This window comes from Balaenoptera ricei, chromosome 4, assembly GCF_028023285.1.
Source record: "Balaenoptera ricei isolate mBalRic1 chromosome 4, mBalRic1.hap2, whole genome shotgun sequence".
In the NCBI taxonomy this organism is placed as follows: domain Eukaryota; kingdom Metazoa; phylum Chordata; class Mammalia; order Artiodactyla; family Balaenopteridae; genus Balaenoptera; species Balaenoptera ricei.
In genome coordinates, this window is record NC_082642.1 from 90798532 (window position 1) to 91086889 (window position 288358).

The window sequence follows — 288358 nt, forward strand, 5'->3', positions numbered from 1 at the left end:
AACATCTCAATACATGAGAAGAGCAAGAAACAGGACAGCCAGGACTTCATCAATGAGCAAGTGAGTCCCAGCCCTTTCCTCACCCTCGTTGCATAGGAACAAAGAACCAGGTCCACATGTGTGACCTGTTAATGCAAAATGACCTCACTCACTGCTGGGTGTGGCCCAATAAATGTTCCATGATCTAATCGATCAGATTGGCAAGTCATGGAGGCAGGGCTTGTTAATATTTCTCAAATCCTTTTGAACCCCCCCTCCCTTTATCACTACCACAGCCCAAGCTACCTTCAAGTCTTGCCCAGGCTCCTTCAAGTTTCTGCACAACGAGTCTTGATGGCCTCCAGTACTTTCTCCAGATTAACGCCATGCACAAAACCTTCAGAAGTGTCTCAGTTGCTACTTGGGTAAATACTACGCTCTCACCTTGGCCCTCATGGTTTTCCGCAGCCATTAGCCTGCGCCTCACCCGCAGTGAGCCTCTCATCCTCTGCTTTCACTACTGAACTGCTTTCAGCCTCTCATACTTGGTTATGACCCTTTCTGCCACCGACACAGTTTTCTCTATTAACCTCCCCACCCCAATTTCAGCTGCAGCATCACTTTCTCAGAAAAGCCTATCCTGGTCTCCCTGATCAGGTCATAACCACCCTCCCCCTTGTGCCACCCTGAGTCTTGGACCACCCTGTACAGTTCTTTCCTAGTAGCATGGTTGGCTGTTTGTAATGATCTGCTTATTAGCGTGGGAATTTGATTTGATTTCCTGCTTGTCCAGAGCCATCTTGCTCCCCATTGTATATCAGCACTGGGCACAGTTTGGTGATCAACAGATGTCTGGAGAATATAGTTAAAAGAGGGCATCCAGGCCCTATGAGTTACACCTGAGGATGCCAAGAGAGCTTGCAGGTGGTGTAGAAGAAGCACTGCCAGGGAGTTTGAGGCTTTGTGGATAGCAGCTGTGGGACCAGAAAACTGGTCATGTGAATTTCAAAATGGGAAGAAAGAGAGTGGATTTTGAACACAACAGATAGCTGAGTTGGATTTCAGTCCCCAGCAAATTCTAGAGGGTTCATAACAACTCTGCCAGGTAGGCTTGACAGGTCTTATCATTAACTCTGTGTTAACAAATGACACTGAGGCTGAGACACATTAAACACCTTGGACAAGGTCACATAGTGGAAGAGAAGATCCGGGACTCAAATTCAGACCTAAATTTTCTCATCTAGACTCTTGAAGGTCTGTGATTGGGTCTTACGTATATGATATTCAAACAAAGGCTGAATGCTAATTGCACTGTTGTCGCAGTTCAGTAAGGCTGCCACCGTCATCCATAAAATAAACTGTACCCTGTTCATTAGGCTTCTCTCTGCAACCCATATTTTCTCATGGTCCCACCAGGTCCTGGCTCATGCCAGATGCCAGGTGGCTGATAGAGGGAGAATGACTTTCTCTTGTCTGAGGGCAAACCCCCAGAGTCAACAAATAGCTTAGATCCTGGAGGAGAAACCTGCTCAACAGGAGCTGGGGGACACCGGCAGCAGGACATTGTCGGCCCCTCCCTCCCTGCTGAGCCCAACCAGGGAAGCCAGAGCAAGGCTTGTCTTCCCAGGGTCCTTTCCCCACCTCTCTGGGAATGGAGAGCTCTCAGGCTGTGTGAGGGGCTGGTACCTCCATCAGGTTTGCATCTCCTGATTCACCCCCTTCCAACTCCCAGTAACACCTGACAGCCCTTCTGACTGACTTCCTTTTTGGATCTGGGGTTCTTGGAAAAGCATTTTAAAGTCCAGGAAGAAGGAAAATCTTTTTCTGCCTCATCTCTTCACCTGGATTAGAGAAGTTGTATTGTGTACAGGAGAGAGGCTGGTATTGGAACTAAACCTGGTTTAGGTTCAAATCCTGACTCTCCTCAGAGCCAGCAAACTTTTCTGAGTGTGTGCCAAATATCTGTGATTTTTTAGATAGGCAGGCATGCCCCAGGGAGGTGCATCATAATGACCAACTAAAAAGAAAAAAATATATGTATTTTATATTACCTGTGTTCTCTGAGTGATATATTTCATGCTTTCTCCTTGTCCTTGAAGATTATATAACTGGAGTAAGACACCAATGTGGACAGGATGTATGCTCTCTCTCAGGTATTTTAGAGAAGGGGAAAAAAAAGAAACAAAAAAAAGATTGAGCTAGAAATTCCATAGTCTTCAACCTTGGCTGTACCTTAGAATCACCTGAGGAGTTTAAAGAAAATACTGATGCCCAGGCCCCACCCCAGACTCGAGTATTTTCTTAAACTACACCAGGTGATTGTAAAGTACAGCCTAGGAGAGGACCACCAGACTAGCTGACCCACTCTTTGTGGCCCTTCTGACTCTGGTTCTACGGCATAGGCTGTGAGATATGTTTTTGTACTTATACATATTTACATTCTGATCTAATGTTTTCAAACTGTTTTCACATTTCTATTTCTTGGACTTTGTCCACGCTCTGATCCCTCCCCAGGGTTCAGACTTTCTGACAAATGAGATCATTTTTCAAGACATGGTCTCTTCTCCAGTTTCCACACAGAAGGCAATTCCCAGCACCAACCACTGGAAAGGAATGCAATGAAGGATCTTCCGTCTGCAGCTGAGCAGGGTAAGACACACAGGGCAACGACCTCACTATTGTGGGCTTCGGCTCTAGCTGGAGTCGTTCCTGAATAGAAAAAAAGAGGTGAGTTTAAGAACAACATTATGATTTTTTTTATATAATGGTACCGCAATAACAGTAATTTTGAACGATTTGAAATAACTAAAAATACTATGAAAGGAAACAAAATATTTTTTACCTTGGTTAGATGTACTATGTATTTGCTATTTATTGCTGAATAACAGATTACCCCAAAACTTAGTGGCTTAAAACAACAATAATTTACTATCTCTCATGGTTTCTGTGGTCAGGAATTCAGACAGATATCAGCAAGGGCTGCTTGTCTTTGCTCTGCAGTGTCTGGGACCTCAGCTGGAAGAATCTAAGGCTGGGGACTTGAATCATTGTCTGAAGGCTTGTTTCACTCACATGTCTGGCAGTTGATGCTGGCTACTGGTGGAACATGTGGCTTCCCCATGTGGCCTGGGCTTCCTCACAACATGGTGGCTGAATTCCAAGGGTAAGTGCTCCGAGAGCAAGGAAGCCAGATGGACTCCCCACTGCCTTTATGACCTAACCTAGGCAGTCAAACAGTGTCATTTCTTCCATTTCTCCTATTGGTTGAGGCACTTACAAAGATGCGTTCTGGCTCAAGCGGAGGGAACACAGACTCCCATCTCTTTTTGAAGGAATGTCAATGTCGTATTGCAAGAAGAGCATATGGGATGGAATATGTTAGTGCAGTTATCTTTGGAAAATGCAATCTGCACTACATTGTTTGTCTTAATTTTCTTACTCATTTTTTTTCAGATTCCAAAAATAACATGTGCTCATTGTAAGAAGAAAAATTCAATAAAAATCCAGAATTTGTACATTAAACTAGATTTCCTCTCCCATTTTACTCACTATCTCAATCCCCCTCCCTAGAGATAACCACTATTAACAAATTGATGTGTATTTTTCCATACAAACTATATACATATATGCACTTTTTAAAGAAGAACATTATTCTACAACTTGCTGTTTTTACTCATTATTATGTGATGAACAAAGTTTCATGTTAGTACATATAAAAACACCTAATTCTTTCTAGTGCTGGTTGTCATAGTATGTATGGCTGTACCATAACTTAGGTAATCAGTCTTCTATTAGTAGACAGTTAGGATGTTACAATTTTAAAAAAACTATTACAAAGTAATGATGCAGTGAACATCTTTGTACTAGGTCATGTAGGGTAGTATCTTAAAAATGGAATTGTTCTGTTCAAAGGTTATGCAGTATGCTATTTTTTGATACACTAAGAGTGGTTTTTTTGTTTGTTTACAGTTAGTATCATTTTTATAAATCTACATTAAGCAGGGTACACTTTTTTTCTTTGCAAATGGACAGGCTTCTCTAGCCTTAACATGAAGCAAAGAATCAAACATTTGTTCTTAGGTGTAGAAGATGCTCATAAGTTTCAAAGGGAACTTTTCATTTGTTTAGAAAATGATGAGTGACAGGAAGTAGGTGGTTATGAACAGAGGGGTTGATTTCCTTTTTTAATGTTTTTAGCTCAGGCTGATATGGAATTGAATGTGGATTCTTCAAAGTTCACATTGACACTTTGAGAGAGGCTCATCAGAAGGTGACAGCAAACTGGAAACCAGCTTGAGGCAAAAAAACAAAGTGTCATGTGTGACCCCCAAGTGAATAATAAAGATGGCACTACTACTCTCTGTACAGATGTAATACATGGACATATAGTGGATTCCAGTAATACGCCCACCTAGCCATGCTTTGTTCACAGGTGGCTAATCTGTAATTTATCCTGGGGTTCTTTCCTCTTACAGAGATGGGTTATTAAAAACTTCTTTGCTGGGAATGAAGTTTTGACACATGCCACAACATGGATGAACTTTGAGGACATGAAGCTAAGTGAAATAAGCCAGACTTAAAAAGGACAAATATTATCTGATTTCACTTATGTGAGATAGGCTTGAAGAAGCAAATTTACAGAGACAGAAAATAGATTAGAGGTTACCACTGTCTGGGAGTAGAGGGGTGCGGGGACTTATTGCTTAGGGGTACAGAGTCTCAGTTTGGGGTGATGAAAAAGTTTTGGAAATAGCGGTTATGGCTGCACCAAATGGTGAATATAAATGACGCTACTGAATTGTACACTTAAAAATGGTTTAAATGGCACATTTTATGTTATATATATTTCCACACCAAAAACCCCACAAAAAACGAAAAACCCTTTGCTGGAGCAGGAGAGGTTGGGGCTCTGTCACTGTTCCCATGGCTTTGCCTTCCCTTTTGTTTTTAAAAGAACAACCTCTATTTTTAGGGATTTTCACACAAAGGCTCATGTGGGCGTGGGAAGTACTCCCAGCTGCCCTTCTGTTTCTCAGAAGCCCAGATGGAGGCCTAGCAAGTTATTTCAGGCTTAGGAAATATGCCAGATTGGAAATAGCGATAATTTAATCTCTCTGTATGTTAATTTCTTTTTTTCCCTGCAAGCCGGGGACCCTGGAAACCTTAACTTCACTCCCCGCCCCTCCAAGCCGGTTCTGGGAATTGCTGAAGGTGACGAGGGTAATTCCTCCCCACACCTCAGCATGCCCGAGGGCACTTTCTTGGCAAAAGAATTCCACTTCCTGCGAGTCTGAGGGTCACCTGGTCGCGTGGCCGCTGCACTTTGGCATCCCCGGAGCGCAGTCACGGTCTCTTGTTCAGACGCTTCTGCACCTGTCCAGGGGGCTGCGGACCAGTGGGAGCCGCGGGCTCCCCCGCTCCCCAGCCTTTCTCACTCCTGCGTGCTGTGTGACGCGCAGGTCCTTAGAAGCAACTGCAGTGAGTAGGCTCGCGTCCTGTCCCCCTAATCCCAGGGCTGGGCACCTCAGCGGGGGTGCGGTGAGCGAGCTGTCGAGGGCGGTGGAGGCAGTGGCTGTTACGTTTGGGAGCATGCGGACCCTCCCCCTAGTCCACCCCCGCACCCTCACCCCCCCCCCCCACGCCCAGTCCCTTCCCACCCGTGTTAAGATTGCTGTTCCCTTCTTCTGGGAGCCCTCCTGGGCGGCGGCGGGTGCACGGGCACCACCCTTGGGGAGGGGAAGTGTCTGCAGCCCCGTCCTTCTCCACCTGGACCCGAGAGTCGTGGCCCAGGTGCCCGAGCCCGGGCGGGATGCCTCGTCAGCGGGACAGCTGGGACCCGCGCAGCGCACACCTGGTCAGCCACGTGGCGGCGGGGCGGGGACTGGGCGGGCCCAGCGCTAGGAGCGGGCGTCCCGGGAACCGGTGAGGGCGGACGCCGAGCGGCTGGTGGGTGGGCAGTGTGCAGGGTGGTCTCGGGGCGGCTCCTCTCCTCGGGGAGCTCTGTCCTGTAGTCAGGGGGCCGGCTTGGGTCACCTTTGCCCGCCTGCTCAGGTAGACCCCCTCGCGGTCCCCTGGCGCGTCTACACACGGCCACTGGGACACGAGCCTCCCGCCGGGCCCAGGGGTTCCTGAGAACTCGGTACGGGCGGGGCCGAGGCTGGAGGGGGCGTGCGCTGCGCTGTATGGGGTTCCCGTAAGTAGGGGTGCCTGAGGGACGCGGGTCCCAGCGCTGACTCAGACGCGAAGGGTCGGTGCTGCGGCTCCGGAGCGAGTCTTGGTAAGTCTTTCACCACCTGCAACCGGTCCTAGTGAGCCGATGGTGCCCTTGCCCTGGACAAAGGGGTTCACAAGGATGGAGAGGAGTGTAAAACTGTCCTCAGGGGCTGGGCAGCTAGGCAGTTGGCTCTGACCCCCGTATTGAAGGAGCTCAGGGAGAAACAGAGAGCTGCAGGCAGCTGTGGCTTTCAAAGAACAGCAACGTTTGAGCACAGGGAGGCTCTGAAGAATGAGTGGGATCTATCTGGGTACCAAAGAGGGAAGGAGATGTTTCCAGATGAGGCAGAACAAGGTCCCTCCCTCAGCCAGGGCCTTGTCTGGTATAGAGGAAGGATGGGCCATAAGGATCCAGGGAAGGAGGAGCCAGCCTGACCCAGAATCCTGTTTACCTTCCAGAGGGGTCTCCCCACCCAGACTACCAGGACCCCCATTTCCGGAGAATGGCCCAGATGTCTCAAGTGCAGGAACTCTTCCATGAGGCAGCCCAGCAGGTAGGCCTGGGCGGTGTGGGGGTCATGAGCAAAGGTCACCAGGCAGGAAGCTGAATGGAAACATTACAGTGCACTATTTTAAAAGTAATGATCTCAGAAGTTTATTTTGGTATGCCAGCTTAATCGAGAAAATGTTACAGCCAATTCCTAACCATCTGTGCGCAAAAAATCTTCTTTGGTATTTGTAGTGGATTTTGAATCCTGGACACTCCTCTTCCCACCCCGTCCCACCCATGGAGGTTTTCCATGAACAGAGTGAGGACTCAGATAGTATGAACTCCTGTTAATATTGAATCAAACCAATGTAAGAAGGTAATTCTATTTCTGAAAAACTCATATATGCTGAAGCCAAATAGATTTCTGGATTCTGTGATATCTGCAGGTTTCGTTTTTTCTTTCTTTCTTTATCCTCTCCCTGCTGATCATTAGCTATAGTAAATATTCAATGCAGGTATGGAATTGAAGTGGCTGCCCCTTAAAAACAAACCAACCAACCATACTTAGGCATTTATCAGGAAGCTACTTGCACGCAGGGCCTTTGCTCTGTAATGATCACTCAACCATGAGGTTTTTACTGTCCCTTGGATGTCTCTCATCTTTATAGAGAGGGGTAGGAGGGTTTTCTGGCATCATAACAGGGGGGAATGAGCCCCCCAGAGGGAGAGAGAATCAACTCATAGCCTCACACAATAGCAAGAGAGCAGGGTCCAACACCCGGGAGTCCTGAGCCAAAGGGCAGAGGCTAGTGAGGCAGATGGGGTTCAGGGTTGGTGGGGGAATACAAACTGGCTAGTTACCCCCTCTTCATGTACATGGGTACACGTGAAAAAGGCAGCATGGTGGCTGGCAGGTGGCAAGTGCTCAGCAAAAGGTACTGCTCCCCTTCGCCCTGGCAGGCCCAGAGCTGTATCCTCCATCCTGTACTGAGCTCCTTGTATCCAGCCCCTGAAGTATTCAATCTGCTTAGGAATGAGTGACTAGAGGCCTGGAATAGCTCCTCAGAGATATTTCAGAACTGTTGCCCAGGGCTGTTTGCTCCTGGATGAAAAGGCCGGTGGCCAAGTTTTGAATGTGGTCAAGGACCCTTAGAGAACCTTGATTCATTTACTTTATTTTATTTAAAAAATTTATTTAGCTTGACCAGTCTCACATCATACTGGCAATGCATTTTCTTTGTGTTTGCAAGACTGTACATGAGGGTTTATGCCCCTAACATGTATTTGTGGACTACTTCCTAAATAATGGGTACTGTGTTAGGCATGAAAAAGGTAACCAGATGGAAAACGTGAGGCCCTTGTCTCCAGGGATTCCAAAAACAGAGCGCTTGTTTCATCTCTGTGAGAGGGATCTGTTAAGGCTCAGCTGTGATCCTCTTTCTGTTTAAAACCTTCAATGGCTCCCCGTGTCCACCACTCAGAGTTCAAACTCCTTAGGCTAGGTCCTGCACAGTCTGGCCCAGCCTGAATTTCGAGCCTGGTCCCCTGCATCTTACTCCTTTTACCCCACCTTCTAGACAAAGGTCACCATTCCCGAGGCTCTGTGCTTGTGTCTTTCCCCTATGCTGGTCTTTGCTGATACTTCTCTCTCAGCTGATTTGTCACTGGAACCCTCCAAGTACCTAAGGCAGTGCCTGGCAGTCAAGTGGTCAGTAAGTGTTAGTGCAAGCTAAATTGCTATGAGTGTCTTCAGAGACAGTTGATTTTTATTTAAAAAAATTTTTATTTATATATTTTGGCCGCACCATGCGGCATGCAGGATCTTAGTTCCCCGACCAGGGATCGAACCCATGCCCCCTGCAGTGGAAGCGCGGAGTCTTAACCACTGAACAGACAGGGAAGTCCCGAGAGTTGATTTTTAAAGTGATGGATGTAAAGGCCTATGCGTCACCTCCCTCTCCATCTCCCTCTCCCTCAATCTCTGAACACTGAGGGATTAGACAGTGTTCAATGTCATGGCCTTTGCTGTTCATTATCTAGACATCTTTGAAATCTATCCCTTTGTCTCCCTTGCACTGTTTGTCCAAGGTATTACATCTTAATTGAATTGTTCATACCTTCCTAACTTCTTTCCTCACATCTCTTCTAAAGTGATCCCTTTTTAAAGCATAAGTCTGTGCATTTGCCTCCTCTGCTTAAAGCTTTTCAGTGGCTTCTCACTGCCTTTAGAATTCAGTTCCGACTCCTCGCCCTGGCCCCCACAGTCCCCTGTGATCTGACTGGCTTCCCCTGCTCCCTCTGGCAGCATGCTCTGTCACTGCACCTGCCGTGTGGCATTGAAGTAAGCTGTTTCTTTCCTGTCTTCCTTGAGGCTGTGAACTCCTGAAGTTCAGGGGCATGTCTTATTCATTTTTGTGTCCTCAGTCCCTGCCCTTAGTGCTCAGCATATGGAAGATGCTCAGTCAGTGCTGGCTCTGCTTAACGGAACTCACCTGGTCAGGGATTGGGGGAGCTGCTCTTTGTATTACGTCTTGAAGTATCAGTGGTAAAGTTGGGAAGCACATCCCTGAGGCTGAGAGGGTAAGAAAATGATAATAACTACCAACTTATTACGGGCTGAACATTTACTATGCATTATCTTGTTTAGTCTTCACAACAACATTCTGAAGTAGATATGATTATTTTGGTTGACAGATGAAAAATGGGGGTGCTTTGAACCTAGGCATAGTTATTGCCAAGGTCCAGGTTTTAATCCTTTCTACTTTATGCCTCCTGCCTCAGTGGCCCGAGCAAAGCCTGTATGGGAACAGATAGCAGGCTGGATGGCTGATATGTTTGAAGTGGCTGGCCCTCTAGAAGTTTCCCGTGAACTTTTTCTCCCTTTACTCCAGGTCTGGGAGGCAGGAATTCTGCTAAGAGCTTTGAGGCCTGAAGAGCACGGGACTAAGAAGGCAGTGCCCAGTGGGAAGACAGGCTGGGTGGGGCGGGGGGGGGGGGTGGTGTTACCCTAAACCCTTCGGTTCAGATCTGCTCTCCTCTTGATCACTGTGACTGGAAAGTAGCTCTCAGGAGATTTGGCAGGAGTGGGGATGCTTGTGAGTTAGGTGGAGGGGTGAATGAATGGATTCTTGGTTTGGCTTTACTCATCTCAGGACCAGATGGGATAGTTATGTGTGTGTGTGTGTTGGTCAAGGGGACCAAATGAGAAGAGGCTGTGGATCTGAGAGTTGATGGTGCTGCCTGGGTTCAAGTACTGGCTCTAACCCTTTGTGACTTTGGGCAAGTTACTTCACCTGGCTAAGGCTTCGTATCCTCACCTATAAAACGACTACAGTAATAGAACATACCTTAGAGAATTATGAAGATTAACAGAGATAATTCATGTAAATGTTTAGTGTAGCGCTCAGTTCATAGGAAGCAGTCTGTAAATGTTGGCTAATAATAAAACTAATGCGGGGAGTACGTATTTGGTCCACGAGGTGGTGATATGGATGATGAGAGGGTTCAGTTGGCAAATGAATGCATGACTCAGCACAGCAAAGTCAGGTAAAAAACCTAAGGCAGGAGTCCCAAGTCCGGAATGATCCCCTTGGCCAAAACCAGAGTGTGGCACATTGTGCAAGACACTATGGACGATGTGGGGTGGGCAGTCCATTGAGGAAGATGGGGTGCTTTCTGGGCCTAGATGGGTCTGCAGTGGTTTGGGAATGTGTGTGTCTGTGTGTATTTGAGGACCTGTTGAACTTGTGGAGGTACGAGTCTTGTTCCAGGAGCCTCTGTCCCCAGGCACTTCATTGATGTGCAGTGTGGTTGGGTGGTGGACTTGAACCTGGAAACCTGGGTTCCGAATTCTGACTGTGCCACTAGATGTGCTGGGCCCTTGGGCAAGTTACTCTTGGGCTTGCAGTCTGTTTCTACAACTGCGAGATGGGGTGAGCGTACCTGGTTTTCAGGGTTCTTACGCCATATGCAGAAGGATCTGGCCCAGTGCCTGTCACATGGTGAGCACTAAATACAGTGCGTGTTCAGTGATTGGATGAAGCAGATTTCACATTGAAACCCAGTCGAGTAGGCTGTTTGTGAAACATGGGTCTGGAAAGCTAAGGAGCAGCTGGTGCCAGAGGGAGGTGAATGGAAGGCTAACGACCTGCGATTCCATGCGTGTCTCCATCAGTCGCTGGACAGAGAGGACTGTGACAGGCACGGTGTGTCAGGAAGATGAAGCTGGCAGGAGAAAGCAGGTGGCTGGAGACAGGGAGAGATGGAAAGTAGACGTCTGTGCGAAGTCTGAAGTCCAGCAGGATCCAGCGCTCTTAGCGTGGGAAATGGGGAAAAGTCAGCTCAGTGTACCAGGTATTTATTGAGTGCCTGGTCTTGCCAGGATTTCCAGCTAGTGTTGCAGATATTAAAACAGAAACCTCTTAATAACGATGGAATAAGGGATGCCTCCCACTAATCTGATGTGCTATTTCCCTTCTCTCAGGGTTGGACAGTCTCCAGAAAAAGTTAAAGGGAAGCAGTGTCATGCTGTGGCCCGAGAATGGGTCACCCAAAGCCTCAGATTAGCTGGTGCAACTCATATTCTTTCTTCTTTATCTGGCTGGAGACTTGAGCTCCAGCAGGAGTGGGTCTGTGAGGACCCTTTTCTAGGAAGTCTGTGGGATAGCTTCTGGCTGGCCTGAGCTAATCGCCCTAGAAACAAGCCTGATGCAGACCCAGCTGTGGCATCTGGTCCACGTTTGAGCCAGGGTGCGAGCCGCCTCTGACCCTGCACCACGACTCCGCTCCGCCAGACTCCCTGCCTTGCCTTTCCCTTCTCTGTGCTCTCCTTTGCTCTTTCCCTGTCTTCCCCCTCCTCAGTTCAGTGGCTTAACCTAGGTTAGCTCAGCATGGCAAGAGAAAGAAAGAGAGTCTGGTCGAGTTGTGAGGCTGAGTGGCACCAGCAAGAGAGGCAGAAGGAAGTGAACATGTTAAGGGACAGAGGGGGTACAAATTATTGCAGCGAATAACTCTCAAACTCAAAAGAAAAAAGAGACAGAGTGGTCCTTAGAGATCCTCTGGTCCAGGCCCCTTGCTTAGCTTGTCAGAAAAGAAGCCTAGAGATGTTTAATGACTTGCCCAAAGATACATACAAAGAGTGGCAGACCCTGGTGGGAACCAAGCCCATGACCCCCTGACCCCATAATACGGCTCTGGTTGATCTTAATGCAGTCAATCTTTAGGTTATAATTTTGAGCATTGGTCTCAGGCTTCATTGCAAAAGCTTTGCTCTTCTTTTCTGTGCCCTTATTAGCCAGTGTACAGTGACGAACTGACTTATATTTTTGCTATGCGTTTTTCAGGCCCGTTTTAGCATCTTTAAAAAGCCAATATGCAAAGCAAGGCTTGGCAGCCACATGCTAGGTAACAGCATATTGCTTTGTTAGAATATAGAGAAATGAATGCATCTGAGGAGAAAAGAAAAGGGAACCTAGGACAAGACCGTCTTGTTAGCACCTCTTGTACAGATAGGGAAACTGGGGTCCAGGGTGGTTGGGTGGAAGAGAAGGGCTCACATCTGGGATTCCTGTAGCCATGACCCCTATCACCCTCCCAGCTTCTATAGGGCATGAAGCTTGTAAAGTTTTTAGCGATTCTCTTTAGTAAAAAGGATACAAATTACAAATACAAAATTAGGTGTAATCTTTGGGAGGGACTTAATGCAAGTGAAGGGTGTTGGGAGACTTAAGCTATTAGCTTCACTGTGAAAGACCAGTGGCACCCAGACAGAACCACCTATGTGAGGCGACAGAAGAAAAGAGGCTACGGTCCTGGAACCTGGGAGAGAAGAAAGCGCAGAAACCACTCTCAGGGTTGAGATAAGTCTGCAGCTTTCATGTGGGCTCTGTCACCCTTTCCTGCTCTTTCTCTGTTATCTTCACCCCTTTCCACTTTACAGCTCTGTGTATCACTTAGCCTAGGAGGTCAACCCCAAAAATGACAATGCTCTGAAAATGCTTCATATTTGTAAAAAGTGGAATGGAGACATTTTCTGGATGAAGGTGCCCTAGAAACTAGAATGAAAGTGATTCTTCACTGATATGAATTAGGTGGGATTGTCTCACTTGTACCCACAGGATCTTCATTTGTAGAGGTGACTGAGTGACGACACAGAGAGATCAGTGCCTTTGAAAGAAGAATTTACTGCTTACATTTCCCAAGAGAAGGAGGAATGCCATGCAGGGCCACAGGGGAAGTGTCAGGTTCTGGTCAGGAGACAAAAGCAGGAATGAAGGGAAAGCCTGGGCCAGAGCCTTTGTTGTGCTTTTGGTGGGCAGGGCAGGGTAGGGCGGGGCAGGGCAGGGCAGAGCAAACAGCTTAGGACTGGCTGGTTTGAATAGTTCTGGTGGGCTTTGGCTATAGAGATGGTCTCTAGTTTCCTAGCACCTGGCCTGGGGATGATTTAGGGCAGGAGAAATACTGGCTCGTTGTGTGAGAATTAGATAAAGGGGGTGGCTTGGGGAATATACTCAGAATTGGTAAATTTGCATATGAAAGACATGCTCCTGGCCAGCTGTTATCTATAAGAACTGGTTAGCCCTGGGAAGGTTCATCTCTTCCCTGGCCCGTAAGAGTGATTGATTGATTGATTGATTGATTGATATTTTTGGCTGCGTTGGGTCTTCGTTGCTGTGCGCAGGCTTTCTCTAGTTGCAGAGAGCGGGGGCTACTCTTCGTTGTGGTGCGCGGGCTTCTCATTGCGGTGGCTTCTCCTGTTGCGGAGCATGCGCTCTAGGCGCGCGGGCTTCAGTAGTTGTGGCACGCTGGCTCAGTAGTTGTGGTGCACGGGCTTAGTTTCTCCGTGGCATGTGGGATCTTCCCAGACCAGGGCTCAAACCTGTGTACCTTGCATTGGCAGGGGGATTCTTTTTTTTAATTTTTAAAAATTTATTTATTTTATTTATTTATTTTTGGCTGTGTTGGGTCTTCATTGCTGCGTGCAGGCTTTCTCTAGTTGCGGCGAGCAGGGACTACTCTTCGTTGAGGTGCACAGGCTTCTCATTGTGGTGGCTTCTCTTGCTGTGGAACATGGGCTCTAGGTGCTCGGGCTTCAGTAGTTGTGGCATGCGGGCTCAGTAGTTGTGGCTCGCAGGCTCTAGATCGCAGGCTCAGTAGTTGTGGCACACGGGCTTAGTTGCTCCACGGCATGTGGGATCTTCCCAGACCAGGACTTGAAACTGTGTCCCCTGCATTGGCTGGCGGATGCCTAACCACTGCGCCACCAGGGAAGTCCTGCAAGATTTTTTTTTTTTTTTAAAGGATACCTTTAATTAATTAATTAATTAATTTTTTGGCTGTGTTGGGTCTTCGTTTCTGTACGAGGGCTTTCTCTAGTTGTGGCAAGCGGGGACCACTCTTCATCGCGGTGCGCGGGCCTCTCACTATCGCGGCCTCTCTTGTTGCAGAGCACAGGCTCCAGACGCACAGGCTCAGTAGTTGCAGCTCACGGGCCTAGTTGCTCCGCAGCATGTGGGATCTTCCCAGACCAGGGCTCGAACCCGTGTCCCCTGCATTAGCAGGCAGATTCTCAACCACTGCACCACCAGGGAAGCCCCCTGCAGGATTTTTAAGAGTCATAATGTCATAAGATATAGAAAGGAAAAAACGTGATTAATACATTCTGCCTAGCTATGAATGAATGGACTAGATGACTTAAAAATTTCTTACTGCCTTAGGGTATATTTCATCCATGGTCAGCTATAGAAAAAATGCCATCCTTGCCATTATTTAATAGTTTGGGGCTGCAAGGAGAATCCTAGATGCTGTGTTAATGACTCTGAAGTACTTTTCTTGTAATTTGAGTGAGAAGCCACTAGGTGGTGCTTAGACTCTGGTCTGGCCTGGTTGAACAACCTGGCTTCATATAGGTAGGGGTGGATAACTGAACTTTAGCTTATTTTTCCGTTCATTTTATTCTTTCTCTGACCAAAATATATCTCTTCAGGATAACAGTTTAAATACTAGATAGATGTGTATTCATAGAACAATATCAAATAAGTGTAGTAAGATTTAAAGAAATATACCTACCTTATTGAGTGTAATTCAATATCTCTTTTTGCTCATTAATCATTATCAAGTAGTAATGTAATCTGATTCTTAAAATTTGTTTTCTTTCCTTCTGAGTTTAATAACTTCATCAAAAAACTGTGGTGGTTGTAGTGAGAGTGGTGTGCTTCAGAATAGCTTGGCATGAGCAGTCTCCAGAGGTAGTACCTATTCTGGCTTGAATGCCTGTCTAGTAGGATATTGTTGTCATTACCACTTCTCAGGAGAAGTGTACATTTCTTTTGTTTTTGTTTTGATGTGTGAGTGTTTTCTTCTTTACATGAATAGGCATAATGAAAGAGAAAAAGATAGTGAAGTAAAAACCACTGATCTGTGTAAAAAATTCTGTGGTGTTCTTTTCCCAATCTGCAGATACCTTGTAAATCACATCCACAGTCTCTGTCAGCAGTTACAGGATTTAGGTGCTCACTGATGAATTTGAAGCCATGGCAGCCTAGCGACCCTCATTTAGCCAAAAATAGTTATGTCTGATCCAGGTGATAAATTTGCTCTAAAGTGAATCCCAGTGTTCATAGAACTTAAAACAGAAAGCTGTGACTCATTTTGAGTAGCTTTCCCTTTTTATTTTAGGCAATTATCAGTAAAAAAAAAAACCCCAACAAATAAACAAACCCCAAAACCAAAAAACAACAACACAAAGCGAAGGCAAATTCTAATTTTTAAAAAAAGATACATAAATGTTAGGGACAGACATTAATTTTACCAAAGACTTCACTATTTTTAAGTAGACTATATTTCCAGTACATTTAAAATGTGATTCAAATCACAGGCATCTTTTGGTGAATCCATTCACTGCATAAAATGAAGTTGAGTTATAAATAAATTACTAACTTGAGGTCAGCATTTTATTTTTCAAATACTTCTAATAAAGTGGTAAATTTTTCTTCAAATAAAGATGTTACTATTTTTATCATAGAAGTACTACATGCCTGCAGTAAAAATTTTTTTTTAAACGAGAGAATTATATGAAATTAAAAGCCTTCTTCCTCTCTTCCTTCACCACCATTCCCCAGAGACAGTCACTAATGGTTTCTGGTTTCTGGTTTTCATTTTCCCTAGTGGTTATCATTATAACTTTAAATAATTTATTTATACCTCAATTTCTAGACTAAGTTATCAGTTTATTATCAGTTTACTTATTGCTTCCTGATATGAAAAAAGAGGACACTGGCACATTTACTCTTCCTTCCATTTCTCTCATTTCATTTCGAATTTTTTGTTAGTTGCATTATTATTTTTACATTGTAAAGGTTTATAAAATTTATATATTTTTCTGTAGTTGTGAGTATTTCCATGTTTGTTATAGTTGGTTATAAAAATTTTACACCTATAAATAGTACTATAAATTTACAATAGTAAGATGTATATGTGTGTGTTTAACTGAATAACCAAGTGATGTTATTAGACTCATGGAGAAGAAAACACAAGCATAAGTTGTTAAGGCTTTGCTGCTTCTGAGCTATAGAGTCTTAATTTTTTTCAAGTTCCCTTTAATTCTTCTGGTTCATATGCAGCTACTGCTGTTTCTTATATCCCATGTCACCTTTTTTTTTTTTTTCTTTTTTTTTTAAATGACTATTGAATGCACAAATGTCAATTTCCTTTTTTTTTTTTTTAATAAATTTATTTATTTATTTATTTTTGGCTGTGTTGGGTCTTCGTTTCTGTGCAAGGGCTCTCCCCAATTGTGGTGAGTGGGGGCCACTCTTCATCGCGGTGCGTGGGCCTCTCAGCGTCGCGGCCTCTCCCACTGCGGAGCACAGGCTCCAGACGCGCAGGCTCAGCAGTTGTGGCTCAGGGGCCCAGCCGCTCTGCGGCACGTGGGATCCTCCCGGACCGGGGCACGAACCCGTGTCGCCCGCATTGGCAGGCAGACTCCCAACCACTGCGCCACCAGGGAAGCCCTGTCACCTTTTTTTGAGTGTAATTCTCTTATCTTTTGGGTGACAGGAATTTTTTTCATATATGGAATAGTGGTAGTAAATTACTCTTTCCTTTTCTAACTATAGAAGTACGGAAGGCCAAATTGTTTTCATGTATTTAAAAAACAACATTTTACAACAGATTGGATGCAGAAGTAGATATGGGAATCCAGCTGTATTCTATCAAGCCAGACATTAAAATGATTTGCAAAATGTATAACAAGGCATCTCTTTTCACTGAATGTTTTTGTTTGGGAAAGTAGTTATTTTTCATGCAAACATGTTACTTATTTTAACAGATAATGGGTTTATTATTATTATGTTTAAATGATTAATAAGTATTTGAAAATATCTCCCTTTAAGTTTCTAATATGGTGAATACTGATAATTGTAGCACGCATAAACAAAAGCTCTTTGGGATCCTCAGTAATTTTTAAGAATGTAAAGGGGTCTGGAGATCAACAAGTTTGAGAATGGCTGCTCTAGAGATTAAATATACATTTAAAAATTTTCAGTTTGTTTAGAGTTAATATTGTACCACTTCAACGTAAAATGTAGGAACTTGACAATCACATAGGCGCGTTTACCAACCCTGCCCTCCAGTCTTTTATGCTATATATGTTACTTCCATCTACACGATAAAGCCTCCAAGATAATGTTATGCCCAATGATTGCTGTGGTCTATGTCTTCTCCTAGCATTCGCTGGCTCTGAACTTGGAACTTCTCAAGTGCCTTGGAAGACAGCTCTTCTCTTGGCTGCCCTGGGCTGCTCTATCACTTGCTTTTTTTTTGCCCCTCCAAGCCCATCTGCAGGAATCTCTCCAAATATCTGATCTGCTAGTAGCACTTGGTTTTTTCCCTTTCTAGTTATAACTATAGTTTCATACTTTAAAAATAAACAACACATCTTTTCTGTCATTGTCATGGTAATTTGGAAGGTAGAAAAGTGCATATTCTGCTTCCTTAAAAGAGGTGTCTAATGTCACTCTCTAAAGCACATTGTATTCATTCATTCGTTCATTTAACTAACACATTTAGTAAGTACCTGTTCCATGTTAGGCACTAGAGGTACAAGAGTGAACAAGCTGTTCTTTAAATATGTCTGGGCTTCTTTTAAAAAATAAAAATTGCTTTTACTATTTATTTATTTTTAAACTATTGAAATTTTGATAACATTTCACACTTATAGAAAGTCGCAGCAGTACAAACAACCGCTGTATACTCTTGACTCAGATTTACCAGTTATTAACATTTTGTCCTTTTGCTTTATTATTTGTGTGCTCTCTCTCTATATACATATATTTCTATTCCATATATATAATATATATTTTAATACCTATTATATTCGATTATATATATATTTTTCCTGAACCATTTGGAACTAATTTGTAGACATCATGTCCCCTTATCCATAAATACTTCATTGTCTATTTCCTGAGAATAGGACTTTTCTTTTACCTAACCACATTATATTTATCAAGATCAAGACACTTAGGAAATTCCCTGGTCCAGTGGGTAGGACTCCACACTTTCATGGTCAAGGGCCTGGGTTTGACCCCTTGTCGGGGAACTAAGATCCCACAAGCCGCTTGGTGTGGTCAAATAAAATAAAATAAAATAAAATAAAATAAAATAAAATAACCATAGTCCATGCCTGGATGGCTGGACTATGGAATATTAAAAGAAAAAAAAAAGATCAAGACATTTAACATTGATAAATCCTATTATCTAATCCACAGTTTCACATCCACTTTGGCCAGTTATCTCACTAATATCCTGTAGCTTTTTCTCCCGGACCGGGAGCCAATCCAGCATCACGCAGTGCATTTAGTCATCACGCCTCTCTAGTCTCATTTAATCTGGAATGGTTCCTTAGCCTTTCTTTGTCTTTCGTGATCTTGACATTTTTTTGCAAAACACAGGCTGGTTTTTTTTGTAGAATATTTCTCAGTTTGGGACATGAACTCTCATGATTAGATTCAGGTTTTGCATTTTTGGCAGGAACCCATAGAATGATATTGTGTTCTTTTCCAGGCGTCATATCAGGAGGGAGGTACAGGGTTTCCACTTGTCCCATTATTGGTAATGTTAACTTTGGTTACTTATTTAAGGTGGTGCCCACTAGGTTAATTCACTCTAAAGTTACTAATTTTCCCTTTGTAACTAATAAATAATTTGTTGGGGATACTTTGAGACTATGGAAATATCCAGTTCCTCATCAATTTTCTACCCATTAGCTTTAGCATACATTGATGAGTCTTGGCAGACTCAGTTATTACTGTGATGGTTGCAGAATGGTGATTTTCTAACATCCTCATTTCTTCTACATATATTACTTGGTCTTCTATAAAGAAGAATTTTCCCTCCTTCCTCTTACTTTAATTTATTCATTTGGTTATATCTGTATGGACTCAGATTCTTATTTTTTCCATGTGTATTCTATTGCTACTATTATTGATTTTGATGCTCAAATTGTTCCAGATTTGGCCAGCCTTCAAGCTGGCTTCTATGTTCTTATGACACATCCTCATCATTTTTAGGAGCCCTTCCTTACTTTCTGGCACAAAATATTGTAGGCTCATTTTGTACTTTTTCTGCCCCAGCCCTGAATCAGCTATTTCTCCAAAGAGCTCTGGCTCCTTAAAGTGAGAAATGGTATTTAGAGACCAAGATCTGGGTGCTAGGTATGTTCATTGCTACTGGGGTGTTTTGACTTACAGACCCTTTAAGTAGACAGATATATACATACATACATATATATATATATATATATATATATATATATATATACACATACACATGTATATAGATATAGATATATAGATATGTATAGATATGTCTATATATATTTATATCTTTATATATTAAAAACTATAAATTCAAACTGATACCTCTAATTCTAATTTATCACGCCAGGGTTCATCCTTCTTTCCTCTTTTCTTAGTTTTAACTGCCTTCTCCAACAGTGAGAAACTTGACTCCCAGTCGGTATATTTACTTATTTGCTCAGTCCTACAATTCATGGAAAGTAGATTCAGGAGTGGTAACTCCTACCCCTGCAAAAAACAAACTTTCTATCTAGAATTTGTATTAGTTTGTAGTTAGTTATTTGTCTTTAGACTGAGAGCACATAGTTAAAGTACTATGTTCAAAAGTTAACTCTGCTCAGTTTTTTCCACCTTCAGTGTGGTTATATTATTCATTAGAATTATAGTTAGGTTAATTTGTTTCTCTTTGCATTCTGTTTTAATTTTTCTCTCTCATCCTGTCGATTTGATTTGATTTTGTTTAATTTTGAGTATATAAAACATTGATGTGATTCCAAACGTCAAAAGTACTTAGTACATAAGAATTCTTAAATGGGTATAGTATTGTCTGATCCACTGAAGCACCTAGAAAAATAAACCTTTTGAGTTGATTTTTAGCTGGTTTGCCTGTTACTGGGGGAGGGCATTAGGGTCCGTGTTTCTTCTCCTGATGTTAAACTGAGGTAGACTGTCTAGTGGCAGCCTGAGTCTCGCAGGAGGGCTCTGTCCTTTTGCCAAGGAGGCTGGGAAGGGAAGGGGAAGCTCTTGTTTAGGTGGCCATGGCATCGCTGCTGTGGGAATTTAGATCTGCGGGGTGCTGTCAGGTGCCCAGAGCATTGTGTCTTTGGGTTCTGCATTCTGAGCACAGAGGTGGCCGCTCTGTGGGGAATGAGCTGCTGTATAGCTCTGAGAGGCAGAGCTCGGGCAGGGGCCCCACCAACATCAACGCTGTCACAGCGTCCGCGGGTCTTGCCACTCCTGGGCCTGTGTGGTTGCTTGACCAGGTTGTGCCTTGGGAGGTTCCCGGCCTTGGACCGGGATCAGAATGCACAAGATGGAAGAGCCACAGATCAAAGCACCGGGAACTACTGTTACGGAGACACTGGCTTTTGAACCTGTTCTGTGCAGAAGAGATCCGCACAGCCACGAAGATCTCACATTTCTAGGAGTGCCTAAATCGGTGCTGACCAAGCGTGCTGCCCAGATTCGAATCCAGGGAAATCAGGCTTTGACCACTCCATGTGGGTCCTGCGGAGCAGCTCCCATTACCAGCTTCAGTCAGGGTAGCAGAGCGCTCGTCGGACACCCATTCTCGAACTCCTAGTATAATACAGAAGGGGCCGGCTGCCCCAGCGCTGGGACTGGGCAGGGGTTGGAGAGAGGCAGCTTTCAGGCTGAGGTGTAGAGCAAGGATTCACCTGAAACATGAGGACGAGGTACCAGGGCAGATAGAAGATGCACAGTCAGTAAGACCTCTCTTCTTTCCTTTCCTCCCAACTTTCCTGAAGAAATCCTCACCTCCATTTAAAACTGCCTGTTGTGCTTCATGCTTACCAAAAAAACTTTCACGATTATCACCTCATCTAAACTGCGCAGCCCACCTTGAGGCGGGTATGTAGCTACCTGCATCGGATGCGGGCACCACAGGCGGCCGCTGGCCCGTGGAACCCTGCTGCCCCCCTGCCCAGCTGCAGCTTGTGGTGCCTGTTCAGAGCCAGAGGAGAGGAATGTGGCACCCACTCTGCTCAGTGCGTCACAGATCAGCAGCAGCTTGGGATATTCTCTGATGTGTAATAATTAAATAATTAGCTTTCAGAAAGCAAGCTGCTGGCGCACGTGTGCGTGCTCCAGGTAGAGCCAGTCTTTGGGAGGAAGGGGCAGGCTGTGTCTTGTTCTGATCCGCTCCTGACCCAAGTGGGCAGAAGCAGAGTTTCTTACCAGTCTCCTTTCCTCCAGCTTCCAGGAGAGAGAATAGGTGTCTTCTCACATTTCAGATGTGTTCAGTAAGGCCTGGAGGGTGGCCTGTGGGAGGGCGGTGGCTGTTTGAGACAAGAGGCTCCTGGGTGGGAGCTCGCATCATTGGCTGTAGCAGAGCTTTGCTCTGTCTTACTCAGCTCCACTTGCTGGATGCAGGAAGTCACGTGTTTCCCACTCTGGACACGTTTCAGGTGTGATTTTCCTGTCTTTCTAGATGCCCTGCTCAAGTGTGAGGATTCTCACAGGAGAAGGACTTCTACCTCTGAACTAAAACACCCACGAGGTGGCCGTGGTGTCTCCAGTGTGGGGTGCAGCCCTGGGCTTAGAGGGCCTGGCTCCTTGTTCTGGGAGGTTGGGAAGGAAAGCCCTAGCAACGAGCAGCACACAGGTGCGATCACCCGCGGCCAGACTCCAAGTCTCTGTGCCCTGGAACCTGCCAAGTTGTCCCTGACAACCTGAGGGTCCTCAGGAAAGAGAGGAACCTGCCCCTTGAGGATGTTTGTGGTCCCCTTTCTGAGGGATTGCTTTGCCCCTCACTTTTCTGTCTCTTCTTTCTTAGTGTCCACCCCTGCTTCCCAGTAGCCTCCATCCTGGGCACAGCACACATCCTACTGCCACCTGCCTTTCCCCGCAACCTGTCATGTCTGTGTCATAGAGTGTTGAATGAGACTCTTGTTATTTTGGAATTGATGACTGGGGCCCAAATCTGAAGACAATGAGGTTCTAAGACAGTTATCAACAGTTGGTACCAAGCACAAGATAGCCCAGAACTGGCCCAACTATCACCCCCTGTCACCCCAGCAATTCCACCGCCCTCTCCCTGGGCAACAGAAATGACTAGGGAGAGGCACAAAGGGAGAGTCTGTGAGCCACGGCCTTTGTGGGAGGGCCTATTTGAGACGAGATGAGCTTCCTTACCCTCCCATAAAGGAGGGGCTTTGGCATGCGGTCCCTGAGTGGGGGGGAGAAGCTGATATTCTGTCCTCCTATTGGATGTCTGCTTATGCTGCAGACACGGCTCTGCCCGCAGCCTATCTGAGCAAGAGCTGAAGGGAATCGGAGAGAGCTGGCAGGACAGATAGACAGCAGGATTGGGGAGTAGCCAGTTGTGATACTGTGATTTATAATAAATAGATATTTGGCACAGAGCTCCTAAAACCCTTGGAATTTCCTAAGTGATAAGAGTGATAAGGTGTCTTGATATTCATAACAAATGCCTTCAGCCACCACTGGGTTTATATTAGCGAGGTGACTTTTAGAATCACCTAGAATGGAGGCTGGTTACAGAGGAACCAGCCATGTGATTGGAGGGTTGGAACTTTCAGGGTAGGGGAAAGGAGCTGGAGGTTAAATCAGTCACCAATGACCAGTGAGTTAATCAGTCATGCCTATGTGATGAAGCCTCCAGAAAAACCCAAAAAAGAGGGTTTGGAGAGCTTCTGGGTTGGTGACCACATGGAGATGATGGGAGAGTGCTGCGCTGGGAGAGGGCATAGACCTCAAACCTTTCCCTAAACGCCCCCCTCATCTGGTGGCTTCTGAGTCATATCCTTTCATAATAAGCTGGTAATCTAGTAAGTAAAATGTTTGTCTGAGTTCTGTGAGCCGCTCTAGCAAATTAACTGAACCCAAGATGGGGGTGGTGGGAACCTCTGATCAGTAGCCCGTGGGTCAGAAGCATAGTGACAACATGGACTTGAAATTGCCATCTGAGGGGCAGTCTGGTAGGACTGAACCCTTGACTGTAGGATGGCACCGTCTCTGGGCGGGCAGTGTCGGAGTTGTCTTAAACTATGGGACACCCACTGGTGTCAGAGGATTGCTCTGTGTAGGAGAAACCGCCCCCCACTGGCACTGGTGTCAGAATTGGGCCGGCCCGATGGTAGTTACTATGCAAAGGAGCTGGTTTGAGCTGCCTGTCAGGCCGGTACTCTCCACAAGGCCAATCCTGGGGCAGTGCGGAAGGCTGAGGACGTCCTGTAAGTGGGGAGGCTGGAGGGTGCGGTGGGCCAGGGAGAGGTGACAAGCATGGGCCCCGGGCTGGCGTCCTGTATTGATGTTGGCGGCAGCGTGTCTGCGGGGCGGGGGGGGGCTGGAAATTGTCCCTTGGGGTCTCCCGAGTACCTATTTGGCATTTTATTCTAGGGTTCTCCATCTCATCCTAGCTCCCCTTTCTGGTGCTTTTGTTTCTTCTTCCTTTTCTCTCACTGGCTTATGTCTCTCTCTCTCTCAAAACATCAGGGCCCCAACCTTGGGTCAAACTTAGGTGCTTCTTGCCAGTATCAGATGAGCAGGCTTTGGGAAGACTTAGTTGTGTTCTTGTGTCACTTGGTAAGAAAAGGTATGTGCACTCCTCTAAATATCCTGAAATAAACTGTCATGACTTGGGCACCAAACCCATTTGACTACATGTATACCTTCAAACCATGTATACCTTCACTTACACCTTTATTCTCAGGGTAAAGAGTCTCCTAAAGTTCCGGCCTCATTCATCTGTGAAGCACATTTTAGGCTGATTTAGTCCAGTGAGATCCAGGGAGTGAAAGGCTTTTCATACCCCCATTAGGTAAATAAACAAAAAAACAAAACAGGTTTTACAGGGGAAATATGAAGGCTGTGATGACAGAGGAATACAGTTTCTAAAATCACAACAGGAATTTTAAGGGTAAAGCGGAGGTACTCACAATTAAGCGAAATCCAGGATGTTAGAAATCGCACCTGAAACATTGAAATTTAGGAGAGAAAAGGGCCTGTGACCTGTGGTGCAGGTTTTACAGTCTGGGTTGGGGAATTCAAACCCCAACTGTGGACCTAGGCTGGTTGTGTCTCTTCTCCAGGGCTCGCTTTCCTCGGCTGGCTGTAGACAGGGGCCCTCTCCCTGCCTCGCTCCCGGGGTGACCTGAGCACCAAAGGGGGGAATTGATGTGGAAGCTGAAAGCACTCCCTAAATTATTACTCTTTGTTGCTGATAGTTGCTATTGTTATGACTGTTTCTAATAAATAGTAGGCCTGTAACAAGCCATGGTAGGAAGCGAACACAAGCAGAGACGGGAAGTTGGGCCAGGTCCTGAGTTTTGAGATTAGGATCCTGGAAAACAGTCTTACCACAGAGTCCCTTGGTACCATTCGTTCAAAGATAAGCATAGGTTGGCAGGGTCTTCGCTCTGAGCCACGATCACTGTTCTCATGTTTATTGACTTTCAGGAGATTCCTCATTAGTGGTTTGCAAAAGACAAATGCACAGAAATATACAGAGATGAAAGGTGTTCCAGCTGGTGTCGGGAGTCCCCCGGCCCATCTGTCCTGCGTGGCTTCATTGATGGCCCTGATGATTTCTTGAGGCCCTTTTTTCATCTGTAGGTGTACGATACAAGGCGGGAAGCTGGGATCCTCTCCTTTTGTTTTGACTGAGCATAGTTGGCTTCTGGCCTTGGTCCTAGATCATGAGCGCACCCATCGTTCTCAGCTGTTCAGGGCCCCTGCCCCTGACTCTGGACCTTAGATTTCCCCTGTCCCTTGACTTTTCTGCCGTCTCCCTGAGGTTATAGATGACATACACGCACCAGTTAGGCTTAGTGCACACAGTGGGTCTTAGCTGGGTGCCTCCCTTCCCCACCCCGAGGTGAGAATTATTTCATCACTGCTGCAGTAGTTTGAGGCCATTGGAAGACTCCAGTGATGTCTGAATTTAGATTAATTACTAAACCTATGCAGGAGCAGTTCATCGTATGAGTGGCTACTGATTTTGTTTAAGATCGTTTTAGTATTTCCATAAGGTTTAGTCTTTTTAGTAAAGAGTTTCTGTATGAGTGTACTGTAAGTGCCTTTGTTATTTTTGAATTGGAAAAATGAGGAAAGCATCTGTTTCACCACTTGTTAGCCTGTGATTCTAGACAACTGCCAAATGATGCCTTGGGATCCTGGGGTATGGGATGGAAGGGCACTCAGGGATCACCGTACCAGCCAGTGTTCAGTCAGGAACACAGAAACTGCCCTAGATTTTTTAAACAGAGGGAATTTAATACATAGAACTCATTACAGAAGTGTTAGAAGGGCCAGAGGAGAAAAAGGTAAGTAAAGGAAGGTTCCCCAAAGATTAGTAACCACTGGAAGCTGCTCTTCCCACCAGGAAGGGAGAGACTGAAAGGGAGGATGGCGTCACCCAGAGCTCCTGACCGACGTCAGAGCTGGAGCCCAGCATCCCGCGCTCACCCACATCCCAGTGGCCGGAACTCAGTCACGTGGCCACACCGCCTGTAAAGAGACTGGGAAATGCAGTCTCCCGAGTGGCGAGAAGGAAAGGGAACCGAGTTTGCTGAGCAGCTTGTCTGCGCTGCGCACGGCACAGGAGTTGCTATGCGCACAGGCCTGCAGGACATGGCCCAACAGGAGAGCTTTAAAGCTGAGTTCTCCCAGCACCCACCTCCGTTCCCCTCCCCGCGCCAGCCCTCCCCACTGCTGCTGAGCTGACTCCTGTGTGCCCTGTTTTCAGGAGGCCCTGGCCCAGCCCCAGCCCTGGTGGAAGATCCAGCTGTTCATATGGGAACCAGTGCTGTTCGGGACCTGGGATGGTGTGTTCACGTCCTGCATGATCAACATTTTTGGGGTTGTCCTTTTCTTGAGGACTGGCTGGCTGGTGGTGAGTGATGAGCTGGTGGCCCTGGAGCCTCTTGTGGGCCTGGGACATGGAAAGCTCTGTCACCCTTGGGTATTCCACAGTGTAGTCAACAGATTCCTGAAGCACCGAGCAAGATCAAGTACATGGAGTAGCTAGTATTGCTTTTTAAATGAGAATCCTGAGAACCTGGGCCTCAGACAGAGGTTCCTGTGGAAGCCTCACCATGGATTTACCTACAGGAATATGAGCACAGAAGTCAGGGCACATTGTGGGTGGGACTAGAGGTGGGTCAGAGAGAGCAGGCTGATGGCAAGTTTGCCTCCAGTTTGTGACCCTCTCCAGCTTTCCTGGTGTTCTTTAACTCGTCTGATGCCCTGCCTAGAGAGGGAGAGGGAGAGGGAGAGGGAGAGGGAGAGGGAGAGGGAGAAGAAACTGTAAAAACCTACGGTTCTCCTCCATGCCTTTCTCCTTACTTTCACACGGAACACTTCACTTGACACTGCTGGTCACCAGATTTTTCCCCACATCAAGCAATTCTGTGGCACCAGCTGAGTGTCCTACAGTGTAACTCAATTCTGGCACTACCTGGAGAGAGCATCAGATCCCACAGGTTAAGGGCTCCATCCCATAAAGCTGCCCCCACCCACTTCAGCTGCCAATCACAAGTCCAGGTTGTCACCTATGCTTCTGACCGAGGTTGTGCATCTGGGGTTCCCATGACCCACCCCATTCCCACGACCCACCCCACCCCCCCTCAGATTCCATTAATTTGCTAGAGCAGCTCACAGAACTCAGGGAAACACTTATTTATGTTTATTAGCTTATTAAAGGATTATGATAAAGACCGATGAAGAGATACCTAGGGCAAGGTCTGCAAAGGTCCCAAGAGCAGGGGCTTCTGTCCCCGTGGAGTTGGGGTGCATCACTCTCCTGGTGTGTGGCTATGCTCACCCACCTGGAAGCTTTCCAAACCCCATTCTTTGGGGATTTTTATAGCAGCTTCATCACACATGATCAATTGTTAACTCCATTTCTAGCCCCTCTCCCCTCTCTAGAGAAGTGTGTATATGTGTGTTGGGGGTGGTGGGGGTGAAAACTCGAAGCTGCTAATGGTAGCTTGGTCTTTCTGGTGACCAGCCCCCATCCAGGAGCCCTCCAGGAGCCCACTGACAGCCACCTCGTTAGAACAAAAGATGCTCCTTGTGTTTTTATCGCTTAGGAATTTACAAGGGTTTTAGGAGCCCCGTGTCAGGGATGGGGTCAAAGACAAATGTTAGAACAAGAGATGCTTCTAGCGCTCTTATCACTTAAGAAATGACAAGGTTTCAGGAGCTCTGTGCCAGGAACCAGGTGCAGAGACCAATATACAGTTGACCCTTGAACAACATGGGTTTGAACTGCACGGTCCACTTATGCTCGGGTTTTTTTCAATAAATAATACAGTACTACACGGTCCACAGTTGGTTGAATCCGTGGAAGGGAAACTGCAGATAGGAAGAGCTGACTATGGGACTTGAGCATCCGCAGATTTTGGTATCCGAGACCAGTCCCGGAATTAATCCCCTGTGGATACCTAGGGACAGCTGTATATATTTTCTATCATCTCATGGAGGTAGAGAGAGAGAGGGGTGTGTGTTTATGGTAAGAAATTGGCTCATACGATTATGGGTTCTGGCAAGTCCCAAATCTGTAGGATAAGTGAGATGCAGGTAAGAATAGATGTTGCAGCTTTTTGAGTCCAAAACCTAGAAACTCAGGCAGAACTACTGTGTTGCAGTCTGGAGACCAAATTCCTTCTTCTTTGGGAAACCTCAGTCTTTGCTTTTAAGGCCTTCAACTGATTGCATGAGAACCACCCACATTATGGAGGGTAATTTCCTTTACTTAAAGTCAGCTGATTGTGGGACTTCCCTGGCGGGCCAGCGGTTAAGACTTCGCGCTTCCAATGCAGGGGCCGCGGGTTCAATCCCTGGTCAGGGAACTAAGATCCCACATGCCACGTGGCGTGGCCAGAAGATAAGAAAAAAAAAAAAAGTCAACTGATTGTACATGTTAATCACATCTTAAAAATACATTTACAGCAACTCCTAGACTAGTGTTTGACTAAACAACTGGTCACCATAATCTAGCCAAGTTGGCACATAAAGTTAACCATCACATCTGCAAATTCCAGGGGATGAAAGCTTCACTGTAGTGGGGTGTATGGGGTTCTTAGTCCTCTTAGGAGGCCTGGTTGAGGCCACACCTTCCTCAGCTCTTGCTCTACTCCATACCCAGGCCCTTAGCTCAGGGTTCAGCCTTAGCCATAGCCAGGATGGGTCTGAAAGTTTTCTTTATTAATGTGTGGAAAGCTTAGAGCAAGGTTAGCAACCTCTCTGGCGTGGATGCCTCTCATGGTCCTCTCAAACTTCCAGGGGCCCCCACTTACAAAAGCACAAATCCTCCGCTCGGATGCCTTGTCCTGGCAGGCATTCTCAGGCTTCTGGGATCAACCTCTGATTTTTCCCCTTCTTGGAAGCCACCTCACTGCCCAGCACCTCTCCAGCCTGTGTCCAGGGGAGGCCCAGCAACCTGACTGCTGTGGCAGAGGAAGGCCTGGCAGTGACAGCCTGGGCCCCTGGGCTCTGCCTCATGCAGGGGCTGCTTATGGAACAGTGGAAGGAGAGAAGGGTAAGCTCTCTCTATTTCTATTCTTAAATCTTAGGGCCTCCTCTGAACCCTCCCGCTGAGTCACTTTTTTGAGAAATGGCTATCCAGAAGTGTCAGTCCCATCCCCAAAGTGAAGTACAAGTTGTATTAATTATTTATTGCTGCGCAACAAATTATCCCAACACTTAGCGGCTTAAAGCAACCAATATGTGTTGTCTTGTCATTACTGTGGTTCAGGGATCCAGGAGCAACTTAGCTGGGTGCCTCTGGCTCAGGGTTTCTCATGGGGTTGCAGCCAAGCTGTCAGTCAGGGCTGCACTCTCATCTGAAGGCTCCACTGGCAGAGGGTCTGTTTCCAGGATCACTTGTGAGGTTGCTGTCAGGCTTTGTCACGTGGGCCTCTTCATAGGGTTGCCTCAGTAACTGCAGCTGGCTTCCCCCAGGGCCAGCAACCTAAGAGAGAGGGAGGGAGCAAGTGCCCAAGATGAAAGTCACGGTCTTCTCATATGCTCATCTCAAAAGTGACATCCCATCACATCTGCAGGGCTCTGCTCATTAAAAGTGAGTCACTCCATCCAGCCCCCGCTCAAGGGGAGCAGATTACACAAGGGCACGAATGCCAGGAGGTGGGGACCACTGGGACCATCTTTGAGGCTGCTACCACACAAATACATCCTTTTGCCCTAAAATGATCTCTCCTTTTCAATTCTGACATTAGTTTTACCTGAAAAATCATATTTGAACATGGAAATAAAGGTAAATGTGAAATGCCAAAAATAAGGTAGAGCTTCTAGAGGATAACATAAAATTAAAATAAGTAGAGGTCATGCCCAAGTCATTTTTAAATAGAAAATATTAATTCTAAAGAATAATTTGGCAGCATATTTATAATCTGAAAAACGTTAAAGTGGCAGTTTGGGTATGAAAACTTAAAGACTGGTACAGACTTTTAAAAATTATCCCATGTAGACAATTTAAAAGCACGAACAAAGGAAGAAAATAGTAATTATATAAGTTCATTAAAAATATAAAAACAGCAAAATAAGTAACTGAATAAAACATAACTGAATATAACCTAATCCTTTAGGTACCATATAGTCTACCGTGGCAAACTTTAGATCCATTTTTTTCCCCCTTCTCTATTAACAGAATCATAATTTTGCTTGGTATGGCATTACTCTCAGCTGAAAACCCAACAGATTAACAAATACCGTAATCCCACTTCATTCTCCAACCTCCGTCTAAATATCAATAGATGTCAAAATAGAAATAAAGAAAATATTTACCTCTTTTTCTCCCCCCTCCCCATGCTTTTCTACTTATTTATAAAAGGTCTTTCATATAAATAAACCAATTTTTCAATGCAGTGAACTTCTAAACGTTCAAATAACTTGCAGGTGATATAGGCATTTTTAAATGTCAGAAGTGCGAGAAGAGAGTAGACGGAGTACGGGCGGGAAGAATGCTGTGCACACAAATGAAAGAGAAATGGGGAAAGCTAGCAAAAAACCCCAAACCTAATCCTGCTGTCTTGGCAGCCCAGAGGTAAAGACGGGCTTGGGGACAAGACTCCAGTGTGACAAGCGCTGTGATAAGCACTAAGCCCTGGGCACTACTGGAGCCAGAGGAAGGCTCCCAGGGACAGCTTGCTGCAGGAGGAAACGCTAACCCCGGTCTCGAGGGATGCGTTGGAGTGAACCTGCCAAGGAGGAGGAACGGGCAGAAAGGCATTGCAAGCAGGGGATCCGCATGGGTAGGAGGAGGGGGTGGGGCGAGGGGGCACGTGACTTTACGCTGGGGCGCCGCGTGCGTCTGGGGGAGGGCTGTCGGCAGAGGGATGAGGGGGGCCTGGGGAGGTGGAGAGGGGAGAGAGCAGGAGGGGCTTCAAGAGGGTATGGCGTGGCTTCGACGTGACATGGTCGGCGCTGGGAAGGCTCCAAGAGTTCGCTGCAGGGACCCTACATTCGTCTGGAGTCCCTTCCAGGCCTTACTCCTGTGGCCCTGCCTTCGTCCTTTTCCAACGGGCCCACCCCCCGGGGGCGTGGGAGCGGTGGGCAGTGCTCCCTCCGTGCGCTAACCCTGACCTGGCTCCTTGCTGTTCCGCCGCAGGGAAACACGGGAGTGCTCATGGGTGTGTTTCTGGTGTCCTTCGTCGCCCTGGTGGCCCTGGTCACAGTGCTGTCCGGCATCGGGGTTGGGGAGCACTGCGACGTGGGCACCGGCGGCGTCTACTCCATGATCGCGGCGGTCCTCGGCGGGCAGACCGGAGGCGCCATCGGGCTGCTGTACGTGTTTGGACAGGTGAGGCCACTGGCCAGTGGAATCGCTTACCTTGCCTTTCTTTCTGCCACCTTCTTCTCATCCACGTTCCCCTCTGACCTGGTGACAGGCAAGGGGGCAGTTGCGGGGAGCTCAGAGTGGAAGCAAGCTCGTAGTCCGGGGCCCTGACCCTTAGTCCAGGGCTCCTTCCTCTCCGCCCCCTTTGCCTCTGGAGTCCTGCTTCCACCAGGGAGCTGGGTCTGGGCTGGGACCATCCTTACAGGCTGTTCTAGGGAGGGGAGTGTACAGCAGTGGCCGGAGCCGGGGTGGCAGCTGGGTGGCCCGGTCCCGGGGGCACTTTTACACTGAAAAGGGGACATTTTGCCTGTGCCAAGGACTTCCTTAGAAGCAGGCTGTTCTCAAATGAACCGGAGCTCTAGGCGCATTGATAGCTTGATGGCCTGAACAGGGAGGCTGAAAGCCCCTGTGTGGATGCTCTGTCTGAGAAGGAGAATACTAATGAGGAGGCCCTTCACCAGAGTGGACGGAGGCCCTCAGAAAACCACTGAGCAGGGAGAAGTACTGAAGCGTGTTTAGCTAAAACACAGGGACGGTGACCTAATGCTGAGGAAGCAAATGCAGACATTAAGAAGCAGCTCTTTGTAAGCACTTCTTGGACTGAAAAAGGGTTTAATGATGGTGCAAAGGGTGGTGGGTGGCTGAAAAAACAGTTAAAAGAATCTGTCTAAGTAAGAGTACAAGAGTCTCCTCAAAGAAAGTATCGGTCTGTTTCTTTTATTTTTAAAGCAGCAGGGGCAGGGTATTGTAGCAAAAATACATCTGATTCTCCAACAGCACAAAGCTGTGTGTGTGTGTGTGTGTGTGTGTGTGTGTAGGAGAGATGTGTGGAAGGCAGACACATGGTCAGTGCACTCTTAAAAACCACTTGCCTTTTTGGAGAAACATCTTTAAGCATGGTAGTTTGGAGGTGAGTAATAAACTGTCAGTTTACTTTATTACCCTGGGGATTTGTATATCGATTTTTTTTTTTTTTTAACTTCTCTGCTATTTTGTAGCCAAGCAGGCTGCAAGATGGACAAACAGCAGTCCTCACTTTCCCTGCTCTCTGGGTAGACAAAAAGCTCCACTCTTGAAACAGATAACACAGACAGGGGACCAGCGCTGATGTTTGGGCCTCCCCACCTCCCAGAGAGAGGAAGCCTCCTGTATGTGAGGTGACTTGGAGGAAAGGTGCTCACAAAGAAAGACACAAGCTACCAAAACTCAAGAAGAAACAGAAAATCAGAATACGCCTACATAAGTAAAGAGATTGAATTAGTAATCAAAAAACTTCTAAGAAAAGCCAGAAACATTGGTGCCCCTCTGGTCAGTGTCCTCTCCATGCCTCTGCTTCTTCGGCAGTTGAGCTGGGTGGGCTTTCTAATCAGGGTTTGGCTGCTGCATAATCCTTTTTATATGTTGCTAGATTCAGTTTGCTAGTATTTTGTTGAGGATTTTTGCCTATATATTATGAGGGATGTTGGTCTGTAGCTTTCTCGTGATATCTTTGTCTAGTTTTGGTGTCATGTTCATGCTGGCCTCACAGAATGAGTTGGGAGGTGTTCCCTCCTCTTCTATTTTTGGGAAGAGTTTGTGAAGGATTGGTGTTAATTCTTCTTTAAACGTTTGGTAGAATCTGATGGTGAAACCATATGGTCCTGGGCTTTTCTTTGCAGGAAGTCTTTTGATTACTAATTCAGTCTCTTTACTTATATAGGCGTATTCTGATTTTCTGTTTCTTCTTGAGTTTTGGTAGGTTGTGTCTTTCTAGCAATTTGTCCATTTTATCTGGGTTATCTAATGTTTTGGCATATAATCATTCATAGATTCCCTTATAATCTTTTTTTTGTTTTTGTAAGATTGGTAGCAATGGCCTCCCTTTCATTCCTGATTTTAATCATTTGAGTCTTCTCTCTTTTTTTCTTAGTCAGTCTAGTGAAAGGTTTGTCTGCAAAGAAGCAATTTTTGGTTTTGTTGCTTTTCTCTATTCTTTTTCTGACCTCTATTTCATTTATTTCTGCTCCAATCTCTATTATTTCCTTCCTTCTGCTTGCTGTGGGTTTAGTTCACTCTTCTTTTTCTAGTTTCTTAAGGTGGAAGGTTATGTCATTGATTTGAGATCCTTTTCTTCCAGGATGTGGTTGGGTTTTCTGAGGGTCCTTATTCCTGGTTCTTATTACCCCTAATTCCCTCATCCCAGGGCATGCACGCACTCATGTGTTTTTAGTAATTGCCGGAGGAGATGGCCTGTTGTGCCCCGGAGCAGGGTCAGCAAACTTCTTCTATAAAGGGCTAGATAGTAAATGTTTTAGTTTTTTGTGAGGGTGTCATAGGTCTCTGTCACAGTGACTCAACTCTGCTGTGTAAGTGTGAAAGCAGCCATAGACAGTTTGAAGCGGGCATGGCTGTGTGCCAATCAAACTTACGCCCAAAGCAGGCGGCAGCAGGATTTGGTCAGAGGGCCAAAGTTTGCCGGCCCTTGCCCCAGAGCATCAACGTTTAGGAGATACAGATGCTTAAAATAATGATTTTTAAAGTTTACAAAATCTTTCCATTGCCTTGCATCCTCCCAAACCCTTCCCCATTCATCTCTCTGAGACGTTGGTGCTGGGTCTGTAGTGTGGGGTCAGACCCCTGGGCCAGTGGAGGAGACGATGAACTGGGGTCTGTCCTCACTCCCTGCCCCACTCACCTGAGCACTTCTTCGGGGCTGCTTACCCTGGACACCGGAATATCCAGCTTCAGCCTGCACTGTCCTGTCTAAAAGCATTTATTCATGGCTTACCTGCTCTTTGCTAGGCTCTGTAAAAACAGTGGAGGACTGGAAAACTTTCAGGGACCTGGGGTTTGCATTGTGGGAGGGAACCCATATATAGGACATACAGCCAACCAATTCAAACTTTAAACTAGGGATTTCGTGTGAGAAGGGAAGGGGTGTGGAGGGACAACTCTGGTTTTCTAGGTAGGTACCCAAAGATGGAAAGAAAATTGCCTATGATTGTGAAAATGCAATTTTTTGAAAACAGAGGCCTTGGAAGGGAAGTGTTACACCCTGAAAATATAGCGGTGACACCCCCTGCTTCCTTTGGCAGAGGGTTAGAAATTCTCTGTAGAGGACGAAAGAGAAAAACGAATGCCTGTGATTATCAACTTGAAGAACAGATAAAAAAATTTTTTTTAATATAATAAATTCTGGGGAGGTTTATACATTAAACAAATCGAAAGGGATGTTTTCCAATGAAGAGGAGCTTCATGGTTGGAAGGGAGACCACGTCTAGGGTGGTTGGATTGCTCTGGGGAAGGGCTGGCAGCCGCTGTTGTCCACACCTCTCCCGACGGGAGGCCGGAGCCCAGGGCCAGGCCCGAGCACACTGGCTGAGAGCCGGCTGTTGGGGAGCCTTGCGTCCTAGATGCGCTGTGCTCTATGTGCCCAGATACAGTTTTTGCATAAACAGAATAATACTCTCAATATGCTTGTTTTTATTTTCCTTTATAAAATTGCTTTAAAATTACAAAATGATGTTCATTGTAGCTAGTTAGCGTATCAGAGATAATTTAAAGAAAACGTAGTTTCCCTCCCGTCCTGCAGTAACCAGTGTGAACACCTAGCATCCTCTTCACACCTTTCCCGGGGCTCATCTCCATGAATTTATGGATTTTTGAAGTGCTTGCTTGTTTTTACAAAAATGGGGACAAATTTCATACTCTATTCCATGACTTTTATTTATCACTGAACAATAAGTCATGGACATTCTTCTAGGTCAACGCTTTGAATCCATGCTTTTAAAGTAGTTGCTTAGTATTGTATAATATGGATGTATGGTAATTCGTGGCACATTCTCTGTTCATTTTTTTACTCTCTTATGTAAGAGTAGTTTTATTCCTTTTCTCATTTCTAAGAGTCTGTAATTTTGCACATTCTCTTTTCCTCTTAATCAGGTTGCCAGGTGTTTATGTATTTTATTGATCTCAAAAAAAAAAATCAGCTTTTGTTCTTTTTATCCTTTCATTTTTTTCTTTCATTAATTTCATATATCCTTTTATTAAATACTTCTTCCTACTGTCTTTTTATTTATAATGATTTTTAAAGTCACTTCTTAAGTTAATACTTTGTTCATGTATTTTTCTGCATTTTTAAACTAATATAAACATTTAGAATTATACTTTTTTCCCCTTCTGAATGCAGGATTAATGTGCTTCCCAAGTTTTAGAATCAATCCTTTTTATTACTTTCTAGATAATTTGAAATTTTAAAAATTTCTCCATATTTTGCCAACGTGGCTCAAATTTATTTCTGTTGTATTTTCCCCCTTGTTGATTTGGAAGTTCTATTGATACTATGCTTTTCATTCTGTGGGTAGTTATTATCTACTTTTAGAAGCTATAATTATACTTTTTCTATACTTCCCAAACAAAAACATTACTTGTTAGCTCCTCCACGTACCAAATACGAAATCTCTATGATACTTTTACTTACCTACATTCCATAATTACCCTTACCTCTTACCCCCAGATCCTTAGATTTTGAAAAGGTGGTTTAATTTTGGGCTGTTATAGCTTTCCCTTAAAAGTAAGTCTCTTCAGTTTCAAGAATCCTTACTTACAACTTATGTTGCAAACTTCCAGTGACATTACCATCATCTATTTAGCATTAACAAAGTATTTTATGAAATTCATGGCTAACTACTGTTTCCTTTACATCAGTCGCTAATAATAAAGTAATAATGATAATGCCAATGGCTATTATTTCTCCAACTCTAACTATGAGCCAGGTATTGTTCTAGGACTTTACACGAATTATCTCATTTAATCCTCACAATAACCTTTTTTTTTTTTAAAGGTGGTTTCTTCTTCTTCTTCTTCTTCTTTTTGTTGCTATTTAAATTCTCTTTTTTTTAATTGAAGTATAGTTGATTTACAATATTAATTGTAATAATTAATTGTGTTAATTTCTGCTGTACAGCAAAGTGATTCAGTTGTTTGTGTGTGTGTGTGTATATATACACACACATATACACATCCATTCTTTTTTTTTAATATTCTTTTCCATTATGGTTTATCATAGGATATTGAGTTTAGTTCTCTGTGCTATACAGTAGGACCTTTATCCATTCTGTATATTATAGCTTACATCTGCTAACCCCAGCCTCCCACTCCATCCCTCCCTCAATCACCTCCCCCTTGGCAACCACAAGTCTGTTCTTTATGTCCATGAGTCTGTTTCTATTTCGTAGATAGGTTCATTTGTGTCATATTTGAGATTGCACATACAAGTGATATTATTTGTCTTTCTCTTTCTGACTTACTTCACTTAGTATGGTAACCTCTAAGTCCATCCATGTTGCTGCAAATGGCATTATTTCATTCTTTTTTATGGCTGAGTAGTATTCCATTGTATATATGTACCACATCTTCTTTATCCATTCATCTGTTGATGGACATTTAGGTTGTTTCCATGTCTTGGCTATTGTGAATAGTGCTGCTGTGAACATAGGGGTGCATATATCTTTTTGCATTAGAGTTTTGTCTGGGTATATGCCCAGGAGTGGGATTGCTGGATCATATGGCAATTCTGCTTTTTGTTTTCTGAGGAACCTCCATACTGTTTTCCATAGTGGGTACATCAACTTATATTCCCAATAAGTGTAGGAGGTTTCCCTTTTTTCCACATCCTCTCTAGCATATGTTATTTGTAGAGTTTTTAGTGATGACCATTCTGACCATTGTGAGGTGGTACTTCATTGTAGTTTTGGTTTGCATTTCTCTAATAATTTGTTATTTCAGCATCTTTTCATGTGCTTATTGGCTATTTGTATTTCTTCTTTGGAGAAATGTCTGTTTAGGTCTTCTGCCCATTTTTCAATTGCATTGTTTGTTTTTTTTGTTGTTGAGTTGTATGAGCTGTTTCTATATTTTGGAAATTAAGCCCTTGTTGGTCGCATCATTTGCAAATATTTTTTCCCATTCTGTAGGTTGTCTTTTCATTTTGCTTATAGTTTCCTTCGCTGTGCAAAAGCTTGTAAGTTTGATTAGGTCCTGTTTGTTTATTTTTGTTTTTATTTCTGTTGCCTTGGGAGACTGACCTAAGGAAACATTTGTATGATTTATGTCAGAGAATGTTTCATCTATGATCTCTTCTAGGAGTTTTATGGTATCATGTCTTATGTTTAAGTCTTTAAGCCATTTTGAGTTTATTTTTGTGTAAGGTGAGAGGGGGTGTTCTAACTTCATTGATTTACATGCGGCTGTCCATCTTTCCCAACACCACTTGCTGAAGAGAGTGTCCTTTTTCCCCTTGTATATTTTTGCCTCCTTTGTTGAAGGTTAATTGAATGTAGGTGTGTGGGTTTATTTCTGGGCTCTCTATTCCTCACAATAACCTTTTGAAGTAAGTACTATTATTATCTGTGTTTCACAGAGGCAGACATGAACCACAGAGAGGTTGAAACACTTTCCCAAGTCACACAGCTAAGGCTGGGAGCCACAGCATTTGGCCTTAGGTAGTTTGGTTTCATAGGCTATGCTTCCGACCACTGTGCTCTTGTCACGTATCCTCCAGAGCTTTTACTTTTTTTGTTACTGGCATCTTTGGGCTAAAAAGTGATTTTAGGTACAAACCTGAGAGAGGGGCGCTACTGGGGTTACTTCAGTAATTGGTTTGGAAGCTCCAGGTGCAAACAGTCATATTCAAGTTCTGGCATCACCCTCTGCATGTGAGAGACCTCAGACACCTGGGAAAGTGATGCCTGTACAAACGATAATCAGTACTACATTTTTAACATTTGTTTATAAAACTCAGATATATCTGACCATGAGGAGTCCTGTTGATCTGGCCAAATACTGATGAAATAGCATCATTGTCACCATCACACTCTTGGCATTTAGTCGAGAGTAAGTTTGAATTCTGAGGTGAATGCAGAAAAATATAGATTCCTCTCTCTATCTCTCTGTCTTCCTCCCTCCCTCCCTCCCTCCCTCCTCTGCTTGTCTTTCTCCTGCATTTATTGGGCTTCCCCCCTCACCCAAATACAGACAGAAATGCCTACTCTAAATTTGGGGAATACTGACAATGATGCTATGTCTAGCTGCAGAGTGAGCCGATCTCAGTGAAGAATGGAGCCTCCTTCGTGAGCTCCCCTCAGACACAGAAATCATATAAGCCTTCCTGTCTTTATATAAAAGGACTAGAACTTAATGGTGTCTGCTTCCCGGAGCATTTTTCATACAGTCAACGTATCATAAAGTATTTATAGATTGCTTGCAACGTAGTTAGCAAATGCAGGGGATTTTAGAAGGCGCAATCAGCATAAAATTTTTTTAAAGATGTTTGCATTCTTGGTGGGGGGGGGGCAAACTTATATGCATGAAATAATAATAGAATACAGAGCCAGATAATGAATTGCAAGGTGCCAGCAGTAAGCATAGTATTTATTCAAAAACGGGGGATGAGGAAAGGCTTCATGGAAAAGGAGGAACTTGGCTGAGGTTTGAGTAGAATTTGTTTCCTGAGAGAGCAACAGGTGCAGAGCGACAGTGATAAGAGTGCCCTGCTGACCCTGGGGGAGGGTAAAGGGACCAACCCGATAAGAGAAGGGGGCTGAGGACCTATGGTAAATGAGGTTGGTGTTATTTTCAAATATTTATTTGAAATTATGTTTCAGGTTTTTTAAGAGGTAGCATCATGACTCTCAGGCAAATATAAAATAAACATGTGCCAAAGGGTTTATTTAACTCATTAATTAGTGGAGGAGCCAGTAAGATGTTAAGGTTGAGAAGTGAGGTATGGACCCTCGATGGATACAGATCCAATCCATAACTTCCTAGTTCAGCAATTTCATAAATAAATATAAGGATAAGATTGCTAGGTTAGACACAAAACCGGTTAATGTCTTACAGGATCACAAACCCTAATCTTTTGTGTTATCTGTTCCACCAGGCAGGAGTTCTGTACATCTCTGCAGGAAAAAAAAAAAAAAATCCATAAGTTAACATGTAACTTCACTAAGTCTGGGACATTTAATACATTTGATCAATAGTGAACAGTGAGTAGAACTAAGTACATTCACTTAGATAGTCCTTGGGTAGCCTTTGTTCCATATGACATTGGAAGGATGTGCTGCCCACTTTTTTTTCTTATTTCTAAGTTTTAGGTAATTTTAAAAATAATAGTGACATGCAAAGAAATAGAGAAAAAACCGGGGTTTGCTCCAGTGCCCTTCTAAGGCTTTGAGATGGGACTCCCCCTTGTGCTTCTCTTCTCTATTTAGGTCTTCACAGGGGCATCTATAGGTCTCTTTGGCCCAGAATCCCATCTCCTTCCTTCCATAATCTTTTCATCTTAGTTACCACCGACAATCATTCTCCCCTCTGGATGGTGGGAGAGATGTAGACGAGAAGAAAGGGGGCCCCAGGCAGGACTCCTGAGCAGGAAGGGCTCCTTTAACCCCCGTGATGGTTCCTGGGTGTTGAATTCCGAAGGTGAGCTGGGTCCTCGGTGCCGGGCAGCCCTGATGCTTTTTTCTCTTCCTGACTTTTCCTACCTCGAATTGCCTGTCAGTGTGTTGCAGGTGCCATGTACATCACTGGCTTCGCTGAATCCATCTCAGACCTGCTGAGCCTCAGGAATCTCTGGGCCGTGCGAGGAGTTTCAGTTGCGGTGCTTCTGGCCTTGCTGGGGATTAACCTAGCAGGCGTCAAATGGATAATCCGCCTCCAGCTGCTGCTGTTGCTTCTGCTGGCCGTGTCCACGCTGGACTTCGTGGTGGGCTCTTTCACACACCTGGACCCAGGTAAGCCTTTTGGAGTTCCGTAGATGGCCTCATGGGGGTCTGCACTGCTTTCTAGATGTTTGTAGGTCTGGGTTTGCAAGACGACCCCCAATAGCCTTTCCCTGCAGTGAGTGTGTGCTGCTCCCGAGCAGGTGAAGGGTGTGTCATGGTGCCGTTTCAGAGGCCAGAAAGCCCCTCCTCACATAGACGTCTTCACTGGGCACATTTCCCATGTTTCTTTTTATTTACTTGCCGTTAAAAAAAAAAAACAAAAAACAAGAAAATTTAGATAAAGGCCAGAATTAAGTAGAAATGGATTTGACAAAGATCGATTCATGATAGTGATTATACGCAAGAAATAGATTTGGGAAGGAAATAGATTTTAATTTTATCTGTCATATTTTATTTCTTTTTAAAAAAGGACTTGATGCAAACATAACAAATGTTAACAATTGTCATTTCTGGGAGAGCGGGACAGATAGTGATTGTCTATAGTTTTCAATATTACATTTTTTCAAAACAAAACTATGAATATATTAACTAAGCTTAAAGAAAGAAAATAAACAGCAGGGTATTCTTTTGCACCATTTGGAAATGGCGTCATATATTGATAATCAATCAATCACTGTTTACTCTAACCCTGGATTTTCTGCAGCCTTGAGGATACCTGGCAACTCTAATCCTAAATCCTATGCTTTGAGTGAGACGCTATTACCCAAAGTGTCCATAATTTTGTAGCTTTGTGATTTGGGGTGGTTTGGCATCAAAAGTCTTTGTTTCTCTCCAGAGTACGGAAGTATTCCTGGGATGCTGTAGGAAAAAGATAACTGCCTGATATTTCACACTTTGGGGACTTTGTCTTTTTATGACAGTAGTGACTAGACATCTACATTGGAATATGGACAGAGGAAGGGAGCTGGGACCAACAGCTGTGTTAACAAAGAGAAAGGGAAGAGATCAAGAGCACAGACCAGCCACCTCTGATAGTGGTGGTGGTGGCGATGGCTGCTGTATTGGATGGGCACTTCTGTGCCAGGCATTTTGGCTGGCACCTCACAGGGCTTATCTCATTATCATAACCTCATGGGGGAGGAGCAGTTATACCCATTTAACAGATGAGGAGAGCGGGGATTATATAATTTGTAGTAACGCGTGGCAGATCTGGGTGTGAAACTGGATCTGTTTGACTGTAAAGCTGAGCTCTTTCCTGAGGTAGGAACACTACCACTGTCTTTCTGTGATAGCGGCTCTTCTTTTCCCCTTCAAGGCTGCCCCTGGGGTGTGTTCTAAACAGTCTCGTCTTTCATAAAAGTGTTGGTTGCGGGAAGGTGACAGCTCAGTTGGTACACCCTCATCTGGCCTTATTGCTTTTTCATCTATTAAGATTCTTCTGTGGGAAAAGTCACTCATCTGAGCTCCCTGCGTGCCCCCTACCCTCTGGCATCCTGGTCCGTCCCCCAGAACCTCCAGACTGCCCCATGATCTAGCATCTACAGTGTTAACCCCTGTACATCGGGGGGCCCACTGCAGTGCTAAGGGCCAATGCAGTGTCCAGCCTGATCCCTCCAGCCTGAGCCTTGCAGCTTGCTGAACATTTGGAGCATCTCCACTGGGGGGAAGGAGTGATTTTTTTCCTGGCTTTGCACCACGCTGCAGAGACAGCCCACATCCTGAGAGTGACCTGCTGGCTGTTTGGCCATCAAACTGTCAGTGAAGGAAAGAGAGAGAGAGAGAAAGAGCGCACTCCAGACTTCATGCCTGGGTCCTTTCCGCCCGCTGACATGGTTGCCGCCAGAGCATAAGTAGTTAAATTGCATGGTGATGCTCCTGGAGTATTTGAAACCTCAGCAGGCTGTCGTATTTGCCTTCTTGATTAGAAGTTTTCTTGGCTGCTCTTCTGACTTACTGCAGATATTTCTCTTTCCTTCTGGTCAGTACATGACCAGGGTGTAGTGCGAAATGAAATTTATTTTCAATTATTCCCATAGTAACTGGCCCCTCTAGAATCTGTTTTTGGTATCACTGGTGTTTTATATGGGCTACTTTCTTTGCAGTTAAAAATCCAAACTGAAACTAGACCATAAACCTTCAGAATGGGTTTAGCAGAATTATTTCAACTCTTTTAAAAAATGACATACATGTAGACATTTGGAAAAAAAACTGGAAGGAACTAAGCCCAAGTGTTAACAATGGTCATCTTTCTGCTGAGATTATGGGTGGCTGTATTACCTTATTTCTACTTTTCCTTCAATTAGTTAGTGCTATTTAAAAAAAAAAATTAATAGACTTCAGTTTTTAGAACAGTTTTAGGTTTATAGAAAATTAGCACAGAGTACAGAAGTCCCCATATCCTTTCTCTCTCCTTTCCCTACCAGTTTCCCCTATAAAACCTTGCATCAGTGTGATACATTTGTTATAATTGGTGAACCAATAGTAACACATTATTATTAACTAAAATTCATGGTTTAGATGAAGATTCATCCTTTGTGTTGTATAGTTCTATGGGTTTTGACAAATATATATTGATATGTATCCATCATTACGGTATCATACAGAATAGTTTTAATGCCTTAAAAATTCCTGGGCTCCATATATTTCACCCCCATCCCCTACCCCTACTCCCAAACTCCTGGCAACCACTGATCATTTTATTGCCTCTATACTTTTGCCTTTCCCAGAACGTCATATAGTTGAAATCATACAGTATAGAGCCTTTTCAGCCTGGCTTTTTTTCACTAAGTATTATGCATTCAAGTTTCTCCATGTTTTTTGTTTTGTTTTTGTGTGTGTGTGCCTTGATAGCTCATATCGTTCTATTAGTGAGAAATATTCCATTGTGTAGGTGTACTACAGTTTGTTTTTTTTTTTGGTCCATTCACCTATTGAAGGACATTTTTGTTGCTTCCAGCTTTTGGCAATTATGAATAAGACTTCTATAAACATTTGTATGCAGATTTTTAATGAAGATATAACTTTTAAACCCATTTGAATAAATACCTAGGAGCAGGGTTGCTAGATCATATGATAAGACTATCTTTGCCTTTGTAAGAAACTGCCAAACTGTCTTCCAAAGTAGCTGTACTGTTCTGCATTCCCATTAGCAACAAATGAGAGTTCCTATTGCTCCACATCCTCGTCAGCATTTGGTGGTGTCAGTTTCTTGGATCTTAGCCATTCTGATAGGGGCATAGTGATATCTCATTGTTACTTTAATTTGTAATTCCCTAGGATATATGATATTGAGCATGTTTTCATATGCTTATTTGACATCTGTATATCATTTTTGGTGAGGTCCCATTTTTTAATTGGGTTGTCCTCTTATTGTTGAGTTTTAAGAAGTCTTTTTTTTTTTTTCCTTCTTTTTATTTATTTATTTATTTATTTATTTATTTATGGCTGTGTTGGGTCTTCGTTTCTGTGCGAGGGCTTTCTCTAGTTGCGGCGAGCGGGGGCCACTCTTCATCGCGGTGCACGGGCCTCTCACTGTCGCGGCCTCTCTTGTTGCGGAGCACAGGCTCCAGACGCGCAGGCTCAGTCGTTGTGGCTCACGGGCCCAGTTGCTCTGCGGCATGTGGGATCTTCCCAGACCAGGGCTCGAACCCGTGTCCCCTGCATTGGCAGGCAGATTCTCAACCACTGCGCCACCAGGGAAACCCAAGAAGTCTTTTTGTGTTTTGGATATAAGCCCTTTATCAGATATATGTTTTACAAATATTTTTCACAGTCTGTGGCTTGTCTGTTCATTCTTTTAGCAGAGCCTTTTGCAGAGCAGAAGTTTCTAATTGTAATGACGTCTAACATCAGTTTTTTTCTTTCTTGGATTATGCTCTTGGTGGTGTACCTAAAAACTCACTACTAAACCCAGAATCACCTAGATTTTCTTCTATGTTATCTTCTAGAAGGTTTATAATTTTATGTTTTACATTTAGGTCTATGATCCATTTTGAGTTAATTTTTGTGGAAAATATACGGTGAATATCTAGATTTTTTTTTTTTTTTTTTGGCATGTGGATGTTCAGTCGTTCCAGCACCGTTTGTTAAAGAGACTATCCTGTTTTCATTGAATTGCCTTTGCTCCTTTGTCAAAGATCAGTAGCCTGTATTTGTGTGAATCTATTTCTGGGCTCTTTGTTCTGTTTTATTGCTCTATTTATCTATTCTCCAGTACCACTCTTTTATGATTATTATAACTTTATAGTGAATCTTGGAGGTGGGTAGTGTCAGTCCTCCAACTTTGTCCTTTTTCACTAGTGTTATTTTTAAGGTCAGGAAAAAAAAGTTTTTGAAATACTTTTAAGTCTAACTTTATTCCTTTCCCTTTCCTTAAATATAAATGACTTTAAAGATCCAAACAATCTTAAATGTATAAAGTAAAAATGTAGGAAGTGAAAAAAAACAAACCCTACATTTCCCCACTTCTACTCTCCAGAGGGAGATTGGTAGGTATTCATTGCTATTGCTGTTGAACAGATTACCCCCAACTTTAGTGGCACAGAACAACAATAAAATATAAACAATAAAAAATAAACACTTATTATTTCTTGCCTTTTCCGTGGGCCAGGAATTTGCATATAGCTTGGTCAATGGTTCTGGCTCAGGGTTTCTCATAAGGTTCAGGGGCTGCGGACGTATGAAGGCTTAACTGGAACTGGTGGATCTGACTGGCAAGTTTTATTGGTTGTTGGCAGGAGGCTTCAGTTCCTCTCCATGAGGTCCTTTCCAGAGAGCTGCTTAAGTGTCCTCAAGTCATGGGGTGACCGGATTCCTCAAGAACAAACGAGAGAGTGAGAGTGAGAGAGCGAGGGAGGGAGGGAGGGGGAGAGAGAGAGAGAGACAGAGAGAGAGAAAGAATGCGTCATCCTTTTTATGATCTAGCCTCAGAAATCACATAGCAGCACTTTTACCACAAGCTATTTGTTAGAAATGAGTTACTTAGGCCCTCATTCAAAGGGAGGGGATTTAGTTTCCACCTTTTGAATGGAGAAGTGTCAAAGAATTTGCAGACACATTTCAAAACCACAACAGTTAATTTTAAAATCAGAAAACAAATTCAATACACTTGTCAAATTTTATTTTTCCTTTTATTTCAGACAAAATTAATGTTTTTATGTTGTAAAAATTTTTTTTAAATGTGAAATATAAAGTAAAAAATGAAAATTCTTTCCCCTTATTTCATTTTCACACTGCCATCCCCAGAGGGAGATTGGTGAACATCTTTCCAGTCTATTTTCTATACATGTACAGGCACATACGCACATGTGCACATACATAAACATGTAAACATAGTTCTTTGTAAAAATGTAATTCTACATTGTTTTGCTGCTCTTTCTCTCCCAACCAATAACATATCATGGACACCCTGCAATGTCAGTACATTTAGGATTCCCTCTTTTTTTTTTTTAACGCCTGCCTAGTATCCCATATTCCATATACAACATTAATTTATTGATGGATATTTAGGTTTTTCCAGTTTGTTGTTGTTACAAGTGGCTGACATGAATATCCTTGTACAAAATTTGAAGGATTATTTCTGGAGGATCAAGGCTTATCAATAGAACTCATAGGACATAGGTCAAGCACATTTAAAATTTTTTTAGGTTCTACCAAATGGCCTTGAAATAATGTTTTTCCACTCTGAACTCCCAGTAACCGTATATAAGAGTTATTGATTCCCCAAACCCTTGACAATATTGGATATGTTAAATCTTTTAAATTTCTGCCATGTGATGGGCAAAAATTGTGATCTTTTTAAAAATTTGCTTTTCTTAAATCATTAATGAGGGTAATATTATTCATATTTTTATTGCCACTTGTATTTATTTTTCTTTGAATTGTCTGTACTCTTTCCCTATTTTTCCTTTAGGTTTTCTTACTTTTTAATGATTTATAGCTCTTCTACCTTAGCAATTAATTTAACATAAAACAAATATTTGTTTAGCTTTATATCAGTGCTAGACAATGTTTGTTATATATGTTGAAAAAATTTTCCTAACATGTCATTTGTTCTTTTAAAATTAATTTTTTTTTAAATTAATTAATTAGTTTATTTTTGGCTGTGTTGGGTCTTCGTTTCTGTGCCAGGGCTTTCTCCAGTTGCGGCGAGCGGGGGCCACTCTTCATCGCGGTGCGCGGACCTCTCACTATCGCGGCCTCTCTTGTTGTGGAGCACAAGCTCCAGACGCGCAGTCTCAGTAATTGTGGCTCACGGGCCCAGTTGCTCTGCGGCATGCGGGATCCTCCCAGACCAGGGCTCGAACCCATGTCCCCTGCATTGGCAGGCGGACCCTCAACCACCGCACCACCAGGGAAGCCCTAAAATTAATTTTTATATGTAGTAAAGTAATACGGATAGTAAAAATACTAATTTTTGAGTCATATCGTGTACTCTGATTGCTTTCTTTTTGTATATTTTTCAGCTTTTCCTAAAACTAAATTTACTCTGTATATTAGTTTCATAAAGCTGCTTTAACAAATTACCACAAACTTGGTGACTTAAAACAATAGAAATTTATTCCCTCACAGTTTTGGAGGCAAAGAGTCTGAAATCAAGGTGTTGGCAGGGCCGCACTCCCTTCAAAGCCTGTGGAGAATGCTTCCTTGTCTCTTCTAGCTTCTGATGGCTCCAGGAGTTCCTTGGCTTGTGGCTGCATCACTCCAGTCTGTGCCTCTGTCTTCACATGGCCTTCTCCTCCTCTTGTCTCTCCTCTGTGTGTATCTTATAAGGAAAACTTGTCACTGGAAATAGGTCCAACTTGGATAATCCAGGATAATCTCATCTCAAGAGCCTTAATTATATCTGCATAGAGCTTTTCTTCTTTCCATATAAGGTCACATTCACAGGTTCCCAGCATTAGAACGTGGGCATATCTTTTGGGGGGCCACCGGTCAACCCACTACATTCCATTTTTTCATTTGCTTTCTTTTCTAGGTGATTATCGCTATTCTAAAAAATTCTCTGTAGAGCTTTCAAATCCTTATAGGCATTTTGCTCAGTGCTCCCTATGTTATGTTTTCTCTCGGAGACTCCCTCCTCACTGTCCTTCTCCTGGATGGACGTCTCGGGCCTGATCACAGCTGTTATACTGGTACTTGCCTTCCCTGCTCCCTGGTGTTGGTCCCTGTTGTCTGGATCCCAGATCATCCTCTTCTGTCTACAGTGGAATATGTCACTTTTCCACTTTCACATGTGATTGGTAGGAGATATAAAAATGTAGGCTGAAAATCATTTTCCCTTATGTAATATTGTGATTTATAATAAGATATGTATATATTTGGTCTTCATCCATTCCTGGCATAGAGCTCCTAAAAACCTTAGAATTTCCAGTGATGAGAACTATAAGGTATCTTTTTTTTATGTTAATGAGGTGACTTTTGGAAAGCACCTCAGGATGGGGACTGGTTACCAGTGGAGCCAACCTTGTGATCTGGGGGTTGGAAATTTCAGGCCCCCTCCCTCCCCCACCTCAGGGGAGAGAAGAGTGGTTGGAGATTGAGTTCAAATGCCAGTGACCAGTGATCTAATCAGTCGTGCCTGTGTAGTGAAGCCTCCATAAAAACCTTAAAGGACTGGGTGTGAAGAGCTTCTGGGTTGGCAAACACATGGAGATAAGGGGAGAGTGAATTTCAGAGAAAGCATGGAAACTCCGTACCTTGCCCTGCGTGTCTCTTCCATCTGACTGTCCTTGAGTTATATCCCTTTGTAATAAACCGGTGATCTACTAAGAAACATGTTTCTCTGAGTTCTGTGAGCCACTCTAGCAAATTAACTGAACCCAAGGAAGGGATCTTTGGAACCTCCAATCTATAGCCTGTGGGTCAGAAGCACAGGTGACAGACAGCCTGGACTTGCGAGTGCCGTCTGAAGGGGAGGGGACAGTCTTGTAGGATGGAGCCCTTAGTTGTGGGATCTGATGCTGTCTCCAGGTAGATAGTGTCAGAATTAAGTTGAATTGTGGGATACCACACTGAATTTCCAGAGGATTGCTTGCTGTGGGGAAATAAACATGAATCATGAATTTTGAAGTCGTTGTTGCTCTACCTTCTACCATTCAGCAGCATCTAGGAGTTTGGTGCTATTCTGATTTCTCCTCTTGGTAGGTAACCTGTTTCTTCTCCTCAAAGTGCTTAAGATCTTCCCTTTACCCTGAGATTTAAAATTGCATAATGAAATTTTTTATTAGTTGGACCAGGCACTTTCCATTTGGAATTTTCAGTGATTTCTGTGACAGTTTCTTCTTTGTTTTCTCTGGCTTTGTTTTTTAAAATTTTCTTGAATTCTGGCTAGTTGGATGGATATTGGAGTGCCTGGTTTGAACCTTCTGTTATCGTTATATTTCTAACCTTTCTTCTATAGTTTATTCCTTTTTTTCCTCCCTACTTTATGGGAGAGTTCCTCACCTTTACTTACAACCTTTCAACTGAATTTTTTGTTTGGCTATCCTTAATTTCCAAGAGCTCTTTGTTGCTCTGTTAATTTTAAAATCATATCCTGTTCTTGTTTTATGGTTATAATATCTCCTTTTGACTCTTTCAACCTATAAATTATAGGGGTTTTATTTTCTTTTGAAATTTTCTTCTCTCTATATTGTCTGTTTTTTTCCAGGCTTCTTTGTTTCTATTAGATCCTGTTCTGTTTTCTGAGTTAATTGCTGCAAGCTTTCTTCAGAGCTTTCTTATAGTCCTTGGTCGTTCCTTCATTTTTAAGAAAGAGGCCCTGAAAGGCTGATTCGAAGTTCTACGTGCAGAGTGGGTGGTGGTTGGCAGGAGGGCATCACTGTGGGGTGATCCTGTGGCAAAGTGGGCTCTTTCATCAGAAGTCTTCCAAATGTCAATTTCTGTAGGTCTTTCCTCTGGTGCAGTTTGTATTCTCCAGAAAGTTCTCCAGTCTCTTGCCAGGGGCACGCCTGGCTGCCACAGTCCTGAGAGCAGGGTGGAGGTGGGGGACAGTGCTGGGGGCCTCATGTTCAGGATGCAGACTTTCCTTTAGTCTGATGTTTTTCACCTGGCACGTCCTCCCCTCCACTCAAACCACTATGTCGTATCTCATCCTTACGTCTCAAGCCTCTGTGTCATATCTCTTATATCATCTCCAAGCTTCCCATGACAGTGGATCTTCTCATCACCTCCATTTCCTCACCTCCTGACTCCTTAGCCTGCAGGCAGGCAGCTCGGGGCCTCTTCCTTTCCCACCTCCTCGCCTGTTTCTTCCAAAACATACATCATTGCAGAAGGCTCTGTGGAGACACAGAGCTCCATTACTGTAAAAAGCTAAACAGCATGACAACTTAATTTAAACAAGGTACTGTCAAGCATTTGCTTGGCTTAAAGTTCCTACAACACCGTTTTCTTGGATTATATTTTCATTTATGTGAGATGAGTGTCATGCCAAAATGATTTTATTGCTGGAGAAGTCAGGCCGATAGAGAGAAAATACATTTTAGAAAATAAAGTGACATGTGGCACATTTTAATTCTTTGTTCTACATTTAAAAATGAAATGGTGCGTCTCCAAGCCTCACTTTTTGGCTCTCTAGGAAGACTGCTGCCTGGCCCGGCTCTGCAGTACCCTCCACTCCCAGGCCCATGTTGTACACGGTGGTCTGCCTTGGCCACCTCCACTGGGGTGGCTTGCTGGACAGTGCACAGCCGTGGCCAGCATGGCTTCCCTTGTGCTGAGCCGGCAGGTGGGAGCTGGTTCTGCTCGGTGAGGGAGGGGGCTTGTGCTTGCCTGTAAGAAGGCCAGGGCCACTGCTCAGGAGCTATAGAAGGAGTGGGTCCAACATGCCTGACCCTGCTGTCTGTGAAATTTCCCAAATCCAGAACCTCTCGATCCCCAAATCCAGAACCTTTGCTCTTATTCTTGACCCTTTTTGTACCATTGACATCTGTCTCAGTCTATTCAGGCTGCTGTAACAAAGTACCATAGACTGGGTGGCTTATAAATACCAGGCATTTATTTCTCACAGTTCCAGAGCTGGAAGTCCAAGGCACCGGCAGATTTGATGTGTGGTGCAGGCGTGCTTCCTGCTTCATAGACAGCTGTCTTCTCACTGTGTCCTCGCATGGAGGAAGGGTGAGGAAGCCTTTTGGGGTCTCTTTTATAAGGGCACTGATCCGATTCATGAGGATTCCACTTTTGTGAACTAATCACCTCCCAAAGGCCTCGCCTCCTAATGCCATCACATGGAGGGTTAGGTTTCAACATGTGAATCTGGAGGTGGGGAGACACAGACCTTCAGTCTTCCTATTTCGTCTAGGACACAGCACTGTCTTGGCTCTCCTTTTAGTCTTCCTGTCCCCTGATGTGGGCAGGGGGCCCAGGGTCAGTCCTCTGCCGTCAGTACTTCTCTCTGTGTTCTCTTCTTCAGAGAGCCTTCCGCCATCACTGACTCTCAGGGGGCTCTCACCTGCTTCTCCAGCTTCTTTGAACTCAGCTCCCGTAGCGCCAGCTCCTAGTGGATCACTACCTGGATGTGTGAGCATCACCTTGAATTAGAGACAAGCAAGGCTGAACTACTCAATTTCTTTCTCTTCCCTCTATTTATCGTCTCCTCCTCACCCTCTTCCCCCACAAAAAACAATAAGCAAATAATTAGCTTATCTTCTGAATTTCCCCAAGCCTGGAAAGCTTGGTGTTAACTTTTATTTCTCTGTCTAGCTTAAATCCTCCTATCTTTTTCAATCCCACAGCTCTCACCTTAGATCAGCAGATGTCATTTCTTACGTGGGCCACTTAGATGATTTGCAAATCTAACTTTATCCCTCCAGAACCTTCCCACCCATCTCCTATAGGCAACCAACATGTCCTGTGTACTGAAGCCAGGTTACTTTTCCTAAAGCAGTGCTTTGCTTATGTCGCTCCCCGGCTTAAACATCTCCAGTAGTTTTCTATTGCCTATAGGACAAAACCCAAACCCATTTGGTTTTCATTCAGTAAGCTTCATTATTTCATTCAGTAAGCTCTAAATTACTTATTTGGTTGTATCTCCAGCTTGGCACCTCTCTGAACCCTCTTCTTCCCCAGAATATGTCTACTCACTGGTTTATAAATACATATGAATGCAGCTCTGTTTCTATTTATGGAATTCTCTTTACCGTGCTCTATTTAACCTAAGTTCTTGCTCTTGGGTGAAATAGTAGGGGAGAAAGTACAAGCAGATGACACGGTCTAAAATCTAGGAGCCTCTCTGTGTGGCCTGAGCAATGTCAGATGTTCTGAGCCTCGGTTTTCTCATTGGTAAAAATGAGGATAAAAGTAATGTTTACATCTCCAGGTTGCCTTCCTGCCCAGCTCAGTGCGGCAGCCAGGCCCGGGGAGTTCAGTTGAGGTAAGAGACTGCAGCAGTCTGCTCAGACCCCCAGGGATGTTCATGAGGGCACTTGAGACTCTGGTTCCTCATTAAAATTTTTAAAATGTACTGGTGAAGTACTTCAACTATACAGGAAATAATATAACAGAGACTTATCTATCCACACCCCAAACTTCATGGATAATATTTGGCCAGTTTTGCTTCAGATCTCTATTAAAAATAAAAATAAATGAAGCATTACAGACATAGTTTAAGCTGCACTCTTATCCACTCCCTCTTCTCCCCAGGCGACCACTATCCTGAGGCTGATGTATGTCCTGCCTGTACGTTTTAATTTTTCCACCGTATGTAGACAGGCACAGTTGATTTCTACTATTGTTTAGTGTTTGAAAATTTTATTGTTGCATACATTTAATCATACTGCATGGATCCTTTCATTTGATAAATATTTGAATGGTAGATGAATGAATTATCTTGTAGTTTGCTTTTCTCAGCCAACATGTTTTTGAGATTTATCCAAGTTATGACATGTGTCATTTCATTTATTTTAATTGCTCACAGTGTCATGGGAGACTCAGACAAGTAAACCGTTACTAAGTAGTGGCAAGTAATATGACAGGGGTTTACACAGGGAATCTGGGAGCTTCTGGGGGTGGGGTGAGGCTCTCAACCCAGCCTGAGAGTCAGGAAAGGAGATTCCCTCTGAGCTGAGTGTTGAGGGGAGACAGGATTTAGCCAGCAGAAGAAGAGAAGGAAGCAAATCTTGCAAGAAGGGCAGCTTATACAAAGACCCAAGAGAGTTATATGTTATTAAACAGTGAGAGCGCCCAGGGTGTGAGGAACAAGCAGAGCCAGCTCACGGAAGGCCTTGTCTGCCAAGCTAAGGGACTTGGGGTTTATCTTCTTTTTTTTTTTTTTTTGGCTGCGTTGGGTCTTCATTGCTGCACACGGGCTTTCTCTAATTGTGGCGAGTGGGGGCTACTCTTCGTTGCGGTGCGCGGGCTTCTCATTGCGGTGGCTTCTCTTGTTGTGGAGCGCGAGCTCTAGGCACGCAGGCTTCAGTAGTTGCAGCACGTGGGCTCAGTAGTTGCGGCTCACGGGCTCTAGAGCGCAGGCTCGGTAGTTGTGGTGCATGGGCTTCGTTGCTCTGCAGCATGTGGGATCTTCCCGGACCAGGGCTCGAACCCATATCCCCTGCATTGGCAGGCGGATTCTTAACCACTGTGCCACCAGGGAAGCCCAAAATGTGTATTCTTTACTCAAGAATACACCCCAAAAACTCTTCAGGCGACTGTTCCCTGTTCCACTCAGGGTGTAATGAACACATAAATGCTTTGGCTGTTCTCTGGAACTCGCTGTCGGCTTGCACTTGTGGCCACTGAGGAGAGACTTGGGGCCCTCTTGGGAAGCACAGTGCCTGGCATATAGCAGACGCTGAGTAAATATCTGTGCAGGAACGAGCACACTGAGTGCAAGATGGTGACGCCACACCGCAGCCTCTTCTGCCCCGGCATATGAAGATGGCTCGTCTGCAGACACCCTCACTCTGGAACATCTGCCCGGGGGCCCCCTTTCCTGGGACCCCATTCTCCTCCTGAGATGAAGACAGTGGCCCAGCTGCCACCATGACCCTGTAGCACCGTCCTCCCCTCTGGGCAGCTCCCCGAGCCTCCCTTGTGGGCTTCTCTCCCTCACGTGCGAGGGCACCTAGGCAGGGCTGCGTGGCTTTGCTGGGAAGGGTTTTCCAGGCACCGCTGAGGAAGGCCTGCCTGGAGGGGCCTTGCAGTGCCCAGGATGGCCTCTGTGTGGAGTCGTGATTCTGGCTGTTTGTTTTCTGGCCTCTGAGGGCTGGGGAGCCTTGTCCCGGGGCAGCTCCCTCAGCCTTTCCTCTCCGCCCACAGAGGGATTAGGAGGAAACCTGGACTCCTTCATGCAGAATGGTTTGTGGAGTCCCGGTGGCTGCATTTTACTTATGAGGTGGTGCTGTATACACAGCATCTCATGTAACCCTCACAGGTGACCCTGTGAGGGAGGCTGGGCAGGGTTATTTTCTCCATCTCACAGATGCAGGAACAGCGGCCCCGAGAGGTGAAGTAATTTCCAAGAACCCAGGCCTTGGTACCCAGCCCCTTTCCTGGTCCAGCAGAGAGGGAACAATGTCTTCTCAGCCCTGCTGATGAGCTCTTTAAATGAGGGCCCCAGCCTCTGTCCCTGGGGTTCTCAACCCTGCCTGCACATTAGAAGCGCCAGGGAAGCCTCAGGGAAAAAAAGAATCCCAGGCCTCACGCCAGACCAAGTGGATGAGCATCACCGGGGCGGGGCCTGTTGGTCTGTATCTTCAAGTGTTCCAGATGATTCCATGTGCAGCCAGGGTTGAGAGCCCTGGTCATGTAGGCTTTGCTCTACTCTCTGACTCAGGCTCAGTGGAGTAGAAACCAAACATGATGGGCCAAGCATCTCACTGCTCAGGCTGGCAGAGTCCTGGAGACCAGACCGAAGAACTCACTCTTAGCCCCTGAACGCGAGGACTTTCTCCTCTTTCCACTTGACCAGTACTCAGCCAAGGGCCATATATGTGGCAGAACCTGCTTATTTGTGTGTATGGATGTAGTGAGCGCCAGCTCTGTGTCAGATACTTCACACATACTATTCTATTTTATTCTTGAAACAGCCTAGTACTATGGGTGAGATGGTTATTCCCATTTTACAGACAAGGAAGTCAAAGTCCTGAGAGGTTATGCAACTTTCCTGAGATTGCAAAGTCAGTGGCTCAGCTAAACTTTGAACCCAGAACTCTGGGCTCCAAAGTGCTATTCTATGGTGCTTCCAGTTACTTCCTGGCTCTGGGCATACCCTTGGAGGAAGGTGGTGGAATTGTTCTCCTCCACCAAGAATTCTCTACTGCTCCCCTTCTCCTGCAGAGGAAGAGGAAGGGTCTCCTGAGACCCGGCCAGCCTCTGTGGGCCCTCTCCGGCCTGCTCAGAACTATGAGGGCTCAGGGCTTCCCTGGCAGCGCAGTGGTTAAGAATCCACCTGCCAATGCAGGGGACACAGGTTCGAGCCCTGGTCCGGGAAGATCCCACATGCCGCAGAGCAGCTAAGCCCGTGCACCACAACTACTGAGCCTGCGCTCTAGAGCCCGCGAGCCACAACTACTGAGCCTGCACTCTAGAGCCCGTGACCCACAACTACTGAGCTCATGTGCCACAACTACTAAAGCCTGTGCACCTAGAGCCCGTGCTCCGCAACAAGAAAAGCCACGGCAATAAGCCCGTGCACCACAACGAGGAGTAGCCCCTGCTCGCTGCAACTAGAGAAAGCCCGCGTGCAGCGATGAAGACATAATGCAGCCATAAATAAATAAATTATTTATTTATTTATTTATTTATTTTTAAAAAAGAACTATGAGGGCTCAGAGCTTGCCGGGGAAGCAGGAGACCGTGGAGGTAGAGCACTGTGAGGCGAGTTCAGGAGCTGGAACTAGGTACTGCAGTGGCTAAAACGTGGTTCCCACATGCCACCAGGGACAGAGGCAGCAGAAGCTAGCTGACCAGGACCGATTTCAAGGCAGGGCCTGGTGTCGGTCAGGGCTGGGGGCTGCTCCCTACGCAGCCCGACGCTCACCTCTGATCCTCAGGCACCGCCCCTCTCCCTGGAGAGCATGGGGTGAGGCTCGTCTGGGAGCCAGGATGCTCAGCCCTCTGCCCTCCACACTGTTGGCCTCAGACAACCTGACCCTGGCATGGGTGGGAACTTCCGCCACTTTCTTAGGTGATTCCTTGGGAAGTTGTGTTAATTCAGAACTGTACGAGGACCACAGGGCTCCTGGTGGGGGCGTCAGACTGTCTACTGGAATTTGTGGCCATAGAGGGATGGGAAGCAGCAAGTAGCATTTTAAGCCCTTTAGATTGCTCCTGCTGTCTTCTTTTTCTTGCTCCCCATCCCTTTCTGACTCCTTTTTTTTCCTCCCTCATTTTCTCATTTCCTCCTCTGATCCCCTTCCTTCCTTCCCTCTACCTCTATCCATGGCTGGATCCTTGGAATGAGCTACTATATGGGGCTTTCTGGCCCAGCCTGGGGTCCTTATTACTGCCCGAATCCCTCTCTGTAAAACACAGACTTTGCCATCATGGATAGAAGTTAGTTACTGTCTAGTTAAAGGCACTCTCTGTTGCAGACTGGTAACGAGCAGGCTTTTGGAGGATCCAGAATTGGGCAGTGTTGATGATTTAGTCTTGAAAAGTTTATTCACCACCGCCAGCCTGCCAGTCTTCTGTGACAGGACATGTTCTTGGGACCGGGAAGTGGACCTGCATCTGGAAGCCCCAGCTTGTGCTAAGGGAAAAAGGTGAAACCTGGGAGAGGGGGCTGGGCAGGGTGATCTTCTGCCCACTCCCCTACTCAAGCCCTCTGTTTGCTTTGCTTGTCATGATATTGTCTCAGGGACCCTGCTGGTGGGATCTGCGCTGGGATCGCAGAGGCTTCCCTGGAGGCCCCCGAGGCATGCAAGGTGCCAGGGGCGCCCCAAGTGGCTGTCACAACACGAGGGCCCCTGAGATAGAGGTTCCTCTTAACCTGCTTTGTGCCCACGCCCCAGCTCAGGGCTTTACACCAGTGGTGCTCAATACGTGTGTTGGGTGAATGAATGAAGAATGAATCAGATGGGCTGACTGGGCAAGGGAAAGCTCTGGAACGTAACTGGAGGTGTGGAAAGTCCGGCCCCTTCATCTCTTATCTGCAGTCGCCTGGGAGACGGATACTCCCCAGGCCTCCCTTCAGAGAGGCGCCGGCCTTCCTGTTTTGGCCATGGTTCTCAGGTATTCTGTCTGCACAGGCTGCAGCTGGCGGGAGGAACCACAATGCCTGTGTGGAGGGCCCAGCCCAGGGCAGGGTCAGGTTCAAGTTCAGTCAGACGGTCTTGGGAAGGAGGAAGGAAGGAAGGGTTGCAGCCGAGAAGAAACTGTGGCTTTGAAAGTTTTCCTCCTGGATTTTTGTTTGCAGTGAGTAGAGATGCTTACTTAGGTAGACATTAAATACTTGACAAAAATGTGTGGTTGAATTACTGGTAAAATCAAAGTGCAGGTCTCACCTGCAGCGGGTCATCAGGGATAGTTCTGTCTGGGAATGCCTGCCTGCCTGCCTGCTGGAAGGACACCACAGCCTCCAGTAATAAGAGCTCTGTGTCCCTTAAAACCTTTTTTTATTTTTGTTTTTCAGAAAAGCACATGTGCTTCATATTACGCATATCCCCTGAGTATGTGTGTCCAGATGGCTGGGACAGGAGTCTCCTGACCCGTTTTTTCCAACTGTGCAGGTTTGAGAGAAAGACCAGGGATCTGGCGATGTTGGCCAGAAATGCCAGCAGGTCATCTGGAATCTGGTTGGGGATTTGCTGATGTGAAACACACACGGACAGTCAGGTGCACAACAGATGAGTCAAAGAGCAGAGCCAACTTGACCTTGAACACGATCTTCCTTTGCTCCGGAACCACACACCAAGCAAGGCAGATTTAGGGGGACCAGAATATGGGTTCCTATTTGTTACAAAATAGACAATTGTTTCTCATCAGGCTTTTCCAATTATAGCACATAGGATTGCAGTGACCTCATTTTTGACCAATGGCCAATGCATTCAACTGTCTGGTGGAATAATCTATTAACTGGGCACCTGCCAGTTGTCTGCAATAGGAACTAGTTTAGGCATATGTTTTAAAAAGTGATAACATTGTTACAGGCCCTGCCTAGACATGGGGATGGAAGCCCACGCAGGTCAGCACCAGCTCCAAAATCAGTTTTGGACGATGGGTTGTGTTTTCAGAAGACTCACTGCCCTGTGACTGACCTCCCTTTCCCCCCTGAACTAATTGTTTCATATTTAAGGGTAAACCAACGTGCACTGAGAATTCCAGAACTCGGGAATGTTGAATGGTGTGCCTGATTCTGTGGGTGAGAAAACAGGCACAGAGAGGTTGACTGGCCTTGGCTGAGTCACACAGAGCTGCAGTTGGAACCCAGTTCTCCCAACTCCCAGTCCAGTGCTGTTTTCCCTGGACCCCACTGTGGCCCTGAGTCCTGTGTGTTTACAGGGAGTCATCTCTCACACCTGTGTGTTGGCTCTGCCGAGAGGAGGCCCCTTATGATGCCAGTTGGTGAAGGAGGCAGTGATGCTGTTTGGACAGCCTACCTGCAAGTTAAGTCTGCCACTTTTACCACGTCTCAGTCCTGAGTGTGAGAAGGCTTAGACAAGTTGTTATAAACACCACCTGCTTCATCCAAACTTGCATCTGCAAGCAGGGGCGGATTAAAAGACAGTGATAGTTGTGGAACACCAAGAGGCCATGGGGAGAGGGACTGACCACAGCAAGGCCCAGCACTTGTGGACCTTTGGATGGAAATAACTTCTTTTGTAGAAAGATGGTTGCCACACATAGTAAGACAGTTGCTTATCTATCTGATAGTAATAATAATAGCAACTAGTCTTTAATGAGCACTTAATATATGTCAAGCATTGTTTCATGTACTTCACATGTGTTAATTCATTTACTTCTTGCAACAAGAGGTAGGTAGTATGATTATTTCTGTTTTACAAATTGGGAAACTGAGGTTGCGAGTGGTATCTTGCCTTAAGGTTACACCACTGGTAGAGTTGATAATCACCCCAGATAGTCTAGTTCCAGAGCCCAAACTCTTTTTTTTTTAAATGTTTGTTTGTTTATTTATTTCTCTTTGTATTTTGGCCATGCTGTGTGGCGTGCGGGATGGTTCCCTGACCAGGGATTGAACCTGGGCCTCTGTAGTGAAAGCGCCGAATCCTAACCACTAGGCCACCAGGGAACTCCCAGAGCCCAAACTCTTAATCAGTACATTGCACGCTTCTTGAAAGTCTAATGACCCTAGACCTAGGCCTTAAGCCAGAGATGGGGAACTTCTGGTCCTTAATTTAATCTGGTCTTCACATCAATTTTAAGAGGTGATATAATTTATGCCTGAAATTGTGAAAATGCAAAGGAGATTCTCAAAGTCTTTACAGAAAGTATACCCAGATCTCACAGATGGAGATATTACTTCATAAAGGTAAACAGTTATGTTTTTCTCTGTGAAATGAAGTTCAGGACTTTACAGAGGAAGAACAAGGCAGGGGGGTTACCCCTAAACAGGAGGGAAAACATTCCTGCTTCCAACATTTACATTAGGATTAATCTCTTAAATTACTTTATTGTAAAACGTATCTTGCATATAGAAGAGTATGTAAAAACGTATGTCCTGGTTATAGACTAGGAAAATGTCATCTAGTCCCAGGTTAAGAATCAGAAGATTGCTGGTCCCATAGGAGCTCCCTGTTCCTTCCTCCCCAAGTGCACCTCTCTCCTTCCCCACCAGAAGTAATCACTATCTGACTTTAGGTGCCTGCCTTTCTCACGGTTGTAATATATGTCAGGTACTAAATATCCAGAGGGATGCTTTAGAGGACTGAGCAGTTCTCTATTTAAATGTCTAAACTGATCATTGCCTTCCTCTAGCCCTCAGGACTAGGTCAAAACAGAACACTTCTGGGGGGTGAAGCAGCAGTCTGAGGTGGGGAGAGCAGCAACTTCATGGCCAAGTTCATGGTCAAGATGAGCCAAGCACAGCTAAGACTCTGAGATAAGTTCACCCCAGTGTTCTGACCTCAGGTTAGAAACTAGGTGCAGCGGCTGTGGGGGTCTTGATGATGACAGCTTTCAACGTGTCCTTAGTCACATTGCTCCAGTCTGGGTGGTCACCCTCTACTCCTGTGCATAGCTGTCATCCCAGGATCTCCATTCATCCTCCTTTATCTCTCTTCTCTGTTGGAACTCCTGTTTCTGAATACAGTGCCATCCTAGTCTGCTCTCTCATTTTGATAGAGGTCATCTTCTAGTAACTTCTTGTGAATGAGCATATGGGAGATCAATTGTTTGAGATTTTCTATGTCTGAAAATTCTTTTTCCTATGCTTATACTTGACTGATAGTTTGGCTGGGTATGAAATTCTAGGTTGGATATTATTTTCTCTTAGATTTCTGATTGCTTACCTCCATGCTTCTAGTGTTGCTGCTGAGTAGTCTAAAGTCATTTTGATTCATAATCCTTTATATGTAACTGTGAATTAGGAGGAAGTTCTTCTTGCCCCCAGTTTTCTGAAATTTCAAAATGATACGTTATTGTGAGATTCTATTTATGTTATGCTGGGCACTTGTTGGGTTCTTTCTGATAACTTACGTCTTTCAGTTCTAGGAAATCTTCTTGAATTATTTCAATGATGATTTTTTCCCTGTATCTTCTGTGCTCTCTTTCTGGTACTTCTGCTATTTGGATTCTCTGATTTTTTTCTCACCTATTTTTATCTTCACTTTCTGAGAGTTTCCCTCAGCTTGATCCGCCATTCTTTCTATCAACTTCCTCATTTTGCTACCATGTTTTTACTAATCAAGACTTTTTTTAGTTTTCTGAATGTTACTTTTTATTTTAATAACATCTTTTTGTTGTTGTTATTTCATGGATGCAATATTTTCTCTTAGCTCTCAAAAGATTTATTGATATATTAAAAATTAAAAAAAAAATCTCTGCATAGTTTCTGCTTTCCCTAAGCTCCCTTTTCCTCTTTGTTTGGGTTTTAGCTTCTATAATAGAGGAATTTATCATATATCTGGTAGTTCTTGGCTTTCTGTTCATGATTAAAAGTTGGGGGGTAAAAAGCTGATTGGAAGTACTGAGCACACAGTTGAGTCCTGTCAATTTTGAGCTACATGAGATAGTTTGGATAGACTAGTTGTTGGGGACCCTCTCCTAGGTTCATACATTTATGTGCTTCTAGAATTGTTTTACTTTCTCTAGAGAGGAGCCTTCCAATCTGGCTGAAGGATGTTTCTGGCTGCGCTTGTTGTGGGAGCTGAGTTGGGGGGACTGGGGGGGGGGGGTCTCTGCTTCCACTATTCTGTAAATATAGACTCAATTTCCCTCAGCTGGGCCTGGCACCCCTGTCAAAGCCCTTGGCTTAACCTTTCCAGAGAATAAACCTCCAGACTTCTGCAGGTTGGGGAGCACCAGGTGCCTGGTAGCACGAGTGACTTCTCAGAGTTCCCACCTTGGTCTTCCTTGTTTCCACCCACCAACTCTCACTCTCACTCCCATGTCCAGACACCTGGTACTGCCCATGCTGAGACCTTTGAGAATTGTGTGGGGTCAGTCAGGTTGGTTCTTGCTTTCCCCTCTGCAGACTTGAGATTCCATTTTCTCAGGTCTGATCCTAGTTCCACTGGACCATCTACTCTTTAGCTTCCAAAACTTTGTTGCTGTTTTCTCTATTCTTATGGATTTACATCCTTTAAAAAAAAAAAAAAAAACTTTACTGTCTGTAAGTGGGATTTGGGGAGAGAACAAAATTAGGTACATGTATTCAGTCTGCCATCCTACCCCAGAGGTCTAGTGCTAATATTTTTAAATGACAAATTGACTATATTTAAAAATGTTTTTAATTAGAGAATTTTATTTACTTTTTTCCCCCCTCTAAAAATTAGCATTTTTCCCATGTATAAAAGAATATTAGTATATCTTTTTTTTTTTAAAGGGAAGAACTATTTTTATTTTATTTATTTATTTATTTATTATTTATGGCTGTGTTGGGTCTTCGCTTCTGTGCGAGGGCCCTCTCTAGTTGTGGCAAGCGGGGGCCACCCTTCATCGCGATGCGCGGGCCTCTCACCACCGCGGCCTCTCCTGCTGCGGAGCACAGGCTCCAGACGCGCAGGCTCAGCAGTTGTGGCTCACGGGCCCAGCCGCTCCGCGGCATGTGGGATCCTCCCAGACCAGGGCCCGAACCCGCGTCCCCCGCACCGGCAGGCAGACTCTCAACCGCTGCGCCACCAGGGAAGCCCAGTATATCTTTTTGAGAAAGATCATTGTCTCTCTTGCTCTGGCAAACTTTAAAGTCCTGTACTCAGGACTGTAATCACTGTGTGGATTATAGCTATGGTTTGCGGGACCACTTGTGAAAACCTGAATGATGCTTTTTTAAACAGAGGTGTTTTTTTTTTTGAAGTCGCTTGGGTGATATTGCAGAAGAGATATGAAGAAGGTATTTTCTCTTGGTGGATTGCTGCAATATGATTTGTGACCTGGTGTTACAAAAAATATTTGAATACACTTGTTATCTCCAGTACATGTGACCTTATGGGTTGCTACTTCATCATAGCAGTCAGAAGCTGTGACTTAGCATTGTGAAAACCCTCCTAAGTGACTGTGAGAGCTTTCCTCCCCTACTTTTGAGAGCTTGCAGGCTATAGAGAAACAAGTTTTAGGCTTTGCTCTAGGGAAAACAGTGACTCCATGCTTGAAATATGTGGGAATAGTATCTAAGAAAAAGCTTGAGTTGTCTAAAGGGGATCCTATAATGGGTATCAGGGCTCACTAAGACTGAAAATAAGCAAAGAAACAATTTACTTAGAAATGAAACCTTAGGTTGAAATGGGAAAAAGCACTTATTCTTGAAAAGATTTTTCACTGTGCATTTTATTTTTTAAAAAATTTTGTTGAAGTATAGTTGATTTACAATGTTGTGTTAATTTCTACTGAATAGCAAAGTGATTCAGTTATACATATATGTATATATTCTTTTTGATATTCTTTTCCATTACGGTTTATCACAGGATGTTGAATATAGTTCCTTGTGCTATACAGTAAGACCTTGTTTATCCATTCGATATATAATAGTTTGTATCAGCTAATCCCAAACTCCCAATCCTTCCCTCTTCCACCCTCCCTCCCCCATGGTAACCACAAGTCTGTTCTGTATGCCTGTGGGTCTGTTTCTGTTTCATAGATAAGTTCATCTGTGTCGTGTTTTAGATTCCACATATAAGTGATATGTAATATTTGTCTTTTTCTTTCTGACTTACTTCACTTAGTATAATAATCCCTAGGTCCATCCATGTTGTTGCAAATGGCATTATTTCATTCTTTTTTGTGGCTGAGTAGTATTCTATTTTGTGTGTGTGTGTGTGTGTGTATGTGTATATATATATACACACACATATACACATATATATACACATACATATATATACATATATATATACACACCACACCTTCTTTATCCATTCATCTGTTGATGGATATTTAGGTTGTTCCCATGTCTTGGCTATTGTAAATAGTGCTGCTATGAATATTGGGGTGTATGTATCTTTTCAAATTATTGTTTTGTCTGGATATATGCCCAGGAGTGGTATTGCTGGATCATATGGGAGTTCTATTTTTAGTTTTCTGAGGACCCTCCATACTGTTCTCCATAGTGGCTGCACCAATTTACATTCCCACCAACAGTGTAGGAGGGTTTTCTTTTCTCCACACCCTCTCCAGCATTTGTTATTTGTAGACTTTTTGATGATGGCCATTCTGACTGGTGTGCGATGGTACCTCATTGTAGTTTTGATTTGCATTTCTCTAGTAATTAGCGATGATGAGCATCTTTTCATGTGCCTATTGGCCATCTGTCACCGTGCATTTTAAAGTTTTGCCTTGTTAACATTCTTTCTGTGATTCCTTCATTGCCACCTTGTTCTTCCTTTGCCCTTTGTCTCTTTATCTCTGTCTCTCATTGTCCCCACTCCACCTTTATTTCTCTCTCTGTCCCACTCTAATCAATTAACCAAAAACTTTTCCTGAGTGTCACTGTGTGCAGACCCAATGCTAGAAGTTTAAGATATACACAAGAATACGGCACAGTCTCTCCCCTAGCCAAATAATCACCATATGTTGGTTAAATGTTATAAAGGAAAATATACGCATCACCATTGGAGGATAGTAGAAGCACGGTTTCCTTTGGGTGTCGTAGAGGTCTTCAAGGAGAAGGCGACATTTCAGTAGACCTTGGAGGCTGCGCAGGGGTTCGCCTAGTGGTAAATTGGGGAGGGTGATCCCAAGGAAAGGGAACAGCATAAGTGAAGACACAGAGGTGAGAAGTGCCTGGAAAATTTCAGAGAGTTCAAGAAGTTAGGTGTGCTGGAGCTTCGGATGCTGGGGCAGGGTGGGAGAGAGAGGGCCAGAAGGAAATAAGGCTCTTTCAGGTTCAAGGAAGAGTCATGTCCTGGGGTGATGGTGGTTGAATGTGAGAAGGCAGAGGGAAGCTCAGGAAACTCTCAGCAGCAGTGGTGTAACCCCTGTGCATCCCAGTGCTTCCAAGATTAGCTTGTGCCACAGGCCTTGGTGACAAATGGAACATTAGCTTGTCTCTGTTGGGATTACAGCTGTAGTTGACACGTACTGTCCCCTGCTGACTCCTCTGAGGGTCTCCCTCTCCATTCTCGCTGAGAGGACCCTGGTTGGGCCAGGTCTCATGGGAAATCTCTTGGACAGTGGACTCCCTCAGGATCAGCCTCTGTGTAGTCACCTTTGGCTCAGGCTCCCAATTCTGTTTCAGAGGTTGTGTCCAGGAAGTCAGAGGCATAGGGTACAAGGAGATCTTGGTGTGGAAATCAGTTCTCATGGCCCATATCCTTGAAAGACATAAGCATGGAGGCATCAAGTGTTTCCTGGATTGTCCAGTACAGAGAGGCCAGGTTTATCCCATGGGCTAGGAGGAGCTAGCCAATCTGAAAACTGTTTCTTAAACAACAGTAATTAATTTTCTGACAGTTCTAAAGGCTAGGAGTCCAAGATCAAGATTCCAGCTGATTCAGCTCCTGATGAGGGACCCTCCCTGGCTTGCAGATGGTCACCTTCTCTCTGTGTCCTCACATGGCTTTTCCTCAGTGTATGTGTGTGTGTGTGTGTGTTTGTGTGTGCGTGCATGCACTTGCACACGTATGGGTTGGGTAGGGAGAGAGTGAGAGCGTGTGCACACTAGCTCTCTGGTGTCTTTTCTGATTAGGACACTAATCCCATCTGATCAGGACCCCACTCTTATGACCTCCCCTAACCTTCACCTTTGGAGATGGAGGCCCCATCTCCAAATATAGCCACATTAGGGGTTAGGGATATGAATTTAGGGGGTGCGGTAGGGATACAAACATTCAGTCCATAACAGCTGGTGTACTCTAAATTATAATTCTAATTTATTTTTATTGAGAATAACACATTTCATTTTAAAATATGAAGTATAAAGTCTATTTCTTTATAGTCTTTTTTTCTATCTTTTTTTTTTACATAATTGAGCTCACACAATGTATAGTATTTTTAAAGTTAAAATTAATATAGCAACATTCAGAAGTCCCAGATGGAATGTAATATAAACATAGGCTTCATGACTTATCTTGAGGATTTTCTTAGTCTTTATAGTTAGAAAAGCAAACAAATAAACAAAATAACCAGGGAAAACTCCACGTGAGTTTTAAAGATGCGGAAAACATAAAAGCTGAGCAAGGTCAATAGGTTTTTCTTTTAAGTGGGGAAGTTGCAGATCAGATTCCCTCTTCGGGAATCCTGCCTGGGGTTAGAGTGGGTGCAAACAGAGAGGGACTAAAGACAGAGGGAGCCAGTCAGTGAAGTCTGCAGTCATCCAGGCAAGAGAAAACACAGCCTGGACAGACGCAGTAGAGGTGGGGTAGAGATGAGGACCAGATGTAATTCGGGAAACAATTTCATGATCTCATTCTCTTGACTTGTTCCTAAATACCTCTTTATTTTTTCCATCTCCTCCCTCCCCACCCCACCTCCCACCCTGTGCTCAGGCTACCACCACCCTGAGGAACATGCACACACTCCTTAAATGCAATCAAACAAAATTTATTTTAACCAGTGAGACCCTTGATTGATTTTTCTCTTGTTAGTTTATGATCCAAAATAATAAACAAAGATCCTGCTGTAAATATTTGTCTGAGCCCGCACCACCAGCTGTGTGAATGGACACACACATAAACCCACACAGGGCCACATGCACTGCTGAACTGGCCACCTGAAATACTCTATACAAAGCACCCAGCACAGTGCCTGGCACACGAACCCAAACATCTCACTTCTTCCTGTAAGCCTTGGCCAGCCCCAGCCAGGATCCAGTGACGAAAGCCTGCTCACTCTGAACTAAACTCATTTGCATGGTTTCTAGTACGCTTTGTACTTTTAGTCTTTCTCACACGTACCTTCTCCCATTGGACAGCGGGCTCCCTAATTAACTCACCCACATGCACCATGAGAGCATGACTAGACAGCCCGGGCTGAGGTCTCTGCTTGCCCCCAGGCCTAGATTATCACTCTATGTGGCCATCATTTGCATGTGAAAATAGCATCTGCCTCACAAGTCTGTGGCCCAAACAACAGTCCCTTTCACCCTGAACACAGGGTCTAGAGATGTGAAGGGGAGAATTTCCCATTTCTCCAAGAATTTGTGTCCCTTTCCGGAAAAATTGAAAATATTGGGTTAGGAAGTTTTTTTGTTTTTTTTTTTCTTGCATGAGTAAGCCTAATGATTAAGAAAAGTGGTTCAGCTCTCAGTACTTTCACACTTCTTTCTTTTTTTAACATCTTTATTGGAGTATAATTGCTTTACAATGGTGTGTTAAGTTTCTGCTTTATAACAAAGTGAATCAGCTATACATACACATATATCCCCATATCTCCTCCCTCTTGCGTCTCCCTCCCACCCTCCCTATCCCACCCCTGTAGGTGGTCACAAAGCACCTAGCTGATCTCTCTGTGCTATGAGGCTGCTTCCCACTAGCTGTCTATTCTACACTGGGTAGTATATATAAGTCCATGCCACTCTCTCACTTCGTCCCAGCTTACCCTTCCCCCTCCCCATGTCCTCAAGTCCATTCTCTACGTCTGTGTCTTTATTCCTGTCCTGCCCCTAGGTCCTTCAGAACCATTTTTTTGGTTTTTTTTTTAGATTCCATATATATGTGTTAGCATACGGTATTTGTTTTTCTGACTTACTTCACTCTGTATGACAGACTCTAGGTCCATCCACCTCCTACAAATGACCCAATTTCGTTTCTTTTTATGGCTGAGTAATATTCCATTGTATATATGTGCCACATCTTCTTTATCCATTCATCTGTTGATGGACACTTTGGTTGGTTCCATGTCCTGGCTATTGTAAATAGAGCTGCAATGAACATTGTGGTACATGACTCTTTTCACACTTATTTCTAATAGGCCATCAGATTTTTATGTCTGCATCAGTTGGTGCATTAGAAATCTTGCCATGCCCTTGTTCAGACATTCTTTATCAAATGGCCCAGATGTAGGTAATACTTTTTGAAACACTAAGTATATTTCTGCTTGTAAGTAGAGAAAAAAATTAAGTGAAATAATTTATTAAGAAGAGAAAAAAGTTGTGGGTCAATTCACATTGATACAGATTTCCTGAATATAAGATCTGAAGACGGCATAGTGACCAAGGAAGGTCATGTTTATTGATCGCCCTCTATGTGCCACGCGCTGTACTGAGCATTTTACACCTCACTTTATTCTGACAATGTCTGTGGGGTCCATGTGCTATTATTGTCCTTACCATAAAGATGAGAAAACTGAGGTTCAGAGAGGTTATCTTGCCCATCACACAGCTAGGAAGCCATGGAGCCAGGATTTGCACCCTGGCGGCTGACCTCAGGGTCCACGTCCTTTGTAGCCATCAAGCTCACACTGCTCCTAGCCACGCTAATGACTGAGTAAGGGAGCAAGCAGTACACTTAGGGCGTGATATTTAACATGGCTTTTGAGACGTTGCTAAATAGGAAAGTGAAAGGACTACTATAGTTACAGTGTTTTGCATTGGGAGAGATGAAGCCAGGGCCTCTCAACCACTGTCTGTGGGACTCTGGGCCAGGACCCTACCATCTGTGGGTCTCAGTCGCCTCATAATAAAACTTGGTTTTAGATTCATCATTTATTAGAAGTCAGTGGGCTGTGGTTCCTTCCCGATCTAACCCCTCATCTGTTGGTGTGCAGAGTAGGTGTCACGAAAGGACACTGTCCGAGAGCAGCCAACTCCACCAGGGATGGGGTAGGAGAGTGTTTACCTTTGTTTCCTCACCTGTGAGACAAGGAGACTTCTTCTAGCTCCTGAGGCTGGTGATTCCAGTCATATCCATCTCATAACTGAAGGCAGAACTTTGTATGACACCACCTGCCTAACTCCTCGTGCTTCTCTTGTGCCTCCCAGCATGCGAAACATGCCCTAAGTAGAAAAGTACAAGAATGTGCTAAAAGGTATAGAGGAGAATCTCATTGTGGGCTGTCCTTTGATGTCTCGGAAAATACAAGACAAAACTTCGGAAACAGCAGAAGTGCTGGTGGAAGGTGAGAGGGTGTGGTAGGCAGCTTCAGGAAACCCTCTCTACTTTGGATTCTGAGGGTGCCCAGAGCTGCTGGGAAATACCGAGGTCATTGTTTTAAGCTGTGGGAGCCTCCAGGATGGGAATCGCATCTTACTGCCTTTCGCCCAGTGTCTTAGAGGGTACCTGGCGCGCGGCTGGCTCTCAGTTACGCTTTGTTGAATGACTGACTGGGAAAGGAATTAGAGCGAGCAGGCGCCAGTAAGGCAGGGGAACGCAGTGCTAGAAAACGCTGATCAGAAGCTGGATAGGCGTTGTAGGAGCACAGTCGGCAAAGAAGTGGGGATGGGGGTAAGAAGTGCACCTGCTGGAGGGGCTGGCCCACCGGGCACATACCTCTTCCTGCCTCCCTTTCTATCCTCCTTCCATTCACCCACCCACCCAACCAGCAGTTCCCAAAGCCCGCGGGGTACCAGGAGCTGGGCTCCAGGATCTAGTGGAGAATAAAATGCATGTGGTCCCTGTCGTCATGCAACATGGCGATGACTAGGGAAGATCACTGCTGATGACAGTGTGTGCTTTAAGATTAGTGCCGCCACCAGAACGCAGGCTCCTCACCAGCTGTGTGACTGTAGGCAACTCACAGACACTCTCTGAGTTCTCTCATCTGTAAAATGGGGTGGGTGTTTTTAAGGATTATAAATCATAGTACATGTCAATTGTGGGTTTCTTTCTTTGAGTTTGTGTGTGTGTATTGGGGGCGGGGGGCAGGGGTGGGGCTTCTCTTTCTGCCCCCAGCTGCTTTCCAGAAAATGAACACTTACTGAATATCATAGAGAATAACTTTTCAGTTTTATTATTTTGACAGTGATTTCTTCTGCTAAACTACTTCCTGCTCCTCTTAAACTGGCAGAAGCCAAAATGTGAGATTTCTTAAGGTACAACACCTTATATCCCAATTGCAAGAAATCATCAGAAGCATTCAAAAGTAAATAAAATAATACATTGGAACAGTAAATCTGTAATTACTGTCCAAATGAGCACCATTTTAAACTTAAATCTGCCAAATGTGATCGTTATATGAGTAGTTACTCACGGCACACCCTTAAGTTCCTGCAATCAGAGAGGAGGTGGAGTTAGGGTCTAAAATAGGCTAATAATTGCACCAGACAAGCCATATATATATATATGTTTTTTTTTTTTTCTCAAGTCTGTATTTGAAGTAAGATGAAGATCACTTTTTTGCTTTCTCATGCTGCGGTGACTCTGGTGGAAGCCGCTTTTCAGAGCACTTCCCCCTCAGCAGCTACTCCACGACCCCGGCTCCTACTGTGTGGACAGATGTGCTCACACAGCACACGGGGTGCCGGGGAGGGGCTGTGGGGAGGTGTGGGGCGCTGGCCTCCAGTCCCGGCCCCATCGCTTCCTCACTCTGTGACCTTGGGCAAATCAACTGTCTGTGCTCCAGTTTCCTCGTCTAGAAGATATAGTTAGTCCCCTACATGCAAATGAGTTCCGTTCCAAAAGTGTGTTTGTAAGTCCAGTTTGTTCCTAAGTCCAACAAAGTTAGCCTAGGTACCCAACTAACACAATCGGCTAGATAGTATGTACTGTAATAGGTTTATAATACTTTTCACACAAATAATAGATAAAAAACAAACACAAAAAATAAAACATTTTTAATCTCACAGTACAGTACCTTGAAAAGTACAGTAGTACAGTACAACAGCTGGCATCCAGGGGCTGGCATCAAGTGAACAGGCAAGAAGAGTTACTGACTGGAGGAGGGAGAGGAGGTGGGAGATGGTAGAGCCGAAGGATTATCAGCAATAGGAGACAGGGCAAGCTGCAGTTTCACTCACGCCTGACGTTGATGGCACAGGTTCTCGTTCCTTGCTGGATTCAATTCTATCTACCCTCTTGAAAAAACAATCCAGTGATGTCTGGGTAGTAGCTCTTTTTTTCTCATCATAGATGACACGGTAGCACTGGATTGCATTCTGAACGGCTGCTGCAACCTTTGTGTACCATTCTTCGTTCAGGTCCTGTGCCTCAAAACTAACAGTGCCTCCTCAAATAAAGAAAATCCCCTTGTCATTTCCTGCATCATGAATCTCTTCGGTTCTTCAGCTACTTCTTCTTCCTCTTGTCTCTCTTCGTCCTTTCTCTGGGCCTCCAATTCCATCAGGTTTTCATTAGTAAGCTCCTCGTGTTGCACAGCAGGGAGTTCAATGAAGTCGTCCTCTTGCAGATCTAGCTTGAAATAAAGATACCGTACTACTGTACTCCATGAAGTACTGTACAGTAAAGTACACAAAAGCACAACCACTTGTAGAGGATGCATGCACGTGACAATGTATACCAGACACGTGAACAAACTTCACGTGATTGGACATTCGAACGCATGTTCGTATCTTTGAAAGTTCGCAACTTGAAGGTTCGTATGTAGGGGACTTAATGTAGAGAATAATGATACCTCCCTCACAGATTGTTTCAAGATTAAATGAGGTGATAAACCCTATTTCCTCAATTCTAAGATACCATCAATTTTACGATACACCAAATTTTCAGGTGGAAAAAAAAGTTACCTTACATCTACATGTTGAATGCAAGACAGCCAAGTTTCAAGAAATCAAAATGTAAAAAAAAAAAAAAAAAAAAAAATTACACTAAATTGAGGGATTCTAGACCAAGGTAGGGCAGTCTTGTTATTGGGGATGTCCTCTCTGTTTGAGGAGCTGTGATCTGTGCCCAGAAGCCCCTGTTAGGGCCACTCTGCCGAGCAGTCTGAAATGGGCTGCCTTTTCAGCAATTCTCCTGATGCCCCACCGCCGCCGATCGGATGCCAAGCCCAGTGTGGGTGAGCTTGGGCACGTCGTGGCTTCCTGTTTGTGTGGACGTTCCACCTTGTAGAGAATCAGAAAATACATCAGCAATCGCTTCTGGACCAAGCGGTCTCTCTCCTTCCATGAGTTTTTTTTACACCTGACCTCGTGCTTCCTAACCATTTTCACGTCACTGCACAGCCAGAAAATGTTAATATTTGTACAAGACTCCAGGGTAAAGGGAGAAGCAGTCAGGCCAAGAGGACCAAATCCTCGTCATCTGGAACCCATTCAGGCCATTCCAGTGTGGCCCACCTTCTCCAGTTAGTTTCTACAATGAACAAGGAGGAGGAGGAGGAGGAGGAGAAAAGGAAAAGGAACGCCTGGTAGTGTTCACTGGTTTTCACTGGAGAATTTTAAGAGCATTTTAAATTTTTTTCAAAGCATTTTTACAATAATGGTCTGATAGCTTGATTGAAATACCCTCAAGTATTTCATAATACCATATACCATAAACAAACAACCTCCATGTGTCAGAACCAATGGGGAAGCTCGTTAGTAGTATCATATATATATTCCCTAATGGCCCGAGGCCTGGGAATCTGAAATGCAGAAGTACTCCAGGTGATTGTTTTTGTGCTGACAGATCTAGGAACCACAGCCTTAAAGGCCCTTGGAGGGTTTCACCTGGCTCTATACCTTTTATGCCCCACACTGTTCATTTACCTTTTTTACCCCGTAAAGGTAGCCTTTCTGATGCAGTGGTCCAAACCTAGTCACAGAGCACCCTTCCGTACATGCCTAGCCCTGCCTCTGGTGTATGAGGAGGACACCACAATGAGTAGGGAGTCTGCAGATCTGCTGGGCCAGAAGCTTGCAATTGTCTACGAGAACAGTATATCTCAGAGTTTGGTCTGGGGACTGCCTGCATCAGAATCACCTAGAAACTCATTTTAAAAGTCTGAATCAGACTCTCAAATTGTGGCCTAGTAATCTACATTTTAAACCAGTGCATTGGTAATGCTTATGCGCATTCAGATTGGGGAACTACTGCATATGTGTGATTTAATAATTCCATTGATCTGCAGAGGGTTAATTTCAAGGTAAGCACAGACATTGTTACCTGGGTCAAAGGCAGACCTTTTACTGCATCATAACCGTCCCTACACACAGCTGACTCCTTCGAGTAAGTGACCTTGCTTCTAGTACCACCATTGGGGTAGTAACTAAAGAAGGGTGTTTAGGCCCCAAAATTCTATCAGTGAAGCAAATGGTATAATTAAAAACCTGATATGATGGCTTGAATAAGATTCAACACATCCTCCCTTATCTTAGTTTAATCTGGCAGTGGGGGGTGTTTTTGCTTTGGTCTTTATGAGTTTCTCAGTCAGAGTGGAGCTTCTAGAATAACTAGTTTTTAACAGGATCCATGAACCCCTGAAACTGCAGGAAAAATTTTATGTGAATAAATATATTTTTCTAGGAGAGGGTCCAGAACTACTGCCAGATTCTCAAAGGAATCTTTGACCCTGAAAGGGGAAAGATTAAGGATTTGAACAGAGGAATTTTTAAGGATTAGAACAGTGAAGAATTGTAAACAAAGGCTCAGGTCTGGGTAAGGATTTCTGAACTTTTGCAAACCGAACCAACAAAATTGTGATCTCCAGCATTCCTCAAAACATACCTGGTTTTTCTCCTCTCTTCTTCCTGCCTCATGCTTTCTTCCTTTAGGTTTGTCTCTTTTTCCTCCCCAGTCTTTTCCCCTCTTTTCCCTCTCTGTGTCCATCTGGTCATCCCTCCTCGCCATCCACTCCCCCTCCCGTCTGCTCAGTGACTGACCTAAGTAAAAAGCAAAGCACGTTCTTCTACTTGTTCTACCTATGGAATAACTTTTTTTTTTTTTTGAATACCACTTTAGGTTGGTGGTTCTTATTTTTAAAATTAGGTGAGTTGAACATTTACCATTTCTCTGGTAGAGGGAGAACATAATACTCTAGGTACTGTGACTTCCCAGCTTTTGGGGTTCAGCCCTCAATAGGAGGTTTTCTGGGGGCAGTGGTCCTCACTCCTGTCTGGCTGGAGGAGGGCGGGGCAGACACCCTCAAGCCTTCCTCTTTTTTTTTTTTTTTAAATTATTTATTTATTTATTTATTTATGGCTGTGTTGGGTCTTCGTTTCTGTGCGAGGGCTTTCTCTAGTTGTGGCAAGCGGGGGCCACTCTTCATCGTGGTGCGCGGGACTCTCACTATCGCGGCCTCTCTTGTTGCGGAGCACAGGCTCCAAATGCGCAGGCTCAGTAGTTGTGGCTCACGGGCCCAGCCGCTCTGCGGCATGTGGGATCCTCCCAGACCAGGGCTCGAACCTGCGTTCCCTACATTAGCAGGCAGATTCTCAACCACTGTGCCACCAGGGAAGCCCCAAGCCTTCCTCTTGTTCTGAGTTTGTCTCTGATGAAGAGAGTGCCTGACCAGAATCCCAGGCCCCCGGCTCCAAGGCCCTGCCACCCTCTCCATCGTATTATTGTCATTTGCTGGCTTTGGCTGTGGAAAGCAGAGAAAGGAACCGCTAGGCCAAGGAGGCCATGGGGACCTGGTCACAGCTACAGAAGGGAACCAGAGCTAACACTGCCCGGCTCTCTCCCTGTGTCTGCTCCAGCTCCGTGAGCAGCAGCGGGCTTGGCCTGCCAGGCTCCCCGGCCAGCCGGTGTTCTGGGGATAGATGCCTGAAGCATGAAATCACTGGCTTGGGAGGGCCCTCGCCTTGCTGGGCTGCCTGCCTCAGCCCTGAGCAGCTGGGGGTTCCAAGGAGGTGGAGGGCGACACACTGAGGGATGGGCTAGCACATCCTGCCTGTGCCCCCAGCTCCGCCCCGCTGGGCCTCGTGCTCCCCTCACTGCAGGAAGGGGTCCTCTGGCTGTGGGAGGTGAGCGGGGTGCCCTCTGCACGGCTGTGGAAGGGCGAATGATGGCACTTTCTGGCTCAAGCGTTTTGGGGGCACCTATTGGGTTGAGACGCATTTTAGTGGGTCTGTGAGGGACACAAAGGCAGGGAGACGTGCCCTCAAGTCACACATTTGGGTGAGGGATGAGGTGGCCATGTACAGACACAGAGAATCAGATAGACAATCTCAGGCCCGGCTGGGCTGGGCTGGGCTGGGCTGGGCTGGGCTGGGCTGGGCTGGGCTCTTGGAGCTGGGCCGGGTTCCGTGACCTGAGGAGCCTGTGGATGCTGGCTGGAGGGGAGAGCGGAGCTTGCCACGGGTGCCTTTGGCAGGAGAGTGCTGCCTCCTGGGGGCCGGCAGGAGATGAAGCCCTGAGTCATAAACTCCAGGGCCCAGACGAGGTCAGTGCGGGAGGTTTCCGGGCTTGCAGCAGAAGGGGCCCCAAGCCTGTGTACCATCTAATTTATTTGTCCCTCCAGTCCCAGACTTAATGCTTACTGGGGGCCGGGCCACGCAAATTCATCGTCAGGGACGTGTCCTGAAGAAATAGAGAGCCCTCTGCCACAGGCTGCCCAGCCCAAGCGCACGGACACCCGGAGCCCAGGCCGGCTCCAGGCAGCGGGGCAGCCCCTAGAATACCTCCTGGGGATTGCATTTGCCAGTGAATTTCTGAGCCCCATAGAGAGTTGACAAGTGGCTGTAACTGTTGGCCCAATTTGAAAGATTGCATCATACCACAGTTGTCAGAGCCATGGCTTTGGACTCAGACCCCTGTGTTCAAATTCCAGCTCAGCTGTAACTCATTGCATGGACTTGGTCAACTTTCTGACTGCTCTCCTCAGTTCTGAAAAGCAGGTAATCCTACTTTACTGGGTTGTCAGAGCATAAAATAGTATATGTAAGAGGCCTACAGTCATAGCTGGTACGAAGTGGGTGCTTAATAAATAATTATTATGATTATCATTGTTTATCCTGGAAGAATAGGTCTCTGGAGGCCCCTGGGTTATACTCCAAGGCAATGCTTCTCAAACTTCAAGATCTGGGGATCTTGTAACGATGAAGGTTTCAGTTCCACGGGTGGGGGCTGGGGGAGGGGAGAGCTGAGGCTCTGTGGGTCTGACAAGCTCTCAGGTGGTGCTGATGCTGACGCTGCTGGCCCAAGACCAGGTAGGGCCCCAGCATCCAAGTCCCCTAGAGGAGCGGCCCGGCCTGCTTTCTCTTTGCACTTGCCCAGGGCAGCCCAGGGTAAAGGCACACTCATTCCAGGCCAGCTCTTATTAAGCAGGACTGGTGTTAAACACTGCTCCCAGGCCTGGGGTTCCAGTGACCAGGAAAGTATTGAAAGCGGGAAGGTGTCAAAAACAAGACTGGGACAGCCGCGCCCTTGACTTTGCTGAGGTTTTCCGTGGGATCTGGGCACGGTTGATATCGAGAAACCACAGTCTGTGCTTCTGGACAGCTCTGCCTTAAAGGCCCACACCCCAACCTGTGACCCCTGAATAAAATCCTGTAAGTTCTAGAAGTCAACAAAGGGAGTTGTGATTTCCGCCTGAACCCCTGAGAACATGGTGCTTTCTGCCCAGTTCCATCGGGGAGGAGTCGTGTGTGGTCAGATGGCTCGCTGGGGGTGCCCACTCACCTTGCAGCGGCCAAGAGCTGAAGCGTCCGTCATCTGAGGAGGCAGCTTGCTTTGGCGGGGGAATCGGAGTCTGAGACTAGGACTAGTCTGTACCTGTGGCTTTGTTCCTCCCTCTCTGATCGGCCTTGGCCAGGAAGCTCCCTTTATCCTCTATTCCACATCTGCAAGCCAGAGAGGAGCCCAGGCCAGAAACAAGGATGCTGGAGGTGGTCCCTGCAGGGGGTACTATGGAAAGAAACGGCTTGTGTTTTTTTTTTTTTTTAATGGCAAAATATGTATAACATTAAAAAAAAAACATCTTAAAGTGTGCAATTAAGTGGCATTAACTCCATTCACCATGTTGTACAACCATCATAACTGTCTGCTTCTAAAACATTTTCATCACCCCAAACAAAAACTGTGTCTATGGACCAATAACTCCCCATTCCTCCCCTTAGGCCCTGATAACCTCTGTTCTGTTTTCTGTCTCTGTGAATATGCCTATTTCAGATATTTCATATGAATGGATCACACAGTATTTGTCCTTTTCTGTTTTTTTCACTTAGCACGTTTTCGAGATTCATCTGTGTCGTAGCAAGTGTCGATACTTCGTTCCTTTCAGTGGCTGAATAGTACTCTATGTATGGATAGACCACATGCTGTTTGTCCACTCATCTGTTGATAGACACTTGAGTTGTTTCCATTATTTATTAATAAAGTATTAAATTTTTTGCTTACCTCCTGGGTCTAGGCAATGGAGACACACCAAGAAATAAGACAGTACGGTTCCTATCCTGACCTGGCAGGTAGCAGGCAGTGACAACAGAGACCTGAGTGCCATTGCAGGGCACACGTTGGAGGTGGCTCGGCCACACTGGGTTCTGGTCTTGCCTGACCAGCTGCTGACTGTGTGGCACGGGCTTCTCCTTTTTCGGGCCTCAGCCTTCCCATGTGTAAAATGGACTTGAGACAAAAGACCCCGGTGGCATTATCATTCTATAGTCCTGTGATACTGAATCTTCTGCCATGGGATTCTAAGAGAGCGTCTGCTGCATTTCTTTCTTGGGTAGGGCTTGGTTGGGGTTGGGGAGAACTGCCCTTGGCTGCAGAGCTGGGGCGTGTGGAGTCTGAATACTTCCAGCATGGTGCTGGACAGGAGGGGGGGCCCTGCTTGCATAACCACGTCGATGCTGACTGCCCCCTGCAGGGAGCCCCTTGTCCTCCCACCCCCTTCTCAGCTGCCTGCCTGGAGACGGTGTCCAGGCAACAGTGGGGCTGAGGCGTGACTCCCAGGTCGGAACTCTGGACCCCCATGGAGGCCGGAGCTGTGGGGCGGGCAGCCGACGTGGGGGGACCCCCAGTTGGGTTAGATTTGGGGGGTGTAGGGGTGTGTGTGGGGTTTAAGTAGGATGGGAGTTGGGATGCCAGAGTCAGGGACGGCCAGAAGGAGTAAATGGTGGCTGGGAGGAACCCACAGCCTGGGTGGAGACTTCCTGTCAAAACAGCCACTTATCCTGGCGGGAGAGTGCATTCCTTTCCCCCAGGAGATAAGAAAGCCAGATATTTTTCCTTTCTCAGGGCTCCTTTGAGCTGAGAGCAGTGTTGGGCAGCCCACTGGGGGCTCCGAGGGCGGGGGGCTGGGGGCTCTGCAGTCCCTTCCGTCTGGCCCTGGCCTGACCAGCTGGGCTCCTGGCTCCCCTCCCAGACTCCCTGCAGCCTTGCGTGAGCACCGACCCCGGCGGCAGCGGCAGCCAAGGGTTGAATCCAGTCTCCTCTCTGTGCTTCAGCTTCCTTACCTAAAAAATGCACTACTTCATGGGGTGGTTGTGAGCAAATATATATAATGCACTTGGAACGGTGCCTGGCACAAACCCTTGCTCAGCATTTGTGGCAATCCAGGTTATTATCCTGAGATACCTCTTTGTTTCTTGGGTAGGTGAACTGCGAGTTCCTTAATGTTCTGGGGCATTTGGCAGTCCTTTGCTCGGTCGGCCTCCCCAGGTGAAAAATCTCATCTCATCTCAACTTGCTGACCCCAAGGCCATTATAAAAAAAGTTTTGTTAAGCATTTAAAATAGAGACCATGTCAGAGGATGGAACAATTTCTTGGATGTTAGAAATCCTCCCTTTCACAAGTGAGAAATCCTTTTCTCAGAAGGAACTCCAGGACTGCCTGTCCTAGATTGTAGGGGTTGGCAGGAGCTTCTCTTCTTACTGGAAACTTTCAGCCATCCGCTCCCAAGGGGGCTGCCCTGACATCCCCCCAACCCAGGCCCTTCATTCCCTGGGTTACCCAGCCCTGGGGGCTTTTCCGGCTGTTCCCACCATCCAGTTGTCCCAGAGGGTGGAGGCCTTCCCCGGGGGCCTCTGGACAGGCCCAACCCCACTTCAGACTTCCCTTCTGGCCACTGCTAGAATGCCCGGCCTTCCCTCTGTGTATTTTCTCTCTGGGTGGGGGCCTGGGAGCTGGAAACCCTGCTCACATCCTCTCTCCACCCTCTCTTTGGAGGACCAAACTCACTAGGGCTGAAGCCAGAGAGGGGGTTGTGGTCTGGAGAAGGCTCCCAGCTCACTGCCCAGAAGTCCTGCAGGGAAGGAAATCCGAGCTGAGGGCGGGGGCCTTGGGGGCCTCTTCTGAACCTATCATTATTGCCCCTTCCATCCCTTTCCATTGACAGTCCAAGTCAATACAGCCTGATCCAGTTCAATTTCAGAATATTTCTGTGGAGCACCTGTAGTGGACCAGGATGGTTACGACCCAGTTCAATGGGAGAATCCAGCAAATGGGGACTTGGTGTTTTGCGGACTCCAAATGGGACTCTAAGCTGGGGTTACTTTCCCACTTTCAGTTCTCATGCCTTTTGAGTAGCTGGCTTCTATCAGTTCCCTCCGTTGTTAAAATGGACCAATGAATTAGACCAGGAAGCTTTCAGTATCTGCACTAACGGAGGGCACGCCTGACTGTAATAATGTAAGACCTAGTGGCAGGACTTGTAATTCATAATTGCTTTGTTTCATTAACAGATGAAAAATGTGACAGGGACCTTGTCTCACAGTCTGGAGCACACATTGTATCCACAGCCACAGAGAAAGGGAAGGGGTAGCAGGGAGGTAGGGGGCAGCACTGACAAGCTTTGGAAGCTAGTTTGGGATTTTACATCTGCCACTGGAAATCAATGGTGTATTTGGACGATGTGCCCTGAGTCTTGAGAATGGGCTTCTGGCTGGCAGCTTTCAGAATTAGAAGGGTTCTGAAAAACCATTTAATACCTGCTACTGGGAGCGTGATCTACATCACCTGGGTGCCCATTTAGACTGCAGAATCTCGGGCCCATCCCAGATGGACAGTCAGAATTTGCAGCGAGTCCGTGGCAGCACCGGGGCGTGAACCCAGGTGTTGTGAGTCTTGGTCCTGTCACCGTTCTCCCCTTCCTCCCAGAGATCTTCAGGGCCTCGTGCTCCACCCCAAGGAGGAGGAGAATAACCTGGGCTTCTCCTGAATCGATGCTCTCTGAGCTCAGGTTTGGGCACATCCTTCTTATGACTGAGGCTGCCTCACCCATTGCAGCTCCCAGACTTAACAGCAAAGCCCAGGGGAGGAAAACTCCACGGACCAGCCCAGGCCGCCGGGGTTTGCCGGGCCTAACTGCCCATCTGTGTCCACCTCAGACCGTCTGGGGTTGGGCCGTGGCTGAGTAAGCAGGGGGACGGCGTGGGCAGGAGCTCTGTGAGGGCCTTGGTGACAGGATGCGGCCCGGACACGCCTTTCTTTCCTTGTCACTGACCTCTCTATGTCAGGCCATTTCAGATTTGTTGTCCCTCCCCCAAACTGCGGGTCTCCGCCCCTGTGAGGCAGGGTCCTGGAGCAGCCAAGGCAGTGCCAGGTGCTGGGCATACCATCCCGGGTCCCAGGCGGGCTCCGCTGCGCAGGAGACCCTCCGGAGGGGCCTTGTGTCCAGGGCGAGGCTTGGCCCTCACAAAAGGCGCCCAATCCGCGTTTCCCTTGCTGCACACCCTACTGTACTTCCTGCTCCTCTGGGGACCCTCCTCCGGCTGGCTCCGCTGGACTTCTCTTGCCCTCCCCACCCCCAGGCGTTGTTTTGGTGTGTGTGTCCCTTCCCAGAACCTCGGCCTCTCCTTTCCTTTTCCTTGCAGGGCTGCTCTTCCTGTGATCTCCCGGGGTCTGGGCGACGTGCCCCTCCCTGCCTTCCTCTCTCGCGGGCCCTTCCTCTGCTCTTTCTATTCCTGGTTGGACCAGCCTCTCCCATTGTCGTTCCCAGGAAAGGGCTGTCTCGCTGGGCGAGGGGTGGGGGGACCCGAGCCAAGAAGAAAGCCGGGCCAGAAGCCCCCGCCTCGCCGGACCCGCGGCTCATGGAGGGGTGGCAGGGCCCACGGTGCCAGCGTCATTTTTAGCAGTCTCACTTTCTAAGTTAGTCAGCGGCCACAATCCGACACCCACACGTGGGGGCTGATGACTTCCTGCTGCCTCTTCTAATTTCAGCAGACCGACCCCAGAGGCGGGGCAGCACGGGTGGGAAGCCACAGGTGCCACACGGAGCTTCCCAGAAGCCACCTCGCCAGAGGGCGCGGGGCCCGGCCCCGAGGGAGTTGTGCTCTGTAGCAACTTGTGACCCGGGCTGGCCCCTTTGGCCCAGGCATGGTAGGTGGGATCCCATGGTATCCCTTGGGCACAGACCCCCTGGACCCTGCAGAACCACAGGCACCCTGGTGGCATCCCAAGAAGCCGTGTTACCCGAATGCTGAGGAGGAAGGCCACGCCTTCAAGTATCTTCCCTCTTCCTGTTCTTGCCTGGTTTTTGTCGTGATTCGTTTTCTCTTTCCTCACTCTGTTCTGTCTTTGTTCTTCCTAAAAGCTCATGGCTCACATGGGACCAAAGTGTTTTTTTCTGTGGGTACAGAAACAGATGTTCAGGTCAAACCCAGATACAGGCATGTGCAGCAGCTGCAGGCACTGGGCATTCCAGGCCTCTCAGAGTCGGGAGACATCAGCTGAGAGCATCCCGGCCCCTCATGTTACCAGCAGAGTAGCTGAAAGGCCCACAGAGGCAGACACATGCTCTAGAAATCTCTGGGGAAACAACTCAGGATGAATTCCAGGGAGACGGCATGGTCGATGGAAAATTGACTTCAGACAGACCTGGGGTCGAGGGTGGGCTCTGCTTCTTCCCAGCTGTGCGCACACCCCCTCAGTGTGGCATTCCATAGGGAGACACCCTGTCGGCCCCCCACAGGTGGAGAAGGGGAGATGCCATGATCTCTGGCGGCGTTTTGCGGGGTTGAAGGAAACCTGGGCTGTATGCGTGTCTCTGTGAGGGAGGGTGGTGCTAGGGACCTGGAGACTGGCCTTCTGGGGGAGAGGCAAGGGCTGTGATACAGGCAGGTCTGCTGTGTGACCTTGGACAAGATTCTTCACCTTCGTGAGCTTGGTTTTCTCACCTTTGATCTTGCAGGGTGGTTGTGAGGATCGAGGATGATGTAAATTAATTGGCGCCCAGTGACCGGCAGGTAGGAGGTGCTCAGTAAACGGCCACTGGCGATTATGTTCAGAAGAAAATTGCCCGGGATGTCCCTGGGGGACCTGCACTGTCCCCATGCACACAGAGACTCCTCGTTGCTTGGCACCGACTGCAGCAGGAAACGTTGACCTCTGTTCACCCCGAGGCAGGGCGTGGTGTCGCTCAGGGCTTGGGACAGCGTAGGTGCCTGCAGGGCCTGCCAGAAGTCTCAGGTACAGAGGCAGCCCCTGGAGTAGAGGTCCTGAACCTCAGGGTCCATTCCCCCCATAGAGGCTTCAGGGAACCCCCAAATGGTATGCAAAATGGGCATTCATCAGATTCTCAAACAGGGCCATGACTAGAAGAATTAGGGACCTTTGTTCAGCAAATCAGACAGCAAGACCCACTGTGAGAAGCCACGGCAGGTGGTGTCTGCTCTGCCCTGCAACGCTGGGCATGGCCAGCTGACCTCGCCCCATGCCTCAAGTACAAGCCAGCCAGAGACATCAGTGCCTGACCTGGACACCCTCTCTGCATAAGCTTGAGATCCAGCTGGACCACTGGTTAAGGGTCTGGGCGAGAGACTGGAGACCCGGGAGTCAGGGCGAAGGCCAGTGGGCCAAACCTCTGGCGGGGCTGGATCAGGACTGGGGAGCCTGACGCGAGGTGGGGTGTCGGGTGGGTGGAAGTCATAAGGGCCCGGGAAGGTAGGGGCAGAGGGAATGAGGTAGGTCCACCATGTGAGCCTAGGGCTCCTTCTCATCCACTGGAATGTGGCACACGTGAAGGGTGGGCCCTAGGGTCCTCCGCTGCTGGAGTGGGCTTGGTCAGAAAGGTCAGAAAGTCCTTAAGGTCAGAAAGTAAAATGATCTCTCTAGGCCTTGAATTCCAGTTTGAAGAAAATCACTGCAGGCTCTTACCTCAGAGCCTATTCAGAGACCTCAGGCTGTGGGCTGTAGGTGTGCCCTCTCTCTCTTTTGCTCAATTTCTTTTTCTTTCTTTATTTGCCCCTAATTTTACTTGCCCTTATGTTTTGCTCATAAGCCACTTAAATCATTTTGAAAAGCAGGGAGAGGATAAATGGAAAGAAAAAAAAAGAAATGAATTTGTTTATAGAAAAGCTATCTGGAGAAAGTAGGCTTTCAGTTGTGGGATGTTTTGTTTGTTTTTCTAAAAGATTTTAATTTTTGATAAGTTGATTATGCTCATTAAAGACAGGTGGAAAATTTGTAAACATAAAAAAAAAAAGAAAAAGAAGTCCATAATTGCATTATACGAACAACCACAATTAGTATTTTGGTATGCTTCCTTTTCCTACATATATACATTAAAACTTTTTTTTGTATTCATCCTATAAATGGTATCCAGTTTTCTTACTTAACATATATCATATATAACATGGAGAGTTTTCTTTGGCACTAAAAAGTCTTTCTTTAAATGTTTTAAATTTATTTTATTTATTTATCTTGGTTGTGCTGGGTCTTAGTTGCAGCAGGCGGGCTCCTTAGTTGCGGCATGCGAACTCTTAGCTGCAGCATGCACGTGGGATCTAGTTCCCTGACCAGGGATCGAACCCACGTCTCCTGCCTTGGGAGGCGGATTCTTAACCACTGTGCCACCAGGGAAGTCCCCAAAAAGTCTTTTTAAGCATTTGAAATACCTCAGGCTTTCAGAGTTAGACATTTAGACCCCCCACTGTGCCGTTTACACTATTATAAATAATTCATTGACAAACATCTTTGTCCATAAAGTTCTTTTCAAAGTTACGGTTATTTCCTTGAGAACAGCTCAGAACTGGACTTGAGGGGAGAGGGCTGGGGCCAGCGGCAGTTGTCAGCGCGAGCGTGTGCTTGCGAACGTGTGAGGGCTGCCCTTGCGGTGGCCCTGCAGAGGATGGACCCCACCCCCGTCCCCGAGTGAGCCCAGTGACTCATTCCCTCACTCTGTGGATCTTGGTGGTGGTATGGAGGGAGAGAGAAAGCTTTCCAGTGACTCATCTATGGCGCCTGCAATCCCTCTGACCCTTCAGGCTGACCGGGGGCCAAGCCCTTCAGGCCTGGTGACCAAATACCCGCCCATGTCAGGGCGGCCTCGGGACGGCGGAGATCAGTGGAGCCTGATGGAGTGTTCGTGTCCCGCATGGCCGGCCTGCCCTGCACGCAGCCCTGCGCTCAAACGTGCTCAGGCCTATGCGTCACCCAGCTTGGCCGAGCTCCCTTCCGAGGCAGCCTGGGCTGGTTTTCTCCTCAGAAAGTCTAGTCAGCAGGGTCAGCCAGCGGATAAACTAAAGTTAACTTAGCTATTATTGCTGTTTTGTTAATGAGGGGAGGACCGGCTGTGAAGATGCCAAACCATTCGGAAATGTTGCACAGTCCTTGGGATTTAAGGTTCAGGAGAAAGAGAGCAGTCGACAATGATCTTAAGTCCTGACTGGACTCCCCAGGGTCCCTTGTACTTCACTGAGCTTTCATTTTACTATTTTTTTTTTTTTTTTGAAAAATACTTTTCCTATGAAGATATGAATCTTGGAAGCTGTGAGTAGTGCTGGCGCTATCATTGGAGTCATCAGCGAGACGGCGCTCTTCTGTGGAAGGAAGCTCAGGGTGAAGTTAAGCCCCGAGGGCGGTGGAGGACAGGCTGGCAGGAGATGGTCACCGCAGCCCTGGGGGTCAGCTACGGCGTGGCGTGACTGACGGCTGAGAACTCATCCTACGTAGCTGTGGGGTTGGAGGGAAAAGGAGCAGGACCCAGTTCTCTTGGACTGGAGTTCACAGGAACAAACCAACTCATTCTCCAAAGGCAGAGGCTGGATACCCTGGGTGTCCCTGAGCCCAAGGACACTTGACTTGTATCTTAAAATTCCACAGCCCACTAACATATCCACAGGTGCTGTTCAAGGTGACCTCCTTTGACAAAAAAGCAAAGTGTCTGTAGGACTGAAACCTCTTGAAAACTTTCATTTAAGGCAATGTAAAAAATGTTTAACATGCTTTGAAAAAATCATATCTGAGATGTTCCTGCTGTAAAGTAGTCTGTGAACCAGTCAGACTGAAAGCACGGCATCAGAAGATCCAAGAGCAAGATTCTTTCGGTGTGATCCATATTGGCACCCTGTGTGCTGTGTGGCAGGCACAGTGGTTGACCCTGGGGGACAGAAGTGTTTAAGACCGGATCTCTAGCCCCAAGGAGTCTGGTTGGGGAAAGACCTAATGTGGCTAGTCATGGAGGGCACTTAGGAGAAGGATTCTGATCAGGGAGTTCATGTAAAGCCCAGAGGAAGCAGAGTTTGAGTTGGGCTTGAAGAGTGAGTACCATATTGATGCTCAGAGATATGGGGGAAGGGTCTGGAAGCAGGGGACACAGGGCTGGGTATTAGTGGCGTTCTTGGGCAGAGTCATCTGCGTCACTGTTGGGGAGAGGAAAAGGCAAAGGACGAATAGGAAATGGTGGGCTGTTGCCAGGCTGTGGAGGGCTTTCACACTCATCTTCAGGAACTTGGACTTTACTCTGTAGCTAATGGGGATCCGTGGGAAGGTTTTTGAGCAGGGAGGTAACTTAATTTTTTAAATCAGAAGCAAACACTTCAATACATACTCATTGAAAGATTTCAGCTGTACTATAAGCAGAACAATAAAAATGCTACCCTTCCTAGAGGTAGCTACTGTTCTTCTTCATGTCATTTTAGTTACCTATATCCGTAGATACAGATACATAAAAATCAAGCCCTAGAAGTGGGAAGGAAGATGGTTCTGTCATCTTCTGTTTTCTCTCCCTGCTCCCTGCCCCTAATCACACCTACCTTTTGCTATTTAAAGTTACATAAGTGAGGACTGTAATCTAGGGAAGCCTGTGCTATATATCTTGTCACTTGGCTCATTTTGCTTTCCTTTGTTTTATTTCAGAACATGGTTTTATTGGATATTCACCAGAACTGCTGCGGAACAACACTCTGCCAGATTACAGCCCCGGCGAGTCCTTTTTCACTGTCTTCGGGGTGTTCTTCCCAGCAGCTACAGGTATTGGCGTTGGCATTCTTTTTTTTTTTTTTTTTTTTTTTTTTTTTTTTTTTAATGTCTGAAACATTTATATTAACATATTTCCATACATATTTCCATACAAATACAAATATGATTTTTACAAATTTCATGTGGCGTTGGCATTCTTTTTCACTCTCACATTAGGGGTATAAGTAAATGCTTGGTTCCCAAAACTCAGTATCATATTTGACCTGCATGTGCTCTTAGGATATATATATCTGACTTTATCGATGACTTTAGCTTTAACTAAAAATCTGTTATTTTAACAGAGAGTTTACTTGTTCATAATTCCTGAAAGCCCCCAACACGATTTAATCCTCCTTACCCCTTATACTCATATGTTGACACCTCTTGGCCAAGTTAATAGAGAGGATGTATTGCTCTTAGGGCTGAACAGGATGGATTCCTCAACAGGACAAGCTGCTCTTTCCACCTTGGAATGAGTGCAGGCTTGGTCTAGAAACTCCCCTTCCCCTAACCCAACCCATGTGCCTTCTCCCAGGGGGGCAGAGAAATGCTATTGTCCTCTTATCACACTGGGTGTGGGTGAAACCAGGATCCCCATGGGCAATGACTGAGTCTCCTTCCCCTCCCTTTCCTGCTTTCCTGCTCTACAGTGGCTGCAGGAGTCTTCCACAGTGGAGGTCCCTGTAGACGTCTTGTCTCCTGCTCAGGGCCCCAGCCTAGAAGGCAGTAAGCTAACATGTTTACCAAATGCTCCATAAGAAATAACCCTTTGTGAGGGACTGGGTTTGTTCCCAGGACACAGACTGAGCAACACATTTCATTCTCGATCAAGGCAGTGTCGATGCCCTGGAGTGTGGCTGATTTTGTCTCCTTTTTCTCCTCCCTCTGCCTTCCTCCATAGAGAAAGGAGGAAAAGCTACTAGATTGTTGAAAATTTTAAAAACTGTCCATATCGAATGTGGGCAAGGATTCAGAGACACTGGAACTCGCATACACTGCTGATGGGAATGTAAAATGGCACAACCATTTTGGAAGATGGTTTGACAGTTTCTTAAAAACCAGACATATACCATTCCACTTCTAGTTATCTCCTACCGAGGAACAAAAACGTGTATCCATATAAAGACTTGTATATGAAAGTTCAAAGCAACTTAATTTGTAATAGTCCCAAACTGGAAACAACTCGAATATTCATCAGCAGGTGAATGGAGAGACAAGTTATGGTATCACCGTGCAATATAAAACTACTCAGCAATTAGAAAAAATGAACTATTGATAACCTGTGACAACATAGATGAATCTCAAAATAATTATGCTGTGTGAGGTCAGACAAAAACGAGTACCTTTTTTGAAAGGTTAAACGTATATAAAAATCCATTTATATAAAATTCTAGAAAATGCAAACTATAGTAACAGAAAGCACGTCAGTGAATGTCTGGGAATGATGATCTCACAGATGTGTTCATGTCAAACTTTTCAGATTGTTACACTTTAAACGTGCAGCTTATTGTATATTAGTTATACGTCAGTAAAACTGTTAAAATGAAAAAAAAGATTAATGACTTTAATCACCTTTAACAACTTTCCTGAACCCCGCTTCTCCCTCTAGCAGCGGCCCCGTTCTGCCCTCAGCACAGCCACCCACCAGTCTTTGCCCTCCCGACTCCGTTTTCCTGCCTCCTGCTCATCCACTCTCTCCTTTTGCAATTCCAGGCCTGTCTCTCCAGTGAAATGATTCTTTCCAAAGTCATCAGTGGCTTCTACGTCACTCAGTTCAGTGGGCATTTGCAGTCCCTCAGTGTGTTTGACCTCTCGGCTGCGTCCCACTTTCTCCTTCTTTTCTCGTGCCTTCTTCTCCTCGTCTCTCTCCCGCCTCTCTGACCTGCTTTCTAGGGGCATCCTCTTCTGCCTGCCCATTAAATGTTGGTTTTCGTCAGCCTGTGCCTAGGCCCCCTGTCTTCTTTCTCTACTCTTTCCCTTGGGATCGCATCCGTGTCCATTGTTCAGGGACCACACCCAAAGCTGACGACTCCCAGATTTACACCCCCAGCCCAGACTTCTCTAAGCTTCACGTCATATATTCAAGTGCCTACGTGACATCTTCTGTTGGTATCTCAAACCCAGCATGTTCAGAACGTAACCCATCCCACCTACCCCCCAACTGGTTCTTCTCTACTCCTGAGCTCAGGAATGGCACCTGTATCCCCCCAGTTGCTCAAGCTCGTAATGGGGGTTACTCCTGACTCCTTCTTCTTCCTTACCAGTACCCTCCAAGTTCTGTCAGTTTTACCTCCTAAACTTACCTGCCTTTACCTCCTGCTTCTCTCCATCTCTACCACCTGACCACACTGATCCAAGCTTCATCCCTTACCTGGTTAATTGCAGTGGCTCTGACCTGTCCCCTCTTGAGGCTTGGTCACAGGTATGAGGCTGGAGTTAGGCCTTGGTAGTGGCAGGTAGAATCCTGTTCTACAAATCCAGGTGTGCCAGAAATAGTGCATTTCTTTCACCTTAATGAAATGGAAAGAGAGTCAGTTTCTGACTCTAAGCCTTCATTCTGCCAGGATGACAAAACTGATGTCAGTCATTCATCATGCCTCCGCCTTGCCCTGTCATTCTGTATCAGGATCTCAGGGTCTTACCAAGTACCAAGGCATGTTAGGGGGCTCTGGCTATTCATCATCTGTGCAAAGAGCCAGGCCCTCCTATTGTCCTGTCTGCAGATCCCTTCAGGTTTATGCTCTCTGCTGCTTCTGAGCCACTTTTGGGGACTGGAAATCTGCTGAGCCTGGGAACCCTATGCTTAGAGTCTGTGTACTTCTCAGACCCTCCTTTCTGTGGTCTTGCTGGATCCCCACCAGTGCTGCCAGGGAGTAGGCCCCAGGTCCCCGTTGTTCCAGATCTCGTGGGCCTTTCTCTTCCTGCCCCAGCTCGAGAGGCAGTCTTCTGTTCTAATACGGACGGGGGACAGTGCCGTCCAGGGCCAGCTTCGTGGGCATGGATTTATGCATTCACACTGGGCCCCAGGCTTGGAAGGGCCACACACTTGGTTTAATGCTTTGCTGTTGCTAAAATTCTTAATAGTTTTTGAACAACGTACCCTACATTTTTATTTGTGCTGGGCCCTGCAAACTATGTAGCAAATTGGTTTTGTCCCCGCAGGCTCTCCCCAGTCTTTCTGCAGCTTCTTTTCAGCTTCCTCAATCCTCGGAAATCTCCTAAGGGCTCAGGCCTTTGAGAAACAGAACCCAAAACAGTGTGCAGGCAAATTCTACTTCTCCCCTGCTGCATATTTCCTCCAAGGCAATAAAATAAAGGTCAGGTTCCTTTTGAATGGACAAAAAAGGAAAGGGGAAAATCAAAAAGAGGAAAAATTTTAAAAGTTAACATCTGAAAATATCTTCTGGCCCCTCCCACTCCCCACCCCCCTACCCCGATCTTCGTCCCCCTCCCGCTTCCCACCTGAGTGTTTGTTTCCTTAGGCCTGGCAGTGAGTCCTGATGCCAAGTCAAAAGCCCATGCTTGCAGGCGCCAGGTTAGCAGTTCCACCTGAGGCAGGGCTGTGGGCCTTCGAGGCAGGCAGGACCACCAGGAGGCTGCCTCAGGCATGTGACCCTGCCGGCCCCGCTCCGTGCTGCTCCCTTGGCTTCCCTCCTTTGCCTCTCCAGGCCCTGCATCTTGTCAGAGAGGGGATGCCTGGTGTGAGAGAGGGGCAGGGGTGGCTAGCCTCCCCTCTGGTACTTCTCCCTCCGTTAAGGAATTAGCAGTGGCTTGAGGTTGGAAGATGCCACCCAGGAGCCCAGAATTTGAGCTGGACTAACATTTGAGATCAGCTAGTCCAGCGACTCGCAACTTTTCGTCTTTGAATCCATATTCATTTTTGATAATCACTAAAACCCTCACTAACCTGGAAATTCTGATGTGCCTCGCTGGATCAGAGAGGGGTATCTTGGTCCTTTGTTCGAGAAAGATTGCTACCTAAGAATATTAGCCAAGCTTCTTTATTTTCTGTGGTTTAAATTACGAAAATATTGTTTTGTAATATTCCAAATATAAAATTATAATATTGAACAAACTGTCTTCACAGGTCTCTTTTACCCCAGCCCTCTTAGGGCATGTGCTTTACTGTCCCTCCCATCCCCCCTGGCCCAACCAGGTTGAGAATCACTGAGCTGATCCTTTGTTTGACCAACTGGGAAAGGAGGAGCACAGAGGAGTTTATGAAGGATTGAGGAAGGTCACCCAGCTTTAGTGACCGGAGTTGGGTCACCATCCCTCTGTGGAGGGTTGCCTTTCCTGGCTCTCTCTCTTTTGCAGGGGCCCCAGTGTAAACACAGTAGACAGGACAGGCAATTTGTATCACTTGGCTTTCCCCTGGCAGATGTTCCATTAAGCTATGAAAAGCATGGATGATTGGCAGTTTCCATGGTGATGGATTTGCCAAGGCTTAGCTCTGAGTGAGTCATGGCTGGGGCTCCCTCCAACGCCATCCTTTTCTGGAACAAGAGAACCTCCAGGCTGTGGAGAGGGGAGAGGAGTTTGGAAGAACAAACACTTTCCAGTCCCCCCACCCTGCATCCTCGTCTCTGGCCAGCAGCATGTTATTTAGGTTACTTTAGAGATTTTACCCCAAGGGCAGGAGACATCCTGGGAAGAGCAGCTGAAGCCTAGGTTTCCGTGGCTCCTCTGGATTTATGAAACAAGGTCTCCTGTCCCGTCCTCCTCACTGCACGCCACCACACCCTGTGGTGATGGCTGCGGGGTGGGGCCGGGGCCTTGGAGTAGACTCTGCATGTGCTTTGTTTCTGATAGCACTCTCCTTCTCCGAGCTACACCACCAAACTTTCTCTGAAAAACAAACATCTCTCCCTGCAGGGTTTTCACAAACACACATAGGCAACCACTCTGGGGATCCAGGACCACAATACATGGAGGAACTAGGAAATGGAAATTCACTGGGAATAATACCATTGTGTGAAGTCATGTAACCCCTGTTCCCAAATCTCAGGCTCTTACTGGAAGGGATAAGGGCCTCTTGTGGTTGACCACACCCAGCATAAAAATGTAGCAGGGAAACCAGCAGCCTTTGCCAGAACATCCAGGTTACCTCCGTGGTCAAGAGCCCTGCTGTTTCTGTGACGTCCTTTGACCTCCCTGGACCTGATTCTACCAGCACCCCCCGCCGCCGCCCCCCCCCCCCCCCACACACACACCCCTAGAGGCTCTGGAGTCTGCTGTGCTGGCGCCTTGGGTTGGCCGGCTCTCTCCGGGACCCTTAGCTCAGCCCACATCCCCCCTCCCGGGGTATCCCCAGGTCTCCTCCTAAGTTATGTGTCTGTGGGTGAGAGAACAGGGACCTGCTCGGCCACAACCGGGTCCTGTTTTAAGGAAGAGAGCCCCAAGTAAGGACACCCTGAAGATGGGGCTCATCCTGCTGCACTCTGATGGACTTGTGAGCAGGAACAGGAGAAAAAGAAGCTTTATAATTATTATACGTGTTTATTTTTGTAGTTTCATTTATAGAATTAATGTATAATTTTATCAAAATTATTACAATATCTATAATAATTATTATCATTGCAATACCCTACAACTATCAGGCACTGTGCTGAGCACTTTACAGTCTTTTGTTTAAACCTCACCATGGCTCCACTGCTTCTATCAGATGCAGAGTTACCACGAAGCTAATGAAGCCCGGGCTTCAGGGTCCCTCGCTTGTGTGACCTCCTTCTAAAGCCCCACTCCTAATTTCATATTCATAATTTTGTATTTTTTTTTTAAGTTTTAGGCCCCATAGACCCTGTATCCTTCCATAGGTTCTATTATTAATCCATTTTACAGATGAGGAAACAAACACACAGAGAGGTGATTTCCCAAGGTCACCTGACAGAAGTGATGAACCCCGTTGCTTCCCACGTGCTTTGGAGAGGGTGCTGGAAGCGAGGGCACATGTTTGTCTGGAGCTGCCCCTGACCCAGAAGCCAGCCAATCTTGCTGGAGTCCCAGCGTTTGAAGGTCCCGTTATTCGACACTATCTGACTCAGCAACATCTCTAAGGCATCGAGAGGGCGGGGTACCGACAAGTGCCGCCTCCAAGAATAGAGCAAAGAGGGCATGAAAGATTCCCCCCAGAACAGCTAAATAAACAAACCAGTCAGGTATGGAGAAGGAGTGGGGTTTTGGAAATCAGGTGGAAGGTAAGGAGAGGCAGCCAGAGTCCTTCGGAACCCAAGGGAGTTGTGAGTGAGGGACAGAGCCCATCTGCCCCCAGTGGACATTTATTTAGCACCTTCCAGGTGACAGGCACCGTGCTAGGCACCTTATAAATGTTCTTTCCAGCTTTACGACAGTCCTGAGAGGTAAATAATCTTATCCCCATTGGCAGGTGAGGAGACCAAGGCTCAGAGCCACGCTGCCTCCAAATAACAACAAAAGGTGGCAGATAAGGTTAAGTCACTTTAGTGCATGGATATTCTACCTTAATGAAAAAGAAAAATAAATTTATGAACTTAAAAAAGAAAAAAAATAGGCAGCCGAGAAACAAGCTCTAAATGGAAAGAGAAAATGGAAGTTTTCTAAGGTCACAGATTTGGATCAAGAAGCTCCCAGGAGGAAGCTTGGAAGTTCCTTAAGAAAGAGTAAGTGGTCCTTTAATGACCAACTAACAGAAACCAGAAAAGCCTAGAAAAAACGATTAGACTTTTTTTTTTCCTTACGAATTCTCATTTTCAGGATCAAAAAAGAAAATAGGGTGGGAGTGGGATTGTGATAATAGGCAGCAGGTGAAGACTTTGATCTCTGTGCTCCATGGTTGATGAAGGGGGTGGCGAGGAAAAGATGACCACTATTTCGCAGATGCTGGTAAGTGGTTAATTGACATTTATACTGGTTATTTTAATCAAGAGCTGATTTTAGAGATATCTAAGGGATCAGTTCCTCTCCTGGCCATCCATGTCTGTTGTCACAGACATCTGAGCCTGGGCGCCAAGCCCCAGTTCACCTGGTGCCACCTACCCAAACCATAAGCACCATGGCAATGCTCAGGAGGGTGTGGATGGTGCTGGAGGTTTAGCCTTCTCAACCCGAGCTGGTAAAGTGATGGCCAGTACCATCACCCTCACATGTTAAAGCTGAGACAGTGAGGACGTGCCAAAAGGCCTTAGGACTAGGGTGGAAGAGCAAGTCAGAAGGCTTTACCCATATGAAGGAAGCTGTTTCCTAAGTCATATGGTAACAAGGTGCAGCCCATATTATCATCCTGATACAGGGCGAGGACGTGGTTTGGGGTAAAGCAATTAACTGCTTCCTGGAACTGGCAGTTCAAGACAAATGAGGAGGGGAAATGCCCTGGACCAGGACAGACTAGTGATTCAGAGCTGGTGACAGAAGTTCCTGTGAGTAAACTGATGCTGATTATAACTAAGTTCAACACTCTTGTGGGGGGGGGGGGTTACCCCAAATTAATCATGCAGTTACTCTGTTTTAAAAAGAAAAATCCAAAAAAAGCATGGGTGTTAGAAAGAAATGGAGAGACTGTATGATGTGGAGGAAATAACACTGACTTGAGATCAGGAAACCTGAAGATGAGTTCTGCTGGTTCTGCAAGCAACTAGCTTGAAAACATGTGCAAAATCGCCTCCCCCTCTGTGGGACTCGGTTTCCTCATCTGTAAAATAGAAGGCTGGAGTCAGTGATCTCTAGGACACCTTCCAGCTTTAAGAATCATTGATTCTAAATAGCCACTTTAAAGAATTTTAGGAAGCCTGCCAAGAAGAGTGTAAAGATCAAATAGGAATTCCAAAATGGACACTTGGTGTTTTCCAAACTGTGCTCCATGGAACACTAACAGTGAATAAAGTGTTTCATTTTTTTTAAAAAGTGTTCAATGTCAAATACGTTTTGGGAAATACTGTGTGCTACGTTTCTCTTCTTAGAGATGGACAATGAAAACCAGCACGTTATATGGTTAAGTCCAGCAGCAAGAATCTCTCTAATCTTGTTTAATCAATGTTTTCCCAACTCCCCCCACCCCCGCACGGAACCTTTTTTTGTTTTAGTGCCATATTTATAAATATCTCTGGGAAATAGTATCTGTTCTACTACATGCCCCCAACCCCAAATCTAGCTCTAACATGAATAATAGTATTTTTAAATTGCACCAGAAGCAGAAAGAAAGCAAACTAGGGAATCTCTATAATAGTTGACAAGCATGGGTGAAAAAATATGAAATCAAAATAATTTTTCTAAATCTAACTGGCAAACAAGACATTTATCGTCCACTAGAACTAGAGATCATCTGCTCAAGAATCGTGTAGTCGTGCAAGGGCAAAATTCTGGGAGCCACAGTGTGCAAAACAATCTAACAGGTGTGCCCGGAACACCCACGGGAGTCACCCTGAGGCTTCCTGTCTGGAGTGCAAGGTGCTGCCATTTCCTTGTCTCTGGGGTTTTTTGTGTATAGTACTGACTACTTATTTTCTGGCTTCTCTGTTTTGTCTCAGAAGCCGACTTCCTGGTTGTCTGGGTCGGACCCATTTCTGAGGGTGGCCTGTGTCAGGGTCAGCTGTCTCTGCTCCCACTGACCAGGATCCCCATGTACCCCACAGCAGGCCAGCTAGTGGGACCTCTAATCAAGGGCGGGGTCATTGACTGTGTAACGGATCGTGGTGGGGAGAAGAAAAGGGCGTTTGTTTGTTATGCATACAGAACCTGTTTGGAAGCGGGAAGCCATTAGGATTAATCAATCACTTTCCTAGACAGAAGCATCTATAGGAATGGAGTTCTCGTGAGTCCTCATTTCTTAACTTTTGTAAATGATGTGAAGGAAGGAGTACAGAATGACACGACAAACTATAGGAGGTACTAAAATGGCAAAGAGTAAATAGCAGTATGTAATCTCACAAAGCTGAATGAATAAAATTGCATAAAATTGCCAGGGGCTTGGGGGCAGAATGAGGTCACTGCAGATGGTGGAAGCAATGTGGCCAGGCAGGTGAAACACCAGTAAACCTGGGGACAGGTGAGAACCTTGGAAAAATGGTCAGAATTTGGGAGGTCCAGAAAGGGGTGGTGTTAATGATTGAAGTTATTGGGGCCTGGGAATCAGGTAAACATGGAGATCCGGCCGGGGTTGACCTTGGTACCAGATTGTTCTGGCAGCAAGCAGTGGGGCCCTAGCCCTCAAGCAGAGCCTCGGTGACAGGACGTGGTCCCAGGAGCGCTGGTCAGAGTAAGGCAGGTCCTGGGCATTCCTCTTCTGATCCAAATAAGATCTGCACGTGATTAAAAAAAAAAATAGTGCAGAGGTGCTTGTAACATAAAGCAGTAGTCTCTCATCCCCCTACTGCCACAACCCAAAGAGCCCCTCCATGGGGGCAACCATTTTTCATACTTTGGGAGCTAACTATGTTACCAAGCAATATGCCTATACCTGTAACCTGATTAATCAAAGTCAGACGTAATTTATTGACTCCATGCTAAGAAATAGAGAAGGTTTAGCTTATTTACATGTTCCTCCATCCACTTCCCAATTTTTGATAGTTTTATATATATATATTTTTTTTTAAATTAATTAATTAATTATTTTTTGGCTGTGTTGGGTCTTCGTTTCTGTGTGAGGGCTTTCTCTAGTTGCGGCGAGCGGGGGCCACTCTTCATCGCGGTGCGCTGGCCTCTCACTGCCGCGGCCTCTCTTGTTGCGGAGCACAGGCTCCAGACGCGCAGGCTCAGTAGTTGTGGCTCACGGGCTTTGTTGCTCCGCGGCATGTGGGATCTTCCCAGACCAGGGCTCGAACCCATGTCCCCTGCATTGGCAGGCAGACTCTCAACCACTGCGCCACCAGGGAAGCCCGCTAGTTATATTTTAATATTTAGTTCTTTTTTGATTGCCTTTACAACTTTAAATAATACTCTTGAATCTCTGTTATCAATTCTAGGCTACATCCCTTCACTCCTTATTGTTGGTATGGGAAATTAATATTCTGTGTTGTGTTTTAAGATTAATGTATTAGGGTCATATTTATTTTATGTGTAAAATATTTTTACAAGGAATGCTTTAGTTATCTTAAGGGAATCCCTAATTTTAAGGGAATCTGAATAATCCTTTTATATTTGTGTTTTAGAGCAATATCAGGGAAGCTATAAGTTGATTATTAGCAGGTGAATGGGCAAAATCTCATGAAAGCTGTAGTTTACAGCTTGAAGTGAACACAGTTTCACTCAAACACACACTCTACTAAAAATTTCTTTTGTCTTAAGATTGCAAGTCAAAAGTCTTTGGAACTTCAAAGACAAACTTCAGTATTCTTGGAAATTTCTTGCTCGTTTTAGCAAACACTTAGAAACTCCCCTTTATGATGACAAGATACAGAATAAGTTATAGCATTAACTTAAAATTTATTGCAACTGATATATAAATATTTGCTAGCCGTTTCCTTATTGACCTAACAAACTTAATGGCTAACTCACCTTTCAGGTTTCTTATTAAACTAATCGAAGCTTCTAACATTCAAGCCAGTCCTGAGTGAAGGTCATGGGACTTTTGTTTCCCACACTACTACAACAAAAATATAAGTGCCTTTTCTCTTCCCTCTACTTCTCTTCCCTCTTTTCATTTCCAAATAGCCATTAGCTATAGCTTTACTTTTACTTCGTCAAGGTAGATAATATTTGTATTCTACTTTGTAGCTATAGTTAAGTCCTCTGTGCTATGTCTATAGGTCAATCTTAGAAGCTAAAAAGCAATAAACATATATACTACTATGACTATGTAGCTGTTCACTGAAGACCAAAGTGGTGGGGTAGAATTCCATTTCCCTTACTGCTATTCTGATGTGGTCCTTGTATCATTTAGGGGAGAATGTTCCGAATATCACGGCCAAATGGGTTAATTAAAAAAATTTTTTATTAGTTGTTTAAAATCATGTCATATTTTAGTTTGCTTCATGTTTAAGTGTTGACTTCCTTGTTCACTTTTCCTAGAGTTTCAATAAGCTTTTTTTTCTTGTTGCCAAAATATGCAGTCAGCATATTCTTAAAATAATTCATACTGTCCGTTGTGTTGAATCCAGTTCCTATCCAGAGGCATCCCTACTGGGGCCTCCATTCTTCTGCTTCAATCCCTACTGGTTTCTCTGCTGTACAACTGTTATTCTGGGACTTCATAAGTTCCTGAGTTATTATCACTGCTTTCTGAATCATGTGTTTTTCTCCTTCACAGTTTATATCCTCATTTTGCTGGAGTAGTTGCTTTAGTATCTTCCTCAGAAACCATATGTGGGGACTTCCCTGGTGGTGCAGTGGTTAAGAATCCACCTGCCAATGCAGGGGACACGGGTTCGATCCCTGGTCCGGGAAGATCCCACGTGCCACGGAGCAACTAAGCCCGCGCGCCACAACTACTGAGCCTGTGCTCTAGAGCCCGTGCTCCACAACAAGAGAAGCCACCACAATGAGAAGCTCACGCACCACAGCGAAGAGTAGGCCACGCTTGCTGCAACTAGGAAAAGCCCGTGCGCAGCAACGAAGACCCAGCGCAGCCAAAAATTAATTAATTTAAAAAAAGAAAGAAACCATATGTGGGAGGTAAATTTTCTGAGCCCTTGTTAGCTTTACTTTCACTTAACTGGTAATCTGGCTGAAACTCTAGTTTCAAAATAGCTTTTCCTCAGAATTTAAAAATCAGTACTCCATTGTTTTGTAGCATTCATGGTTGCTGATGAGAAGTCTGATGCCAGTCTAACTTTTGTTCCTTTGTAAGTGTTCAGTTTTTATCTTTGGAAACATTTAGGATTTCTCCTGAAATTGCACAATGATGCATTTAGGTGTGGACTTTTTTGTTGTTGTTTACTTTATGGGATATTTCAACATAGAGACTTTTGTCTGCCTCAGTTTGAAGACATTTATTTCTATTGTTTACCTGGTTATTTTCTTTTATTTTCTCTGTTCTCTCTTTCTGGACCTCCTGTTAGTTGGATGTTGTAACGCCAAGATTTCTCCTCTATTTCTCCTATTCTTTGCTCAAAATTTCTACCCCTTTATTTTTCTGTTCTAAATTCTGGGGTATTTACTTAACTTTATCTTCTAGATCTTCCACTGCATTTTTTGTTTTAGTGATCATGTTTTTAGTTTCCAAAACTTCTTTCTTGTTCTTAGATTATTTTTTGTTTTTCATAGCATCTCACTTTATAGGTAGAGTATTCTTCTTGGATGTGTCTGGGGCCACTAATTAGTGTTTTCTTCAAAATTCTCTTCTGGGTCCTGATTTATATGTTTCTTCCAGCCCAGGTTGTTCTGTTTTTATCATGCATGTATTTGTTGCTGGTTTTTGTTACACACTTGGCGATCTTTGGTTGCTGGTGTGGATCCCCTGCTATATATAGTGTATGTGGGTCTGTTTCCCTGATGGGGTTCTTCCTTCATGGGAGAGCTGACTGCAGCACATTTGTGGGTGTGGCTGGCTCTTGAGGAGGGCTTCATTTGGCATGTGAACAGCCACACTAGCAGCCCTGGTTTTCCTTGGGCAGTTTATTTAGATCTTCTAGAGAAACATTCCAAGGCTTTCTTTTCCTTCCCTTTTACTCTGTATCATTTTCTCTATTTTCTATGTTCGAGACATTTGTAGAAACTTTTCATCTACTTAAGGCTCCCCCTCCTAATCCTCTTTGCTTATAGGCATGTATCCATTTTTCCCCTTAACTACCCTTTTTTATAGGATCTTGGGAGGGAGGGGAATGAGAAGAAAGAAAATGTGCCTAGCATGCTATTTTAAACAAAAAGACCTTTAAGAATTACTTTTCCCTTATTTCAAAATGATCACTATAGAAAATTAAGGAAGTAGAGATAGACAATAAAATAGAAAATGATCTGTTTTTCCGTCACCCAGCAATAACATTGTTAAGATTTTGAAACATGTTCTAGCTCCTTTTTCATTTTTCTACACATCTATTTATCTGTTTTTTTCTTTTATAACAATAGCATCATACCATATGTCCTGCTTTAGAATATGCCTCTGAAATGGAAACAATAGCTTTGAAATCTCTTTTCACGTCACAACATATCCCTGACAATAATGGTGACCTGGTATTTACTGAAAGATGTATCATCACTTACTTAGCCAATCCTCTATTTTTAGACATTAGGTTGTTTATAATTTTCACTATTATAAACAAGCATTTATGAACATTTTTGGATAAATCTTTACTCATATCCTTGACTGTTTACTTAGGATACAACCCTAGTAGTGGAATTGCTGGGTCAAAGTTTATGCAGGTCCCCGCCTTGGTCCAACATTCACAGTACTCTTTGAAATAGCTCTGCTTTAACTTTCTGGGCCCAAACTTTCACTTCACTCCACTGCACTTGAGTTCCCTCAAGCATTATAGCAAGGGCGTTAAGAGTACAATTTTTGGAATCACACAGACCAGGGTTGAATCTTAGCTTTGCCACTTACTAAATGTGTGTAGGCTATTTTAATTAACCTCTTTGAGCACTGGTTTCCTTTTCTATAAAATTGGGGAAATAATTCTACTTTTCTGATGTGGTTGTTGTGAGGATTAAACAAGATAAAAAATGCATGAAGAGTGCTTAACACAGGCTCTGTCAGGTTCAAAGGGTTCATAAATCTGTAATGACGGGGTTAGACCCATTCCTCTCCCTAAGCCCTTGCGAATCTTCCTTCAAGGCCACATTGAAGATGCACCCACTCCTGTGGGCTTGTAGAGCACATGTGGGCTGGACCCACATGTGATGCTCAGAACACATTGTCTTGTTGGTTTCCTGTGTGTGTGTGTTTGGACTGAAGCGATGTCCTCACCGTCCCGCACTGTGCTGTCCCTCCTTATTGTGACTGACTAACTGCTTTTCATGAGTGTTCATGGGGAATAGAGTCCATGATGAAAAGGAGCTTGCCACTCCGTGTTGGTAGCGTCAGGATGGTTCTTTGGTGTTTGTTTACAGCCCTTTGGCAGCTCAGGAGCTTTGAACATGGTAGCTGGCTCTGAATATCGGTTGAGACCTGCCCCTGGGACGCCTGAACCCCAGTGTAGTCTTTGGGCAGCAGAGGAAGGGAACTCTGCTGAGCAGGCAGTGGTGGGCACTTTGCTAAGGCTGAGCCTCTCCTGGATGTTGTCCATCTGGAAAGCAGAGCTCAGAGCTCAGCATGTGGCCTTGGGACCTTTGTGTGGCCTGCCAGACGCCTCCCTGGCCCTCATTACTTTGCACTGAGCCATAAGATGCTTTTGTAGCCAATAGGGCTTTCCTTCCGAACTCACCCAACCCACAAAGGTCCCTTTCATGCCTCGAGGATGCCTCCCCAGTTGCCAGGGGAGATTGAGAAGTACAGTTTGCAGAGCTGCATATGGGAGGGCTTGCCCTGGGATCCCTTCCAGGAGAGGGCCCCGAGGAGGGGCAGATGATTCGTGGCGTATGCAGCTCACCCTTCTCTCCCATCTGGGTGTCTTTCAGGAGTCATGGCCGGCTTCAACATGGGGGGCGACCTCAGGGAACCTGCTGCCAGCATCCCCCTGGGCTCCCTAGCAGCTGTTGGCATCTCGTAAGTTCCCCTCGTGGCAATCAGCTGGAGAGAGGGAGAGAGAACCCCAGGCAAAAGAGGGGATTGCTCCTTTTGTTCTAAGAGTGCCCCAACTGTGACCTATCTATTCTATATTCCAATCCTCCTTTTAACACTCAGCCAGCTGGAAAATTCACGTCTGGTGGGTTCAGACGATTGCCCTTTCCTACCCGCTGCCTGGGAATGCAGCACGGAGGAGGGTTGTTAACCAAGATGAAATCCTTTCTTTCCTTTTTCCTCAGACTCCTGTCCCTCCCCCTCCCCCACCCCCATTTTGAACTTGGGCATTTTGTAACCGTTGAGTTTCCAGGGTCATTGCAGGGAATATAAAGAGGAAGAATTTTGCGATCAGACAGACTACGATTTACATCCCAGCCCTGCCGCTGATTGGCTGTGTGACTTCAGGCAATTTACTTAGCTTTCTGAGCCTCCTTTTTCTTCTCTGTAAAATGGAGGTAATGAGAGCATGTGTGCCCCATAGATTGTGGAGGAGGTGCTGTGTGACAGCACGTAGTAGGGACTCAGAGGCTGACTCTCCTCTTCCCCCGGCTCGCCTCCCTGGCGCTGCCCCAAGGCTGTCAGGCGTCCCTGTTTTAGTTCGCACTCTGCCACCCACGCAAGCAGGCTGGGTGCCTTGGGTCTGTTTCTGACCTTCTAGAATCTTCTGTTTTCTCTCTGTACACGGGAAGAAGCTCCTCTGCCTTCACTGGGTAGGCGTGAAAGGTAATGAGATCCCAGACATGACAAGGGCCCAAGAGGGTTAAAGTGCCTGTATTATTTTAACTGTGATGTTTTAAACAATATTACTGTGTCTGTTTCACCGATGCTGAGTTTGCTTTTAGCTTGTCATGATGGCACTGTTGCTTCTAGCCAGGTACACAGCACCTGTCTCTATTTTGCGCTAAATAAGGTGATCTCGTCGGGAAGAAAATGAGGCTGACAGAGAGAAGGTTGGGTGTCAGGCAGGAAGGGAAAGAAAGAGCCCTATCTCGTTTTTGGTCACAGCTGGGAGGTCCCGGGAGGAGCCTTTAGCCCATCCTCCCGCTGTCCAGATGGGGATGAGGCCACAGGGATCATGTGACTTGATCGAGGTCACAGGGCTTCTGAGGGCAGAGCCAGGTCCCTGCTGGCCTTTCACATTCGACTTGGCTCTCTGTCACCTGGGGGCCAAGGAACAGCAGGACTCCGAGGCCTGCAAGATGATCAGCTTGTTCTGCTGCAGGATAATGGGGTGCAGGGCCGCCAGTCAGCCCCGGGCTGCATCCTGGCCACCTAGAGGCCTGGTGGGCCGCTGCTCACCCCCAGCAATCTCTGTGATGTAAGAAAGAGGCAAAACAATGATACGTTTATATATGTGTGTGTGTGTGTGTGTGTGTGTGTGTGTGTGTGTGTGTGTGTGTATATATATATGGAATATGCCAGAGGAGAAAAAGTACTGGAAGTGCCCCCCAGACAAGCTGGGGAGGCTTCATGATGGGCCTTTCTCTGTCCTCTGGGACAGGTCTCCTCGGGAACCCGTAGGCTGGGTGGGGTGGGGTGGGTTGGGACGGGGTTGGGCAAGGGCAGGTGGCAGCTCTGCTCCGCTCTTGGGTTTCTTGCAGGTGGTTTCTGTACATCGTCTTTGTCCTCCTGCTGGGCGCCATCTGCACCCGAGGGGCCCTGCGCTATGACTTCCTGATAGCAGAAAAGGTGGGTGAGTCCTGCACTGCCCGACAGGCTCAGGCTGCGGGTCATTGATCGGCTCTGAGCAGCAGTGGCTGCCTCCCCCTTGCAGCCCTGCCTGGGGATCCACGTAGTCTCGGGCTCAGGACTGAAGTACGGCGGCCAAAACCATGGGGAAGATACAGGTCCTTCGTATGGATCCCTAGACCCGGGTAACAACGCCTGAAAAGGCACATGCATGCAGGTGCTAAGTAATGGGGACACAAGCATCCCTTCATGTCGAAAATCAGGGCAGAAACAAACAATCTGGTCCCCCGAAATCCCCAGCTCCAACAGCCCTTCATTTTTGCCGCTGGCCTCCCCTTCCACCACAAGCAGGAAGTGCTACTTGCAGGAAACGGGTAAGAAGGAGGAGGCTGATGGATGGAAAAGAGGGTGGCAAGGTGGAGGCAGGTGGCGGAAGCCCAGCGCCAAGGTGAAGGGCGGTGAGAGGCAGGGCTGGAGGCCCCTTGTCCCCTCGGGCTCCCCAGGGAGGTGGCCCCGGCTGGATTTGGCTGCAGTGTCTTTGTTTCCTGAGCCCTGCGCCCTGCCCGCAGAAGATTAGCGAATTCCTGATGTTCCACAGCAGCCCTGTAGCAGGCTGGAGGTCATGTGACAGTCAAGGACACTCACTTGGCATCTCTAGAACCCAGGAGAATAAGACTTCCACACATTCTTCTGGAAATCCCCAGAAACTCCTATCTTCCCTTCAGTTCCCTGGGGGGAAAGTGGGCCCTGAGATTCCTGTCATGTATCAGAGAGATGCGCCAGGCTAGGGAGGTTTTCTCACTCAGTTAACTCCTGAGTATCACTGCTCATATGTAGGAGAAAGTACCCTTTTCTCTGGTGTGAGGCTTTGCGAAGCAGCCTTGCAGATACATGGAAGGGCACTGCTTGGGGCAGCCCGGGGCCGGAAGCTCTGAGCTTACATTGTACAGCTACGTTTGGGCTTGATTTTCACATTACCACAGGTTTCTTTTTCAGGCATGTAGACGCCGGTGTCAAGGTGATATTTGTTTTTGGGGGATGGGGGGGTCTTGGCCTTACTGTGTAAGCAGGTTTTAAAAGGGGGAGCAGTTCGGGTAGTGAGAGCGCTGACACCCACCTCCCAGGGCCCAAGGTCTTAGACCCCCCGAGGCGAGCAAGGTTTACTCTCAGGGGAGGAATCGACATCAGCTTCCCCCATTTATACCTCCGTGCTCGCTGCCATCTTGAGTTTCATCTCCCAGGGGCCTCTTCTCTAACTGTGGAATGAAAAGCTTGGCCGCATCAGAGGGATTAAAGGCCTCCAGGAGCAGCTGGGCCTTGGCCCGAGGGAGCTGCCGGCTGCTGTCTGCACCGTGCCAGTGGCTAGCTAGCTCTGCCCCTTCACGAGCCGGTTCTTCCCGTGGATTCCCCCACAGAGGTCCCTTCAACCACCAGAGACTCTGATCTGGATGGAGGGAGGCCAGTGATCCCTGGGCGGGGTCTCCTCTCCCCGCTCCTTCCCCTGCTTTGCAGGGAAGCTAAGAGCGGGTGTGTGGGAGCATGGGCAGCCTGTGTCCGAGGAAGGCCACAACAGCAAGCGAGTAAGAACGTCTCCACGGACAGCGCAGGGGAGACTTCGTGGGTGGAGATTCCACCACTAATAATAGACTCGCGAATGGGGTCAGGGAGGGGGTGGAGTTTGTTTGAAATGCCACCTGTCCCAGGCACTAAAACAGCTAGGCAGGCAAGCCCTTCTGGGGTTGGAGACACCTGCCAAACCGTGCCTGGCAAATGCGTGTGGGAATGTCACTACGTGCATACCGGGTGAGAGGTGGACGGTTGGTTTTTGGAGAGGACAGGAGACTGTTTCCCGGAACAGGCTGTTGTAAAACCTATGAAAGAAAGAAAAGATAGTGTTCTTGATTGTCAGTAGCAAGCAGGGGCCAGCGCAGCAAGTGAGGGAACAGAGACGGAACCAGCCAGGGCAGCTTCACAACAGAAGCGCCCTGATGCGCTGCCCCCTGTGGTAGCCCTACAAAGGGGACCATGTGGGATTTTCCCCCCAAAGCCATGAAACCCGGCTTTTCTCCTTTCTTGCCTTCAGCATCCCTCCTTGGGACTGACCAGGCTGCAGTAGCAGGGACTATACTTGGGCAGTAAGTTGGGCCACAGACAGTTGTACTCATGGCACCTGGAGGATGGGAGGGTGCAGCATGAGAGGCTGGCAGGTACAGGTGTGGCCTCCTGTGGTCCCTTGACACAACCTGCCACCCTGATGTGGTTTTAATAAACTGCTCATCTCTCCCTCACATCTTAGCTGTGGCCTGGGTTCTGACCTGGCCCCTCTCTGAGCTCTCCTGGGCCCGAGGAAGCAAGGCCTCTTCCGTCTGGTCTGTGTGCCCCGAGGGCTGGGCACGGACCTCCAGCATCCTGCCCCTTGGCGTTCCTCCTCATGAAGCTCCTCTGAGCACGTCCCTCTCTTTCTCGCGAGCTTTTTCTGCCAGAACAATTATCTTCAGTGGCCGCTGGCTGCCCTGGATTCCTTTCCACTGACCTGCAGCTGGTCAGTTCATCTGTTTCTTGCTGGGTTTCCTGCAGCTTCTCTGATCTATTTCTAATTATTTGGCTTCCCAGCCCATGGTTTCTCTCAGAAGTTTCTTTTCACTTTATATCCCTACCCCAGAGGAACTTTTTCCTGGATGTTGGGTGTCAGTCTCACTAATGTTACACTTTCTAAAAAACCCTGAGTATGTCAAGGTGGCTCTGAGGTAGTCTGTGTAAAGCACAATACCTGGTGCATAGTAGGTGCTTATTACATTTTGACTCCCTACAAACTCCTTGTGGGGATACCCTTACAGATAGGACACATTTTGGGGTGGGGATATTTTTTCCTATGAATCCACATGTTTAACTGAATAGGAAAAGCCCCAAAAGCGTCAATCCCAATGTTATTCGGTTATAGAAAAAGGAGTTGTATAAAGAGCAGGTATTAGTAGGGGTAAAATTAAATAGATTGAATAATTTTTTCAGAATAAACTTGTGTGCAGCCCAAGAAAAAATGTTTATTACACATCAAAAAGACCAAGTATTTTAGGAGCCCTGGGGCTTGCTAACTAGCAAAATAAGAACAGACTAAGTAGGAACAGTACGCTCAAAGCATGTTTGTGAAACATGAGGTATCCTGCGGGGAAAACTCTCATCACCCTTGGATTAGACAGTCACGGCTTCCCACGTTCACAAGCTACGCCTGGGAAGTCGGGGTGAGGCAGGGCTCGTGGCTGGGGGGGTTGAGCCCAGCCCAGCATCCGCCGCCCAGCCCCGCCTGCCTGTCCTCTGCTCTCCATCATGGACACAGCTCTGCCTCTCAGGAAGTGAAGCCAACTTTGTTTCCTTCTGGAAAGTGTCTATCAAGTGAGAGAGAAAACTTGCCTGAAAGTTGCGACGTTGGTCAACTCATGGAATGAGGACAGTATTAGAAAACTCATGTCTCCAGAAAGAGGGAACTGCTGAGGCATCGCCATAGTCGTACATTTGGGATCGTACAGGTGTCAGGATGTACTCCTCAGTAATGTCAAGGGGCCACAGGAATTAGGTGAGGCAGAGTGAGTACCTTGGAAATGACTTTAAATTCAGTCCTTCAAGAGAAGAGAGCAGCCAGTAGGTTGGTGGGCTCTCTCAGTGACTGGAGCTCCAATCAAATGACTGGAGCTGGGATCAAATACCAAGAGCAGAGAGACGAATTAATGATTTTCATCAGTAGTTACAAAAAGAGAAATTAGGGTAGTTCACACCCCAGATAATATTTTAGAAAGACAGCTTTTTGTGGTGACTCACACCGGTGGATGACAGAAGGGCACATTTTTTTCCTGAAGAACTGTTGACACACATCTGCTCAAATAGATTCTTAACTTCCACCTCCACTGGCACAGGTAACAAGTTTACAGCCCCATACAAATAGAGAAAATGATTACATTCTGTGCGGCTGGGAGCAAAGCCGTGGAGTTTACTGTTGTACTTGTAAAACCTTGCCCTATGCCAGGTATCTACGCGGTCCTCAGGAAATGCTCCCTACATGGGTGGATGGATGAGAGAAAGGAAGGGGCAGGACTCAGGTGGAAGAGAGAGAGAGAATGGAGTTGTTATAATATATCCAACCACGAGGACCAACATTTCATTTACTTTTCAGAAAATTGACTGAATAACAGTTTTATATAAAAGAGTGGCAAGTGAGCAGGCCGTTCTAAACACAATTGACAAACTGGACATAAGTCCACAATTGACACCTGGACAGTTGTCCCTCTGGCCCTCAGCCCCAGGGCTCTGCAGGGATCCTGGGGAGCATTTGTGGGGAGGCTGGCCAGGATGGAGGTCACCATGTCACAATGTCACGTTGCCAGAGACTTCCTCTGGTCAGTTCCATCACTGAAGGATGCCAGCCTGGGCAGTCTTCTTCCCACTCATGTCCACTGCAAATGGGCAGGCTATAAATGAAAAAGAATTATTTTTACATATTTATTTATTTATTTATTTTTATTATTATTATTTTTTTGTCTGTGTCGGGTCTTAGTTGTGGCACGCAGGCTCCAGAGCACGTGGGCTTATCAGTTGCAGCACGCAGACTCTGGTTGTGGCATGCAGGCTCCAGAGTGTGTGGGCTCTGTAGTTGCGGCACGTGGGCTCTCTGGTTGTGGCGTGCAGGCTTAGTTGCCCTGTAGCATGTGGGATCTTAGTTCCCCCGACCAGGGGTTGAACCGGTGTCCCCTGCATTGCAAGACTGAGTCTTAACCACTGTGGACCACCAGGGAAGTCCCTGAAAAATAATTTTTTTAAAAAAATTATTTATTTATTTTTGGCTGCGTTGAGTCTTTGTTGCTACGTGCGGGCTTTCTCTAGTTGTGGTGAGCGGGGGCTACTCTTTGTTGCAGTGCGCAGGCTTCTTATTGCGGTGGCTTCTCTTGTTGCGGAGCACGGTCTCTAGGCACGCGGGCTTCAGTAGTTGTGGCACACGGGCTCAGTTGTTGTGGCTCGCGGGCTCTAGAGCGCAGGCTCAGTAGTTGTGGTGCACGGGCTTAGTTGCTCCGCGGCATGCGGGAGCTTCCCGGGCCAGGGCTCGAGCCCGTGTCCCCTGCATTGGCAAGCGGATTCCTAACCACTCTACCACCAGGGAAGTCCCAAGAATTTTTTTTAAACTCAAATGTATATAACCTTTTGGATAAGAAGCAGTACAATTTCTGCAAGGAAATACCACGCCTGCCTGTGCTGGAGAATTCTCTGAGGGGAGGATGCAGTGAAGACAGTGTACCATGCCCAGTGGCTTTCACCCTCACTGCACATTAGAATCACTGGAGGCCTTTTGAAAAATCAACCATGTCTGTGTCCCATATACTAATTAAAGCAGAATTTCTGGGGTGACTCGTGTATAGCCAGAGTGTAGAACTACTAGGTCAGATTTTCAAAAAAAAGCTTTTGATAAAATTTCATCACAGAGTCCATTGGAAAAAAAAAAGTCAACAGACAGAGAAGACAGAAACAAAGGTTACAGATGAATGATTGTATCTCAGGATGGATCAGGGATTGATACTGGGACCAGTTTATTTGACAATTTTATAAGACATCCAGGGCACGAGTCACAGTGAAGTCGTGAAGCTTTATGACTTCAGCGGGCATTTGCTGAACCCTGTGTGCCAGACTCAGGTGTGGCAGGGAGGGGCCAAGATGCATGAGAATCAGGAGTTTATGGCACCCTGGCAAGATGGGCCATGAGCATAATTAACTGTACTACAGGGTAGGAAATAACATGCCATTGGAGCATACAAATAAAGTGAGGGAAACGTTAGATGACGTTAATTTCTTCTAGGAGTAAAGTGGTAAAAAGGGTGTGAGTGGGATAGTCGTAAGATACCCATGACATTGAAGAAAAGAGGAGAGATTTATTGGGGATGAAGATGAGGTCATGCATTTAGGGAGAAGTCATCCACACTGAATTAAGGAAAATGTAGGCTCTATAGTGGACCTTTGTCTTGTCCATCAAACTTCTGTCCTCCGTGACCATTTGGGGGTTATTCCCCCTGGGTGGGGTCTTGAAGGGAGTGAGCCCCATTTAATATTATAGGAGTCCAAATGACCAGACTCTCACTTACCTGTCCCTTTGTGGCCCTGGTAGGGCATGTGACTGAGGCTGGGCCCATCAGATGCTCCAAATGTAATGAATGAGGCAAAGATAAAGGGATGGTGAGAATTCATCTTTAGGGCAGCAGGTGCTGGTCGCAGCTTGGTCAGACTGCTCCTGTTCAGGAGTCTGAATGTGCCTCCAGCCTTGGGTCTTGCCTTTACCCAAGCCTGATCTTTCAGTCTCCTGATGATCGATCCTGTGACCCTCTAGTATCCTACAAATATATTCTTAAAAAAATATTTCCAGGGACTTCTCTGGTGGTCCAGGGGTAAAGAATCCGCCTTCCAATGCAGGGGACGTGGGTTCGATTCCAGGTCGGGGAGCTAAGATCCCACATGCTGCGGGGCAACTAAGCCTGCGTGCCACAACTACTGAGCTCACGCTCCGCAAACTACAGAGCCCACACACCCTGGAGCCCACGTGCCACAACTAGGGAGAGAAAACCTGCATGCCACAGCTAGAGAGAAGCCTGTGTGCTGCAACGACAGATCCCGTGTGCCGCAACTAAGGCCCGACTCAGCCAAAAAGAAAAAAATTAATTAAAATACAGTTTAAAAAATTTTTGTTAAAAAAAAAATATTTCCAGTCAAGAATCCTGGCTAATGCAGGTTTCTGGTGATAATTTATGGGCCAGGAAAGAGGTCTAGCCAGTGTTCAATATAGCTTGATGCCACTGACCCAGTGCATTGCTAAAGCAAGGAAGTAAAAACTGGGGTGAGGAGAGTCTTCATGGAGAAGGGTGTAAGTAACAAAACTGAAAATGAAATCTAACCCAACTGTGATAGTTGGACAATTAAGCACTTAGAGTACACGGTTCGGGGCATTTGCCTAAAGTAAAGTAGAAAGGAGAAGGTACCTCAAATACTCAAGAAAAGAGAGAGACTTCCGTGCGGGTACAGATGAGGTCCAGCTCAGGAGAGAGAGAGAGATTCTTGACAGACAGTGCGGGACACAGCTGCATGGCCAGCAGTACTGATCTGTGCGAGGCGACACCAAGCAGAACAACTCTGCCCTCTCTTATTCTATCTGTTGTTGGTGCCTTCTGGGCCATGTGGGTCCTGGATCTCATTCTCTTGCTCAGCATTTATATTTCTGTGTTGGCACCAAGTGGACCAGGATGAACCAGACAGGAGCCCTGCGGAAATGAGGCCAGTGGAAGCGATGGCGTGCCCGGGGCTCCCCAACCTCACGCCGAGGTGCAGCGGAGCCCTGAGGAGCGCCAGGCACACCTGGTAACGGGCTGCGGGTGGCCTCATGGAGGAGCGGAGATTGGTGCTGAGTCTTGAAGCACAGTTGGGAGTTTAAGAGACAGACAATGAGTAGATTAGGAGTGTGGACAGAGGGTTCCAGCAGGCAGAGAAATCATGCTGATAGACTCTGAGTGTGCAGGGTGTGGGGCTGGAAGAGTCACAGACCAGGAAGAGCTAGGTGTGTCAGGGGGGTGGAGAGCCATTGGTATTTTTATGGCAGGGGCATTATGATCAGATGTGCATTTAGGTCACACTGGCAGAGGCTTGGGGACAGAGCGTAGCCACTTAGCATTGTTGTTGGTGGTGGTTCTCAAAGGATCGTCCCCAGACCATCTGCATCAGCATCACCTGGGCACTTGTTAGAAATCCAGATTTGGGGCCCTACCCCAGACCTACTGAATCAGAAACTCTGAGGTAAGGTCCAGAAATCTGTGTTTTAACAAGCACTCCGGATGAATCTGACGCACACTCAAGTTTCAGAACCTCTGTGTAGTCCATACAAGAAGTGATGGTGGGTCAAACTCAAATGGTAGCAGCGCCAAGGAAGTGGGATGGGGCTGGGGTATTGGAAATATATCCGGGATGTTGAATCTAGAGGATGTATGGTCAGATGGGGTGTGGGTGGGCGGGTGCCAGGGGAGAGAAAGGTACGTAAGCAGGTTCTGACACTGGATAATGAAACTGCTTCCTCATATAGGTGTCCCTGGTGGGCTTCCTGTTCCTTTTGGGCTTATACATCTCGTCCCTGGCCTCCTGTATGGGAGGCCTGTACGGAGCACCCCGGATCCTGCAGTGCATTGCCCAGGAGAAAGTGATTCCTGCGCTGGCCTGTCTGGGGCAAGGGGTGAGTGACCTTTTCTTTGAGAAATGTACATTTTGCCACTAACCTGATCGTTGGCCAATAAATTGCTTAAGTCTTTCTGATAAGAGCCGCTGGTCCGTTTCTGGTGGGGAGAAACAAGAATGCACTCCTGTCCTCTGGCTACTTTAGTCTGGGGCCAATGGACAAAGTGTCTGTCAATGTCACAACCACCCAGGGCCCTTTAGCGCTGGGTTAGCTAACCGTCACCGTAGCACTGTGGACCCTGCACAGCAGGGAGAGGGAGTGCCACAACCTTTAATAAAAATAAATTCTGGATCCTCCAAGGTTAGCCTAGAGGGAAGAATCTCTTGGTGAGGAGGGGAGCTGGTCCTTGCAGTTCTAACTGTATCCTGGAGGTTCACCTTCCCTTTGGGGTTGCTTTAGGATGACTTCTCACACCTCTGGTCTCTGGGCTCTCTGTTAGTCATCACGGCCCAAACCCTAATACAACTTGGTTGAGTCATGGAACAATCAAATGAGACGTTCCTAAAACCGAAGGGGTGACAGGAGAAAGAAACAGAACCCCACTTCCCAATCATGTGTTTTGCAAGCTGTAGTTGATTTCTGTGTTGTTGGCGCACCACAGGGGTCCTCCCCACCCCCTTCCCGTGCCCATCCCCCCTCTTGTTTGGGGCCACATAGTTACAAGTCACCTTTAATTCCTCCCTTTACCTTCTTCCACTTCTTATCCACCAGTCAGCGTGGGCGGGTAGGACAAATGACTGTCATCTCTAGTACCTTCCATGTGGTATATGCCTTTTATTTTATTTTAATTTCATTTATTTTTTATTAGATAATATGTGTACAGGGTTCAAAACTAAAAATGATATAAAAGGCACCCTGAGAATTTTTGCTCCTGTCTTGAGTCTTCCTACTCTTTCTTCATCTGTGCCCATGCCTTACCAGTATCTGGTTTTATTAGTTTTTTAGGAATCCTTCTCTCTTCTATTTTTACAAAGATTGTGTTCTACCCTCTTGCACTGTTGGTGGGAATGTAAATTGATACAGCCACTATGGAGAACAGTATGGAGGTTCCTTAAGAAACAAAAAATAGAACTACCATACGACCCAGCCATCCCACTTATGGGCATATACCCTGAGAAAACCATAATTCAAAAAGAGTCATGTACCACAATGTTCATTGCAGCACTATTTACAATAGCCAGGACATGGAAGCAACCTAGGTGTCCATCGACAGATGAATGGATAAAGAAGATGTGGCACATATATACAATGGAATATTACTCAGCCATAAAATTGAGAAATAAAATTGAGTTATTTGTAGTGAGGTGGATGGACCTAGAGTCTTGTCATACAGAGTGAAGTAAGTCAGAAAGAGAAAAACAAATACCGTATGCTAACACATATATATGGCATCTTAAAAAAAAAATGGTTCTGAAGAACCTAGGGGCAGGACAGGAATAAAGACGCAGACGTAGAGAATGGACTTGAGGACACCGGGAGGGGGAAGGGTAAGCTGGGATGAAGTGAGAGAGTGGTATTGACATATATACACTACCAAATGTAAAATGTAGCTAGTGGGAAGCAGCCGCATAGCACAGGGAGATCAGCTCGGTGCTTTGTGACCACCTAGAGGGGTGGGATAGGGAGGGTGGAAGGGAGATGCAAGAGGGAGGAGATATGAGGATATATGTATACGTATAGCTGGTTCACTTTGTTATACAGCAGAAACTAACATACCACTGTAAAGCAATTATACTCCAATAAAGATGTTTAAAAAAAAAAAGATTGTGTTCTATATACATTGTTCTATACCTTGCTTTTCTTCATATAATATAGCTTGGAAATCTATCTTTTCACATAAATATAGAGAGAACTTTCTCATTCTTTTTCCATCATGTGTATATGCCATAGTTTATTAACCAGTTCCCTATAGATGGTATGGCTTCCAGTAAACAGTGCTACAAAGGATACTCGTGTGTGTGTGTGTGTGTGTGTGTATGTGTACAATTTTGTACATGTGCAATTAGATACAGGATAAATTTTCATAGGTGGGTTTGCTGATCAAAGGGTAAAATGTATTTTTAACATTAATAGATATTGCCAAAACACCTTCCATGGAATTTGTATCGTTTTGTACTTCTACCAGCAATGTATGAGAGTTACTGTTTCCCAATAGCCATCATGACTGTTAGATTCAGGCCAAAAGACCCTGCCTTATAGGACTCTGTTCTGGTCTCTTAAGAAATTCATGAGGTCAAGGGGACCTGCCCTTCTAGATCCCATACCCACCTTCTAGACCATGGTCCAGGTATCCTACACGCTGGAATTTCCTTCCCAGATGTCCCGCAGCGTAAATGCAGGGTCTGCCAGGGCATCTTCCCTGAGCCTGTCCGTTTTAGGGCTATAGGGTGTGGGCTGAGAATCCACATGTGGGTGTGAGCCCACCCTGCAGTGTGGTCTAGGAAGACAAGAGTTGGGGGTGGGCTGTGAGCTGGATCCTGCAGTGAGGAGCTCCGGGGAGTGCAAGAACTCTAAACTTGAACCTGGCCTTCCCCATCGTCCTGAAGGTCTATTTGCCGAGGAAGGAAGACAGAACGTGCTTGATTTCATGGTTATGAGCTTGGTTTATAATTGTGCGTATCTGGACACAGGGCGTGTGGCTCGCCATTTGCACTCGTGCCTGAGCACCACAGTGTCAGATGAGCCCGTCTACGGCTCAGTGTCAGATATGAATTTTTGCCAGTTGTGCGGTGAGACATGGCATCTTAAGATACTTGTGATCTGCATTACCCTTCTTAGGAAAGGCGTTGAACACCTTTTCCCCTAAGAGTCATTTGCATATTTTTTTGTTTCTGTGATTGTTCGTCTTTTTCTTCTGAATTGACAGATGCTGTTTCTTTGTTACATGTGTTACAAATATTTTCTCTAGTCGTCACATGCCTTTTGGAGGAATATTTTTTGTCAAAGCTTCTTTACATATGATTAATTTTTACTAGTACATTTTTTCTTTTAATGGGGGAGAGAGGAGACTTTAAAAAATGTTTGAGGTATATTCAGCATACGGAAAAGGGCATAAAACCAATATAAACAGCTTAAACAATGACTATGAAGTGAACATCGTGTAACCTCCACCCAAGAACACTGCCAGCCCGTGATGCCACCCTCCACATACCCTCTCTGGTCAGAGCCCCATCCCTCTCACTGTGGACGCTGCTATCCATACTCCTGTGATAATTTCCTTGCTTTCTCTGTGGTTTTACTCCGGAAACTTTTTCTGAAAAGGGCCAAATAGTAAATATTTTAGGCTTTGCAGGCCCTATGGTCTCTGTCACAACTACTCAGCTCTGCTGTTGTAGCTCAAAAGTTGCCACAGACAATACCTAACGGGGTAAGTGTGGCTGTCTTCCAATAAAACTCTATTTGTGGACACTGAAATTAGAATTTCATGTAATTTTCAGGTGTCACAAAATATTACTCTTCTTTGATTTTTTTCCTAACTCTTTAAAAATGTAAAACCATCTTTAGCTCGTGGGCATACATAAACAGATGGTGGCCAGATCTGGCCCAGGGGCCATGGTTTGCCAACTCTGGATTACATCCTAGTTCAGTGTTGCCTGTTTTTTAAACTTTATATAAATGTGGCATGCTTCTTTCATGCATCATTATGTGTATGTGATTTATCCGTGTTTTTGCTTATAACAGTGGCTTGTTTATTATCATCTCTATATAACATTTCCTTATTTGCTGCAGTTTATTTACTCATCTTGCTGTCATGATATGTCCCAATTTGGGACTGTTGCAGACTGCAGCAAACATTCTTGTAGTAGACTGGTTCACGTATGGAGTTCTTCCAGACCGTGTACCCGCCCATTAGTGGAATTGCTCAATTGTAAGGTGTGTATATCTTCACTTACTAGATAACACCAAACTCTTTTTCCAAAGTAGTTGTGTTAATTTACACTCATATCAGCAGTGAGTGAGTGTTCCCATTCCTCTGTGTTCTTGCCAATACTTGAGATTATTAGATGTTTTAATTTTTGCCAATCTGGTGGGTGTTTAATGGTATCTCACTGTAGTTTTAATTTGCATTTCCCTGATTACTGATGAGGTTGGGCATCTTTCATATGTTTAATAGACATTCTTTTGCACATTTTTTTTAGTGGGTTGTCTGTCTTCTAGTTATTTTGTAGGGATTCTTTGTATATTCTGGATTACCCTTTGTCAGTTACATGTGTCACAAATATCTTCTCCCATTCTGTGACTTCACTTTTCTTTATGGTGTCTTTTGGTAACAGAAGTTCATGTGTGACTGTTTTATCACTTTCCAACCCACCCTTGTCAAAGTCCTTTCCTGGACCACTTGCATTTCCTACAGTTTACCTAAGACCTCCTTCCGCTTACCTAAGACCCTCCTTTTAAGTTTTTGTTAGTTTATGAGGATTTACTTTATCCTTGGTAGTTTTATTGTTAGAGTGTGCTAAATAGCTGTAGCAAATATACCCCAAAATGTAATTTTCAGAAACAATAAAATGTATTTTTACTCATTTTTCTAGAAAAAATTTTACTCTGAGGTTCTAGGGAAGGTGTTTCAAGTCAACAGGGCCTCTGATCCTCAGAGACTCAGGCCATGATGACTTCACTATCTTCATCTTGTGACTTTGAAGATTGCACTCTGTTCCAACCCTCAGTAAGGGGAACGCGCTTGGAGGAACATACCTGGGAGGTCCACAGGTCAGATCTGAAAGTGGCTGACGTGCCTGCCCCTTCCATCACAGAGTGCTAGTATAAAGGAGATGGGAGCAGTGGTTAGATCCTGTGTCTATCCTGAGTGTAAGACTGACAGTATTTACTGGAGGAGAATGAGTGAGTGAGAAGAGGCATCAAGAATTTTGCTTGACTGAGCAACTAGAAGGATGGAGTGGCCATTTTCTGAGGTGGAGAAAATGCAGAGGAGTAGATTTGACAGGCAGGACATTGGAGGATCAGCAGTTTGGTTTTGGAAATATTAGGTTTGAGATCCTATTAGACATCAACCGGAAATGTTGAGCAGATAGTTGAATATTTAAGTCTGGATTTCAGGGGAACATTTAAGGCTGGAGATTCAAATTTGGGAGCTGAGAGCATTAAGCTAGTATTTAAAGCCACGAGCCTGATTGAAATCCTAGAGAAGGAACATAGACAGAGAAGAGAAGGGAACATAGACTGAGGTTGGAGCTGGGGATTGCTCTAAATGCAGATTTCAGAGATGTGGAGTGGCCAGCGACAGAGACTAAGGAGCAGTCAATGACAAGGAGACGAACCAAGAGAAGCGAGGAGACCAGGGAGTGAGCAGCTGGGTCAAATGTAATCCTTAGGCCAAAGAAGATAAGGACTGAGAAGCGACTATTGCTTCTGGCCCAAGAACTGTGTCGGTGACTGTAAGGAATAGCTTCTGTGGAGTGACAGGTTATATGGAGTTAATGCATTTTCTCCACTCCTGTCCTTCTGAAAGTCACCATACTCCCCTCCATTAATAACTGATGCACATAAATGTGTGTGTATGAGAACATGCGTGTGCATGTTTAGTATCAGAACTCCCCCACCTCAGCCACCAATGATTCTGCTGCCACTCCCCTTAAGGTCATTTTCTCCATTAAAGCATGGGAAGAATCAATTTTGCACTTCTTTGATTTCCAAGGCTGGTGTTAAACCCAATGAAAGACAAAAGGAGAAATATTTGTGAAATCCATGTTCTATAGTATTGTCCCATATTAATAGTTACTAATACAGTTAATGCCTGTTGGATGTGTTGGGTGCCCACTGTGTGCCAGGGCCGCGTCAAGCATTTTATGTGCATTAGCTCGGATCTCACAATAACCCCGTGGGTCGGATGTCATTATCCCAAGTTTGTAGATGAACAGTTATTAACACACCAAGAGTCACGTGGGAGAAGTGGCTGAGTCATTATGAGTTGTTTCTATCATATACTGTGATTTTCTTCTGAAATTTCATGGTCTTGCATGTTATTTTTGTTTCTGCAGAAAGGGCCAAGTAAAACACCCGTAGCTGCCATCTGCCTGACCAGCTTGGTGACCATGGCCTTTGTCCTTGTGGGTCAGGTAAACGTCCTGGCCCCCATCGTCACCATCAACTTCATGCTGACATACATCGCGGTGGATTACTCTTACTTCTCCCTGTCCATGGGCGCCTGCAGCCTCCCACAGGTGCCTGAGTCGGTGCCCGGGGAGGGCCTGGGAGCTCCCCACTGCTCTGAGCACCTGCTCCTGGAGAAGGCTCCCAGCTGTGGCTCGGAGGGCGTTGCCTGGAACCTCTCTGAGGGCACTCTGCTAGAATTCACCAAGGACATGGATCAGCTCCTCCAGCTAACCAGGAAGCTTGAGAGTAGCCAGCCCGGGGGAGGAGAGAGCCACGGGATCCCAGAGAATGAGAAGGGGAAGACCAAGAAGGCCACCAAGCAAACCCTCCAAGAGAGCTTCCTCTTGGACCGCAGGTCTCCTGCTTCCTTCCCTCCTGAAGGCTCTGACGGATGGCCTACTGCCTCCTGGGAGGGGCAGGGGCCCCATGGGAACATGGCGAGTTCCAGAAGTGAAGGGGCTCGGCCTGGGGGAGCCTGCGGAGGGCAACTCATCCCTGAGCCCAGTAATCAGCCCAGGCCGAGTAGAGAAGGTGGGTGCTTGGGAATCACATGGGGCCTCCTAATTTGGGTGACTACTCAGTTATCACCACCCTCTTTCAAGTCCTTAGTTCATTTTATAGCTGGGTTTAAAATCCTTGTGAATTTTGTTTGGTATTTACTTTTAAAAGTTATGGTCAGATATCAGTTGAATTTGTAATTCTACTCTGGTATAGATAGTTAATTTTAAACAGAAATTTCTATGTACTCCTGTGTGTTAGAGCTGGGAGCCATGGCTAATAATCAAATATTTATTTCATTTTACTCAAAAATCAGCCAACATGAATGAAACCAGTTTCTCCTTTCAAGAGAAGTGGAGATGTGTTTTGACAAACTGCCTGGCAAGGACTCAGTGTGTTTTGTCTCTGGAAGGTGAATCTCCCAAACCCGGCAGGAGGGAATGGAGAGAAAGAAGATGTGCTTTAGGAGCACAGCTTTTCTTTGCTCCCTCAGATCTGTAGGCACAGAGACACAGGGAGAGACTCTCAAAGGGAGGCTTCTGGGGCATGAGAAATTCCGAGAGAAAGAGAGAACTCAGAATTTTTTAGTCTTCCATATTCTAGGTGCTTTACATATATTATTGCATGTAATATAATAGATATTAGCATTTTCTATTTTACCAGTGAAAACCCTGAGTCCCAGTGAGGTCACAGAGATGATACCAACACTATGCTCAGAGCTGATACCTTGCACAGCTGGACATCACACCCAGGTCTCCCTGTATTTGAAGCCCATTAACCTGCTTCCTGAGATCTGTACAGACAAGTGTGGGCAGAGAGGAGGAGACAGGCGACACAGAAGGAGATGTTCAAAAATAAATGCTTTACGTTCTTCCGTACACCTGCTTTTCCTTCTTTACCTCCAAATTAGTGGGTGGTTTTTAATGGTAGGAGCATTATTAAAAATTTAAAAATTATGTTATTTTTGTCAAAGTAGTGAGTACAGTTTAATAAGCCAAGTGGAGTGAAAAGTCACATAATCAGAGATAGTAGTTTCCACTCTTCCATACCATCCCTCTGACTCTTCTGCCTCCCCTAGTCCCGCTCCCAGAAAATCCCACTTTCAACCAAAAAGTTGCTTCTTCTGTTAACCTTCATGTTCGTAGATAATGTATTTGTATTGCTACTTCTTGATATGTCAGTTTCAGGTATCATCTCTTGATTTCCTATTATGATAAATGAAGACTAGCTCATTTATGCCACTCTTGATTTCTCATCCAATGTCCCCAGTATAATTACATCACAGTTTTTAAATTAATCTAATAGCTAGTATTCATATTATCATGATTAAGTAAATATTGCTTAACTCTGAGCCATATATTATGCTATGATTACATTTCCTTTTTTGTCCAACTTTTTCTGTTTCCTGGGGTTAATAATAGCCTTGGTTTTTTATTTGCTTGGTTTTGTGTCATCATTTTTTTCTAGATGTTCTGGCAGATATGGCAAACGCCTCTCAATGTTATTTTCCAAATGCTCGAATTCTTCAGAAATTTATCATATCCATTTGTTTTTTTCCCCCTCTGTCCTATGACTCTTATCCTGATCCACTCTAGTCTGTCAGTTCTTTCGGTCTGCTACAAAGCTGTTCTCTTGGAATTCCTCTATCACACTTCTCTGTCAGATCCAGGGGACAAGATTTGTTGGGTGTGATATCATGGTAGACTTTCGTCTTTTTTTTTCCCCCTACTCAGCCTTGAATGACCTCCCTGTGTTTGAAGAATTTCCAGTGTTACGAGTCTTGGTGGGAGGCACAGCAAGCCTTTCACTCTTAAAACTGAAAATGTCAGATACTCAGTTTTCCCGCCCCTCCTGCAGCCAGAGTTCAGGCACGGGACCAAGGCTCGGCTAATTAGATGAGCCCTCCATATACTGGGAACTGGGAGCCTGAAGAAATGGGGACTTTGAGGAACTCTCTGGAAGCATGATAGTGGCTGCAGGATGACTACATTCCTGTCTCCACCATCAGGGCTTTTCCGGGTCAGAAGTGTCTAGACCTTGGTGCATGCCACTGTGGTGTCCCCACTAGACTGCTCTGACATATCATTTTGAGTGTTGTCCCTGGCTATATAGCTCTGAACTTGATTCGCTAGCCTTTCTAGGTATTCTCAGAGGCTGGGAAATGTCTTTATAGCTGGCTTTATTGCTGCTTCACATGAAATCCTGTGGGTTTTTTTTTTTTTTTCCCTAAGGAGGAAGGGGAGATTGGGTAACAACAATGAGTCTATGCCACAGCTCTCCTGTTCTGAATTTCCAAGAGCTCTTGGTTGTAACCTGATTTGTCTTTATCTTTTTAAAAAAATGTTGAACATCATCTCATTCTTGATTTATAGGTATAACGCTTATCTTATTTTTCTGGTAATATTACTTATTCTCCCTTTAAAGTCTTCTTCTGCCCTATGTTCTTTAGATTCTTTTCTCTTTGGCTTGGTCTCACTCTCTCTTTTATATTGGCTTAACTAAAATGTCTGTTGATCTTTTGATTTCTTTTCCTATTCAGAAGTAAGTAGTGAAAAGCTGTTTAGAAGACCTGCATCCTGGGCAGAGCTTATTGGTTGGGGCACCTCACTGTAGAATGATCAAGAAGCTGGCTTTTTCATGGGAGGATCCCCAAATGTGATTAGCTAGAGGTTTCCTCCAGAGAAAAGTCCTTTAATCTCTTGCCTGGGGGTCCCCCATATGGCTGTTTGTATTCAGGGAGCCAGGTGACAAAAGGAAGTTGGGGGCCTCCCACTCTTTAGGATAGAGACTTCATTGAATTCCCCAGTTTCTAGCTCCATTCCCCCCACTCTTTGCTATGCCTGGTGTTCCAAGTTCAGGCCCTCTCTGGTTTGATTTCTTCAGAGGAACCCTCACATACCTTGGGGAGGGGGTCAGGCAAAGAGGGAGTTATTTCCTAGCTGCATGGCCAGAGGAAAGGAACTTGACGTCCAACTGGTTCATATACAGTCTTGCAACAAGTCCCCTGCACCGTATCACTTCCCAAGGGCGGGTACTTCCTGGTCCTGAACTTTGTGAGGTCTACTGGGGTGCATTGGGCTGCTCATTGCTGGCACCCTCTCTGTGGGCCCTAGAGTTGGCCCTCCTCGGCTCTGCTGTCTGTTACCACTCCTCCGTCACTGCTCCACCTTCCAAGACTTGTTTTTATCTTTCCTCTCTCATTCTCCTTGTGTTTGTAGGTTTATGCCTATTTAATGCCTTTTCTGTTTTCTCAGTGGGTTATCAGGAGAGATGTGTGGTCAGTTTGCAACGTTTAATCATTGAAGCTGCCCTATCTTAGAAATGTCCCGAACTCTTGTAAACCCCTCCATCTCCTCCATCCTTGCTGCCTTCACCTTGGTTCAGACCCTTATCATCTGGTGCCCAGACTCTTGTTAATCTCCCCACTCATCTCCAGCCTCCAGATTCTCCCATATCCTGTTTCTCCTTTTCATTGTCCACTGAATGATCTTTCTAAAATAAAACTCTCATCATGTCTCTCTTACTTAAAAACCTTCGTTGGAATCTATTACCTCCATCCCGGTGTGATTTGCAAGATTCTTGGCAACCCTGCCCTGCCCTACCTTCCTGGCCACTTTTCTCATGACAGCTGCCATGTACATATGTCCAGCTATACCCAGACACGTGCCCCAAAAACATCATGTTCTTTATTCCTTCCTGACCTGACTTTGCACATTGCATCACACCCCGCTTCCATCTGAAAAACGCCGACTTACGGTTTAAAATCCATTTGACTTTTCAGACCCCCCTCTGAGAAGGATTCCCTGATTTCCTCTCCTGTGCAAGCATAACATTTGAGTCACACTAGTGGTATAAACACTTATCACATTGTTTTATACATTTGTTTACACATTTCTCTTCAGGCCTGCTTGTCGTTTGCCTATCTTAAGGAGAAGAAATACTAGTTTTATCGCTTTGCCTCCAGTCTGTGAGCTTCCTTGAGTTACAAACCATGTCTTTCTACCTTGTATTCATCAGCAATATTCCCACACAGTACATGGCTTCGACAGACACTCAGTAAAGGCTAATTAAATTGATGAGCAGTTGTACAAATATTGGCTAAAAATTTTAAACATTGACAGGTAAAGTAGAATAGAAAGAGTTCAACTATTATAAGAACCTAATGTGTGACAAACCAGATGCTGTAAAATAATAAGAATCAAGTCACTATTGAATAAATATTGTTGAGAGCAAATGGATCAAAAAATTAACTTGGGGCCATATTTGATACCTTATATAGCCACAAATTCCTTATTTATAACAGCTGCGCAAGAGAGAGAGTTCTGACTACTGAAGACATCATCAAAGACAAAAAGGATCTGATTAAACAGAAATAAAAAACATTCGCACAGCACAGTGTCACAGAAGGAAACAATTATTCTGACAAACACAACTGATAAAAGCATACCTTCCAAAGCATATTATTTTTAAAGACAGGAAGGTCAAAATCCAGATTCTACTAAAGAGAGGTCGGAAGAGATGAACACGCAGTTTACATTTGAAAAACCAGACTCGTTCACTGTGCATTCAACAAAGTAACTTTCATGGTTAAGTGTTGAATGCTGTTTGTAGCTAAAAATAGGCAACATTGATTGAGTCTGTCCCAGGTGCCTGGCACAGAGATAATCAGTTAACACGGATTAACTCAGCTCAGCTCAGATCTAGGCATTGTTGTTCCCTTTTTCCAGATGACAAAGGTGAGGCTTAGGGAAGTTAAACACTTGCTCAGGATAGGAGACAGCTAGAATTTGAACCCAGGTCCATCTCACTTTAGAACCTGTGTTCTTAACCACTACACAAAGTGTATGCTGCTTGGGGCCAGTGTCTATTATGAACTAGGCCATGGTACTGATTAAATGAGTCCAATTTAAACCACCATTGAGATATTTCATATCTGTTAAGCTGTCAAAAATTTAGATAAAAAATAGCAGGTCAGTGGTAATCGGGTATATGTACACATTGCTGGAAGCAATGTCGATGGATTCATTCCTTTTGGATCCATTGATTAAAGTTTTTCATCAAATTTGGGAGGTTTTTGGCCATGATTTCTTCAGAAATCAGCAGTTTTGCTGCCAGAGGGAGCAAACTTGTGGGTTGTGCCTTTATAAGCTCAATGTGGTGAGCAAAGTAGAAAATGGAATGGGGAGATCCTCAGCTTTGCTAGCCTGAGGGAGCAGACCCAGCTAGGGTGAGCAGTGGAAGAGCCAGAAATTTAATGGGAAGATCCTAGAAATCAGAGAGCTGCAGAAGGACTACATCTCCCCGCATTCCCTTGCTTGGGGAGCCTCAGAGAGACTGACAAAAGTCAAAGCCGGGGAGACTGGAGAGCTGCAGCTTCGACTGTGCTTCCCAAGCCACACACAGATCTGCTGGCAGAGGGTGGAAGCCTCCTGGGCCACACGGACACAGGCCAGCTCCATGCTGGTAAGAACTGGGGTGGGGGTGGGAGCAGCCCAGGAAGAAGGCTGTAGACTCTCACTGTTCTTACCCTCAGCTCCAGCAGTTTTTGAAAAAATAAACACTTCCTGGTTTGTTGTCTCCGTTTGGTAAATTTCTAGAGCCCCAAGTGATTGTTTTTGATGATCTTGTCTAGTTGTATACCTGTCTCTTACCGGAGAGGATTCACTGACCTCTTTACATTGCGGTAGCTGGAAGTCCCTCTGGTTCATTCTTTCTGGAGAGTGAGCTTTCAAGATGTAACAAGAAATAGAAAACTGTCTAATTGCTCTGACTTAGTAAATCTACTTAGGGGGATTGTATCTCAAGGAAACAACCCTAAAGCAAACAACAAACCGTAAGTATGTACAAGAGTCTCACAGCTGCATTGTTGGTGCTAATGACAACCTAGAAATAACTTAAATGTGCAGCATTTGGAAAGTGGTTAAAAGATTATAGAATCAACATGATAAGATAGCACATGAACCTGAAACTTGATCCTTTGTGAACCACATCAACGCACATTCTTGGTTTGTACGTGCCAGCTAGAACTATGTGTTTATTTATCCTGATAAAGGTATGGAGTGTATTTCCAGAGATGGTTTAATATTGATTTTTAAGTAATTTCTGTAAAATTATTTAAATTCGTGATTTTAAAAATTGACATAATTGTCTTCCCCCTTCATGCTTAAAAAGTCTTTATTTCTGCATGGGTTTTGTGAACATAGAACTTGTTAGACATACCACTAGATGTTAAAAGACAATTTAATGTTATGCATTATGTTTATTATAGTTGATATTTTTAGCATGCCTAATGCATGGTTCTGCTTACCTGTTTGTTTGTTTTGTGACTAAAGCTTGATAAAGTTGCCTTCCCAGTTGTTATTCTGGTACTTCTAACACGAGAAGCGGTCTCCTCACACCACTAGTCTGTAAGACTTATTTCTTCCAGCATAATCCTTGAAAAGAGAAAAAAAATTCCTTCTGTCATTTTGGAAGGGTTTTGAAACCATAGCTGTTCAGAATTCTGAATAATTGCCCGCCTGCATTGTCTGTCATACCTATTCAGAGTCATTGAGCATCATTGACTGAATTCTCCCTTGCATTGCTGATGTGTAAAACTGCACTGTGCTTGCCTGGAAGACACACCCCTTCCTATGACTCTCCCTGGAGTTCCTCAGAAAACACATACACATACACATACACACAATTCCCTTGGGTACAGTGTAATTGAGTTGGTGCAAGGTCAAGATCAAGTGTGAAACAGTGAGCTTCACATTTGGCAAACCTCAGAGAGGCAAAAATCTAAGTTCTTCACCAATAGTGTTTCTTCTTAATAATCAGTGGAGCAGCTGTATTTCACTAAGCCTGTGATTGAAAAAATGAATCATGCATTGCACATGTTGAAAGTATACAGTGTAATCAAAGACAATCTTAACAGTGTCTTTTCTTTAAAAAAAAAAAAGAAGTAATAGAGCCATCAATTCAAATCAGTCATGCACCTTGGCAGAGTTCTTTAAAATTTATTTTATTGAAGTATAGTTGGTTTATAATGTATTAATTTCTACTGTACAGCAAAGTGATTCAGTTATATGTATATATCCATTCTTTTTCATATTCTTTTCTATTACGGTTTATCACAGGATATTGAATATAGTTCCCTGTGCTATACAGTAGGACCTTGCTGTTTATCCATTCTATATATAATAGTTTGCACCTGCTAATCCCAAACTCCCAATCCATCCCTCCGTCACCCCCCTCCCCCTTGACAACCATGTCTGTTCTCTATGTCTGTGAGTCTATTTCTGTTTTGTAGATAAGTTCATTTGTGTCATATTTTAGATTCCACATATAAGTGATATCATTTGGTATTTGTCTTTCTCTGTCTGACTTCACTTAGTATGTTAATCTCTAGGCCCATCCATGTTGCTGCAAATGGCATTATTTCATTCTTTTTTATGGCTGAGTAGTATTCCATTGTATATGTGTGCCACATCTTCTTCATCCATTCATCTGTTGTTGGACATTTAGGTTGTTCCCATGTCTTGGCTATTGTGAATAGTGCTGCAGTGAACATAGGGGTACATGTATCTTTTTGAATTATAGTTTTGTCCAGATACATGCCCAGGATTGGGATTGCTGGATCATATGCAACTCTATTTTTAGTTTTTTGAGGAACCTCCATGCTGTTTTCCATAATGGCTGCACCAATCTACATTCCCACCAACAGTATAGGAGGGTTCCCTTTTCTCTACACCCTCTCCAGCATTTGTTATTTGTAGACTTTTTAATGATGGCCATTCTGACATATGAGGTGATACCTCATGGTAGTTTTGATTTGCATTTTCCTAATAATTAGCGATGATGAGCATCTTTTCATGTGCTTGTTGGCCATCTGTATGTCTTCTTTGGAGAAATGTCTATTTACGTCTTCTGGCAGAGTTTATTTTAATCCACAATTAATAAGGAGATACTTCTTGAGCACTTCCTATACACAAACTCCTACATGCCTAGATTTGGTATTTAGAGGTACAAAAGACAGCCCTTGCCCTCAAGATATGGAAGTATAAAAGTTAAGTATAATAGTTGGAAGTATATGGTAAAGGCAGACATGTTGAGAGGATGAAGACTTCTCTGGGACCTAGGGTGATTGGTCATTCATTTAGCCTCATGTATGGGACATTTACTACATTCCAAGTGCTGTTCTAGGTGCTGGGGGTGGGGAACATGCTGAATAGACATAGAAGGTCTCTGCTGTCATTGAACTTGCATTCTAGCAGGAAAGACACAAAATAAGCAAACACACATACTATGATGTCAGTAAGTGATAAATAGTATGATGAATAATCAAGTGGGGTAACAGGATAGAGACTGGAGTGGGGAGGGTGGTTCTGTTTCAGATAGGTTTTTCAGAAAAGATCTCTTTGAGAGGAGGATATTTTAATGGAGAACTGAATTTTATAAAGTAGTGAACCATGCAGAGATGTGGGAGAAGAGTTACAGGCAGAGGAAATGGCATGTATAAAGGTACAGATGGAAATTGGATTGGCAAATTCCAAGAAGAGCAGAAGTCCAGCGGTGAGTGGAGAGGAGTGGGTGGGGGGAGAGAGGTAGGAGATGAGTATAGCAAGGAAAGCAGAGGTCAGTCCTGTGTAGGGCCATGCACTCCATGGTGATTATGACAGAAGGTCACGGAAGGTTGTAGCTAGAGGTGTGATATGATCAGATCCAGCCTTAAGAAGATCACTGGCTTCGTAAGGAATAGATTGTATAGAAGTAAGAGAAGGACCTAAAGCCTGTTTTGAGGTATATTAATTAAGGGAGGCTAAACTGCTATAACAAATAAGCGAAAACACAGTGGCTCAAATACTATGGAAATTTATTTCTCACTTGCACTAACAGTCCAGGAAGGGTGTTCCAAATCAGTGGGAGGCTCTCCTCCATGCATTGCTTCAGGGACCCAGGGTCCTTCCATTTTTATGACTTCACCATCCCCTAAGTCCTTATAGTGAGCAAAATCAAGACTGAGTTACCATGTTCAGATTTCGGGCACAGAGAAGAAGCACACCTACTCTCTCAAAGACTCTGGTGCAGAAGTGACAGTCACCACTTGTGTTCACATTCCATTGGTGAGAACTTAGTCACATGGCCACACCTAACTGCAATAAAGAAGAGTGCTGAGGACTGAATGAATGCTAGGATTCTCCAATATTTGGGGGTTGGAAGGAGGAGGTGAGCCAGCAAAGGAGACTGAGAAGAAGTGGGCAGTGAGATAGGAGGAAAACTAGGAAACTGAGGCATCCTAGAAACCAAGAGAAGAATGTGTTTCAAGAAGAAGAAAGTGATCACATGTGTCAGGTGCTATCTGAAAGGTCAAGTAAGATGAGGAGCTGACCATTGAATTTGAAAAGATTCAAGTCATTGCCAACCTTAGGAGGAGTCGTTTTAGTGGAATGGTGTATACAACCCTAAAAGTAGGTTGAGGAAACAATGGAAGGTAGAGACCATATAGGCAATTCTTTTGAGAAGTTTTGCTATAAGGGAGACCAAAAAATAGGACAGTAGCTAAAGGGTGACCAGAAGGTATTTCTTTAGTTGGGAGAAATTACAGTGTATTTGTATTTGATGGGGATGATCTAGTAGACTATGGAAAAACTGACGAAGCAAAAGCAAAATCCTTGAGCAGGGCACAAATATAGGGATGGGCCTTAGGTAGGAGCCAGAACTGTTCATCTACTCTGAAAACAGAAAGGCAGAAGAGAGGGTACAGATGAAAGTGGGTTGGTAGACTTGGTGATGAGAGGATATGAAAGCTGTCTTTTGAGAGGAGAGGTTGGAAATTTGTTACATCAGAGAGAAGGAGAATGAGTTGACTAGGTATAAGACTTCTGAGTGGTGCTGAAGTGTGGAAGCAGATAACATATCCAAGGGAGTACTTGCTGATAGTCTTGGATCATGGAATCTAAGCTAGGTAAGAGGGTAGTGAAAAGAGGAGGTAGGTGATAGGAAGAAAAACATACTAGGGCAAGTTGACGGAAGGTCCCTCTGTGGTCTATGAATAGTTGGGGTGGGAGACAGCAGAGCGAATGAGAAAAAATGGAGGTGACGGGCTGAGAGTAGATTGATTGAAATCACAATTTAGGAGGTGTAAGCTTTCTGGTAAAGACAAGCCTCAGTTGTGGCAAAGGGCATTAATGGTTGAGGTGAGTGGAAGTTGTCTTTTAGGCTGAGTTACAAAATTGGAGAAGAGGAGCTCATAAGTATTTGCTAATAAAAACACTAGAGGGTTTGGTAACAAATTAGTAACCAAGGATTTTGGCTCATTTATTTTTTAGATTTCTTCCTCAAGTCCAGGCTCCAGGAACAAGATATCCAGAGGAGACCAACTTCTTTCTACACTAGCATATGCAACCCCTGGGTCTCCCTGTTGGGGGTGAGTAAGTTCATTTTGATCTCAACTGTCCTTGAGACTTAATTCAGGTGGATACATGTGTGATCTTGGGGTGGGAGTTGGGGGAGGAAAGAGGAGAGTCTTCATTAGGAGCAATGTGATTTAACTGCCTGTTACATTAGAATTTAGATGAGGCTACATATGGCAAGATTACATTTAATGAACCACTTATTTTAATCAATGGTTTACTTTTTAAATAATTAATCATCCCTGATAAACTCTGGATCACCTAATTTCTAGATACACCATATTAGCGTAATTTTACTCTAACTTGTTTCTCCTAGAAAGGAGTAGAACAAGGAGCTAGGATAGAATGTCTATTTATTGATTGTTTTGATTAGAGGGTACTTTCAGGGATGTCTTCTCAAATATCTACTTTAGAGGGGTTTTATGAATTATGAGTGAACTTCAATTATTCAGACTTGTAGAGTGTTCAGAGGTTGACGAGAGGACTGTTGTTTCTTAAGGCCCTAGCCTTGTGGCTTGCTTACCATGTGTTTAAATCATTAGCTGATGTGCACTTCCTTCTGTTTGAACAGGCTGTTGGGTCCCTTCTCATCATGTTTGTGATCCAGTGGGTCTATACCCTGGTTAACATGGGTGTTGCTGCCATTGTGTATTTCTACATTGGTTGGACCAGTTCCGGGCTTCATCTTGGTAAGCAACAGAGCCATTTTGCCACCACCTCCTTTCTTCTCTTTTAGCATTTATTGAAAAAAACCTGTTTCGAACACCTATTAAATGCCAACACTGACTCAGATACAAATCCCGCTTTCAAGGAGCTGACAGTCTAGGAGAAAAAATATGGCATGCGCATAAATGATAACAAATGAAAAATAATAATAAATCGTGAGGTTTATAAGACATGTAGAAGTAAAATGGATGACAACAATAGCACAAGGGCCAGGAGGGAAGAAATGGGGATATACTGTTGGAAGTTTCTTATAGTATATGTGAAGTACTAAAATATCACTTAAAGGTAGACTGTGATGAGTTAAAAATGTGTACTACAAACCCTAAAGCAACTACTAAACTACCAGTATACCTTGGAAATATTGTGAGTTCAGTTCCAGATCACTGGAATATTGCAATAATGCGAGTCAGACAAATATTTTTGTTTCCTAGTACATATAAAAGTTATGTTTACACTATACGGTAGTCTGTTAAGTGTGCAATAGCATTATGTCTCAAAAAACAATGTACATAACTTAATTTTAAAATACTTTATCGCTAAAAAAGGCTAACTGTCACCTGAGCCTTCATCGAGTCATAATAGTAACATTAAAGATGACTGATCACAGATCACCATGAGAAATATAATAATAATGAAAAAGTTTGAAATATTGTAAGAATTACCAAACTGTGACACAGACACAGAAAGTGAGCAAATGCTGTTGGGGAAATGGCCCTGATAGACTTGCTTGATCCAGGGTTGCCACAAACCTTCAACTTGTAAAAGATGCAATACTGAGAAGCACAGTAAACAAAGTGCAGTAAAATGAGGTCTGCCTCTAACACAGCAAAGAATTACAAGTAATAAGTCAATAAAGGGGATAAAATTGAATTAAAAATACTCAGATCAATGTTAATTAGAAAAAAGAGAAAAAGATAATAGACCAAAAACAAATAGCAAGGTGGTTTATATAAATCTAGCCATATCAGTAACCACACTAATTTTAAATAGTCTAAACACTCCCAATCAGGGACTTCCCTGGTGGCACAGTGGTTAAGAATCCGCCTGCCAATGCAGGGGACACAGGTTTGAGCCCTGGTCCAGGAAGATCCCACATACCGTGGAACAACTAAGCCCGTGCGCCACAACTACTGAGCCTGCGCTCTGGAGCCCATGAGCCACAACTACTGAAGCCCGCGCACCTAGAGCCCATGCTCCGTGACAAGAGAAGCCACCACAACGAGAAGCCCGAGCACCGCAATGAAGATTAGCCCCAACTCAAGGCAACTAGAGAAAGCCCACATGCAGCAACGAAGACCCAATGCAGCCAAAAATAAAAATAAATTAATTAAAAATTTTTAAAAAAGATAATTAAAAAAATAAAATGAAATAAACACTCCCAATTAAAAGGTCCAAGCACTGAGATTGTCAGATTGAATAAAAAAGCATGATCCAACTATATGCTATCTACAAGAAACCTACTTTCAGTATAAAGACACAAATAAGTTAAAAGGATGGAAAAAAGATATATCATGGTAAGATAAATCAGAGAAAGCTGGAGTGACTATATTAACATCAGACAAAGTAGATTTCAGAGAAAAGAATATTACCAGGGGGGCTTCCCTGGTGGCGCAGTGGTTGAGAATCTGCCTGCCAATGCAGGGGACACGGGTTTGAGCCCTGGTCTGGGAAGATCCCACATGCCGCGGAGCAACTGGGCCCGTGAGCCACAACTACTGAGCCTGCGCGTCTGGAGCCTGTGCTCCGCAACAAGAGAGGCCGCGACAGTGAGAGGCCCGCGCACCGCGATGAAGAGTGGCCCCCGCTTGCTGCAACTAGAGAAAGCTCTTGTGCAGAAACGAAGACCCAACACAGCCAAAAATAAATAAATAAATAAATAAATTTATTAAAAAAAAAAAAAAGAATATTACCAGGGATAAAGAGGGTCATTTCATAAAGACAAAGGGAAAATTAATCAAGAGAACATAATAAATCTTAACATTTATGCACTTAAAAACAGAGCTTTGAAATATAAAAAACAAAGCCTGATAGATCTGCAATAATAAGTAGAATAATTCTCAATTACAGTCAGAGATTTCAACACCTCTCTCTCAATAATTGATAAAACAAGTAGGCAAAAACTCAGTAGGGCTTTAGAAGACTTGAATAACGTTATCAATAAACCTGGCCAAATTGATATTTATAGAATATTCCACCTAACAACAGCAGAATATATATTTTTAAGTGTACATGAAACATTTACGAGCATAAACCATGTTCTAGGACATTTTTTAAAATCTAAGAAAGTTTAAGGGTATTCAAGTCAATTCAAGAACAAAAGGGGAAGTAAATTAGAAATAAATACCAGAAAGATATCTGGAAAATTCCCAAATATTTAGAAACTAAAGAACACTGAATAACACTAAATGACTAAGAACACTAAAGAGCACTAAGTAAACTAAAGAAACTAACTCATGGTTCAAAGGACAAATAAGTAAAATTTAAAAGTATTTTGAACTGAATGAAAATGAAAATATAACATCAAAATTGTGGGATGCAGCTAATTCACTACTTAGAGGGAAATTTACTGCATCAAATGCTTATATTAGAAAAGAAAAAAATGTCTCAAAATAATAACCCCAGTTTCCCACTTAAGAAACTAGAGAAAAAGAGCAAATTAAACCCAAGTAAGAAGAAACAGGGAAACAATGAAGATCAAAGTAGAAATCAATAAAATATAAAACAGGGAAAAATAGAGAATGCCAGTGAAAGAAAAAGCTGGTTATGTGAGATCAATAAAATTCACAAACCTCTAGCCAGACTGATCAGAATAAAAGGAGAGGAAACACAAATGATCAACACCAGGAGTGAGAGAAATGACATAACTGGAGAGTCTACAGACATTAAAAAGGAAAATAAGGAAGTATTTTAAACAGCTTTATGCAATAAATTTGACAGATGAATTGGACAAATTCCTCAAAAGATACAAACTATCAAATATCAAAGCTCACTCTAGAAGACATATAGGGCTGTTTAGGTCATCTCATGAAAGAAATTAAACTTGTCATTAAAAAACCTTCCCATAAAGAAAACCTTGGGCCCAGATGGCGTCACTAATGAAACCTATCTAACACTTAAGGAAGAAAGAATATCAATTTGATACAAATTCTTCAGAAGACTGCACATCAATATCCCTCATGAACATAGATATAAAACTTCTTGACAAGACTTTAACAAATTGAATACAAAATAATATAAAAAGCATAATAATACATGATAACCAAGTGGGTTATCCTAGGAATTCAAGGTTAGTTTAACATTCTCTCTCTCTCTTTTTTTAAATTTTTATTGGCGTATAGTTGCTTTACAGTGTTGTATTAGTTTGTGTCTGTACAGCAAAGTGAATCAGTTATATGTATACATATATCCCCTCTTTTTTGGATTTCCTTCCCATTTAGGTCACCACAGAGCACTGAGTAGATTTCCCTGTGCTATACAGTAGGTTCTCATTAGTTATCTATTTTAGTTATCTATCAGTTCTCAGTAGTTATCTGTTTTGTACATAGTAGTGTATATATGTCAATCCCAATCTCCCAATTCATCCCACCTCTCCTTCCCCCCCTTGGTGTCCATACATTTGTTCTCTACATCTGTGTCTCTACTTCTGCTTTGCAAATAGGTTCATCTGTACCATTTTTCTAGATTCCACATATATGCATTAATATACAATATTTGTTTTTCTCTTTCTGACTTACTTCATTCTGTATGACAGTCTCTAGGCCCTGGTTTAACATTCTTAATCAATCAATGTAATTCACCATATTTACAGACTAGAAGAGGAAAACTACAAAACATTTTGAGAGGAAATTAAAGAAGAAATTAAAGAAATAAATGAAGATTTATACTATATTCATGAATCGAAGATTCAGTATTCTTAAGATGACATTTCACCTCAGAATTTTCTGTAGATTAGATATAATCCCAATCAAAATCACAGCTGCCTTTTTTGTAGAAATTGGAAAGCAGATCCTAAAGTATTTATATGGAAATTCAAAGGACCTAGAATAGCCCAAGCAACTTCGTAAAAGAAAAACAAAGTTGCAAGACTTAACACTACCTGATTTCAAAACTAACTGTAAAGCTAAAGTAATCAAGACAGCATGGTATTGGGATCAAGACAGATAAAAAAAAATCAATGGACAGAGTAGAGAGTCCAGAAATTGCAAAGGCAATTCAGTGGAGGAAAAAAATAGTCTTTTCAGCAAATGCTGCTGGAACAATTGGAAATCTACAAGCAAAAAACAAACTTCATACATCATACAATGTAAAAAGAGCTCAAAATGGATCCTAGAAAATATAGGGAAAAAAATTGTGACTATGAGTGAGACAGATTTCTTAGATATAACACCAAAAGCAGGAAAAAAAATTGATAAATTGGACTTCATCAAAATTAAGGACTGTTCCTCCAAACACACTGGTAAAGGAATGCAAAGGCAAGCCATAGACTATGAGAAAATATTAGCAAATCACATGTTTGAAAAGGACTTGTATCTAGAATATATAAAAACCCTCAAAACTCAGTAATAAGAAAACAAAAAATTTTAAATGGGCATAAGTTTTAAATAGGTTTCAGCAAAGAACATATATGGTTGACAAATAAGCACGTGAAAAGGTACTCACTGTGATTAGTCATTAAGAAATGCAAATTAAAACCACAATATAATATTATTATACACCTATCAGGGTGATTAAAATTAAAAATACTGATCATGCCAAATGTTGGCAAGGATGTGGAGCAGCTAGAGCTATCATATATAGCTGATGAAAATGTAAAAATAATACGATCACTTTGTGAAACCATTTGGCAGTGTATTAAAAAAATACATATCTGCTATATGAATTAGCCACTGTACTCCTAGGTATTTACCAAAGAGAATTAAAAGCATACGGGCATATTAAAAACGTGTATATGAATATTTATAGCAGCTTAGTTTGTAATAGTCAAAAACTGAAAACAGTTCACATGTCCATCAACAGGTTACTCTATAAGTATAGTATAGCCATACAACGGAATACTATTTCGTAATAAAAAGAATGAACTATCGATATATGCAATAGCATGAATCTCAGAATAACTGTGCTGAGTGAAAGAAACCAGACAAAATGAGTACATAATCTAATATTTTACATATATACATATGTAATTATTAAAAATGCAAACTAATCTCTGATGACAGCACTATCAGCGGTTGCCTTTGGATGAGGGCTGGGAGGTGGATATGAGGGAGGGAGGTCTTATGACGTGGCTTGAGGGAGCTTTTGGAGGTGATGGATATGTTCATTATCTTGCTTTTAGTGATGATTTCACAGTATATGCATGTGTCAACACTTACCAAATTGTACACTTTAAATGCATGTAGTTTGTTCTAAAAATGTACCTGGGATTTGTTTTAGTCAGGTATGATAAGACACACAGACACAGAAATTATTATCATGAAGAAAGAAGTTTATACTCACATGCCTAGGAACAGGAGGATCATGCAGGGCCACAACGGAGAGGACCAGGGTTGGTCAGGAGGCAAAAGAGGAAGCGGGGAGAGCATGGCCCATAGCCTTTATTAGGCTTTTAGTGGGAAAGAATGGACAAGGCAGGTAGGTAGCTGAGTAAGTTTGGGATTAGGTAGTTTGCATAATTTCAGCAGACTCTAGGTTATAGGGGTGGTCTCTAGTTGTCTGGTTTTTGGCCCTGGGGTGATTTAAGGCAGGGGAATATTGGCTTGATGTGTGAGAGCTTGATAAAGGAGATGGTTGGGGGTGTGGGCTCTGGATTGGTCGGTTTGTATATCAAAGGTGTGCTCGTAGGGGAGTTGTTTCCTATCTCTAGGAATAAACACCTCTAGGATCAAGACCCCAGTGAAATAGATAGCTAGTGGGAAGCAACCGAATGGCACAGGGAGATCAGCTCTGTGCTTTGTGACCGCCTAGAGGGGTGGGATAGGGAGGATGGGAGGGAGGGAGATGCAAGAGGGAGGAGATATGGGGACATATGTATATGTATAACTGATTTACTTTGTTATAAAGCAGAAACTATCACACCATTGTAAACCAATTATACTCCAATAAAGATGTTAAAAAAAAAAAGAATAAGGAAAGGAAGAAAATATTATCAATACTCTGTTTACTGTATGTCAGTTATTCCTCAATAATAAAGCTGTTTTTAAAATACATTCAAGAGCTCTTTTCATCAAAATTCTACAATGTCCCAATTTTTAAAATAAAGTAATTATGTAGTTTTAAGTCCTAACTAAATCAGATGGACCATAACAATCCAGGCAAACTGAAAAAAAATGCTTCCAAATTAGAATAGTCTGATATACATTTTTTTTTGATGAAAGTTCATAATAATGCAATTGACAAGGAAATTTAGTTATTTCTGAGATATACATTTTAAAGTAATAACTAGAATTATGACTTATAACATTATACCAGAACATATAAGATTTTTAGAAATTTCATGTAATGTCTGAAACATTTATATTAACATATTTCCATACAAATAACCCAATGAAAGTTTAGTATTAGTTGTTTTGTTTGTTTGTTTTTTTATACTGCAGGTTCTTATTAGTCATCAGTTTTATACACATCAGTGTATACATGTCAATCCCAATCGCCCAATTCAGCACACCACCATCCCCACCCCACCGCAGTTTTCCCCCCTTGGTGTCCATATGTCTGTTCTCTACATCTGTGTCTCAACTTCTGCCCTGCAAACCGGCTCATCTGTACCATTTTTCTAGGTTCCACATACATGCGTTAATATACGATATTTGTTTTTCTCTTTCTGACTTACTTCACTTTGTATGACAGTCTCTAGATCCATCCACATCTCAACAAATGACTCAGTTTCATTCTGATATACATTTTTGAAAGAAATGCGCTTCAAACACTTGAATCACATGTACATTAAAAATAATGCTTTAGAAAAAGTCATACTAAGGGTCCTTATATCAGCTAATTTAATGGAGAGAATATATTTTAATTAACATACTGATTACATCAGTGATTGCTTCTGAATTTCTTAGAAGTTAGTTTGATCCTAACAAATTTAAATATTTCCCAGAAATTTATTTACAGGAAAGTATGAAATCAAATTTCAGGCCAATCTTCATCTAAAATTTAGATAATTTAGAATCTAAATGAGCATAAATAGGTAGGACCAGTTAATAGAATATTTATGTTTATTTTCTACATACATGTTATCAGCTGCATACTGTTGACATTAGTCAAGATTCTAACATAAGCCTCTTAAAATAATGCTCACTTCCTGATCATATATTGAACATGATCTAATTAACCAATTTTCAACCAGCCATGTATATATATACACACACACACACACACTCATACATATATATATAAAATATGTATCTGGTGGAGTGAATATATATAATTTGGAAAAGCATTTTATAAAATTACATTTCATTTGCTTTCCTAAAGTTATATATAATTCATTTTGTGAGATTTAAAAAAAAACTCACACCAAAGGAGGAATGGATTTTAAAAAAAAGCTTTTTAAAAAAAGTTGATAGGGCTTCCCTGGTGGCGCAGTGGTTAAGAATCCGCCTGCCAATGCAGGGGACACGGGTTCGAGCCCTGGTCTGGGAAGATCCCACATGCCGCGGAGCAACTTAAGCCCGTGAGCCACAACTACTGAGCTTGCGCATCTGGGGCCTGTGCTCCGCAACAAAAGAGGCCGCGACAGTGATAGGCCCACGCACCGCGATGAAGAGTGGCCCCCGCTCGCCGCAACTGGAGAAAGCCCTCACACAGAAACAAAGACCCAACACAGCCAAAAATAAATAAATAAATAAATTTATTAAAAAAAAAAAAAAAAAGTTGATAAACCATATTCTAGACAGTGTGTCTGATGTCAGGATATTTGGTCACTATCCACAACAATCTCATTTCAAACTTCAGCACTAACATTTCCACATGTGGCGCTATTTGATTCACCCAGCATCTGAAGAAAACTTCCTAAGGGCCAGATCCTGTGGCTGTTGTGAGTGTTACCAGGCGAAAAAGATGTGCTTCCTGTCCTCAAAGAGTATATGGTCTAGTAGGGGACTTTATAGTATCTACTTAAACACATAATCAGTTTGAATCTAAGGAAAAAAAGTATCAAAATTAAAAAAAATTTTAAATTCCTAAGACTGAAGTTAGCAAGTCCTCTGCTTCTTTCTCTATAAATGCATCCAGTTTCTTTCTTGGGATTTTGGAGTTTAGAAATCAGCTTTTGGAAACTACATGTAAGTATGAAGTCCTTAGCAGGTTGCTGTCAGAGTATTACAATGAATGTTGTTGGGTTAGACTGAAAAAGGAAAAAAAAATTTTTTGTGCTATTGTGTGTGTGTGTCGGGGGAGGTATATTTATCCCATTAAACCTGGGATTCTAGATGCATACATAGAGCCTTCATAAATATTTATGTCTGTGTCTTCCCTGCAGGTTTAGCCTCCAACTTCAGCCTTTTCAGATGGATGAGGTCTCTTCTGATCCCCTCCTACAGGTCTGTGCCAATCTGGGGCCTGGATGAGGGGCCTGGGACGTGCTAAGGGTGTTCCATTTCTAGCTGGGCTTGGGTGAATTGCGGTGTGAATACCTGACAATTGAGAACCTCAAGGAAACTCAGACTGCTCCTCACTGCCCTCCACCACCCAGCCTCCCTGCTTTAGCTTCTCAGAAGCTTCCTCTGGCCCATGTCTACTTGTCTTCTTATCCTCAGGAATCATGAACAGAGGCTTTCTTTAGAATCTGGTTGCAGAGTGATATAAGTCAAGAGAGTTACTCTCAGTGAGTTCACAGCCTAAGACACACTAGCATTAGTACTCACACACAAGACCAAGGCCCAGAGAACTCCCATTCTTCCATCTCAAGTCAGAGGTAGTTGACATGACTGTATTGGTGAAAGTGCAGAGGCCAAGTACAGAAACAGAGTAGCGATCCTGCAGGATTTCTGTGGGACCTCCATGCTCAAATATTCAGGGAAAGGGAAGAACAAACTTTCCTGAGAAACAGGAGAAGGCCTCACAGGGAAGGGAAGTTTTCATGAGTGCCCTAATCTCTCTCCTCCTCCTCTACCCTTCCAGTGCCAATGCCTCCTCACCTTTGAAGGCCTCAAGACTCTGGGAAATTACCTCCCTCCCCTTTCAATATCAGTGAGGAGCCAAAGCTACAGGCTGGGAAAATCCAGGCAGAACCCAACTAAGTGTTTATTTGGTTTCATTTTGTTGGTTTGTTTTTGAAACTCTAGAAGTCTGGGTTGCCCTTGCCAATATTTCCACCTTCTATGCCCAGACGTTGCTGATGGATTATGGGACCCTTTCCCACTGATCCCAGATGTAAGTTCAGAATTTTTTTCCCCATTTTTTTTTATTGTGGTAAAATACACATACCATAAAATTTATCATCTTAACCATTTTAAAGTATACAGTTTAATGGTATTAAGTACATTCATACTGTTATGCAACCGTCACCTCCAGGCACCTCCAGAACTCTTCATCTTGCAAAACGGAAACTCTATACCCATTAAACAATAACTCCCCATTCCTCCCTCCCAAGAATCCTTCTTAAGACAACTCTTTATAAGCGCTGCCAATCTGTTCAAGTTGGCCCAAGAAATGAAGGCTGGATGCTAGAGAAATGATGATGAAAGGAGCAGGAGCCATGGAAACCAACAGGGAGAGGGCTGGCAGGGAGAGTGGTGTGTAGGGGGGTAATTCCCTGCTGTTTGCTTGGAAGCTGGGCTAAACGTCCTGTGTGGAGCTGTGGTGTGGGTGTGTCACCTCTCTGCCTCTTTTCCAGGCTGAGGCACCAGGTTGGGTGACTCAGATCACAGCACTGATCCATTTTCCCCAGCCTCCTAGGCCTGAGGGCAAGTAGAGTTTAAGTGGAAATAGATTCTGTGTGAAAGCTGCCTGCAGATTCTGGAGCTACAGCTGGTGTGTGGTTGAGAATATTTGGCCTTATCTGATTTTACATGAATATTTTTAGGTATTGTAGGCTTTGAAAGCCTACAAATGACCATGGGAGGTCACTACTCTTTTTTGGACTCTGAATTTCTGGAATTTCACCTCTGAGGTCACTGTTGTGCAATGTGGAAAGAAGAATGTATTAGGAGGAGATTATTCTTAGAAAAGGGCAGTACTTTGGTTGGAAGAGAACCTAGTCCACACTATTCATAGCTCTGTGGGCTTGTGGAGTGGTTGGTGGAGGCCTCAGCTAAGTCTCAGTGTCAAATTTGCTGGCCTCATCATGGTGACTGAGCGATATTTTGTGATAGTTGTTCAGGAGGGTGAAAGGACCAAGAAATGGTGATCCATTTAAAAGTAGAAACTGGTAGCTGTGTTTTCTCTTTTGTAATTTTGAGTTTTTTTCACACCTGTTGCCCCAGATGCTCTTCAAAACCAAAGAAGAATAATATTGTAGGGTGTTGTGGGCAAAGGAATTTGGCTGTTACTTCCTCTGTTACACCTACAGTTCTCAGAATTATGTGAAATTAAGCCTGACCTTAAGAAACCTTTCTTTCCTGAAGTCCTAGCAACTGCCCAGGTGAGAACTCTTAGGCCATTCTAGACTAGAAAGTGAAGTGTGCTATTTCCCTGAACTCAGAAAAATACGATGGTTTTACCTTAAAAAAAAAAAAAAAAGAAAGCATTTACAAGAAAGTTCACTGGCAAAAACACATGTTGACTGGTATGGCATTTCTGTCACTTCCTAACCTTACTTCTTGAAGATTCAACCTTTATAGAAGTTAATTCATTTCTCAGAAAACCTCAACCCACCTAATTTAGATGTGTTCTCATCAAGCAGCTGCAAAGCCTTAGTTGTGTGATCCAAACTTCTGTAACAGCACGTTTTTCTAGTCAGTGAAGCTTTCTGCTTAAGTTCCACAGATTTATAACAAGGTTTCTACCAGTTTTTTACATGTATCAAATATATTCCTTATTTAAACAATTGAACGCTGCTACTTATAAAGCAAATGATTCTCTTAGGGTAAAGTTTTAAGAGAAAATCTATGCCTAAGGTGTGATTTCAGGACCTAGCATAGGTGGAAGGAACTAGAAGGGGCCTGAGAAGGTGAGGAAATAGAGGCACAAGGAGGTGAAGAGGTTTGCCTGAGGCCACCAGCCTGATTCGTGGCAAAGCTGTGACTGTCTCTGTCTTCTATAGATACCCTGGCTGCCAGGATGGTCTTTCCTTACTCCTTTCTGCTGTCAGCACTTTCTTCACGCATCCCTAACATTTTTCTTTACCAGTTTATTCCAGCTCCAACTCTTATGTGGACCCTTCAGTGACAGTGGAATCCGTATTGGGACTCGCTCTTTGCCTTAGGCCAGCTTGGTGCCAAAAGCCTTTGCACTTTACCACGTAGCTGCTTGCTCTATAAACCTCGGCTCTGGAGATCATTCCTCACTCAACTTTCTTTCCAGTGAACCAAAGCGAAGGTTTCTCTTTCTACTCACCTCAGCTTTCCAGCCTCTCCATTCCATTATTTCATTTGACAAGAAAGCCAAGTAAAGCTACAGAGCCCCAACACAACAGCATTTGGAAGGTTATTTTTATAGTTTTATACATTTCTACTAAAAGAAGGTAAGTATCACTCTTTGTTTGATGCTTATTTCTCATACTTTGGGTTCATGAAGTATTGTACATATAGCTTTCAACAGTTATGTTGTTTAATACATGTTTGGTAATAAACACGATGACATTTTTGCAAATCATTTCTCCATCCCAGAGGAGACTTACTGCCACTGGTTAGCGTTTGGTCTTTCCTTCTGACCGTCCTCCGTGTTTCTCTCACCAAAGGAACCTGCGATCCCCCCGAGAGCAGATAATTTTGGCGCCGTCCCTGGCTAGGGTTGACATGGAGATGACTCAGCTCACCCAGGAGAACGCAGACTTCGCCACCCGGGATCGCTATCACCACTCCTCCCTCGTGAGCCGGGAACAGCTGATGATGCCTCGGTACTAGAGTACTGAGTCGTCAGTACTCGGCAGCCTGGGACCCTCCCCTCGCGTAGCTGTCCAGGGTACAGTGGACCCAAATCCCAGAACCTTTGTGAAGCTGGTTCTCCTCGGTAAGAAACTCAAAGACCTGTCCTCCCCCCGTCATTTTGGATGATGGAAATGTGCATTCTGGTCTGGAGCACCGCGGCTAACCAGGGGACCCACTGCAATGGCGGTGGCCCCTGAAACACGCCTCCAGTCTGAAGAGCTCCATGTGGACACCAAGACTTGCAGGTGTCCAGACCAGATTGCTTGTTCTGAGTGCCACAATAAATGGTTATTTTAAATTTTATTTTATTATTTATTCCTTGAATAAATAGTATGCTTACATGGTTCCAAACCCCGAAGTAGAATCGTATATATAGTGAAAAGTCTCCCTCCCATCCTTGTTTGTCATCTGTTCAGTTCCTAACCCCTGCCCCAGAGATAACCACTATTCTTAGCTAACGCTCCCCACATTTCGTTACGAATGTACAAGCAAATAGGAATGTGGATTTTTATTACTCCCTTTTCATCCACAAAAGGTAGCATATCATACGTGTGTTCTGTACCTTGCCTTTCCCCTTAACAATCTATCTTGGAGACATTTCCATATCAATACACATGCCGTTTCCTCATTATTTTTCATTATATGAATGTGCTATAGTTTATTTCATCAGTTCCACAATGATGGCATTTGGATTGTTTCCAGTCTTTTACTATTACAATCAGTTCTGCAGTGAATAATCGTGTTCATATGTACAAGCATGACGAATATCTGTAGGATAAACTCCCAAAAGTGGAATTGCAAGTTCAAAAGGTACATGCATTTGTAAGCTATTATTGTTTAGTGAAGGTCTTTTTAATTAAAAAGTTAAATTACCATGAATTACTTAATGGTGACTCACATTCTCAAAAGCACGTGTGGTGCCCCGCACTCTGGACACCTTTGCAGCTGTTTTGCAGTATGAGCACATGAGGGGACAGGACAATTTTGGTTCCTCTATGAGCTCAGTGTGGCATTCATCACAGGCATCCAGTCTGGGGGCCGGGGCCGTGGCTGCGCCTGCATGAGTTCAGCCCTGGCCCAGAGTTGGTGGTTTCACCACTGAACCATGGAGGGAGGTACTGTTGGATCAGATCTGACCTCTTTCTTCTGTAATAGAGCTTCTCAAAGTCAGTGTGCTAAGAAACCTGGGAGGCTTGTTAAAAGTGCATATTTCTGCAGCTCAATCCTGGAGGTAAAGCTTGGGGGCGAGTCGTGGACTTTACATTTTTAATGAGTGCCTCAGGTGACTCAACACAGGTGACCCTTGGACACCATTTTGAAAAACGCTGACCTGTTGGATGAAACGGGCTTAAAGCAAGTGGGGGGTGGGAAAGTCATGATTAGGGGCCAGTTAGGTCTCAACCTTCTCTCTTAGAAAATGAGACCTGTTGATAGTTTATGCTTACTGTTCACAGTGAGATCTAGTTTATAATTACTGTTCATGCACCTTTGGGGTTAAATACCAGAGTTCCAAACATCATTAGAAACAATGTAAAGAAAGCAAACACTGAGTTAACTATAGGCATATGGGAAATCATTAAAGACAATATTCATGAAGGGCTGAGTTGGTGTTCTCTGAAGGCCCTTTTTAAGAAGAAGCCGCACTAGTTTCCTGTAGCTGCTGTAACAAATTACACAAACTGAGTAGCTTAAATCAACAGAAATTTATTCACTCACAGTTCTGGAGACCAGATGTCCAAAATCGGTATCACTGAGCTGAAATCAAGGTGTTAGCAGGACTCTGCTCCCTCCAGAGGCTCTAGGGAAGAATTTGGTCCTTGCGTGTTCCAGCTTCTGTTGGCTGCTGGCATTCCGTGACTTGTGGCCACATCACTCCCATCTTTAAGACCAACACCTGCACATCTCACTCAGTGTGACCACATTGCCTTCTCCTGTGTGCACCTGACGTGGGCCTCTGCCTCCCTCTTTTAAGGATACATGTGATTGCATTTAGGGTCCACCCAGATAATCCAGGATAATCTCCTCATCTCAAGAGTCTTAACTTCATCACACCTGCAAAGGCCTTGGCAAATGAGGAAACATTCCCAGGTAACACAGATTGGGTTGTGGATATATTTGGGGGAGCCATTTTTCAGCCAGCCACAGAAAGCTTTACTGATTCAGCTTTTTGCTTTTTTGAATTCTGGATAACAAGCTAAAAAAGTATCCCCTCTGAAAAAGATGGTCCTGAGTTTGAAAACCATATACAGCAGAAGATTCAAGTATCCAAGATGAGAACTTTCCCAATATGATTAACTTTATGGAAAAGAGTAAGAGAAGAATGGGTATGAGAGAGAATTCCAGCATTTGACTCGGTGTTGAGGGTACTGAAATGGCAGACGCTAAACAGTCGAACCTCTACTTAGGTCCAAATATCTTGTATTTAAACAAAACTATATTGTATAAATAGTAATAGTAATCAGTAAAGCAGTAACGGAGTCTTAGCCTGGGCTCCCCAGAAAGCAGAAGTTCATGTGCTATTGCTTTACTGGGGTGTACATCCATGGAAGGAGTGAGGGAAAAGAGTGGTACAGGTGAGGAGGCATGACATTGGGTTAGTGACCCTTTAGTATCATGTGCAACGGGACACTTAGTCTCAGAGGACCCTTCTGAGAGATGATAGGCATACCTGTGTCTCATGACCCCCTTGCAGAGGGAGGAAGGGATGAGAATTCATCCACTGGTTCCTGTTTCCCATAGTCAAAGGCTAGCCTTGAGGGGCATTAACACGCGCCCCCCGCCACCCCGCACTTGTGATTTGAACTTGTGTGAGTACCTAGCGAGTTCTGCTGCAAGCAGCTACCCTGTGGGCATGAGGCACTGTTGGATTTGTGTGCATTAAATTGACTGGAGCCCGGCAGAACTGGTTGCTGTGGTGTTGGCTGAGATGGACCAGCCTCAGCTCCAGAATCAGGTGGGGCAGAGGGGACCTGAGGTGGCATATAAGAGGTATCGTGTACTGTCCGTGTATGACGGAGGTCAGCAGTAAGTGCAGGTTGTCAGAGAAGTGAGACAGACGACACTGGATCATTCAGAGAGAGTTCGGTTATCTAAAGAATGCTAAAAATGCCAGCACAGTCAGGATATTTGGCAGTGAGACTAGCAACATTTTCTTAAAAAGACAAAGGGATGGATCCCTAGACTAAAGGTCTAACCAAGGCGTGCACAGTTGTAGGGGAAAACGTCGGAAGGAGTGAGGGTCATATTAGATCTTCTGGGACCACAAATGTCTCCCTTCAGGCCACACTGTTTACGAATTTATCCGTCTAATGATCCATCCATCCACCAGGCCATCTAACCATCTACCCACTCACCCATTGATCCAACCATTCACTCTGCCATCCACCCACCCTCTGACCCACCCGTTGGTCTGCCCATCCACGCACCCATCCATGGCTGGAGCAATTGTACACGTGCCTGAGACCACCTCACCTGAGCCGAGTACAGCTCACCAATCTCAGAGCTTTATAATGTAAAAATATGATCACAGGCCATTCAGACAGAAATGAACGAACTCCTCAGTCACCACCCTCAAACTTTCAAGGTGAGTACTGCCCAGTTCTAGAGCATTCTTGAACTCAGGACTAGGAGCCAGAACAGGGGTCATTTTCTCAGATGTCTCTGGGAGTCATGCTAACAAGTCCTCTGACCTACACAATAGGGTGCATCCTGCACAAACGATTATAAGTCAGTGTGGAAGTTTGAGGTTCAGGATTTCATCGTCCTACCTTCCGTCCAGGTTTCTGATTGAGGAAGTATATTTAAGGATGGGAAACACCGTGCCAGTTTACGTATTGATACCTGGACAAGGGTACAAGGGTGGTAGCAGAGAATGCAGCTGAGGTCAGACGGTTGAAGCAAAGCCTGTAATGTCTAACTTTCTTCCTCTTAAATCTAAGAATCCACTTCTCTCAGACCCTTGGATGAGGAGCTGGAATCAAGAGAGAGAATGACCAGCTGGGCTCATCACCCGATAACACGTGGGCAGAGATCATAAAGTGATCACCTTTCAGCTCCAGGCTCTACCTGCCAATGAACTGTGGCCCCAGACCTGACCAATCAGACTGGCCTCCCCCCTCCCATGGGGAGGAGCTAATACTGACTGATAGACTGGTGGTGGGGGCAGAGGTGTTCCCTCTCCCTCTGGTATAGCAGGAGGGAGCTTGGGTGGTAGCTCCATCCTCTCCATGGAGGAGGAAAGTGAGGAGAGCTACAGGAACCCCAGTAGCAGTGAGAGTAGTGACAGAGGCAGACACAGGGTCTGTGGGTGGACAGAGGAGCTCTAAGCCATTCTGACAGTAGTCAGGGAGGGCTCCCTGGAGGAGGACATATCTGACCTCATTCAAGCACTTCACAGGCAGAGAGGAGGGGCAGGACATTCTCAATAGAGAGATCAGCGTGATCAAAGCTGTCTGGGGGCTGAAGGGTAATTGAGGGTTTCAAGAGTGTCCGGGTGGGGCAGTGCAAGGCAGGGGAAGTACTGGAAAGTCAGGCAAGGGTCAGGTCTGGAAGGGGCTTGCTACCTCTCTGTGTGTGCTACGGGAACGAGGAGGTAAAGCTGAAGAATGATCATAAAAATCCATCCTCAGCCTTTTTTTCTAGGGCTTTACCAGAAGACCCTTGTAAGAATTCAGTGGGCGTGATCCAGGCTCAGAAACAATCCAGCTTCGATCTGCTCTTTCGCTGACATTGTGTTGCTGTTCCTGCTCTCCTTACTGGGGAGGGGAGAGAGGGCCAGTGGGGGGCGTCCCTCCTGAGGTCAGAGCACGTGGGAGGAGGGGAGGAGGAACCAGCCCTGAACTTTGCAGAGGCAGGGACTGGTCGTTGGAGGTTCCCAGAGGGCCCCCCAACCCCGCTCACTCCCTGTATGCTGAGTACAAGCTGTCCCAGTGCCTGGTGGGTGTGGGTTGTTGGGTGGGAGGAGCGGGGTGGAGATAGGAGCAAAACAATTAGAACACGCAGTCCTGAGGTACTACTTTCCTATTGCTGCTGTAACAAATTGCCACAAATTTAGTAGCTTAAAACAACACAGAAGTACTCTCCTACAGTTCTGGAGGTCAGAAGTCCGAAATGGGTCTCACGGGGCTGAAATCAAGGCATCAGCAGAGCTGGGTTCTTTCTGCAGGGTCTGGGGGAGAATCTCTTTCCTTGCTCTTTCCAGCATCTAGAGGCTGCCTGCATTCCTTGGTGGTTGCCCCTTCCATCTTCAAAGCCAGCAGTCCGCAGTCCCATTGTCTCCCTCCTCTGCTTCTGTCATCACATCTTCTCTAACTTTCCTGCCTCCCTCTTCTGCTTTTAAGGACCCATGTAATTAGATGAGCCCACCTGGATAATCTAGCATAATCTCCCCATCTCAAGAGCCTTAATTTAATCACATCTGCAGAGTTCCTTTGGCCATATAAGTAACTATTACATAGGATCTGGGGATTGGCGCCACCATTTACTAGCTCTGTGACCTTGGGTAGGCTTCTTAACCTCTCTGTGCCTTGATTTCCTTCTCTGTAAAATGGGAATTATAATTCCTGCCTGCCTCCAAGTGAATTTGTGAGTACTTAGTAAAGTGAGACTCACATTTTTTTTGGAGGAAGTCAAGGTGGAGGCAGTGTCATAAGTGTTCTCCCACCACCCCTACTAATTCCATGTCACTTAATGTGGGCAACATAGAAAGAAAAAAAATCAGTGGGAACTGTAGTGGTTCTTGGCATCTGCTAGCCTGAAGTTTCAGAGCAGGGTGGAGTTCTCCTGCTTCAGCAGGTCACGCTATATCTTGTCAGTGGCAGACAAGGTGGGACCTCTTCTCCAGCCACCAGCAGGCACTCTCTGCGGCATGCATAGTCAGGGCGCGGGGAGCTGGCAGTCGCCGCTTGCTGACCACCGTTTCAGCTCTGCCTCCCCCTCCACTCCCTTGGCTAATCAGACCCATTTGGCCACGTCCCTATACCACTGCTCTCAGCCTTCTCCATTCCCTTCCCAGAGCCTTGGGGAATTTTCTTAAACATCAGAAAACCTATCCCATCTCCAGTTCTTTTGAACCAAGGCTTACTGGAGAGCAGACAACCCACTTTTTGCTATGTCTTATCTCCTCCATGTCCACATGGGTGCCCTGGAGGAGAGGATCAGAAGTGGCGGTTGCGTGACCTTGTTAGTCCGTACCGTTTGCACTTCTCTTCAGACAGGCAAATGCAGAAGTCTGTGCTCGTCACACGCTGCTCAACATCCCTGCATCGGGGAGGTGTGCCTGGGCGCCTTCGAAGGGGCTCACAAAGGAAAATAGATGCCAGTTTGTCAGTCTGAGGAAGGAAGTAGAGGTGTAAGCCCCTGACTCTTAACAAGGTACTCTTCTTGGAGGGGAAGGTCACATGCAAGTCAAGGGTGAAGCAGACGGCAAGGAAGGCCCACCAGCATCAGGGGGTCCGCAGCTGGCTGTGGTCCTGGGCGTGCAGCCCATCTCGCAGCACCAAGGCTGGTGCCCTTACCTGTCCGCTAGGCTGCTGGGCTAGGTGGGTGCACGGCAGATAGTGGTTGACTACTCACCACCATTCATTGAGGTGAGGGTGGCCACAGCCTCCTTCTGAAAGAGGCAGGGCGGGTCTCTAAATGGGAGTCTCTAAAATAATGGAGAGCCTGTTTTTTTTTTCTCCCTTTTTAAATTGTGTTTCTTTTTTTCCAAGTTTTACTCCAGGAAAAAAAAAAAAAAAAAAAAAACAGAAAAAAGGGGAAAATTGTGTTTCTTTGAAAACACACACACGTGTGTGTGTGTGTGTGTGTGCATGTGCACTTTCCTGACTGTTTGTGTTTGTTAGAGATGCCTCTCTATAAAAAGAAGCTGGACTTACCACATGTGAAGACTGGCTTGAATCATGGGCCATGTGGTCTACATCAGATTCACTTTGGGCAGCCCTGAGGGTGAGTAGCATTTCAAAGGATTAGCAGTCATCCCCCAGCCGCCAGCAAGAGGGCTCGATGAATGCTGATCTGTGCAATGTGACATAGACCATACGTGTTAAGAGGCTGAGGTTCAAATATGAACCCCAAACTGAAAATCACAAGGACAGTCACTGGCAACGGCGGTGTCAATTTTTAAGTGAACTGCTTGGCAGACGGGCAACTCTGTGTAACTCTGTGTGTCTGTATTGGTCAGGGTGGGCTTGCTGCTGCAACAAACAGCCCTCAAATCTCAGTGACTTGACACCTCATAAATTTATTTCTGGCTTCTGTTCCAGTCTGATACAAGTCAGAAGGGGGAGGGGAGCTCTGCCCCACACTGTCGTTCAGGGACCACTGTCATTCTGTTTTGTAGTTGAACATCTTCTAGGCCCTCGGAATCTTCCCCTGAATTCTCAGCACCCCGTTGGCAGGTGAGAGAAGAAAGGGAGGCTGCTGTGGCAGTTTCAGGGGCTAAAAGGGCTCATATCACTTCCTTCCACTTTCCATTAAGAGGCTGGCTGGGAAATGTGGGCCAGCTCTGTGCTCAGGGAGACGAGGGACCAGGTTTGGTGGGCATCTGGCCAGTCTGTGCCACTGTGCTCAGGATGAGAACAGCTGGATTGGGTTCTTCACTGATGGCAGTGGACTGAGTCTCCTGATCTGCCCTGAGTAGGTTTGCCCCTTCAGAGCTCTGTCTTTTGTGAGAATTTACACATTTGATCCAATGATTCTGCCATTCCTTAAATCATGCTTGGAATTCCATTTTCAATATTCTCTTCTGAGCCTTTGAATAGTCTCATGAATGACAAGTTTTTGTCCTTTGAGGGTTCATTTGATTTCTGGAAGCATCAAAAATCATTTGGAACCAAATCTGGGAATGAGGGGACCGATCAAGCTAAATCGTCTCTTTGGGTCAAAAATGAGGTGTGACCATAAAGCAAACTGACTCCTGAAGCAATTTCTAAAGATGAGATGCCAACACAACACGTTTTGAGGACTGACAGTGTCACTGGAATAATTTTATAAGGCCTCTCAAGGTGCTGATTTGAAGGAACAACATTTATTTAGATAAACTGTACGTGTGTGTGTGTGTGTGTGTGTGTGTGTGTGTGTGTAGTGAGTGACTCTGTAGTTTTGGTTCTGCTCATCTTTTATTAATGATCTGTGTTGGTCTTTTTCTGCCCAACCAGATTGAAAGACCTTCAGTAATAGAGGTGTATCTTCAGTTATAAATCATCCCAATTCATGGCTTTAAGTATTTTTTCTGTGCCCTGTCAACCCATCCAACTCATCACGGATTCATTCAGTCACTCACTTAGCAAGTATTTATTGAATGTCTATGTGTGCAAAGCCACGTGTTTGTTTTTTTTTTTGATTCAGAAACTGTGAAAACAGATGACAGCAATTGCTCCCCCAGTAGCCTGCAGCTCAGTTTTTAGGAGTATTCTAGGATTAAGAAGCAGGAAATGGGCACAGACTTCTTGGCTGGCTAGGAGGAAAGGAAATGGGACTTGGAATAGACTGCACTCGGATGGTTCAACCAAAATGTTCTGAGAAGAGTAATTATTCACATTTTCACGGACTGAGGACAATGCATCACCTCTTCTCTGGGTGATGGTAAAAAATTCCTGGGTAAATACAGTGCCCTGGAAAATCTTCACGTCTGTTTTAGAATTAGTCATGTTACCCCAAGACATCCAACCTGAGTTTCTCTTTTCCTCGTGAGCAGTAGGAGGAAGTTTAATGGATAGGGGTGGACCCTGTTCTACGGCTGCAGTTCTAGGGACAAAGTTGGGAATCCCATTGTTTCATCACGCAGCCGCGTTCAGAGATGACAAAGTCTTATTTCTGAAAGCGTGGTTCTCAGCTCACTGGTGTAAAAAATGACCTGGGATGCTTGCTAAAATGCAGTTTCCCGGGCCCTTCTCAGACTTACTAAACCAGAATTTCTTGGGTGAGGCCTAGGACATACTTTGTTTACTATTAATTTTTATTGGAGTAGAGTTGCTTTACAACTAGGACATACATTTTAAATTTATTTATTTATTTATTTATTTATTTATTTATGGCTGTGTTGGGTCTTCGTTTCTGTGCCAGGGCTTTCTCTAGTTGCGGCAAGTGGGGGCCACTCTTCATCGCGGTGCGCGGGCCTCTCACTATCGCGGTCTCTCTTGTTGCAGAGCACAGGCTCCAGACGCGCAGGCTCAGTAGTTGTGCCTCACGGGCCTAGTTGCTCCGCGGCATGTGGGATCTTCCCAGACCAGGGCTCGAACCCGTGTCCCCTGCATTGGCAGGCAGACTCTCAACCACTGCGCCACCAGGGAAGCCCCAGGACATACATTTTAAAGTAACCCCTCCCCCAGGTGACTTTCTAAAGTTTGAGAAGCACAGGTGGAAAGGCTTTGAGCTGACCTGAGCTTGAGGCCTCTGGTCTCCATGAGCTCCAGGCTCTGTGATGGGCAGCAGTGGTCCCAGACCAGAGCTCCGTATGCTATGTGCTAGCGAGGCATGCTGGTCCGTGCTGGGGCCTGATAAACCAAACTGCAGGGGGCACGTCCATGGGCCGCACACTTAGCCAGAGACAAAACACTGCAGAACCTCGTTCCACTAAGAACAGTGGAGTTGGGCTACATGACCTTGGTGTGCCTGTGTGTGCACAGGTGTGTGTGTTTGCACCTGTGGGTCTGTTTGTAGCCCTGGCCATACAGATTTTGTTCTCTCTGCCACCAGGTGGTGCAGCCCCACCCCTTACCTCTCAGCCCAGCCCCCACCTCCTTCCTTCCTTCCTTCCAGTCCCACCTGCAGGTGGCATCCTGCAATTCATGGTCAATCTTTATAAATAAATCTTCACTGAGCCAGGTGTTACGCTAGATACCCATATTCATTGTTTCATTTGATCCTCAGAACAACTCAGTGAGGTAGGACTGTTATTTCCTCCATTTTACAGATGAAGAAACTGAGGCTCAGGAAAGTTAAGTTATTAGCTAGTAAGTGGTAATACTGGATTTGAACTCACATCATTCACTGTTCATGGTCCTGTGGACGCCAGCCCAGACCCTAAGTCCCCAACGGCTCCTCTTTCACCTCTAGAGCAGGTGTTGGCAAACGCTAGCCCCGTGGGCTGAATCAAGCCCAGAGCCTGCTATTTTTTAAATTGAGGTGAAATTCATATAAAATAAAATTAACCCTTATAACCACTGCCTGTTTTTGAAAATAAAGTCTTATTGGCACACAGCCAGGCCCATTCATTCACGCATTGTCTATGGCTGCCTTAGACAGTCTATGGCAGAGTTGAGTAGCTGTGACAGAGGCCACATGGTGCACAAAGCCTAAAATATTGACTATCTGGCCCCTTATGGAAGAAGTTTCCTGGCACCTGCTTTAGAGGGTTTGATCTGGATCCAGGCCCTTGGGAGTGAGTTTCCTCACTATCTCCATCTCTGTCTCCGTTAAGGAATGCCTCTCCTTCCTGAGGATAAACTCTCCTCCTGTGTTGGATGCACCTAGTGGACCTAGCTCCTCGGCTACCTCTGATTCCTCTTTCTTCCTCCTGTCTCCACGCACACGCAGGTCAGTCCTGGCAAACACACACCTTGTGCCTGATCTTCCGGGTGCCATCCCATTTTTCTTTCTTCCCCTGATAAATGCCTGATGTAGATGATTTATACCTGGACATTCCACTTTCTCTCCTTATATTTTCCCTCCTTACCTCTACAACCCAACTTGTGCCCTTCAGCTAGCCTTTTGCATACATCTCCACATGGATGTCTTGGAGTTACATGAAATTCAAGTAATCTACCTGGCATCCCATCTTTGCTAAGGTCATGTTATCCTGTTATCTTGCTGTCTCAAATCAGTTACTGTGAGGCCATCTTTGCCCTTCTCTTTCCTTACATCTGTTCTTTTCCCAAATTCTGTTGCCTTTTGGGCAATATCTCTTGGGTTGCTCTCTTCCTCATTCCCACCATCAATTCCTCGGTCCAGGCCTTCATCACTTCGTGCTGGGATCTCTACAGTGGCTCCTGACTGTTCTCCCTACCTCGCTCTCTCTCTTTTCTAATCTGCTGTCTCTAGCTCAATTTTCACATACTGAGAGCTCAAGTAGTATCAGGCCCTTGGTGCTTCCCTTTGTCCTTCTTTCCAGCCTCTTCTCCCCACACTCCCCATGTTATGCTGAACACAGGGAGTCTTCATAGGACTCGGCACCTGTATAACACGTTTTCTTCCACTTAGAATGTTCTCCTCTGTTTCCTGTGTTTGGTAAACTCCTAAGCACCCTTCAGGAAAGATTTCTAATGTCACCTCCCTAAGAAAGCTTTCTCTAGCAAATCCTCAGTGTTCTTAGAGCACTTGGTTCATACTTATGTAAAACAACCTCCTTTATATTATACTTATTTATGGATCTGTCTCTTCTCCTAATTTGCTGGCTAGTCAAGGGCAGAGACGATATACATCTTCCACATCTCTGTGTACCCAGAGCCTAGCACAGTGCCTGCTGCTATACAGAGGTGCTCAGTAAATGCTTCTTGAGCAACCACTTTGATCATGTCCCTCTACTGCTGGAAGCTTACAGTGAGTATTCCCACTGCACTTAGGATAAGGCAGTGGTTCTCAACCCTGGCTGTACATGAGATCACCTGGGGAGCTTTTAAAAAATACTGATGCCCCATACCACAGATTCTACCTAGGTAGGCGGGTTCCAGGCACCGACGTTTTGTAAAAATTCCCTTGGCAATTCTAATATGCAGCCAGGATTGAGAATCACTAGTCTAATGCCTAGTTTTCAAGGCTCTCATTCATTCCTCCACCTCCTTAGGAGTTCCTGCTCAGAACCCCTCTTGAACAAGTGGCTTCCTTCCCAGATCCCTTTCTCTCCTTTGGGCCACACTTCCCTCCCCACCCAGACGAGGGCAGAGACCCTGTAGGTTTGCATGCTCGGACACAAAGCACAGGGCTGCCAGTGTTGTGAGAGCTCGCTGCAGGGCGGGAGCTTCAAGCACAGGGTTTGTTTGGGGTGGCGGGGGGGAAGCACTGGGTGGGAGCTGGTGGCGGTGCCTAGCCTGCATCCACGCCAGCGTGTGGACGGCCCCCGCTGCCTGACACCAACAAGTGACCCCACGCTGGCAGAGAGCTCAGAGCCTCAGATATGCTCTGCTGGCCAGCAGACATGCGGCCCTGTTTCCTGCTCCGCATGTTTGTCTGATGCTCTCCTTATGAGGGGACAGTGCAGGGGATGGGACGGGGCACCGGTTGGTATCTGAAGACAAGTCTAGTCCTGGCCTTCTGTGTGTACTCTGTGGGCACATCCCTCCTCCTGCGGGTCCTAAGTCTATCCCCAGGTCCCTACAGCTCAGTCAGTGAGGCTTTTTTGTGGTTTGTCTAGACCACGGGCCCCCATCTGCTCTGAGCCAAGGCCACTTGGAAGGGACAAAAGATGTCACAGACCACCTGTTCCCCGTCGCTCATGTGAAACAAAGACTTTTGGAGACAGGGCATTTTGAGACATTTATTATCTTTTATTTGTTATTTCTTACCTTTGGGACATGTATTTATCTTTTATTGCCCAAGTGGGTAATAAGGGCCTTTTGTCTAAGGCCCTAGGTTCAAATTTGTTTTCTCAAATTTTAAAAACAGGTAAATCAAGAGCCTCATAATGTATCTGTTATTTTTTCTTTAATACAAGAAATAATAATGTATTTTATTTTTCCATGACACTCTTTCCCTCATATCCATCATCTTACTTGATTGTCATAGTTTCCCTGTGAGGTGGTCATGCCTCCCAATGGCAGATATTACTGTCCATCTTTTGCGGATGAGAAAACTGAGACTCACTGAGGTTAACTGATTGGCTCAAAGTTGTAGAAATAGAGAATAGAGAAGCCAGAACAAGGGCTCATGTGTTCTGCTTCCTACTCCAGAGCCCTTTTCTAAAACATCCCACTTGGCCACCTTCATCTCTTAAAACGGAAATAGTTTTCCTCTCTTTTCCTGATTATAAAAGTAATAGATGCCATCAAAAGGCACATACATGAAAGTTAATAGCAGCATTATTTGTAATAGCTGCTCATGGAAACCACTCAGTTGCCCATTAACAATAGAAGGGAAAACAAATTGTGGGATGGCCCCGCCCCGGGTGCTATGAAGCAAGGAGAATGAAGCGTTTATAACTACATGTAATGATGTGAGTGAACCTACCGTCAGATTCTGAGCAATAAAAGCCAGACACAAAAGGGTACATCCTACAGCACTCCACTGATAGAAAATATAAAACCGGGTGTTCTGTATTTTATCAGAAACTACTAGTCTCTGCTGAAAGAAGTCAGGATGGTGGTGACTGTGTGGGAGGATGAGTGGAGGGGACGTGGCATCTCTCCACGTGAGTGCTGCCTCTACCCGCGCTCGGGTAGCGATGAGCTCTGCGTGGCGCTTACCGCCGCTACACTTGCACTGTCCTCTGTGCACATCGTACTTTAATAAAAAGTTGTAAATAGTTACTCATGCTCTTGTAAGAAATGCAGATGACGCAGAGAAGGACACATATTCTTCAGCTAGTTTTAAGAATAAAACACAGAGAATGTAAAAGTTTATTCCACAAATATCTTTTTTTAATGTATTTAGTTCTGTGCAACAGTTTGTTAGAGAGAAGAAACAGAAAAGGGATGAAGGAAAAAAAAGGGGATGAGCTGATTAGAGGAAAGGCAGGAAAAGAGAGTCTGATGGAGACGCAGAGAAAGGGACGGGCTGGGAGGCACTCTGATGCAAAGTGAGACGTGAAGAAAAGTGGAGATTGTGATGCCCAGAAACAGCCCATGGAGGAGACCCCTGCAAGCAGAAAGCGACGTAAAGGTCAAAAGAATGGGGGGCCCAATGGGATACAGAAGAAAATGGAGGCTCCAGCCTCACAGGGTGAGGCAGAGAGGATGGCCAGAGGGAGTAGGGGGGAGTCGGTGTGGAGGTGAAGCTGCGGACTTACCCCTGATTGCTGACCTGGGCTGTGTGAGGGCAGCAAGTTATCACTGCTTTTTGAAAGACAGGGACGCTTAGCAGTTGCCTTCCCAGTGACTCCAGATCAGGGCCCAGCACTTGGAAAGTCTTGTCAAATATGTGTTGACTGATGGATTGAATGAGATGATGCCTGCAAACCCAGGCCCCTCTGATCACAGTGGGAGCGTCACCCTGGGTTTTCTGCTCCTTCCTTAGGGCCCTGGCCGCTTTGCCTGGTGTCCTGGCATCCCAGGAATTTCCCTGCCTGCTCTGGGGAGGATTTTTCACACTAGAAGGTTTTGCAAAATCAGACCACTTTATCAGAATCCTGTTGCACTGGAGAATGTTCCTGGCTCCTTGATGTTTACAGTGTATAACTGATTTTATCGAAGGAATGTTGTTTGGAAAGGAATGGTCCTCTCAGATGAGCAGACAAGAAACGGAAGGTCATTTGAGGACCCACCCCAAGCTGTTGAAGTTGGAACTCAGGGTTGCCATACATGATGCTTGGGAGCTTGGCCAAGCTGTGAGCAAGCCTTCCTCCCTGAAGGAGGTCCCAGCCTGTTTGCAGCGGGCTTGCCTTGCTGTGTTTACATTCTCACCTTGGCCCTCCAAAGCAAAGGCCTCTGGAACCCTGCACCAGCGGGCGGAGAAGCAGCAAGAGCTCCCTAGGCTTGGGGTCCAGCAAGCAGCCCAGCTTGGCCTGGACAAAACAAAACCATTCGTGACATACCAGAAAGGGACAGTAAGGCTTCTCCTGGGAGGTCAGAAATAGGGAGATGGGTTTATTCCTTCAGTTCTTTTGTCAAAATCCCAAGGCGCTCTGCTTCCTGGAACTCTGAACAAAACAGTGCAGGTGTAGCAGGTGTTCCCTGGGGGGCCTGCACCCTCTCTCTTCTGTTATAACCCTGATGCTGTCAGGGCTGGCTCAGCAGCTTCTGTCTGCAGGGGCTCTTGATGTATCATTGCGCAGAGAAAAGGACGGCGTGGGATGCAGAGACGAGGCTGAGATGGGAAGAGAGGCGGGGTCAAGAGAGGGCAGAAGTGTTTGTACCTGGTAGGAGGGAATCTATCCTGAAATGGGAGAGAGCCGATGTGCCCCGGCTCGGGCCAAGGATGCTGGGCGCCGGTCAGCAGAGAGGAGCACACTGGAAAGAGCTGGAGCTGCTGGACACTGCCCGCCAGTCTCTGGGAGCCCTGAACAGGGTGGGTGTGCTAGCACATTGGTCTCACTCTCCACAGCTTTCTAAACTTCTTCATTCTGATAGGTAGAATTGTGTCCCCAGAAAGATACGTTCAACCCCTAACCTCTGGTGCCTGGGAATGTGACTTTATTTGAAAAGATCTTTGTAGATGTCATCAAGTTAAAATGAGATCAGACTGAATTAAGCTGGGCTCTAAATCCAATGACTGTGTCCTTATAAGAAGGCCAGGTGAAGACACAGACACACACGGAAGGAAGAAGCCCACATGGCAATGGAGGCAGAGACCGGAGTGGTACGTCTACAAGCCAAGGAACACCGAGGATTGCCGGCAGCCACCGGGACTGAGGAAGAGGCAAGGGAGAATTCTCTCTCCGAACCTTCAGAGGGAGCATGGCCCGGCTGACACCTTGACTTTGGACTTCCGGCCTCCAGATCTGTGAGAGGATAAACTCCTGTTGTTTTAAGTCACCAAGTTTGTAGGTACTTTGTTTACAGTAGGCCTAGGAAATGAATATATTCATGTTCCTCCAAATTTCAAATCCTGAGGTCCCACCACTTCAGTCCCCTACTCTTAACAAATAGCTTTGTATTTGCTATCTTACAAAAAAAAAAAAAAAATTCAAGTCCTCAGGCAGAAATCCAGATCCCCTCACCCCGCTCCTCTTTCCCTCCTCCCAAGGCCGGTCCCTCCACCTGCGCTACGGATTCCGTCTTCTCCGGCTTCTCAGAAGCCCTTTCCTGTCAGTCATCTTTTCTCTTTCTTAGACCTTTGATTTTTCTCTCTCCCAAGTAGACCATGTCTATGTTCAAATTCTCCCACTAAAAGCGAGAAAAACTCCCTTACTCCTAATTCCCCTGTAGTTCCTGTCCTAACGCACTCTTCCTCTTCAAAGCCAAGCTCTCTTGAAGTTATCTTGACCGGCTTGGTTTCCTCACTTCCCATTCTTCCCAGCTCGCTCCATTGTCCCTTCTGCTCCACTGACACCTTTCCTAGTATGGTCACCGGTGACTTCCATGGGGCTAAAACCAGTGGGTTTTCGGGTCTTCACCTTGCTGGACCTTTCGCCGCGTTACACGCTGTTAACCACGATCTCCCTCCCTTTGCTCCAGTGATGCAACTTTCTCCTGGACTTCGTCCCACATCTCCATGGCTCCTGCCCAGTCTCCCTTCTGGCAGAGTCCCCCCTCCCCAGCCATCTCATGGTGTGTCCTCAGGGCTCATTCTTAGGCTCCCTTCACTGCCTACAGCCCTCTCTAGATGATCTCATTCCCAGTTATGCAGATCTAGACCTCAAACTGGGACCTCTCCTCTCAGCTCCAAGTCTGCAGATCGAAACGCACACGTGACATGGCCACATGGACAAGCTCAAAGACGTCCCAAGTCCAAGACAAAGTTAATGATCTTGACCTCAAAGACCTAATTCTCATTCACTCTTCCCGCTTCCTTGTGAATGGTACCACCATCCATCCAATCATGAAGGCCAGAAACTCAGGAAACCTTTGACCTCTTTTCCTCACCCTCCATATCTGTCTGCATATCTTGTGGATTTTACCTCACACAGTCTCAAGTCCACACTCTTCTCTGAACTCATTTCTATCACCTTCATCTAAGAATTATCATTTCTTATGTGGACTCCAAGAGTTCAGGCATCAGCGCTTGTTTCTTTCTAAATCATTCCCCTTATCATAGCCAGAATGGTGCTTTCCATTCCCACCTCACTAAGCTAAAACCTTGAAATGACTTCTCTAAATTCTTAAGATAAAGCAAAAATCTTAAAAATGGGCTGTTAGGGTCTGCCTGATCTGGTCACTCTGAAAGTCTCCGGCCTCACTTCCCTCCACACTCTTCCTCCCTCTCTGTGCTCCAGCCATGTTGGCTTTCTGTGGTCCTTTCCATTTATCCCAATCCTTCCTGCCTCAGGGTCTTTGCACATACGCTCCCCACTCTCCTTTGCCTGATTAACAGCCTACATGTTAATGGCCTACAGAGCTTTCAGATAGTAGCTCAATCTCATGTTTATAGGGAAACCCAACCCTCTCTCCCTCCTTCAGGGCACTTTCTACAGTGACAAGTTTACATTTACATTCTTTGATAACTATCTGTCTCCTCCAAACCTTTAAGCTCTGTGAGGTCTGAGACTCACCCAACACCCAGCACAGTGCCAGGCACAGAGTAGTCAGTTAGTAAATATTTATTGAATGACTAAATAAAAGAAAGAAGGTGCTATGTTGGGTTCTGGAGATACAAAGAAGAACAAGGCCCAGGACTTCCCAGAAAGCAGCTCATTGATGAGGGGTGGGAAGGGACAAGCAGATGAGAGGATGAGTAAACAGATCCAGGGTGTAAAAATGTGATGAACACATAGCAGAGGAGCAGGCCAGAGGAGACAGTGATGGCCGGTCCCAGTCCCAGTGTCCCACCTCCAGATGAAGCTCAATCCAGGAGTCTGTTGACTGGTTTCTCAGCCCTCAGGGACCCTAGTCCCGTGATGTTACTGATATGCAGTTACCACCGTGTCTACTGCCACAAACCCTGCAGGGGCACTGTCCTCAGGAACGGGCACACTTTGGGCCTGTTCCAAGGGCAGCGTTATTAAAGGCTCTGGTTACAGCAAGAGCATCATGTGGAGCATTTGAGTCCGATGGGCTCCTGATGCCTTCCAGACAGTGATTTCATCATAGCCTCAGATCAGCCCTGGGAGGCAGCAAAGGGTAATGATTTTTCTCCCCACTGTACAGCTGGGGAGACTGAGGTCAGCAGAGATCACTTTTCTTGGCCAAGGACTGAGAACAGCTCAGAAAGAGAACTTGGAGAGAACCCAAGGCCCTCTCTGCGGGGTCCGCCCCCCAGACCAACTGGCAGAGGAGGACACCCCAGACCGAGCGTACATTGTAGCAGGAGCCTGCAGGCTTGTTTACTTTGGTGCAGAAGGACATTTCATCACCTCTTGGAACCACAGAATGTTAAAACAGATAGGCCCTAAGAGATCATCTGATCCGACACCCTTGTTTAATGCGGGAGGAAACTGAGGCCAGAGATATGAATCTCCCTTCCCCTCCCTTTCCTTTCCCTGCCCAACTGATGCTGAGCAGTAGGGCAGAGACTGCTAGCTGTTTACCCAAATCTCTTCTCCCCTTCTAGCCTATACGGCTAGACTATATTTCCCAGACTCCTTTGTGGTTTGGTGAGGCATGAGACCATGTTCTCTCTAGTGAGATATAAGAGAAAGTGAAGCCTGGCCCATCAAAACCTCCCATCCTCATATCTCCGTATTCTTTTTCACCTCTGGCTGATTGGGATGTCAATTCCAAGGGCAACTTTGGAAGCTATGCATTAGAGAATGGCAGAGCTGCCACAATGCCAAAGCCCTGAAAGGCTATATGGCAGAAAGCCACCCCCTGACCTGAACATCAGTGCCTAAGGCTGTTAAGTGAACAGGGAGAATAAAATATCTACCACATAAAGTTGCTGCATTTGGGGAGCATGTCTGTTACTGCAGGGGCTTTCCTGTCTCATACAAGTAGAGACAGGAAGGCCCCTGCAAAATCTCTGACTACATACAGCATTGGGTAATGGAGATAGAGGCTCACTGATGATTTCACTGTCAACCACTTTGGAGTGGCCCCTCTGGAAAGGCTAGGGACCTGGCTCCTAACTCACTCAATCCAGGAATTTGGTCTGAGCTGGCCTCCTACCTGTTTAATTCTAGATCAATAGACTCCCAGGGCTGGAATGGACCTGGGAATGTCATCTGATTTATCCCCTTGGCTCCCGACAGGGCCTCTTCTAAGCCATCTGAGATGACCAAAAATCTTGTCTGGATTTTTATATCCCTGGGAAGGAAACACTCCAAATTCCTTAGACACTTGTTTTATACTTCCTTGCTACTGTGTCAGAAGGTTCTTTACTGAACCCTAAAACAGCAGAGCTGGAGCATTCCTTAGCAATCATCTAGGACAATCTTTGTTTTACAGATGAGGACACTGAGGCCTAGATCACACAAATAGTGGTAAAGTCAGGACAGGAAGCAAGGGCCCTAAGATCAATTTGACTACTCTTTCCAGGGTTCTATCTGCCTCTAACTCTCTCTTGCTGTTTTCTCATGTTCTGCCTGGGAGGAGATGAAAATATGCTGGGGTCCATCTTCACTGTGATCAATCTTTCCAGGTTCTCCTGTGTTTCTCCCCTCACCCCTCCCCTCACCTACCCAGCTAACCCGAAATAGGTCCTTCTCTTAGGAGGCAGAGAGACGATCAGAGAGGTGAATCTATGCCTAAAGGGGAGGCACGTGTGACAGGTGCATGTTTGCTCCTTGGGCCTTGGTAGTGAAGACATCTCTGAATCCACACCAGAAGCCTGTAAGGGTCATTAAATCCTTAAATGTTACTGGTTGCCCAGGAGGGCAAACTGGGCTACGTGAAATGTTGTCTGAGGAAGGAAGGGAGCAGCAGTGACCAGAACCTCTGAACACAGTTTCTTGGCTTATTGGGGTTTGTCTGGCTGCCTCTGGGCAGCTGGGGGCAGTCCTGCCTTGTTAATATGAGAGCAGGATCCCAAGAAGTTGAACTGGGGCCATGAGCGCAAACCAGGTTTCTTACAGGGGTGTTATTGTATGGTACTTTCTTGGAAAGACCTGGAAATTCCATGTGAGAGCACTGGAAAGTTGGGTTTGTTTTGTGGTTCTTTAAAAACAAAACAAAATAAAACCGAATCGTTACTCCTCACTCCACAATTTAAGGTGAGCTTGTACATAGAGAGCATCCTTTATGTTTTCTGCCAAGTGACTCACTTGGACTGAATCACCAGAGTGGGCCTGGGTCCATCTGCAGCTGCCCTGGACACCACAATCTGCTCATTAACCTGAAGGGGAAGTCATGGGGCTCAGAGACAGCAACTGAGAGGAGCAGAGAAATGGGGTGGAGACAGGCCTGAAAGGGAAGTCCACACTCATCGTTTCCCGAGCATCTGGTGGTCAGACATGGTCCCCAGTGGAACTGAGGAGATCCCCAAGGAGCTCCAGTATTCATTTCAGTTGAGACTTTATCGGGATTATTGCAAATTCATAATTGTGGGACAGAATTAATGATGCCACATGGTCGTTCACAGATAAATCCCTTAATCTTTGGGTCTAGCTTCAGAATCTTGAGCAAGTTATTCTTTCATTTTGAGCCCTTCTTTCTTCACCTAGAAATGCAGAGGCTTACAGTCTAAAAATTTAGACATTTTATCCTTTATTTACCAAGAAAGTCTGTTTACACGAAATCTTTGAATCTCTCCTCCGAAAGTGTCCATTTAAAATTCAGGGATCTCTGTGCATCCTTCTGTTTAATTTGCGATCTGCAGCCCTTTTCCGGATATGAGTTTGCCCTAGCCCTGCCTGAATTCACAGTTTTCTTTTCCCTGCAGCCTGTTTGGGTGTCCTGGCGGTGACATTTCTGCAGAACTCTGGTGTGAGCCAAAGGCAGTGGTGGGATGGGGATGCGGATGGAATCCGGGCTTGAGAGGGCGCAGGGAGGGGCATAGGATGACTCCCGAGTTGGCTGCAGGGTAAAGTGTTAGGCTTGGACACCGCCAGCTCAGCCCCAGCCCTGGGGACTGGAGGAGAGGTGGTGGGAGGGGTGGGGGGGTGTCAGATTAGTAAGGGTGGGGAGCAGGGCCCCAGGTTCCACTGCTCTCGCATAGCAAAGCGCTTTGTATGATCTAGTTGGTGCTAATTGTGTTCCCCAGCACCTGCTTTTCACCCATGGACTGTGCATTTAAGGAGTTGGGAAATTCTGGTTCCAGATTCGGAAGACTCAGATTTTCTAAATTTTCTGCACATGGCAGGGCAATACTAATTGGGGGCGGGGGGGGGGGAGGGGGCGGCGTGTGTGTGTGTGTGTGTGTGTGTGTGCAATACTAATTGGGGGCGGGGGGGAGGGGGCGGTGCGTGCGTGTGTGTGTGTGTGTGTGTGTGTGTGTGTGTGTGTGTGCCCGAGGTTGCCGGCTCCTAGGACCTCCCTCCACGGTCTCAGGCCGGCGCTCGCGGGCCCGGCCCCCGCCCCCTTCCTGCCCTCTCCCCGCCCCGGCCCGGCCGCGCTCGGCCGGTGATGTCAACCCGAGGAGGAGCCGCCCGCCCCGCGACCCGCCCGGGCTAATCAGCATGTAGCGGCGCCGGGGCCGCCTCCGCCGCGCCCGCCCGGCCCTCTGCCTCCCTCCTGCGGCTCCCCACAACTTTTGAGGCGGGGACCGCGCTCGCAGCCTCACTTCGCTCACTTCCCCGGCCCCGGGCAGCAGCCGCCGCTCGCTTCCCTCGCACCCGCGCCCGCCCCGCGCCCGCCCCGCGCGCCGGGCATGTGAGCGCGGGCGGGCGCCGCCACCATGGCTTCGCCGCCGCCTCCGCTCCTGCTGCTGCTGCTGCCGCTGCTGCTGCTGCTGCCGCCGGCCGCCCCCGGGACGCGGGGCCAGTCGCCCTCCCCGGGAGGCGCGGGGCCGGCGGGGTCGACCGAGCCCGGCCCCGAGCGCGAGCTGCCGCTGCCCCCGGAGCGCCACGGGCCCGCGCCCCCCGGCCACCGCCAGACGACCCCTGCGCCGGGCGTCGCGACGCGGCCGGGACCCTCGGGCCGGGCACCTGGAGGCAGGAGCGCGGGTGAGTGAGAGCCGGGGACTGGCGCCGCGCGAGCCTCGGGCTGGGGGCGTGGGCGCGCCCGGGGCCGCATCCCCCGCCCTAGGCCCTGGCGCCGCTCGACCCCGGAGGGGGCTCCGCTTCCCCGGGGCGCGCTGGGGCCGGGCGGGAGGGCAGCGAGCCGGGAGAGTGGTTTCCTAGCCGCTTTCGCGGGTGGCTGGACTTGGGGGTGTGACCATCCTGTTCTCCCCCCATCCCTTTGGAAGAAAACTTATCTTCCATGGTGTACCCCGGACCCCATATACACCTACCTTAAAAGAAATAAATTTAAAAAAATCCACACCTTCACAAAGCACTTCTCCCACTTCGGAGGTGATAACGTCCGACGGGTCCATTCCCCAATCCCATTCTTTTCCTATAGATACAGAAATGGGCCTCTTCTGGTACAGAGCCTGACTTTCAAATGTAAATAACTGATTTTTTAAAAAGGGTTCTAGCCCTGAGGAGATTTGTAAAGGACAAAGGATGTAGTTGGAAACCAAACACTCTGCTGGCTCTCTCTAAAGCAGAGAGACTCCAGGAACTGTGTGGAGGTGGGGCTCCAAGGTGAAGCCCTGCAAGGCAGACGCTGCCACAGGGCTGTCCCCGAGCCTTTCCTCCCCTTTCCTTTCCCCGTGAGCTGCAGCTTCATGCACAGCCCCCGCCTGTCCACTCAGAGGGACCTGCCCTCTCTCCTCCGGACCTTTTTATCCAATTCCTTCTTTGGGTCTGCAAGAAATGCTAAGGACCTAAGGACCGAGTGGAATTCCAACCGTAATACCATTGTGACCTTGGGGATGTCACCTCTTTTGATCTCAGTCTGTCCATCTGTGAAATGGAAGCAATGATCCTTGCTCTTCCCAGCCTCCTGGTGATGATGTGACAAAATGAAAGTAAAAATAAGTGGAAAGTGCTTTGAACAAAGCCAGCAATGCGGTGGTGTAAGCCACTGCCTTCCTGTGAGTGACACAAGGCATATGTTCTCGCGGGTTATCCGGAGAAGCCAGGTCGCTTGAAACAGTAGGTATTGTCTTGGAGTTTAGGTGAAGGCTGAGAAGATTTCATCTTTCTAATGGATACTTCATTTAAGTCTCTCATATCACACAAACTTTCTGGGATAGGAATTAGCTTGCTTCATTGCACCTAGGGATGCTTCCTCTAATTAAATAAGAAGAAAGCTTTAAAAAAAAAAACAAAACTCAGATCCTCCAGCAAAAACTCAATTCCACATTCAGTAGTAATCCCGTCATTGCAAATGCCTTGTCCTTGTGAACTTCTCCATCACTGGCACAAGATTGAGACACTGAGGAACTGTAAGGGAAGAGAGAGGAGAAAGAAGCTTCCAGACCTACGAGAGACACAGTCACCATGACTGCAACTCTAGGTGACTTACAGCATCCATCATTTTAAGTTCCACAGGAAGGAATCAAAAACATAAAAGACAATATTTCCTGGCTTTCTCACACTACAAGAGTAACCAAAGAATACTGTGAAGAAATTTGTGTGTCTTCTAAATGGGAAGTGGAGTGCAGGGGATTGAGGCCATCTCAGGAACTAAAAGCAGTTTCTCTGGCTGGAAGTCAGGCTTTCTTAGCTGTAGGACCTGATCTTGTTAGTGGAGGGGTGGGAGCGACGCTGACTTGTGGGGGGCCTGGCTGGATGAGGCTGGTACAGGAGTCTCCCTCCTTCTCTTGTGGCTGAGAATCCCCACACATCATAGAGAGCTAGGTGTTACTGGGAGAGGGACAGTGGAGGCAGCTGGCTTAGGGACTCAGCAGGTAAGAGCTGGGGCTGATCTCCCTTGCTGGTCACAGACACCCCTCCGCCCCGACCGCCATATGTGAGCCACACTTCCTCACAGGTGTGGCAGGTAACTGCTAATCTTGGCTTTTGCAACCTTCCCGGTTGCAAAGATTCATTTGGGGAGGTGAGAGCAATGGAGGTTTCAGGTGCGTGAGGCTCTGGAGGAAAGCACTTGAGAGTCCCAGAGAGCAGGTAGGCAGGAGCTGGGGTTGTCCAAAACTTCTCTTACCTAAGAGGATCTCCCCTGGGACCACCACCCCCTCCCCTGCACTGTGCACAGAGACCACCCAAGGAGTGTCTGCACTTCACCTGAGCTGAGACGAGATCTCAGGTAGGATGTTAGGAAGGTGAGATGAGAAAAGAGGAAATTGATTACCTATTGAAAACTTCTAGAAGCTACTAACATGGCTTAGGATTCAGGCAGGACCTGTGCTGCTGTTCTGGTGGCCCACATAACATCACTTAGAGGGAAAAAGAAACAATGAACAAGAAAGTCAGCATCAAGTGATTTCAGTGAGTCCAAGTTTCCTAATAACCTCTGAGATTTTCTCTGGACCCTTTTTGATCGGCCACCATGTATCACAAGGTACAATCAGTTATTTCCCAAGGCGGCCAAGTCTCAACACTGCAGGGGCTTCCAGAAGCCCTCTGGTCCACACAGCGTCCCATGTGGTTATCTGCCCTCTCAGCACCCCTGACAGATGGCCACCCAGGCTCTGCACCAATCTTTTAATGTTTGGGGAGGTGCTTGCTGCTGGTTATGACCGTGAGTCTTACAAATAAGGTGCTTCGTTTGATCGTTGGGGAAACTGCCTGTAGCCCCTTGTGTTGCGGAGATACTGGCGGTCAGTGCTTGGTCCCCATGGCCTGGGCTTCCAAATATGATGTCAACAGCAGGGACCAGAGAATGTCCTTTTCTTCCCTGGGGCCATTTCTAGCCCCTTAAGCTCTTGGCAGAGTTCAAGGTTCTCACTGTTGAGTAACCGTGCTTGTGTTCTGTGTGTGGGTTGTTTGCCTGCCTTAGACCTTAAGTCCCTGGATGGCAGAACTGCCCCCCTTTGTTTGGCCTTTGTTAAGCTTTTGCACCCACCTGTCACCCGCGGGCTGTTAAGCTAAACTTGTTGCTGGTGTTTCAGCCAGTGGAGGTAGAGAGGATGCCAAGTCCTCGAGGTTTCCTTTTTCTTGCTGTTTTTGTTTTTGTTTAACAACTCAGGGTTTCTGAGCCACAGTGCTGAGTGCTTAAGTTGATATGCTTTGACTTTTGTACTTCTCAGTCCGTGCTTTCACTGTGAGATCCACAGATGAGCGGGGGTGGGGAGGAGGAGGCCCAAGTCATAATGAAAATCAGTGCAGAAGGAAAGCACTTTCCCACCCAAAGGGGAAATGACGCTAAGGAGCTGAGCAGCCAGACCGAGGAATAATAATCTGAGAAAAATGCAGCTCCCTAGAGGAAAGGAAGCGCTGTGAGCCCAGCCCCTTCTGGGCTGTTACATAGCTGTCCCCTGAATTGCTGTAACTTTGTGGGCCAACTTGTCATTTAGCTTTAGCTGAGGGGGAACCCTTACACAGTGCAGTGAAGACCTGGGCCGGGCAGGAGGCAGCCCCCTGGCACGAGAGGGAGCTTTCCTCCGGGCATGTCCTGGCCGAGGCTGGCGGCGGTGGTGGTGGGGATTTCTGAGAAGCCCTCTTGCTTTGATGGAGGGTGCCCCAAATAGAAGGAGGGATGTGGGGAAAGGGACTCACCCTGGCCCGTGTGTGTTTAAAAGCCAGGTCCTTTTAACTTCATGCTTGCAAATGCTGAACAGCTATTTCCTGCCCGAGAGCCGAATGGTGTGGGTAGGGTGAGAACGAAAGGTGTTTGCTGCCCAGCCAGCCAGTTACTGCACCCCTAGTCCTGGACAGCTGGGGAAGGAGCCTCTGCCCTCCCAGTGATCCCCTCTGCCTTCCAGCAGCCCTGCCCAGCTGGCTGAAAACGGTGTTCTCAGAATTGGCCTGTTGTCTCAGAGCTGCTCAGAAAGAAAGCAAAGCACAGATGGCAGTTGAAGTTTCTGAGCCCTTAGTGCCTCCTTCAGTGGCTGCCCTCTGTCCCCACCCCCTTTTGTGTGAACGGGAGGTTTCAGCTGCAATAAACGTGCCCCCCTTCAAGAATCCTAAGGAAGGAAGCAACAAGGAAGGAGATCAGTTTTGCGCCCTCTTTGGCTTCTAGCCTTTGAGCACCTGTGTGGTTGGAACTTATTCCTCGTCCCATTTAACCCTCAGAACAACCCTGTGAGGGATATTACTGACCTTTTACAGTCGTGGAAACTGAAGCCTGGTGATGTTAGATCAGACAGTAAATGGAGAAGGAGGAATTTAAATCGATTTGACCAAATCCGTTTGCTCTTTCCACAATATCATGCAGCCTCGGTTTTCTCATGGGTTAAATGGGGTGAGAGTTGCCTAGATCTCTAAGATCCTCTCCAGTGCATCGTTCTTCTTCCTCTCTTCCTCAGATCCTTGCTCTTGCCCTTTTTTCGAGAGTAAGGACTAGGATTGGAATGAGAGACAGAACGAGGAGATGGCAGCAGTAGTGGGGACAACCTGCAGAGTAGAGATCTAATAGAAGATGGGACTGCAAGTCTTTCTACATGTGTAAGATGGTATTTTATTTGGAGATTGTGAATTATGCCCTGTTTCTATGCCAATCCATAAGGTTATTGATGCCAGAGGTAGCTACATTCATTAGCAACCAAACTGAAATGAATTGGTGATGTTCTCAGTGGGCTCTCCTGGGAACAGGGCTGGTATTCTGAGGAAGTGTTATGAGTACTTCTTCAGTAGGAGGAGACGTCAAATGGTACCCTATTCAGAGGCTGTAAAATTGTTTTCTTTTTAACTTCTATGCCCTCTTCTACCCACTCATCGTGCATCTCGAGTAGATAGAAACGCAGATGTTTCTGTCCTGTCTTCTCTCTCTTCTTTTGTTGGAGTGTGGTACATGGCTCCGTCTGCATCACGTTTGACTGATCTGTAAATCAGACAATCTGTACAGAGCTCTTTCTCTGTGAGAGGAGCTGTGCCAGGCGATAGGGAGGGTGAGGTGCAAGCCTGCCGTGCCCCCGGCGAACATGCAGTCTTGTTGGAGCATGAGATCCAGATGTCTAAAAAGTGAAATGATGATGCACGAGTGATTCATCGGTGAAGAAGTGTCACGAGATCATACTGACCCAAGGAATGGCGTGGCTGGAGATGGGCTGCAGCACGCAGAGATGGAGAGACGGATGGGGCCGGCAGCCCCGGGAGACATGCTGGGGAGAAGGAGAGAGTTGTTTGGATGTGGATAGACAGAGAGGCGGGTATTGACATCAGCAAAATCCCAAATACTGAAACGCTCAGGATATTTTAAATGCAGGTTAACAGCCAGGAAGGTGGGGGGAGAGGACTTGGGGAGACTAGTTAGGCTCCAGCATAATGGGAGTCGTTAGACGAGACTAGAAAGGAGGATTGGGTCAGATTGGGAAGGCATCCGTGTTTGTCTCATCCGCGTTGAGGAGCCCCTGAGGGCTCGTGAGAAAGGAGCAGTATCGTTTTCTTGTTCGGTGTTCAGTGTGCTTGGTGCTGGAGCCTCATGGATGAGTCACGTACAGATCTGCCCTTACTACAGCCCAGCAGTAATTTCAGAGATATCAGACTGCTGGTGGGCAGTATATCGACACCCTGGGAGGAAAAGGGTGAAAACAGAGCAGGACGAGAACGTAGGGGAGCGGAAATTGAAAGGGAGCGATGCAGGGGCCCAGGCAGGAGGACCCGGTGACCGCCTGCCTGCAGGGACGATGGGGCGCGGTGGATGGAGAGGAGCTGGTTTGCGTCAGGTGAGGTGCCTTCGCCGTAAAGACTGCAGCCTGTCCCGGTGAAGCCAGTTGAGAATGCAGAACCGAACTCGGGCGAGGTCAGGGCTGATTCAGCCTGGAGGGTGAGCCCCAGCAGCGGGGAACGTCACGGGAGAAGAGGCAGCCAGCTCTGACCGGGTGGAGAACATCCAGCATAGATGGTGAGGAAGAAGCAGTGCCAGGCAGGGGGTCAGGCCGGCCTGAGGGTGCCGTGAGGGCCTGGCAGCTCGGGGGCTGGCCGTGGGTGCGCAGCTGATTAGAGTTAGTGCACAGTGTGTGCATGAAAGGCAGCGGTCTTAGGGGCAGGACAGGAACAAAGATGCAGCGTAGAGAGTGGACTTGAGGACACGGGGAGGGGGAAGGGGAAGCTGGGACGAAGTGAGAGAGGGGCATGGACATATATACACTACCAAATGTAAAATAGATAGCTAGTGGGAAGCAGCTACATAGCACAGGGAGATCAGCTCGGTGCTTTGTGACCACCTAGAGGGGTGGGATAGGGAGGGTGGGAGGGAGGGAGACGCAAGAGGGAGGAGATATGGGGATATATGTATACATATAGCTGATTCACTTTGTTATACAGCAGAAACTAACACAACAGTGTAAAGCAATTATACTCCAATAAAGATGTTAAAAAAAAAGGCGATGGTTTGTGAAGGAACGTCTAAGCTAAGGTGTATCTGCTGGGTCTTGTCTCAGCTGGGTACTGTCCCAGTTGAAAGGAAAGGGGGATGGGGAGAATGAGGCTGAGGGCAGGCCCCTGGCTTTCATTCTGAGAATTCGGGGGAGCCTTTAGGAGAGCAGGAAGGAGCCTGTTTACCGTGTGGGAGACGGCAGATGTTGGTCTCCCTGGGCAAAGTTTAACAGTGACATGAAAGAGGAAGAAAGTCAGAGACCTAGAACCCTTGATTCCCACCCCCAAACCCATTGTTGACTCCCAGATCCTCCCATGTCAGGAGTTGGCAACACCATCCACCTAGTTACTTAAAGGAGAAGCCTAAAAGCCACCCTCCATGCTTTTTGTCCTCACCCTCTACATCTTTGTGTGTGTGTGTGTGTGTATGTGTGGTTACTCCAGTTGCTTCTGTTTCCAGAATATATCCCGAATCTGCCCTCTTCATCTCCGCTGCTCTCTTCTGTTCTCCTTGCATCCACTCATGGTCTCCCTCTACTTCATGCTCACAGGAGCCAGAGTGATCTTCTTAAAATGTAATTCAGGTCACCTCACTCTTGGGCTGAACACCCTCCGACGGCTGTGCCGTTGTGCTGAGATAAAATCACACGAGGTCCGCAGGTCTGACCCTGTTAGCTCTCTGGCCTCTTCTCACTCCACTCCCCCGTCCTAACCCACCAGACTGTTGTTTCTACATGCCCAGCTCCTTGCTGTCCTGGAGACGAGGCACAGGGTGTCCCTGGGCTGTAGTGGAACCAGCCTTGCCGGCAGAGGGAGCAGCTAGTGCAAATGCCCCAAGGCTGGAACGAGCTTGCAGGTTTCAGGATGGAGAGAAGGAAGGCCACGGTGACTGGGTCATGTGGGACCAGGAGAAGGCGGTGAGGAGGGCAGACTGTCTTCTAGGCCCCAGGAGGGGCGTTAAGCAGAGGAGTGATATGGAGAATAGACTGCGGGAAGCCAGGGCTAGTTGAGGGCCTGACACGTGGTGAGTACTCATGGATTTGTGGAGTCAATGATTGCTTCAGATGTGAGAGTGGGAGGTGGCAAGAGGGACGCACGCTTGCAGTACTGTCTCTGTGACAGAGCTGTCCTCACGTTCCTGGATCAGCAAAACACAGGGTCGGCAAGCCAACACCTCCCCCCTGCTTTACCCCGCCCCCCCCCCCCCCCCCCCCGTGCAGTGGGACAGTGGACTGGACAGTCTTCTCCAGGGGAGGGAGAGGGCAGAGGTGCTGCTGGTGGAGCAGAGAGGCCTGCATCCTTGCTGTGGGGTGGGGTGCGGTCGGGGTCGTGGCTGGGGAGCTGCTGTGGTGGGATCTCTGGAGACAAGGGTTTGGACGCACGTTTCGGGAGTGTTCGCCTTTTGCTTATTGTGTTGCCGCTTCCCTTGTTGGCCCAGGAGCTGTCAGAGGGTGAGGATGCTTCCCTCTCATCAGGCAGGGGCCCCTCCTCCCTGACGTTTGTTTCCCCTGCCAGAGCAGGGACCCTCAGGCCAGAGATGCCTGGCTTGCCATCCGTCAACAGTGAGGCCATGAGGTGACATTTTTAACTTAGGCTCAGGATAAAGTGCTAGCATTCAGTACTTCCAAGCTGCATGCTTGTCTTTCCTTTTTAAATGTTTTTTTTTTCCTCATTATAAGAGTTAATATATGTTTATCATACAACATTTGGAAGTTATAGAGAAGTAAAAGCAACAAATAAATTATCACCTATATTCCAACTACTAGAAGTGTATTAAAATATTAGCAATTGTTATTATTTCTCATTTACATGGAATATAAAGTTATCTAACTATATCTATCTATCCATTTATCTATCTACATATCAATCCATGTGTATAGCCGTATGAATATCCAGAATAGATATTATTCCACTATATGGTAACTTTTTTCTAGCTATTTCTTTATTGGATGTGTAGACTGTTTTCAGTTTTTCATTGTCATAAATAATGCTGTGACTACATATCTTTGTGCAAAGATTTTTGCATTTATATCTGATTATTTGCTGCATGTTAATTCCTGGATGTGGACAATTTTAAGATCCTTGGCAGTACTACCAAATGGCCCCTTTGAATTGTACCAAATTATACTTTCACCAGCAAGTTGAGGAGAAGATGTTTCTGTGGGTGACTGACTGTGCAGGGCATCTGACAAGCAGGACGTTTGGTGGACGCTGCTGAGGGAAGTGGGTCCCTCCAGAGCAGGCTGGCAAGCTGTCCACCACGCTGTGTCCAGGGAGCCTGCATCTGGGAAGGGAGGTAGCCTAGCACAGTGCCTTGGCTAAGTGACCAGGCGGAAGGGAAATACAGTATTTTAGAAGGAACTAGAATACAGAATTGGGGATGGGGCAAGAGAATGCCACAGGGACTTTGCATCTTTCTAAATTAGAGTCATTTCATTGGCAATAATTGATCCCTTAAATTGTGGAGTACTGGGCAAAATTCGTGTTTTGGTTGGGGTCTATAAGAGCACTTTGAGAATTCTCTTTACGTTCAGAAAATCCTACATCCTCAGGATTAGAAAGGACCTTAGAAGATCCATCTTTATTCATTAAATGATAGGCTTATGTCCAAAATAAGGAGGGAAAAGAAGACTCTCCATTTCGTTTTAGGGCTCTCACTCTTTTGCCTCATCTACCCTGGCTGATTTCCAGCCAGAGTCAGTAATTTCACTTTGTGCTCAGAAACTTCTGGTCTCTTTGTTCAGGGTGCGATGCAAGATGTGAGGTCCCCTTAGATTGGGAGATTATCTGACAAATCCAGATGCATCCAGCGAATGATGTGATGGCTGCAGCTCATAGACATAGGTATTCCTGGAAAGGTTCTAGAAACCGGTGAAGCAGTTTCACAACCATCACAGTGACAGAGCTGTAGTTGGGGGTAGAAATGGTGCTCCAGCAACTGGAGTGGCTAGAGGTGAAAACTGGTCCAAAAGGTCCGGGGTCAAGTTTTGGCTCTGCCACTTAGTCACCATGTGACTTTGGGCATATCACTTCCCCCCGGGTCTCCATTTCTTTATGAAATGATGGTCCATCCCATGCTAAAAGCTCCCTTTCTGAGAGGGCCCATCTTTATCCTGTGAACACCTCTCGACTTCCCTGATGCTGGTATAAAATGTGAGGAGGTTCAACACCAGGCTCCTTAGCTTGAGGTCCGGGAGCTTTCAGAGCCTGTGTGAGGGACAGGGAAGGGCCGCACGGTGGCTCTGAATGTGCACTTGTGAGCCCACTAGACCTGCAGCTCCTTGGAAGGAAGCAGTAGATTTTACCCCTCTTTGTGCCCTAGCGCCCAGCACAGGCCCTGTCCAGCCTGCGGCCACCACTGCCCGGGTCCTACTGCAGAAGCACCTGCACCGCCATGTGGTCGAGGGCTCCTGGTATAAGATCTCTTAAGGAGCCGGCAAGGCCACAGAGGCTGTTCAAAATACACACATTGTTTTTGAGCTATATTTTGGTTTGGGGGACGTGAACTTCATGCCATGTGAGTGTGTGAGGAAAGCTGGCAGGTCAGATGGTGTAGGAAGCGGGCAAGGCTCTGTGTTCTCAGTTCCTGGAGTTGTTGGGAGTGCTGGAGGGGAGGCTCTCAACTCACTGGAGACCCTGAATAACAGCAGACCCCGCCTCCCTGGGCTGGGAGGGAGCTGGGCTGCTGGAGGCAAGGAGATGGATTTGATGAGTTTGACAAGTTTCTGCTCCATGTCTTTGATAAGTTGGGAGACGAAGACCGGGGAGGAAGATGGGTGACGAGAAGAGGGCAGAGGCCAAGGTCAAGCTCTCCAGCTGGCCCTGCGCCATCCTGGGCCTCTGAACTGAGGCGGTCGTGTTGGAGGAAGGAGTCGCAAGGATACGGAAGAGGGACAACCGGTTGTAATCTGGTGGGATTTTTGTTCTTTGGGAAAGGTCGTGACTAGTGATTACCATATGTTAGGCTAGTATTGAAAACCACTCCATTTTCCTTCCCCGGGTGGTAGGAGGAGATGGAAGCAGCTTCAACGTGGGGATGAGTGTCACTCCTGTAGCCTCTGGGGCCACCAGGACGTTCGTTGATGCCATGGGTGAGACTTTCTGGGATCATCTTGCGCCGGGTGTGGATGAGAGCCCTCCTGGCTTTGCAGTCACAGACCTGGGGAGGTCCTGGCTGGGGGTCAGATAGCCTCAGTCCAAACCCTAACAGTGCCACTGGCCAGCTGTGGGACCCTGGTAGGTTATTCAGCCTCTTTGCGCCTTCAGGTTCTCATCTGTCAAATGGGCTATTAATAGGCCCCTGCTCAGGGAATATAGTGTCGTAATCCCCTGTGGAGCAGATTGCGAGGTGCCTGGGCAGGAGAGCTCTATAAATACTGGCCACAATGACTCTCCTGAAACCAGTGTCTATTAATACTGACGATTGTATTGGTGACAACGCACCCTTCACTTCCAGGCTCATTGGCCAGGAGACAAGTTCTGAATGCAAAGGGCTCAAGGCCACCTTCCAAGGACCTCTGTTACCTAGTCTGCTCTTACCCTGGACCCCTGCCAACTTCACCTGTGGTCTTCTAGAACTCTGTCTCTCTCCTTAGCTTCAGAGAAAAGAGCAAGATTTGAAGTCAGAAAAACTCAGTGCCACAGCCCTTGCCTATAATCATCTGAGGAGACCCAGTTAACACACGTGAAGCAATTAGGATTCAACAAAAACAATATGAGGTATATGTGACTCCAAAAAAATAAGCCTTTGAAAATCAGTCATAGTTGGACCTCTATGGCCAATGAGTGTTCTCCTCCAGGTCAGAACCTTTGGAGGTTATTGACACGCCTCCAAAGTGTTTGAAGGAGTTGGGAGCTACCTTTAGAACCAGTGTGTGGGGCACAAGCGACTCACTGCTGAACTTTTGCAGTTAAACCTCCTCCTGGATCCAAAATGGGTTCACTCATTTTGATTGCCTTCATCAGTCACTAGATTGGGCTTTGAATTTGTGTCTGTGTCCAAAATAATCTAAACGCCTTATCAAAGGATGAAAAAATTGTCGTTATCCAGGAAACTCAAGAGAATAATATTCTGCAGGCTCTATTGAAAATTAGAGATTCTTAGAAAACAGCTCGAGCAATGACAGCATTGTTGGAATAAGTGTGGTCTTGATGGGACCTCCTTGAAGGGGATCAGACTCACTGGGTAGGTGAATTCTTGTGGTTTGCTAGGAATTATTTATAGTATAGTTGTGCCTTGTGGTAATGGAATGCCGCTGGCAGAGCTGGGAAGACAGATGCCAGTGGTGGCTCAAGGGCTCTGATGGGGTCAGAGGACTTCTGCTCTTAACCCCTTTGCTTTCTAGATATGTGGCACTGGGCAGTTGCCTAACATCTCTGGGTCTTCCTTTCCTTATGTTAAAAATGAAGATGATAATGTCTATTCTGCTTCCTTAACAAGGCTTTTGAGGAGAAGCAGATATAATTATGACTGTGAAAACATGTTTAAATGTAGACATAGCAAGTAATGAGTTATAATACAATGAACTGACTGTGACCTTGGGCAAGCAGTTTCATCTCTGAGCCAACTTCCATATCTGTAAAATGGAGAGGATAATACCAGTTGTGTCCACCTCACAGTGTTGTTGTAGGGGTGACATGAATCAATCCACATGGACGAGCTTTGTAAACATGCATGTGCTGTGTATGGGTTAGTCATGAATGCTTCCCTGGAACACATCGGGCAGTGTCATTACTCTAAGTGAGGTGGGGCTCTATGGAGAAGGTAGATGCAGGAGGTGAGAAGAAAGTGGGAGAACATTCTAGGAAATCTCAGTGGCCTTTTTCAAGCCTCCTTCTCTTTGTCCTCTCAGCTGGCACTGGCTAAATAGCTCCTTCCCATCTCTGCCGCTCCCACCAAATGGGATGTTCCTCACAGCTCTGCCCTTGGCCTTGTCCCTCCAACTCAGTGAAGTGAACATTTATTGAGCATCTCCTGTGAGCCACAGTCTCTCATAAGGGACACAGAAATGGGATCATATAAGTTATAATTGTATAACAAGGTAAAACAGTGGTGTTGAGTGAGAGAGTTGTCTCTGGGAAGGCTTCCTGGAGGTGGTGGCCTCTGAGCTGGGTGTGAGAAATGAGTCACATTTTGCCAGAAGGCCAAGGGGAAGGAAGCAGGGCTTCCTCTAGGTAGGAGGACTGCAGGAAGGAAGGCATGGAGGGAAGACAGCAGGGCTTCACCTATTTTCTCTGAGGGGGAGATCCTCCTCTTTCTTCTCTGCAGAAACCCAGTTCCAAGCCTTCAGCCACCAGTCAGACGTTGACACATTCGTTTATCCTGCTTCACTTTCAACAGCACGGATAGCAGTTATAAACGCAGACATGTCGCCCTTTCCTCCCCTAGACCCGACCACCCTTTGCCTGATAATGGTCCTGTTATTCTCTCCATTGCACATTCAAAACCTCCATCATCTTTGTCTCATTGCCTTTTCTCACTCACAGGTAATAAGTGTGGACTCTTCCCTCCCTTCTTTCCTCCCATCCTCACTTCCTCCCTTTCTTCCTTCCACCTCCTAAATCCCATCACTTGTTAATCAGATGGAATTAAGTACACGTAATTCCATTTGGACAGTGGGCGACCTAGGCTGTCAAGGTGTGTTACCCCATTAGGGTTGTGAAGCCGCAGTGTGGACCCTGGAGTCCCTTGGAGGTCATCCTGGAAGCACACCAGGAGGTCCTCCTCAGCCCTTCCCTGCTTTCTCTTTCAGAAGCTGTCTTTGTTTTGCTCCTTCCTTTCCTATCCTTCATTCTTTATTTCTGTCTTTTTAAATTGGTCTTTGGAGTCAGACAGACCTGGGTTGATACCAAGTGCTACTATTTGCTGTGCAACCTTGGCCAATTTACTTATCTCACTATACCTCAGTGTCCTTATCAGAAAATAGGGATAATAATGGTGCCTACCTCCCAGGATTGCCAAGAGGATTAACTGGGACAGTCCCTGTGAAATGCTGAGCGCGTGCCTGCAGGGAGCAAGTGCTCCCCTCATTTGGGCTGCCATAATAATAGCCAATCATGACCCTACTCTGGTGGGCATCTTTGTAAAAAACCTTTATTTCTCCCTCCCTCTGTAAATTTCTCCCTTTTGTTTTATTTCTCTTTCCAGCCCCCTTCCTGTCTTCCTTTCTTCTCCCTCTATTTTATCTTTTCTCTTCACTGTCTATGGCATACAACTGATTTTTTAAATATTGGTTATGATTGAATCGAGTGTCATGTTTCCCAATCTTAATTTTAAAAGTGTCATGTTTCCCAATCTTAATTTTAAAAGGCTATCAGTAAACCTTTAATGTATCTTCTGAAATAGATTTTACTTAAACCCCTGCGGGCTCCTGGCGTTGCCACGCTGAGCCCCCCACCCCCCCCCCCCGACCCCCATCCCCCATCCCTTGAGAGGCAGTGACCTTGGCGACCACCTTCCTCCCCTTCCCCAGTCCAGGCCTCAACATCGGTCCAATGTGTACATTTTCTAATGCTGTAAACTCTCCAGACAAATGATGCTTCTCTGGTTTCCTTAAAGTCCTGGGCCACTTCTCACAAGTCAGTGGAGTAAATGGACCCCAGAACGTGTAAAGGCACCGGTGTCTGGCTCAGTTCGCCCGCCGCCCCGGTAGCGGCGCTTCCTGCCCCCTTCCCACGCCTCTCCCCCTTCCTCCTCGGAACCAGGATGTTTTCCTTGCCTCTTTATTGTTTCACTAACCTGGCAGGCCTCCTTTGGTGGAGCCCTGCCACCAGGCTTCCTCTTTGGGTGTGAGCGAATGTCAGGGTGACCTCGCGGGAGGCAGGGAGGCTAGCTCCCCGGGCTCCCCCCCAACCCCAACCTTCGCCTCTGGCGCCGCTTGCTTCGGCCTCTTTCTCAAAACTGCCTCTCTGCTAAGGAGCCTCTTCTTCAGCCCCTCCATGGGTGTTTATTTTTCAGAGGGTAAGAGGGGCAAAGAAAACCGAGGCACAAGGTACAGGCCCCCCAGAGAAAGCCTTTTTGTTTACTTATTTAATTGAATGGGAATCTTCTGACCTTTGACCCTAGGGCTGTTTCTCAAGGTCTTTTTTTCCCCTTAAACCTATAGAATTATTTTTAAAGCAAGGAGCATGAGGTCACACCAAGGTCCTTCATCTTTCATTCCTGCCTGGATAGGCAGCCTCTTTCCTTAGTGCCCCTGAGGCCGCCTCAGGGCTGATTCCCTTTCTGGAAGCCTGACCCCAGACCCAGGGGCTCCAGGTCAGCCAACTCTGGGTCACGGCTCAGCCTTTGTCCTGGAGGATGGTCATCTGGACAAAAGCTGACTCTCTCACGGGGAGGGGAGGATAATGTGCCTTGTAAACTTCATGCTTTTCACTACGAGGGGCTGTTCCAGGGGAATCTTTTTAAAAATCACATCATCGGAGTTTAAGTCCAAACACTTCTCAATGTGTATGTTTTTTCTTGGGGCCGCTCCTCTCAGGGTAAGAACAAGGAAGGAAACGAAACTCCCCGAGAGCCCTGGACAGTCCAGATCGAGAGCTGAGTCTTTTGTTCACACAAACTCATTTGGCTCCTAAATGTCCTCCACCCAGAATCATTACATCCGCAGCAGCGTTTCAAAACACTGCCCAGAGTGGCCGAGCTGAGTAGGCGGCTGCCTTTCTGGTGAGATTGCAGCCACCCTCCCCCCAAGCGCCCAAGGTTCCTGCCTGCCCCAAAATATCCTGCCGCTGGCCATCTGGCCTGAAATCCCCCTCATTTGGAGGATTCCTGGGGTGCAGACAGTGAGGCCGTGAGGGCTCTGCTATAGAAGGCCGGGGATGTTTGGAGGAGGGGGCGGCAGCTGGGGGAGGGAGGATGGGATTCTGGTCTTAGCGCTGCGCCTTCCCGACTCCCCGGGCGCCCCCTCTGCCTTGCTGGGCCACTTCCTTCACTCCAGCAGCATCATAGGGATTTATTTCCATGGTTCAGCTCTCTTGGAAGCAGGAAGCTCCTTGGAGCAGATTCCACCATGTCTTGTGTGTGGTTGATGCTCAGTAAATGTATTTTTTATTGCGGTAAAATATATGTAACGTAACATTTACCATTTTTACTACTTTAAGTGTACAGTTCACTGGCATTGATTACATTCACAATGTTATACAAGCATCACCACCACCCATTTCCAGAACTTTTTCATTTTCCAAATAGAAACTCATTAAGTAATAATTCCCCATTCCTCCCTCCCTCCGGCCCCTGCTAACCTCTATTCTACTTTCTGTCTCTATGACTTTACCTATTCTAGGTACCTCAGATAAGTGGAATTATGTAATATTTTTCCTTTTGCGTTTGGCTCACTTCACTTACCATAATGTTTTCAAGGTTCACCCATGTTGTAACATGTGTCGGAATTTCCTTCCCTTGTAAGGCTGAATAATATTCCATTGTATGCATATACCACATTTTGTTTATCCATCTACCCGTTGACGGGCACTTGGGTTGCTTCCACCTTTTGGCTATTGTGAATAATGCTGCTATGAACATGGGTATACAAGTATCTGATTCCCTGCTGTCAGTTCTTTTGTATATATGCCTAGCAGTGGAATTGCCGGAACATCTGGTAATTTTATGTCTCAGTTTTTGAGGAACCACCAAAATGTTTTCCACAGTAAGTGCATCATTTTATATTCCCACCAGCAAAGCACTAAGGTTCCAATTTCTCCACATCCTTGCTAACACTACTTATTTTTCATTTTTTTGATAATAGCTATCCTAATGAGTGTGAAAGTGAACATTTAAAAAAAATTATAAATGCCACTCACTGACCACATTGTGGATTTGGAACTGTTACTACCCCTTTGGGCCCCAGTCCTGTCATGTGAGGGTCAGAGTAGTTGGTTGCTGGGGTCCCTAAGGACAGAGGTTGCCTCTGGAGAGGGATGGGGGCACCACAGACCACCCAGCCGATTTCCCAACTCTGCCCAGAATGAATGATGCAAAGCCCTGTGGGTGCTAGCTAGCGAAGCAGGCCACACACACCATACGTTAGCTTGGGAAGAGCTGGCTGAGCTTCTCTCTTGGTCCATACTGGTGTCCATGTGGGTGTGTTAATTAGGAAGGGCACTGGAATGAAAGAGCTGGCCTCTAGTCTCTGCTCTGCCACTTATTTTCTGGGTTATTCTGGGCAAGTGACCTCAGTACTGAGCCTCACTCAGTTTTTTCTTCTATAAAATGGGGCAAGGCTTTTCACATCTACTTAAGATCAGCAGTGGAGGAGATTAACCAAGATGGCGGAGTAGAAGGACGTGCTGTCACTCCCTCTTGCGAGAGCACCAGAATCACAACTGGCTGCTGGACAATCATTGACAGGAAGACCCTGGACTTCACCAAGGAGGATACCCCACGTCCAAGGACAGAGGAGAAGCCACAGTGAGACGGTAGGAGGGGCGCAATCAGAGTAAAATCAAACCCCATAACTGCTGGGTGGGTGACTCACAGACTGGCGAACACTTATACCACAGAAGTCCACCCACTGGAGTAAAGGTTCTGAGCCCCACGTCAGGCTTCCCAACCTGGGGGTCAGGCAACGGGAGGAGGAATTCCTAGAGAATCAGACTTTGAAGGCTAGTGGGAATTGGATTGCAGGACTTTGACGGGACTGGGGGAAACAGAGATCCCACTCTTGGAGGGCACACACAAAGTAATGTGTGCATCAGGACCCAGGGGAAGGAGCAGTGAGCCTGGGGGAGACTGAACCAGACCTACCTGCTGGTGTTGGGGGGTCTCCTGCAGAGGCGAGTGGTGGCTCTGTTTCACCGTGGGGATAAGGACACTGGCGGCAGAGGTTCTGGGGGGTTCTCCTTGGCGTGAGCCCTCCCAGAGTCTGCCATTAACCCCACCAAAGAGCACGGGTAGGCTCCAGTGTTGGGTTGCCTCAGGCAAAACAGCCAACAGGGAGGGAACCCAGCCCCACCCATCAACAGTCAAGTGGATTAAGGTTTTACTGAGCTCTGACCGCCACAGCAACAGGGAGGGAACCCAGCCCCACCCATCAACAGTCAAGTGGATTAAGGTTTTACTGAGCTCTGACCGCCACAGCAACAGTCAGCTCTACCCACCACCAGAGCCTCCCATCAAGCCTCTTAGATAGCCTCAACCACCAGAGGGCAGACAACAGAAGCAAGAAAAACTATAATCCTGCAGCCTGTGGACCAAAAACCACAGTTACAGAAAGATAGAGAAGATGAAAAGGCAGAGGGCTATGTCCCAGATGAAGGAACAAGATAAAACCCCAGAAAAACAACTAAATGAAGTGGAGATAGGCAACCTTCCAGAAAAAGAATTCAGAATAATGATAGTGAAGATGATCCAGGACCTCGGAATAAGAATGGAGGCAAAGATTGAGAAGATGCAAGAAATGATTAACAAAGACCTAGAAGAATTAAAGAACAAACAAACAGAGATGACCAATACAATAACTGAAATGAAAACTACACTAGAAGGAATCAATAGCAGAATAACTGAGGCAGAAGAACGGATAAGTGACCTGGAAGACAGAATGATGGAATTCACTGCTGCAGAACAGAATAAAGAAAAAAGAATGAAAAGAAATGAAGACAGCCTAAGAGACCTCTGGGACAACATTAAACGCAACAACATTCGCATTATAGGGGTCCCAGAAGGAGAAGAGAGAGAGAAAGGACCAGAGAAAATATTTGAAGAGATTATAGTCGAAAACTTCCCTAACATGGGAAAGGAAATAGCCACCCAGGTCCAGGAAGCGCAGAGAGTCCCATACAGGATAAACCCAAGGAGAAACACGCCGAGACACATAGTAATCAAAGTGGCAAAAATTAAAGACAAAGAAAAATTATTGAAAGCAGCAAGGGAAAAACGACAAATAACATACAAGGGAACTCCCATAAGGTTAACAGCTGATTTCTCAGCAGAAACTCTGCAAGCCAGAAGGGAGTGGCAGGATATACTTAAAGTGATGAAAGGGAAGAACCTACAACCAAGATTACTCTACCCGGCAAGGATCTCATTTAGATTTGATGGAGAAATCAAAAGCTTTACAGACAAGCAAAAGCTAAGAGAATTCAGCACCACCAAACCAGCTCTACAACAAATGCTAAAGGAACTTCTCTAAGTGGGAAACACAAGAGAAGAAAAGGACCTACAAAAACAAACCCAAAACAATTAAGAAAATGGTCATAGGAACATACATATCGATTATTACCTTAAACGTGAATGGATTAAATGCCCCAACCAAAAGACATAGACTGGCTGAATGGATACAAAAACAAGACCCATATATATGCTGTCTACAAGAGACCCACTTTAGACCTAGGGACACATACAGACTGAAAGTGAGGGGATGGAAAAAGATATTCCATGCAAATGGAAATCAAAAGAAAGCTGGAGTAGCTATACTCATATCAGATAAAATAGACTTTAAAATAAAGAATGTTACAAGAGACAAGGAAGGACACTACATAATGATCCAGGGATCAATCCAAGAAGAAGATATAACAATTATAAATATATATGCACCCAACATAGGAGCACCTCAATACATAAGGCAACTGCTAACAGCTATAAAAGAGGAAATCGACAGTAACACAATAATAGTGGGGGACTTTAACACCTCACTTACACCAATGGACAGATCATCCAAAATGAAAATAAATAAGGAAACAGAAGCTTTAAATGACACAATAGACCAGATAGATTTAATTGATATATATCGGACATTCCATCCAAAAACAGCAGATTACACGTTCTTCTCAAGTGCGCACGGAACATTCTCCAAGATAGATCACATCTTGGGTCACAAATCAAGCCTCAGTAAATTTAAGAAAATTGAAATCATATCAAGCATCTTTTCTGACCACAATGCTATGAGATTAGAAATGAATTACAGGGAAAAAAACGTAAAAAGGACAAACACATGGAGGCTAAACAATACGTTACTAAATAACCAAGAGATCACTGAAGAAATCAAAGAGGAAATCAAAAAATACCTAGAGACAAATGACAATGAAAACACAACGACCCAAAACCTATGGGATGCAGCAAAAGCAGTTCTAAGAGGGAAGTTTATAGCTATACAAGCCTACCTAAAGAAACAAGAAAAAGCTCAAGTAAACAATCTAACCTTACACTTAAAGAAACTAGAGAAAGAAGAACAAACAAAACCCAAAGTTAGCAGAAGGAAAGAAATCATAAAGATCAGAGCAGAAATAAATGAAATAGAAACAAAGAAAACAATAGCAAAGATCAATAAAACTAAAAGTTGGTTCTTTGAGAAGATAAACAAAATTGATAAGCCATTAGCCAGACTCATCAAGAAAAAGAGGGAGAGGACTCAAATCAATAAAATCAGAAATGAAAAAGGAGAAGTTACAACAGACACTGCAGAAATACAAAGCATCCTAAGAGACTACTACAAGCAACTTTATGCCAATAAAATGGACAACCTGGAAGAAATGGACAAATTCTTAGAAAGGTATAACCTTCCAAGACTGAACCAGGAAGAAATAGAAAATATGAACAGACCAATCACAAGTAATGAAATTGAAACTGTGATTAAAAATCTTCCAACAAACAAAAGTCCAGGACCAGACGGCTTCACAGGTGAATTCTATCAAACATTTAGAGAAGAGCTAACACCCATCCTTCTCAAACTCTTCCAAAAAATTGCAGAGGAAGGAACACTCCCAAACTCATTCTATGAGGCCACCATCACCCTGATACCAAAACCAGACAAAGACACTACAAAAAAAGAAAATTACAGACCAATATCACTGATGAATATAGATGCAAAAATCCTCAACAAAATACTAGCAAAGAGAATCCAACAACACATTAAAAGGATCATACACCACGATCAAGTGGGATTTATCCCAGGGATGCAAGGATTCTTCAATATACGCAAATCAATCAATGTGATACACCATATTAACAAATTGAAGAATAAAAACCATATGATCATCTCAATAGATGCAGAAAAAGCTTTTGACAAAATTCAACACCCATTTCTGATAAAAACTCTCCAGAAAGTGGGCATAGAGGGAACCTACCTCAACATAATAAAGGCCATATATGACAAACCCACGGCAAACATCATTCTCAATGGTGAAAAACTGAAAGCATTTCCTCTAAGATCAGGAACGAGACAAGGATGTCCACTCTCACCACTATTATTCAACATAGTTTTGGAAGTCCTAGCCACGGCAATCAGAGAAGAAAAAGAAATAAAAGGAATACAAATTGGAAAAGAAGAAGTAAAACTGTCACTGTTTGCGGATGACATGATACTATACATAGAGAATCCTAAAACTGCCACCAGAAAACTGCTAGAGCTAATTAATGAATATGGTAAAGTTGCAGGATACAAAATTAATGCACAGAAATCTCTTGCATTCCTATACACTAATGATGAAAAATCTGAAAGAGAAATTATGGAAACACTCCCATTTACCATTGCAACAAAAAGAATAAAATACCTAGGAATAAACCTACCTAGGGAGACAAAAGACCTGTATGCAGAAAACTATAAGACACTGATGAAAGAAATTAAAGATGATACCAACAGATGGAGAGATATACCATGTTCTTGGATTGGAAGAATCAACATTGTGAAAATGAGTATACTACCCAAAGCAATCTACAGATTCAATGCAATCCCTATCAAATTACCAATGGCATTTTTTACTGAGCTAGAACAAATCATCTTAAAATTTGTATGGAGACACAAAAGACCCCGAATAGGCAAAGCAGTCTTGAGGCAAAAAAATGGAGCTGGAGGGATCAGACTCCCTGACTTCAGACTATACTACAAAGCTACAGTAATCAAGACAATATGGTACTGGCACAAAAACAGAAACATAGATCAATGGAACAAGATAGAAAGCCCAGACATTAACCCACGCACCTATGGTCAACTAATCTATGACAAAGGAGGCAAAGATATACAATGGAGAAAAGACAGTCTCTTCAATAAGTGGTGCTGGGAAAACTGGACAGCTACATGTAAAAGAATGAAATTAGAATACTCCCTAACACCATACACAAAAATAAACTCAAAATGGATTAGAGACCTAAATATAAGACTGGACACTATAAAACTCTTAGAGGAAAACATAGGAAGAACACTCTTTGACATAAATCACAGCAAGATCTTTTTTGATCCACCTCCTAGAGTAATGGAAATAAAAACAAAAATAAACAAGTGGGACCTAATGAAACTTCAAAGCTTTTGCACAGCAAAGGAAACCATAAACAAGACGAAAAGACAACGCTCAGAATGGGAGAAAATATTTGCCAATGAATCAACGGACAAAGGATTAATCTCCAAAATATATAAACAGCTCATTCAGCTCAATATCAAAGAAACAAACACCCCAATCCAAAAATGGGCAGAAGACCTAAATAGACATTTCTCCAAAGAAGACATACAGATGGCCACGAAGCACATGAAAAGATGCTCAACATCACTAATTATTAGAGAAATGCAAATCAAAACTACAATGAGGTATCACCTCACTCCTGTTAGAATGGGCATCATCAGAAAATCTACAAACAACAAATGCTGGAGAGGGTGTGGTGAAAAGGGAACCCTCTTGCACTGTTGGTGGGAATGTAAATTGATACAGCCACTATGGAGAACAATATGGAGGTTCCTTAAAAAACTAAAAATAGAATTACCATATGACCCAGCAATCCCACTACTGGGCATATACCCAGAGAAAACCGTAATTCAAAAAGACACATGCACCCGAATGTTCATTGCAGCACTATTTACAATAGCCAGGTCATGGAAGCAACCTAAATGCCCATCAACAGACGAATGGATAAAGAAGATGTGGTACATATATACAATGGAATATTACTCAGCCATAAAAAGGAACGAAATTGAGTCATTTGTTGAGATGTGGATGGATCTAGAGACTGTCATACAGAGTGAAGTAAGTCAGAAAGAGAAAAACAAATATCGTATATTAATGCATGTATGCGGAACCTAGAAAAATGGTACAGATGAGCCAGTTTGCAGGGCAGAAGTTGAGACACAGATGTAGAGAATGGACATATGGACACCAAGGGGGGAAAACTGCGGTGGGGTGGGGATGGTGGTGTGCTGAATTGGGCGATTGGGATTGACATGTATACACTGATGTGTATAAAACTGATGCCTAATAAGAACCTGCAGTATAAAAAAACAAACAAAACAACTAATACTAAACTTTCATTGGGTTATTTGTATGGAAATATGTTAATATAAATGTTTCAGACATTACATGAAATTTCTAAAAATCTTATATTTGTATTTGTATGGAAATATGTATGGAAATATGTTAATATAAATGTTTCAGACATTAAAAAAAAAAAAAAAAAAAAAAAAAAAAAAAAAAATGGGGCAAGAATTCCTAGCCTACCTGCCACTCAGAATGTCAGGATCTAACAGGATAACTTAGCCCCCCCCCCCCGAAATTATCCTGTAAAAAGTGCTTTGCAGATTGTGAACGTGTGGGATTTCTTCAGTTCCCCTCTGAGAAGAGGAGCCTACTTTCCTTCTCCCTTAAAGCTCCTGTGAACAGTACCTTCCTCCTCTTGTGGTTTCCACATCCGTCACACCAAAGGGATTAAAAAGAAAGGGGGGGGGGGTGGTTACAGTCTCTCTTTCTTTTTAAAGTCTCTTTTCTTCCCTCTCTGTGTGAGCAATTGAATTTTAGGAAAATCTTTTAAAATTACAAAGAAACCTGCGATCATAGTTCTAAGATACAACCGTGCAGATTCAAGGCACCCAGCTCCACAGCACTCTGAAGAGTGTTTCGCAAGTTGAGGATCCCAGGAAAGCTCCAAGGGGTGGGGGGACAGGAATGGGGAATTCCACAGCTAGGGGTCAGTGTCTTACTGACCTTCCAGAACCTCTCCCTCGTGAACCTTAACCCCTAGCCATCTGACCTTCATCTTCCATCTTCCAAGCAACACTCGGGAAAGTCCTGGGGACTTTGGTTGACTCACCTCCGGACTTTTTGCAGGCCTGGTGTGCGTGGCCCCTCTCTGCTGTATCTCTGAATGCACAGCCTTCCTGACTCCTACTTTTAATGTCATCCTATCCTTCCCTCGTCATCCGTGTGTCTTTCACTGGCTCTTGTCCTCCCGCCCAATTCAAGTTTTCCCCTCAATTCAGTCCTTGACCCCTACTTTCCCCTTCATCTGCCACCTCTTTGTCCTTCCTCCTGATCAATAGCCCACATCTTAACTGCCTGTCAGACATTTCCACCTGGAAGTTATAACATCACCCCAAACTTCGTATTTTGAAAACAGACTTTTCTTCTCCCGTAAATTCATTCTCCATCCAGGCACTACTTCTTTGTTATTCTTTTCATTACCCGTGAAATTCATCTCTGAGTTAGAAGCTAATTTAGAAGTCCTCTTGATCAGTCTTCCAGCAAATAACATGCAGCTGCTGTCAAGCCAAGTCTGTCCGATTCCAAAGCCCACGTGATAGGCACCATCTCGTTCCTCTTAGAAACAGGGAGGGCAGTTGGTTTTAAGGCTGAAGTTTGGAGCCTGGTGAGACTTTCTTTGGCCCTGCTCATTGGTTAGTGTCTTGGAGGCCCCGTGTCACCGAATAAGTGGGGGTGTGATGGAAGGGGACCTGGATTCAGATTCTTTTTCTCTGCTGTTGAGCCTGTGACCTTGAACAATCAATCTTTCTGCCCCTCAGTCTCTCCATGTGCCACGACACCTACTTGACCAGCTGTCATGTGCATCAAATGAGATAACACAGGTGAAAACACTTAGCACTGGGTAGTGAGATCTGAATCTCAATGGAGGGAAACGAAAATAAAGCGCTTGTGCTTGCTTCAACACTGTGCCCCAGAAGCAAGAGTGTAGCTGGCGGCATTTGACATGGGGCCACCGCAGCGGTAGATGGTACAGCATGGGGGCGGCCGGGCCGCCGGGAAGAAATTGCCTCTTTGGATGACGGCACACTCCCCGCAAACACCCACTACACTGCTCAGGAACAATGCAAGCTGAAAAACCCCAAATCATGGGGTGGGTGGCGAGGAGTTGACTCTGTAGCAGCTGCTAATTAGGAAATCCTCCTGGGCTGTGCTAGCATCCCTGATGTTGCTGGTTCACAAACAGATGTTTTGGAACATTAAGACATTACAGAAGTGGAAGTTGTCAACTTGGAAAAAAAAAACAAAACAGGCAAAGCAGTAAAACTCTCGTTAATTTAATCTCCATTCATGGTACGAGGGAAAGTGATGGCCTGACACAGGGGGCTGAGTGCAGAGGGAAGGATGGTATTTCCAGCTCAAAAGACACCTGGGAAATTGGGACATGTAAACTCCAGTATGAGGCTGGTCGGTGTGGCTCAGTTGCCACGGGATGTGAGTGGGGCTTGAGCAATCGCCTCTGACCCTCTGGGGAGAGGGATGGATGAGGTGACGAGTGCCAGCCTCCCCTGAGCCTCGGGATGCCCCTTCCTGCCCCCAAGGCTGCCCCTGAGTGTCTGGTGGCACACAGCCTCTTCTCCTCACTGCCCGGCTGGCCCAGGCTCCACAGCCTGAGGCATACCTTCTCCTCTCTCGAGGGCCAATTTCTCTTCTCCACAAAGAGGAAGAGCAGGTTCCCCAATACCTTCCCCTGCATGTGGTAGGTCCCTGTCCAGTCCTGTGCGCTTTACTCTGAATTGCTCTCCCCCTCAGGGTTTACACCTGCGCTGAATAGGAAGCCACACCACAGACAAAATTCAACCACAGGAGCCCTAAACAACTCAGGGCTTCTGCAAGGACTCGTCCTTGGACTTAAGTAAATATTTTAGCTTTTGACTCATTGTTCTTCCTGAGATACAGCCTGGAATGGTGTAAAGCACTTGATGTTCACAATCAAACAAGACCTTGAACGACAGAGAGTGTGGCCTGGGGCGCTGCCTGCCCCAGCCCGCATGGTTTGTTAATCCCTTTTCTGAGGAACAGTTCATATGCAATCAAAGGAGTAGAGGCACATCCAGAGCTAAACAGGGGGCAGTGGGATACTGTTCTTTTGGAATATCAGGCCAGTGACATCAGGGGCTTGTCTTGTAAAATTTAATTTTTATTTTTATCAAACTTATGCATGGTTTAAAGATCAAATATGTTTTATAAGGCTATTATAAAAACCCTGACCACTCCTACCATTATCATTTTCTGCTTCCCACTTTCAGCCCTTTCAACTGATTCTTTTAGGAATTATGTCCATATCTCTAAATAACATGCTTATGTTACTGTTTACTTATTTATTTATTTTTGATTTTGGTTTTAGGTAATGTTCATTGATTTCTCTCAATGGAAATTTTATATCATTCCAAGCTCTACCACTTTTATTCTTTTTTTTTTTTTAATTTTATTTATTTATTTATTTATTTATTTATAACTGTATTGGGTCTTCGTTTCTGTGGGAGGGCTTTCTCCAGTTGCGGCAAGCGGGGGCCACTCTTCATCGCGGTGCGCGGGTCTCTCACTATCGCGGCCTCTCTTGTTGCGGAGCACAGGCTCCAGATGCGCAGGCTCAGTAATTATGGCTCACGGGCCTAGTTGCTCCGCGGCATGTGGGATCTTCCCAGACCAGGGCTCGAACCCGTGTCCCCTGCATTGGCAGGCAGATTCTCAACCACTGCGCCACCAGGGAAGCCCTACCACTTTTATTCTTTAGGATCAGCTTGAGGAACTTTAAAGTACATTTTTGACACAGCTTAAAGTTACCTTCTCCTGTACAACATGATTCTATCATCCCCTCCCAACTTATGTGCTATTGTTATCCAGGATTTGCTCTGTCTTGTTTTCTTTTTTTTTAATTTAATTTAATTTATTTTTGGCTGTGTTGGGTCTTCATTGCTGTGCGTGGACTTTAGTTGCGGTGCTCGGGGGCTACTCTTCGTTGCGGTGCTCGGCCTTCTCATTGTGGTGGCTTCTCTTGTTGTGGAGCATGGGCTCTAGGCACGTGGGCTTCAGTAGTTGTGGTACGTGGGCCCAGTAGTTGTGGCTTGCAGGCTTCAGTAGTTGTGGCTCACGGGGTCTAGAGTGCAGGCTCAGTAGTTGTGGTGTACGGGCTTAGTTGCTCTGCGGCATGTGGGATCTTCCTGGACCAGGGCTTGAACCCATGTCCCCTGTATTGGCAGGCAGATTCTTAGCCACTGCACCACCAGGGAAGTCCGCCATTACCTTTTTGAATATAGCCATTTCTCCTTTTTCTCATTTCTCCTCCTAGAACTCCAATTAGATATATGTTGGGCTTTCTCACTCTATCTTCCTTGTCTCTTCACCTCTTTTTCATAGTTTCTGTATTTTCATATCATCTCAGCATTCTCTTGTCATCTGTCTTGTAATTCTTTTTTTTTTTTTTAAATAAATTTATTTATTTATTTATTTATGGCTGTGTTGGGTCTTTGTCTGTGTGCGAGGGCTTTCTCCAGCTGCGGCGAGCAGGGGCCACTCTTCATCGCGGTGTGCGGGCCCATCACCGCTGCGGCCTCTCCCGTTGCGGAGCACAGGCTCCAGACGTGCAGGCTCAGCAGCTGTGGCTCACGGGCCCAGCTGCTCTGCGGCACATGGGATCCTCCCAGACCAGGGCTCGAACCCGTGTCCCCTGCATTGGCAGGTGGATTCCCAACCACTGCGCCACCAGGGAAGCCCTGTCTTGTAATTCTTAATTCTCTTTTCAGCTGTATCTAATCTGCTGTTAAGTTTCCTAATTTTAATTATTATTATTTTTTCAATTCTAGAGTTTCCATTCAGATTTCTTTCAAATTTTTTGGCCATTATGTATAGTCTCTTTTTCTCTCATTATCAATTTCTTCTTATTTCTTTTCATGGAGTTTTATATACTTACATTCTTCGTCTGATAATTCTAGTAGTTAAAGTCTTTGCTTGTCTAGTTTGCTGACTTTTGCCTACAGATGCCTTTTTCTTGTTTATTTTGTGATTTTTTTTTTTTTTACTGTGATCTCTTATTCCTTAGGATTTTATCAGTAAATAATAAAATTGGATTGAAGGTATGTTCATCTAGAGAGAATTCACATTTGTTTCTGCCAAGTACCCAGAGGCGCTGTATATCAGGACCACTTTTCCTCCCCAGTAACAGAATATGCGTGTGTGTGTGTGTGGTTTGAGATATAATTTATATACCATAAAATTCAGCCTTTTAAAGTACAGGCATACCTCAGAGATATTGTGGGTTCAATTCCAGGCGGCTGCAATAAAGCGAATATCACAATAAAGCAAGTCACACGAAATTTTTGGTTTCCTAGTGCATATAAAAGTTATGTTTAAACCATACTGTAGTATGTTAAGTGTGCAATAGCATGACGTCTAAAAGATACAATGTACGTATCTTAGTTAAAAATAATGCTGTTGGTACCAATAGACTTGCTTGATACAGGGTTACCACAAACTTTGAATTTGTAAAAAATGCAGTATCTGTGAGGCACAATAAAATGAAGTATGCCTGTATATAATTCACTTGTTTTTAGTGTATTCACAAGGTTCAGGACTACTTTTTAAAAAATTTTAATTTTATTGGTGTATAGTTGATTTACAGTGTTGTTAGTTTCAGGTGTACAGCAAAGTGATTCAGTTATACATATACATATATTCATTCTTTTTTAGATTCTTTTCTCTTATAGGTTATCACAGAATATTGAGTTGAGTTCCCTGTGGTATACAGTTGTCCTTGTTGGTTATCTATCTTATATATAGTAGTGTGTGTATGTTCATCCCAAGCTCCTGATTTATCCCTCCCCCCTACATTTCCCCTTTGACAACCATAAGTTTGTTTTTGATATCTGTAAGACTGTTTGTCTTGTAAATAAGTACATTTGTATTATTTTTAAAAAATTAGATTCCAGGACTTCCCTGGTGGTCCATTGGTTAAGACTCTGCACTTCCAATGCAACAGAGGCAGGTTCAATCCCTGGTCGGGGAACTAAGATCCCACATGCTGTGAGGCATGGCCAAAAAAAAAAATTAGATTCCACATATGAGTGATATCATATGATATTTATCTTTCTCTGTCTGATTTACTTCACTTAGTATGGTAATCTCTATAGGACCACTTTTAAACACACCCTTGGCTTGAGGTTTAGACCACACAGGTATTGTGACTATGTGCTGCACCCCTGTATGAGGGCTAGCTTTATGGTTATAAATTCTTGAGTGAGAGTTATTTTTTCCAGATTTCCTTGCTGTCCTCTTCTGCAGGGCAGGTTTGTTTCTATTTGCCTTACATCCAAGGTATAGCCCTGGTCCTAACTTCATATAGGAGTTTCCTCTCAGACTCCCTCCTTAAGAATTTTGTCTCTTATCTCCTGCATCCCTGTGGCCATCAGAACAGAAGTTCAAGGTCACAAATATTGAGCAGGTGCCCCAGGGCAGCTGCCAGCTTCAGAGTTAGCTCAACTCTCTGAATTCCAACTCTCAGTTCATTTTTGACCTCACAAGATTTGTGTGCCAACTCAGCAATGCATTTAGAAGTATTTTTTTTAAAAAAAACATTTTATTCAGCATTTTTAGTTGTTGTTAGTGGCAGGGTTATTCAGGATACTGCAGGACTATTGTCTACCTTTTAGTTTTGTTTATAGAGTGCATTTTTCCTGCCTTCCATTTTTAGTCAACCCTCCAGGGAGACAGCATGGTTCAGTGCTAACCATGTCCTGTCTTCATGTGGCCATTCTTTTCCTTTTGAAGACTGGAATTCCTTGAGCTGACTGGATCTTGGGATATCCATCCTTTGTTCCCTGAAGAAGGGGACGTGGCTGCTTCCAGAGGCCCAGCCACACTCACCATTGGCCAAGTCTCACACTCATCTTGAGGCTGTAATAGAACTAAATCCATTTCCTTCCCTTTGCTCATGGCTTACCAGTTTTGGAGCATGGGTTTTAAGTCCCTTCTGCCTCCCCACAATCACTTTTTTTCAGGCTTCTTTTGTGAATAACTTCTCTCATTGTGCCAAGTTGACCAAGAGGGTAGGGAAGGCATCCTCAAATCCTTTCCCTTCCTCTTTGGAGGCCAGCTTGCCTTTGCAGCTCAGAGAGGAAGAACAAAGGTTACATGCTGTGTGGGTCACTCACTGCTGTCCATAACCCCAGAGTCCCAAGTTGAACTTGTGGACTTGGTGGCTGCCCCAGAAACACCCGTCCACATCCCATTTCTAGCTGACTGTGGACCTTGCCTGTCTGGGCCTGGGCCCCAGAGGAGCCCAGATGCCTAGGAAGCTCCCTCCTCCTTAGGAAGCTTCTGTTAATTATCACTTACAGGAAACAGAATAGGAAGCATGAAAACAGTAATTCTCAAGGGGCTTGTGGAGGAAATGATTCCCTTAGGAAAGTTTGTCAGAATCTCTTTACAGAAGAATTTATAATCACCACCCCTCCAACTCCAGTAAGTGAGCCACTGCTTCGGGTTGGAGTGGACCAGCTTGGGGACGGTGTTGAGAACCATTGCTCTAGAATTGCACTGTCCATATAGCAGCCACTAGCCACATGTGGCTAGCGTGCTCTTGAAGTGTGGCCAGCAAAATACTCTCTGGATTTTAAAGGTTTAATACCAAAAAAAAGAATGCAAAATATCTCAGTAATTTTTATATCAATTACATATTGAAGTACCATTTTGAATATGTTGGAGTAAATAAAATATTTATTAAAGTTAATTTCACCCGTTTCTTTTTACTTTTAAAAATGTGGCTACTACAGAATTTAAAGTTACCTACGTGGCTTGCATTTGTGGCTTACTTTATACATCTCTTGGACAGGGCTGATCTAGAAGATAACTTGCTCCTTTGGGATTGTGTGTGTGTGTGCGCGTGCATGTGCGTATGATATTTTGAGTTGAACTGTAGGTTCTGCCTGCAGCCTTTACTGGTCCGATGGTTGGCCATTTTTGCCTGACTCGTATAGATAGAAGTGACTTCATTCATCCCTGCAGAGCTTTCTCAACAGCCCACGATCCTAAGCAGAAAGAAAAATATCATTCCCAAATGGGAAAATAAAAACGGGTTTTTTCAAGGACCCATGTGATCAGCAATAACTTCAAATTGGTCTCTTTCTATCCATTTTCATCACTTATTCCACTTATTATAAAACTTAACCCTATATAGTATTGTTGCTTCATAATTTCTTCCCCTGGATTGTAAGAATAATTACTGTTGGAAAGAAGAAAGGTGAGATCATTCTCCTTGAATCCACTTCTCCACTGATATATCTGCTCATATACCTTTTCTGAAGGTTTACTTCTCTTTTCAGAACCCAACAAGTCCTCACTGATCCATTTTCCTATTGTTTCAGCTGCTGTAAAAAACCACTGGCTAGAAAGCTACACTGAACAACTCCACACAGAAAATATTACCTTTGATCAGAATCAAGTGGACTTTTCAACAGTGGTCTCCAAAGAGGATGTGATGGTTCCGACCCCCAGGAAGAGCCATGCTTCTTCAGATGCTCCAGAAAACTTCACTCCACAAACTGAAACAGCAGCTACAGGAAGAAGTGACTCTTCAAGGAGGACAGATTTCACCATTTCCCCTGTTGGGCCTGAGAGAGCAGCCGCTCTGACTTCCCAGAGCAGCACCTTAGGTGAGTTTATGCTGATGACACTCATGTCATGCATGTATGTCCAGTCCTGGAAAACCTAATGTCTGCTGGTCTCTGCCTTCCCCCATCCTGAGCCGCAGTGCTCGGCCAAGGGTCCTGGGCCGGGGTGAACCAGACCTGTGCCTTGGGCTCCACCTGTGGCTCACTGTGGTTAATTGAGTTGTAAGCCTAGACCAGGTGAGGGTGCAGTTTTGCTGAGTGGCCTGACCAGTGCCATGGAATCTACATTCCATGGCCAGACTGAATCCACACAACATCAGCGGTCCTGCCACACGCTGCAGTCTCCTAGGTACCGGGTCTGGTGGGCTGCTTGGCTGCGTGTTTGTGTTAATGTAGCTCAGATGGCTGTTCTCGCTGCGGTCCGCACAGCTCTGTGGTTTGCCATTTTCAGCAAAGGATTTCAAGAAGGGGCTGGGGCTGGATGAGCAAGATTTGATTGAGGAAGGGAAGACAAAGAAAGCTAGCACCAACTGGGTACCTACGCTATACCAACATGTCTCTCAATTCTCACAGCAAGTGGTGAGGTCCCATTGCTCTCATTTTAGGAATTCGGAAACTGAAGCTAGAGAAATTAATCAATCCAACGTGTGTAGGTCAAACAGTTAACAGGTTTCAGAGCTGAGATTTGGCCTAAGCCTGTATATCTGAGCGAGGTGGGAAGGGTGGCTGAGGAGTGGGATGCCTGGACCATATGAGCAAAGATACAGAGGAAGGAAGAGAAGTGTGGCCCCTTCGTGGGTGGCAAGGCCAGCAGCCTCCCTCGGAGCAGACATAAGTCACACACAGAGGAGAGGAGCAGCAGGTAGGACAGTCATGTGGGTGGGGTTAGGCACAATTACTGAGGACTTTGAAAACCAAGCAGTTTTGATTCAGTGTGGTGGGAAAAGTCACTGGAGGTTTTTGAACAGGCAGTGACATGATTAAAGTGAATTTGGGCAGGGTTCACTTGGCACGTGGGTGTAAGATGTCTGGGGTGAGAGATGGGGCAGAAGGAACCTGGAGTCCAGGGGACCACCCAGGCAGACACAGAAATCCAGATACCAGGTGCTAACATGTGGCCTACTGGCCTCAGGGATGGAGAGGAAGGGATTGGTAAAGACTTGATAAAATCGATACAGCTTGGTGATGTGATGGCCTAAAAGTAGAGGCTGAAGCCATCAAAGATAACCCCATGCTTTCACACCCTAGTGATGGGAGGTCTTGTTGGGGGACTCAGTTCTGTAAAGAGTACATAGGACAGTATTTTAAGTTCCATTCGTGAATGATGGATATAGAGCTTAGAAACTGCACGTGTTGCGGCCTGGGTTTGTTGGTCATCCAGATAGTGGAAATTTTGTTTATGTTAAATTCAAGTAAATTCTGGCACCAACTTTGTGGAATGTGAGTGATGAGTCATGATGATCAGAAGCCGACCTCTGGTTCTTTATCCTCTGATACTTAGCTTCACTGTGCCCCTTTGCTGATAATTTTACCACAAAATGCAGAATCTTTGTTTGTGAGCTCTGAAAACAGTCTTTGTCTTGGTTTGTGGTCTCTCCTTCAGGAGGTGATTTTTCATAGAATGAACAATGGCTCCTAATTTCTTCTCGTGCCTATTTTATAGAGGTCAGAGGTGAGCCCACTCAAAGATTGTTCAGACATTTGGAAGTCTGCTGGTGGAATTTTAATTGTTGCTCTCTGCTTTCAGCCTTGGGAAAGCATCACCCGTCGTCCAGCAGTTCTGGGTCAGAAGGAAGAACCGCCCCTCCTCACACGGAAAGCGGAACATCCTGGGGTTCCCCGGCAAGGGGGCAGGGGCTCCCTGAAGAAGTGACGGTGCACACCCAAGTGGCTGCCACTTCAGTTTTGACCCAGTCTTCTCTTCCTGCTGTGGAGGGGGGAGAAGAGACCACACTCCCCAGGCAGAGAAATTCCTCAGGACCAGAGCTCTCCTGGCTGCCTCTTTCCAGGACACCGGCTTACTTCCCTCCCTCAGACCAGTCCGCATGTGAGTACTGCTATCCCAGCTGCACCCTCTGAAGTCATTCGGAATAGAAATAAATGGCCCCGGATCGCCAGCTAGTTACTGCTCATCACAGGGGCCAAGGGGAAAGGACTTTAAGCACCAATGCAAAGTGTTGGTTCAAAGTACAACCTGCCCAATTTATCTCAGTGTTGAAGTTCATGTTTAAAATGTATTTTCTTTAACTGTATAAGAAGGAAAATAATAGTTGGTCTGGTGGCTGCTCTAGGCCTTTCCGTCCACCAACCCCTGCTTTTCCCATCTCCCCACACATACACACTACACACATACACACATAACAAAGACTGAGTGCGGCTGGTGTGTGGTCTTGCACAAGGGGCCACGTTCTGGGGTGAATGAAATGGTGAACATTGTTTCATTTGATGAGGAGTTATATTTGTATTTCTTCATTATTGCAAAAATGTTTCTTTCAAATAGATAGACATTTTTCTGTCTCATCAGTTCAAAAAAACTATACAGGCAGGTGTTTGCAAGACTGCAGCAGTGGAGCACTGGCCTCTCTGCGTTCCAACCCCTAGTCATCAGTTACGTCTCTGCGCAGGCCTTCCATCTCCACTGAGCCTTTTGTCAACCCTCTGAGCCTCTGTGCCATGTACCTTGTCACACCAGCTTGTCTGATGCCTTCTACCCAGATAGACTGTAATCCGCTTGAAGACACAGATTGTGTTTATTACTTCTCTTAGGTTCCTCTGCCCCACAATGAGGTACAGTTGATGAGTAAGGGGATGAACATGTACCCAAATATGACAGGGGTCATCCAGCCACAGGCCAGTGTTGGAAACTCTGCCCACTGTTTCTCTTTTCCGAGGTTTTATACCGAGCCTGTGCGTGCTTCTTGTGTTTTCATCTCCATGCCATGGGGAGCAGGACAGAGAGGGTTGGAAATATTCTTGGGAAATAGGTGGCTTCAGAAATTGCCATTTCAAAATTTTCATAGGTCAGAGGTTTTTAGAAGTACTTTACAAGACTAGGGGTTCAGGTTTATGTCATCAAAGCAAAAACAGAACCCAGAGGTCCTTTCTGGAATGCCTATTTAAAGCAGCCCATTCCCCTTCCATATACTCTGTATACAGTTTCCTGCTGACTGGGTATATATATAATTTATGATTCATATTTTTAGGAGATTGGTTTTTAAGATTATTAAACATTGGTTAGATAGGATAAAAGCTACGATCCTTTCCAGCTTCAAAGTTCTGTGGTTCAGTGGTTTACAACCAGCTTTATGAAATGGTGGAAAGGAAACATTTTCTAAGAAGCTAAACTTGATTCTGGTCAGGGTCATTTAATATTTATACTTTAAATTCAACCCACTACTGTGGTATATATACTGTGGTATATTTGAAAATCAGCCTACGTTTCCAATTACTGGCCTTGACTCTGTAGTCACCTATACTTTTTAACATTAAAAAAATAATTAGCCCTCCAATTCCTTGAGCATTCATTCTTTTAGAACCTTATACTTTTAATTTTTGAAGAGTTCTACCATATCGTTCCTCTTCCTTGAGTTTCACTGAGCATTTCTATTTCTTCTTAGTGAACTGGCTGTCCTGTGCTAGGTAGGGTCCCGCCTCCCTCTTAGATACTGGAGGGCGCTTTGTGTGCTGTTAAATGAGGGGATAACCAGGCATCCAGGACTGTCTGGATCTAGCCTGACAGCCCCTGCTCTCCTCCCTGCAGGGATGCAGAGGGGACATGAACGAGGATCTGAAGCCAGATGGGAAACGAAGCTCTGCTTTACTTTTAATGCTGGGCCGGTACCTTCTACCCTGTTAACCAGAGCTCTGGTGTACCTCCTACCTCCCCTAAAATCCAAATCTTGAGATTTAGATTTTCTGAGCACAGGATCTAGGAGCACTAGGCATGCAGGCAAGAGTGCTGAGAAAGCCAGCAGGACTTGCCCGAGGCAGACCGGGAGTCACCCAGCCCAACTGGCCTCTCTGTAGGGAATCGAAGCCAAGAGGGAGTGGGGTAGGGGCATGTGCTTTGTGACACTTGGCTGCTCTGTCCACTAGTAAACGTGACCCAGTGAAAGTCCTGGCACTTGGACCAGTCAGATGAGTGATGCTTCTCACTAGGTGAGCGCTAGGATTCCAGCCAGGAGCCTGGCCTGGGGAGGATGGGAGTCCTTATTTGAAACATGAAGGGATTAGACCAGTTGATCCTAAAGATCCTTTCTAGTTCCAGCATCTGTTATTCCAGACACATCAGCCTTTGTATTCGGTGACTCCTTTCACTTCTCATTCTGCTACATAGAAACATACACACAGCACAACCTCTTCTGAGGCTCAGGTAGTCAGGGGTTACCTGCTTCCAAAAATAAATTGCATGCTAATAAATGTATGTGTTAAAGCAGGTAAAAGCCCAGACAGCTAACTCAGATTTTAAAAAAAGAGATCGGAAGCTGTTTGAAATTATTTTGCTTGCTGCTTTAGATCTTTTGTTGCTTTTTTTCCTTCTGTACTTTTTATATTTTCTATAATGACCATGTACTATTTGATAATTAGGGGGAAAAGTAAGCAAAGCAACTAATAGGGAAAAAAGTTCTCTTTTAAAGGCAAAAAGAGATATGTGTATGTTGAATTACGTGAAAATGGCTACAATTGAGCACTGAATTTAGTACTGAGCTTCCTGGAAGCCAGGGCACAAAGGGAAACCAGGTGAGGCATGATATTATTGTCAGATAAAGTGAGTATACAATTTCATCCATAGGCTTCAGTGTTTTGGGGGCAGTACATTCTAGGAGGACTATTTATATAAGGAATGTTGAGGCTCATAACAGAAAATGCCTTCAGTTGCTGTTTTGTGGAAACTGTGCTGATGTTCTTTAAAAGGTGATATTTTCTGTCGATTCTCAATAGGAGCTGAGGGTGTAATAATGGATCTCAACTCATGGAAGTGTTTCTATGGGTAGCTGAGCTAATGTGGTCCAGGTAAATTGCTTCGTGGTGATTTCACTTTGTAAAGGAAGCGGATATAAATAACTCAGAAGGTTGTAGATTTAGCATATCTTTCCCAAATATCAGCCGCTCCTGCCAGATTTTTGGCAAGTTCTGGATAGCAGCCAAGCCAAGGGTGAGCACTGTGATGCATGCCTGAGGCTCCAGTATGTTGTGTTGTGATGGGAAAGTGACCCATATAGTTTTCTCAGAGGAGCAGGCGTTCCTTTCACCTCCTATTATAAAGATTAGGGAATTTAGTTTTTTTCTGCTCCCAAATGGATGGTCTTCCCATTTTTGAATGGCTGCTTCAAGGGTAGAAAATGAGCAAGGAAAGGCAATTATTAAATAATCAGTAGTGCTGGTCTACTGATTAGAAACATGGTACCTTTCACCCTAGATGTATTTAGCAGGCACTCATTTAGTAACATAAGTGGTGACTGTAGGTTAGTTTGAGCAAACATTGTCTCTTTTTATTAAGAAGCACCAGCTCTACAGAAGTATTCACACTGCTTCCTAGCTTTACTGTGAGGATTGAACAAGATTATAGATATAAAGTACTTACTTAGCACAATATATGGAGGTGTACATGAAGTAGTGGCACATCGTAATTGGTTAGTAAAAGGCAGAGCTTTTAATACTGATGATAATGAGATGGTGAAGCAGTGTTCCACAGAGCCCTCAGGGTCAGGGAAAACCTAGCCATTTTCCTTTTGTGACTTCCAGCAGTTGTGACTTTTACAATTGTATTTCTGAGGCCATTGCTTTGCTGGACAGGTGTTCATGCCGAGTCCAATAAAACCTCACTGTGCATTGAATTGATGAAATAATGCAGTTTACTGGGCATAAAAGTGTTGTGAAAGAGCACTCAGCAATCTGACGAGGCTGTAATTGGCGGATATAGATGGTGACTCTGATGAAGTTAGGCCTGAGAAGCTAAGCGGGCAAGTGAGGATTTGGGGCATGTCTGTGTTGTGCTTTCCTTTTTTTATGCTGAACCTTTTTTGTTTGTTTGTTTGTTTGGAGCAGAGAAAGGTTTATCGCAGGGTCAAGCAAGGAGAATGGGTGGCTTGTGCTCAAAAACCCCAGGTCCATTTGTTTTTGTTTTTAAGTAGGTATGGCTATAGGATGAAACTATTTTGGTGTCCAGGTCTTTATATTCCCATGTTTTAATTACTAGTTTTTTTTTTTTTTTTTTTAAAGATATAGAGTCCACTGTTCTAGTCCAGAGATTTTCAACGTATGTGTTGGGGTTGGGGGTTGGGGGGATACATATAGAAAGGGAGAGGATGTCTTTTTTTTTTTTTCTTTTTAATTTTATTTATTTATGGCTGTGTTGGGTCTTCGTTTCTGTGCGAGGGCTTTCTCTAGTTGTGGCAAGTGGGGGCCACTCTTCATCGCGGTGTGCGGGCCTCTCACTATCGTGGCCTCTCTTCTTCCGGAGCACAGGCTCCAGACCTGTAGGCTCAGTAATTGTGGCTCACGGGCCCAGTCGCTCCGCGGCATGTGGGATCCTCCCAGACCAGGGCTCGAACCCGCGTCCCCTGCATTGGCAGGCAGATTCTCAACCACTGCGCCACCAGGGAAGCCCTAATTACTAGTTTTATGGATTGCCTGCATCTTCCTTGTCTCCATGAAGGTCCAGTGACCAGACCTGCGGCCTATGTTCTAGGTATACCTGGTTCTATGGTTTTGTACAAAGGTGAAAAGAACCTTTCTGTTTCCTGTGCTCTCCCTATATGTGTATATTTGATATTTATTTGTGCTTTTGGTCATGACTGCACATTGGACTTATCTTCAGGGAACCGTTTATAATGAGAACTTTCTTTTTTACTTTCCTGGGTCATAATTAACAATTTGAAGCCTTTCATTATATAAGTGTAGAGAGTACTTTTTTAAAATTTTGGCTTAAAAAGAAAAAAAAGCACTCTTCCTTCTTACCTTTGGATCTTGCCCACTCACCAAGCTTTCCCGTAGTTTATTCCTGTTTGGAATGAAGATTTCAATGTGCCCTTCTGGAGGTCATTTCTCAAGGTGTCCTTTGGAAAGTTCTTTGTGGAAGGGAGCCACCAGCAAGCCACAGTACTGCTGCAGAGCACATTGCACATTTTGACCAAGTGGTGTATAATTCAGTTCTTGAGGTTCTTGACAATTGATCCAGTGTCTGCCATCCATTTCATCAGAAAAGCTGTCTCAGCCTGGAGTCCCTGACCTGCTGGAGTAGTATGTGAGCTCGAGAGCTGGTCTCCCAAGCCTAATGAACTAACTATAGTAATGGAGCCTGTTGCTTTTGGATGGAATTAAATCAGATCAGTGGGGTAACAATCAGTATCTCCTGCTGATTAGAAGCTCTGTTACTTAATAAATGCAGCTCGGTTAATAGTCTTTCAAAACATAAGGTTTACTATGGCCATGAGGTGGGGAATAATAAAGAACACTTGATGGTGGCAAGGCTGCGAATTACTTTTCTAGGCCAGCATTGTTCTGACTGTGGTCTGCAGATCCCTAGGCCTCCTCAGTGGTGACTGGGCCCCCTGCAAGGCACCCACTTTGATTCATTTTTATGTATGGGGTTTTTTTTTTAATTATTTATTTTATTTATTTATGTTTGGCTGCATTGGGTCTTCTTGCTGTGGGCTTTCTCTAGTTGCAACGAGCAGGGGCTACTCTTCGTTGCACTGCGCAGGCTTCTCATTGCGGTGGCTTCTCTTGTTGCGGAGCACGGGCTCTAGGCGCACGGGCTTCAGTAGTCATGGCATGCGGGCTCAGTAGTTGTGGCTCGCGGACTCTAGAGCGCAGGCTCAGTAGTTGTGGCGTACGGGCTTAGTTGCTCCGCAGCATGTGGGATCTTCCCGGACCAGGGCTTGAACCCATGTCCCCTGCATTGGCAGGTGGATTCTCAACCACTGCGCCACCAGGGAAGCCCATATGTGTGGGTTTTAATCTATAATAGCATTTGAACAAAAGGGTTACACTGCTAAAACAAAAGAAAACAAATCCTGCACCTTGTTACAATGGTCTGTCCTGTGTAAGTAATAAAGTGGGATTCAAGAGCAGAAGTCTTTAGCTTCCTCTATAAAGACAAATGCAAATCATGTCTAGAGGCTTTCTCCTGTCTTCTTCTTAGCTTGATCTGAAGCTTTTATCATGCTCGGTGAAGGACCTCATGCTTCTCCACTTAGCTCTGTGAGGAGAGGGCGGACAAGTGTGTTATGTGTGTTTATCTATTAGATCCACCTTATCTATATTCATCTACTGAAATGTAATTAACATCATTTGTATCCAGATACACCCCAACTAATCTTGAAGCGTATTTTCTTCCATTTTAGCTTCTGGAAGTACGGAGGATTTAAACAACTCCACTGCTGTCCACAGCCCCTCGGTCAGTGGGACAAAGAGTGTCCATGTTGCTACCATGTTCCCCGACGGTGTCCCAAGGATGCTCCAGTCTTTAGCCATCAGTCCAGGACCTCTAAATGAGACAGAGCATTTCCCTGAGGACTCTGAAATGACCACAACTTCAGCATCAGTCCATTCTTCACCCTCTGAGGCAGGGTGGAGAAGAAACAGTGGAGTAGTCAGGAGCCCAGGGGATGGGGAACTCACAGAGCCATCCACGGAAAATGGAGTTGGCCTTACGTCTTCCAAGGTCTCAGGAGAATTTTGGCAAAATGATTCCCCAAGTAAGTCTTTGATCTTTATTTGATTTATTATGGACATTTTTAAATTGTTGCATTTTCTCAAGGAATCACTTTAAGACCATTTGCAACCTTTAAAAAAAAAAAACCACTGTGTTCTTGAATAACACCATCTCCTTTATCTGGTATACCACATTATCTCATTTTGATTTTCATCCTCATGACAATGTTGTGAAATTAGTCAAACAGGCGTCATTCCTCCTGCGTTCTTGTAGATGAGGAAACTGAGGTTCAGCGGGTTTAAGTAGTGAGTGCGTGGTCTTTAGCTCACTCATCACAGAGTTGAGACCCCCACCTTGAGCTCCCACTGCTGGTGCATCTTGTCACTCTGCAGCATATCTTCAAACTGAGAGCTGGCCTGTTCTTTAAAGCTAGCTTCAGTTATCTTACGTACAGATCATCTTTACAAAGAAAATGTGCAGATATAAACATACTCCCTAAATTCATGGTTTTAGTGTACTGCCTATAGTTGATTTTTTGTTTGCTCTACTTCAAAATTAGAATAATCTTTTTTTTAAAAAAAAAATCTATTTATTTATTTGGCCGCACCGGGTCTTAGTTGCAGCATGTGAGATCTTCGTTGTGGTGTGCGGGATCTTTTTAGTTGCGGCATGCGGGATCTAGTTCCCTGACCAGGGATGGAACCCAGGCCCCCTGCACTGGGAGCACAGAGTCTTAACTGCTGGACCACCAGGGAAGTCCCCCAAATTAGTTTTATTAATAATAGAACTGTCTTAGAAAAATGCTCTAAGCACAATATTTGGGCACATTGTATTTGATGGACATAACAGCATACTCACTGGCTCATACCACCCCATGTTTTTGGGGAAAGAGAATAAAACACTCAAGCCTATAAGTTACTCTGCTTTGCACATACTGTTTAAAAGCTCCTGTCTTCACCAATTTTTGTTTTTAGTATTGATCTCTTACTGACACTGAAGAGTTTTGAAATAATTATTTAGAACCTGAAAATGCACGTCAGGTTGCACGTATAGTAAATACTATACAAGGTCCTTGCAAAGGGCACCTTCTCCTAGGGAGGACTCGTGTCTCGGTTGTGGAGGGATCTCTCTTGCATCCATGTGATGGCCTTTTCTCTCTGACACCTTTCAGCCTCCAGAGGACACCAACTCGCCAGCAGCTCTGGTACGGGGAGTGGCAGCCCCGTGTCTCAGACAGCGACTGTGTCTCGGTCAGTCCCGCCGGCAAGAGGTGGAGAGAGCACTGCTCGCTGGTTCTTGACCGACAGCGAGCCGTTCGCAAATGCGACCGGAAGCTCCACTTCCCATCCTGAGGTTGTGAACGCTTCGGATTTGACCCGGTTTTCAGCCTCCGCCCCACAGTCTCGAGGAAGTGACCCAGCGCCTGGTGAGAGGAACTACTCTGAACCGGCCACCGACTCCTTGTCTTCATCCTCCTCAGAAAGCCTGGGCTCCTCGGCACCACGCGGGGAGCGCTCCAGTGAGTCTCCGTTCACGGAACCGCACCCCGCGGACGGTGGAGGGGTGCCTGGGCTGCGATCTTCTGCCGCGTTAATGAAATAGCTCCGTGGGCCCCTCATTATTCCCGGGCCATCCTTCTAGCTGGTTGATACCGGTATCCCTGTATATCCCCCAGTTTTTCTGTTCCATCTCCAAGATGCTGCTGTTGGCACGTGCCCCTCCCACGCACAGCTCCGGGACTTCTCTGCCGTGTCCTTCCACACCGTATAGCGCCCCCGCCCCCCGCCGTACCCCCATGCCTGCCGCAATCACACAGCTTCTGGAAGGTGAAAGTATCACCTTCTCGTGAGTGGTTATTCACCCCAGGTCTGGGCTTTCATCGAGAGAAATTCTCCTTTCACCCCCTTTTAAACGGCTTTATTGAGATATAATGCACATTCGATACAATTCACCCACTTAAAGTGTACAGTTCAGTGGGTCTTAGTATATTGACAAAGTTGGGCAACCATCACAACTACCTAATGCCAGAACATTTTCATCACCCCCAAAAAACTCTGAGCTCATGAGCAGTCTCTCCCCATTCTCTGCTATGCCCAGCCTCTGACATCCACTAATTTACTTTTTGTCTCTATGGACTTGCCTCTTCTAGACGTTTCTTATACATGGAATCATACAATATGTGGCCTTTTGTATTTTTCACTTAGCATCATGTTTTCAAGGTTCATCCACATTGCAGCATGTCAGTGCTTCGTTCCTTTGTATAGCCAAATACTATTCCATCGTATGGATGCACCACATTTTGTTTATGCTTTTATCCATTATTGGATGGTGGGTTGTTCCCACCTTCTGGCTATTACGAATAGTACTGTTGTGAACATTCAGGTACAAGTTTTTGTGTGCTCTTGGAATTGCCGGGTTATATGGTAGCTCTATTTCTGACCTTTGAGGAACTGCCAAACTGTTTTCCAGAGTGACTGCACCGTTTTATATTCCCACCAGCAAATTACGAGGGTTCCAGTTTCTTAACACCTTTACCACCACTTGTTATCGTCCAGCTTTTTTGATTCTAGCCATCTTAGTGGGTGTGAACTGGTGTCTCAAGTGGTGTTGGTGTGCAGTTTTCCCAGCTGACTAATGATGGTGAGCATCTTTTCATGTGCTCATTGACCATTTGTATATCTTCTTTGGAAAAGTCTATTTAGATCTTTTTTTTTTTTTTTTTGACTGTGTTGGGTCTTCGTTTCTGTGCGAGGGCTTTCTCTAGTTGCGGCAAGTGGGGGCCACTCTTCATCGTGGTGCGCGGGCCTCTCACTATTGCGGCCTCTCTTGTTGCGGAGCACAGGCTCCAGACGCGCAGGCTCAGTAATTGTGGTTCACGGGCCCAGCTGCTCCGTGGCATGTGGGATCTTCCCAGACCAGGGCTCGAACCCGTGTCCCCTGCATTGGCAGGCGGATTCTCAACCACTGCGCCACCAGGGAAGCCCCTATTTAGATCTTTTGACAGCTTTTAAATTGGGTTATTTGTCTTTCTTTAATTGCACTGTAAGAGTTCTTTGTATATTCTGGGTACTCGTCCTTTATCAGAGATAGGATTTGCAGACATTTTCTCCCATTCTGTGGGTTGTCTTTTCACTTCCTTGATGTTGTCATCTGCAGCACAAATTTTTTAATTTTGATGAAGTCCAGTCTATCAATTTGAGAAAACTTTTCCTTTGATGTTCCTTTTTAATAATGTTTTTGGAAAATATTTAAAAACAATTCTCAACAGCCTTATCAATGTAATTGTATGCTGACTAAAGCAAAAATGCAGTAACTTATCATTTAAGCTTATAATAGGTTTAAATTCTTACCTCTCCACCATTCATAATAGCAGCTCTTTTCCCCCCTGCTATGAGTACCCTAATTGATGAGGAAAATTAACATTTATCACTACTGATGTGATGTGGAAAAGCGTACGCTTTATCGTAAAGAATACCACATGTATGGGTGGAGGCTATTTGTGTTCTTTTATGTCTGTGAATGGAAAACACACTATCTGTCTCCTAAACACAAGGAATCCTTTCCGCCCTACCCCTGTGGCGCTCAGAATTTTTGCCATCTCAGACCAGGAGCTCATGTCCCATAGCCTTTCCCTCCTCTGTCTCTTCAGTACCCTGCACTCTGCAGTCAGGGCGCAGTTGATTGGTGTGGAAAATGCGATCTCAGTGTGAGTGGACCTTGGGGTTCGGTTCTAAAGCACCAGATAAGGAACAGCCTCGTTCCTGAAACCACCTCACTCTGGGTTAACATAATGCTTTCTCTCTTTTCCTCTGAATAGCCCACAGCTGACTGATTCTGCCATCCAGTTTTCAGAGTTCTTGGTTCGTTCCTTTTTCTGGATTCAGATGCAGCCCCTCTGTTTCAGGGCATGACTTTCCCTGTGTTAAGTCTGTCAGCCTGACAGGGTTGTTGGCCTAAGTCTTGTGTAACAGAGCCCCGACCATCATTGTCCGTTCCAGCCCTGTCCTCTTTGCCAGGGAAATTGTGCTCGGGTACACTCAACTCTCCAGCCTCTCCTGGTGGACTTTCTGTGGGTCTCTTAAGTCCTGCTGCCTGGGTCAGACCACATCTGTGACTGGGTCCTGGCTTTCTCAGTGCTGCCCCAGGTCACTGTGTGTCCCTGTCCCCATTCCTGTCTGTCAGTTAATGCAAACCTATCATGAAGAGAACCTACACTCAGCTTTGTATCCATTTTCCACCAAGGTAGGTCCATGGGGTGTCAAGGGCTAGACTGGTCTGGGAATAAGAATAAGAATCAGAAAAGAGCCTGTTTGTCTCATTAGATCCAGATATGTAGGCCAAGAAGAATTGGACCTCATTTCCATCATTTCTGAAAAGAAGGATTTATTTGATAATTTAATATAATAATCTAAGATTCTTTAAGTTTATAGCATAAAACATATACCCAAGAAAGGAGGAAAAGGATACTTATTCATGTGTCACCTGTCCGTGTTCCATCCCTACCAAGGAAATAAAACATATACATTAAAAAAAAAAAAAACCAAGCCCACCCGTAACCTGCGACCACAATGCTATTTCTCACTGATGTGCTAGGGTGAAGAACTACACTATAGAATGACAGACACTATAGAGTGACAGGCCCTGTGTCGGTCGTGTATCGCTGGTCCGACCAGGAGGTAAAAGCCTTCCAGGTGATACTGGCCTCCCTCCCAGGCCTTGTCGGGTCTAAAGCCCCAGCAAGGTTGTTAGTCTTTTGCCCACTGTTCACCTCTCCCGCTGCCACCACCAATTTCCCTGACATAAACACTATTTATTATGTTATCACCGAGCAGAAATACCGTATCAATCCTGTTCACTGAGTCATAAAACTTCCCATAAATCCAAGCCACCTGAACAGCAACGCTGACCCCCGCACTGCTTCCTGAGGTTTCGGTCACTGGTGCCTTTGCAGGAACAACACACATTTTGGGTTTTCACCTTGTCAGTTTCAGATAAAAACACTGAGAAAGCGTAGGGAAGCGTCTGGCTCACACAGCCCAGCTCTAGGCCCCGAGTGACCGGCCCTCCCCTTTTTGGCCCTCTCGCAGCCACCGAAGACAGTCCTGAGCTGGCCGTCAGTTCTGAAGTGGAGGAGGGGGCTTCTGAGGGGGTGCCCGGAGCCCGCGCTCACAGCCCGCACACCTGGGCTACTTTCACTGGAGTCGGAGAGCGCACGCTGCGATCTCTCACCAAGGGCAGCACGACTCCTGGGGATGTGGAGCGCTCAGCAGCGACGCCCAGAGACGCGGAGCGCCCCACTCAGCGGGGGAACGTGACGGCGACCTGGGACGCCCACCCGGTCTCGGGTTCACTGGCAGCCTCGCGAGTCCTTGGAGGTGACGGAGGTGAGGGGCAGGATCTCTTGCCACATTCCCTCAGCTCATCTGTCAATTTGCTTGTGATCCTAGAGTGACTGAGTTCGCTGTCGACCCAGAAAGTGCCTTACCGGCTCCCTGTGAAGAGGACTTTCCGGGTTCTCCCACCTCCCCAACACTTGCCCCAGGCATTTGCGGTGCTGTCTGCCAGGATGCTTGCAATAAAGAAACCTGGCCATGTTGTGGCTTAGGCCAGTCTCCTGGGAAAGAAATATCTCATTGTACAGAATGGAAAGTTGGGAGGGTTTTCCTTTTTCCATTTAGGCATAACAATTGTTCTATTTGGGGTCTTAAGAGCTTTTCAGATACTAATTTGCTTTCATCAAAAAAGGCCTGTGGAGGGAATCTGGACCTGTTCCCTATTCTTCGGTCCCTGGCCCCGCTTCTCTTTTATTACCATTTCCCCTGCTGCTGCTGTGCTCCTCACAGGAGGGCAGGTCCGCTCACTGTGGACTCAAACCCTGCCTGCCTCCCCGTACTGTCTCTATCCAGAGAAAGTGTGTCACCCCCAGGCGTTCAAGGGTGGGACACTGAAAGTCAGTCTCATAGTGCAGGTTCACAGATGTCTGTTCAGTTTGACCTAACTTTGGTTTTTCCCTTTGCAGTCACTGGAATGAGCTACGATGCAGTGAGCGGCACCCACCCTGAACACGGGACGTCCAGTGACTACACAGACCACACCTACGTTTCAGCTCCTTTCACCAAAGGGGAACGGGCACTGCTGTCCATTGCAGACCACAGCTCATCCTTGGACGTAAGGGAGAGTTCCACCTCTTCTGTTAAGATCTCAGGCTCTTTGCATTCAGACTCTTCTTCCCCTTCTCAGGCTCAGACAGAGAGAAGCAACGTCTCATCCCACGGTGGGGAATACGCTCAGTCTTCCACTGAGGCACTAGTTCTGCGCACGGCCAGCCCTCCATCCCGCACACCCACCGTTAATATGCTGACCACTCTGGTTCTTCTGGACACCGACGCTGAATCCATTGGCGATACATCGTTGTCTTCTTCGTCAGGGCCCCCCTTGCCCCAGCCCTCAGTGTCACAGCCCTACCGGTTCTCGTCATCCTTGCCACCGACCAGGGCCTCCACTCACCCACCGCAGTCCGCCCCTGATGTGCCCACACCTTCGTCTTCCTCGCCACCACCCTCACTAGTATCCCTGACAGCATCTGCCCCTGTCTCGCCGTCTGTCTCACAGACAGTCCTCCCACCTTCATCTTCTACCCTGGTCCTGCCCAAGGCAAGGGACACTCCTGTGACTTCAGCTTGGACGTCGATAATGGCATCATCCGTGGCAACGTTCCCCAGCAGTCAAACAGCAGATCCTAAGAACCAGAGCAGCCCACACCTTGAGAAGATCGTTACGGAATCAAAGCCACAGAGCCTGGAGACTGTGCCCGTGGAGGCCACGGAAACTGTAACAGTGAGGTCTACTCTGGGGATCCCTTTGCCCCTGGCCTTAACGGAGTCCTCCGCTGAGCAAACCCTTCCAGCCACGAGCACCAGCTTAGCCCAGACATCTCCAGCTTTGGTAGCTACCACTCTCCAGACCTCTCATCCCCCCGCGCCCAGCCCCCAACCCCCATCAAGCACAGCATCTCTGACGGGTGGTCCTACCACAGTACAGACAGTGGCTGGAAAACGGCTCCCGCCAACCAGTCCTGAAATTCTAGTGGTACGCATCTCAACAGAAGGTGCCGTCACCACAGAAAGGAACCCAGTGAATAGAGATGCTGCCACCGGATCGATCGCCCTGACCAGTGCGCCCATGTCAGCAAAAGAATGGACCACGGGGCTTGCCCCTACAGAAGAGCACAGCCTGGCTTCACGTTTCCTCAGAACATCTCCTTCCCCCCAAAGCACATCTGTTTCTACAGCTAAGGTGTTGACATCTACATCGACCACCTTCACTGCTCAGAGCAGCACCCAGTCGTCCACAGCCCCGTCATCTCCAGCCTCAGGTAGGACGCAGTCACACAAGCACACTGAGACCGCACGGGGCTCGGAGTGGCTGGTATCCGCCATAGGACAGGGTCTGCTTTGTGATCTCAAATACTTTCTGTTGAAGCACTTAAATCAGAAGAGAATGTCACGGTGACAGTTTTCTCACCCCTGAGTTTCAGAATTCTTCCTGGAGAAAGAGGAGAGGATGCCGTTGGCCATGTGTGACATCAGTAGTAGTGCCATTGTAACTTGTAATGCCCCGTAATTGCAAGAGCTTTTCAAGCATGCCTTTAACTCTAGCAAGGCCAGAGTGGGGTAGTGAAGCAGGACTGAAGGGTGGAAAACTGGAGTCAAGAAGCTTTAGGTGGCCTGTCTGAGACACAGAGTGAGCGGGTGTCTGCTCCCGGATCAGAGCCACGAGCTTCTGAGTTAGTCAGCCAGCCCCCCAGTCACCGGGGAAACTTCTCTTGATCCAGGGGAGCCCAGGCTTCTTTGTCTCCCTAAGATTATGATGTCAGTGGATAAATGTGGGTGGAGAGATGAGTTCAGTGAGAGGATGATGAACTAACCTTTCCCATAGTGACTGTGTGACATTGCCCTTGAGGTTATATATCTTTATATCCATGTTGAAGTTGCTGGGACAAGGGAAATAAAGCCATCCACATGATTCTTTATCACTTAAGGAAAGGTAGAAGGAAGTAGGATGATACCTCCTTTGATGTCAGGGTCAAAATTTGCTGGATATTTAGCTTGTCCAGACTCAGGAAAGGAAAACTCCTATTGGTGAAGGGGTGAAATGGGGACTGAAGGGAGGAGGGGAGAAGGGAAGGGAGTTAGAAACAGAGTTCCAACCAGGCAGCCATCATCCAGCTCGTGGCTGGAGGGCCATGGACCCCACGCAGCCCCACAGAGCCCTGATGCATTGGTGCCCCCTTCGTGCCAGTGGTCCGAGCATTGCTGGGAAATGGAAGCTGGCTCCTTCTTCTGGCAAGTTTGGGATCCCTGCTTCAGGACTCACAGGCTTCATTTCCAGATGCCAAATATATTCCAATACCAGGTAGAACATAATTCACAAGTGTCCCTTAAAGCCAATTATAGCCATTGCAGTGATACCTATAGGTGAGTATTAGGAACATTGTAACTGGCTGTTGCTGTGTGTTTTGTGACAGAGTCCATGGGTGCAGTGTTTGTACATATAAGTGCTATACTCATGCAGGTGATCTTAGGTAGATATGAAGTAGCAATGAGAAGCAGGGACACCATCTTCAGGTTTAGCCCATTTGTCTTCAGGGTTATTCTGGAATAAGAACTCTTGACTTCTGCCTTCTCTTTCTCATTCTACCACTGACTTTTCTCCTTGGAGATGGTTTTTCTCCTTCTGTTATGAGTTTTGGCTTTTCTAAATATGCATCAGAAACCTTTATTAGGCAGTTATTGTATAACTGTAGCATGACAAGGCCAGTTATACAGACCCAAACAGAGAGTGTGGTCACCGCACCTGGGAGCTGGGAGTCCAAGAGTTCAGTGGAGCTTGTGCATCGCCAGGGCCTGGATGAATTAGACAGGCTCATGGTCACACCGCGTAAAGAGAGGGTATCGTAGTGCTCACCTGCAGGCATTGTTCTGAATGATTGCATGTTGTGTGGAGGCCCGGTTACAGCGTGAGACCTTTAGAAAAGAGAAAACTTGGAGCAGGGAGGATGGTTGATCAGGCATCATTTTCTCCTTAACATGTGTTTTAAATTGGCATTGATTCAAGTAGAATTTAAGTATCCCAAGGCAATGTAATCATCATTCCCGAGCCGAGGGACTTGTAAGCAGTATTTGGATTTGAACCAGCTCCTGCATTTAGGGATCCAACTGTCTAACATGTGTGTATGTACACAGCTAGTGCCAGCATCCAGTCCCAATACATCTCTTCTGCACCTCTGGGAACCCATTCTGTTTCATAGTGTGGCCTCTCAGGGCAAGTACACAGAAATAAGCAAGAATCAAATATTAGCTGGGAGAATTAAATATTTACCTAGCACTGCCCTTACCTTTCCTGTGTGATTAACTGCTCTGTATCTGAAATGTGTTTTCAGTTAACAGCTGTGCCACTAACCCTTGTCTTCATGATGGGAAATGCGTTGTGGACCCCACCAGCCGTGGGTACCAGTGTGTGTGCTCACCTTCCTGGCAAGGAGATGACTGCAACGTGGGTAAGAGGAAGAGTCATCTGCAGTGGTCTACAATACAGTATCACATTGAGATAGGCAGTAAACTCCCTTTTCCTCCAAAAGGTAGGGGAGTAAGATTTTAAAATTCATACCCTGCTTACTTGAGAATTAGCATGCTTATGTGTTGTCTGCAGAGCAACGTTGTCAGACAATGACATTGACGAGCCTGCACGATCTGGCTCCCTTATGCGGGCTCCCTCCATCCCTGCCACACTGGACCGCCCACCACTCCCTGAAAACCCCTACACTTTCCTGCTCCAGACCTTCACTGTGCTGGTGCCCCAGCCTAGAATCCCCCTACCCACATCTGCTGATTAAAATTCTTCCAGTCTTAGTCCAGATGTTATTTGAAATAGTCCTTAATTCTCCCTTCCATCAAAATCATTACTTTCTCTTTACTTTCAAATCCTGCCTTATATTTATAGTTAGTTGTACTCATGGCTGCCCCCACCCTCGGTAGACTGTGGTAGCGCCTTGAGAACAAGGGCACTGTCTACTCGTTTCCAGGCCCCATCACGCCCAGTGCCATTTGGCCCTTAGAAGTGCCCCTTGTACTGGATTATGATTGTGCTGCCTGCTGCAGATTCACTGTGACCTTGTGTTCCCTTCTCCGCAGATGTGAATGAATGCCTCTCAAACCCCTGCCCACCCCTGGCCATGTGCAACAATACTCAGGGATCCTTCACCTGCAGATGCCCAGTGGGGTACCAGCTGGAAAAAGGGATATGCAATTTGGGTAAGAGAGTTTGTCTATCTTGGAATTTTCTCGGCACCACAATGTATTTTGCAAAATAACATTTATTGATTTTCTCCCTAATCAAAATCAATATTTGCCCGAGGAATAAATTTAAGGAATATAGAAGGGAGTGGAAGACATTGCCTATTATTCCACCACTCAGAGATGTAGCACCTTATTTGCAGTCTTTTTTAGTGTGTATTATATTTTGATATAGTTGAAGTCATACGGTATTTGTACAAACTTTATACCTTAAACATTTTTCCATGTTATTGAGACTATTATACAAACTTTATAATGACTGCATAAATATGCCATCATCTGTGTATAACACTATTTGCTTAACCATTCCACCCTACAGTTAGGGGGAAAAAAATCAAAAGAATATTCTAACCAAAGAGTAAAAAAAAAAAATTTAGGGAGAGAAAAAAGAGAATAAAACCCTGATTATCCTACCACATTCACACATTCTTTTCATTTTTAAAAACGATCTTCATGGGCTTCCCTGGTGGCGCAGTGGTTAAGAATCCACCTGCCAGTGCAGGGGACACAGGTTCGAGCCCTGGGCCAGGAAGATCCCACAGGCCATGGAGCGACTAAGCCCGTGCGCCACAACTACTTAGTCTGCATTCTAGAGCCCGTGAGCCACAACTACCGAAGCCCGCGTGCCTAGAGCCCGCGCTCCACAACAAGAGAAGCCACCGCAATGAGAAGCCTGCACACGGCAACGAAGACCCAACTCAGCCAAAAATAAATAAATTAATTAATTAATTTTTAAAAAAACCAAAATGATCTTCATGTTCTTGTCCACAGACAAGATACAGTTTTTACAAAGCTACTGCCATAATTGTATCATACAATTTGTCACATTTTGATCCCGAATTTAATAGATTTTATGAAGATGGTTGGTTTTAGATGTAATCTCCATTTTACAGGTTAAAAAGCAAACAACCCAAATGAAAACTAAGGCCCTGACAAAGTACTAAATGGCCCAGCTTGTACAACCGCTTGGTGAGACGCCAGGTTTGCAGCCCACAGTCCTTCCATCACACAGTGCTGTGTTCGTTCTGGGAGCTTTCTTGCACACAGGGTGTGTAATCTGTGTTAGAGTGCCGAGGTCAATGAAGAACTTGAAGAAATTACAAGTGAGGAAGATAGAGTTATCTAAGCTGGATAGGGCACTGGTGGGTACAGTGACTCAACTTGGAATCATCTTATATTGCCCAGTGTCATACTCAACACAGAAAAAGTGCTCAGTAAATGTTTTTTTGAGAGAGCAAATGTCTGTGTCCTTTGAAAGTGTTATTTGCATGACTTGCATTGCCCATAGGCTGAGGGGAATAATCAGAGTTTTTAAGAAGGTGGTGTCAAATGACAAAACTAAAACAATTTGGTAATGAGTTTGATGTCCTTTACTCAAGGGAAAGCAGTCCATGGACTGGGGAAGTACAGGGCCTCACAGCAGTGGAAGGAACACTCCTTCTGAGCCACTATGGGCAAGAGTGAGATTTATAGCGTGTAGAAGCAGCAACACGGACACAGGGCATGATTGGCTGGGGTTGCATATCTGACCTTATTTAGAAAGATCAAGGAACAAGGAAATAAGTATAGAGCCCAGAGTTGGCTTCGCTGTTGGGGATTGGCTGACTGATATGCTGCATTACTGGTCAAGGGGAGCGTTTACAGGAACTCTAAAAGTTTGACTTGCTGACGTGGCACCCCAGGCAGGTGCAGCTCCATCTTGGGGCTAGAAATGTATTTCAATAGTTGGTACCCTACTAAAATAATGGTAGAATTTAGAAAATTGTTTAAAATACAAGGATCAAGTCAAAGCGTTATTTTTTTTTTTTTGACTATTACAGAAGTTTATTTAACAAAAAAGTTCAGTAAGAAAATGTACACAACCCAATTTTCATCGTAGTAAAATGTGGAGAGGGGACATGTGGAAGCAGTTGATTTCTCTGGTGAAGACAGCCATTGTTCACACTCGTTCCAAAGCTTCTAACATGATGATACTATTTCCTCGTATTACCACCATTCCAATATTGTTCTGTTGCCCACTAGTTGCCATCTCCACACATTCATCTATCACAAGATTCATAAAGGGATCAAATCCCCTCAGTATTCCTTGGACATGTCTGCCACCATTTAATTTCAATGATAACTTCTTGTCCATAAATTTCTTCAACTCGGGAGGGTGAGCTTTGCTCATGATGTCTACTCGAGGAGCTCAAAGATGCCTCCAAACGGAATTCGAGTCGTCCCTCACCAAAAGCGTTATTTTTAAGGAAGAAAAATCTGGGAATATAGACATCAGTCAAAGTTGAGAAGTCCTCGTATTCTAATAGATTATTTGCAGTTGGGTCACCTATTCCATTTAACTACACCCTGTAAGAAATCAGCAAGGAGTTTTCAGTTTAAGAATGGAGATGATGGAAATGATTTTATTTTGAAACAGTATGAAAGTACACTTGCCAGGGACTCAAATGCCAGGCTTCCAGCTCCATGTCCAGCACCTACAGCACACTGACCCCTGAGCATCAATTTCCTCATCTGTAAAATCAGATTACCACCTGCTCTGCTTCCCACTCAGGGTTATTATGAAGATCAAATAAATAATATATTTGAGCAGGCTTGGAAAATGGTAGGGGTCTCCAGATGGGAGGTATCCTTTGACATTAGTCTTCTAATCTCTTGGATCAGAGCTGAAAGCAATGAAAATGATAAACTACTTTGAATATAAAACAATAATTTTGGATCTTTAAAAAATCATTTAGATAACCTGTGTAAATCAACAGTTAAAAATTGCCCTAAAGCCAGATGATGTAACTGCAGCGTGAAGAAGGGAATGTGTCTGGGAGAGGGCAGGGCTGGGGGGGACACTGCGGTGCCTTATTCGTATTCACACAGATGCAGAGGCCACACTTACTGTCCTGGTTCAGAAGAGATCTGTGTACCTGATGGTTACCATATATATGTTTCTGCACAGAGTCTGGGCACAGACCTAGACCTGTGAGATGGGAGGACAAAGGGGTGGGGTGACTGTTCTGGAAGCCTGTGTGTGGAGGGTCCCACAGGCACCATGCATCAGGAGGAGAGCCACTTATTGTGTTAACAATCATCTTTCCCTTTTCAAGTCATTTAGCTTCATTGTTCATAAACATCAGAGGAATATGCAAATTAGAGCATGCTGAAACGCTTTCATTTGGCCAGGAATGTTTTCAAAGAGCTCCCTGCTTCTCAGAAAGAGTCCTAAGCAGCTGGCTTCACTGAACTGTAGAACAAGCAAAAAGATGTTAAATAAGGATTAAGGGCTTTAGACAGTAAGTATAAGATGTTAAATGTTTTCCCTGGCTCATTTGTGGGCCTTTTTCTTAATTCAGCAGGCAAGCTTTCTATGAAAGAGCAGCTTCATGTGTTTCTGTGTTTGGGTTTATTTATATTTTTTTCTTGTCCAGAGGGAAAGATAAGAATTGAATCTAAAGGAAGATAAGAGCCAGGTATAAAGCAGGCTGTCCTAATTTTTGTTTGCCTGCCCATTTGTAAGTTCTATCACCCTCAGGCCCAATCAGCACAAATTGATGTTAACTAGAATTTTATTTTATGAGTGAAATGGGCCGTGAAAATGGGGCTACTTTCTTTCATGTCTGAACCCAACAGTATCTTGAATATGGGTTGTTTTCATTATATGGCTTGTAGTCGTGGAGTCTGGCAGCCCCCTGAGCGGAGTCCTGCTACAGATGTTTGACACCTTTCTCTGTAGCCACTTGGTTGTCCTTAGACTATGAGATTCCTCAGGGGACTGGGGGTTTAGGGGGAAAGAAGAACTTGGAAGATGGACACACATGACGTTAAATGTTAATTTTGGCCCTTGGGAGCTGGGTGATCTTGGGAAGTAACCTGGCTTCTGGAAGCCTCTTTTATCAATGATAGAACAGGCATTTCCTCTGAGCAAGAGGAGTGGGGAATGGATGGAGGTGACTCTCATGAGAAGAGGAAATCAGAGCACGCCCTTGAAGTGGAGGGCTGACTAACTTGGTAAAAGACCTAGAGAGAAAGAGCTTTCCTCCATCCGAAGCTTTATAGGGGCCCACGAACATTTGTCTTTCCAACCCACGTCTCCCTCCCCTCTTCCTGGAAGTGCGTTCTTTAGACCAGCTCATCTCTCTTCTCTGTTACAGCTTCACTGAGCATCTAAGATGTGGGAGGCCGCTGGAGAGACGAGGAAAGCTCCCTCTCTCAGAGCCCTCGCACATACGCAAAGGGCCCTTTGGAGCCTCTCACCCAAAGGTCTGCTCAGACTGAGTCTTCAGCTCAGCTCAGTCGGTGCTCCCATTGCTAGAGGAGCCCCGAAGAGGGAGGAGTGGTCTCCACCCTCCAGGAGAAAGAAATGCACAGAGAGCATCCTGGGAGGTGGAGGAAAGCTGGGTGCCTTGAGATTTACAGACACTCAGCCTTGCGTAGGTGGACCTTGTGAAGTCTAACAGGTTATGTTTTCATTTTCAGTTAGAACCTTCGTGACAGAGTTTAAATTAAAGAAAATGTTTCTTAATACCACCATGGAAAAACATTCAGACCTCCATGAAGTTGAAAATGAGATCACCAAAACGGTAGGTTTCCCGAAAGGCACCTTCCTGCTAGTCCTTTGTTTTCTAGAACAGATTTTATTCAGAATCGGGAACCTCCTGGGGATCAGCTGTATCTCCTGGGCAGCTCATTTCTATTATACTTTACTTGGAAGGTGAACTTTAGGGTAAAATTAAAGGCCTCTCGGAAATAGAAGGGAGGTGTTGAGAACCAGTGATGCCGGTAGAAGCATTTCTTCTAATGTGTCTTCCCATGCAGCCTTTATCGGTGCCTTGGCATTTCTTTTCCATGTTCAGACTCATAGTTACAGACATTTAGGTGACATGCACCAATAAGAGCTGTTGGTGAAGCGGAAAGACCCAGAAAATCCTACGGTCCCATCTGCTGTTGACATGCTGTGTGATTTTTCTGTCTGTGTTTTGGAACCTGGAGAGAATGATGCTTTTTTCTCAAGGGAATGCCAAAGGTGGAACAGTTAATCCTATTATCCAGGGTTGAGAATTCACTGAGTAGATTATCTAGGGGCCTTTGATGCTTCTTCTTTCCCTCCTTGCCTGCTTTTTGCCAGGAAAAAGGCAAGAAAGAAAAATGGAGAGGAAAGAAGAAGAGATAGAAATGAAGCTCAGATAGTAAATTTTGCCTCTCAGCTGCTACCATAGTCTAAGATTTGGTGCTCAGAAAATTGAAATTTGCCATCAAAATAAGTTTTAGAGATTGCTTTCTGATTTTAATTTTACTTGTTCTTTATGGGTAAGAGTATATTAGCCAACACCTATAGGATTTTATGGGACCATGGGTTTTATTTGTGTAAAATGTAGATTCCAATTCCATTTCTGTATCTACTGAGCATCTACTCTGTGACAGGCACTTTACCAGATGCGTCACTCTTATAAGAGGTATTGCCAACACTTTTACAGAGGGAAAACTGGCAGGCTCTGGAAGTGAGTGACATTGCCTGAGTTTACACAGAGCAGGTGCAAAGTTAGAGACCACTCTCACTTCTGACACCAATTGCGAGTTTGGGGGTCCCCAGGAAACCCTCAGGTTTGATAATGCACTAGAAGGACTCACAGATCTCACTGAAAGCTGTTCTACTTGTGGTTACGGTTTATTGCAGTGAAAAGATCCAGGTTACAGTCAGCTAAGGGAAGAGATGCATGGGGCAGAGTCCAGGAGGGATTCAAATTCAGGGCTCCCAGTCGTCCTCTCCCCATGGGGTCATGGACAGGGTTAACTCCTCTCAGCAATGATGTGTACAATATTCATAGAGTATCACCAACCAGGGAGACTCACCCGAGCCTTGGTGTCTAGAGCCAAAACACAGATAGTCAACTGCCCATATGGCTGACCTCAGTCTCCAGCCCCTCTGGAGAGGTAACCCTTTGGGTTACCTTGTAACCCCAAACCCCACCATAAATCACACTGTTAGATTATCTGGAGCAGCCCAGGGTCTCCAGGTAAACAAAGGCAGGACATTCCAAAGGCTTAGAAATTACCTCCCAGTAGTCAAGGGCCAGACCTCTCTTTGCGTAAGGTCAAATTCTTTACTATATGACAGGGTTTTACGTCTACTAACCCTGTTCCTGGTGTTCTTGGCACTGCACCGCAGCTGCCTCTTAGTTCGGTTGTAGGTCAATATTTCCTCCTAAGATAGTACAGGGACTCAGAAACTCGTGCAGAGGTACAGTCCTTCCCATTACACGGTGCTCAGTGACTTATCTGATTTGCTGATTTTTACCCAGTATCAACATATAATTTATTAGTGATGTGACATCCCCAGCCCCAGGATATAGTGAAGATTTGGTTATGACTAGAGAAGATTTAGGCTATGACTCAAGTAGCCTTTCCCAAGGTGCCGTTCTGTTCTGAAATGTGCTATTTCTGTTTCTTCATGGGAAAAAAAGTTTAAGTAATAATAATAATAAATCATTACCTTGTGAATATAAAGCAATGTCATACAAAGCCAAAAAAGGGTTTGATAGCATCCCGTGTTTGAATTCACCTTGTGAAGGGTGAGATGTGTCTGACACACAGGCTTTGAAGACAGGTGGGTTGCATTGGTCAAGGTATTGAGACCCTCTGCTGCATAAAAGGAATCCCCAGCCCCTACTGTGGGGGGGAGTGGAGAAGCAGGCATGTACTTCATGCCCCACAGGGATTTTCTGCTCTTTCCGAGGGCACAAGGCAAACACAGGGAGAGTTGCTCTTAATTTGCTCTCAACAAAAGGGCTCTTGACCCATGTAATGTAATTTCCTATGGAGAGCCTTATTGAAGAGGACCTATCTGTGAGTTAGGTCAACTCATTGTAGATTATGAGGGGTCTGTGTCAGGCCTGCCAGACCTGGGGTAGCTGAAAGGAACCCAGCCTTTTCAGTGAGGCTTGTTCACTATGCAAAGTCCAAATAAACAGTTGCCTCTGAGGTTTTTGAAACCCTGGGTCTTAGAAGAGATCTGCTCCTTTGAAGATGTTTTGCATCCAAGGGTGCTGTTCCGAACATCATTTCCTGCCAAGATTTTCCCCACTGATTTACTATCTGCCTCTCTCCCTTTGTACTCATGGAACAACAGAATAAGAGCAGAAAGGCATTTAAGAAAGGAACAAAAAAGACACCACTCCTGCGTAAGGCCGCCTGCTGACAACTTGATGGCTGGAAAATGCCTATTTGATCCTGAAAATAGGAAATTCGTTCTAGGTTCAAGGCTTTTGTCTGACTCACAGTTAACGATAAACCTGTTCTTCCTTTCAGTTAAATGTGTGTTTTTCAACATTACCTGGTTATACCCGATCCACAGCTCATGCTTCTAGGTAAGTAACAGGCTTATATTAGTTTGTGAACCAGTCTATAGAAAGGGAAGGATGTTCTAACATGGGTGATGGCAACAAAACTGGGCCTTGTTTTGATTGGGCCATAGGGTGATCCAGGGCCAAGGTCACTGGAACTTCATGCTCTCCCAGGCCCTCACTGGAGAATGGGGAGGACACTCATTTTCCAGAAGCCCTGGGGCCCACATGTCATCTTAGGACAATTAAAACCTACATATTTTGCCTGTAGGGAGCCCAGCGTGGTGGTGATGTCACTGCAAACCACCTTTTCCCTGGCCTCCAACGTGACGCTGTTCGACCTGGCCGATGGGATGCAGAAATGTGTCAACTCCTGCAGGGCCTCTGCTGAGGTCTGCCAGCTCTTGGGGTCTCAGAGGCGGATCTTTAGAGGTAAGAGGCCCTCTGGGAGAACCCCACCCATTCAGTTAGTCACAGACCGAGGGTAGAAGTGTAAGGCATTCAGGGCTCAGGTCCAAGAAACTTGTCACAGAACCAGCCTGTCTTTGAAATGGGCGTTAAGCACAAGGCCTTTGTGTGTGTGCATCTTTTTGTACACATGCACGGACACACACACATACATACGTGGGCGCGTGCGCACACACACACACACACACACACACACACACACAGAGTCCTGTATACACAGCCTTGAAGGCCCCCAGTCCTTGGCATACTGTTTCTATTTCTTCTCTACAACATTAGTATTGGAAGGGATGTAGGAGCTGATGTAATGGAGCAAAAACCACTCTTCTTTCCCTTGAAAGGTTCCTACTCTCTCTGGGGAGATAGAAATTCACACACAGAATGTACATGCTTGTCAATGGCTCCAAACCTTGATCATGACATACCATTTGGTTAAAAAAAAAAGCATGTGCAGAATCACCCATCTTTCTGTGTATTTGTTTGCAAATTCTAAATGCACAGAAACAAGACTAGAAGATTAGAGGCCAAACTGCTCACAGTCTGTGATTTCTCTTTTCTTTTTCTTTATCTGTTTTTGTTGAAAGCTTCTACAGTGCATCTGATGTGAAGCAGCTGAAGAAAGGGATTAGAAACAAGTTTGGAAGGCAAATTCGGGTCTTGGAGGGGAGGTTTCGCCTCTGGGATGGGAAAACTCTGCTGGAATCAAAACTGCTTCCTCATGCAGGGGGGCTTGCCCCTGCTGTGTCTCATAAGTGGTCAGAGCTGGCTCTGGTTGGCTCATTTTACTACACATAGGACTGGTGAGGGATGCAGAGTCGGAGGGAACCTCCCCATCTGGTGCCCAGATGCTAGACTAAGTTGTAGGTAGCAGGTTTGGTGCTCTGCCTGCTGGAGATCCAGGATGTTCCCGATGAGCCAGAGCTTTGTAAGAGCAGGTCTGGAGAGCCCTCCTTGTGGACCGTGCATTACAGAGCTGGCAGTTAACCTTTTGCTCAGGGATAAATGCTAGAGCTTTGCCCATTTAAGGGCTATTCACTTGAAAAAAAAAAAAAAAAAAAGGGAGCTAAGCATTCTGGAGTTCAAGTTGCTATCGTTCAGCTTCAATGGAGAAATGGTTAAAAAATTCCTGCCCCATCACACTGTACTCTGCTTTGATTTTAGTTTCTTTCTCTTGCCAGTGATTTAAAGGTTCCAATTTTTCCTCCCCAGAAAGTAGGAAGGGGACCTTGCAGTTCACTAAACACGTGTGGAATACATGCTACGTGGTCAGCATTATATTAGGTTACTTTTTTGTCCTTAGTAAACGTATTTCATGTTTTGCAAATCAAGTGGCAAGATATTTGGATTTTAAGGGCCATGCCCGTGGCAGCCCTGCCCACTCTCTGACCCCCATTCTTCCAACTGCTCAGATGTAGCTTACGGGAAAGCTCCTGTCTTCCTTGCCAAGGTCCCTTTTTTTTTTTTTTTTAAAGACTTTTTTCTAGAGCAGTGTTAGGTTCACAGCAAAATTAAGAAGCAGGTACAGAGATTTCCCACAGACCTCCTGTCCCCACGTGTACTGGTGCCCATTCTTTGCCTCTGCTTTCCAAGCCCCTGAGGACAAAGACGGCCACGCGTCTTGGCTGAAAACAGCCTCACCTCTCTGTTTTCCCTCCCAGGGCTTCTCCAGGTTTTGCCAACACAATGCTTGGTCTCTCACTCACCCCTCTGAGTGCTAGAGAGGCAGGCTGGACCAGGGGGAGCTGTCAGCTTCTGACATCTGCGTGTTCCCAACACGTGGGAGGTGCCGGGCCACTCTGGACGCTGCCCTTGCAAGGGCAGGTTTTTCCCCTTCAATTCACAAAACATCTACTTCCTCGCCTTTCAGAGAACTGTAGCTCTCATCTCTCCAGAGGTTTAGAGTCCTTGGAAATCCCCCAGGGAGCGTCCCAGCCTTAGATTCACATAAATTCTCATTGTCTGTTTGGCGGATGTTATGCCCAGGAAGGACCATGGGAATTGTAGATGCAGAAAAATCACATCGCCAGGCTTAAAATGAACACGGCATCATTATACGTGGTTCCATTGGATGGACTGATGACAGAATGTTCTTTAAGAATTTTGAGGATAGCAACCCCTCCATCGCAAAGGCGGGGCCAGCTCTCCCTGCCTTCAAGTGAATCTGCTTCTGTGCGGGGAAGAGTTGCTTCAGCAGGGCGAGCAGTATTTGCCAGCAGGCGGGATTCATGGGCAGGGTGGAGGGAAAACGTGACATTGGCTTCCAGAAAATATCTAATCAGGCCAGGCAACTCAGGCTGGCGGCTGCACCAACTAGTACCAGCCTGGACGGCCTTCTGTGCTGGAGATATTTCTTTATATTAAGGCTTTAGATGAGAGATTGTGGCCGTTTAGTGCCCCTCTGTGCCAGCTTCACCGTGTTTGCCTGGTGAGATTTTCCATTTTTCATTTTTCTCCCTTAAATACAAACCTTTCACAATAAACAAAGGAAATTGTATCACACACACCAATAGGTTCTGATTTAGCATGCCAGCTTCCACTGATAAAGGCAGGAAATTCAGCTCTGAGAGCTGAAGTTGTGTCCTAAACTAACCTCCTGTGACCAAGCCACCCACTGGCCCCGAGCTCTCGAGACTCAGACAAGGAGGCAGATGCCGGGGTCCCTGTCACCAGAACCTGCCTGGGGTGGGGTCGGGGTATAGCTTTGCTGTGTTAAGAGCTGGCACCTGGTTTCTGAACTGGTTGGTGTTTTCCTTAAGGTGGGAGAAGGGAGCCCACACCTCACTGCCCAGTGTACACGTGGCCCTTCCTCGGCTCTCTCCTCACGCTGACCTTGCTCACGCCCGCCAAAAACAGCGGCGTAGATCAGTCTCACCCTGTACATAGTGTAAATAAGCTACTGTCCACTATCCAAGTGATTTCATATTTTTGTTCTATTGTCTGTATACCCCAATTACGTATGTTTTTTTTGTTAGACCTACCTTAGATGGTAAAAAGCACCCTCGTTGTGTCCACTGTATACAACCTCAGAGAGGGCCTGCTGTGTACAAACTCAGAGAGGGCCTGCTGTATACAACCTGAGGGAGGGTTCACTGTTCACAACCTCAGAGAGGGTCTGCTGTACATAACCTCAAAGAGAGCCCACTGTGTACAAACTCAGAGCGGGCCTGCTGTATACAACCCGGGAGAGGGTTCACTGTGTACAACCTCAGACAGGGCCACATGCCCAACAATGAATGCTTTCTGATAATAATGAAAGAGTTCTTTGTCATCCATGAAATGAGCATGGCCCACATGGCCAGGTGCTGACGACCCAGAGCCAAGCAAGCCCCAGGCGGGCGTCGGTATAGTGGGCAGGCGGGCAGTGACGGAACACATAGAGCCCGGCTTACCTGCCACACCTCTCCTCCGAGTCGGTCTGCCCGGCAGCAGGCTACCCGCCACAGCAGGCGCTGCGTCCCTTGAGGCCAGACGGACGCAGAGCCGGGACACACCTCAGCGTGACGGGCCTTCTTCCTAAGAGGGCGCGTCACGCTTTCTGGGTTTGTGCCCATTCTCCCCCGCAGCCCTAGAGCGTGAAGGTGCAGAGGATCCCGCCTGTTGAGCGTTGTGTTTGCAGGGGACGCTGGAGGTGGCGACGGCACCCCGTTTCTTCTGGGTTTGTTTTCTGCCCTGTGAACTTTTACTAACAGACCCGGGGCGGGGGTGGGGGGCCGACTCGGGGGAGGAGCGGCAGAAGGCAGCGCGAAGTGCCCTCCGGGAGGGGCGGCGCACCACGCAGGCTCTTTCGGAAACTGTTCTCCGAGCCTCTTGAAATAGAGAGTTCACGCATCTTAGTGCTCGACGTGGAAGAGGTTTTGTTCTGTTTCACTGTCTTGTTTTTCCATTCTAGCGGGCAGCTTGTGCAAGCGGAAGACTCCAGAATGCGACAAAGAGACCTCCATCTGCACCGATCTGGACGGGGTCGCGCTGTGCCAGTGCAAGTCTGGCTACTTCCAGTTCAACAAGATGGACCACTCCTGCCGAGGTACCGGCAGGTCTGGGGCTCTGTGGCCCAGGGGGCGGGGAAGGTGCTTTTCTCTGCCCGGGGCACTCTCTCTGCTCTAGGGGTGACTGTTCTAATCTGGGGGTAACCGGTCCTAGTTATTTGGCTCCCGGCAGAGTTGAATACGTTATCTCCCTGGAATAATAGCATTATCTCTGACTGGTGCACACTGGTCTGGCCAACCAGATTCAAAGGAAAAGAAAAGAGAATGGAATGCCTGGGGTGGCCAGGCCTTTTTTTTTTTTTTTCCTCCTAATTAGAGGAAATTAGAAAAATTACTGTTTTAATTCCCAACGCTTTATTCTATTGTTTGCTAATCTTTTAAAATGAAAATACCAGCACGGAAGCAGGGCTGTACCTTTTAGTGGTAGCCGGCAGCCCAGCTGCCAGTGGGGCTGAGTCAGAGCCCCACTCTGCCTGCCCGTCCTGTATCATCTCGGGCAAGTCACTTCGCTTCGCTGAGCTTGAGTTTCCTCTTCTGTGAAATGGGTGCAGTGATACTTCATTGGATATTCTAAGAATTAAAGAGGGCAGTGGTTATGGAGGTACTTTGTAAGCCATCAGCCTTTGCTCTTGTATTTTACCCAGGTGGTTGTTGAACCAATGAGTTCTGGTTTTAAAGGTTTCAAGGCAGAAACCCAGTTCTGCTAATCTCTTAGGTGAGGATTAACTTCATCCAGTTTGAGACGAAGGCTGGTCAGTGAGTGCAGTGCAAGAATACTGCTTTAAAATAAAATGAATTCAAGTCCAGAGCACTGGGTACCCTGACTTACGAAACCCTGCTGCAATTCATGATCACAGGAAAACTAGCAACATAAAGGCATCACGTAGCCTTAGGCCTCGCATCACATGAGAACGTGTATGGCCCAGTTTTCCTGCTCAGTCAGTGCCTGCTGGTGACAGATGTACTGGAATCTGAGTTAAAATGGCATCCTGGGGAAAGATGACATGCCACTTATTTCTGTCAGGACTTCCCATTAGAGGAGAGGATAAAAATACATTTCAGGGCAGTGCTCTCATCCTGAGCTTCAGACCCTCTGACTTAGGTGCTTTGAAAGTGCACCTCCTCAGCTCTGCACACAGGCCCTGGGTGGGGTTTGAAGAGGGGGACCACCTCTGTGGGGCAACAGGCCTGATTCTGAAGCTCACAGCGCTTCTCAGTGCCCTGTCAGTCTGCCGCTTTGATACCGAGGTGATGCTTCTTAGTTCCCTCTTATCTGGTCTCATGCAAAGTGCTCCTGGCCCGTCTTAGAAACTGGGACACTGAGTCCACTTCATGTGTGAAGGTAACCTCTGCTGACGTCCATGTGTGCTGGAGGCCGTGTGGCTACGTGGGGTAGAGTAGCAGTCGTTTCTGTACGCAGTGCCTCTGCAATTTCAGGCGGCCTCAAGAGCAGCCCTGCCACCTTTGCTTCTGGCTGGCGTGAGTCATTTCCCTCTCTTTCCAAGTCAGTAGTTCTATAATTGTGTCGCTTACAGACTAGCATTAGCAATAGCAGAGCTGTCAAAGATTTACCAGATGCAGTGACACAGGCACCGGAAACCTTATGTCTATCAAGTAATGACCGGAGAATCGGCATAAGAAAACCGTGGTTAGCTTTTGGGCTTGTGGCCGAGGCCCTGTGCAGCCTGCTTTCTGTGGTATCCTGTTGGTTAGATTTTCACCCATGGCCATCAGAGCTCCATGAACGGATCCCGGAGCTCCCTGGGCCACAGCCCGGTCAGCTGGGTTCTGAGGGGTTACAGTGACATCTTCTGGCCATTGGTGCTGGAGCACGGGGATAGTTAAAAGAAGTACCCTCTCGGACACCTCAAATCCGGGGTCAGTCCCTGGTGTAAATCGAGGATAACGGCATGTGGGTGTGTGTTTTCTAAATCTCTGCAATTAGCAGTTGTACATTAGCAACTGTATATTGTTCTTTATTGTATGCACACACACAGCTTCTCAGTGTCTCACATAAAATGTCTTTACCAGACTTTCAAAGCATCATGTAAAATTAAAGTAGGTGTCCTTCCCGTAGATGTCTTAGCTTCCTTCCATCATGCAGATATCCTGATGAATTCCAGACACCTGTTTGCAGGTCTCTTTCTCTGACTAGACTGCAGATACCTTGGGTGCCTGTCTCTAGAATATGCTTGCACATTATGGGGTTCCATAAATGTCTGTTGAATGAACAGTTGGATGATAGGGCAGCATATATGATAGGACAAGATTGGCAGGTCTTGATCTGGTTTCCTGCAAGGGAACAAAAGAGCCCTGAAGACTCCACCATGTACTTCTGACCTTTTATTTAAAAGTCCAGAAGGCTCAAATTTGCTTGTGTTCCATATCAATAGGGGAAGCCCACTTTGGGTGTATATGCTGGCTGTTGCCACATTCATTTCATCTTCAGTGTTCTGCGGGTCAGGGTCCCTCTAGGGCATGGAGAAGAGGAGCTGGATCCCAAGGCGCACTGGAGTGCCTTATGACAAGGTTTCCCTCCAAGAGCCCCGAGAGCAGCACCAGGCCCACGGTAGCACTCAGTCTTTGATGAATGACTGAATGAACCCGTCTGAAATAAGGAAATATCATTACACCAGGGAGCCGGGCCACTTCTGAAGCTAAGTGAAAACAGCCCAGCCCATCAGCTCACAGGCAGGACAAGAGATGGACCTTACATCTGGCTGGATGACAGCTACAGGGTGGAAAGCTCCCACCCAGCAGATGAGGGTTGGGTGGGTAGATCTGATGTAAAAATATTTCCAGGAAGAAGTGTTCAGAATAGAACAGACTAGTGTGACATCAGCCTGCCTCAGTGCTGAGATGGGTGGGGAAGAGTCACTGGGATGCCAGCGGTCCCCGTGTAGCTGCCCTGCAGACAGAGCCATGGCTCATCCAGGGGCGGCTTCCCCTGCTCCCACGACCCGGCCATAGCACAGGGACTGCCAGGGCGTGGTGCCTTCCACGCCAGGGAGACAGGAGGTCTCAGCTTGTTCCTTAGACAAGGCCCCAGCTGAGTAAGGCCAGCTCAGAGAACTCAGAGGTATCAAAGATTTGGGAGAGGGGCCTCATTTCTCTTTCCTGAAGTGGGATATGATTATGCTCTACCTTGTTGCAAAAAAGATTTGAAGTGCCTAATGAAAATTCATGGTAACAAAATGAGATTTAATTTAAAAGGTAAATCAGGTTGAAGGAGAAATAAAATGACTACTTTGTTGAGGCTAGAAGGAAAATGAATATGCAGAAAGATATACCTTAAGTTCCCGCATGTTTCCTAAAGATAGGCCACTCACTCAAGTTCTGATGCAGAGAGAAACATGATTTTGAAAGAAGTGGCGACCATCAAATAAAGTACAGTTCTTTAGGCCCATCCGCATTTTTCTAGGCCCCAGGGCCCAAGAGAAGTTTCTCTGCAGCATCCACATCACGAGGTTACTGAGTGGTATTGTGGCAATGTGGTCCATGACAGCCTGTGGTAAATACCCTAGGGGCTTGCCTGGGGCTGCTGCTAGTAATAGATTGCCCTTAATAAAGAGGGCGGAGCTCAGGAACAGTGATTCCAGGGGGCCAAACAGTGCAGTGCTGGCTCACAGCTCTCATCATCTGCTGTGAGAGAATTTAGATTATTTAGAACAGTATTTTCCAAACCATTCCACAAAACTCTAGTGATATATCGATCGTCTACGACAACGAAATAGATACTAGAAACATTTAGTGTCTAACATTAAAAAATAGAAGGAAGAAAAAAGTTAAGCACATCTACGTAGTTAATATTATTATGCACTGATCCTTAAAGGAGGATGCGGGAGGTCTGTGAGAGATCTCCCATCCCAGCCTGCAGGGCGTGCAGCCTCTGAGCCACGTGTGCTGCTGGCACTCACGGTCTCACCATCAGCGTGTGTGCTATCTGTCCAGAGATCGCCGCTCTACGCTGTGTACCTTTTCTTACCTGTGATTCTTGTATGCAGCGCATGGTATACATTAATCATGAATCAAATTTCTGTCATTCCTTGCAGCAGTGAATTTGTCCGAGAGGAGATTTTTTATTGTCTGCTTTCATCCAAGCATGCATTACAGCTCATGGTGTTCTGTCAGCTTATTGTAATGCTGAAAATGTTCTGTGATCAGATCAATTCAGGAACTGCTGATCTAGGGGAATGGCTGGCCCACAGGCCTTCAGTGAAGCAGTGGTCCATGAGCCGCACTGCCAGAGGGTTCAAAGCTATGGTCTTGGGTGATGTGCCGATTAGGGCTCATCTAGGTATGTCTAGAATCCCCTACACAGACCACAGGGTGAGCGTTCTCTTATGGAAACTGAGGCCCCCACCAGGACCATGGCTCTGAAGGTGTCACAGCTCTCACTTCCTCATGGAAGGGGGTTGATAGAGCCAACAGCTGGTTAAAAGTTTGACTTACGTTAAAGAAGGTGAAGCACTTGTCTTTGAGTTTACGGAAGGATGTTACACAGGGGCCATGGAGAACTTCCAAAAATAATTGCATATGTTGGATAATAATTACAGCTACAAACAGTTAGTGGTTACTATGTGCTAGGTGCTGCGCTAAGTCATTTGCATGCCTTATTTTACTTAATCTCCTCCAAGAAACTATAAAACAGATATTATTATTATCCTCTTTTTTATAGCTGGGAAACTGAGAATCACTAAGAGGTTAAGAATTTTTTTGATAAAATTGAGTTGAGCTGGCAACAGTATTTAGGCCAGGTTTTAGGTAATTCTAAAGCTGTTTGTAGCCTGCTGGATCTAGAATACTGTTGTGGCCTTTAGGGTGGCTGGTTTTATTAACTGTCAGTTTGGACCAAGGGAAGTCAATAGACACGTTCCTGGATTTTCCTTTTCTCTTTCAGCCTGTGAAGATGGATATAGGCTTGAAAATGAAACCTGCATGAGGTAGGCTCCATGTTCATTTATTCTGATGAATTTGTTCCAAACCTTATTTAGAAGTTACTTAGGTAAATTGCCTCAGTTATTTCTTTTGATATTTGAAACTAATTCTTATTCCTTTTCTTTGTTGACTTGCAGTTGCCCATTTGGCCTTGGTGGTCTCAACTGTGGAAACCGTAAGTATGCAGAAGTCCCGAGTTCTGCGTGGGCAGGGCTGGCACGGCTGTTGGCACGCAGGGTGTCTGTCCCCTCCTCTTGTCCTCAGTTCACATCTGCTGTCTTCCCAGCTCCTGTGCTGGGAGGAAAGCAGAGCGCTCTCCAGGGACTGGAGGTTTGTAGGGGAGATAAACACTTTCCTAAATAGCCTGACTGTGGAGTGTTAATCAGTACATTAGGCATGAGGTTTGAGGCAGAGAGGGATGGACCACACCCAAGGAGAACAGAAGAGCCTCCTGGGTAGTTTCTTGGAGGGGATGGAATTGGAGGTTTGGGAAGACTTTGACTGGCAGGTATGGAGGGAGAAGGAATCCAGGCAGAGGGAACAACCTAAACAAAGGTCTTGGGGCAGCTTGGGCCCGTGGTTTTCAGGGACAGTGTGTAAGTGGGTGTGGCTGAGGACAGAAAGAGAGGAAGGCGGAGAATGGGGGATTAGGTTGGCAGAGTATGTGGGGACCAAACTGTTGGGACTTTCGATGGAGTCTGACAGTGTCGGTTTTAATTAGTAGCCATTGTGGCACTAGCAAGAGTCTTAGAGCAGGAAAGCAGTTTGATGAAGAAAATCAAGTCGGGCTGCCGTGAGGAGGACAGAGGACAGAGGAGAACGTGGGGCCGTTTAGACCAGTATCGTTGGGGCGGGGGTCAGGGCTGGACGCAGACTTGGGGGGGGGTCCCCTGCTGCTAGCTGACGTCAGTGCTCCCGGGTACAAGAGGGTTGAGTGGCGGTGACTGTGCCGTGGCGAGTTTCACAGTTAATTCACTTCTTTGAGAGAAGCGGTTGGGATTCATTCCAGATCACTTTCACTGACATTTTCTTATACTGAGACCTGAGAAATTACAGTCACCCTCAAAATTGTTGAAAGAAATTCTGGGATACAGAATGTAGCAGGAATAGTAACACTCACTATTTTAGGACAACTTTGTCCCTCATTCCATAGAATCTGCCAACAGTCCATATTCTAAGTTTACTAGACCACAAGTAGACATGACTTTATTTAACAAGAGATGCTCCTCTCACCCCATCAGTCAGAAATTCCAAGTGTTTTAAAAGCTCTTATGCCAGAAATGGGGCGGGGGGTGAAGACTAGATAGGTATTTCTTTTTTTTTTTTAATTATTGATTTTATTTATTTATTTAAATTAATTAATTTATTTGGCTGTGTTGGGTCTTCATTGCTGCGCGCAGGCTTTCTCTAGTTGCAGCGAGCGGGGGCCACTCTACGTTGCGGTGCGTGGGCTTCTCATCGCGCTGGCTTCTCTTGTTGCAGAGCACAGGCTCTAGGCGCACGGGCTTCAGTAGTTGTGGCACACAGGCTCTAGAGCACAGGCTCAGTAGTTGTGGCGCACGGGCTTAGTTGCTCCGCGGCATGTGGGATCTTCTCGGACCAGGGCTTGAACCCGCGTTCCCTGCATTGGCAGGCGGATTCTTAACCACTGCACCACCACGGAAGCCCTAGATATTTCTTATTATGGCACAGTATCACAGGTGGACTTGGTTTTATAAGAGCGTGAGTGAGACAGGGTGACGCGCGTGGAGATGTGACCATCTCGGGGTAGGGAGCAGGAGGTGAGAGAGCCCACCTGTCAGTCCTCCCGGGGCCCCTTGGCCCTGACAGGCCTCTCATAGGATGAGGCAGTACTTCTAACCTGCTTGTAGTCAAACAGCTCCCTAAATAGGTTTTACTAGAAAATGCTTCATATTTCTCAGGAAATGGAAGAGTGAAAATGGATACAGGGAAAAGCCCTAGAAAGGGCTGAAGGAAAGGGGAGTGAGCTGCCGGGCGTTGTTCTAAGTGGCAGTGAGTGATTTGCTTTTCAGAGATCATTAACTACTGTATATGTGGAGAGGATATACCACTACACCCACTGAATGTTCTGTGAGTTCCTGTGTCTCCGCGTTATGTGGGTCGGGGTCTTGGAAGTAGCAGAATTTCTCTCTGTTCCTGAGACTTCTTTTTGCTCCCTTTTATCCGAGTCATCACGATCATGTCCAGCAGAGGGCAGACTCCAGCCAGGAGGGCTAGCTCCCGGCCACCTTTTGTGGGTGACTCTGGTTAACTCTGAGGGTGTGAATACCACTTTATGACTTTGATATCAGTCTTAGTGTCAGTGTTGCAAAGCAATTAATAGTCACTGATAATAAAAAGCACCTGCCAACAGCCCCTTTCTCTGCGGTCTCAGATCAGCCCTGGTGTGGGTTAAGGAATCCGGAGCACCTGATTTCATCCCCACCTATGGCGATAACACCGTATGAGTTCTGTGGCTTGTCACTCAGTGTTTTGTGCCAAATAGCAGAGCTCTACCACCCACCCCTGTCCCTTCTGCTGTCACCACCAGAGACAGTAAGTGCCTTCTTGGAGGTCTGGCTCAGGCTGGATCTTTTATAGAAAAGAAACACTGCTCTCTGCAGGCTTCTGGGGACACACACTCTGCTGCCCAAGCCCCGTGAGACGGGGAGCCCAGCTCTGTCCAGCGACGCACGTGGCCCTGCGATTCCCTCACGCCTACATTCCTGGGAGTCAGCCAGCTCTAATACATTCTGGCTTCAGGCATAACCTCTGACTGCCTTTCTAAAAGTCCCTATTCGCTTTCTAGTGGTGCCCAGATTTCACTCGTCGCTCCTCACAGAGAATATCCTTCAAACTGGAGCCGGCAGGACAAGCTCTCCTCTCAAGTCCCTGAGTCCCTGAGGCGGTGCGGGCCCAGCTGGACCCCTCTGTGCACCTGGCAAGGCTGCCCACACCAGGCAGAGCAGGGCTGCACCTGTCTTATCACTGCTCGTTTTAATTTTCTTTCCATGTGAGATATGCCTCTTTATGCCGCAGATTCCAACAATCCTGTCTCTGATACCACTCGTCCGATGGCCCCAGAATTCTTACAGACTTGTTGTCACAATGTCCCTCACTTCCCCTTGCCCCTCCAGCCTTTTTTAGGTGTGCGTGTTTCCTCCTTGGCTTGAATTTTATAGAGGCTCCTCCTCACAGTTTTATTATATCTCTCATGACCTTGTGGTTTGCTTCACCTTTTTTCTCTTTTTAAAGTAAGTGAATTTTGTCTTTTTATAACGTAAAAACAACACATGCCCATTAATTTTCCTTCTTTAACCCAAGTTAATTAGAAAATAGATACAAGGGAAGAAGAAAACTAAAATCAAGCCTTATCACCCATTAAACACATCACTCAATACCCTGGTGTATATCCTTGCTACTAATGCTGGTCAGTAGGACCAGCAGAAGCCACAGCACCTAGGACCTTGTTAGAGATGCAGCATTTCAGGCCTCTCCACTCCAGACCTACTGAATCAGAATCTGAATTTTAACCAGACCCCTAGATTTGGTTAATATGCAGATTTGTATACATATCAAAGTTTAGGAAGCAGTATACCAGAGGTATATGTATGTGTGTGTCTTTTTAACGGAAATCGGGTCTCACAGAATAAACTGTTTTGTAACCTGCCTTTAAACCTAGTCAACTGAGCAGTGTTTTCATTTACATAATTTTATAAGGCCACTTTTGATAGTTCTGTGGAGTTCTACTCTCTGGATATGTCCTAATTTACATAACCACTCCCCTCTTATGATCAGTTTTACATCTTTCTTTACAGTCCCATCCTCCAAGCCGTTCTTCTGTTTGTGGTTAGTGTCACTTTGTGATGATAGAACACACATAGTTTTCCCAGATTACCTTCTTCTGGCCGCAGACATGTTTATCCGTCCCTCCTTCTTATCCGCACCACGTCCTTCTGGAGGTCATCCTTTCCATTCGGGTGTCCTGCGTCTCTCCAGTGGGGATGTGGAGTCTCTTTCCCCGTGGCTGGGCCTCTTCGTCCTCCTCCAGTGAAACCAGACATTCACCTTAAAGGTCCTCCTGCCATGTCTTCCCACCCCACAGTCTGGTGGCAGGTGTAGAAAGTGTCCTTTAATGGTCTTCACCTTGTTGTTACATTGGGCTTAGAACTCAAACCAGTGGAAATGCTATGTGTTGGCAAGAGTCACTCGTAACAAACTGCTTAGGAGGACGAAGGGATCATTAATTATCCAGCAGTCAGCTGGAAGTCTCATGCAGCTAAAAGCAAACAACTCACTTTGTGCCGGAACTGAAAGGAAGCAGCCTTGGGAGAGGGGAATGCTGCCCTGTCCCTACTCTTGAGTGTTATGGCCGCACTACAGCCTGTAGCTGTGCGAAAGGCAAATTTCAAGAGGTACAGCGGAAAAAACAAACAAAAAAAAGAATGCTGTGAACAGGGTTCTAAAGGAAAGATGATGCAAGAGGAGTGGAAAGATTTAAAAGGCAGAATTCTAACCGCACATCACTAATGAGCACAGTGAGGGGGAAGGGAAGAGAACTAAATGAATTTTAAAATAAAACGAATGTGGCCACCTGGAAAGGTCTGTAATGAGTTCAAGAGTTTTAAAGGAAGGCCTACGGGTTAGTACGATTCTGACACCAATTCCAATGTGTGTTTTTCCACATCACTAAGCCAGTTATCTCAGTTCTGACACTATCTCCAGGTAGATCCCACAGCTTAAGGGCTCGGTCCACAAGACTTCCCCACCCCACTCCCCCAATGGAAGCCAATCCCACGTCCAGGTTGTCACCTGTGCTTCTGACCAACGGGCTGTAGATGGAGGTTCCAGTGACCCCCCTCCCTGCGTTCCATTAATTTGCTGTACTGGCTCGCAGAACTCAGGAAACATTTTAGTAGATTACCAGTTTATTATGAAAGGATAGAACTCAGGAACATCCGGATGGAAGAGATACTCAGGGCCAGGTTGGGGGAAGGGCCCGGAATGTCCATGCCCTCTCCCAGCGCAGCACCTTCACCTCATCTCCCAGCGTTCACCAACCTGGAGCTCTCTGAACCCCGTCCTTCTGGCTTTTCATGGCAGCTTCATGACACAGGCTCGGTTGATTAAATCATTGGCCATTGGTGACTGAAGTCAGTCTCCAGCCCCTCTCCCCCCCCAGGAGGTTAGGGGGGTAGGACCAACAGTTCTAACCAGCTAATCATGAGTTTGGTTTCCCTGGCAACCAATCTCCATCCAAGGGTTTCCTAAGGGCTTTCCAAAAGTCACCTCATTAACATAACAAAAGACACCTCTGCTCTCCAGGCTTAGGAAATTCCCAGGGTTTTAGGAGCTGTGCTTGGAACAAGGACCAGGAACAGAAACGTATTTCTTATAAATCAGTATCACAGTTGACTAAGGTTATTCTGGAGTAAGTAAACCTAGCTGGCTTGAACAACAAAGATGGTTTATTGGAAGGCTCCTGGGGTAAGTCATGGAATTCCAGCATCAGGAATGGCAAGAATCAGGGAGTTGTGGAGAGTCACAGCAACAGGAGATTGGCGCCTTCTTTTCAGAGCACACATTAACATGGATCCGTCTTCATCCCTGTCTCTACTCGTGCTGTGGGTCTGTGCACAGGCTTTCTGCCTCACAATGGAAAATAGGCTCACCAAAGAGCTTCGAGTGCGTGTCACTGGCTTAGTCATTTTGAAATAGAAGGTTCTGTCTCTCTCCCAGAATGAGATTCCTGGGAAGGAACTAATTGATCTAGTTTGGATCTTGTGCTTACTCCCAGACCAAACCCCTATGGCTGGGGATGGTGTTACATGTATAAGCATGACCACCCCACTGTACCCTGCATGTGGAGGGGGTGGACAGTTCCCATAAGGGGGTTGACTAAGCAGACAGTCCTGTAGATTCCATCCAAATAAGCATATAAGCAAGGACAGATATAGCCTCCGGGAAAGACTAAGGCCCAGAATGGGTTGGTTTAATGAAAAACGGCAACAGCAATGACAGCAACATCAACCTATGATCAAAGCACAAGAAGAATAACGTAAAGATAGAGCCATTGCTTGGGAAAGACTGTGAAATGTCAGCAAATGTCCAAGACAAAGTAAGTGAAGAATTCCAGGTTCATCATTCTGCAGGATCTCTTCAAAGTAAGAAGGATAGGACAGATGAACCTAAGACAGCACACATGGCCTTCGTTCTCACCTTAATAAACAAACATTCAGGGAACCTACAGGACTAGTGAACGTTACAGTAGGGGTTGATTTACAGTCCCATGCACTGTACATCATCATGTGGCCTCATAATAAATATAAAGTCAGTCTTCAAGTGTGAAAGATCAGTTGTAGTTCATGAGCTGACTTGACCACAGGTATGAGAAAAAAGATCTGTGGGTTATATTGTCCACAAGCTTATTACAAGTTTCCAGTGACATGGCTGCCAAAGAACAACAAACGACTCTTTAAAAAATGTATGTGTATAAAGTAAATTATATATGTACATATATACACATACAATTTCTAGATTTAGAGGAGGTTGTGTGTATCTGCGTGTTTATATAAACACATGAATAAAATTTGGGAAATAGAGAAAAACATGAAGAAGAAAGTACCAGTCCATTATTACCCGAGGCAGTGCTAAAGTCAGTGAACATTTTTGTGAGTTCCCTCCCAGGCGCTTTCTCTGTGCTCATGTGCACAGAGGTCTTCGGCTTGCAGTCCAGCATTCTTTTCTCTCCTACATAATTTAAGCCAGTGCCACCCAAGGTCTGGCCTTCCAGTTGGCAGTGTCTCCATCCCCCAGAAGCTTACTGGAGATACAACTTCTTGGCCTAGCCCAGACCTGCTGAATCAAATCTCTTGGGGTGGGGACCAGGCATCTGAGTTTTAACAAGTCCTCTGGGTGAGTCAGATGTGCAGGAAAAGTTTGAGAAGCACTTGTCTATATCAGTGTGTTTTGTTTCAAGGGGGCAAATTATGCTCAGAAACCAAGAGGTGATCTTTACCAACATTTTATTTAAACACAGGTTGACTGTGGGGATTATAATTTCACAGGGCAGTAACATACAGGATGTCTCTTAATAAGTCAATAAAGAAATAACAGCCCAAATAATGACATACTTATCACACTGTTGTTCCGGGAAAGGGGAGATGGAAGGAATAAAGTCCAAACTTAATTGAGGTGTACCTTTCAACAAGTTGGTTCTCAGGAGAGACGGTTCAGCAGATTTCCAACTGTCAGTGCAAAAACCACAATCCTTGTTTCCAGAGCGTGTTGCTAGGGAATCAGGACGCTCGTGTTGACAGGCAAGATGATCTTTGTGAGGCCACCGCGCTGCCCGGCTTCCACCACTACCGGTAGAAGAGCCCCCTTTACCATGGGAGGAGCTGGTGCCCCAGGGTCTTCGGAGAGCTATTTAGATCAGCAAAGGATAGCCTTGTCCAGACCGAACACTCACAAGAGTCCCCACAAACTCTGAGTAGTTAGAGTCTAAATGTCCCCTTGCTCATGTTGCCTCTTCATAGGTTCTTATTAAGCCCCCAGCCGCACTAGTAAGTGCTGTCGGCAGCCACAGATGTGGATGCTGACATCCTGAAATACATTTTCACTTTTATATCAAAACAATAACTTCATTCATTTTTTTTTTTTTTTTTTTTGGCCGTGCCCAGTGGCTTGCGGGATCTTAGTTCCCCAACCAGCGATTGAACCCTGGCCCCGGCAGTGAAAGTGCCAAGTTCTAACCACTGGACCGCCAGGGAGCTCCCCAATAACTTCATTCTTAAAAACAACTTCATTCTTGTCACAAACAAGGGGACCTGAAATCATATAAAACCACCTCATAACACGGCACCCCTCAAAGTGTGGGAGCTGTGAACTGGGACAGGACGGCGACAAGGTGATACAGAAACGGAGAGTAAGCACTTAGAATCGTTTACGCCGACATGGCTGTGACACCCAGGCGTGGGATCCTTTGTAAAATAAATAGCTTTGTTGTATTTTACGGAAGTATCGGTCTGAAGTAGATGCCTTAAAAAAAGGAGAGAAGGAAATTCATGATAGTTGGTGCCTGGGGGGAAAGACAAGAGGAACAAATGAGACTTTATTTTCTTCATTTAAAAATAATATCCAAAAGCACAGGCCAAGAAGAACTGGTCCTTAACCACAGATAGTTTGGAAAGCACTGGTCTACGCTGCCTTTGTCTCTTTTTAGACACAACACAGGTGCTTGTTTCAAAGGGAAACCTGCCACAGCTGCAGCAACTTGCAAGGGTCACTTCTAAAATGAGTGCTCGCTTGTTTTGCCAGAAGTGAGAAAACATGAACTTGGTGTGGAGGGATAAGCAAGAACTAGACTTTGGTCTCTGGCGAGGGACAAAGGCAGCTACTGTAGGTTTTTTGAGGAAGGGAAATGGCACGGTCAGATTCGATTTTTGCAGTGAGTGGGCAAGACTGGGCACGGGAGCATGAGTTAGGAGGTGATTACAGTTGTCTGGTCAGCAATCGATGGTGGCTTAGGGTAGTGTTGGTGGAGATAAAGGGAAGTCGACAAATTCAAGAGATTTGTCTTTTGTTCTCACTTTTTAAAAAATGAAGCTTGAGTAGATGTGTCAGGAGGTGAGGGAGAGAATTAACTCATTCCTTGGTTTGGCTTTGTTTCCTGGATATCTTAATACTGATGGTTTTTCATAGTAATCAGGTTTCTGTGCTATTTATTTCAAGAAAGGACAGGTAAATGGTTGCATGACTTGTATTTGCTCTTCTCTCACAGTCTGCTCATTGTCAGCTCTGTGCATTATCCTTTGACTTTACCTGAATACCTAGAGAGTATGGTTCCATCCTAATTTACTATAGGAAACCTGGTCATTGGCTCTTTTTTTTTTTTCATCCTGGACCTTACAACCTGAGAGCACAATTATAATCATATTTCCACAGCAAAAAACAATCTGAATATTTAATAGATTTTATTGAAAATATGTTTTCCAGAAATATATAGGTATAAAACCAATTAATTAAAATTTTAATATTGTTTATTATATATGATATGTGCTTGCTTATGTGACTGCTAATTTCTGGTAATTAAATTCAATGTGTATGTGCTGAGACTACCCAGTTTCTAGCAAGGGTTATGCAGTGATTCTCAGACTCTGGGTAACATTTCTTATAAAATTGTGAAATCTAGCCTAGGGTTGCCTTCTTTTTATTTTATCAAGTAAGAACCTAAAACCAAATTAAAAAAATTTTACATCTACTATCACCATCAATTCAAAAATTTTTAAAAACAATTAACCACCAAGGGTGGGAAGTAGCCAAGAAAATATTCTCTTTTTTTCCAATTACTTTTTCAAAAGCAGCTTTACTGGATGCATAATTTACACATGATAAAATGCATCCGTATTAAGTGAGGAAAAAAAGTAGGAAGGACCAAATTTTAGAAGGTATTAAAACTAGGGAAAAAACAACCCAAATGAGTTTAGTTTTTGAAAAATGTATGCACCTCTTTTATTTTTCTCTTCTGATCGTGGATTGGTAACAATGTCATCGGGCTGGTCTGCAGGTAGAATTTGGGAGCCCCCATTCCTGGAGTGGCTGAGAAAGAGAAACTCTGCTCAAAATAGTATAGGGGAGGGATAATCATTTTCCCTCTACCCTTCTAGATTCTTGGCTGACACCCACCCCCCACTCCCATTAAAAGCCAGAGTAACAGGAGAAAAAACAATTTTAGTTATGCGCATACACACGGGAGCCCCGTAAAGATATGAGACTCAAAAGGCAGCCAGATGATTGAGGCTCATATACCCTCCTGAGCTGAGGAAAGGGCCAGGGATCTAGGGCTTCAAAGGGGAAGATGCAATTTACAGGAAAGTGAGAAGAGGAAATGTTTGGGACACAAAGGTTGCGTGCCAAGCAGATAAGTCTCTCAGGTGAAAAAGTTCTCTCTGGTATTAGCTCTCTTCCTGGTACAAGCCTCTTTCTAATGTAAATTTCCCTTACAAAAGGGTAATTAATACTCAGTTTTCAGAGTTTCTCCTGTGTCTGCAGTTTCTCAAAAATATCAGCTCAAAATAATAAATATACCAAAGAGGCATATTTGGGGATGGCACATTCTGCTCCCCTTCAACTGAGAGAATGCAGAGCTAGTCCCAAGCAGCCTTTGCTGGGGGCCCAGAAAATGAAAAGTGGTCACCAGCTGAGGCATGGGGTAGCCATGGGGCAGGGAAGGGGACCATTTTTTGGTATTCTTTTATTCATTCCTTACCTCTTACCAATCCACTTTTTTCCTTTTTAAACCTGTTTAGCCTATCAGCTTATCACTGTGGTGATCGCGGCAGCGGGAGGTGGGCTTCTACTTATCCTGGGCATCGCACTGATTGTTACCTGTTGCAGGTGAGTGGCAAGAGTCCACATTTTAATTCTCCTTCTTTGCCTGTGCTAAGCAAGGGTCATTTTTACCCCTTTTAAAGAATTTTCTGGGGTGGTTTACAGTATTAAATTGTAATGAATGACTGAACCATTTAAAAGAAGGAAAAAGGGAAATTCATGACAGGTAGTACCATCTGGGAAAGAAAAGGACAGCAAATGGGATTTTTACTAAAAAGCACAAAAGCACAAGCAACAAAAGAAAAAGATAGATCAGACTTCATCAAAATTAAAACTTCTCTGCTTCAAAGAACACTATCAAGAAAGTGAAAAAGACAACCCACAGAAGGGGAGAAGGTATTTGCAAATCATATGTCTAATAAAAGACTTGTATCTAAAATATATAAGGAATCCTTACAACTCAGTAATAAAAAGGTGAAACCGCAGAACGCATTTTGGGACTTAGTAGAGCGTAGGTTCTTCTGTCTTGGTGCAGAAAGAATTCAGCAAAATGATAGATAAGAAGTGATTTATCAGAATAGGATGCTTGTGAGGTTTACAAGCCGGCGGGCAAGAGGGCGCCACACTAAGAACTTAGTGGGCTACAGTTTTATAATCAAAGGAAGAATGGGGAGGGGGAGAAGACCACTGTTGAGTGGATGTCAAGCTTCCATCATCAGCTCCTCCTCCACATCAGGCGGGGGAGTTTTCTTGTCCCTACATGGTGAAGCCGGGACTGTCATGGCACTATTTAAATAAGCAGAAGGGTGGTAACATATGCTAAAAATGGTACATCATCTCAGGTTTTAGTATAATGTCATCTTTGCCCTGTATGTTTGTTTTTAGTGCATGCAAAGGAGCATGTCCTAGGAATTATTAACTTACTGACCTTACTGGGCAGGATGTGGGTCTCACTTTACCATTGTTTTACTGTTTGGGGGCATGTCTCATGCATCTGTTGCTAAGCAAGCCAGCCTGGTTTTGTGATTAAGTAAACCTGCTTTCTTGAGTGATCATTAACTTACAGGGGTCTCCCATGCTTTTTTCTTTACTTATCCCTTAGTGGGATCAACTATTTAATCACCTATTTTGTCCCTTTACTCTGTCCCTATCAAAGGCAACCCAATTAAAAGTGGACAAAGAACTTGAATAGTCATTCCTCCAAAGAAGATACACAAATGCCCAATAAATATATGCAAAGATGTTCAATGTCATTATCCGTCAGGGAAGTGCTGTCAGAACTAACCTCAGATACCACTTCACACCCACTGAGATGGCCACTAAAGCAAACCAACAAAAACCAGAAAATAACAAGTGTTGGTGAGAATGTGGGAAAAGTAGAACGCTCAGACACTGCTGGTGGAAACATAAAGTGGTGTAGTCACTTCGAAAAAGTCTGGCAGTTCCTCAGAACGTTAAGCAGAATTGCCATCCGACCCAGCATTTCCACTCTTGTACCAAGAGAAATGAAAACGGGTGTTCACACAGAACCATGTACACAAGTATTCACAGCAGCATTGTTCGTAACAGCCAAAAGGTGAAAATGACCCCAATATCCATCAACTGATGGAGAGCTAAACAAAACGTGATATATCCATACAATGGAATATTATTTGCCATAAAAAGGAATGAAATACTGAAACGCGCTGTAACATGCATGAACCTTGAAAATAGTATGCTATGTGAATTAAGCCAGTCACAAAAGACCACACATGTATGGTTCCATTTATTTGAATGTCCAAAATAGGCAAATCAAATAGAGACAGAAAGTAGATTGTCAGTTGCCTAGGCCTGGATGGGCAGGGGGAGAACTGGGGAGTAATGGCTAAGGCGTGTGGGGTTTCTTTCTGGGGTGATGAAATTGTTCCAAAGTTGCACAACTGACGGTTGCACAACTCTGAATATACTAAAAGCCATTGACTTCTACACTTTTTAAATAAAATTTTTGACTGCGTTGAGTCTTCATTGCCGCACGCAGGCTTTTCTCTAGTTGCGGCGAGCGTGGGCCACTCTTCGCTGCAGTGTGCGGGCTTCTCATTGCGGTGGCCTTTCCTGTTGCGGAGCACGGCCTCTAGGGTGCGTGGGCTTCAGTAGTTGCGGCACGCGGGCTCAGTAGCTATGGCTCGTGGGCTCCAGAGCACAGGTTCAGTAGTTGTGGCGCATGGGCTTAGTTGCTCCGCGGCATGTGGGACCTTCCAGGACCAGGGCTCTAACCCGTGTCCCCTGCATTGGCAGGCAGATTCCTAACCGCTGCGCCACCAGGGAAGCCCGACTTTTACACTTTAAATGGGAAAATTAAGAAGCAAACAAAGACGAAAGGGATTGCCTGGAATATTTAACAGTGGAGAGGTGGCAGGCATGTGGACGGGCAGACAGTAGTAAACTTGGCTCTAGGCTTCCTGGACAGCAGTGGGATTGGGTTTTGATTGGAAAAGGAAGAAAAAGAAAGGAATTGGTTCCCTTCTCTGTGGTTATTCAGATAAGGGAAAACTCAGACTTTTGATTTAGATGATAATAAATGGCAGGAATTATCCTAACATAGCAGATGGAGGGGACCTACAAAATAGCAAGTTATCTTTTCAACCATTGACCTGAAGGACATTTTAAGGTATCCTCTATCTCCAGGAATGCTGCAGAGAGCAAGCTGCTCCAGCTGCCCATCCAGGGATGCAGGCCTCATGGTTCAGCCCATGCCTGTCATTTACAACATTGCAATCAAAGCATCAGAGATAAACTGTGTGAATGGAAAGAAAAATCTGGGTATGAGACTAGGAGCTAGAGAGATAGACTTTGAGCGCTCCAGGAGACAGAAGCCTCCTATCTGCTCAGTGTCCTGTACCAGGTAGTATAGCCGTCTGGGGAAAGAGAGCCTGTGACTATTGGTCCCTGGGAGAAGGTGGCTGTGGATCATAAGTCATTGTTTGAGACAAGATGCTCCAGCCCCCAGGGAGCAACACAATGGTAGGTCTGTTCTCAACTTGTAAGAAGGGACAACGCCTAAGCCCCATGCTGGACGTTTGGTTTTAAGATCCTGAATGATTTGGTGCCTTCCCTAGAACGTTTATTTACAGGAAAGCCAGGTGTAGAGGCAGGAAACTCCAGATTATCTTACCCAGGACAAATATCACTAAAAATGTCTGATTCGAGGCCCATTACAGAAGGTGAATAACACATCCTCCAACAGTTTCCAGTCAGAGTACTCTCACCACTAGGGAACTTGTCCTAGGGTTTCCCTGCCCCGCTGACGTGAGAATCTGTATGGGTATATACACAGGTGGGCATTTCTGCAAACAAAACATACTATTTTCATGGTTCATGAAGTAGCTTCATGCAGTGGAACAGCACTGGCCGGGGAGTTGGGAGGCCTGAATTCTGGCCCCAGCTTTACTAGTAGCAAACTGTGACCCCAGGACAAGTCACATCCTTCACAAAGCCAGAGTTGCCCCATCCCCAGAGCTCCTCAAGCAGGTTGGGAACTGCTGGACTAAAGAACCCTAAAGGCCCTTCCCGCTGCAACATCTTATGAATTTATGACTCTTGTTTCCCTGGCTGACCCCACGGTGCAGTGATCTCTGTCCCCCAGAACAGTCTAAATCTGCTCCACTGCAGCTGTCTTTGTCCTCTCTACCCCCGATAACCTGACCCTTTGGGTTGGAAGATTTTTTGCATCTTTTTTTTGCACCTAATTGCATTTTTATAGGCAAATACTAAAAATAATAGCAACAATAATAACATTCCTCAGTGGGCAGCTACAAAAAAATACAGTGGTATCTTTAGGTCTGATTTTCCTTGCCAAAAACTAGATGGTGCTTTCACAGATAGCATTTCTTCACAGAACTTATTTCAGTTTTCAAAATTTTTTTACCTTGCAGAAAGAATAAAAACGACATAAGCAAGCTCATCTTCAAAAGTGGGGATTTCCAAATGTCCCCATATGCTGAGTACCCCAAGAACCCTCGCTCACAAGAATGGGGCCGAGAAGCTATTGAAATGCATGAGAATGGAAGCACCAAAAACCTCCTCCAGATGACGGATGTCTATTACTCGGTGTGTATTCCCACGCCCAGGTGACCTCCCGGCTCCAGTTTCCTCGGAGAATTAAAGGGATTCTGTTTTTTCTGTTTGTTCTGGGTTTTTCTTGGTTTTGTTTTTCTGGTCTCGACACGTGGCTTTCGGGATCTCAGTTCCCTGACCTGGGATTAAACCCGGGCCACAGCAGTGAAAGCCCGGAATCCTAACCACTAGGCAACCAGAGAACTCCCACGGGATTCTGTTTTGCTGTAGTAAAAGCACTCCAGCTCATTAAGGGTTAAAAAGAATGGTGGCGTACGCCTCTTATTCCCATAGTTTAATATTCAATTTACTTACTATCTATTTGCATGGGATTTATTAGTTTCAACATTGAGATACGAAGAGTATTTCCACAGAGCACAGTATATACTTTATGAGGTTGCAACAGTAACCTTCTTGTCACACTGAACTTGCTTTTAAGTTACAGGATTGGAAGGTAAAAGATAGAGAAAGAATTTAGTGATATTTAGCCTTTGGCCCTTTCATTTTTATCTCTTGTCTGCCATGCTTTACATCATGTGGTTGGGTAGTTGAAACTGAGGGATTGGGAAAAGGTATAAAGAGAACAATTCAGTGTCATCCTCAACCAGCACTTGTCAGAGGTTTGGAAGATTCAATAGGTCTTTAATAATTTGCTATGTCCAGCCCTGGAGTGCATCATTTGGAAAGATGGGAGACCACCTTGAACCCTTGCTTCTTCTGTCCCACATTGAATAACCCATGTCATATTCCCATGCCTGCTCAGTTCTTTCATGTTATACTGCATCAGCCATAAAGCAAACACAGGCGGTGATACCTGAGCTGAAAAATAAACAGCTGTCAAGTGACTTCTCCTGCCTTGCCGAGCTGTTAGAAGTATAGCAGTAAACGTGAAACCTTGCCCTAAGGTTTCAAGGGACTTAATAGCTTTAGGCAATCCTGTTAACAGACTGAACAACTCTGGTTGCTATGGAGATTAACCTGCGTGTTCAGACTTTGGATGGGAGGGGCATTCATGCTAAGGAAGCTGTAGTTTCAATGGACTCTGAAAAATTTGAACCTGGCTTGGAGGAAGAACAAAAAGAAATAAGGGGAAAGATAAATGTACATACAAAGATAGATCTAGTTTGAATGTTTCCGTTGATATTTTTGCATAGGGGCTTTGCCTTACCCTCTGTTTGTCAGGAAAGTCTTTTTCCTCTGATAACTGCAGCCATAACTAAGCAGGTATCTCTCCCAGCGGTACCCGCACACTTACAACCTTCACTAGGCCCTCCTCAGCCCCCAGGCAGCACCAGGACAGAGCAACTGACAGGCCTACAGCATCACAGGACCCACCTTTGCTGCGCATTCCCAGGCCATTAGCTGAAGAGTTGTCTTAAGTAGATGCACTCACAAACTTACACGAACCCCATTTTCATTTCAGACAGTAGGCTGAGCAGTCTGTAGAAGCAGAGCCTAAGCTGTCACCTGAGGGAGTGGGCTGTCCCTCACAGTGGTCTCAGGTGTACACTGGGCTCTCCTGGGATCCACATTATAATAAGCAGAAACTAGGGTTTTGTTTCTATAAGCCGACATTTCTCCCTGAAGGAGGGCCTCCTCAAAGTAGCCAGGGCCTTCCCCAGGGGCTCCTTTTGCGTTAGGTAGGTAGTCACAACCCACTAAGCTGGGATCTGGTCAGAGACACCTGAGAATCAGCTGGCCTCCTGCTTTGGGGTCCTAACTCCACCTCCGACAGGTGGCCTCGTGAAGGTCAGTCCCCCATTCTCGGCAGGGACAATAGCGTTCTGCTAAATACCAGAGAGGGTTTAAAGCCATTGTGCTTCGCAGAGAAACTCTTTTTTTAAAAGTCAAAATGATAATCAGATAATAATTACTCTTGATAATAATCAAGATAATAATTAACCCAGGTCTTTTCCTATGTTGGTCTAAAATCACTGGGCTGCTCTTGGGACTTCCCTGGTGGCGCAGTGGTTAAGAATCCGCCTGCCAATGCAGGGGACACAGGTTCGAGCCCTGGGCCGGGAAGATCCCACATGCCGCGGAGCAACCAAGCGCACAAGCCACAACTACTGAGCCTGCGCTCTAGAGCCTGCGAGCCACAACTACTGAAGCCCGCGCGCCTAGAGCCTGAGCTCTGCAACAAGAGAAGCCACCGCGATGAGAAGCACCGCAACGAAGAGCAGCCCCGCTCGCCGCAACCAGAGAAAGCCCGCACGCAGCAACGAAGAGCCAACACAGCCAAAAATAAATAAATAAATAAATAAAATTTAATAAAATAAAATAAAAATGACTGGGCTGCTCTTGATTATGTAATGTTTCTAAAAAACCCCTTTTAAAATATGGGCAAAGGGATCCCAGGTTCCATAAAGAGACGACCTGGGAGGTCCTGACTTCTAGGTCAGACCTTGCTCTGCTATGTATAGCTGCCTCCATCTTAAATTCGTCAAAATATAGCATTCATTGTTTCTTGTTTCTTAACTATTAAATTTAAACCCAAGAATAATAAACTGACTTTTCTTCTTTTCTCTTTGGCCACCAGCCTACAGGTGTAAGGAATCCTGAACTTGAACGAAATGGACTCTACCCGGCCTACACTGGATTGCCAGGATCACGGCATTCTTGCATTTTCCCCGGACAATATAACCCATCTTTCATCAGCGATGAGAGCAGGAGAAGAGACTACTTCTAAGTGCAGCAGAGAGAGGGGCCCGTTGCTGCGACTGCACCAGCGGAGCACCTCCCGCCGGCCGGGCCCAGGACTTGTGCAGCCACACCTGAGCGGCCAGTGGAGAGGGGACGGGCGTGGGGGGGTGTGTGACCACAGTGGAAGGGGACAGCTGGAGCCCGTGGACGTGGAGCTGCAGGCTGCTCATCCGGCACCTTCATTGCTACTGTGAATGTGAACACGGGCCAGTACGGTAGAGTCCCCGCATGACGGCAGCTTGGCCGTGGCTTCGGGGTGACTGTTAATTAGGGCTGATCATCAGGCATCGGTGCAAGGACCCAGGTTTTCCTTAGTTTGCACTTTAGTAAATGCAAAAGTAGGGAGGGAGGTCTCCTTTTGGATGTTTCTCAAGACTGCTCCAGAAAGAAGGCCTCTTCTACTCGGGCACTTCCATAGGCCTCAATTTGGTGATTCATTTACAGCAAAATACCGGCTCTTTTGTTGTTTTCCTGCCCAGTAGCTACGTGCTGAACGACAGATGCCGATGGACACACCACTAGTGTTTGGAGATGCTGGAGCTTAACACACCCTCTTAAGTCGTCTCGTGCTATGTTCTCCAAACAAACCCCCAAAATGAGGAACTGAAATTTGTGAGGCACAGCACACAATTCCAGTTTGTTTTCTTTAGTCAAGGTGACACATTTATCTAGGATTATCTTTTTTCCCTTTGCAGTTACATCTGGATCAGGGCAAAACAACTTCCATTTGGTTCTAGTTAGACGCATCCAGCTGCCCCATAGTGAGGCCCAGCAAGCACTGGACGAAGGCCCTGGTGGAAGGGTGCCATCCCTGAGGGCAGTGCATGGTGCATGGGCTCTGACCTCCATCCTTGAGGCCGAGGCTGCTACATGTGGAGTAGAAGTGGAGAGCTCAGTGCGGGTTGGGTCTGAGCTGGTACTTCACCACTAATGGAGAAGCAGCTTTTGTTGTTGCTGCAGCTGAACATGGTTAGGGAAACGGGCTGAACAGGCGTATTCGATTGTCTGAAACACCAGTGCTTTGGGAAGCCGGGCGTGCGGTTCCTGAGGAAGACTAGGGAGCTGGGCTGGAGCTACACGTGCGCCTGCTTACCCACCAGTGCGGCATCTTTGCCAGTAGCACCGATCTCGTCCGCAAACTCAGTGTCGGTTGAGTGGTTCAGCCAACCACTCAAAGCTATTTATTCATTGAAGAAATAACTTATTTTCTCTCAAACGGTAATTTGTAACTCTTTGTACTACTACGGAGTTCCCTCCAGAAACATGGGTATAATTCAAGTCAGCATTGGAGAACTAAAGACTTCTGGCCAGTTAGGGAGTTGAGCGTTTGCCTTGGGGAAGGAAATTCCACGCGTCTTACTTAACGGTGGCTGAAACGTGGGTCCTGCGAGGGGGGCATATCCAGTGCTGTGCCTTTAACTGCTGCTTGTGGAACTGTGATCGTTCTCACCTGCCTTTGAACATCCTGGTTCCGGATGAAGTGAAGAGAACACAGAGGTAAAAGAATTGTTCCCACCCTGAAGCTCGGAGCTCAGTGGCACCCACACTTCTGGAAATGGTGCAGCCTTTGGAGACGGTTCTGTCCCGGGCATGGTTGTTTCTTCAAGGTTCTCTAAGCTCTTCAGAATGAATCTAATCATTAGTCTTATGTAATCCTCGTCCAAACAGTTTTAAGTGCAAACTCCTGAGTCCCGTGGTCTCCACGAGTCACCATTTCCCTGCTGCAGCAGGAGTACTAGTCAGCTGTGATACCACTTAGTAGTTTAAATTGCATTCATCTCATGAGATAGATACAAAAAGAATTCTGTTTTGTTAGTGGGTGCCAACTTAAAATTTCAGAGCATCCCCTTTTAGAAATCTTGGGTCTGACCTCTCTCCGTGCAACCGAACGGCCGTCTGTGCCTCGTGATCTCCCATCTAACTGGAGAGCTCGAGCTCCTACACTCAGCACACCTGAGCCAGCAGGCCGGGGCCTGAGGGAGGCAGCTGCTTCTGGGCCTTGGGCGCAGAGCCTCGCTTGCCCCCGGGACCCGGAGCCACAATGGGGGCTGTCCCCAGGCATACAGGCCTGCCGCCTCCAGCTGACAGATCATCGCCTGTGCCAGGGTCGGAAGCTGTATGCTTCACGACGTGAAGCATTCTGTCCCCAAAGCATCCTGGAGCAGAATCTCAAGATCCAGAAAAGAGTGTGCTGTGAGTTCCAAGAATGCTTTCCTGGGAGTGGCTTTTGTGCATGTGAAGTGGATTAAGAGTGCTGTTTTTCCTTTTACTGTGAAAAAGGGAGGCCCCCAGCAAGGTTGAGTTCACATCGTATCTGCCGTTTCTAGGAGGCTTGCAGGGTTGGGGGCGGGTGGCCGTGCCAGTGCCGGCTGCTTGCCTGGGTAAGGAAGGCAGAGGCTGGCTTTGTTCCTGCTTGGGGTTAAATACCTCTAGAGGGTCCTCCCTGAGCCGAGACACAGCTGGTGGGGCGGCAGCCCCTGGGATGGGGGACAGGCTGGCTGCACCCCTGGTGAGCAGAAGCCCTCGCCTCCGGCACAGGTGCTGTGTCAGTCCCTGTACCTGGCGTGTGCGAGCCCTGTGCACAGAAATGCCTGGGTCCTGCGTGGGAGCCCCACAGCTGGGGGCGGTGGAGGAAGCTGCCCATGAGACACTCAGACGTCTGCAGGGAAGAGTGAGGCCGCGTGGAAACCCACGTCCCGCAGCAGGCGGAGCACGGTGACTCTCAAGGCAGGGAGATGCTCACTGGGGCCCCCCGGCATCTGCAGGTTTTGTCGAAGCTCCAGAGGGTCTTATTTCTGGTGTCTTTTCCTCTTGCCCCATGAGCCAGCCCAGGGCACTAGAGACAATTTAGAAAGCCTGAATAGTCCCAACAGGCATCTCATGTGTTCCCACCACATCCCGGCTCTGTGCAGCGTACGTGGCCTTACCGCACCCTTGTAAGGTGGGTGTGAGAGAGCCCATTTCTCGGACATGGGACCCTTCAGAGGGGATAAGTACCTTGCCTTGGAGGGCCAGGACTCAAACCCTTCTGCCTGGCTTGTTCTCGCTGTACCTCTTGCCTCACCTCCCTGGCAGATGCCTCACCATCCAGTGTCAAAGAGAGCTGGAGAGAGCGGGCTTAAAATAAAAGTTGTTTATTTTAAGAACTTTAATATTATTAAACAGTAACTAAACTAATGCCATGAAGTACAAAAGCAAAATGTTGAAACAGTCCTTTCAGGTCTGTTGTTACATGTATTTCTTGGATGCTTGCGGTCGTCATCAAGGTAACAGTGGCTGGCTCATGCTTGTTAGCAAGAAGCATATTGGTACGTGGCTTTGGTTGAGGGAGGTGTATGGTGATGACCTGGGTGCTTGACAGACACGGCCAGGCTTAGACATCTGTCTGAGGGCTGCCTTGCCCTGCTCCCGCGGTGAAGCCATGTTTCCCACGTACTGGAAGCATGTTTTTGTGAACATGATCCGAGTCTGGAACATATTCAGTTGAAATGTCTTAAATGCTGACAAATCTTCCTCCTTTGACAAAAGTTTGTTTTCAGAAGCAGCTAAGTCATTTAGAGCCAAAATTGGCTGAGTGGATAGTGTAATCAAGCTGGCTGATAGCATTTGAGGTCAAAAGCTAAGATGTAACCGTTAAGTTCTTGAAGAGGTCGTTCTTAATGTTGGCCCCAATGGGAGGGCAACATCTTTGCAAGATGAGGCTGGATGGCTGCCCACGAAAATGTCATTGAAGGATGATATTCATTCAGATGTGAAAGTTCCCAGAGCAGACACGTCAGGGTCACTCCTCACAAGTGGCTTCTTGGGGCCTCCATTAAGCCATCTTGCCCACTGGTGGTACACCCAGGTGGGTGCCTGTAACTCCATGAATGCTGCCTGCAGAAGCAAGAATGTTCAGGCCAGCTGCTTCTGGCTTAGTTTAGCCTAACACACCCCAAACTAGGGTTTTGACCCATGGTTCTAAGATACACTGATTTCAAAACTAGAGCACTTCTTTGGAGAGAGGAAGAAAGCAAAGTTCAGTATCTCAGTATTTTGTATCTTATTGAAAACCACCTTTAGTATCAGAGATATTTTTTCTGTGTGAAAACTTCTGTGGGGATTAGAAGGGACATTTCATTTCCTTCTTCTTGACAAAGCGTCATTCTGAGGTTCTCATGTGCATTTTTGGAAATAGATACGGTTTTGTAGAGTTGGCTGTTAAGTATATGCTCTTTTTTCTTTTTCTTTTCTTGGCTCCCCAGAGAAGGAACCTGGTTAAACTACTAGAAAGATTAAAGTTTTAATTGTCAGTTAATTTGTTGTGCTAAAGTATCTTTTCAAGAGTGTTATAATCCATCCTATTTGGTGTGAAGTGCTCACAGAAAACCCTGTGAAACCAAAGGGGACAATTGAGGTCTAAAAAAAGACATATCTTAGACTGGCTCTGTTCTCATGGCATTTTAAAGAGGATATTTAAAAGGATTTGCATATTAGATTCTAGCTTTATCCTTTTTTTCTTGGATACATAATAATGCACTTCAGGTGCAGAGTTCTTGGATAGGAAGGATGGGACTAGACAGGGATGGGATGGAACCTGTCTAGCTGGGAAACTAACCCAGGTTTCTGTATTACTTCACCTATTTCTTAAAAGATCTCTCATCATGGGTTGCTGTGAGTTTTGTTAATGTTTGTGTTGCTGGATTTATGGTTAAATGAAGCATGTAGCTGGAAGATGAACTTCTGAGTTTTCACATTGTCCCAGATTTCTCCTTGCAGACCTTTAAACCTTAGCCCCTGGTTGATTGTGTTAAATCCATTATGAGAATGTTATTTAAAGTTGTATTATAATTGCAACCTCCACGAATTATTCAGTACTGTAGCAGCAAAGTATTTGTAAGAATTCGATTATTTTTATACTTATATCCACTATAAGTCTGGCGTTCTAGTCAGTAAAATGATGCAATAAAGTCAATATCATTTTCACTGTGTTTTTCTCGTCATAACAAACAAACCACAGCAGACTGCAACAAGTTCATTTTTATGAGGGCATCATTTAAACAACAGAGCTGCACTGTGAACTCTTACATGGCACATGTAGGGGATGAGTCACTTCTGTATCCTCAGTGCCTATAACAAGTGAGGAAATATGCTTTTTTTTTTTTATAAAGCACATTTAAAACACTGTAACTGACTTTATTTATTTATTTATTTTTGGCTGTGTTGGGTCTTCGTTTCTGTGCGAGGGCTTTCTCTAGTTGTGGCGAGCGGGGGCCACTCTTCATCGCGGTGCGCGGGCCTCTCACTATCGCGGCCTCTCTTGTTGCGGAGCACAGGCTCCAGACGCGCAGGCTCAGTAGTTGTGGCTCACGGGCCCAGTTGCTCTGCGACATGTGGGATCTTCCCAGACCAGGGCTCGAACCCATGTCCCCTGCATTGGCAGGCGGATTCTCAACCACTGCACCACCAGGGAAGCCCAGGAAATATGCTTTTGATGATGGATGGATGGGCAGACGGATCAGGCATAGCACCTGCTTTTGTTTACTTTTCTTTCTGCTGGTTGGAGAGAGCCAGTAACCAGTTTTCAGACATGGAAGATTTCCTCCTCAATGCCTCCCACCATCACTCTTCATGTCTTGCAGGAGAAGGGAGAGTAAGCATATCTGTGCTCTATGGTGGAGAGAATCTAGAACTTTAAGGTGGTAGGCCATGGGCCTTAGACTTACGTGGCCGGTGAATGCGGCCATTTGGCTGATATTAGTTCATTAATTAATTGCTTATTGGAGATTTGAGTGCCTTTTGTGGCAGGGATGGATGAGCCTTTCAGATGCTTTATGACAGTAACCTTGGCACTAGGAGAGGCCAATAATGGCAGCTCAGGACATGACGGTGACCTTTTGGCGGATTAGATCGGGGTTGCAGCCCATCAGACATCTCTGAATGGAAATAAGCAGCAGCACTTTCCTCTCCTGACCCGGCTCCCCCTACGCTGCTTTCTGTCCCACCATTTAATCCCCACCTGAGACCTTAGCAGAACCCAGTACTAAACCTCGTTCATGTTCCTGCCCAGCTCAGCCAGACATTGTACACATCACAGCATTTCCATACCCACTCTCCCCTGGGAACTGTTTAGGACTGAAAACGGGAGGACCTTCTGCTGTCCACCCACAAGCTGGCCCTAGTGTTTGTCCTTCGTGTGCATCTCACCTGGCAATGTGCAGCCTCCACCTCTGGAGGTGATTTGCCAGTAAGTAAAAATCTAAAAAATATTTTTAGACCCTTGGACTTAAAGGACTCCAGCAGTGCACAGTCATTTTCCAATTGTTTGAGAAGTAATGAAAGGTAAGGGGCACAATATATAGATTATATAGGGAAGAGTCCTCCTTTCTTGGATATTGATCAGCCAGGACAACTTTAAACCCCCAGAACTGGATGGTATCGACATGAAGCCACCTGACGCAGCAAGCGTGAACTTCAGATAAGAAAGATACAAGGGAGAGGCCAGGGGAAAGAAATGCAGGTGGATTTTTATTGACCTCATAAAAACTTACAGCGTCATCAGAAGGCCTGGGCTCTAACGGCTGGTACGAGACACTCCCTAACAGCTTCCTGGCTCTTTTTCCCCGATCATGATGTGAGGCCTAAGAGTCTGCTCAGCTCTCTCAGCCTCAGTGTCCTGATCAGGGAAGTGGGGATAATAAGTGTTGCCTCCCAGAGTTGTTGTGAGGATGAAAAGGGAGAATTCATATGGAAACACTCTGTAAACTACAAAGAAACGGAACACAGATGGGTTCTCTTCAATAGGGCCATCCTGTCACCAAAAGGAAGACAGACAAGTACAGGATTAATGTGTCATTTCACTAGTAACTGGTCCTGAAGACCTCGGACTTGCCATCCAAACTTTCCTGTCATTTCCCTTTCCCTCCTTCTCCAACCTGCTCCCCATATCATGAAGGGATTAATGGGTTAAAAATCATAAGCTCTGTCCAGGTAGGAACCAAGTCTGTCCTGCTCAACATGATATGCTCAGTACCTGGCACCTAGCAGGCATTCACTAAAACAAAGAATAGGTGAGTGGGTAGACAAATCGTCCAACAGTAGAAGTATATTGAAGTTAAAGTTCCTGGAGACCTACCCCCTCCAGTAGCTGCAGGCTGACGACTAGCTGATGGTGGATGAATATGTAGCTACGACATGTAACTGAACAGGAACCCTTAGCAAAGATCTCTTGTAGCAAAGTTCAAGCAGGCATTTGCAGACCAAACACTAAAGGTACACTATAAAGCCCTTCACCTGATGAATTATGGAACACCTATACAATGAAATACCACTCAGGAAGTAGAAGGAACAAACTACCTCAACAGGCAGCAACATGGATGGGTCTCAAAAACACTGTGCTGAGTGACAAGAGCCAGCCATAAAAGGCTACACACTGTATGATTCCATTTATATTTCATTCTGGAAAAGACAAGATCATTGGGGCAGAAAACAGGTGAGTGGTTCCCTGGAGGTTGGGAAGGGGCTTTCTGCTGTACACCAAATATTTCCAGCTTTCCTCCTGTCAGGCACCTGGTAGCCAAACTTCCCCACCCGCTTTGAAATATGGCTGTGTGACTTGCTTTGGCCAAAGAAATGTGAAGGGAAGTGAAATGTGTCACTTCTGGGAAGGCACTAGAAGAGCTGTGTGCGGTGGTCATTTCTCTTGCCTCAGCAGTCATGGAAATATCTATTGAGATGGAGCCACTATTGGCCTGGGATCCCGTGACTAAGAGGAACATAGCCTCATTGCTGACTGGGCTTAGACACGAACAAGAAAAAACGTTAACACTGGTTATTACCCTTGAGTGAATTGCTTGATTCCTAGTTCAACACCATGGAACATTTATTTCATTAAAATTCTTCAACTAAGTTGTTTTATAATAATTCAAATCAGAAACACTTATTGAGTGGCTAATATTTTCCAAGCCTGTTGTGTGAGAATTTGTGGTATGAATGAACTTTTGAACCAGAATAACCTAGATTTGAAACTCATCTCTACAGCTTATTAGCTGTGTGCCCTTGATAGGTTTCTTAACCAAATGGATCCTGAGTTTACTCCTCTATAAAATAGCAATAGTGATAGTTCCTAATTCAGAGGTATGCTGAGATTAAATGATAGGATATCTCTAAAGTGTATCTCAGTGATGGAATACATTTAGCTCTGAGCATGGGATGAAGCAGGCATTGAATATATGTGTGTTAGGCTCCGTGGTAGGCATGCTTGAAGCAGCTGTCTTGTTGTTCATATAAAACAAGAATATTTATTCCTCTGCCCTTCCTTCCTGCTTACTTCACAGTAGTTGTCAAACTTTATTGTAAGGCATTATCATAGGAATACTAGTACCATCAAGAAGATAAAAGTTGTTTGGGGAAACATGCTAAAACTTTATAATCCATGTAGAACTTGATCTATATTTAGCTCAGTGATAACTATATTAATCAAATAACGTGGAGTGTCCTGTCCCTCACTTCCTTATCAGTTGATCCCCATTTCACATTGAGGCTAATTGCTTTCTAAAGACCAAGGGACTGGGATATAGTCATCCTGCCTGGGAAAATAAGGACAAGTTTCACTGTTACTCATAGTATCATAGACTGTGAGGCCTGGAATCTTTTCAGTGAGGTCATATAGGCAGTGGTTTACAAATCCTGCCCGTGGAGGGGTTCTGGTCCTGGAAGAAGTCATCACTGGGCGGGGGCCAAATGCATGGAATAAGTAGTGAGTTTTTCAAAAAGCTTAATTTATTCAATGTAAATACAATCTCATTATTATGAGACAATGTCCTTTCTACTTTTTTGAGTTATAAAAATGTCCCTTATTTTATGAAAAAATGATAATAGCAGATGGCAGTTTATTTTTTAGTACCCACGCTTCATCAGCAAGCACCTCTGTCAGTCCCCTCCACATCACTAGTTTGGGACACATCACTAGTTTTTTAAAACCTTTAAATCTAGCCCTGGTCCAGCCCTGGATTTTACAAAAGAGGAAACAGGCCCAGTGAGGCTGAAGGCTGTCACTTTTCCCAACGTTTCCCAATGTCACTGGTTGTACTTCGTAAGACAGAAGCATCGTCATGCAGTGGGATAGAATAATGCAGGTTTTAGAGACAGATCTAGATACAAGTCCTGGGCTCCAGTGAACTACTCACTAGGATAATGCCTTGAAAAAGCTATGTCATTCCTACAACTTAGTAGTTGTTGGCTTTTTTCCATTTTTAAGACCAGGTTAGTGTCATGTATATAAAGGAAGTCCCCTGTGAGAGGGTTGAATCTGGCTGGTCTCACACTTCTTCACAGCAACATGCAAAGCTTGAAGGCATGAAGCAATATCTATAAGGTTATCCTCTTAGTCAAAGCAGTAGGCAGAGATCGCCCAAAAGAAAAGATTTCAGGGAACCCAGCACCCAAGAAAAACCACTCCATAGTGAAGTCCTGCCAACCAAGAGAGGAACCAAAACACTGAATTGGGGAATGGAGAAGCTATGAGGGATATGTGTTGGATCTGGTTAGATAGAGAATTAAGACATGGAATTAAGAAAATGAAAGAATTAAGATTTGGAAATAGAATATGAATGTTACAAAACCCTGACAAAGTAAAAATAATATAAATAACAAAAACAGAAGGTATAGGAGAATAAGGTGCTCTTTCCCTTGTTATTCATAGCTGGTAGATCAATCCATACTGTTTAAAGTTAAATAATAAGCTTTTTAAAATAACATATCTATTATGGATTTTCACAGTATTTTTTTCTTGATCTTGGATCAGTGTCCTTGGAATTAATATCTCTTAAAGACATTCTTTTGAAGTTTAGCAATCATTTCATTTTCACTTTGGCTGATTTTTCTTCTGTTAATTCAAATTAAAAACTAAATGTCTTGTTCCAATTGAAAAGTAGTTTCTATGTTGTGATCTCATGCTTAAAAAATTATACCTACTCACCTATCTATCTCCGCCTATTCTCTCTCTCCCCCACTGTCCGTCTACAAGCACGGAGAGAGCTGTCTCACCTGGCGTCCTCTAAATGTGTTAAACGCTGGTTACTGGATCGTGGGTACTTTTCCTTTCTTCTTTATGCTTTTCCATGTTGCTTGAATTTATCTTAACAAACATGAGTTATTTTAGTAAGAGCAATAAAATTATTCATTTAAAAAATGAAATGAGGACAATAATATGTAACTTTCAGAACTGTCAAAGGAACGTATATGTGTGTATGTATATGTGTATATATATGTATATGTGTGGATATAGACATACAGATATAGATATCCTAACAGAGTTCTTGGCATACTGTAGGCACTCAGTAGGTCCGAGGCACTATTGTTATTGCTTTCTTGGGGAGAGAAAAGCGTTAAATCCTGACTGAAGTAATCTCCTGTGTTAGTTGGGGTTCTTGGTTGCAGAGATGAGCATCCACTCTGTCTTATTAAAGGACATCACATGTCTCACAGAATCTCCAGGAGGGACTTGGAAGATCCCCAGAGGAGGACAATGGCCAGATCACCTTGCGGGAATGAGCCCTCCAGCAAAGACAACCCCTCTGCCACCACTGCTCCACCCAGACCCCACAGCTTACACCACTGCCCTCAGGCATGATACTGGCACCTCAGGTTTCTGCGTCTGAAAGACACAAAAGTAGACACCATCTGGTGCTGCTACCTTTTATTTCCTCTTCTAAATACAAGTCGTGTGCGGGTGCCACTGGTTTATGGTGCTAAGTCATAGGCCTGCACCCCACAGACAAGAGAGGCTGTGAAAGCAAGGTCTTGGCCTCTATCTTGGTGTGGCAGGACTTGAGATGGGGGAGATCCCCAAGTACAGGAAGTGTCGTCCAAGGTGCTGAGTGGTCTCAAACAGGGCAAACACTCCTAAGTATTGATCGTACCTCCTAAGTATCCCTTACAAAGCTTGGTGAGACAAAGACCAAAAGGATTCCAAGAGCACTTGAAAATTATGGTATATTGGTTCTTTACTCACTCAAAGGTTCTGCTAATTCATTGAAATATATTTATGTACAGTAGGCCCTTCATATCCAGGAATTCAACCAACCATGGACTGAAAAAAAATTTTTTTAATTCCATAAAGTTCCAAAGAGCAAAACTTGAATTTGCTGCTCACTGACAACTATTTATATAAATACAATACGTATAGCATTTACAGCTATTTTCATAGCATTTACATTGTATTAGGTATTATAAGTAATCTAGAGATGATTTAAAGTATATGAGAGGGGGGAATTCCCTGGCGGTCCAGTGGTTAGGACTCTGCGCTTTCACTGCCATGGGCCTGGGTTCAATCCCTGGTCGGGGAACTAAGATCCCTCAAGCTGTGCAGCACGGCCAAAAAATAAAATAAAAAAATTTTAAAAAGTATATAGGAGGATGCTTATAGGTTACGTGAAAATATTACGTTATTTTATATAAGGAACTTGAGCATTCTCAGATTTTGGTACCTATGGGGGGTGGGGTCCTCAAACCAACCCCCCCAGAGATACCAAAGGACCACTATAAAATTCTAAAACCTCAGTGAAGGGGCTCCTTATCCAATGTAAACAGTGTTATCAGAGACCTCTCAATTCTTAGCTGAAAAAGGGAGAGAGGTTTTTTGTTTTGTTTTTTTTCATTTTTTTTAGCATCTTTATTGGAATATAATTGCTTTACATTGTTGTGTTAGTTGCTGCTGTATAACAAAGTGAATCAGCTGTACATATACATATATCCCCATATCCCCTCCCTCTTGCATCTCCCTGCCACCCTCCCTATCCCACCCCTAGGGATAGAGTTTTTATAAAAATATAAACTGTGTATAAAGAAAAATATTAAAAATCAAAGAATAAGGATTTACAGCAAATATGACAGAATGAGGGTTAATATATCTTGATGTTCCTAAACCCATACAAATTAATTTTAAAAAGAAAGGAAACCACTAAGAACCCAAGAGGTACACGGGCAAAGGACATGCACAGATGATTGACAAAGGAGAAAGTGCAAGAAGACACATGGTCTGAAAAATATTAACACTTGTAGCTGGAGAGGAAGGGAGACTACCCCTGCCTTGGCACCAAGCATCTTGCATACATTTTTATTTCATCCTCACAACCATAGTCATGTTAGATGCCATAATCTAAGTTATAAATGAGGAAACTTGAGGTTCAGAAGGGTCGGGTAGCTTGTTGACCAATATCAACTGGCAAAGCTGAAACTGACCCCATGACGACTGTCAGGCTCCAAAGACTAGGGTCTTTCCACTCACCAAGCTGCCTCTCTATTGATTGTTGTGAATCGAAGCAAACTCTTTTCACCTATTAAATTATCAAAATCCAATGCTGATGAGAGTATGATGGAAGAATCCTTCTCATAAGAGATTATGGGTGGGTTAGTAAATTAACAAAACCCTTTGAAATCTGTCAAGACTTATTAAGAGTCATAAAAATGTTGATTTCCGTTGACCCAATCATTCACTTTGGGGGAATCTTCTCTCAGGGAATAATTCAATATGTGGAAAGAGTTGTGGGCAAAAAGATGTTCATCACGGATTTATAAGAGTGAACAATTGGAAACAACCTAAATATCGAGAATTGTCTAACTAAACTGGTAAATGTTTACTTTCCACTTAATAGAATATTAAATAGCTATTATAAACATTTGTTATATTATGAAGTAAAAAGGAAAACAATTATTTCAAATAGTTTTTAAAATAAACCCCTTGATATCAGGATTAAGAAGTGAAGAAATGAGGGAGCTTCCACTTTTTATATTTATATATTCCTGGAATATTAAAATTTTATTTAATTTATTTATTTATTTGGCTACGTTTGGTCTTTGTTGCTGTGCACAGGCTTTTCTCTAGCTGCGGTGAGGCTACTCTTCATTGTGGTGCGTAGGCTTCTCATTATGGTGGCTTCTCTTGTTGTGGAGCACAGGCTCTAGGCGTGCGGGCTTCAGTATTTGTGGTGCATGGGCTTAGTTGCTCCGTGGCATGTGGGATCTTCCCGGACCAGGGATTGAACCTGTGTCCCCAGCATTGGCGGACAGATTCTTAACCACTGCGCCACCAGGAAGTCCCTGGAATTCTTTTTTTCCCCTTGGAATTTTTTAATTAAATATTTTATAATTTAAAAAAATAAGGGGTTCAAGATGGCGGAGTAGAAGGACGTGCTCTCACTCCCTCTTGCAAGAACACTGGAATCACAACTAACTGCTGAACAATCATCGACAGGAAGACACTGGAACTCACCAAAAAAGATACCCCACATCCAAAGACAAAGGAGAAGCCACAATGAGACGGTAGGAGGGGTGCAATCACAATAAAATCAAATCCCATAACTGCTGGGTGGGTGACCCACAAACTGGAGAACAGATTTATACCACAGAAGTCCACCCACTGGAGTGAAGTTTCTGAGCCCCACATCAGGCTTCCAAACCTGGGGGTCTGGCAATGGGAGGAGGAATTCCTAGAGAATCAGACTTTGAAGGCTAGCGGGATTTGATTTCAGGACTTCAACAGGATTGGGGGAAACAGAGACTCCACTCTTGGAGGGCACACACAAAGTAGTGTGCACATCGGGACCCAGGGGAAGGAGCAGTGACCCCATAGATACTGAGCCAGACCTACCTGCTAGTGTTGGGTGTCTCCTGCCGAGGCGGGGAGTGGCTCTGTCTCACAGTGAGGACAAGGACACTGGCAGCAGAAGTTCTGGGAAGTACTCCTTGGCGTGAGCCCTCCCAGAGTCTGCCATTAGCCCCACCAAAGAGCCCCGGTAGGCTCCAGTGTTAGGTCGCCTCAGGCCAAACAACCAACAGGGAGGGGACCCAGCCCCACCCATCAGCAGACAAGCGGATTAAAGTTTTACTGAGCTCTGCCTACCAGAGCAACAGCCAGCTACCCACCACCAGTCCCTCCCATCAGGAAACTTGCACAAGCCTTTTAGATAACCTCATCCACCAGAGGGCAGACAGCAGAAGCAAGAAGAACTACAATCCTGCAGCCTGTGGAACAAAAACCACATTCATAGAAAGATAGACAAGATGAAAAGGCAGAGGGCTATGTACCAGATGAAGGAACAAGATAAAACCCCAGAAAAACAACTAAATGAAGTGGAGATAAGCAACCTTCCAGAAAAAGAATTCAGAATAATAATAGCGAAGATGATCCAGGACCTCAGAAAAAGAATGGAGGCAAAGATCGAGAAGATGCAAAAAATGTTTAACAAAGGCCTAGAAGAATTAAAGAACAAATAAACAGAGATTAACAATACAATAATTGAAATGAAAAATACACTAGAAGAAATCAATAGCAGAATAACTGAGGCAGAAGAATGGATAATTGACCTGGAAGACAGAATGGTGGAATTCACTGCCACAGAACAGAATAAAGAAAAAAGAATGAAAAGAAATGAAGACAGCCTAAGAAAGCTCTGGGACAACATTAAACGCAACAACATTCGCATTATAGGGGTCCCAGAAGGAGAAGAGAGAGAGAAAGGACCTGAGAAAATATTTGAAGAGATTATAGTCAAAAACTTCCCTAACATGGGAAAGGAAATAGCCACCCAAGTCCAGGAAGCGCAGAGAGTCCCATACAGGATAAACCCAAGGAGAAACACGCCGAGACACATAGTAATCAAAGTGGCAAAAATTAAAGACAAAGAAAAATTATTGAAAGCAGCAAGGGAAAAACGACAAATACCATACAAGGGAACTCCCATAAGGTTAACAGCTGATTTCTCAGCAGAAACTCTGCAAGCCAGAAGGGAGTGGCATGATATACTTAAAGTGATGAAAGGGAAGAACCTACAACCAAGATTACTCTACCCGGCAAGGATCTCATTTAGATTTGATGGAGAAATCAAAAGCTTTACAGACAAGCAAAAGCTAAGAGAATTCAGCACCACCAAACCAGCTCTACAACAAATGCTAAAGGAACTTCTCTAAGTGGGAAACACAAGAGAAGAAAAGGACCTACAAAAACAAACCCAAAACAATTAAGAAAATGGTAATAGGAACATACATATCAATAATTACCTTAAACTTGAATGGATTAAATGCTCCAACCAAAAGACACAGGCTTGCTGAATGGATACAAAAACAAGACCCATATATATGCTGTCTACAAGAGACCCACTTCACACCAAGGGACACATGCAGACTAAAAGCGAGGGGATGGAAAAAGATATTCCATGCAAATGGAAATCCAAAGAAAGCTGGAGTAGCAATACTCGTATCAGATAAAATAGACTTTAAAATAAAGAATGTTACAAGAGACAAGGAAGGACACTACATAATGATCAAGGGATCAATCCAAGAAGAAGATATAACAATTATAAATATATATGCACCCAACATAGGATCACCTCAATACATAAGGCAACTGCTAACAGCTCTAAAAGAGGAAATCGACAGTGACACAATAATAGTGGGGGACATTAACACCTCACTTACACCAATGGACAGATCCTCCAAACAGAAAATTAATAAGGAAACACAAGCTTTAAATGACACAATAGACCAGATAGATTTAATTGATATTTATAGGACATTCCATCCAAAAAACAGCAGATTACACTTTCTTCGGCAGTGCGAACGGAACATTCTCCAGGATAGATCACATCTTGGGTCACAAATCAAGCCTCAGTAAATTTAAGAAAATTGAAATCATATCAAGTATCTTTTCTGACCACAACGCTGTGAGATTAGAAATCAATTACAGGGAAAAACACGTAAAAAACACAAACACATGGAGGCTACACAATACGTTACTAAATAACCAAGAGATCACTGAAGAAACCAAAGAGGTAATCAAAAAATACCTAGAGACAAATGACAATGAAAACACAACGATCCAAAACCTATGGGATGCAGCAAAAGCAGTTCTAAGAGGGAAGTTTATAGCTATACAAGCCTACCTCAAGAAACAAGAAAAATCTCAAATAAACAATCTAAGCTTACACCTAAAGGAACTAGAGAAAGAAGAACAAACAAAACTCAAAGTTAGCAGAAGGAAAGAAATCATAAAGATCAGAGCAGAAATAAATGAAATAGAAACAAAGAAAACAATAGCCAAGATCAACAAAACTAAAAGCTGGTTCTTTGAGAAGATAAACAAAATTGATAAACCATTAGCCAGACTCATCAAGAAAAAGAGGGAGAGGACTCAAATCAATAAAATTAGAAAGGAAAAAGGAGAAGTTACAACAGACACCGCAGAAATACAAAGTATCCTAAGAGACTACTACAAGCAACTCTATGCCAATAAAATGGACCACCTGGAAGAAATGGACAAATTCTTAGAAAGGTATAACCTCCCAGGACTGAACCAGGAAGAAATAGAAAATATGAACAGACCAATCACAAGTAATGAAATTGAAACTGTGATTAAAAATCTTCCAACAAACAAAAGTCCAGGACCAGATGGCTTCACAGGTGACTTCTGTCAAACATTTAGAGAAGAGCTAACACCCATCCTTCTCAAACTCTTCCAAAAAATTGCAGAGGAAGGAACACTCCCAAACTCATTCTATGAGGCCACCATCACCCTGACACCAAAACCAGACAAAGATACTATAAAAAAAGAAAATGACAGACCAATATCACTGATGAATATAGATGCAAAAATCCTCAACAAAATACTAGCAAACAGAATCCAACAACACATTAAAAGGATCATATACCATGATCAAGTGGGATTTATCCCAGGGGTGCAAGGATTCTTCTATATATGCAAATCAGTCAATGTGATACACCATATTAACAAATTGAAGAATAAAAACCATATGATCATCTCAATAGATGCAGAAAAAGGTTTTGAAAAAATTCAACACCCATTTATGATAAACACTCTCCAGAAAGTGGGCATAGAGGGAACCTACCTCAACATAATAAAGGCCATATATGACAAGCCCACAGCAAACATCATTCTCAGTGATGAAAAACTGAAAGCATTTTCTCTAAGATCAGGAACAAGACAAGGATGTCCCCTCTCGCTGCTATTATTCAACATAGCTTTGGAAGTCCTAGCCACGGCAATCAGAGAAGAAAAAGAAGTAAAAGGAATACAAATTGGAAAAGAAGAAGTAAAACTGTCACTGTTTGCGGATGACATGATACTATACATAGAGAATCCTAAAGATGCCACCAGAAAACTTCTAGAGCTAATCAATGAATTTGGTAAAGTTGCAGGATACAAAATTAATGCACAGAAATCTCTTGCATTCCTATACACTAATGATGAAAAATCTGAAAGAGAAATTAAGGAAACACTCCCATTTACCATTGCAACAAAAACAATAAAATACCTAGGAATAAACCTACCTAAGGAGACAAAAGACCTGTATGCAGAAAACTATAAGACACTGATGAAAGAAATTAAAGATGATACCAACAGAAGGAGAGATATACCAAGTTCTTGGATTGGAAGAATCAATATTCTGAAAATGACTATACTACCCAAAGCAATCTACAGATTCAATGCAATCCCTATCAAATTACCAATGGCATTTTTTACAGAACTAGAACAAAAAGTCTTAAATTTGTATGGAGACACAAAAGACCCTGAATAGCCAAAGCAGTCTTGACGGAAAAAAATGGAGCTGGAGGAATCAGACTCCCTGACTTCAGACTATACTACAAAGCTACAGTAATCAAGACAACATGGTACTGGCACAGAAACAGAAACATAGATCAATGGAGCAAGATAGAAAGCCCAGAGATAAACCCACACACCTATGGTCAACTAATCTATGACAAAGGAGGCAAGGATATATAATGGACAAAAGACAGTCTCTTCAATAAGTGGTGCTGGGAAAACTGGACAGCTACATATAAAAGAATGAAATTAGAATACTCCCTAACACCATACACAAAAATAAACTCAAAATGGATTAGAGACCTAAATGTAAGACTGGACACTATAAAACTCTTAGAGGAAAACATAGGAAGAACACTCTTTGACATAAATCACAGCAAGATCTTTTTTGATCCACCTCCTAGAGTAATGGAAATAAAAATAAAAAAATGGGACCTAATGAAACTTAAAAGCTTTTGCACAGCAAAGGAAACCATAAACAAGACAAAAAGACAACCCTCAAAATGGGAGAAAATATTTGCAAACGAATCAACGGACAAAGGATTAATCTCCAAAATATATAAACAGCTCATGCAGCTCAATATTAAAGAAACATACAACCCAATCTAAAAATGGGCAGAAGACCTAAATAGACATTTTTCCAAAGGAGACATACAGATGGCCAAGAAACACATGAAAAGCTGCTCAACATCACTAATTATTAGAGGAATGCAAATCAAAACTACAATGAGGTATCACCTCACACCAGTTAGAATGGGCATCATCAGAAAATCTACAAGCAACAAATGCTGGAGAGGGTTGGAGAAAAGGGAACCCTCTTGCACTGTTGGTGGGAATGTAAATTGATACAGCCACTATGGAGAACAGTATGGAGGTTCCTTAGAAAACTAAAAATAGAATTACCATATGACCCAGCAATCCCACTACTGGGCATATACCCTGAGAAAACCATAATTCAGAAAGACACATGCACCCCAATGTTCATTGCAGCACTATTTACAATAGCCAGGTCATGGAAGCAACCTAAATGCCCATCGACAGACGAATGGATAAAGAAGATGTGGTACATATATACAATGGACTATTACTCAGCCATAAAAAGAAACGAAATTGGGTCATTTGCAGAGACGTAGATGCATCCAGAGACTGTCATACAGAGTGAAGTAAGTCAGAAAGAGAAAAACAAATATCATATATTAACGCATGTATGTGGAACCTAGAAAAATGGTACAGATGAACCAGTTTGCAGGACAGAAATTGAGACACAGATGTGGAGAACAAGCGTATGGACACTCAGGGGGGAAAGCGGCGGGGGCTGGGGGTGGTGGTGTGATGAATTGGGAGATTGGGATTGACATGTATACACTGATGTGTATAAGATGGATGACTAATAAGAACCTGCTGTATAAAAATAAAATTAAATTCAAAAAAAAAAATAAGGAAAATATGTAGGATAAAAGCTTGAAAATAACCGTACCAAAATATGAACAGTATTAGAGTAGAAGGACTATGGGTTTTTCCCCTCATTTTATTTTAAAATTTTCTTTGTAATGTATTACTAAAGATGTAGTTTTATAATAGAAAAACATGTCATTCTAAAATGAAAGTATGGTTTCAGTAAAAAAACAAAACAAAACAAAACAAACATAGTTGCAATTTATTGTCTCTGAGAGGAGGTCATTTTCTCCACGTCACAGATGAGTGAACTGAACCTCCAGGAAGCTGAGTAAATTTCCAGCCACTTAGAATTAAGCCTTGACCTGTGTGACTCCTACCTTTGTGTGCCTTCAGTCTGCCCTCAGGACCCACCTCAGTTGAAGCTCTGGGCCAGAAGGAAGCCCTTGAATGATGAAGATCTATGATTCAGCTTCCTGGAAATCAGTGGCATGTGGTGACCGAGGCAGAATTATCAATGGTTGATATTGACCTGGACATGATGAGAAAAATAATGTCAAAAACTAGCCTTAGCCTGAGAGGAAGTAGGGCATTCAGGATTTTTGAAGAGGGTGGTTATGGGAGAAGCAAGATACAGGGACACCTCTCCAAATGAAGTGGGTATCCCAGCAGCATTCTTCTTTGTGATAAGCATCAGTACTACAGGTAGGACTAATACAGCTGGAGAAGAGAGATGTTTCAGGACATCAGAGAGGAGACCTTCTGCTTTAAAAATATTAAATACAAATTAAAACAATGCTAGAAAACATAAAATATGGAATCCCAGAATCTCAGGTTTGAAAACGATTTTAGCCATTGTTTATTCCAGCTACTCTAAAAAAGTGCTTCAATTCATCTCATCTGAGCAGATGTCCCAGGAACAGGGAGCTCCCTTGCTTTGAGGAAGCCCCTGGATATCTCAAAAACTCCAACTGCTAGAAAGCTCCTCCCTACTGTCAACCCAGTTATTTCATCCTTCTTGGATGAGAGAGTCGCCTTGGGAGTGGCAAGGAGCTTGCAGGGATGGAGGAACTGAATTTAGGTTAGGGCTGTATAGGGACAGATTTGAGCAGAGCTGAGCAGGAGAGATGAGGCGAGTGAGGCTGGGGAGGAAGGTCTCCATGAAGGCAGGGTGGGCTCCAGGTGCAGAGAGATACCAGTGATTGGGCACACAGGTTCCTCTGCTCTGGGTGAACCACAGCCAACCTCCCAGGAGTACTTGGAAAATGTGTGAGGGAGAAAGTTTCCTGCTCACCTCTGCAACCTTCTCTCCAGCCATCCCTGCAGACGTGTGCGGGGAGGGTAGAGGTTGACAAGATAGTGGGACAGGGGAGATGACCCTGGCCACTCATGCAGACTTCCTGGGGTTACATCCTTACTTACTAGCTCTGTGACCCTGGGCAAATTTTTGTTGTTGTTTTTTTTCATTTGGAGTATAGTTGATTTACAATGTTGTGTTAGTTTCAGGTGTACAGAAAAGTGAATCTGTTATACATATATCCACTGTTTTTTAGTCTTTTCCCATATAGGCCATTACAGCGTATTGAGTAGAGTTTCCTGTGCCATACAGTAGGTCCTTATTAGTTATCTATTTTATATATAGTAGAGCATATATGTCAATCCCAGTCTTCCAGTTTATCCCTCCCCCCCTTTACCCCCTGGTAACCATAAGTTTATTCTCTACATCTATAACTCTGTTTTGTAGATAAGTTCATTTGTATACTTTTTTTTAGATTCCACATATAAGTGATATCATATGATATTTGTCTTTCTCTGTCTGACTTACTTCACTCAATATGACAATCTCTATGTCCATCCATGTTGCTGCAAATGGCATCATTTAGTTCTTTCTTATGGCTGAGTAATATTCCATTGTATTTATATTCCACATCTTCTTTATCCATTCATCTGTTGATGGACATTTAGGTTGCTTTCATGTCTTGGATATTTTAAATAGTGCTGCAGTGAACACTGAGATGCGTGTATCTTTTCAAATTATGGTTTTCTGCAGATATACGCCCAGGAGTGGGAATGCTGGATCGTATGGTAGCTCTATCTTTAGTTTTTTAAGGAACCTCCATACTGTTCTCCATAGTGGCTGTGTCAATTTACATTCCCACCAACAGTGCAAGAGGGTTCCCTTTTCTCCATACCCTCACCAGCATTTTTTGTTTGTAGATTTTTTGATGATGGCCATTCTGACCGGTGTGAGGTGATACCTTATTATACTTTTGATTTGCATTTCTCTAATAATTAGTGATGTTGAGCATCTTTTCATGTGCTTTTTGGCCATCTGTATATCTTCTTTGGAGAAATGTCTATTTAGATCTTCTGCCCATTTTTTAATTGGGTTTTTGTGTTTTTATGTTACTGAGTTGTATGAGCTGTTTGTGTATTTTGGAGATTAATCCCTTGTTGGTCTCTTCATTTGCAAATATTTTCTCCCATTCTGTGGGTTGTCTTTTCATTTTGTTTATGGTTTCCTTTGCTATGCAAAAGCCTTTAAGTTTAATTAGGTCCCATTTGTTTATTTTTGTTTTTATTTTCATTACTCTAGGAGGTGGGTCAAAAAAGATCTTGCTGTGATTTATGTTATTATTTTTTAATTGAAGTATAGTTGATTTATAATGCTGTGTTAGTTTCAGGTCCTGGGCAAGTTATTTTTAATTGCTCTGTGCCTCAGTTTCCTCAGGTGGAATCATAATAGAATCTACCTCTTAGAGTTGTCTTAAGTATTAAATGGGTCAATATCTATAAAACATTTACACCAGTATTTTACATGTAGTAAGTGTTATATAAGTGTTTGTTGAACATAAAACATTTTGGGTTCAAACTGTGAACAAATTTATGAAACTATGACTAGGATTTCACAATTTATATAGCTGATTTCGTATACTGCCAGGTTACTTTTTTGATTATTATATTCCTGACAACCTCCTAAACTATGAAACTAGTTGAGAATCACATTATAATGAGAGAGGTATTCTAACAAAAGCTGTTAAGAGAATAAATCTTAAAAGTTCTCATTGCAAGGGAAAAAAATTATTTTGTAACTGTGTGTGGTGATGGATGTGAACTACATTTATCACAGCAGTCATTTCACAGTATAAACACATGTCAAATCATTATGTTGTGTACCTAAAACTAATACAATGTTATATGTCAATTATATATCAGTTGGGAAAAAAAAGCAAGGTCTTCTCCTGAAAGAGAAAGAAAGTGTGTGGTGGTGTTGAAAGGCAGGGAGGAGAGAAAGCATCTGAAGTAGCTGTTTGGGAAATGAGAGGAAGCTGATGCAGGACATGGAGTAGCATTGGACAGACAGGGAGAACGGTGGGCTTGTGGTAGCAGCAACCCTCACATGAAATAATTTTACTCTAGCAGAACCCAGCAGTAGGTACTAGAGCAGAGAAGGGGGCCAACGGGTTGACCCAGAATTGAGTTTTTGGCAGGTGGCACCAGGTGGGAGGATACTGGCTAGAGGACTTTACTGTGAGTGATGCCTGTGGGTCTGGACTTAGAAGAAGGAAAGGCTTGATGAAAATGAAGGGCTGGGACTTCCCTGGTGGCGCAGTGGTTAAGAATCTGCCTGCCAGTGCAGGGGACACAGGTTCGAACCCTGGTCCAGGAAGATCCCACATGCCACGGAGTGACTAAGCCCGTGCGCCACAACTACCGAGCCTGCGCTCTAGAGCCCGCAAGCCACAACTACTGAGCCTGCATGCCACAACTACTGAGCCCGTGTGCCACAACTACTGAAGCCCACATGCCGCGTAGTGACTAAGCCCGTGCGCCACAACTACCGAGCCTGCGCTCTAGAGCCCGCAAGCCACAACTACTGAGCCTGCATGCCACAACTACTGAGCCCGTGTGCCACAACTACTGAAGCCCACATGCCTAGAGCCCGTGCTCTGCAACAAGAGAAGCCACTGCAATGAGAAGCCCACACACCACAAAGAAGAGTAACCCCCGCTCGCCACAACTAGAGAAAGCCCGCGTGCAGCAATGAAGACCCAGTGCAGCCAAAAATTAATTAATTAATTAATTAATTTTAAAAAAAACAGAAAATTAAGGGCCAACAAAGGTTAATATCTTTAATCTGTAAAATATGTTAAAAGCTCATACACTTTCTTAGAACATTATGAATAACCCTTCCCATGAAACAATAGACAAAAATCATGAACAGCAACTACGAATAACCTAGCAAATATATGGAGAATGTTCAGTCTCATTAGTGGTCAAAGAAATGAGAATTTAAATACTGAGGTATCATTTTTCAGCTACCATGGTAGGAAAAAAGCCTACTTTTTAAAAATGAAAATACATTATGCTGATGGATGAAAAGAAAGCTGCAGAGGAGTAAATTAATATAAATCGTTAAGAAGATAATCTGGCAACAATTTCTAGAAGCCTCAAAATTTTTATTCTTGAATTAGTAGTTTTACTCCCTGGAATTTACACTAAGGAAACAATACAAAATGAAAACAAAAAAGAGAAAGGCACATCCTTCTCGCTCCCTTGCCCCCCAGCACTAGGCTTGTATCCAAAGAACTAAGTCAGTTAACCTTCAGCAGTAATGGAACTTTGAGGCCATTAGTGTCCCCTGAAGCTCTCTGTCCTCCGATTAATAGGTATCACAGTAAAGCAAGTTTTCTCAGCCTATTCCTCTACAGAGGCATGTAGGTCAAAGACCCCCTAACTTCATTGCCATTGATTTCTACATTTCTATTATCCTAAGTTTCTATTATTAGTGCCTTGGTTATTACCCAGTAGACTGTGAACTCTTCAAGGGCGGGGACCTCAGTCTTATTTATCTCTTTGTTTTGTATCCACCTCTACTCCTTATGACTAACACTCATATAGTAGATGCCTCATAGATATTTATAAAACTGGCTGTCATTTCAGCTACTCCCACTCCATTGTGGCCCATTGTCTACCCTTTTCAATTTGGGCATTTGGCTGAAGTTGACGTCTTTTTTTTTTTTTATTTATTTTTGGCTGTGTTGGGTCTTCGTTGCTGCGTGCGGGCTTTCTCTAGTTGTGGCAAGTGGGGGCTACTCTTCGTTGTGGTGCGTGGGCTTCTCATTGCGGTGGCTTCTCTTGTTGTGGAGCATGGGGTCTAGGCACACGGGCTCAGTAGTTGTGGCATGCAGGCTCAGTAGTTGTGGCTTGCGGGCTCTAGAGCGCAGGCTCAATAGTTGTGGTGCATGGGCTTTGTTGCTCCGTGGCATGTGAGATCTTCCTGGACCAGGGATCAAACCTGTGTCCCCTGCATTGGCAGGCAGATTCCTAACCACTGCACCACTGGGGAAGTCTCAAAATTGGCGTCTTTGTTCAGTTGATTTATTCATAAATGTCCTTGTTTATGTGCCAACCAGTCTGCATTTCAGGGGTGCTATGTTTATTAAAGGACTCTTCTGTCATGTACCTTAAAGCAAGGTTCAAAATCCATTCCTCTCTGGGCCTATTAACAGTAATTGCTTTCTATAACTATCACTAACAGAGGGATGTGGTAACATGTGGGTAATAAAACATGGTGGGGAATCACTTGACTCATAGAAAGTTTAAACTGGAAAGGAGTTCACGAAATGGTGGTGTGGCTCAACCTCTACTCTGATTTTACGTATAAGGAAACTGAAGACCAGAGAGAGGAAATTTTCCCAAGGTGACACAGCTGGTTTATGGAAGGGTTGGGATAAGGGTCCAAGGTCTAGGCAGCCAGCTCATTGGATTTCCAGGGCACATGTTGTCATCAAAAGTGTATGGGGGGGCTTCCCTGGTGGCGCAGTGGTTGAGAATCTGCCTGCCAATGCAGGGGACACGGGTTCGAGCCCTGGTCTGGGAAGATCCCACATGCCGCGGAGCAACTAGGCCCGTGCGCCACAACTACTGAGCCTGCGCGTCTGGAGCCTGTGCTCCGCAACAAGAGAGGCCACGATAGTGAGAGGCTCGCGCACCGCGATGAAGAATGGCCCCCGCTCACTGCAACTAGCGAAAGCCCTCTCACAGAAACAAAGACCCAACATAGCCATAAAGAAATAAATAAATAAAAGAAACCATGTTCTCATGTGAAAAATTAAAAAAAAAAAAAAAAAAAGTGTATGGGGGATGGTGAGGCCAGCAAGCCCAGCCATGGCGACTGACATAGTGAAGGCAGAGTCAGCAGGGATTCTGTGAGAAGGCTTGGTTGGAGAGCATGGACAGGGTTGTGGGGCAGATCTGGACAAGTGTGTGGATGAAATAAAAACAGTGTGGTATGGTGAGTCGAGCATGGCCTTTGAAACTTGGAATTCAATCCCTGGGCTGCCACACGTCCCCTTGTTACGTTACTTCCCTAAGATCCAAGTTTTCAGTCTGTAGAAACTTGCTCACAGAACTGACTTCTCAGAATTGAGTTAAAAGAGACAATGGATGTAATTTCAACTCAGCACCAGGAAAGAGCTCTGGAAGATGGTGATTGGTGCTGTCCTCTTGGAGGTCAACTCTTGGGGTCCTTCTAGGACGTTAAAAGTGAGCACCCATCCCCCCGTCCGTCTTCAGAATGCTTCTGGACAGCTCCTACCTTGGTGAGGGAGGACCTGTCCCCATTGGTCTGACTGCACTCATGAGCATGGGCTGGCCAACTACAGTCAGCTGCCTGTTTTGTAGGGCCCACAAGCTAAGAGTGATTTTTACATTTAAAAAATATTTATTTATTTATTTTTGGCTGCGTTGGGTCTTCATTGCTGTGCACAGGCTTTCTCTAGTTGTGGCGAGCGGGGCTTCCCATTGCGGTGGTTTCTCTTGTTGCAGAGCACGGGCTCTAGAGTGCTCGGGCTACAGTAGTTGTGGTTTGCAGGCTCTAGAGCACAGGCTCAGTAGTTGTGGCGCACGGGCTTAGTTGCTCTGTGGCATGTGGAATCTTCCCAGACCAGGGATCAAACCCGTGTCCCCTGCATTGGCAGGCAGATTCTTAACCACTGTGCCATCAGGGAAGTCCTACATTTTTTTTTTAACTGGAAAAAATCAAAAGAAGAATCATATTTTGTGAAATGTGAAAATTATGTGGAATCCAAATTTCAGTGTCACAAAAGAAGTCTTATTGGAACACAGCTACACTCATTTGTTTGCATGTTGTCTACAGCAGCTTTCATGCTACCATTGCAGGGTCGATCAGTCATAACAGATTATGGGTGACATGACATGACACCCTGATCACTTCACACTGCTGCTCAGCACACTACACACCACAGTGGTACAGTTTTAACCCAACAGTGTTTCAAATGCCATGCGTAGTAATACCATGACATTTTGTGACATATAGTTGATGTACAACATTATGTTAGTTTCAGGAGTACCTCATAACGATTTGACATTTACATACATTATAAAAGGACCACCACGATAAGTCCACAAATAAGCAATCATTTGTCCTCATACAAAGTTATTACAATATTCTTAACCATATTCCTTATGCTGTATGTTACATCCTCGTGACTTATTCATTACATAACTGGAGTTTTACAACACTTCATCCCCTTTACCTGTTTCCTTCACCCCCACCCCGTTCCCTTCTGGCAACCACCCATTTATTCTCAGTATCTATGAGTCTCTTTTCATTTTGTTTTATTTGTGTGATTGCTTTGCTTTTTAGACTCCACATATAAGTGAGATAAGGCGGTATTTGTCTTTCTCTGGCTTATTTCACTTAGCATAATACCCTTTAGATCCATCCATGTTGTCACAAATGGCAACATTTGTTTTTTATGGCTGAGTAATACTCCACTCCATATATATACCACATCTTCTTTATTCATATATCAATAGGACACTTAGGTTGCTTCCATATCTTGGCTATTGTAAATAATGCTGCAATGAATATTTCTTGTTCCTGCCAAGCTCATCTAGACATTGTACACATCACAGCATTTCCATACCCACTCTCCCCTGGGAACTGTTTAGGACTGAAAACGGGAGGACCTTCTGCTGTCCACCCACAAGCTGGCCCTAGTGCTTGTCCTTCGTGTGCATCTCACCTGGCAATGTGCAGCCTCCACCTCCGGAGGTGATTTGCCAGTAAGTAAAAATCTAAAAAATATTTTTAGACCCTTGGACTTAAAGGACTCCAGCAGTGCACAGTCATTTTCCAATTGTTTGAGAAGTAATGAAAGGTAAGGGGCACAATATATAGATTATATAGGGAAGAGTCCTCCTTTCTTGGATATTGATCAGCCAGGACAACTTTAAACCCCCAGAACTGGATGGTATCGACATGAAGCCACCTGACGCAGCAAGCATGGACTTCAGATAAGAAAGATACAAGGGAGAGGCCAGGGGAAAGAAATGCAGGTGGATTTTTATTGACATCATAAAAACTTACAGCGTCATCAGAAGGCCTGGGCTCTAACAGCTGGTACGAGACACTCCCTAACAGTTTCCTGGCTCTTTTTCCCCGATCATGATGTGAGGCCTAAGAGTCTGCTCAGCTCTCTCAGCCTCAGTGTCCTGATCAGGGAAGTGGGGATAATAAGTGTTGCCTCCCAGAGTTGTTGTGAGGATGAAAAGGGAGAATTCATATGGAAACACTCTGTAAACTACAAAGAAACGGAACACAGATGGGTTCTCTTCAATAGGGCCATCCTGTCACCAAAAGGAAGACAGACAAGTACAGGATTAATGTGTCATTTCACTAGTAACTGGTCCTGAAGACCTCGGACTTGCCATCCAAACTTTCCTGTCATTTCCCCTTCCCTCCTTCTCCAACCTGCTCCCCATATCATGAAGGGATTAATGGGTTAAAAATCATAAGCTCTGTCCAGGTAGGAAACAAGTCTGTCCTGCTCAACATGATATGCTCAGTACCTGGCACCTAGCAGGTATTCACTAAAACAAAGACTAGGTGAGTGGGTGGATGAATCATCCAACAGAAGAAGTATATTGAAGTTAAAGTTCCTGGAGATCTACCCCCTCCAGTAGCTGCAGGCTGATGACTAGCTGACAGTAGATAAATATGTAGCTATGACATGTACCTGAACAGGGACCTTTAGCAAAGATCTCTTGTAGCAAAGTTCAAGCAAGCATTTGTGTACCAAACAATTTAAAGACATACTAGAAAGCCCTTCACCTGATGAATTAGGGAACATCTATAAAATGAAATACCACTCAACAAATAAAAGGAAAAAAAACAACAGATTTCTGTATATTAATTTTGTATCCTGCAACTTACTGAATTTATTTAATAGTTCTAATAGTTTTTTGATGGCGTCCTTAGGATTTCCTATATATATTATTATGTCATCTGCAAATAGTGACAGTTTTACTTCTTCCTTTCAAATTTGGATTCCTTTTATTTCTTTTTCTTGCCTGATTGCTATGGCTAGAATTTCCAATATTGTGTTGAATAAGATAGCGACAGTGGGCATCTTTGTCTTGTTCCTGATTTTAGTGGAAAGGCTTTCAGCTTTTCACCATTGAGTATGATGTTGGATCTAGGTTTGTCGTATACAGGCTTTATTATGTTGAGGTATGTTCCTTCTATACCCACTTGGTTGAGAGTTTTTATCATAAATGGATGTTGAATTTTGTCAAAAGCTTTTTCTGCATCTATTGAGATGATCATATGATTATTATTCTTCAGTTTGTTAATGTGGTGTATCACACTGATTGATTTGCAGATATTGAACCATCCTTCCATCCCTGGGAAAATCCCACTTAATCACAGTGTATGATTCTTTTAATGTATTGTTGAATTCAATTTGCTAATATTCTGTTGAGGATTTTTGCCTCTACGTTCATCAGTGATATTGGCCTGTAATGTTCTTTTTTGTGCGGAATCTTTATCTGGTTTTGGTGTCAGGGTGATGCTGGCCTCATAGAATGCATTCAGAAACATTCCTTCCACTTCAGTTTTTTGCAGTAGTCTGAGAAATACGGGTGTCAAGTCTTCTCTAAATGTTTGGTAGCTACTGAGTCAGCCCAGACCCCAGCCCTACCTCCATGTGTACCCACAGAGCCTGCAGCTGCTATTGCTGGACCTGCCCCACCGACTGGAGCACCAGTAATATGCTCATATGTCCCTCAGGCACTGAGTTTACAAACCCACCAGCAGAACATAAATCTACAGATTACATAGCTGCTGGGACACAGCTCAGATTTCAGCCCTGCTTCTGAAGTCACGAGGCCCCTAGGGATTGGCTTGGATTTTAGCTCCACCTCCATGTGTGGACAACCCGCCAGCACTTGAGTGCTCCCAGAGCTCGTGGAGGTGGAGCTGCGCCTACTGTGAGAATGAGTCTGCTATGACGGGCCCCAACCCTCCCTTCGAGTGTGTGCGTTACCAATGAGACTTCAATGGCGGACCTGGGCTCCTTCCTGTGCCCATCCCCAGTTGTGGTTTGGACCACATTCCAGCCCCTTCAGGCTGTCTCCACACAGCCAACCCCAGTCCTCTCCCTGGTTCTGTCCTCTGAAGCCCAAGTTTTGGCACCCAGCCCCTGCACACACAAGTAAATGCACATCTTGGGCTGAAGGGTGCAGGAATGTGGCAGGACCCTCTGCTAGCCTCTCTCTGTTCTGCCTGCTACAAGCTGGCTGCTGTGCTCTCCTCTGAGCCTCTGAAGCTCCCTTTCAGTTCCGACTGATCTCCCAACTGTTGAAAGGGGTTCCCAGGGTAAAGGAACCTTTCCTCTTTCACAGCTCCTTCCCACGGGTGCAGGTCCCATCCTGATTCCTTTTTCCTTTTCTTTCATGCTACGCAGTTATGTGGTGATCTTTTTTGCAATTTTGGTTTTATGAGAACTTCTGCCAGCATTCAGCAGTTATTCTGTGAGAATTATTCCACATGTAGATGTATTTTTGATGTATTTGTGGGAGGAGGTGAGTGAGTTCCACATCCTTCTATTCCTCCATCTTGATCCAGCCCCCTCAAGTCTTTCCTGTTCTGTTACTTTTGGATGGAATGTTCTATATATATCTATGGAATCCGTCTGGTATAACATATCATTTAAGGCCACTGTTTCCTTATTGATTTTCTGTCTGTATGATCTGTCCATTGATGTAAGTGGGGTGTTAAAGTCCCCTACTATTATCATGCTACTGTTAATTTTTCCCTTTGGGTTTGTTAATATTTGCTTTATGTATTGAGGTGCTCCCAATTTTTTTGGATTGGTCCCTTTGTCATTATGTATTGTCCTCCTTTGTCTCTTGTTACAGTCTTTGTTTTGAAGTCTATTTTGACTGACATAAATATTGCAACCCTGGCTTTCTTTGGGTTTCTGTTTGCATAGAATACCTTTTCAATCCCCTCACTTTGTCTGTGTGTGTCTTTAGATCTTAAGTAAGTCCCTTGTAGGCATATATGGTTTTTTTTTTTTTTTTGTTCCATCTAACCAGCCACTCTTATATGGTTCTTTTTTTTTTTTTCCCCCTCTAACCAGCCACTCTATGTCTTGATTGGAGCATTTAGTCTATTTACATTAAAGTAATCATTGATTCATTGATAGGTTCGTACTTATTGCCATTTTGTTCATTGTTTTCGTAGTTCTTTTTTGTTCCTTTCTTCTTCTTTTGCTCTTTTCCCTTGTGATTTGATGACTATCTTTAGTGTTATGTTTGGATTCCTTTCTCTTTTGTGTATGTGTATCTATTATAGACTTTTGGTTTGCAGTTACCATGAGATTCATATATAACAACATATCACTTTTTTTTAAGTTGATGATCTCTTAGGTTCAAATGCATTGTAACAACCCTGCATTTTTACTCCTTCCCCACAATGTTTAATATTTTGGTGTCATATTTTACATCTTTTTGTTTTGTATATCCCTTTACTACTTATTGGGATATAAATGATTGTATTACTTTCATCTTTTAACCTTACTACTAGCTTTATAAGTGGTTGATCTACCACCTTTACTGTATGTTTGCTTTTACCAATGAGAATTTTTCACTTTGTAATTTTCATATTTCTGGTTGTGGCCTTTTCTACTTAGAGAAGTCCCTTTAACATTCCTGCAAAGCCAGCTTAGTGGTGCTGAACTCTTTTAGGTTTTGCTTGTCTGTAAAACAAGACAGACTCTTGTAAAACTCTCCTCCAACTTTGAATGACAGCCCTGCCAGGTGGAATGATCTTGGTTATAGGTTTTTTTCCTTTCGTCACTTTAAATATACTGTGCACTTCCTTCTGGCCTGCAAAGGTTCTGCTGAAAAGTCAGCTTATTGTCTTATGGGAGTTCCTTTATACATAACTAGTTACTTTTCTCTTGCTGCTTTTAAGATTCTCTCTTTAATTTTTGCCATTTTAATTACAGTATGTTTTGGTGTGGACCTCTTTGGGTTCCTCTTGTTTGGAACTGTCTGTGCTTCCTGGACCTGAATTTTTTTTCCTTTCCCAGGTTAGGGAAGTTTTCAGTTACTGTTTCTTCAAGTAAGTTCTCTACCCCTTTCTCTCTCTCTTCTCCTTCTAAGACCTCTACAGTGCAAATTTTAGTATGCTTTATGTTGTCCCAGAGAGCTCTTAAGTGTTCCTCATTTAAAAAAAATTTTTTTGTGTGTGTGTGATATCCACTACTTTGTCTTCCACTGATCTGTTCCTCTGTACCATCTAATCTACCGTTGATTCCTTCCAGTGTGGTTTTTTTTTCAGTTATTATATTCCTCAGCTCTGTTTGTTTCTTCTTTGTATCTTCTAACTCTTTGTTGAAATCTCATTGTGTTCATCCATTCTTATCCCGAGTTCATTGAGCATCTTTATGATCATTAGCTTGAACTCTTTATCAGGTAGATTGCATAGCTCCTCTTCACTTAGTTCTTTTACTGAGGTTTTGTCTTGTTTCTTCATTTGTAACATATTCCTCTGTCTCCCCATTTTGCCTAACTCTGTGTGTTTATTTGTATGTATTAGGTAGGTCACTTCTGCAAGATCGAGAAGTGACCTTACGTAGGAGACATCCTGTGGGGCCCAGCAGCACACTTCCCTCTGGGCACCAGAGTTATACGCTCTAGGGGTGCCCTGTATGTGGACTGCCTGAGCCCATTTGTTGTAGAGGGGTGAACTGCCATGGGCACATGGAAGGCAAGCCTGGCCCTCAGCCTGGTTCTGCCAGGCCTTGCCTCATGCAGTGGCTGCTGGCCTGCTGGTGAGTGGGACTGATTCCTGGAGCAGCTGGCTGCAGGATCCAGGGAGCCCCAGGGCTGGTCCTGGTCCACTGATGGGCAGGACCGGGTCCCAGGGCTGTTGTCAGTCCACTGGTGGGTAGGTAAACCTGTGGTGCTAATAAGCTAGGGAGAGGACTCCAATATTGCACTTGCTAGCACCGGTGTCCTCATGGTAGAAGGAGTTCCCCAAATGGCTTCTGCCAGCATCTATGTCCCCAGGGCATTTCCCCTTTGCTTCCTGCCTCTTGGGGAGGTGCTCTAAGATCAACAAGTTTGTATGACCCAGGCTCATTTTAATTTATTGCCTCTATGCTGAGACTTGGAGCATCTGAGATTTTGTGTGAGCTCTTTAAGAGTGGAGTTTCTGTTTCCTACAGCCCTCCAGCTCTCCTGAACATAAGCCCTGCTGGTCTTCCAAGCCAGACATTCTGAGGACTTGTCTTCCCATGCCAGACCCCTAGGCTGGGTAACCCAGTGTGGGGCTCAGACCCCTTGCTGCTTGGGAAGGACCTCAGCAATTGTGATTATCCTCCTGTTTGTGGGTTGTCTCTCTAGGGTGTGAGTCTTGAGTATATTGCCTCCCCGCCTCTCCTACCCATCTCATTGTGGTTCCTTCTTTATATCTTTAGTTGTGGAAAATTATTTCTGCTGGTCTTCAGGTTGTTCTCATCGATAGTTGCTTTGTAACTAGTTGTAATTTTGGTGTGTCCATGGGAGGAGGTGAGCCCAGGGTTTTCCTACTCCACCATCTTGGCCACACCTAATAGCAGACTTTGTATTAGCAATAGGAAATGAATTTTATGTCCCATCTCTTGTCCCTGAGGAAATGCCAATGCTTCAACATTTTCTTTTTTTCTTTTTTTTTAACATCTTTATTGGAGTATAATTGCTTTACAATGGTGTGTTAGTTTCTGCTTTATAACAAAGTGAATCAGTTATACATATACATATGTTCCCACATCTCTTCCCTCTTGCATCTCCCTCCCTCCCACCCTCCCTATCCCACCCCTCTAGGTGGTCACAAATCACAGAGCTGATCTCCCTGTACTATGCAGTTGCTTCCCACTAGCTATCTATTTTACGTTTGGTAGTGTATATTTGTCCATGCCACTCTCTCACTTTGTCACATCTTACCCTTCCCCCTCCCCATATCCTCATGTCCATTCTTTAGTAGGTCTGCGTCTTTATTCCCGTCTTGCCCCTAGGTTTTTCATGACCTTTTTTTTTTCCCTTAGATTCCGTATATATGTGTTAGCATACTGTATTTGTTTTTCTCTTTCTGACTTACTTCACTCTGTGTGACAGACTCTAACTCCATCCACCTCACTACAAATAACTCAATTTCGTTTCTTTTTATGGCTGAGTAATATTCCATTGTATATATGTGCCACATCTTCTTTATCCATTTATCCGATGATGGACACTTAGGTTGCTTCCATGTCCTGGCTATTGTAAATAGAGCTGCAATGAACATTTTGGTACATGACTCTTTTTGAATTATGGTTTTCTCAGGGTGTATGTCCAGTAGTGGGATTGCTGGGTCATATGGTAGTTCTATTTTTAGTTTTTTAAGGAACCTGCATACTGTTCTCCATAGTGGCTGTATCAATTTACATTCCCACCAACAGTGCAAGAGGGTTCCCTTTTCTCCACACCCTCTCCAGCATTTATTGTTTGTAGATTTTTTGATGATGGCCATTCTGACCGGTGTGAGATGATATCTCATTGTAGTTTTGATTTGCATTTCTCTAATGATTAATGATGTTGAGCATTCTTTCATGTGTTTGTTGGCAATCTGTATATCTTCTTTGGAGAAATGTCTATTTAGGTCTTCTGCCCATTTTTGGATTGGGTTTTTTTTTGTTATTGAGCTGCATGAGCTGCTTGTAAATTTTGGAGATTAATCCTTTGTCAGTTGCTTCATTTGCAAATATCTTCTCCCATTCTGAGGGTTGTCTTTTGGTCTTGTTTATGGTTTCCTTTGCTGTGCAAAAGCTTTTAAGTTTCATTAGGTCCCATTTGTTTATTTGTGTTTTTATTTCCATTTCTCTAGGAGGTGGGTCAAAAAGGATCTTGCTGTGATTTATGTCATAGAGTGTTCTGCCTATGTTTTCCTCTAAGAGTTTGATAGTGTCTGGCCTTACATTTAGGTCTTTAATCCATTTTGAGTTTATTTTTGTGTATGGTGTTAGGGAGTGTTCTAATTTCATACTTTTACATGTACCTGTCCAGTTTTCCCAGCACCACTTATTGAAGAGGCTGTCTTTTCTCCACTGTATATGCTTGCCTCCTTTATCAAAGATAAGATGACCATATGTGCGTGGGTTTATCTCTGGGCTTTCTATCCTGTTCCATTGATCTATGTTTCTGTTTTTGTGCCAGTACCATACTGTCTTGATTACTGTAGCTTTGTAGTATAGTCTGAAGTCAGGCCAGTGCATACCCATCATGTCAAAAAAGAAGAGAAAAGTGGACTTCAAGTGCCATGCTTTTAAATCCCAGTATGGATTATTTTGTAGTATGGAGTATGGATTATTTTGTCATCAAATTCGATGGCAAAGCATTATTTATTATGCAATGACACTATTGGTGGGCTAAACTAATAGATTATGTTACTTTACCCGACTAAGGATGTATCACAGTATTCCCAACTCACAGGAAAGCGGCCATCAGGAAAAATAGAAAATTTTAAATGAATTATCTCATTGCAGCAAAATTTCCCCATAAAATTAAATAATGAAAATGAGGCTGCAGTCAAAGCAAGTTTTCAAGTGGCTCATTTGTTAGCCAAGCGAGGAAAGCCAATTAGGGATGAGTTAATTAAATTGTTTTTGATTGCAGCAGCCAAAGAAATGTGTCCAGATGAAAGAAATTTATTTAAGACTGTTTCAGCAAGAATAGTTGCTCAGAGAGTTGAGAACATTGGGAATAGTGTCAATGGTCAATTAATAAACAAGGCAAATAATTTTGAGTGGTTTTCCTTGGCTCTTGATGAGGTGATAGATGTTACCAGTACTACTCAGTTGTGGTTTATTCAAGGAGCCAGTGACAAGTTTGAAGTGATGAATAATTAGCCTCTATGAATAGCTTCTGTGGAACAACTATAAGAAATAATATTTTCAAAATGAAATTATCCACTTTAAATGGGTAAATATATGATATATAAATTAAATCTCTATAAAGCTATTTGGTAAAAAAATATTTTCAAAGAAATTGTGAGAACACTATTTTCAGTATAAATTGAAGTAGAATCTGCTAAGATATGTTACAACTGAAGGTGGTAGAAATATGTGTGGAGCAGAAAAAGCTATAGTTGGATTCATTTACAAAGCTCGTGAAAATGTTAGACATTTAAAGCCTATGGTTATTCATTATATTATTTATGAGTGAGAATTTTGTGGAGAATATTTGAATATACCCTGTGTTATAGAGCCGGTACTGTTAACGATGAACGTCATTCACTGTCAGTGGACTTAACCATCGCTGGTTCTGTGAATCTTTGTCTAATACAGAAGCTAACATCCTGACTTATCCTACTATAAAGCGGTTTCATGGCCGAGCAGTAGTAAAGTTTTATTGCAAGTTTTTAAGCACAGGGCTAAGATTAAAATCTTTCTGAGTGAGAAGAACTACTCTCAAACACTGTCAACAAACAAGAATGGCTTTTGAAGGTATCTTTTGCTAAAGACTTGGTAATGCTTCTTAATGAATTCAACTTACAATTACAAGGTAAAACAGCACTACATGCAAATTTTATACTATGGTTAAGTCATTTTAACAACAATTTAATAATGTTGTATACTTCATAAGTAATGTCAAGCTACTTTCTATACTTCCCCTGCAGTCAAAATTTAAAATGAGAAGGAAGATCTTCCTATCTAGCCTTTTATTGAACAAGTTTGCTGACCCAGATCTAAGTCACAGTTCTACCTGTGCTTCAGATTCCTAGCTATAATATATGTATTATAATAGTAAATCTTCTTTATGATTTTGAGTTAATAAGTGTGAAGTGAAGAGTGTAGAATGGTGGCACATGGTAGGTGCTTTTTAAGTGTAAGTTGTTATTAATAACTATATTTCTATAACTTCTTAACTATGCAGAGATGTGGTCATTACAAAAGGTTATCTGTAGGCAGAGGGAGGCCTCTGGTGAATAAAAATTTCCTTTAAGACAATTCTCTTTTTTTTTTTTTTTATAAATTTATTTATTTATTTATTTATTTATTTTTGGCTGTGTTGGGTCTTTGTTTCTGAGCAAGGGCTTTCTCTAGTTGCGGCAAGCGGGGACCACTCTTCATCGCAGTGTGCCGGCCTCTCACTGTCGCGGCCTCTCGTTGCAGAGCACAGGCTCCCGACGCGCAGGCTCAGTAGTTGTGGCTCACGGGCCCAGTTGCTCCGTGGCATGTGGGATCTTCCCAGACCAGGGCTCGAACCCGTATCCCCTGCATCGGCAGGCAGACTCTCAACCACTGCGCCACCAGGGAAGCCCAAGACAGTCCTCTTTAAAATTGCTGGAGGGATTTCCATCTAATCCATCCCAGATTGCATTTTAAATTTTTTACTTTTTGGTGGCAGGTTTATTGAGATATAATTCACATACCATACAGTTCACTGATTTAAATTCAATGCATCATCACAGCCAATTTTAGAATATTTCCATCATCCCAGAAAGAAGCCCATACTTCTTAGCCATCATCCCCTAATCCTCCCGCTTCCCCCTAGCCCTAGGCAACAACTGATCCACTTTCTGTCTCTACAGATTTGCCTATTCTGGACATTTAATATAAATGGAATTATACGATATGTGGTCTTTGTGACTGGTTTGTTTCACTTAGCCTATTATTTTCAAGCTTTATCCACATTGTACTTTATTCCTTTTTATGGTGGAATAATGTTCCACTGTATGAATATACCACATTCTGTTAATCCATTCATCAGTTGATAGACATTGGGTTCTTTCTATCTTTTGGCTATTGTGAATAATGAACTTTCATGTACAAATTTTTGTGTGGACATTTTTTTTCACTTCCCTTAGGAATATATCTGGAAGTGGAATTGCTGGGTGAAATGGGAACACTAACTTTCTGAGGAATTACCAGACTTTTGTCTAGAGTGGCTGTACCATTTTGCATCCCTACCAGAAGTATATGAGGATTCCAATTCCCCACATCCTCACCAATACTTGCAATTATCTGTCTTTTTGCTTATAGCCATTTTAGTGACGATAAAGTGATATCCAGCTCACTTTCAATTGTCTGGGATGATGTACTGGGGAAAACTACTCTTCCCACCACTCCACACTGGGTCCGTGTGGGAACAACACCCTGGGGGCCCAGCCCTGCAAGAGCTTCAGGGTATTTGCACTAAAACGTAACTTTTTCTCAGAGGAGAAAAGATTCCCAGAGATTGTGCCCCATTGGTAATTAGTTTTCAATTCACAAACCCACACATTTATACTACCCTCTAAGTAAGCATTATTGGGAGATGAAGAAATATTTTTCAAGGGACTACAAATAGTTACAGGGCAGATTATTACAAGGCATCTTGACTCAGCAGGAGCCAGGACAAGATCACTTTTAGAGAGAAGTTCTGTAGACACTACTGCCCAGCCCTACCTCCCACCACCCACTCCCCATCCTTGTGATTTCCAGAGACACTAAGGAGTCTTCTGGGGAGAGGGACCAGGGCCGGTGGGAGAGAATTTCCAGAAAGGAAGGGGGAGTCTCCCTGAGGAGGCAGACCTCTCCTCACGGCAGGAGGTCAGAGGGAAGGGTGGTTTCTGGTCCTGCCCTGTATGACAGCTGCCACCCAGAGTGGAGCAGAGATTAGGATATTTGCCTCCAAAGGAAGCCTGCCAATCGGGGGCGGTTTATTGCTTGCCTATGTGCGCTGGCCTCTGCTGGGTGTTGTGCTTATCAGGTGCACTTTGCAGAGAGGGTTTCAAGGTGAGGTCTTCCCATTACGTGCTCCCACCCCACCCTGCGTGTGCCCTGCATAGCACTTTCACAGTTATCGCAGAAACGCTAATTTCAGGTCATTGCTCTATCCGCAGAGCCTGGAACAGCATCTGGCAGTTGTAGATGCGCTAAAGTGTTCGGTGAGTGAAGGAAAAAACCTAGACTTGACACTGGCTGGTGGAACCCAAGCGTAGCACCTCACTGTATCTATTGTTTTGTAGTTTATTTATACTTAGTAAATACAGTATTGCTGAAAATTTCCTTTGTCATAGTGACTATGTAATATTCTTCTCACGAGCTCAATAAATTTGTCTTGACCAAGCTCTAGCTTTTGGACATTTTCATAGTTTAAATTTTTTTCCCATGAAGAATAATACATCCTTGTATAGATGTTTTTGAGCACAGGTCTGACTGTTTCCTTAGGATAAATTCCTAGAATGGAATTGCTGGGTCGAGTGGTAGGTCCACTGTTAGAGGCCTGTGATGCATATCGCCAAATGTCCCTTCCCCCAAAGGCTGTGTATGAGGGCTGTTTCCCACACACCATTGTCTTCAGCAAGCATTGTCATTCTTTTCGTCTTCTCAGTAAAATAGGCCCATAATCAGAGCACCTAACTGACTCCTGATGCTATGCAACCTCTCAGGAGATTGCTTATGAATGCATGCCCAAGTTTTATTTCAAATTTGTCATAAAGAAAATAGTTCCTGAGATAGCCAGATCAAAGATTCCTTCTTGGAAGAGACATTTTATAGGTAATGAAGAACAACAGCAACCAAAAAGAATGTCTGGTTAAAGATCATTGGGAAAGTTGCAGGTCGAGTTGGAGCCTTGAATGTCAAGTTAAATGTCATTACACTCTCCACAGACTGACAGTAAGCTGGCGGTGGGGGGCAACTTCCCAGGAACAGGTGCTTATCTGAGAATAATTCAGTTATCAGAAAATAACTCAGAGTTCAGCTCCAACACAGGCTTGGTTCAATTTTCTCTTTTACTACTTTCATGTGACATTTGTCATGTTGTTGATATTTCATATTTCTGTTTACTTATTTCTATGTACCTGTTTGCTTCCCCCCCCCCCCCCATGCTTTTAAAAGCCCTCCTCCTCAACATCCACCCAATGATGTGTCCTAACATCGTGTTTTCCATACAGGATTCTTGACAAACCATATATCGTCTCTACTCTTTTCTTCCATAATTTGTTTTCTTGATATCGACATTTTTTCAAGACCTAAATGAATTTACTTTTAAAATAAACTTTACATCATCACCTCAAATAAAACACTAGTTTCATTTTCCATGAAAAGAAAGTCACCATAAAATAAATACAATAAAAATGAAGTGTGATTGGATTCGAGGTGGGTATCTGTGATTACAAAAGGCTCTTTGAGCAGTTCTCTTCCTTGTAGTGGGAAATAACGCAAGAAAGAGAACAGTTAAAGATATATTAGCCGTAAATGAGATTTTACAATCAGAATGACTGAAATTAATTTGAAATTGCAATTAACTTCCCCTTCTAAGTGAACCAGTATTCTCGAATGCTGTGTCCACGGACCACTTAAAATTGTCTGTGTGCCATGAGCACAGTGGCTCTCACACCTGAGCGTGCAGCAGCATTTCCTGGAGTCTTGTTAAAACACAGATCACCGATTCAGTAAGTCTGGGCTAGGGCTTGAAATGTGCATTTCTTTCTCCCTCCCTCCCTCCCTCCTTTCTTTCTTTCTTGCTGCGTTGGGTCTTCATTGCTGTGCGCCGGCTTTCTCTAGTTGCAGCGAGCGGGAGCTACTCTTCTCTTTGTTGTGGTGTGCGTACTTCTCATTGCAGTGGCTTCTCTTGTTGCAGCGCACGGGCTCTAGGCGCGTGGGCTTCAGTAGCTGCAGCATGCAGGCTCAGTAGTTGTGGCGCACAGGCTTAGCTGCTCTGTGGCATGTGGGATCTTCCTGGACCAGGGCTCAAACCCGTGTCCCCTGCATTGGCAGGCAGATTCTCAACCACTGCGCCACCAGGGAATGTGCATTTCTAAAAAGTGCTCAGGCCATGCTGGTGCTGCTGGTCCAGGGCACATACTCCAAAAGGCACAGCCCTCATTGCCTCGCATCTCACTTTAGGAAGAACTGGCTGGGGGAGGCCGACAGGTGCAAACCAGAAACAACTGCAACTCCAAACAGGTGCAAACCTACTCCCGTTCATTGTGACCATTTTCCTCTCAAAGAGCAACAAGCCCAGGCCCAAGGCTGGCATCCCTGAGAGCAGTGCTGTAATTTCTAGAACCACCCACTTCCTCTAGGAGGAAAGCTGAATTACAGTGTGTGGCCAGGAGAGAGCTTTCTGGCCTTCATAAAACCTCCCCAAAATTGGCAAGCAGAGGAGGAAGTAGGTGAGAAGCCACACTACTTCCTTGGGAATGCCCCTCCATATGACTTCTCCCAGAGCTGAATTTTCTGAAGACCGATATTCAAATGGAATTAAGGAGTCCACAGAATTTGACTCTCTCCATGATGAGAAAAAAAATTTTTATTGAGAACTAACTAAACTCAGTGAAGTGAGTAGGTAAGTGATTGTGAAGTTTTACAAGCCACACCTCCAAAAGCCAGTGCCTCGTCCTTTTGAAGGCCGAGGTGTTTGAAACGCAGTTCCAGGGATGGAATGCCCACGTGTTGGCATTGGAACCGTCCTATGAGCCCTTGACATCACCTGTGTGTGAGAAGAGACAATCTCAAGAAGAGAGCTCAACCATGATACTGCCTCCCAACAAGTCAATCACGTTAATTGGTCCATGTTTCTCTTTAGGGCCTATCTTTATAGAGGCATATTTTTCACATAATTAGATATATAATGAAAACCTTGCCTTTACAAAAATTTTTTTATTGAAGTATATGAAGTGTAGTTGATTTACAATGTTGTGTTAATTTCTGGTGTACAGCAAAGTGATTCAGTTATACGTATTTATTCTTTCCCATTATGTTTTATCACAGGATGTTAACTATAGTTCCCTGTGCTATGCAGTAGGACGTTGTTGTTTATCTATTTTATATATAGTAGTTTGTATCTGCTAATCCCAAACTCCTAATTTATCCCTCCTCCTCCCCCTTTCCCCTTTGGTAACCATAAGTTTGTTCTCTATGTCTGTGAGTCTGTTTCTGTTTTGTAAATAAGGTCATATGTATCATATTTTAGATTCTACATGTAAATGATATCATCTGGTATTTGTCTTTCTCTGACTTACTTCACTTAGCATTATAATCTCTAGGTCCATCCCAGTTGCTGCAAATGACATTATTTCATTCATTTTTATGGCTAAGTAATATTCCATTGTAGATATGTACCACTTCTTCTTTATCCATTCATCTGTTGATGGGCATTTAGGTTGCTTCTATGTCTTGGCTACTGTAACTAGTGCTGCTATGAACACTGGGATGCATTTATATTTTCGAATTAGAGTTTTCTCCAGACATATGCCCAGGAGTGGGATTTGTTGGATCATATGGCAACTCTATTTCTGGTGTTTTAAGGAACCTCCATACTGTTCTCCATAGTGGCTGCACCAATTTACATTCCCACCAACAGTCAGTGTAGGAGAGAGAACCCTGCCTTTTTCACACACTGTCACAGTAGAAGAAGCACTCTCCCTTATTGCTGTACCTAGGCTTCCCTTGTGCAATGCTGTCATGTGTTTCATCAAGGATAGTCACCACATTTATTGCTCTGTTCTTGAATATTAAAAGTTGTCTTAAACTTTTTATAATATACATAATAGTGCAGCAAATGTATTTGTACATATACTTTTCCCTTGAACTGAAAACATTTCCTTAGGATACAGTCTTAGAAGTGAATTTCTCAGTCAAAAGGTAAGAACATTTTCATGGCTCTTAATATTTGTTGCTGAATTGCCTTTTGGAGGGGGGTGGTGTAGCATTTGCAAGCATGTTAAATTATCTGCACCCTCACCAGAACTGAACATTATCAGTGTGAACACTTTTAACAGATGTAAAATGTCATTTCTTTTTTGTTCTAGTTAGTAGCATGTCTTTAAAATGAGTGAAAAGTTGAGTATTTCCCCCATATTTCTTTTTTTTTAAATGTTATTTTATTTATTTTTTTATACAGCAGGTTCTTATTAGTTATCCACTTTATCCCGTATTTCTTTACTAACTTTATTTTTTCTCTGTGAATAATTTGATTATGACAATCAACTTCTGGAAAAGAAATTATCCAAATGCATGGTGAGTCTGAAGACCCAGAACGATATCTTATTTACTTGCATTCCCTGCTCCCTGCACCTTCAACAAACTGGATGTCGTTCGTCCATTCTTTCCTTTAATCCATAAACATTTCCTGAGCACCTGCTATGTGTCAGGTGTTCTGGATGCTGGGGACGGAGGAGTGAACGTGGCAGGGAAGCTCTCATGGGAGATGTGGCATGAGATGGCTCTCATGGGCAATAGACAACCAAAACAACAAAGAGACAAAGTCATTTCATACATATTGAGGCCATGGAGGAAATGAACTGGGCTTGGATAGTCAGGTGTCTCTTTTAGACGAGACCACCAAGAAGAACCCTCCTGTCATTCTCCTGCTTAAATGTCCCCAAAGCTTCCTGGTTTTGCACGTGGAATAAAATACGCATTCCCTGCAGGATCAGGCCACAGTGTGCCTCTCTGACGTTACCTCCTTCCAATCTCCTCCAAAATGACAGTGCTCCTCAAACACCAAAGTTGTACTCATTGTTCCCTCTGCCTTCAATGTTCTTCTCCGATGTTTGAATGGTAGCCTCTTTCTTAATATCAGGTCTGAGTTCAGACATCAGCTCCCATGAGAAGATTCTGCTTACCATCCTTTATATAATAAAGAAGTACCTTCTACCCCACAAGTCACTATCCCGTTATGTTTTATTTTCTTCATAGCATTTATCACGCTCTGAAATTATTTTGTTTTCTACCCACCCCTTGGCCCCTGTAAGGTCCAGGAGAATAGAGACCACCACCATCTTGTTCACTGCTTCATAGATGTGCCTGACAGATGTACAGAAGTGCCTCAAACATCTGATATCAATTGCATAGCCACCTGAACTTCATTCCTGTAAAGTATCCATTAGGTGAAAAGTTAATTTCAGTAGATATGAATGCCAGGATTGGAAATGGTTTTGTCAAAGTGTCACCAGTTAAACACTTGAGTTGGGAATATCGCTTTCCCACAAGCCATTTCTCTGGGAATGGTTTACTGAATTAGAGAGGAAAATAACTGATCAGCTTCATTTATTATCCAAGCATGATATTGATAATCAGTATTAGTGAATCTGAGAAGACTATGTATCAAGGGACTAGAATTAGTGAGAAGCAGTTAAGGGCAGTTGAAATTTCTTGCAACATTTGATTCTGTAGACAAAAAATTCTGTGGGCCTAGTTATTTAATCTCGATAGAGATTTTAGGTTTCTAATGATTCTCCAAAGCCTTGGAGCCTTATGATGATACCACCATGTTGCAGAATCAAAGTAGCTGAAGAGGGGCTCTTGGCAAATCAAATTCCAATCCTAAATGGCTTTGACACAGCTCTCTTCTGTTTACCCTATGTCTGAATAGTCGGATATAATTTAAATTAATGGGCCCGTCCTGTCCCTCTCCATAGCCAATAGATCATTGATAAGGTCCCTGCTGAAGTGTAGTTCTCTGGTGACCAGGTAATTGTGGGTAAACTTAGCTCTTTTTAGATGATTCTGTGACAAAGTCACCTAAACAGACCGTTGTTTCTATGGGAAAATGGAGTCTGTGTTTTCCACTTACAGGTATCTAGAATATAGCTGGTGTGGTGCTAATAAATACCACCCCTTTTCCTTGCCCACATTTTGAATCATGTGAGAATTGAGACAAAGAATATGGCAGATGGAGACAAAATATCACTTTCAACAGGAGCTTATTTTGGAGAATGTGATTTAGGGCTTTCTAATACTGAATCCTTACCTCCCAGCTACAACAGTCCTGAATACCCAGGTTCTCTCCCAGAAGGGTAAGGCAGGATTGGAGATGAGTATTCCCAGTTTATGCTTCTGAAATAAGTCAGCACACCTCACTTAGGGCAGAGTCAGTAAAGGCACTGAGAGGCCAGGAGCGTGGCGCTCACTGAGCTGCTCCACAGGGAAGGAAACATCAGCAATGAGGAA

At 45.0% G+C, this 288358-nt stretch overlaps 3 protein-coding genes across 11 annotated transcripts; 2 read left to right on the forward strand and 1 right to left on the reverse strand.

Moving 5' to 3' along the window:
• Nucleotides 1–5291: 5291 nt before the first annotated feature.
• Nucleotides 5292–138861, forward strand: SLC12A8 (solute carrier family 12 member 8). Of its 6 annotated transcripts, none has more exons than XM_059922110.1 (14): nt 5292–5457; nt 6652–6746; nt 25988–26134; nt 30872–31063; nt 39639–39870; nt 84187–84300; nt 98752–98839; nt 100459–100546; nt 108645–108791; nt 114794–115439; nt 125717–125814; nt 126372–126489; nt 135009–135069; nt 138369–138861. In XM_059922110.1, exons 2-14 carry the CDS (start codon nt 6696–6698, stop codon nt 138532–138534), a joined length of 2148 nt encoding a protein of 715 aa, XP_059778093.1. In that variant the 5' UTR covers nt 5292–5457; nt 6652–6695; the 3' UTR covers nt 138535–138861. The 6 variants fall into 6 exon arrangements, with proteins under 6 accessions (XP_059778093.1, XP_059778097.1, XP_059778098.1 ...); XM_059922111.1 differs by lacking the exon at nt 5292–5457 and adding an exon at nt 5794–5833; XM_059922113.1 differs by lacking the exon at nt 5292–5457 and adding an exon at nt 5869–5901 and having other exon boundaries at nt 25988–26066.
• Nucleotides 138862–160074: 21213 nt separating this feature from the next.
• Nucleotides 160075–249250, forward strand: HEG1 (heart development protein with EGF like domains 1). Of its 4 annotated transcripts, none has more exons than XM_059920931.1 (18): nt 160075–160342; nt 190978–191265; nt 192971–193270; nt 199572–199925; nt 201054–201401; nt 204970–205266; nt 205902–207257; nt 209325–209441; nt 210076–210195; nt 214702–214805; nt 217531–217589; nt 217837–217997; nt 221920–222054; nt 226917–226959; nt 227092–227129; nt 237265–237352; nt 241198–241372; nt 243918–249250. In XM_059920931.1, exons 1-18 carry the CDS (start codon nt 160075–160077, stop codon nt 244065–244067), a joined length of 4401 nt encoding a protein of 1466 aa, XP_059776914.1. In that variant the 3' UTR covers nt 244068–249250. The 4 variants fall into 4 exon arrangements, with proteins under 4 accessions (XP_059776914.1, XP_059776915.1, XP_059776916.1 ...); XM_059920932.1 differs by lacking the exon at nt 243918–249250 and adding an exon at nt 243347–243612; XM_059920933.1 differs by lacking the exon at nt 243918–249250 and adding an exon at nt 243374–243612.
• LOC132365401 (small nuclear ribonucleoprotein G) lies at nt 212086–212455 on the reverse strand. Its single transcript, XM_059922116.1, has one exon. It carries the CDS (start codon nt 212405–212407, stop codon nt 212177–212179), a length of 231 nt encoding a protein of 76 aa, XP_059778099.1. The 5' UTR covers nt 212408–212455; the 3' UTR covers nt 212086–212176.
• Nucleotides 249251–288358: the final 39108 nt, after the last annotated feature.

What these genes read in the sequence shown, in the direction of transcription:
- HEG1 (XM_059920931.1), top strand. Translation starts at nt 160,075, where the DNA reads ATGGCTTCGCCGCCGCCTCCGCTCCTGCTGCTGCTGCTGCCGCTGCTG. An exon ending in GATGGACCACTCCTGCCGAG is followed by an intron (nt 222,055 to 226,916) that starts GTACCGGCAGGT and finishes TTTCTCTTTCAG; the next exon opens with CCTGTGAAGATGGATATAGG. An exon ending in TGACGGATGTCTATTACTCG is followed by an intron (nt 241,373 to 243,917) that starts GTGTGTATTCCC and finishes TTTGGCCACCAG; the next exon opens with CCTACAGGTGTAAGGAATCC.
- SLC12A8 (XM_059922110.1), top strand. Translation starts at nt 6,696, where the DNA reads ATGGCCCAGATGTCTCAAGTGCAGGAACTCTTCCATGAGGCAGCCCAG. An exon ending in TCCATGAGGCAGCCCAGCAG is followed by an intron (nt 6,747 to 25,987) that starts GTAGGCCTGGGC and finishes CCCTGTTTTCAG; the next exon opens with GAGGCCCTGGCCCAGCCCCA. An exon ending in ACTTCCTGATAGCAGAAAAG is followed by an intron (nt 100,547 to 108,644) that starts GTGGGTGAGTCC and finishes TTCCTCATATAG; the next exon opens with GTGTCCCTGGTGGGCTTCCT.
- LOC132365401 (XM_059922116.1), bottom strand. Translation starts at nt 212,407, where the DNA reads ATGAGCAAAGCTCACCCTCCCGAGTTGAAGAAATTTATGGACAAGAAG.